This window comes from Furipterus horrens, unplaced genomic scaffold (genome assembly GCF_987537825.1).
Source record: "Furipterus horrens unplaced genomic scaffold, mFurHor1.1.pri manual_scaffold_6, whole genome shotgun sequence".
Classification (NCBI taxonomy): Eukaryota; Metazoa; Chordata; class Mammalia; order Chiroptera; family Furipteridae; genus Furipterus; species Furipterus horrens.
In genome coordinates this window covers 14,941,552-15,186,343 of record NW_028327176.1, presented here as the reverse complement: position 1 = coordinate 15,186,343, position 244,792 = coordinate 14,941,552, and the positions used below count along the sequence as shown (strand labels likewise).

General features: G+C 49.2%; 2 protein-coding genes and 2 long non-coding RNA genes across 6 annotated transcripts; 2 read left to right on the top strand and 2 right to left on the bottom strand.

The window, feature by feature from the left end:
- Positions 1-3,101: 3,101 nt before the first annotated feature.
- LOC150005710 (uncharacterized) lies at positions 3,102-6,896 on the bottom strand. Its single transcript, XR_016511699.1, has 3 exons — positions 6,724-6,896; positions 4,373-4,640; positions 3,102-3,658 (listed from the first exon to the last, which is right to left on the bottom strand). It is a non-coding gene; the product is annotated as an uncharacterized LOC150005710 (long non-coding RNA).
- Positions 6,897-18,647: 11,751 nt separating this feature from the next.
- FOSL2 (FOS like 2, AP-1 transcription factor subunit) lies at positions 18,648-37,707 on the top strand. The gene is made up of 4 exons (XM_090280993.1): positions 18,648-19,597; positions 29,093-29,344; positions 34,284-34,391; positions 36,731-37,707. The coding sequence occupies exons 1-4, from the start codon at positions 19,499-19,501 to the stop codon at positions 37,247-37,249; spliced, it is 978 nt and encodes a 325-aa protein (XP_090137119.1). The 5' UTR covers positions 18,648-19,498; the 3' UTR covers positions 37,250-37,707.
- A 47,546-nt stretch (positions 37,708-85,253) lies between these two features.
- Positions 85,254-222,831, top strand: PLB1 (phospholipase B1). The gene is made up of 59 exons (XM_090280991.1): positions 85,254-85,522; positions 104,338-104,550; positions 121,788-121,849; positions 123,482-123,548; positions 124,670-124,728; positions 128,063-128,103; positions 128,642-128,685; positions 132,282-132,372; positions 132,677-132,728; positions 134,530-134,616; positions 139,369-139,431; positions 140,139-140,218; positions 141,037-141,112; positions 141,930-142,034; positions 143,080-143,136; positions 147,955-148,026; positions 148,835-148,909; positions 151,009-151,072; positions 158,188-158,246; positions 159,968-160,041; positions 161,519-161,562; positions 163,479-163,587; positions 166,307-166,361; positions 166,641-166,721; positions 169,516-169,581; positions 169,906-170,006; positions 172,020-172,101; positions 174,497-174,601; positions 174,722-174,817; positions 175,052-175,123; positions 176,207-176,245; positions 176,793-176,853; positions 177,786-177,844; positions 178,775-178,848; positions 183,634-183,677; positions 184,208-184,316; positions 185,942-185,993; positions 186,388-186,468; positions 187,020-187,085; positions 187,773-187,873; positions 188,853-188,934; positions 189,600-189,704; positions 190,728-190,823; positions 191,411-191,482; positions 197,278-197,343; positions 200,476-200,536; positions 201,068-201,126; positions 202,709-202,776; positions 203,037-203,080; positions 203,257-203,356; positions 206,808-206,859; positions 207,864-207,944; positions 209,467-209,532; positions 210,079-210,173; positions 211,491-211,572; positions 212,548-212,652; positions 213,095-213,190; positions 220,132-220,206; positions 221,634-222,831. The coding sequence occupies exons 2-59, from the start codon at positions 104,490-104,492 to the stop codon at positions 221,820-221,822; spliced, it is 4,380 nt and encodes a 1,459-aa protein (XP_090137117.1). The 5' UTR covers positions 85,254-85,522; positions 104,338-104,489; the 3' UTR covers positions 221,823-222,831.
- LOC150005707 (uncharacterized) lies at positions 205,929-235,171 on the bottom strand. Of its 3 annotated transcripts, none has more exons than XR_016511893.1 (5): positions 235,057-235,171; positions 219,330-219,623; positions 213,399-213,445; positions 212,584-212,759; positions 205,929-206,689 (listed from the first exon to the last, which is right to left on the bottom strand). It is a non-coding gene; the product is annotated as an uncharacterized LOC150005707 (long non-coding RNA). The 3 variants fall into 3 exon arrangements; XR_016511892.1 differs by lacking the exon at positions 205,929-206,689 and adding an exon at positions 206,696-206,832; XR_016511894.1 differs by lacking the exon at positions 205,929-206,689 and adding an exon at positions 210,470-211,681.
- Between the last annotated feature and the right edge of the window lie 9,621 nt (positions 235,172-244,792).

Here is a 244,792-nt window from a genome sequence, read left to right as displayed (position 1 = left end):
TCTCCCTTACCTCCATTCTGAAGTATCACGAAGATGTTCCTTGGTGTATGTCTCTCCTACTGTGTCATGTTAGGCACATGGTGGCTTGTTTCATGTTGGTCATCCATGTCATTAGCCCTGGGAGATTCTTCTTATATTATTTATTATTTCTTTGATTATTTCTCCCCTCCAATTTCTCCATTGCCTTTTTCTGGAATTATTTACAGGTGGATGTTAGAACTCTTGGATCCATTCTCTAGTTTTCTTATGCTTTTAGTTTTCCTCTTTTTTAATTTTTTGTCTTTTTATTTGTTTTCTGGGCAAGTTTCTCAACTTTATCTTCCAGCTTTTCTATTGAATTTTTAAAGCTTTTCTGTCACATTAATTTCAATGAGGTCTTTGTTTTCCAGTGCCAACTTTTTAAATTATATCATCTTGTTCTTCTGTCATGGGGGCAGTAGCTGCTCTCATTCCTCTGCATTGCATGGGTCATTTTTGACTTAAGTCTTCTTGTGCTCCCTTAATAGTCTGTTTTTCCTCTTGAAAGTCAGGCAGTGGCAGGCTCAGATTGCCCCTGCCTGAGGCCTCTCTCTTTGATAGTTCCCTGCACCTCTTTCTTCCATTCCCTTCATCATAACCTAGCCATCTTATGCTCATTTCTTTAGCAACCTGCTGCCACTTCTCAAGGAAATATCCAGGGAGCACAGTCCTGGGAGCAGGGACCTCAGCCCTTTGTCTCTCCATCTATGGCAGGGCTGGGTTGGAAACAAGGCTTTCATAGGACTCTCCGGTGACTGAAAAAGAGCAATGAAAGAAATACTTTGGGTGAGAGGGACCTAGAGTTCCCTGTCTATGGTACCAAATAAGCTCCTCCTCTCCTTAGGGAAACAGGTCTCTGGGGAGAACAGTGTGCAGGAGCTGGCTTGAACCAGCTTAAGAGGGCCAACTGTCAGTTTCAAGAATCTGGTGAGCTGGTTGATGTCACATGGGTAGCTTGAAGTCTGCCTTGGTAAGAGTATGTACACCATGGGAACTCGCAAATGCTACATGTTCGAGATTTTTGTTCTCAGAACTTGGTGTCAAACACTTACCAGCACACCACAGGATACCAGCGTCCCCCGTTCAGTGCTTCAGCACCCGGAGAGTGGGTTAGAGGAGCGGACAAGCATTGAAGCTGTGCTCCATGGCAGCCCCGACGGGGATCTGTGCTCTGAGGCTGCATGTGCTATTGACCTCTGCTGCTTGCTGCCCCAATGAATTGATTTTATTTATGTACCTGGAATCAGAGTTTGTTATGCAACCTATGTTCAAATGACTAGCTTTGGGATACTTTTAAAAAAATCCTCACCCAAGGATATGTTTATTGATTTTAGAGAGAGCGGAAGGGGGAGGGGGTGTGGCAAGGGGAGGAAGCTGTATTTGTTGTTCCACTAATTTCTGCATTGGTTGATTCATGTGTGTGCCCTGACTGGGGAGCAAACCCACAGCCCTTTTTCGTGTTTGGGACAACGCTCCAACCAACTGAGCCACCCGGCCAGGACTAGCTTTGGGACTCTTTTAAAAAATATAAATATATAGCCACCGTGTCCACATAGCAGGATGCCAGGGAGCCAACCACAGGTACCGGGGCTCCTGATTGTTTGCAGGAAGCAAACGGGCCTCTTCCAGGAAAGGCAGACTGAGGACTCTTTTGTCCACTGCGCCCTCAGTGAGGCTGGCTGCCACCTCATCAGTCTTGGGGCCTTGTGCTTCTTCCCCTCTTGGATGCCCCATAGACAGAATGGGAGGCTGGCCGGCCAGCCTCGGGTCACCTGAGCCTGAATGTGATCCAACCCTCGAGGTGAAAGAAGAGTTTGGGGATCTAAGAGAGAAAGGGGAGTCTGTGTCCACACCCCTCCATGCCCTCTGCTTCCATCTCCTGTTGCTGCCCTCCCTCCAGTCCCCTCAGTTCCGGTTTCTGCTGCACAGCCAGACTGGAGAGGGGCTGCCCTGGGCACCCCCCTGGGGACAGTGCCGTGGAGAAGGAAGAATCAGGGAAACAGGTAATGACCGATCGCCTCTGAGCTCCTCACCAGCCTCTCCTGGACCCTGGCTGACAGGCCCAGAGGCAAATGCCCAAGGGTGCCGTGAGCGCTGGGGTTCCCAGGGCCCAGGTGGGAACAGAGTCTCGGAGTCGCGGGCCAGCGGTGGCCCCGTTGGCCCTGCTCTGATTTAACCTCCCTCGGTGCGCGGTTTTCCCATCTGTGAAATGGAACTAATCGCCCTCAGAACACCTCTGCGAGGTACTAATTACTGTCTGCAGGAGACTTTGAGATCTCTGGGTGGAAATATAACAGTAGTACTAATCATGGATAATGACACTCTGTCCTTCTCCAGGGCCTTTCATCCCTGGATCTCAAAGCCTCGCTCCAACCTTAATTAATTCCACAACACCCCAGCGCAGGCGGCTGATGGTCATTAGCCCTATTTTACTGGTGGGGAAACTGAGAGAAGCCAGGAGATTGGCTTGAGGCACACAATAAGCTGGCAGCCCCATGAGGGTTAGAATTCACAGCCCCCCGCCCCTGGGCAAGGCTCAGACCATGTGGGCTTCGGCCCGGCCTGGCTGTGGGCAGGGGGGCTGATGGGGGGCAGCAGAGCCTCCCAGCTCACCGCGGCCCCAGAGTGGCTGCCGAGGGGACCCCAGGCTACTGAGCTCTGGGGAGATGTGGGGATATAGGGGGAGGCCCATAGGCGTGAGTTTTGCTGTCTCAGCCTAGCGATTTGGGAAGAAAAGTAACATTTATAGGGCACCCAGTGTGTGCTGGACGCTGCCCAGAGCACCTTGTGTTATTCAGTCCCATCAAGTAGGGCTCCATGTTGCCAGGGGAGGAAACGGCTTCTTGGAGAAGCCACCGTTTATTCCGGCCTGCTGCGGACCAGGCAGCTCGCTTTGCTTCGCTGTCACTCATACACTGCACAAGTCATCCTGGGACCACTAGGTGCTATTAACCATTATTTTGGAGGTGGGGACACTGAGGCACACAGGGGAAGAATGACTTGCTCAAGGCTGCGCCCTGGGACAGCCTCTCCCTCCCCCCACCCCTCCAGTCCTCAGAGTCCCCCAGCCCCGACTTCCTCCCAGCCCCAGCGGGCAGGTGAGGCTGCGTGAGATCATGTCAGGAAGGACTTTGAAGTGCTCGAGGCAGCGGCAGCAGCCCAGGTCGTCCCAGGGGAAGATGAAAAGTCTCCTGTCCTGGGCTCTGTGTCATCCCACAGGAAGTCCTCCGGAGAATGGACAGAGCAGGGTCACCTGGGCTGACAGGGATCACCTGGGGACAGTGGCCCTGTGAGCTTCCCTTCAGGCCTCTGGGGGAGCCTCCCATGTCCTTTGTGGGGGACTGGGGTCTCTGTCCTGGCCCCATTCTCCAAGAGGGTCTCCTAGGGGAACTCTGAGGTCCCTCCTAGCTCTGACAGTCCCTAATACCCTGGTGCAGAGCCACGCTGCCCAGAATCCTGTCTGCTTTCAGTGATTGCCCCCACGTGTGTTCAAAGACTTCGTCACAGAGTAGATTCATCCTGATGACAGTAGCAGCATCTTGGGAGCTGAGCAGGGTGTCATGGTGGGAGACCTGCCCCTGCCTCTCACAAACATGCTGTATGGTCTGGACGAGGCCTGCCTTCTCCTTGCCTCAGTTTCCTGTTGGTGAAAACAGCAGTAGGCACACCAGTGGAGTAGGGGCTTTCAAAGCCCAAGGAGAGAAATGCGGGGGTCAGAGGGCAAGAGCTGCTGGCGTCATGGCGAGGAGGACAGTGTGCAGAGAGCTCAGCGCTCATGGACTAGAACAGGGTGGGTACGGGGGTTGAGGGGTGCAGAGTACAGAGAGGAGGGTGGAGTGATCTTCGGGTGAAAATGCTAAAAGCTCCATTAGTGGTTTCGCTAATCCTGATAGAAATACTACCTAATGTTTGTACAGCTTTAGCAAAATGCTCTCTCTCCTGGGCTCTGTCTTTCAATGCCCCGCTCCACCTGCGGCAGACGTAGATTAGCACTCACGATGTACAGATGAGGAAATGGAGGCTCAGAAAGATGAAATAATCTGCTCAAGGACACTTGGGTTGTAAGGGGCAGACCCAAGCCTCCAACCCAGGTCTCTCTCTGGGACACACTTCTTCAGGAAGTCCCCCTGGCACCAGTGCAAGGCAGGCCTGTCCAGAGGCTTGAGGGCCTAGGACACCAGTCCTTTCCTGCCTCCTGAGGCCCCTGGCAATGGGGCCCTGGGCCTTTGGGAGGAATCTTGGATGGTTCGTCCAGGGTGCGGCCGGCAGTGGGCGGGGGTGCTGGAGGTTGCTGGTGGCGGGGCAGGGTGGGGCAGGGCGGGCACCGGGAACAGGGTGACCTGGACAGCCTGACCTTGGGTAATTGAGCGAGGCACGCAGCGGTGGTGGTGGTGGCGGCGGCGGCGGGAAGGCTCCAAGATGCCTGGGGGCTGCCTGGCAGAGGCTGGGGGCATCCGCAACTCCTACCCCACTGGGGCCCCTTGGCCACTGCAGGGCAGCTTCCAGGAGGCGATGATCTGATGTTCTGTCTCCCTCCCAGCTTCTCTCCATCGGAGAGCCTGCTCAGACCTGTCCTCCTCACAAAGCACAGTAGCAACTCCCTGGGGCAGAAAATGTCTCTTCTGAAAGCAAGACAAGAGTTTAATTAAGCCCTAAACGCAGAGTTGAGCCTGAAATTAGGGGGTGAAGGGAGGGGGAGAAGGCAATCGAGGACAGGGGGGCTTCAGCTCAGCCCTGCCCTAGCTGAGCAAAACAACCCTGCAAGCAAACATTCACAGAGCCTGAGGGCTCGGTTACAAAACATTTCTGACCTAGAAAAGGGACAATGCCTGTTCCCTTTCCCTCACCCCCGAACTTGTGTTTTGGATAGGTACCGGGGTTCGTGGAGAACTTGGAAAGTGGGAAGAGGGAACCCAGGAAGTCAAGACAGGCTGCCTCTGAGACTATCCAGTCTCTGGGGGGAGGGGGGACCTGTAGGGGGTTCTTGCTGTAAGTGAGGCGGGGCCAGTGGGAGCCCTCCCCACCACGGAAGGCAGGGCTGGCTGGGCTTCAGGTGAGCTGGTCAGAGCTCACACACAGGTGTGCCAGGGTCAGGGCTCCCGCCCAGCGCCCCACTTGGCTTGCCCAGGTGGGCAAAGCTCACTCTGCAACCCAAGGAGGAAGGCAGCAGCCAGCTCTGATGTGCCCGTCTGTCTGGGCACCTGGCTTTAAAGGGACAAAACAGCTTTATGAGTGGCTGTGAGCATTCAGGCAGTGGGCCCTTTGAGTGGTGCTGTGTCCCACCCCTCTCTCCTGTCCACAGGCCTCCCCATGTTGCTACTGAGAGTCCACCCACAGCCTCCGCCTTCACCTGGCAATCGGGCCGCCTTTGCCCTGCAACTTGGGTTTGCTCCTGTTTTGCCAGGAACTAAAGGCAAGGCGAGAAGCGCGGGCAGGCGTGTTATTGCTTGTCTTGAGGCAGAGGCTGTTTCAACAGAGCCACTGAGTGCGTGTAAAAGTGCACGCGTGTAGCTTTGAGGGAACAAGCTGGCCTGGCCCACTGAGGGCCAGAACCTGCTGCAGGTTCTTGGGCTGTAAGGGACAATCTACTAAAGAGGTCAAAGCGGGAGCCTGTGCTGGGGGCCATTGGAAGCACAGCCAGGGTTCAGGCACTAAGCTGACTCCGTTTGCTTTTCCTAATGTGGGTTTTATACTTTGAGCCCCCCCCCCCCCGCCCCCCAAGACAGATGAAAAGTCCTGGGACAGCTTTCCCAGTAGTGAACAAAGGCGTGATCAAGGCATGGTGACCAGGCAGAGGGCCAGGAGAGGCCCCCTCACTCCTCCATGCTTATCCCGCCTCCACAGCAAGCATTTCACAGTTCTGGAGACCTGAAATCCCAAGGGGAGGTGTGTGTCGCCAGGGCCTCTTCTAGTTTCTGGTGGCCCTGGCGTCCTCAGCCGTGCCACTCCAACCTCTGCCTCTGCCTTCACGTCGTCTTCTCCGCTGTGGGTATGATCTCCTCTGCCTCGCTCTAAGAAGGACACTTGTTAATGAATTTAGGGTCTACCCAGGTGACCTAGGATGACCTTATGTTGAAATCTTTAACTTTATTACATCTGCAAAGACCCTTTTTCCAAATAAGGTCACACTCACCGGCTCCGGGGGATTTGGATGTGGACGTATCTTTTTCGGGTCCCCCAGTCACTCACCAGCCTACCCTACCCAGTGGCCAGTCAGCTGTGGTCAGGCCCCTCCGGTGGTGGGAAGCTCGCTACACCATGAGCTGGCTCAGTTCACGTCCAGAAAGGTTTAATTATTTTAAAGTTCTTACTTGGATGGAGTTGAAGTTCTACTCAGAATTAAGCTTTACCCTCTGGCCCTAGTTCTGGCCTACAGAGCCCATCAAATACATCTAAATAAATAAACTCTCTATGCTTACTACCCTCTGCCCTCAATTATAAAACCAGAAGAAGCGAAGAGCCAGCTTAGTTCTGATATCAGGACAGTACACAAGCCCTGGAGTCAGGAGACCTTGAGTCTCTGGTGGCTCCGTTTTCTTACCAGAATGCCAGAGGGCTGGCTGGATCCCTGTTCCCATGGGAAATGCATCCTGAACCTTCACTATGGCACTGGGTAATAAACGCTCTGAGAGGTCCTGAGTACAGAGACCTGCTTAAGTCAGTATTTTCCAAAAAGGAAAACACTGGCCTTTCCTGGACTCCCACCTTCTTTTCTCAGCCCACAGAACCTCCATGCTGCTTTGGAAAAAGCGGCCTCCCAGGATGGCTGGGGGTCTTTTCCAGCATTCACGATCTGCTGAGGGCAAACCAAATGGCGGCGTTCGGTCTTTTGGTCCCAGCTCCAGTTTGTGCTGAGCGTTTTTGCTGGAGGTCACAAATGATCTGTTACAGGACGAGAGTCAAAAATGTGGAAAATGAAAAGCCCCTCCTGCAGGTGCGGACAGCCGGGGCGTGGTTGTGGGCTGTGGTCTCATCACAGGGGTCTGGGTCTCCCTGGCCCCTGTCTGGCACCACGGAGATGCGCCCGTGGGAGGAAGCCAGGGGTGGAAGGAGCATTTCCTCTGCTCTATCCTGCAAGACCCACTGGGATCCAGACCTCACCTTGACCTCAGACTCCGCCTGCTCAGCCCTCCCTCATTAGATAACACTACCTTTGGAGCTGGCTCTTCCAGAAATTTTTGCTGAAGGTTCTAACAAAATCTCTTACCTTTGCTGGGGGTTGAAAATCTCATAGTTGGTGGATCTTATGAAAGGGGAGCAAGAATACCTGGGCCTCCCCAGGGAAAGAGTGTGCTGGTGGGAGAATAGACCCTGAAGGCTGTCTCAAGAGGAGAGCCTGAGGGTGGGTAGGGGCGGGGTGTGGGCTCCAACCCTGGGACCAAGAGAAAGTCTCAGACCTTGGCATGAGCATTAAATAAAGAGAATGGAGTGAACTAAAGAGGCCACCATGTTTATTCCCCTGTCCCCAACTGAGATTACACCTGGGCTGCTGTCCGCTCCTGTCTTTAAGACCCCTGGAAGGGTAACCCGGCTCAGATCCACCTCGCCTGGAGCTTGTTACTTGACAGTTTCATCAGTGGATACAGGTTCCAGGCTGTTTATTATACACTTATATTATTTAATCCTCACAACCTCTCAAATGTTACAGGTGAACACACCAAAGCTCAGGGAGGTTAAGTATCTCACCAAGTCAAGAAGCAATGCAAGGAGCAGGACCAGTTCCATCTGGTTCCCAAGCCCACCCCACAGCTTTTGTCATTATTTAGCAACGCAAGCAGCCTCTGGGTCCCGAGGGTGTGGGCTGGCCTCCCCTTACGTCTGAGTCTGACCTGGGTCTCTCCTCCCCTCCTGTGAGGGGGATCTGAAGGCAGGACCGTGTGGCGGGATTGGATCTGCTCCACACCCAGCCTCCAGTATAGGTGGTAGGCTTCCAGTTCTTGGGGTGGGGAGTATTTGCCTTCTGTTAATGAAAAGAAATAGATGTGATAATAAATAAAGGCCCAACCCAGTGCAGTAATCAGTGTCCCTAACAATAGGGCTCTGTGTTTGCTCTGGGCTGTAGTCACTGCTCAGGAGCCCCTGGGCACGTCATGCAGGGTGGGGCCCCAGGCACACTTACCCGAGGGGAGAGAGGCTAGCCTTTCTGCCTTAAGCTCCCAGAACTCACCCTGGGAGGTGAGGTTCCTCTGGACCTGCCTCAGGGTACCCCAGACTAGAGCGTGCACCGCGGAAGTGGTGGCCTGCTCTCGGTCCAGGAAACTGGAGTGTGGGCCACCTCTGCCTCTGCCACTGTGGTTGGCCCGAGGCAAGCATGTCTCCCTCTGTGGGCCTCAGTTTCCACATCTGTGTAATGAGGGTGTGAAACAAATGATCTCTCGTGTTCCTTCCAGCTCTGACCAGACAGGACCCTCTCCAGGAGCCCCAGCTCCCCCTCTGGGAAGTGGCTGGGGATCTGCTCCTGCCTCAGCTTCCGCTTCTCTTCTTTCCCATTTTCTCTGGCTCTCGTGGGTACGGAAGGCCCCCGTCGGTGAGACCTTTTCAGGAACGTTATTCTGTTTGAGCCTGTGAGAGCAGCGAGGGAAGGAGTGCGGTGCATTCAGCGTGAACCACAGGCCAGAGCCTTCCCACGTTGTTTCATGGCGCCGTCCCCATGAAACAGGGCAGAGTACAGAGAAATAGATGAGGCACGGATGTTCAGAGAAGTGCGTATGCGTATAATCTTCCCCAAGGCCTCACAAGGGAGGGGAGTGAGGCTGGGAGGGACCCAGTGACGGCCGGGGCCGGGCTCTCAGGCAGCAGAGCCAGGATGGGACCTAGGTCTCTCTGATCTAAGCCCACGGCCCTAGGCCCACATTAGCATCCCTCACTCTGCTTTGCAAATGAATGAATTCGTCGTCGTCGTCGGCAGCCTTCCGTCTCGAGAGACGATGGTGTAGCTTCTTAAGAGTCTATCTGCACCACCGAGAATGGTTGTGCAGTCCGACTCGGGAGTGACATGGTATCTGTCTCCTCCCGTGTTGAATCGACATCTTGCGATGACGCTGAAGCTACAGAGCCTGGGCAGGGTGATATGGAGGGCCAGCTGTTGCCCATGCAGCAGACCCCCCCTCTCTTCGCAGCTGAAGGATCCAAGGGAAAGACGGAGTCAATACAGCTTGGCTTCAGGTGCGCCGCAGGAGTTGCCGGTGTTGACTACAACGTTGAACCGCCTTAGGGACTCCGGCTCCGGATTTTCTGTCGGGGTTTACTCCCTTAGCCTTTCCCCTGAAGAGGTATGCCGCAAGGCAGCGGAGGTTTTTTGGAGTCAGAGTTTTCCTTCTCTGATGTACCCTGACTGGAAGATCGAACCAGCGACACTTAGCTCGCAGGCCGACGCTCAATCCACTGAGCTAAACCAGCCAGGGCTAAATGAATGAATTACATGTATAGAAATGAAGTGACTTTGTCAAGATTGTGCAGCTCTGAGTAGCAGACCCAGGAATCAAACCCCATCTTTTGCCTACAAACTGGGGCTATTTCTGGAAAATCACAGCTGCCCCAAAAGACAAGTGGAGTCCCTCCCTCCCTCCCTTCCTCTTTCCTTCCTTTCTTCTCTCCAGGAACATTCCCTGCCCTCTGCCTGCTTCCTTGTCCCAGGCAGGAAATCGAATGATGTCCTCACTTGTGCAGATAACAGAACCACCACTCCTAGGCTCTGTGTATCTTTAAAGGTCGGGGGCGGAGAGGGGGTGATGGAAGTCCCTGTGGCAGCCCATGTGCCCAGTGACCCACAGCAGCTGAGCCATGGAGTGCCAGGGCAGGGTGTGCTGACAGTCCGGGGGTGCTCAGCTGGGACACTGACAGCACCTGGACGCCTTATACTTCAGGTGTCTGGCTGAGTCTGTGCAGGTGTGCCCTTTCCATCTGAGCAGACCCCAGTCAGGTGGGTGCTGGGAACTGCCCAGGCGTGAGCATTGAACTTGGACTCTTCCTGTCCCTGGCTTGCTGAGGTCCCTCCTACCTCTCTCCCCTGTCTCCACTCTGGGCTCCCCCTCCTCTCTCCCATCCTCTACCCTGCCATCAGGGTGATCAGCTCAAATCTAGATTTTTCCAATTCAGACTGCAGCACATTACATATATTCCTGCAGTCATGGGGGGGAAAAAGATCCCCGCCCCCAGGATAGCATTCAGAATCATTTGGAAAACTCAAACTTGTAAACATAGTTCAGATCATGTCTTCTCTGTCTCCTTAAGAAATTATTAACGGAGAAGTCATATTTGCTTTAGATTGCTCTCCCTCTCACACACACGGGGTGGGGCAAATGTAGGTTTACAGGTGTGAGCACGCAAAACAGAGTTCATTCTTGTATTATTATTTATATTGTGTTGTTTTCCATGCAAACAGCTGTAAACCTACTTTTGTCCCTCTGTGTAAACCACAATTCAGAGCTGGCTCTCTCTCATAAACTCACACATACACATACATATGTGTGAAAAGTATAATTTCTTCCCCTTGCTGAAATACTTAAAAAAAAAAATTTAAACATTATATCATTTCATCCCCACGTTCTTCAGTATGCATAAAAAAATAGATATTATCTTCTATAAGCACAATGAATGTTATTATCCTCACCTACTAGCCAGTCCATAGTAAAAATTCCCAAATTGTGTATTTATAAAAGAAATTCAGCTCTGGCTGGTGTTGCTCAGTGGATTGAGTGCTGGTCTGTGAATCAAAGGGTTGCTGGTTCGATTCCCAGTCAGGACACATGCCTGGGTTGCTGGTCAGGTCCCCACTTGGGGTGCACAAGAGGCAACCACACACTGGTGTTTCTCTCCCTCTCTTTCTCCCTCCCTTCCTCTCTCTCTATAAATAAATAAGTCTTTAAAAAAATAAAATAAATTCACAGATACAGGTGAAGCTCTCAGCCCATCCCTGCTCCCTCCTCCTTTTCTCACTCCTCAAGTTAGTCTGTATTAGCATCGCCTTTGGAATGAAATCCAAACCCATCCGAAGTCAGCCCTGGAGATTTCCATCTCTGGCGCTGAACTCACAGAATTGTCTGGGTCAGCTGATTCCGACTTCCACCTGGTTTCTGAATCCTCTTTACAATGCCCACCAAGCCACAGCCTCTTTTTGAACATCTCCCCCAAACTTTCCATGATAGTTGCAGGCAATATTCATTGTCTTCCTCAAACTGAGATCAGCTCTACTTCCCCCAACATCAGCATCCGCCCTTAGCCTTGTCCTTTGGGGCCAGACCAAATAAGCCTCACTTTTTCCCACAGGGAATGGCTTCAGAGATTTGGAGACAGCTCAGGACCATTCTCTCCACTCCACCCCACCCCACCCCCTGCAGACTGTAAATCGGAGACCACTTCCTGGCTCTCTGTTGATCCCATCGACTTATTCTTGCTCCTACATTTGCATATTTTTCCTGAACCTGGACCCTTCCTAATGCTGTCTGTCCTGCAACCTCACCCCCCCTTCACCTGTCAGCATCCATCAGACTCCCGAGACCAATGTCACTGCCATCACATTTATGAGGCCTTTTCTGATGTGTTCCATCTGGTAAGTTCTTACCCTCTCCATTAACCAAGACCCCTGGTAGCACCCCTGTGGCATTTATTGTGTTCTGACTTGTTTTAAAGTTCTTTGAGAATCTTTTTCATTCTTCACCAGATTCCAAGTTAACTTCCTTATCTCTTTGTTTCTCTTGAAACATTGTGCAAATAGTAGGTAGTCTTTATGTGCGCACTGGTGGCTTAGTCAAGACTCTCTTAGTTGTAAGTGATTGATACCCATATCCAACTCAAACTGGCTTGAAAAGAAAAGGAAATTTCTAGCCATATAATGGGCAGCTTAGGAGCACAGCCACTTTAGGCACCGAGGGATTCAGGGGATCAGGCAATGTCCTTAGAAACTTCTTGTTCTCCACTGCTGGACCCTGGTTCCTTATGGGTTGGCTTTCTTCCTTATAACCTCTCTCCAAAGTAGCAGCAAAGAGGTAGCGTCTCATTTGAAAAGAGAGAGCGTCTTTTCCTAGAGTTGCAGCCAGAGCCTTAGGTCTGACTCTTAAAGGCCAATCTTAGGCCATCTGTACAATCTTGAACCAATCAGGAACAACAGCCAGGGAAGTGAGGTGTCCTGTTTGGCCAGCACTGGATCATGTGTCCTTGAGTTCACCCCTAGAGCTCAAGGGTATGGTTAACCCCTGGCAAATGGAATTGGAATATGGAGGTTCCCAAAAACAAAATCAGGGTGCTCTTACCAGAATAAGGGGGAATGGGTGGTGGGCCAGCCAAAAGGCAGGGATTCAGTGGAGAAGAACAGCAAAAGGCCTGGCAAGTGGGAGTCAGGAGACCTGGGTACAGCCCGCTCTGCATGCAAGGTTGGTGTGGCCATACGTCCATGACTTACCTAACCTGAATCTCAGCTTCTTTATCTGGAAAAGGGGGGCCACTTGCAAGAGCCCTGGCAATTGCGTAGGCTGTTGGAGGATCAGATGAAGTCCTGTACAAGTGAAGTGTCTGTGTGTGCAGGCATAGTTTGTAATGGTTCTAAGTCATGCTCCTAGGAAGATTTGTCAACACCTTCTGTACCAAAGAGTCTAGGGCCTAAATGCACGTGTTCAAATCCCAGGTCTGTTTCTTCTGCCGCACTGCCTTGTGTGAGTTTACCCCTCCTGACTTCAGTTTTCCTCATCTATTGAATGGGGGTAATAATTGTAACTACCTCATAAAGTTGTTGTGAATATTAACTGAGTTAATGTGTATGACTCAACGGAAACACTGTCTGGTCCAAGGGAAGCCCTATAAAAGGTTTTTATAGGTGTCCCCATTGTTAATTGCCTCATGCCCCCACTATTTTGTGTGTTATTCTTTATTCTTCTGGGTAAGACTGTAAGCTGCCTGAGGGCAGGGCCCATTCAGGCGTCAGGCTTCTCTTATGCTCTCCCTTCCCCAGTAAGTGCTTGGAAGAACCCCGGGGGCCAGGCTGATGATGGCTGTGACACAAGGTCCTGGCTGTGACCAGATTAGAAGTGGAGAGACCCTCCCTGGAGCCTCTGGCCTGGGAATGTAGCAAGATGGGGAGAGCTCATTCTCGGACTGAAATAGCCCTTCCCCTTGGACTTTCAGAACAGGAAGATACAGATCTATGTTTCCAAGTGGGACTTGCAGGTGGCTGGCAGGAGGTCCATCCTGAATGGTGGAGTAGGGGGAGAAGAGCTCTCCGCGCAGGACTTCTGTGTCTCCCCTGCCCTGTGACAGGCCCTACGCTCAGTCCATCCTCTTGGTAGCAGATGAGGAAGCTGAGTTCTGAGATGTCAAAAGACATAGCCCAGGTCTCACAGCCAGCCAGAGCAGGGCCACCCTTGGACCTGTTTCCCAACTCCAAGCCCAGCCCTCTCTTTGGGCAGATCTTATACCCAGAAGGGGAAGTGAGGGAAGTTGTCCTATGCCCCCTCTCTGGACTGACCAACATTCCCACCAGGGGTAACTTCTGATCTGACTCATAAAGATATTTCTGAATAGTAGCACTAGCCACTTTATCTCTGGAATGTATCCGGCTTAAAAAAAAAAAAAACAACAACAAAAACTGGGGAAGTGCTGTGTTCCTGCCTGAGTCTTTCTAGGGCAGTGTCAGCGGGTGGCCAGAGAGGACTCATTTGCATTTGCTTTCTGAGAAGTCTTCCACAAATGTCAGTATAATTCCGAATGTGGTCTAAGGGATCAAAATGGTTTGTGTTCTTGTTTGCTTATTTTTTTTAATGGAAAGCAATGCACAGTAAAGTAAATGAAGTACCCTCATCTTAGGGTCACGTTTGATGAATTTTTTACATTCATATAGGTGGAACTGCCAGCCAGATGCAGACCATTCAGTTTTAATGTTACTATTACAATTTCCTCTAGAGCAATCGTATCTTAACTTCCTTCTTTTCATTTCCTCTCATTGGTGTGTCCCATACATGAAATGGGGATCATGGTGGGCAGAGGTATGAGTCACATCTCAGAATATTTAAACTGGGAGGGCCCCCTGTGGAATTTAAGGGAGGGTGAGCAGGGCCACAGGGGAGGGAGTGAACATTGCTTATTCACCTGGCTTTTTTCTCCAGGCGCTCATCTCTTTGGATCTGTGGTTCTCAGCACTTTTTTCTGCGCCCACCCCTGAGGCGTACAACCCATCCCCTCCGGATTAGCAGCTCAGTGTATTGGTGATTTTAAGGGAGGGGAGGTGCCGTTTGAGAGAGCTGTGCATGTTATTTCTGATGCTCACCCCTACTCGGGAGGAGATGTGAGACTCACTGATTGGCTGTATTCCCCTCATCCTGAAATGCCACCCGTGAGAAGATACATGGGGGTTTCATAGCATCTACGCTGAGTGTGTGCCTTCCCCACCCCCACCAGGCCCACTGTCCACAGCCTTCCTTGCCCTCCTCTGTGCCCTGAGAGGCTGACCTTCGTGGACTGCCTGTGGCCAGAGATGGGGGAGGAGATGGGAGAGATGGGCCTGGTATCCCTTCCCCCAGCCCCCTTTGCACCCTCTCTGGCAGCAGCTGCTTCTTTCCCTCTTGCTACATGGCCTTCTTGCATGGCCCCACTGCACAGTCCACTCTAACATCACTATTTCCACCCCTTTCTAACCCTAGGGGTGGCCACAGTTTTCAGCTGCTACTAGGCTCCGGGGGGCATAAGATCCTTATGTTCTTAATCCTGCCCACACCTCTATATGGGGATTCTCCATCGAAGTCTCTGCCTTTGAACCATTGGGTGGAAGTCTGTTTCCCGATGGACTCCTGACTGATCCAGAGATTTTTGCACAACCAGAAAAACACTTCCATATTAAGCAGTCTTGATTATAAGGTGTGCCTGGCTTTTAGAAATGTTAAAACATCACAAAACATATGGCTTACTACAGAGAAATGAGGGCAGATTCGCTCAGGTGTTGTGGGTAGAGGACTATTTATCACTGAGTTTGCTTCTAACCTGTCAAGGCTGGGAACATGGGTAACCAGCAGGGCACTGGGTATAAAGTCAGGTGAGATGCATCTGAGTTCAGGCTCTGACACCCACAGGCTGGGAAATCTTGAGTGGGCTGCTTTGCCACTCTGTTCTTTGGCCTCCTCTTTGGCAATCCAGAGTCACCCCAACTGCCATCACATGCCAGCCAGGGTGTTGTGTGTGAGGCCAAGTGAGGCAACATATGTGAAAGGGCTTCATGAACTGTCCAGCCCTCAGACATGTGGGCCACTGCAACCCAGTGGAGGCAGCCGTTCTGGGATTCAAGGCAGGAGCCAAACGTTGGGCTGGAGGGGCGGATAAAGTAGGAAGCTGGCAAATGCAGAGCAGGGAGGTCCCAGAGACCCAGAGACAAAATGAGAAGACAGCCCAAACTACACTTTTCTCCCCACCCTAGTTTACCGGCCCCCCCCCCCCCCACACACACTGGTTGTGACCTTTCCTTAGGTTGGCTGACGGTGCTAGGCTGCTTATTCAGCAGAGAAGTACGGGCACCTCTAAGTGTATGACAAAGGCACGGACTAGATGAAGTCCATGCTTTCTGAAGACCAGTAAGAAACAAAGACATTCCAGTAGGAGGCGGGTCACGCAGTGTTCTGGGTAAAAGGAAGAGCCTGCTGTCATGGAGGGCCAGCCAGCTGCACTTCCAGCTGGATCACTAGCCCACTAGCCAATTATCATGGCTGAGTTCCTTAATCTCATTTTCTTGATTTACCTACCTCAAAGGTTTGTTGGGAAAATGGCATGACACAATCCCCGTAAAGTGTTCAGCCTGATGCCTGACTCTTGGTAAGCGCTCAATAAAGGCTGGCCTGTGTTCCTCTTAGCATGTTATTCTGGGGAGCCAGAGGACCCTTTCTAACTGGGTAATCCTAGAACGATTCCCCACGGAGGGAGCGGTGAACTGGGCTTGGAGGCTCAACTCGCGGTTTGGCAGACACAGTTCAGCTGAGGCATCAGTTGGACCAGCGGGTCAGTGCCCGCAGCACCGGGGCGCAGCTCTGTACCTGGCGCCCAGAGGACTGAAAGGTGAGGGCAGGCCGTGGAAGACAGCAAAAGCTCTGCAGCAGGGGAAGGCCAGGATCAAAGCGCTCCGAAACAGGCCGGGGCGCACCGAAGGGAGCCTAGCCACTAGCATCAACACAGATTCCGTGATGCTCTGCAGACATCTCGGGGCTGCTGGGCTTTACGGGAACCCACAAGAAAGGAAAGGGCCGGGGAGCAGGCAGGGCGGGAGCGGGGGCGGGCTGGGGCGCGACGGTGAGCTCCCCCGCCCGCGCGCTCCCGGCGGCGCCTGCCGGGGCTTGGGCGCGCCCAAGGCGGCGGAGGCCGAGGAGGACGCTCGCGCTCCCTTTCCCCTCCTCCTTTCCCCACGGCATTACTGGAAGGACTGTGTGGGAGAGACCCAGAAGCACCCGGATTTTCGAACGCGGGGTGGGGGAGGGCCGGGCAACTGCTGATGCGCAAAGGAAAACCAAAAGTGCATCTTGTTCGCGCCTCTTCGACAGGCTGCTGCTCTCCGGAGAGCCCTGGATGCCGGGATCGCGCCTCCCTTTGGCGCCCCCCCAGCCACCCTTCACCCGAAGACTTAGCTAAGGCGGCGAGGGGGCGGGGGCGTAAGGCGTGGAAAAGGGCAGAGGCTAATGAAAAAGTGTCACTATTTCTTCTCCTGCTCTTCCTCCCACACAGTCCTCACCCCCAGTTTTCTGGTTTTGCCGCTGCCACTGGGGAAAGGGCTGATTGGTTTTGCGTCAAAGACCTGCATTTACTCAGTCCTGCTGGGGGAGGCACGTAAACACCTTGGCAGGCAGGACTCAGGGATTTTTAACTAACAAGCACACGTACACACCCCTAAGCCCCCGTGACCAACGTGCGCACCCGCCTGCCCCATACCCCTCCCCCGGGCTTGCAGAGCTGGGGACTCTGCTGGGCCGGCGGCGGTGCGGGTTCCATGAGTCTAGCCAGCTTCTGCTCGCTGCGCGTCCTTGGGGATGGAGCTCAGGACAGAATGTGTTTTATAACTGTAAACAATGACCCCGAGTATTGTTTGGGATTACCGTATCTTGGGGCCATTGGGGCGGCCAGATGCCGCCAGCCGTCCCGGAAACGCCAGCGCTTTATATAGAGCCCCGGGAAAGCTTTGAGTTCCCGGTTCTATTTTTCTTTCCTAGCAACACCCCCACTTTACAGATAAGGAAACTGAGGACAGGAACTGTGATGTGTTATAGTGCACAATGCGTCAGTCTTCAAGCATCTTCCCTTTCAGTCCTCACAAGGATCCTATTGGGATGTAGATGGCGCCACTTGAGTTGGGTAAACTGAGGGTATGGCAAGAGCCGGGACCAGAACCCACCTTCCTGATGCCTATACAGCGCTCCTCCGAATCACCTCTGGAGATTTAAGTTCGAGAGCTGACAAAGACCTTCGAAAGTTACCTGTCCCATTCCCTTCATTTTACAGGGAGAAACGGAGGCCCAAGAGGTTAAGAGATCGCCTAAAGTCTCTCAGTTCATACGTAGCACAGCCTGGCACTGGTCCTCCAAGGTCCGTGCTTTTTACCCCGAACCTCGCCCCGCCCTGCTCAGTGAGGCGGGAAGACCTAGGAGTCCCGACTACTTGCTCCTTGAACTTCGCTCCAAAACAGCTGAAGACAATGTTGGGCCACACCCTCTCCAGAGCTTCCCTCCTTCCCTGTTTTACTTATTTATTCATTTATTTAATTTTTAAATTTGTAACAGTCTGGAGTTTACTTATAATGCCCGAGTTCTCCTATTTGATGCGTCCTAATTGTTCGGAGTAGACGGTGGCCCGAATGTCTTGACTGCTTAATTTCGTTTTTAAGGCTACTATTAATAAATTAATTGTAGGGCCGAAAAAAAGAGATGCGGGCAGAGGGAGAGCAGGGGATAGTCAGTCACTGGGGAAAAAAGAGGCCGGCCAACTTCGCCCGGCGGCGCCGCGCCCAGCCAAGGCCCGGCCGCAGGGCGGCGCGGGTACCCTGCGTGCTCAGGGCGTCCCCTGCACCCAGCGGCGCCGAGGAAGGTGCAGACGACCACGCGGTCGCGCCCTCCCTGCGCCCGGCTTTCGGCCTGGCGGTGGCGCCGCAATGAACCGTCCGTCTCTCTCTGAGGACTGTGATTATTCTCTAAAACACTACGCCGAGGCCCGCGCGGCCGCACCCCTCCCCAGGGCGTGGGGGAAGGGGGCCTGCGGGGTGCTCCGAAGCCAGCGAGGGAATCCCTCTCCCTCCACGTCACCCGAAAGCCAGGGAACCCGCACTCGCGTCCTCTAACGCAAATGACCATTTTTGGCAACGTGCGCCAATGGAACAGACCAAGGACGCTGGGCCCGGGGGGGTGGGCGGGGGCGGGCGAGGGCCGCCTCGGCTCCCCCAAACCGCGCTGGCCGGCCGCTCCCATCCCTGCCACCACCTTCTTTCCTCGCGCGGGGTGTGATGCTGGCGTCAGCGCGGCCCGGAGCCCGGGAGGGAGTGGAGCGCTGCGCCCGCCCCCTCCCGCGCCTTTTCTTCCTCCTCCTCCTCCTGGGCCTCCTCCCCCCGCCTCCCCGCGCGCTCCTCCCTGCAAGGTGGAGTCTGGGGTTGACGTGAGAGAATCCACATGATACAGGGGCTGGAGAATAAAGAGTGTGGAGTTGAACTCGTGCCATTGTAGTGACTCATCTCAGGCACAGCTCAGGGGCTCAGAGCGAACCAGCGAGCAAGTGAGCGGCGCTCAGCGGGGAAAGAGGGAGAGAGAGACAGACGAGGACCGGCGAGGCGGACCCGTCCAGGAGCGGGCGCCGGGGAAAGGGTGCAGGTCCAAGCGCCGGAGCCGCAGCACGGGAAGCGGGACCGCGTCTCTTTCAGCTCGAACCCCACGGGCTGCGGGACAGACGCAGGCTGCCTTCTCCTCTTAGTCAAGTGTCCGAGCGGCTCCGAAACTCCGGCAGCGCCTCGGCCACAGGAAGTTTATTTTCAGATCCTTTTCTAAAAGGAGGAAATAGAAGTTTCTCTAAGCGGGCAGCCTTTCTTTTCGCCTTTTTTTGGCTTTGCCCGAGATCGCGGGATCGCGAAATCGGGGCTCACAGACCAGGCAGGAGTGACTTGCTGGGCTCCCGTTCTTTTTTAATTTCCAATTTTTGATTGAGCCGGCGGTTCCGGCTAGGCTCCGGCTGCGCGCGGGGGCGGGAGGGCGCGCGCAGGGGAGGGACCGAGGGACGCGCGGACTTTTTAGAGGGAGGGATTGTGTGGACAGCCGGTCCCGCGGCGCCAGTAGAGCAGGAAAGAAGCGCAGCGCTGGGAGCTCAAGGGGCACTGCTCCCGTGTGTCGTCGCGCCCGCGGCTGTAGGGGAGAAGCTCGGGAGCAGAGACTAGAGCCCAGGCGCGGCCCGCAGGGAGTGAGCGCGCAGCAGCCGGTGCGCGGCCGCGCGAGGGCGGGGAAAGAAAAACACCCTGTTTCCTCTCGGGCCCCCACCGCGGATCATGTACCAGGATTATCCCGGGAACTTTGACACCTCGTCCCGGGGCAGCAGCGGCTCTCCTGCGCACGCCGAGTCCTACTCCAGCGGCGGCGGCCAGCAGGTAGGTGAGGGCCCCGGGTGCACCTGGTGGCGCGGGCGGACCCCCCCTGCCCTTCGCTCGCTGCCGCTGCCTCTTGTGCTTCCCCGCCTTTCTTGGCTTGGCGAGAAAATTCCACGGGCCACCAATGTAAGTTCTGGATTTTAGTCTTATCCTGCCCGTCCTAACCACTTTTCTGTCTCTACAACTGGAGCGAGGAGTGGGCTGGAAAGCCAACAAACCCTTCCTTTCACACTGCATCTTACCCGGCACGCTCCATGAGCGCCAAGCCTGTTACCGCCTCTCCCAGGAATCCTTTGCCCCCTTTTCCCTCTCTCTCCTTGGTGGATTAAAAAAAAACAAACAAAACCCCAAACAACCCAAAAAACTCTTTGCACCTTTCTCCAGACATCCAAGGGCCCGATTCCTACGGAAAAACCCTCTCCGCCTCTTTCTCCACCAATCTTAGTTAGTTTCTGAAAGACGGTGGGGACTCGGAAACATGATTGGGCTCCTTCGAGTACTGTGATCCGGAGCGAGGGTGAGGGTAGCCGCTCTGGGAATCAGGTGCGAAGGTCAGAAAGGAGGAGGCTCCGGGTGGCGCCTGTGTGCCCGCGCCCATCCATCTCCTGTTAGGGGCAGAGCAGGAGCCTGCCCTGCCCTCAGAAGAGGTGCCTTAAGGGTCTGGAGGTACCTGGGGCCGGGACGCCTACAGAGAGAAGTTGGGGGAAGAGACCTCACTTAGGCTCCTGGGTGGTTCTGGAAGCAGAAAAACAACTTGTTTCTAAAGCAGCCGGACTGGTTTGCACTGGAGGGATTGTGTGTATGGTGTGTCTATAAATACCGGAAAGGTGGTGGGGTGCCCGCAGCAGCCCCCCACTCCCGTGCCCCCAGACTTATGAGGGAGCTGGTTTAACAAGGCCACCACAACCTGAAGCCTTCTGGGCAGAGTCTGCGGAATCTCTAGCCTAAAAATTTAGCTGCAGTAAGAGTTGCTCTGGTAAGGCGGTGGTCTTGGCCTCTAGAAGTCACCCAGCCAGGAGGGGCTAGGGAGAGCCTCCAGGGAGGGATGGAACCTGCCATAGAATAAAATGGAAACAGTTCTCTTTGGATCTGAATCACCTTGTTCCACAGTGATTCCCCATACCTGGCGAGTCCCCAGTCATCTTCCCTGATGTCCCCATAAGCACCCACTGTAGAACCTAGTCTGTGGGTGGAGGGTGCAGTCAGTGCACCCTTACTAACGAGCACCAAGGCAAGGAGTTTAAAATCTTACGTGAATTTGATATTATTTGCTCTCCAGCCCTGTCAGTGGTTCGCCTTTAATCCAGACATCATTCGGCAAGGGGTTGGAGTCAGTTATACCAGTTCCTTCGCTCTCCAGTTCAACAAATCCCCAAATATCCCTCTCCTTCCCGAACCAGGAAGGGATCTTTCGATTCCTCGTTTGTGCTTTGGCTGCCGTTTCTGTGGCAGTCATCATTGAAATATGACAATCTTGCCACCTGGCTTTGCTCCGACCCTGGGGCCTGGATGGGAAGTCAGACCGGACATCAGTGCCCCGATTGAATAATCTGTGTCACTAGGGCTTTGAGCCCAGGATGTGAGCAGAGGCAATTCCCTGTTTTGGAAGAAAATCAGACAGGAAACCAGTGCTAGGAAGAAGGAAGAGAACTCCGTCCAGCAGAGTGTAATGGGGCCTCATTACCGAGCAAAAAGCAGCTGTTGGCTAATTCCTCGCATGCTGTAACACATGAGGATTTTGCAATTAGTAATAACTAGTGCATGGGGTTCTTGAATATACGCCTGCCTCTTGGCCCAGCAGCTTGAGTGAGGTGTCTTTCAAACCAGAGGGATTGGCAAAGTAGTGCCACTTTAGACACGCTTCTCAGCCTCTCCACTCCTGTGGGGAGGTGGGAGGTCCCCATCTTCCACCTTTGAGCAAAGCTGTTCTGTGGTCCTAAAGGTTGGCTCGTGGAGAGGCTTTTGTCACTTAACGAGTCTGTGCTGTGACTCCACCCAATTTTGAGGTAACTTTGTTGCATTCTAGATAAAACCTATAATCACTTTATTTCTCTCAGCTTCCTTGGGTGGGGGCCCCTGCTGGCAGTTAGAGATGCGCCTTTTTCCTCTATGGCGTCTCAATGGACCAATCACTGTAAACCACTGTTCTCTGCCTTTTCCTTGGACAAGGGAATATTATTTTTTCCTGATGTCTTTGTTTGTGGGGTCTACTGTTCCTGATGTTCGTTGCTGTTGACTCAATCCAGAACTTTCCCCTCCAGCTTCATAAAGCTTGATCTTTACATGGTTATGAGTTCCGGGGACTGGGGGTTTGGGGGGGGACTTTTTTGTTAAAACCTCTGTTCTTGTATATGGCAGGAACTTGAACCATGAGAAATATTTCCTGTTCCAGTTATAATCTCAGAGGTTGGTTATTGGTGATTTCATTTTGTCAGTAATCAATGCACATGCCTCCCCCTCCTGGCTTTTTCTTTGTGGTGTTGTTTTTTCTCTCTCTCCTTTCTTAGGAAAACACCTCCCAGATATATGCCCTGCCTGCCTGCTCTACTATTACGGTTTCAGGGCCTGAGCATTACGCAATCCAGCCAGTTACACAAACATAGGTCATTTCATAACTTGTTTTCATCAGCTGGGCCCCCTCTTAATGAAACAAAACAAAACAAAAACAAGACCCAGAACTTTTCCAAGGCTGCCATTTATCTGTTCCTTAGATAACTTGTGAAAATAAATCAAGGGGGACAGTTCTTTTTTGGAAGCAAGGAATACCAGACTACCTCTCCTCTTTAGCAGCCACCCTTCCCAAGAGACAGACAGACGCACACACAAAATTTCCCGGAGTGAACTTTTGCCAACTGTACCAGGCTGGGACATTCCTCACATCAAAGAACTTTTTACCAGAAATGACTGTGATTCCCAAGTCAGCCCTAATCCTACCTCTCTAGTGCCCCCTACGGGACATTCATAGAAGAACCATCTGGGGAATGTATTTTTCCAGCTCCCTGAATTTAACTTCGTGAGTTTTTGGAATTCTTAGGATTTTTTCTTTTTTAGTTCAGGACAAATAAATGGCGTACATTTAACAGTGGTTAACTAGTAATGGCTTGATTTTGAGAGTCAATTAAAAACATTTTTTTTTCTTTTGTTCCGAATAAAACCTGGTTGAAAAGGAGTGCTTTTTTTTTCTTTCCCTATTTTGATGTCTATGTTCATTCGGGTGTTGGCACAGCATCTTTGAATTCCCAAGGCTTGTTTTCTTTGTCTGTTTGTGTTAGGAGACTGAGAATTGTTTTGGTGCGGGTGGTCTTCTGAATTGGGGGGAAGGTGGGAGGGGAATTAAGGGTCTGGTGCCCTTTCCTTTTTTGGCCTTGATCTTGCAGACGTTGTAGATTAGGATCAAACAAAATGTTATCCCAGGACTTGGTCTGTTCCGCTGATTCTTGGTGGTGGAAGTCAGCCTTGCTTTTTCATCAAAGTGAATGGGGTGAAACAGCAGGCACGCATTGTCTGAATGGCACTTGAATTTTCCTTTCCATTGCTTTACTTCTGCCTGCCTTATTATTCAAGGTGAGTGTAAAGTTAGGAGTCTCATTTTTTTTTCTTGTCTATCTTAATACAAACACACCGGACCTTAAAGCCCTCAAATCACTGCTTCTTTTCATAATTGCTCCTTGATGAGATGAAATATGTGTTTGAGGGCTGGGGCCTTCCTCACACTCGGAAAGGTTTTACAACACCTCTCTTTTGGAATTGCCTTCAGCAAATTCTTTTGAAAATCCTTCCTACTAACAAATCTTTGTCCTTTGAGGATAAGTTTGATATTTGGAAATTATCAAGAGATTCAACATATATAAGGAACCACTTCTGAAATACAAGGTCTGGGTGGCCCAGCTGAGTCCGAGGGAGAGTGTGACCCCAAGTCCTGTTGGTGTCAGTGTGTGGAGCCTGCCTGGGAGGGCACCTTTGTGATCTATACCTTAGAGTTTTTTGTTTTCTCTCTCTGTACGACAGGAATAAAAATACTGGTTTTAAGAATTCAGGACGCCAACTTTCTGGTCTGTTTGTTAAAAGAAAGAAAAAAAAAATGGCATCATTGCTTTGTTGATGTCCCATTCATATTGTATATAGTATCTTTTGGAGGCCATACCATTTTAATTAATGGCAGTGGCTCTGATTGAGGCAAATAGATCTGTTCCACACCCCACTCAGTAACTCTGTCCCTCTTCAGCTCATTGGGCTGGAGATGAAAGGTGGCTGTTCTCTTGCCCAGCATGGTCTCACCTGTCATATGGCAATGCCTGGGCCATGCCTACCCCGCTGTGGTTGTAGGGGAGAGGGCATGCCCTTCCCATTGAGTGAAGGTATGTCTGAGAGTTCGTGGGGGAACAGAAGGGGTCCACAGAAGAGGGGAGAGAATTCCCTGTATTTTGGATGGGGTTTCTGGCCAAAATGGCCCTGGGAGGAAAGAAGTGGGAACCTGAGGTTCCTTTTTCTTTTCTTCCCTGATTTTCTTCATTCTGGCTGATAGGCGAAAGATAGCGTGGTTCTTTCAAGTGAACCTGGGAAAAAAAGGAAGTTGAGAACAGGCAGGTTACCTGAGACAGTGTTTTCATCCTGTAAAATTTGGGGAAGCCATGAGTTAGTAACTGTTTCCATTGTGACACAATGGCTTTCCTCAGGTAGGAGTGAAAGGTCAGAGTGATTTCAGTGCTGAATCTGTAAAGGCTGGTTGGATTCCATATAGAACACCCCAAGCTCAGTAAAAATAAAGAACATTTGAGTCAAACTGGGCCTCACCAGGGGATTCTGGGGTATATGAGGGAACATTTACACTTACCTTTTCCTCTTCCCCTGAGACAGACTTCTGGGATGTTGGAACTTTCCTCTTCCTGTGCTGGGAATCTAAAAAACAGAAGGGGGCGGGGGGCTGGTTCTTAAGAGAAAGAACCCAGTCCCTTCACAGACATGCACAGTCATACCTGCCTGCCCATGGAGACAGGCCACTGGCATTCATGGGGTTCATGGCTTGAGTGTTTGGTGGCTCATTCTAGAATCAGTCTGATGGGGAGATGTCTGGCCAAGGGGATAGGCCAAGAACACCAACCCCACTTCCATCTCAGTGCCATTTCGGCCCAGCCCAGGAGTCGCTGGGGTAAGGCCTGCCCTGTCCATGTCTGCCGGCAATGGGAGCCCAGGACCTAGTTCTGAGCCACTCCTGCAGAAGGCCATGGTTATAACCCTCAATTCTGAACCCAACGCCCTTGTGTAAAGTTCAGAAAGGTCATTTTCCCAGGTCAGTAACTGCTGGGCTGCAGAGACCTCTCTTATCTGATGCAGGTGGGTGGCCCTGGGGGCCCTGTGTTCTGAGCTGTCTTATAGGCAGTAGGAAGAGGGCACACATCCTCACTGAGCAGCCTCTGGCGCCCTTAAATACAGGGTGCTGCAGAGTAAGGATGCCCAAAGACCCACAACAAGGCCTGTGAGGGTTCAGATCAGCTTCAGGGTCTGGAGATTGAAGCTGATGCATGAGAGCCCATCCCCTCGTGACTCCTTGGGTTCGAGGAATAGCTCAGGTCTGATTCTTTGCTTTCTTGTTTCCTTTCTTTGTTCTTTTTCCCCAAACCTGAGAACAGGAGTCACCAAACTATGGCCCAAGCTGTTTTCATACATAAGGTTTAATGGAACCCAGACCTGCTTGTTTGTTTACATATTGTTCGAGGCTGCTTTCACACTTCAACGACGGACTTGGGTAGTTGCGACAGAGACGGTATGGCCCACAAAGCCTAAAATATTTACTATCCGGCCTTTTACAGCAAAAGTTTGCCAAACTCTCCTCTAAGAGGTCAGTGGGGGCCAGTTTGTCCTTTTATGGGCATTCTTGCCCACCCAGAAACTGACAGGGTGGCACGGTTAAATACAGCGTTTGGAGGCTTTGCCAGGTTGGGATGCCACACAGCATCTTTGGTCCTGTCCCTAGAAGTGGAGCTTCCAGGGGGGCTAGAGAGCCCTAGGGGAGTCAGCTGAGGTCCTGGGCTACCTCCTCTGTCCCCCCACTCCCAGCACACACTGGTGCTGCAACAGGGATCACACTACCCTGATGCCTGCAGCCGGGAAACCTTGTCTTAGATTCTGCTCAGTGTTAACCTGTTTGTAAAGAACCGCGATTTATTCCCAGCATGACGATTGATTCTTGGGTCTCTTGACCACAAACTTCTAGCCTCATTTCTCCTACCCCAGCATCACTCTCTGAATGATACCTTCACTTAAACTCGTGTATGTGTCTCAGAGAGGCTCCTCTTGGAGACAAAGGCCTTCTTTATCAGGGGATGGGACATTGTTTTCCTTGCCATTTAGAGCCAGTGTGTTATCCGGATGGCTTTACCTCCCTCTCAAACAAGGTGCACACACATTTAGAGGTGGTCATTACCTGCTGTCTTGTTTTGTCTAGACCATGCCATTGCTGCAGGGAATCTGGCTGGTGGCCGGGGAGCACTTCTGCAGCCTGCCATCACAGAGTGAGGGGACCGGGGGGCCCTGCGAAGGGCTGAGGGTCAACCACTCATTCCTAAGAGATCTGAGTGTCTAAGTGTTGCTTCCGATTTTGTGCTTGCCTCCCCTATACTGACACAGGAGCTCTTTTGTTGGTGGGAATAAAGAGTGAATTTCTTGGGTGCTCTTGTGAAGGGACAGCCAACAGTTCCTCGACAGAGGTGAGGGTCCCATTGCACTGGGTGCTCAGGTGCTCTGCAGACCTAGAGCCTGACTTGGGGAGAGAAATGGAGTAAAAGCATTGGGTGCTGCCCAAGAGCGGGAAGCTGGCAGTTGTCCCCGGAGCCACCTCACGCAGAATGCGCAGACACCACGGCGATGCGCAGTGAGGTGGTGACGGTGGTGACAGTGATGACGGTGGTGACGGGACCGCCTTCCGTTTGTTTGGAGCAGCATTTCTCAGCCCTGGCTGCACATTAGAAATCTCTTCAGGTGGGTTTTTATTTTTTTAAACACCTTATCAGAACCCACCCCAACCCAGTTATTTTAGAACTCTGAGGGTGAGGCTGGCTCCAGCATTGGTTGTTTTTCAAAAGCTCCTCAGACTATGCTAATGTGCAGCCAGGGCTGAGAACCACTGGTGAGCTTTTTTATAGCCTGTGATTACAGGTGGCTACTCATTTAATCTTCAGGACAGCGCAGTGAGTTCTGGTGTTAGCATTCCCATTGACAGCTGGGGAAACTGAGTCCTCAGTGATCTGCCAAGGCCTCAGATCCAGGCCTGCTGACTCCAAGTGCAGTGCTGACTACCTGCCAGCCCCTGCTCACCAACCCTACCCCCTAACCCCCCACCATCAAACAGCTGTTTGGGCCTTAGTGCCTCTGCACGTGTTCTCAGGACTCTGCCTCTGCAAAGCCCAGCGCTGGTTGTCTGCTTTTCCTCCTTGAAGCTCATTTCTCAACAGAATCCTTCACACACACACAACACACCCATATATACCTTCTTTTCAATCAGCTCCTGATGAAAAGCCCAGTGGTGTTTGCCTGCTGAGGTGACACAGAAGCCCTTGCACCTGGCAACTTTCCTCACTGAATCCCAGAATTCATTGCATTGGTAGCATCACAGAATCTCAGAATTTATTGCACTGGGTAGCATTCCTCATGGCATCCCAGAATCCCTTGCACTGGGCAGCTCTCCTCCTGGAATCCCGAAATCCCTAGTGCTGGGTTACTCTTGTCACTGAATGCCTTTGGCCTGGGGCCCCGAGGCCTCCTGGGAGGTGAGGCAGCTGCATTCCGCCACCCAGACTAGGTCAGGCAGCTGGAAGGGGGGTGAGCAAGAAAGGGTCTCAGATCCAGGGAGGTGCTGTAAGCTTCACTTGTACAGCAGGGACCTAGGTGTCATCACCAGGGGCAGAGACAGTGGCAGTGGCAGCTGCCATTGCTGCAAATATGTCTAATCCTCACTGGTGTGATTGGCCCCAAATGGGGAGTTGCTGTAGTGCAAATGCTCATGGTGGTGGGATTGCATCTGGGGTCAGTCAGACCTAGGGGGTCTCCTGAGTGAGAGGGAAGGTCTGCAGGGGCCCCTGGCGGTGATGGCCCGGTGCTGTCTGAGGGCGCGGCCGGGGGGTACGGGTGCTGGGGCAGGGTTCTGAGGAGAAAGGATGAAATGCTCCAGAAGCCATGCAGCACCGTGTGCGAGAGGCTGGCCTCTTTGCCAGGCTGACCTGGGCTTGCACCCTGACTCCACTGCTTCAGAGCCGTGTGGCCAGGGAGGAGTTCATCTCTTTACGCTCAACTTTCTGCCTCTGAAATGGAGAGAATGGCAGTTCTTCCCTGAGAGGGAGAATGAGTGAGTAATCTAGGTAAAACACTGCTGTGATGCCTGCCATTTACTAAATGCTCAGTACATGTTAGTTGTTATTATTGTCGTCGTTTTTACCCACCAGATTAGGCAAGAAAGGATTTGCAGACTCTTTTTGTGGAAGCAGGACCCTTCTGAGGATGAGGGTTCTGTTCAGGGAGTTTCCCCCTGAAAGCTGTAAGGGGTGGGGGTCCTTCCCTCCCCCTCTCATTTTTTAATAGCTGCCCTGAAACGGTCCAGCCCGGCTGCTGAGGAGCGTGGCCCAGTGTAGCTCTTGCACTGTGTCATCACGTTATATTTTAAACAGAGTGCTTCCTGAAGCACGTTCGAGAGCTCTGCAGTGTGGTCTGGGTGTCAGGGAGGAGGGAGAGAGAAAACCCTGTGAGCTAGCAGCACCAGAGTTTCCCAGCGAGCATCTCTGAGCACAGATAGACCATGTAGACAGGTAGAGACAAAGCCAGCACATCTGTCCCAAGCAAGATGGGCTGAAGGGCAAGGAGGAGGTCAAGGACAGCAAGGGGAAGTCTGGCAGCCAACGCTATCACTTCTCAGTCTCGTGGTCTGGAGGACACATTTTCATGGACCCAATCTCACCCTGATGGTGTCACAGCCCCATTCGGATCCTGGTTGAAAAGTCACAAAAGCAGGCACCATTAGCTTCCCGGTGATCTTTGTTGCTCCAAAGCTGTTGGTGTGCAAATTTCCTCAAGGGTTCCTGAGTGGGTGCACCGTGGAGAATAACTGGCAGGTGACTCAGGCTCGGGAGGCTCAGGCGGAGGCCTGCTCCCTGCAGATGTGGACACAGCTGGCCTGGAGGGATGCAGAGAGGGCCTGAGTGTGAGTGGCTAGGGGCCACATCTGTCCCGGAAGTCACTTGGGATGGGACCATGTTCTCACCAAGCCACTGCGGGAGGGAGTTCCCAGGGCTTCGCTCACGAAGCCAGTCTGACACGGGGCCCCGGGAATAGTTAAGATTCCCCCACTTCTTGAATGTGCAGGACTTGTCCAGGGAAGACCACAGTGTCCTGTCCTTGGTCCCCAAAGCACGGACCCTGCTTTCTGCTGGTGTTTGCCTCCTGTCTCTGCTTGTCCTATTCTACTCAGTATTTCTTGGCTCACCCCTATTTTTCTCCTCATTTCAGAAATTCCGGGTAGATATGCCTGGTTCAGGCAGTGCCTTCATCCCCACCATCAACGCCATCACGACCAGCCAGGACCTGCAGTGGATGGTGCAGCCCACAGTGATCACCTCCATGTCCAACCCATACACCCGCTCGCACCCCTACAGCCCGCTGCCGGGCCTGGCCTCTGTCCCTGGGCACATGGCCCTGCCGAGACCCGGCGTGATCAAGACCATTGGCACTACCGTGGGTCGCAGGAGGAGAGATGAGCAGGTACAGCTCAGATCAGCAGAAAAAAGCCACGTTGGTGGCTTTCAGGGCCTCGTTACACAGGGTGTTTGCTGTGGACTGGTGGGGAGCAGGGTCGATGGTCTGGGGTCACCGGGAAGAAGAAGGAACTAGGGGCTGGGGCACATGACTCTCATCCTTGGAGACAGAGCTGAAGAACTGAGGGTCAGGTCCAGCTCTGTCATCCCACCTGTGCCCTTTAGAATCTCTGAGTCTCAGTTTCCTCACCTGCAGACTGGGGACTGCGGTCCCTGCCAGCCAAGGCTGGTCAGCAGCAAATGGGAGGGACTGTTAGGACCTGCCTATGGCAGTGTCCTTCTCTGACCCGCGGCAGGTGGCCATAGGACAAGCAGCCAACGAACCTTGGCCAGGAGCTTTCTGGGATTTGCCATCAACTGTCTTCTAGTATCTGGTGCAGACAAGCCCTCACGTAGACCGCAAGGGTCACACTCCGGGCCTGCACTGCCCACAGTACTTTACATTCCACCCCGGGGTTCCAGGCCTCCAAAGAGCTCATTTCGAGTGCCTGGAGTGCGGTGACTGGGGTCCTCGGAGCCTGCTCAGCTGCTTTGGCTGACCGGGGTACGGGTGGGAGGTCAGATGTCAGCCCTGCTTTCCTCGTGGACTCAGCTTCGAGGAATCAGCTTGGCTAGGAGGGACACCAGAAAATGGTGGGGCTTCTGCTCTCTAGGGAGCATCCACCCAACACTCGAAAGGCCCACTGTCTGCACCGACTGTGAGCCAGGGCAGCGACAGGCCCCTGATGCCAGACAGAGACATTGGAATCATGCATAATTCCGGAAAGGAGGGAATGAGCTGTGTAAGTGCCCCCCATCGGTGCCCCTCACAGAGGACACGAGCAAAGCCCAGACACATCTGCCTGGGACCACTCAGCAATGAGTGTGAGTCTGGGCTAGAGCCCAGTTCCCTGGACTCCCTGCGTGGTGCTCTTCCTGCAGCGCCATGCCACCATGAGTCCAGGGAGGGGAGGTACTTCAGCAGTGGAGTCCGTTTTTCAAATGAAGTGTTAACCTGGAGAACTCCAATTACAGCATTGGGATCCCTCCGCTCTGGGATCCTCAGCTCCACGATGTTCCACTATAAGGCCATTTATACGCGGTCCCCCGTGGATGAGTGTGGATCCAGGGCCAGTAGCCGCCAGGATACTTAGAATGACTAGGATTGCTCTTCAAGGAACTGGAAGCTTTCGCAGGGGCCCTGTTCGTCTGAGAACAAAGCTGGGCCTTGTATTCCCTGCGTGTTGGTTTGTTCTGTAAACAGCAGGACCCATGCAGGTCACTGTGGGGAGGTGTGTGTAATAGACACTGTAACGGACACAGCTCACAGGTGCTGTTGGGCTTCTGCTGCTGGGGCCGGTGGCCAATATTCCCGTCATTGTCCCGTCGCTGCTGCTTTTCATGGTTGCAATAGTAACTATTGCAGTAGCGGATATATATATATATATATATTTTTTGAGATTATATTTATTTATTTTCAGAGAGAGGGGAAGTATGGAAGAGAGGGAGAGAAACATTGATGTAAGAGAGAAACATAGAGACATTGACTGGTTGCTTCTCACACACTCCCAGCCAGGAACCTGGCTCGCAACCCAGGCATGTACCCCTGGGTTTGCAGGCTAGTGCTCAGTCCATGGAGCCACACCAGCCAGGGTGCAGCAGTGATCTTAATGTCCTTTATAAACCTGCTTCCTTCAGGAGAGCTCAAGGGGCCAAGCTTTCAGTCACTAAGGAGCTGGGTTCTCTCTTGTGCGTAAGCAACTGCCCAGGGACCGCCAGGCTTGTGAGAGGGACTCTTTGGGGCCAGGAGGGCAGCAAGGCAAGACGTGCTGAACACTCTTCATTCTTTTCTGGGCCTAGCTCACACCAAATTTAGAAGGGTATATCTGGAAGGGATCTGGAGACCAGCTTTAAAAAAAAAGAAATTTCCCTCTGTACCCATTTTACAGATGAGGAAACTGAGGCCCAGAAAGGAGGGGCCCTGGTCAGGGTCATACAGTGACTTAGCAGCAGAGCTGGGACTGGACTCTGCCTCCTATGACCTCCAGCCCTGTGGTGTTCCCACTACATCATCTAGGCACGCCCTAAAGACAATCTGTCTGGAAAATTTCCTTCCTTTTTTGAGAGGGGGTGAGAGAGCCAGGAGCATTTTATTTCGTGTTATTGTCAATTAGGAGTTCAGACAATCATCCGGCAGCTTGGAGGAGGCCCGGGCGGTAGCATCCTCGCACCTTGGCTCTTTGGTTCCTAGCCCTGGTGTCTTCCCTGAAGCTTCCTTCTGCCTTTCTGACCTGCCCCCAAGGGGAGGGGCCGGTGCCAGGAGCCAGCCTGGTGCCTCACTGCCTTCCTCTGGAGTCCACCCCAGGGTTCCCGCCGAGGCCCGTGGCAGGGAGGGGAGGGCATGTGTGGCTTGTGGGTGGGTACACATTGGTGCTGACACACTCAAGCTGTAACCATGTTGATGTCACCACCCCTGAACATTTCCTATGCTGACAGCTCCCACGAATTGCCCCAGACTTGACCAGATAGACAAGAGACTTCTAGGCCAATTGGGAGGCCAAAGCTTGTCCAAAAGCAACCAAGGGGAAAGGGAGGCCAGAATGGACCATGGCCAGCCTTCCATCAATGAGGGTGAGGGGTTGGCGGGGCCTCTAGAGGAGCCCTGAACCCAAGACAGCAGCAGGGCCTTCAGACCCTCTTGGTGACTCTGTTGGGCTCAGGTTTAGGAGCAGCAAGTATTAAGGGCCTCAGCCAAATGGCCTTGTGACCCCAGCCAGACAGATGACCCCCACACAGAACAGGGTGTCCAAGTGTGTGGACTCTGATCTCCAGTCCATTGGACTCTTTCCAGACTCAGAAGCACCAGAGAGGAGACCTCTGACTTGTACCTTCGTTTTAACACTGTCCAGTAAGAGAGGGCTGTCACATGGCATCTCATCTGGTCACCACGCTGTGGCAGGCAGGGCAGGCCCTGTTGATCCCGTTTGATGAATGGGAACCCTGAGGCCCAGAAGGTTTGGTGGTTTGTTCGGGGCTACACGGAAATGCCGGCCCGATAGCTCTCAGAAGAGAGCACGTGGAGCCCTTGGCCCTCTGGAAGTGGAAGGTCTCAGAGGGTGGGACAGGCTGGGGCTCAAGGAGGGGAGTGGAGCCAGGACTGAACTGTGGGACCAGGTCCTTGGAAGGGGTCTGAGGACACGCGGGGATGTCACCTGCTGGACTGCTCAGTGCCAGGTGTAAGAACCACAGAAAGGGAGGAGCCAGTGAGAGAGGGAAGGCGGGCCTGGTTCTTCATCCTAGCGCGGCAGGGGCAGCGGAGGAGGTCAGGGAGCACGGGCAGGACGTCCTGGGAGTGAATGAAGGCGGTCCCTGGGGCAGACCCAGATGGGTGGGCACACGGCCCTGACGACTAGGAGGCCCTGGAGGTCTCTCCAGCCTGCCCAGCTTCCCCCTTTTCTCTGGGCCCCCCAAACTTACTGCTGGGCAGGACTTGAAAGCCGGGAAGGTGTGATGAACTTATCTGTGCTCAGATGGCTTTGGAGAGACTTCATGTCTGAGTGGTCCATGGTCAGCTGGCACATTTTCACGCCAGGGTTTTGGGGGGTTTAGATACAGGGCTCTGGCACCATGGGACCGTGTGGTGACCTCAGCGCAGACAGGGATGGCTTGTCTTCTCTGGTGCTCTGCCGTGCTTGCTGTTCAGGACATCGGGGCAACAGCCTCAGGGACTCCGACGTGGGCCCAGCTAGCGTGGTGGCTCCCTCCTCACAGGTGACCAGGAGCATCCCTCAATGGGACAGCTTCTCTGATCCCCTCCAAAGGTGGCTTTGGCTTTCATGCCCCAGTGCCCCTGGAGTGTAGGACCCTGGTCTTACTCCCCTCAGAATCTTCTAAGCCCCCACTTCTGCAGTTGTCACGTGGGTATGCTGTCACGTCTGATAACTGAATGGGATGGCCTTTCCTTTTGAGTTGCTTTCTGCCTTGGCCCACAGCCAACTCTTGTGTCACCTCTGCCTGCAAGGGGCATTGGGTCACAGCCTGGAAGGGCGATGTAAACAGAGCAGAGTTCTTGCCCTGTGTCATGAGTCACAGGCTCCTAATCAGCCTCGTTGGAGGACGCTGGATTCTAAGCTTTGCAGGGGATTTTTGTTCGTTCGCTTCTCTGAGGAAGCCCGAACCCCTCAAATCGTGCCTGGCATGTAGAAGGTGCTAGTCTGTTGAATGAGCGGATGTGGTGGGGAGCAGGAGTCAGCGTGCCTGAGGACTCTCCCTCCATCCTGCCTAGCCTAGCACTGCTAGGACACTGCCAGGTCCTCGGGGTGAACTGGGAGCAGCTGGGACTACAGGGTTGGCAGAGGAAGTCAGGAATTGGGTGGCATCCTTGACCCTCCCTCTGGCAACAGAACATCCCCCCCCCCCCCTCCGCTGCCCCTGGGTGGTTCTTACGCTGGGCCCAGCTACTTAACCAAATGGGGATAATGAGGCTTGCAGAGCAGGCAGAGTGATGGGGAGGAGTAATTAACCTGGGTTTGGAAGAAGCTGCTTTAGTGGGTGGGGCCAGGCCAGGCTGGCACGAGGGGACTCTGGGGGAAGAAGTCCCAGCTCCTTCTGTCTGGCCTTGGCACTGAATCGGGGCTGCCATGACAAATGCTGCAGCCGTCATGCCCGGGCTGGTGCATCCCTAATGCATGGCTGCCCTGTTCTCCCTTCAGACATGGGTGGGCTCCACAGTAAGTGTCCCCCCTAGGTGGCCAGACACTGAGCCTGGCCACATTCCTCTTGCCTTCCTTCCTCCTCTCCCCAGTCCCAGAAGGGCTTCCTGCCCTACTTCAAATGCAGTTAAAAAATACAAAAAACCAGTGGACCATTTATTGAACCTCCTCATGATCCTCTACCTTGGCCTCTAGCTGTCCCCAGAAGAGGAGGAGAAGCGTCGGATCCGGAGGGAACGGAACAAGCTGGCTGCAGCCAAGTGCCGGAACCGACGTCGGGAGCTGACGGAGAAGCTGCAGGCGGTGAGGCTCTGCATGGGGCGGGGGCCCTTCTGGGTGGGCCCAAGCCAGAGCGCTGGGGCTCCTGGCCCTTCCACCCTCTCCTCGACACTCGTGGCCTACGGATGAGGCAGTTGAGATACACATGCCTTCCCTTGAGCACACAGGTGGCATTGGCCTGATTAAAGAAAAGAGGGGGCGACAGGAGCTGGCCTTTGGCACCAGAGGAGAACTGGACGACCTCATTGGGCCTAGTGCCCTTTTTACAGTGCCTGAGCTGTCCCTGCTCTTAGACCTGCTGGGGCCCCCCAGGTGAGGGGTGGCAGGCAGTGCTGGCAGTGCCAGGCCCCGGGAGCCCCTGCAGGCCTAGACCTGCCCTCTCCAGGCTGCTTCCCCAGGTTCCAGCTGCCCCCATGCCCACCACCAGCGAGAGTGGCCCAGCCCAGCTCAGGTGACCTGGTTTGGACAGGGGAGGATCTGCTCTCTGGACACCTTCATCTCTGCAGGGGACTTGGTGCCCTCTGGGTCTCAGGGAGATGGGTCACATGTGGGCCCATGTGGACTATCTTGGGGCTTTCTCGAAACCTTCCTGGGCAGGAGGATTCTCTGCCTCTGCTATGAGCCTGAAGCTGTGGCCTTGGTACCTCCTTCTGCCCTCGTGAGTCACTCTCTCTTGCTGCCTAACTGCCCACACTGGGGACGCATGTCTCTGCCCCAAAGTTTGACCTGGCCAGTGTCACGTGACTCCCACCAGAGCCGAACTCTACAGGCTGGGCCATCTGCAGTGCAGAGGAAGCCCAAGGCTAGGACTGGCTCTCCTGGATAGAGTGCTTTCAAAGTGAAGAGATGAGGGAGACTCAGTCCGTGGTCCTTACGGTGACCAGCCAGCACACGGCTTTGGAAATCTCAAATTACCCGGCACATCCATCACTTTATTTAATCCTCTCAGGTACCACGCCCCTGCTTCAGCTTCCTTTGGTCCAGCCTGGGGCCCGCACTCTTGGGTAGTGCATGTGCGCCGAGTGAGTTCTGTGATGCTGGGACTAATGTCTGGTGGAGGTGTTAATGAAAGCCGGGAGGGTGAGCGGGAGTTCTCTGGTGCTGTGTGAGGCAGATCCATTAGTGATCAGCACTCCGTGGGGAGACTTCCCCAGGAGAGCCCTCTTCCCTGCTAACCTCTCCAGGAGCCAGGCCCCTGGGTCTACCCTGGGCGCTCCTAACCGCCAGCCCCAGAATAGCCCGCCCTCTGTGGCCCTTCTGCTTCCCTCCCCTTCCTCCCCCAGCAGCCTCACACCCTACTCCCCCGCCTCCCCACCCCCAGCCCAGCCACCCAGGCCCCTGAGCCACATCCTCCACAGGAAACCTCTCAGAAGCTCATGACGTTCATCAGACCCTTGAGATAGATGGAAACTTTTTTTCACTCCGGAATAGGCTGCACTCCACGTAGTGAAGCTCTGGCCTCGAATCACCTCCTTCTTGAGCGGGAACCTGTGCTAGGGAAAAAGTGGGGAGGAGGTGGCTGCTGACACATACCTTCTCGTCCTCCGTGCCCTCCCCTCCACGTGCGTGTGCCACTTCTCTGGCTCTGTGTACAAGGAGGGGCTGAGGTCCTTGCAGTTGGGCCCTGCCATCCACACGTGCTCGCTCAGGCTTCCAGGCCGTCCTCTGTTCAGCCCAGGGGCTGAGCCGAGTGCTCTGCAGGTCTCTGAGTCCTGGAACAGGTGCTTCTGAAGTCAGAGTGAAAGGGGGACGAGGGGCGGTGATGATCCAACCAGGCTTGATCGAACGCTTCCTGCCGGCCAGGCAGTGGCCTTGGCTGGTGTGTCCTGACAGGTTCCATGGTCATGCAGCGTGCAGTGTAGTGTGTGTGCGTCCACGAACAGGCTCTGCAGTCAGATACACTGAGGTCGAACCTGGGCTACCCACCTGTTGGCTCTGTGACTTTGGGCAAATGACTGTACTTCTCTGAACCTGTTTCCTTATCTGTAAAATGGGTCAGTGGTAATACCCGCTTCAAAACGCTGCTGAAGGGTTGACTAAGATAAGGCCCGTGAAACGCTTACCGCCACGGTGCCTGGCACAAAGGAAGCACTAGGTCGTGAGAGCTACCATTGTCACTTCGCCTTTCCTCTGGGCCACCCTGCCTCCTTTCTCAGTCTGAGCTTCGGGAACCAGAGGACTCTGGAGCCCCCAGATGACTCATGACCAGTGGGGTCTGTGGCCAGGCGTGAGCGGGCTGCTTTCCCCATCAGTCCTCTGAGGACACTGCTGGATTTCCCTTTCTTGCCAGATTTGAGTCACCACCACCCCCGGCAGGTCCCTGGGAGGTTGCTGTCCCTTACGTGCCTCTCTTTCTCCCACAGGAGACGGAGGAACTGGAGGAGGAGAAGTCAGGTCTGCAGAAAGAGATCGCTGAGCTGCAGAAGGAGAAGGAGAAGCTGGAGTTCATGCTGGTGGCCCACGGGCCCGTGTGCAAGATCAGCCCTGAGGAGCGCCGGTCGCCCCCGGCCTCCGGGCTGCAGCCCCTGCGCAGCGGGGGTGGCGGGGTGGGCTCTGTGGTGGTGAAACAGGAGCCCCTGGAAGAGGACAGCCCCTCGTCCTCATCGGCGGGGCTGGACAAGGCCCAGCGCTCCGTCATCAAGCCCATCAGCATCGCTGGGGGCTTCTATGGGGAGGAGCCACTGCACACCCCCATCGTGGTGACCTCCACGCCTGCCATCACCCCGGGCACCTCAAACCTCGTCTTCACCTATCCCAGCGTCCTGGAGCAGGAGTCACCGGCCTCACCCTCCGAGTCCTGCTCCAAGGCGCACCGCAGAAGCAGTAGCAGTGGTGACCAGTCCTCAGACTCCTTGAACTCCCCGACGCTGCTGGCTCTGTAGCCTAGCGGCCAGGGGCTCCTCATCATGCCTCCTTCCCAGGGACCAGCACCTTCAAGCACTCCAGGGCTGCGAGGGCACCGGGGGTTCTGCCAGAGAGCTGCCTGGCTCTGGGGAGACCTAGGTGGGATTTGGCAGTGAGGCGCTGAGGACTGGGATGGTCTCTCAGAAGTCATGACACCTCTTCCCTCGTACATCGTGCAAAGCAAATTGTGTTTCTTGAAAAGCCTTGGAGAACTTAGTTGAGTGGACTTGGGCCTCTGGCTTCTGAAGAGCCTGAAGCTGGTGCGGACCATTCCTGTCCCTTTGTTACGAAATGTCTCTGGAGTGACAGTGTCCTTCCCTGCCCTGCCAAGCATGCTCGGTGCCTTTTGATTTCACCTTCCCTCTCTTTGCCCTTCCATCCCCCAGTGTCAGTTTCACTTCCTCTTGGTTTTTATCAAAGTTGCCATGACATTTCATCTGGGTGGTCTGGATATTAAAACTCTTCATTTCTGGAGATGGGGCAGCAGCTGGCTCCCCTGTTGGGGCTGACTTGTCCAGAATGGGACAATCGATGTGCAATACAGAACCTTCCCTCTCCCGACACTCCCTGCTCCACTACCGTCTCCAGAAGCACCAGCAGAGCTCCCAGAGCTCGAGGAGATGCTGCCATCGTGGGAGGCGCAGAGGACCCTTCCTCCGCATCCTCAGAGATGGCTCTTGGAGGAGCAGCTTGGCCAGGAGACAGCATGTGAGTGAGACAGCCAGGGCACAGGCTGCATTTGCCAAATGCCTAATTAACAGGCCAGGAATAGTGCCAAGGAGCCACACGATGTGCTAGCCGGCTTCCCTTCATCTGGTGTCTTGAGCGGGACGTCTCCTGTAATTACTGCCTTGCCATTCTGTCCCTGGACCCTTCTCTCCAGACCTGGGAGGTATCCCTCCCTAAGAACCACACATCACTCCACGTCCCTGCCAGCTCCGCCCTCCCCCACCCTGGCTCTCAGGGTGATGCCTCCCACAGAGATTTAATGAGTATGGGCCTGGCCCCTCCCCAAGCGTCAAAGGCACCTTTGCTGTGGATGGGAAGGCAGAAGACGGGGAGGGAGGCGGGAGACCCATGGAGAGGGATTCACCTCACACCAGCCCTGGTACCTGGCTTGCCCTGTCCTGGCTACTCACCTCTCTGAAGTGCCCATTACCATCTGATGGATCAAGTGCTTTCTCTTTATCCTCCCTGATCTCCTCAGCCCAGTGTGCTCTTCGGGTCCCGCAGCGGGCCCAGGGCTGTGGCTGTGGCTGTGGCCTGTGGCCTGTGCACCATTCCTGGGGGCTGCTGAAATGGGAGTGAAGATGGGATGTTTCTGACTGCCCCTGTCCCACAGGTGGGGGTGGGGTGGGGAAGGGCTCCTGGCCCCAGAGATCATAGCTCAGCGTGGTCCCTGCCTGCCACCCCTCTGAGCCCTTTTCTAGTCCCCCAACCCCACCCCGTCCCCGGGCTCGGCTCCTCTGATCTTCCAGAGCGGCCCAGTGTCCCAGGGACTGCTTAAAGCTTACCTGTTCCTTTCACACACCCAGGCCTCTGTGCTGGTCATTGGTTAGTGTGCACGGCCTCTGCACCGCGCACTAGACACGCAGAATGCAATGGCGCACGCTTAAAACACACAGCCCACTGTGACTGGAAGGGACTTGTGGAAGGAGGGGCGATGAAAAAGAAAAGGATTTTGTCCAAAAATATTCTTTAAATGTTATTTCCTACATTCCTGGGCTGTGACGTGGCCCTCCCGGTTTTCTGGAGGTTCTGGGAGAGGTGTGCCTGATAAAAGTGGGCAGTCGGGTTTCTGGCTTCAGGGTAATCCAAGAAGCAGAAGTCAGCCAGGAGTGGCAGGAGACCAGGGTGCTCTCTGCTCTGAAGAGCTTAATCATCTCAAGTGGTGTTTGTGGCCAAGTGGGAACTATTTGCATATATATATATATATATATGTGTCTTAAGTGAAGCTGCTTTCTGGTGTTTCATTTCTAAAAGTCCCTTTATGCCCTAGTTTGCATGGCACTGATCCCAAGGCAGGTCTCAATCTGCGACCTGGGGCCGGGCTGGCCATTTCCTGAGACGGAGTTTGGCTTTAGCTCAGACTTCAAGCTGTGTTGGCTTTGGGACCAGCAGAAGGCAAAATCCCAGCCGCCTCACAGGACTTTCGAGGCCTCTGAACTGGTTCCCACTCAGGACCCTCGGGCTTTGTTCTAGGAGGTGGCAGGAGGTTATCTGGGGAAGACTGACCGTTATACCTAAGTCATGAGCATACCCTCAGTTACTTCCTCTGGCTCTTGTTCCCCAAGTTCTCGTGCACACACCCCCTCGCTCCAGAATCAGCAGACACCAGGCCTGCTGCTGCTTCCTCCGTGGCTCCAGCTAAGGGAGCGGCTGCCTGCCATGGGGGGCTTTGCACTTAGCTGGGGACCTCTGTGCTTCCCCTGTGTCCCCAGCCGTGAGGCAGCTGGGGTGGACTCCAGCTGGGCTGCGGGCAGCTCTGGGACAGCATAGGGCAGGCACTCCTTGACAAGCTAGTGTGAAATAGTCTTCTTGGCCACCTGGCGGGCTTCTCTGGGAACAGTCTTCCTGGCTGGGTGGATGGGGACAACTGCCGACACAGGAAAGAGAGGATGTCCCAGGTGAAGCTGAGGAAATTGCTGGAGCCAGCTCTAAGCAGAAAATTCACTGGGGAGGTTTTCAGAAAGAAATCATTGTTCTGCCTGTGTAAAAGGCCAGGGGTGGCCACCGTGGCCCGTCACACAGGCTTCTCAAAGCCAAGAGCCATCGGAGGCTATTGCTTTCCTTTCTTGGGCTTTGGGGAAAGGCATTTCCTCTCTGCTCCCACTTGGTTCCAAGTGAAGGGTGGGCTCAACTCCGTACGCATTGGGACTTTTCTGCCCTGTCTTTGATGAACCGACAGTCCTGCGACCTCACCATTTAACTTTCAGGTTGATTTCCTTCCTGAACAGACATCTATCTGTGTGGCCCCTTTAAGAAGGAGAAGAATAAGCACCTACTATGTGCCAGGCACTGTGTTAGGCACTTTTATATATATCCTCTTTAGGATGAGACTAAGGGATGAGGGCATTTCTTATTAAAGGGCCTCCAAACATGGATAAACAAAAACTTGGAGGTGAGAAGGTCTTGCTTCAAAAATCCAAGGCAAGATTGTCTTCAGTCTGAGGCTTGTTCTCAAAGACCCATCCCCTACAATATCCTTCCACCTCCAAATTTCTTTTCTCTCTACCCTGTGATGTTCTCCTTTGCACTCCTCAGATGGTTGGGGGCGTAACCTGAGTCCTTGTAGAATCTGTGGACCAATAGAACATGTGGTGTGTATAACTTTCTTTTAAAAATATAAGTAAAGGGGTCTTGCAACTTTCTTGCTTGTTGAGTCTTTGGCATTCATCTTAAAAGCCAGCATCTCACTATTTATTGACAGGTGTGTGTGTGTGTGCCTGTGTGTGTGTGTGTGTGTGTGTATGTGTGTGTGTATACATTTCCAGGTATGCCCGTGTCCTCCTGCAGCTTTTAAAAAGGAAACCCAGTCATCCCACCACTAATTTGACATCCTCTTATGCTTCTAGTGTTTTGGCCAAACATCAACAAAGGGTTTTAATTTTCCATTTCAGGAGAGGTTGGGTTGAATTTGGAGGAGGGTATGGGAAGGGGAGGGGGAGAAGAAATCGACATTTATTTTATTATTTATTTTAAATGTTTACATCTTTGTGTTGTACCAAGCCTGAATAGAAACAGATAGCATTAAAGTACTCAGTCCCTCTCTCCCTCTCTTTCTTTCTTCCTTTTTTTAAAAAAAAATTATGCTAATACTTTTTTTGTTTCTAAAATGACTTGTGAGTTGTGCTGTATAAACTGTACAAAAAAAGTTCTGTTTTTTAAAGATGGATTGTCATTCCTCTGGGGACAGTGGTTCCCAAGAAGTCTACATTGTAAGAGAACACAACAAAAGATCCTGCCCTGTTCCTTAAAAATTATTTTCTCTGTATGATTAAAAAGTTTATTCCATTTACTTTAGTTTGTGGTTACTTGATGTCAGAGAAGAAAAGAGTCACCTTTGTATAAAGAGTGTATCAGGGTGTCTTTTCTGCAGTGGGAGATGTATATATAGTATTTCAGTATATAGTGGAAAGCGATAAGATTTGTGCATCTGTATTTGAGATGATGTGTCAATGATGTGGAGTCGTCTGCTATGAGATCCCAGAGGCAAACAACTTGTACAAGATTCTACAGCCCTGTGGGGAATTTAATTACCTTCTTGAGCATCTTCTTTCTTTCCTTCTTTTTTTAAAAAATACTGGTGAAATGGTCCCATTGGAAAGGCTTCTAAATAGGCCTCTCCATGCAGGACTGTGAGTTCAAAATTTTTTGTATAGTTTTGAAAATTGAGAAGTATCTCTGCTCTGAAGCATCTCTGGTGGTGTTTCTTGTTTTATGACTGTAATACAAGCCTACAGTATTTGCACTAAAGAAAGCTTGTTAGAAAAAGCTTGCTGCTATGGAAGAAAGGACATATTGAGACTTGTTTTTCCTTTGCTTTTTTTTGGTAAGTTTTTTCCACCTTAAATTGAGTAGCATTTTGTAGAATAAAATGAATTAAGACTGAAGAGCCTCTTGTGGTTGGTTTATTCTATCTTTTCTCATCTCTCCCGTCATTTTTCTTTTCCTTCTGGTCTTCTCTACCTTTGGCTTTGTGGGTAGAGCTGGTGTCTCTGGTGGGTGAGGGAATCAGGGAATGGTTTGCCTGAAACCATGAGGTGGGCTCCTGGGAGGGGCTTAGAGCTCCCCGACCTCCTCTCATGCTTCCTTCCCCCCAGTCCTGTTCCCTACTTCTCAGGCCCTGATTCTCAGCTAGCTGCCAACTACCACCAAGCTGTGAGCCAATAAAAGTTCAAGACGCTATCCCTCCCTGGGGGTATTTGAACAGGTTGTCTCTGGAAACCCAAGAATCTTCAAAGAACCAAGAAAGGTATCACTCTGATGGTTCAGGTAGTCAAATGAGATTATGCGTAGGAAAGAACCCTGAAAATCACAAAGGCGTGCAAATAAGGAGAATAATCACATCCCCAGATTTCCTTTTTCAGTAACGCAGGTTGTTAGGTGTGGAACACGCAGCCAGCCCCCGTTGTCCTGCCAACCGGAAAACCGGGGGTAAACAGCAGATGTCCTCTGAGTGCTCGTGCCTTGTCCTGTGAATGGCAGGGAGGCACACCTGTTGTTAGTTAATGCGCTTTAGTGGTCGGCACCTGGCTGAGAACTAGCCCCCCACCCGTCACCGCTTGTTCCATCCAAATCTGCTCACACAAACTGAGCGCGAAGGCCTCATCCTCTGGGGGACCTGAGAGCACTGGAGACTGGACGGTGAGTGGGAGGGGCCCTGGCTGCTAGGCTTCCCCGGCTACTCAGTGGCTGCTGAGGCTGGGAGGAAGCCATTGAACACCCCTCTGAGTCTTAGTTCTCTCCTCTGTAAACGGGGAAGGGTACTGATGGTGTTAGGAGCACACACATCGGAAGGATTACAAGACAGGATGTCCTCCTTTCCCTTTGGAGAAGGCCTGGAGTCCTAGGGGACGGGACACTCATCAGTCTCAGCCCCGGACCTCTGAGTGACCTCTTCGGCCTGAGCAGACAACACAGAAAGCGTCTGGGGCATCTCAGGTGCCTGTGCTGTCTGAGGCTGCCCCTGTGCCTCCTCGGGGTTTAAGTGTCCAGGGGACAGGTACCCGTGACCTTCACTTCGGTGTCCATGAGCCTGGGGCGCTCTGCCGGGCGGAGAAGCCAGTGTGCGCGCGTCTGCGCTTGCCTCCCTGACCTGGGCGCTCCTATGACATTTTCACCTTCCAGTAACACTTCCAAACCTGTGCAGTCTGTTCAGATTCCCATGTCTTCAACCCTGCGGCGATGAGAGCAAGGTGGACGACCCCCAGGCGCTGACTTGAGGCAGAAGCAGTCCTGCTTTCTGCAGCTGTACGCGCCTTGAAAGCATCTGGTCAGTTTTTTAGTCTTTTCTTGAGAAAAACAATAAGAGGCCACCTCCACTGGGTTCCCAATCCTAACAGGCTTCACCAGGAACTTTGGCATCACCTCTCTGAGCGATCGTGGTCCAAACCCGTTCAGGAGGCTGGGTTAGTGGCAAACTCTACTGATTACATTTCCAACAAAGTTGGAGTTTTAGGGATTAAGCAGAGTCCAGTTTTTCAGGGACAATGTCTTGGTAAGGGATTCTGAGGACTCTCACTCTTTGCTGCACCTAGGGTTCCCCCAGGGAGCACAGCTCTGTCACGAGGCTGTCTTTGTTAATTGGGCTGCCACCACGTAAGGGAAAAGGAAATGGCTCCTGGAGCCGGTATTTTCCAAGATGTTCAGCAACATTTGTCTCTTGGGCAACTGAACGAGACGCTGTCGGTGAAGGCGTGTAAAAGGGGGGGAGGTGCCGAAAAAAAATAAGGAAGAAGCTTATGTGGTTAAGCCCCACAGACCCTGGTTATAAAGGGACTGATGCAACTTGATTATAGTACAGCCTTTGGGCTCTGGGCTCCAGGGCTGCATGGGAAATGGCAGGGTGTGATTTCCCGTTGGGCTCTGTGTGTTTAAGGAATGGATGGGGCACTTGTACGTGGGCAGCCCAGCCTCCGCTGTCCGGGGGCCCTGCTGCTCCGGGCCAGCTGTGCCCCGATCTGCATGCTGCTCTTACACATGCCCTTGATCTCACCGACAGTGTGTGCGTCCCCTGACAAGAGAACAAAAGGACAGTTTCCCAAGAAGCTGTGAGCTCTTAGGACAAGTTCACTCACCCTTCTTCACATGGAGCCAGCCTCAGTCTTTACAGAATCTGCCTGCCATGGAGAGGAACTGGGACCCACAACTCTGCCCTTTGGGCGGGATCCTCCTCCTTCGCCTTCCCCCGGGCCGTGGTGAACAGACGCCCCAGCCACACGATGGGACATCTGTCCACAGCCTGTGAGTTGTCTCTGGAAAGTTCCACTTGTTTAAAGGGAACATAATGAAAACCTGCTTCGAGCTCCACCTCTGGAACTAGGAAGTCCTTAATCGAACTAAACACCTTCCCAAGTCCTGGGGCAGTCAGAGGAGAAACAAACCAAAATACCAGTACTCAGCAGCGTTTGGCCTGGTCTGTAATGGTGCTCAGCCGAGGCTCTCTGAGGACACCTGGAGAACATGGCCCTTCATGTACCTGGGGGCCCCTATTCCTCTTCCGAGGGTGAAGTTCAGGGTGCTGTGGGACCTCAGGTCTGGGGGCTCTGCTGGGCTATAGCACTGCCTTGTCCTGTAGGGCATTTAGAAAGTGTTCAATGTTATTTAGGTGATACGTAATTTTTTTTTTTTTTTTTTTTAGTGAGGTGAAATTCACAAAATATAAAAGTAACCATTTTAAAGTGAAAACTTTAGTGACATTTAGTACTATATTCACAATGTTGTGCAACCACCACCTCAATCTAGTTCCAAAACATTTTTATCACCCCCAGAGGAGACCCTGACCCGTGAAGCAGTCACTCCCCTTCCCCTCCTCCTCCCCCTACGTCCCTGGCAACCGCCCATCCTCTTTCTGTCTCAATGGATGCGTACTTAGGTAGTCTTTTTGAGGATCCCAGCGATTCTATTTTCTGAATGAAAAACAATCATGAAACAGCATGGAAAATAAACTAATGGCTATGAATAGCAATATAGTTTGCTCCTTATTTTAGTGCTTCATAGATTTCATATGCCTTCACATTTGTGGTCTTGTTCAGAAGCCCAGGAGACAAACGTAGCTGAGCGTGTTGGCAATTATCAGCTCTGGGAGAAATTCCTTTTCCCTTACGCAGTGGCGTGTCTGGTACACTGGCAGCTACAGTCACTACCTTGATCCGCTGCATAAGGCCTGTGCTTGTTTCTCCAATAAAGATGGATAACCCTGAAAAGACAGACTTTGTTCACCAAGGAAAACAGACTCCCTTTTCATGTTGTAAACACAGGAGAACTGCGTTTAAATTAATTTAAAAATGAATGTGTAGATGGAGACCGTCGGCGGCGGCAGCGGCAGCCGTCTGTCTCGAGAGACGATGGTGTAGCTTCTTAAGAGTCTATCTGCACCGCCGAGAATGACTGTGCAGTCCGACTCGGGAGTGACACGGTATCTGTCTCCTCCCGTGTTGAATCGACATCTTGCGATGACGCTGGAGTGTCCTCTCCAGTGGAGCTGAAGCTACAGAGCCTGGGCAGGGTGATATGGAGGGTCTGCTGTTGCCCATGCAGCAGACCCCCCCTCTCTTCGCAGCTGAAGGGTCCAAGGGAAAGACGGAGTCAATACAGCTTGGCTTCAGGTGCGCCGCAGGAGTTGCCGGTGTTGACTACAACGTCAAACCGCCTTAGGGACTCCGGCTCCGGATTTTCTGTCGGGGTTTACTCCCTTAGCCTTTCCCCTGAAGAGGTATGCCGCAAGGCAGCGGAGGTTTTTTGGAGTCAGAGTTTTCCTTCTCTGATGTGCCCTGACTGGAAGATCGAACCAGCGACACTTAGCTCGCAGGCCGACGCTCAATCCACTGAGCCAAACCAGCCACCATCATATTCTCACAGGAAATATCTCATTCATTCCAAAATATTTTTGTGTCCCTACTAAGTATGTGACATCATGTAAGGCACTATAGGGGACATAGTTGTATGAGACACTATTTATCTAAGTGTTATTTATATAAGGCGTCTCTGCTTCACAGTCAGATGTTTTCGTTTAAGATATCAATTAAGTACACACCAGAAGCTTCCCTTTAGGAGGTTACAATCTGATAGGAGCGGAGGCACCGGCAAGACAGACATTTACAGTAGAAGGAGTTGTGTGGTTTGGCCTGAGGCAAGTGGGGGTTTTGGAGCAGATGCCACAGTGGCAGGGCCCTGGGCTAGAAGAGGAGCTGTCCCCTGTATAAGATAGGGGGAGAGCAAGCATGCCTGGGATGGAGCAGTCTGTGCCAAGACCCCGTGGGACAGGAGAGTGTGGGGTAGCTTTGGAGACCAGGAAGGCATCCCCAATATCTGGAGAATGGGCTAATTTTAGGGGATGACGGAAATACAATCTGAGATTTGGGGGGCCTTAATGACAGGCTTGAATCTTTCCATCAGCTGGTCGGTCAGCACGTCATAGTGCCTGTTTGTGCCCGTCATTGTCCTCCCTTCTGGGCAGATAGAGCTGACAAAGACACACCCACACACCCACACCCACACACCCCACCCCCACCATCAGCTAATGGGGGTAGGATCAATTAATTACAAGTGGACTGAGTCTCAAAGATGTTCAGGGTGTTGTGGAGAAAATAAAGGGGTTATATGGAAAAGAACATCACAGGGTGACCTGATAATAAATTCCTAACTGGGCAGGTCCTGGTGGGTAGTCATGCCTCAGGCATATCACTTTTTAGTAAAAGGTGTTTCTTTGCCTTAAGCAAGCCCTGTCCATTATTTCTGTAAATCTAGGTTAACACACTTCTGAAATACCAGAAGTAACACCCTCGAGAAGGTGTTAACCCTCAAGAGAGCACATAGTCTTGTTAACTATCCTGTAATCCAATCCTACCTTGCTTTCTTCCCCCTCCATGTTTGCTCTCTCCTTAATTTTCTTTTTTAAAAAAAGATTTACTTATTTTTAGGGAGAGGGGAAGGGAGGGAGACAGAGATGGAGAGAAACATTGTTGTGTGAGATTGCCTATTGCAGGCCCCAAGTGGGGAACCTGGCCTGCAACCCAGACATGTGCCCTGACTGGGAATCGAACCCACAACCTTTCAGTTCCCAGAACAGCACTCAATCCATTGAGCCACACCAGCCAGGGCTCCCTCCTTAATTTTCAAATGCATGAAAGAAGCTGCAAAACTCATTCTCGGGAGTACTTGAGACCTTTTGCCTAGCATATGTCATCCGTTTGGCTCAAATAAACTCATAAAAATTCTCTACAGCTTTGGACGTTTCTTACGTCAACAGTGTTGTTGGTGCAGGGACCACTGAGACTTTTCCTAAAATGGGGAGATTGGTGTTGACGTCTTGGGAGCTGCAGAGGGGGTATGGACGGGGGGGTGGTGGGTGACGTGGCCGCATCGCACGAGGAAGACTCTGCTGCAGGATGAGGTGAGGGTGTGGAGGAGGGGCTGTGCTCAGAGCCCAGGAGAGACCCAGAGCTGGCAGTGGTTTTGGGAGGCCAAGGGGGGCTCCCGGGAGTCCAAGATGTCTGGTTCCAGAAATAGGAACTTGGAGGCAGAGGAAGAGCTGGAGAGGGGTAGGGAGGCCTGGGTCCTGAGTTCAGTTTTAGGCGTATTGGGAGGAACCTGCTGGATTTGCAGGTGTGTGTGTTCTGCTGCGGTGCAAAGGCAGGCCTGGAGCTCAGAGCGCCAGCAGGACAGGGGCCCCGCTAGGGATTTCCTTCTGGAGGAAATCACAGACCCTTGCGGCCTGGTGCCACCACCATCAGTTCCTGTTTCCAGCCTGGCCTGGGCCTCGGCCCTCTGTGTTCTCCTGGCCAGTTGTCTCTCGTTCCCCAGAAGGGGTGCTCAGGCTGCTTCCTCCCTCTCACACCTTCCTCCAACGCCCTCCGTTCCACAGATGAGGTCGCCTCCCACTTTGCAGAAAATGGAGGCTATTGGAAGGGGCTCTTTCCTCAACCTGCCATTGCTAAATATTCAGAGACCCTCCTCAGTCAGTTTCCTCCTCCTCTGCTCCTGCCAGTGGCCTCTGCCTCTCCAAGGGCCCCTTCCCATCAGCATTAAATGAGGTCCAGCGTCGCACATCTTAAAAACGACCAGAACCCTCCCTTGACCCCACCCCCATCTCAGCCTCCAGGGAAGTGTCTCAGAGGAGTTATCTTTTCTTGCTGTACCACTTCCTCACCCCCGACTCTCCCCTCAACCCACTCAAGCCTGCCTCCACGCCCACTGTCCTGAGACGACTTCCTCGTGACCCAGTCCTGCAGGCGCATCTCAGGCTGCACGTCCTTGACTGTGGCACAGCAGCCTGCGGTGCTCACCGCTCCTTCTCTGACATGCTGTTTTCTTCGGCTTCCCCCTTTCGGCCCTTGACTCTCATCTCTCCCTGACCACCACCAAGTCCTGTCTCAGCTCCTTAGCTTGTTTCCCTTCGGCACGTCCTATTCAGCTCCACTATCACCATCCTCGCACAAGCCCCCAGCATCCCTCACCTGGGCAAGTACAGCCACCTCCGGTCCTTACCCTGCAGCCTGAACACCAGGTTGGTTTTGTGGGTTCACAGTTTATTTCCTGCTGCTGCAGGTTCTGGGGTGCAGGGATTGTAGCAGGAATTAACTGAGAAGCCTACGATAGGCGCTAGTCAATGCTTTTTGTGGTCCAGTGCATTTTCCTTAAAAGCTGAGCAGGATTCCAGTCAAGATGGGGAGGCTGTGTTCACCTCCTCCCACGACCACATGAAAATTACAGCTAGATTACAGAGCTGTCGTTAAGAACCACCTCTGACCTGGCTGGCATGGCTCAGTGAGTTGGGTGTTGTCCCACAGGGCGAAGGGTCACCGGTTTGATTCCTGGTCAGGGCATCTGGTTGTGGGTTTGGTCCCTGGTCGGGGTGCATACGAGAGACAACCAATCAATGTTTCTCTCTTACATTGATGTTTCTCTCCCTCTCTTTATCCTTTCCTTCTAAAAATGAATAAATAAAAATGAAAATTAAAAAAAATAAATAAAAAACCACCTGAAGACTAGCTGAACAGGAACCCCATTGCAAGAATATAAAGAAGAAGCCACGTTAAGCCTAGACCTTGTGACTTTTTTCAGCAATGTTAGAAAAACAATGCTGCAGGCACATGGCTGACAAGAACATAAGGTCAGCCTAAAATAAAAGTTAAAATAATGGAAAAGAATCTTACTAGGCTTTCAATCTATGTGCTTCTGGTTTATTTCTCATCTAAAACCCAAGCTAAAGGTCTAGGTTTGAACACCACCTGGAAACCCCAGGGTGGCTTGAGAAGGAGAAATTCAAACCTTCCCTGTGCCTAGACCACCAAATTTACCTTGACGTGAAGACTTCTAGATAGATACATGAGGAAACCTCCCAGGACCCTGGAAGGCTCATATTAAAGACACCTTCGCTCCCTGGAACTTCAACTGCAAGACGAACAGTCAGGATGTGCACCTGACTTCCTTCCATACCTGCTGCTTTTGCTTCCCACTCTCTTGTAGACCAAAGATCGGGGTGTTCTAGTCTGTTCTCTCCTTTAGGTAAAGCTCTACAGTCAGTTGAGTCAGGCCTGCTTCTTGATAAAGAGGAAGTTAAAGATATCCATAATATCCTTTTTTTTTTTTTTTAAAACAAAGACTGTCCTTCAAGACTGTTGTCTGGCTGAAGAATCTTATTCTGGGTGTCAGAAGCTACATATTGCTATCTCCTTCTCTGCCCGTGTTTGTCTGATAAACTTAACTCCGCTTCCACGGCAAGCAGATGATTGCACTGACCAGGAAGGAGGTCATGTGCACAGAAATGCAAAAGAGAAATGCAAGTTACCCTATTTTTCAAAATAGGATCTTATTTCATTAAAGACTTCCTACTTTGCTTAGGGTAAGTCCAAAATGTGTAAGAGGGTTCCTCAGGGTCTGTCCACTGCTTATCTCCCCAGCCACACTCCTACACAGCAACCCCATTGGACTTTTCTCGGTTCCTTCAACACATTTTGCTCAGGACCTTCCTAAAAGCTTTAGTGTAGCCTGGAAAGGGCTTCCCTTTCTCTTTAATTGACAGCTCCTATTGGCTGTTGTATTGGGGAGAATTTCCTGAGCCCATGCCACCCCCTCAGAGGACCCTGCAGCCTCGCGATTATTGATGTATTAAGCATCTCTGTTCCCCACTGGAACACCAGCTGCAGGAGGGCGAGAACAAGGTCTGTTCTGTCTGCCTGGCATGTCCTTAGATCATCATCACCTGTAATCTAGATGAAAAAGATAAGTCTCTAAAATGCAAATCTGCCTGAAACCCTTTGGGGCCTCCTCTTTTCGTTCAGTTAAGCTCGTTTATGTAGCTCCCAGGGCCCTGCATGATCTGACCCCTTCTTTTCCTATCTCCCCCTGCCCCTCAACCTTCGATGTTGACCTAGACTGAATCATCCATCTTTCCAGGTATCACAGGGCTGAACCCTTGTCTACAAGTCTTCAGATATGCTATTTCTGGTATAGACAATTCTCATTCATCCTTTAGCTCTTAGTTGAGAGCAACATTGATTGACTGATCACTCAGTTGATTGAACTGAACAATTTTTCATCCTGTTCTGGGTGCCGGGACCTGTGCTAAGTGCTGAGGAAACCAAGTGAGCAAGACGGACCGAGCCCCTGATCTCCTCTGTGTTCTCTTTCCTGCCCACTCTCACCTCAAGGCTGGACTACATGTCTCTCCTCTGGGCTTCTCCACTTGCACACTTACCACACTATTGTAATGATTGTTTGCTTACCCATCTCTCCTGCTCCTCCATGAGCTGTTTGTTAAATGACGGTGAAGCACCAAAGTCCTTTGCTTAGGGCAGTTACAAGAAATAGGAAATGGCATAGAATGGATGAGCGGGGCCACCAGAGGCTGCGGGCAGGGGCACCGGGCAACGAGGGCCAGGGGGCAGAGACTGAGGCAAAGACAGAAGAAGAGGTCCCTGCTCCTCCTCCTTCCTCAGGGAGTTACAGAACGTGTGGTCCGAGAAGTGTGCTTGGAGCCAGACCTGAAATGTCACATGCTGTTTGATTCTGTTTATTCCATTACCAGAATAGGTAAACCCAGAGACAGAAAGCAGGTGAGTGATTGCCAGAGGCTAGGACGGGGGAGGAAGGGACAGAGACAGATTAATGGGCGTGAGGTTTTCCTTTGGGGTGATGAAAATGTTTTAGAACTTAGTAGAGGTGGTGGTTGCACAATATTGTGAATGTACTGAATGCTGCGGCATTGTGCACTTTAAAATGATTACTTTTACGTTATGTGAATTTCACCTCAATAAGGAAGGGAGGGAGGGAAGGGAGGAGGAAGAGGAGGACTTCAGGATAGAGGGAGGAGGCTGTGGGTGTCTTTTCTTTACCGCTGTCAGTCCTGCAGTCAGAATGCTCAGACTCTGGAGCTGGCTGGGCCTGCTTTGACAGGAGGAAGGGCTTCAAAGAGCCACCTGGTTCTTTCCGAGGGACACATAAGCTTGGAACACCAGGACACTGGCCCCTGCGTGTATCTGGGCTCTGCGTAAGAGCGCCACAACTTCTTAGACACAGGGACTAGATGGCAAGATTAGTCAGCCATTCGAGGCTTTAAGTCCCCACTGAGTCACTCTTTAGCTAAGTTCCCTTGGACAGGTCACTTAACTTCCCTGAACTTCCTGTTTCTCATCTGCAAAATGAGGATACAAATACCTGCTCTGTAGGGTTGTTGTGGGGATCATGTGTGATAATGCACCCAAGGTGATTCAAGCATAGTCAGCATCACAATGAACGCCATCCTTCAGCAGCCATCCTTCCTGGTTGCAGCATGAGGGAGGTGGGGCCCCCGGAGGGGAAGCAGCTTATTCAAGGCCTCACAGCTCGCTGGGGGCAGGTCTAGCTTCCTCTGCCATTATTTCCACCGTGGTGGTCAGGCCTTTTCTGAGAGCCCCTAACTGATCAGATGAGTTGATAGCCTGCATTTCACACCTTAACAGCTCCCCCTACCCCCACAGGCTGCTGCTATTTCCCAGCTCTGCCACTCATTTATGCAAATGGACACTGAGGGGTTAAGTTACCTGCCCAAATTTACACAGACAGTCAGTGGCCAGGCCAGCTCAGGGAATTGCCTGTTTGCGTCCTTTGCACATGTCTTCTATGAGGTAGTTAACTGTCTGTTCTTTTGGATTCGCAGGGTGCATGGGCACCCAGTCCACATTATTTGATGGAAGGTATGAATGGGAGCAGCTCCAGGACTCCTAGAAGGACATGGGCCAGGCTGTGCCAAGCCTGAAGTCTGGATGGGCCCTCCTCCCCAGGCTCGCGGTGAATGCCTCTGGGAAAACCAAGTTCCAAGCAGGAAGTGAGTGGCTAGGAGGTTTGATGGCAGAGGAAAGGTGCCCCTCATTTCACCAAAGGAGCACAATCCTGGGAGACTTTCTCGAGCAGGGGACTGGTGTGGTTCCTTCTAACCCTCAGTGAACTATGGCAGTTGGTTTTATAGCTTGGGGTATTCCATGGATGGTGCTGGGATGCTCAGTATCAAATCCCTCCACCTACAAATCCAGATTCTGGACTCCAGGTGCTCAGAAGTCCCAAGGAAGACCCATGCCAGTTGCAAAGGGGGGATGGCCGGGATTCAGCCAGCTGGCTACTGGATGCAAGTGGCTGGTCAACACCCATGGCTAACACAAAGCTTACCTTGACCAAGCCTGACAACTCACTCTGGTCCTGTGGCAAAGGGGACAACAGCCCAGGAGGCCCAGGCAGGTGGGAATCTATGGGGATTCCCTAGGGAATCCCTAGGGTGGCTCTTGAGGCTGCTTGCATGGCAGATACAGAGCCTGGCAAGCTGGGAGGCCCTCACCCACTGCGGAGCCTGCTGGGTCCTTCCGGCCTGGAGAGAAGGCCACAGTGTCCTAGAGAAAACACCGTCCTTGGAATCTGACCACCAGGCCCCAGTTCTGATTTTATCACTTCCTGGTTGGGAGCCTTTCAACAAGTTGCTTGAACTTTCTGAGCTTTAGTTTTCTCCTGCATAAAATGAGAAAATATCTTCTTGTATTGTAATGTGGATCCAATGATGGCACACACGGGGAAAGGCTTTGTCAACAAAAACAAGCTCCACCAATAATTAACCAATTCAAGGGCTATGGGGCTGGGAGGTCTCTGGCTTGGGCCTTCCTCACAGACTCAGGATGCGAGAGTGAGTGAGTGTCTGTAGCTGAGTTCCTTTTAAGTGGACTTTGCTTCTTCCTCAAACCATGTGGCCGGTCCTGGGCACCCTGAGGGGCTCCCCACCACATGACTCACAGACCCCATCCAGCCCAAGGGCCTCAGCACTGGCTTTGGAGACCCAGAGAGAACGGGTGAGTGTCACGGATCTGGCTCTGGAAGGGTAGGCGGTTGGGAGGTGCTGGGCTGGGTCCTCTGGCTTTCAGCCGGTTCTCCTCTCTCAGGAGGCCCCAGGGCTGCTGCCCGGAGCTGCAGCTGCAGACTCTGCACATCACTCCCTGCCCAGCCTTTAATTTAAACAGAGGTTAATTCTAATCCCCCAATTAGAATGGGTTTTATTGAGAGAAGCATGGAGGGACTAGGAATCAGGAAACCCAGCCTAATGACAGTGGGGGACTTGGGAAGTGAGGATCTCATCTGATCCAACGCCCTCATTGAACAGGACAGATGAGGCTGTGGGGACGGAGGCTACCCCAGCCCTGCGGTGGCTGGGCCAAGCCTGCTGCACTGGGGTCTCCTGTGTCCCAAGCCAAAGCTCTTCCCTGGCAGGTTGCTGCTCTCTGAAGACTCTGCACCTCCAGCCTGCAGCCCATGCCTGCATCTGGGCTCACTGGCAGGCCTGGGTCCCGTGACTGGGCAGAGATGGTTGCTGCCTGCACCCCCCCTCCGTCGTGGGAGCAGAAAGGCCAGGAGCCTTCACAAATAGCAGCATGTTGCCACCCGCCTAACCCCAATCTGGTTTATCCTGAGTTAGCAGAAGCTCCTGGGGGCGGGGGGTGGGGGTGGGGGTTGTTGCACTTGCCAGGCGGGGCCCAGCGGGCAGCCCCGTCCTTCCTCATGCCACACGGTGCCCCGGAGGTGACACTGCTACAAACCAGGGGGGACCCTGGAGGAAGGAGAGCAAGGTCTGGATTATCTTGAGGTGAGCCTGTCTCAGTGGGTGCAGTCCCCATCCCTGGGGCAGGAGCCTGGGCTGGCAGGGACGTTTGCCCAGCTGTGGTCAGACATGGGGCAGGTGCTGGGTAGAGCCGGTGGCCTCCTCTCTCTGCCCGCCCATCCTCTTGGCTTGGGCTCCCCAGCTATAAAGCAGGAACAAGTCCCATCCCTTACCTGCCTGAGGGGACATTGAGCAGGAGTGAGATAATGTCTACACAGCTCAGCCCTCCACAGAAGGAGGCAGCCTCTATACACAGCATCTGTTTCACTGCCTGGAGCTCCACCTGGCTCCCTTCTGGGGGCCCCTGCTGCACAGGCCCGTCCTAGGCATGGCTGAGGGAGCTCCTGCAGAGCACCAGCTCCCTGGGGCCTGAGGCCCTGGGCCTGGATTCATTCCTCGCAGCCCATTGTTCAGGGTTCAAGGAGCCGCCACCCGCTCCTGGCATTCTGGTTCAACCAGGAGTCTGGGCGGCTGGGTGTGGCTGGGGCATAATGAGCAGGGTGTGCCCCCAGGAGTTGTTAGGAACAGGGTGACAGCTGTGGGCAGGTCCCACCCACGGCCGATGGGTGGGTCCGCTTACACAACAGTCACCTGTGCTAGGGGCACAGCGTGGCATCCCTGCCTGGTGTTTATTTTTAAAAAACAAATATTCAACTTCGGTGGTGGGGGTAGGAAATATTTTCAAATATTTAAAAAGACATATGCCAACACATTTTTAACTCCCCACATCTATTGTTTTAGGAAAGCTGATGCAAGTTTGAAGGATTCTCACCAAGGACAGAGAGGATAGAAGGCCCAAACCTTAACTGGCTCCACGTCGCCCTCAGCTAAACCCTTCCCCGTGATTTTCAAGAGGAAGAGACTTCTGCCCGCCTCTGTGTGCCCTTGGAGCCTTGCATTCTAGGTCCTGCTGGCAGCCAGGGAGGTTTCCGGTTTAGAAATTGGATTGTGGAATCAGAGGCCTTGACCAGCAACTTTTGGAAAAAACTGGGCAATGGTGGGCAGGTGGGCCCCATACCTGGGCCGCCCTCCACGCCCCTGTCAGGACGAGCTCCAGCCCTCTGGCTCTGCGGGCAAACGGAACTGCCGCTCCGCCTCCTGCCGCCCTCTCCTGGGTTGAAAACTGTTGGCAGGAGAATGGGGTTCCTGTGCCTGCCTGGTTTGGGGGCGTGGAGCTGTCACTATGACCCCTGACAGCTCACGGAGTTTTGGGCCCAGTCAGTTTTCCAACTAACGACCAAAGGGACTCAGGATGCTGTCATCATTGTGTGTCTTTGGGGGACCATCTTGGTTTGCGAGAAGCGGCCTCCGCCCCCCAGCAGAGGCTCGTTTGGCTGGGGTGTGAGAGCGGGGCTGCCGGGAACCGTGGCGGAGGTGCCCACCGCCTCTGGGGCCCGCTGGCAGCCGGGGCGGGTTCCGGCTTAGAAACTGGGTTGTGGAATCAGAGGCCTCGACGGGAAAGCTTTGGGGAAAACCAGGGCAGGTGGGCCTGAGAAGAAAACTGTGGTGGGAAAAGTGTGTTCCTGCTCCCCAGGTGGGCGCTACCGGGTCTTGCAACCCAGAGCAAGGATGTGGGAACACCGGGCCTCCGCGTGGGGTGGGATCCGCCACAGAGCTGGTCCTCTAGGACCTTCTCCATATGGTTGGCCACCGTGAGGGCATCTGCTAACACTCAGTCACTTCCTTCATCCAACAGTTTTGCAGGTCACTGTGGCAGGCCCTGGAGATACCGACACCGAGTGATCGATCGTTGGGAGAGCTCTTGTCAACACAATGGCCCATCTCACTCTGGCCTGGATCTGTCTTTTGAGCCCCAGGCCCCGTGGAGCCGCCCATGACGCCACACAGCTGGTCTTTGGAGGGCTGCAGGGGGTGCCATGGCCGCTGCTGAACAGCTCGGAATTAAACGCAAACGTCTTCCCTGTCCCCACCCCCCGCCCCCATCAGTCCCGGTGCTCCAGACAGGAAGGCCCCTGCAGACTCTACGGCATGCTAAGCTCATGCTTCCATTGACCTTTGCAGCACGCTAGAATTGCTGTTCTTCCCTCCGTTTTCCCAAGGTGGTTCAGAAAAGTTAAAATCCCACCCTCCCTCTTCTGGGGACCCCTTAAGCCCTGTGTCGGGGGGGGGGCATTTCCATCTCTAGCAAGGGAAGGGGCAGTTGGAAAGAGGTTATTAGGGCAGGGGACAGCCACCGTGAGGGGTCAGAGTGGAAAACCTAGAAGGACCTTTGGTTTTGCAAGTGAGATGGTCATAGACCGTGGTGAAAGGGGTGAGGTAAGGGGGGCAGAGGCTACACCTGATTTAGGGGGAGACCTTGAGCAACTCCACCGCCCATCCTGAGCCTCAATTATACCCATCTACAAGTTGGGCATTGTGAGGACCAGGTGACAAAACCCTTCTGAAAGCCTTTAACACAGACCTGCCCACAGGAGATGCTTAGGGAAGGCCAATTCTTTTTCCTTTTCTCATAAGGCGGCAGGCCATTGCAAAGGCCGGGGAGCCTCTACGTGCTCCCAAACTGTTTACTTCCCCCAGAGCACTCATGGGACCATGGGGAGGGGGAGGGTTTAATCAGCAGGGGTGATGGGGACTGGGAAAACTGGGTGTTAACAAATGGCCCAGCCCTGTGGTCATCCTGCCTGTCTCTTAATGAGCCTGAGTTCATGAACAGCGTGATTCATGATTTGCTGCTTCTTAACGATGTCCTTTCTGTTTGCCTTCCTCCCACCTGGGCCCAGCGGTTGCTGCCACCCATTCCACCATCCACGTCACCCCTCAGCCACGCAGCAGGCCTAGAAGGCAGCGCCCCATGGAGGAGGGCTAGGCTCTCTTCAGAGCCCTGGCTCCCCAGCCCTGCCCGCTGCTGGACCAGCGGAGCTCAGAGGGAGTCCTAGCCAGGGCCGAGGAACTCCGTGTAGAAAGCTAGTCCTCCTACCTCGCTTTTTATTAAGAGACACGGGACTTGGCAAAGGCCAGATAGTATGTCTGCAGTGGGATCCAGGCTAGCAGACTGAGGGTCATCATGCCCCCTTACGTATGCACGTCCTTCAGCCCCCTGCGCAGGACACACATCTGAGACAGGGCCTATTCCTCCTTGTACATATTAACCTCTGGGGGCTAGCTGGGATTGTGGGGCCAGGGTGTCAGAAATGGGTTCATGGGGCGAGGTCTCCTGAACCTTCCAGCTCCATCCCTCTCTGTCCTCTGGGGAGCCCAGGTAGGCAGGGACTGAAGTGTGAAGGGTCCCGATGTTTCTCAGCCCTAGAGCCAGGCACCCAACAGAGAGGCCTTGCACAGCCACACCGGGGCTCCCCCTTCCTTCTCCACTACCTCCCAGGCCCACTGCGTGATAACTCACCACCATGACGCTGTGGTGGGTGGAGAAGATGCTGGCTGAGTGCATAGGTATAGCAACAACTGAAGTAGAGAGCAAAGCCAACCTCTAGAGCATTCAAGACCCCCGACCCCCCACTCCCCATCCCAACACCCAACTCCACTTTCTCCTCAATGTCTGCAAAGAGAACAAGATGTTGTGCATTGTAGTCAGACATATAGAACGACTTTGTCCTCTGTCTGGGACAAAGGGGAGGATGAGCCAGACCTGCCTCCTTGCAGGGAGGCTCACGTGGTGAGTATAGTCCAAAGGACCTCAAGGCCCAGGGTCCCCACAGGCTAGCCCTTCATTGAGCCAGGCTTGCAGTGCACAGAGGGCAGGATATGGGACGGCCCAGACACCTTGACCAGCTGTCATTGACTGTATGAGGTAGTGTCTGGGTCCAGGAAGTGGGGCAGGAATGGGGGTAGAGACATAAGAAATCAGGCTCTTCAGGGTAGAATTCATCAGGAAGTCCTTCTGGAACTCCCAGTCCCACAAGCCACATTAGTGTTTAAGAAATTCTCCACTTCAAAACCCATTGTGGTGCCATAGAGAAAGCTGTGGCCCTGCCGGGACCCTGCTGGGACACACTCACTGCGAACAGACAGAGCCAGGGCTGGGGTGCCCCGAGAGCAGGATCATGACAATACCTGCTTGTTTAGTTTTCTTTTAGATTGTATTGTATTGTGGTAAAATATATACAACATACACTTAACCTTGACTTTTCTACTTCAAGAAAATACATAACTTATATTAAGAAATTGTTTGTGTTTGAATCCTTGAAAACAAGGCTTGTTAGTTTGTATGTCGTAGCATATTTTGCTTTCAAAATTGTGGTCAAATACACATCAACACAAAAATGACCATTTTAACCGTTTCTAAGTGTGCAGTTCAGTAGTGTATTTGGGTTGTTTTGCAATATAGCTCCAGAACTTGTTCATCTTGCAAAACTGAAACTATCCTGATTAAACATAGCTCCCCATTTCCCCTTTTCCCCAACATTTGATGACTTTTGACAGATGCCTACACCAGTGTAGCTGTGTCTCTGATTAAGATATAGCATATTCCCATGACAAACTTGCCTTATTCCCCCTTTCTTTCTTTTTTTTTAAAGTATTGTTAATTATACTGCTGTACATTAAATCCTCAGAACTTTTGTATCGATCCCCATCTCCTACCCCAAGGCAACTAATGTTCTGATTTCTATCATCATAGATTAGTTTTGCCTGTTCTGGGACTTCATTTGAATAACATTGTACCAAATGTACTCTTTTGCGCTGACGTCTTTCATCATCATGGTGTTGAGCTTCCTTCACGTAGCAGCTATCAGCAGCTAGTTCATTTCTGTTTCTGAGCAGTATTCCTCGGGATGAAGGTGCCCCCCAGCATGTTCATTTATCCGTATCTAGATGGACATTTGGGTTATTTCCAGTTTTTGCTATTGTGAATACACCTGCCGGGAACATTTTTGGACAAGATTTTGTGAATACGCGAATATGTTTTCATTTCTCTTAAGTAAATAGTTGGGAGTAGAATTGGTGACTCATAGGCTTATGTTTAACTTTATAATAAACTGTCAAATAGTTTTCCACAATGGTTGTATCATTTCACACCCCCACCAACAACATCGAAGTTCCAGTTACTCCATGTCCTGGCTAACATTTGGTGGTGTCGGTCTTTTAAGTCCAGCCATTCCAGCGGGTGGGAAGTGTTATTGCGCTGTGGTTTTAATTTGCATCTTCTGATTAACACAATGATGTTGAGTAATTTCCACTTGTTTATTGACCATTTGTAATCTTCTTTTGTGCATGTTTGGTCAAGTCATTTTGCTCCCTTTCATTTTGTGTGTGTGGGGGGTTTTTATTTGTTTGTTTTTTTGTTTTTGTCTTTTACTACTATCTGTTGCTATTCTTAAATATATTCTAGATATCAGAACTTTATCAGATATATATTTTGTGAATATTTCTTTGTTGACTGGCTTGCCTATTTTCTTAAGTGTCTTGATTTTTAAAACAATTTTGATGAAGTCCTATTTATCATTTTGCAAAAAATGGTTCCTGCTTTTAGTGACCTGTGTCACAAACCTGAGTAAGCAGTGAAAGAAGCCTTTGCCTTCTGCAAGGCTATGAAAAATTTCTCCTCTGTTTTCTTTTAAAAGTTTTAGGTTATAGTCTAGGCTTATAATCCATCTCAAAATAATTTTTGAGTATGACATGAGGTAGGAGTCAGTGTTCACCTTTTTATACATGAATATCCAGTTGCTCTAGCACCATGTAAAATGAAAAAGACTCTCCTTCTGCCATTGAATTTCCTTGGTGCCTTTGTTTATAACCAATTAGCCACAAATGTATGTCTCTATTCCCTTGGCCTCATCGTCTACTTTTATGCCAAAACCACATTGTCTGATTACTATGGATTTATGGGAAGTCCTAAATCAGGTAGTGAAAATCCTCTAGGTGGAGAGCATGTTTCTGAAATACCAGCTCATTTTCCCCCAGTATTTATCCTTTGCCCTTTGACTCTCAAGCCGTTTTCTACTGAATGCTGAGGGGAAGTGAGTCCAATCCCAAGATGCAGGGTTTTGAAAACCAAGTCCTTCAGGGAACAGAGACATAAAATTTTGGGGAAACAGCATGCTAGGTAGCAGCTCCCCCTCCACTTCCAGTCAAAAACTCTGCTAAAGCTACAGAAAAATTCCCTGGGCTGAGTGGAAGGAATTAGAAAGAGCAACTATGCACCCTTATGTCCAGACTCAGGAGCCATCAAGGCTGCAGGGGATGTGGGGCAGCCTTGCGGAGCCTCCTCTGTCCCCGATGGCCGAGGAACAGCAGAGAGAATCCTGGATGCCCCCATGGCTGGGGGAGAGCTGTGCCCTGCAGGGGCTGTGGGGTCAAACATTGGCCATCCCAGCAGAGGTGTGGACAAGTGGCTCTGAGGAAGGCCGCCCCAGTGCTTCGATTCTCTGCAAACCTCCCAGAAAAAACAGTCCTGAAGCTCAGAAAAGGAGGCAGGGGATCGTGAATTGACTGTGATTAATGTTCTCCCACTCTGGTGACAGGGAGGGTCTCAGCTGAGTATTAGGAAAGGAAGGAAGTAATCGCTTGTCAATGCGCGAGTTGACTGCTTCAGGTTTATTCTGGCTTTATAGGCAACTTCTAACAAATGACATTGAAATAACTAAGCCTCATGTTAATAAAAAAGTTTTGACAGGGAGAAGACCTGTCCTTTCTGAAGGGCGAAGGGCTGGCAGGGAGGAACCAGGGGGTGCCCTGTCCAGCTGGTTTGCTTCCTCACTTAGGTTCCAGCCTCTGTGTTCAGGATTCATCCTCATCTGTTCTTCTGAGTTCTATTTCCTCTGTCCTGGAATGCCTTAGTGAATGAAGTCTTTGCGTTTAAGGCACCCTCTTGTCTTGGGCAATTCCAAGGACATTACTGTGGCTCCTAAGTAACATCTCTGAGATCCTCTGATATAGCTTGGGGGTGAACCCCATTTTCTCCGTGGGAGTGACTGGCCGAGGAGCTGAAGCTCAGCATGAGGACACCGTCCTGTCTTGGTTGCAGGGCACATTAGGGTGGGGCAGCCTCGTGCCTCACAGTCCTGGCGTTATTTTCCATGCCACCCTTGTCCTGACGACGCCCATTTTAGGTATGGGGAAACTGATGCTTCAGCCCTACTTATTAAGTGCCGGGAGTCTAGATTGCATGTTGTTTTGCTTATGTTAGTAGGTTCAGCTTGCACCTTAACTCCAAGAATGTAAAATAGGCATTTCAAAACACATTGAATCAATACATTCCTTTGCTGTGATCCCACTTCCATTAAACGTTCAGAAATGAGGCACACGGGAAGTGGACAATGTCTGTTGATAGGCACTATGCAATAGGGTGCCCAGGAGTGTGAACACACCCCGTTGCACACCCTACAGGCTGGGCCTTGGGTAGGGACCTTTTGAAAGCAGCCAAGGCTGAGCTGCCAAGTTTGGGGTTGCCCGGGGCCTGACTGCACTGGGGTGAGGCCGGGAGTGCTTGGGTCAGAGAAACAATGTTCTGGAGCTCAGTGAGTGTCCCTGTACCTACCGCTCAGTAAGCCCAGAAAGGTGTTGGGCTGTCATCCCCCATGGGAAGACCATCACCACTCAGGGGTTGGAAGCAAGGTGACTGGGTTGCAGGACTTGGAGTTCATTGCTAAATAAGGTTGAGGGTCCTTCCCTTCACAAGGACCCCTGGCACATGTTGAAGTGCCCTGCTGAAGGGAGTATTGAACTCATTCACCTCCTGACAGTCGGGCCATGACGTGCACGGGCCTCTTACTCATGCTGAAGTCATCAGTCATGTTTCCAGGAGTATGAGTAATTCGGGGAGGGTGGAGGAGGGGCAGAAGACTCCAGGCGGGGGTGAGACGATGCTGAAGAGGCAGCATGTCCCAGAATGAGCCCTCATCCCTCTGACTCCAAAGTTGGAAATGCTACTCTTTTTGAGAAGGGATGTATCCTTAATCTGCTCCAAAGTACACGTGCATAGAATAGTGGCCAATTATGGAACCAGGAAATCAAAGCAACTTCTCCTTTTATTCCTAGGTAGCTGAGATAGTGTGGTAGCCCAGAGGAGGGGTGCCAGTAGGGTACTTTTTGGACTTTTTAATAAAAATATGAATTCCTATATGTCTAACACATTATCCCATTTGTTCCTGCAATGGGAACTGAAGCTCAGTGAGATCATGTGAGTTGCTAATGTCTCACCTGCGGAAATAGCAGAGCTGGGATTAGAACCCAGGTCTCTTGACTAGTCCAGCATCTCCACCTCTGGACTGCGAGGGCAGCTTCTCCTCAGATGGCTTTGCCAACCTTTGGTCTTATTTTCTGTTCAAGATCACATTTCCACAGCTGGGCTCAGCCTGGCCCCGACAGCTGTCCTCACGCTTCCCTACGCCACCCTCTCAGAGGTCTCAGCAGTGGGTGCTCCTGGGGAGGTTTCATCCCAGGTTATTTCCCTGTCTCTGGTTCTGGGGCTTGGCTGCCTTCAGGGTCGAACCTTTTCCAAGGCTGTAACAGGTGGGAGAGCTGGGAGAGCTGGGAGACCACATGTAAATGGAGAGTTGGCGAGCTGGTCAGCCAGGATCGTGAGAGGTGACCTAAGGTCCTTCCTGCCAAGCCTGAGGAGTTAAGCACAGCAGTCAGACATTTCAGCTATGACAGGCTAAGGAACCTGGCGACTTACCCCCACCCCCCCAACCCCGTGCCCGAGCTTCTGAGCTTTCCCAGCACACTCCTCCCAGAGAATAGATGAAATGCATCCTTCGTTTCCTGGAAGAGGAAACCCTGCAGGAAATCCCTGGAAAAGGAACTCCCATTGTGTGGGCACCTACTCTGTTCCCAGATATTGTGCTGTGTCTTACATTCATTATCTTTCTGGATCTTCATAAAAATCCCCTGTGAGGTAGATAGTATCATCCTCCTTATACTGATGAGGAAACCGAGGCTTCAGAACTTATGCAACTTGAGCAACATCACCAACTAGTAAGTGAAGGAAACAAAATCTGACTCTAGATCTGATAGCTCAGTGCTCATTCTACTGAATCATCATGCCTTAGAAAGTCTGCAGTGGTGCTGGAGATGTTTCCTAAACCACTTCTTCGCAGACACTAACTTCAGATCAAGATCAAAGAGAAGAGCATTGTCACGGGAGAATAATTTCTTGAGATCAGAGCCTCTTATCAGCTGAACTGCTGCCCCCCACTCTGAAAATTTATACACTGAAGTCCTAACGTGATTGAATTTGGAGACAGGGTCTTTAAAGAGGTAATTAAGTTAATATGAGGTCATAAGGGCCCTTATGCAATGTGGCTGGTGTCCTTTATAAGAGATCAGAACACAGATTCAGCGGGGAGACCATGTGAAGACACAAGGGGAAGGCAGCCTTTTGTGAACCAAGGCAAGAGGCTTCAAAAGAAACCATCTTATAGACCCCTTGATCTTGGACTTCTTGCCTCTAGAACGGTGAGAAAATAAACTTCTGTGTTGAAGCCACCCAGCCTGTGGTACTTTGTTGTGCCAGCCCTAGCAAATTAACTCAGAGCCCACTCTAAAGACCATCCCTGGGCCCTAGCCCCTGCCCACAGCAGGTGCCAAATCCATGCTTATTGACCGACTGAAGCAAGAGCCATGAGCACTGGGCCTCCGCAAATGGCAGAGAGAATTCAGTTTGATTTTTGCAACCAGCCTCTGCGTGCCTGTTGAAACTTCCTGTTTCTGAGGAACAGAGATTTTTGCAGATCCCAGAGGACATCCAGTAAACCCAGCAGCTCTTACCAAATAATTCTGGTTTTGATGAACTCAGCGGGTATGAATCAGAAGTGGGCAGAGTGGCGTTTCCCTTGAAATCTACCTGAGGTTATACGTTAGAATGAGAAGCAGAGACGTTTGGGAATTTATCAGCAGCAGGGAAATACTGGCAATGCTGGCACCTGTAGCCATGCAGAAGTGGTCTTCCCTCCTTCTGTGTGACCAGGAGTCACTGCAGGCTTGGGCAGGGCTTGTTGCTCAAGCGGAAGCAGTCTCCTGGTATCCGGGGCCCATCCTCATGGTCCTCACTGGGGTCTCCTATTTGAAAAACAGAATTCCAATGACGAGAGTCACTCCTGGGGACCCTCGTCATCTTGGTGGGCTGTGGCCTAGAGGAGGGTCTGGCTCCAGCTCCTGCAGGAGGGAGCCCTGGTAACTTCCCCAGATACATGGTGGTCTGAGCCAGACAAAGCACACAGCTGGGAGCACCCAGCCCCTGACTCAGGGAGCATCTGTTCCTGTGATGGAGTCAGGGCATGGGTGAGAGTGTTGGGGCCAGGTGGGCCACACAGTATGGGGAAGCTCAGCCGTGTTTAAGGGCATCCAGTGGAACTAAATAGAAAAGAAAAAAAGCTCTGAAAAGGGAATTCAGGCAGGAGGTCCTCAGGACGCATCTAAGAGCTCTGAGGCCCTGGCTTCTGAGTCTGGCTCAGCCGCCTGTTGGCTCAGAGGCCTGGGCAAGCTCCTTTTCATCCATTGGGGGGGTGGGGGGGGGTGGGGGGGGACAGGATGGACCTCTGAGGGTCACGGGAGGGCAGTGTGGGGCGATGATGTGTGATAAAGCCTGGAGCCCCCACCAAGGCCCTGCATGAGCCCCACAGCTCAAGCCAGCCCTGAGGTCTCCTGAGTGAGCCAGCCCCAATGGGTCAGTCACTTGCTGGTCCTGCAGGAAGAGTCTCCGCTCCCCAGAGGGAGGGTCTTTGGCCCAGCTCTCTGGGGTGTGCGCCTTCCCGAGGCCCCACTGCCTGGAGGACAGCGCTCTGTTCCCTTAGGGTCTGGCTTCCCTTACCTCTGCAATCTCATTTTTGCCACCTCTTGCTTCACCTTCTCAGGAACTACTTACAGTTCCCCAAACCTCACCCCCCCCCCCCCAGCTCTGTGCCTTCAAGCACGATGCTCCTTCCTCTGCCGAAACTCCCTTCCCCTCTCGTCTGGCTCCTGCCTACTCCTCCCACACGACTTATCCTAGACGTCGTCCCCGCAACACCCTGCAATGGGGGCGCTCCCTCTGAGCGGAGCTGTGCCTCCTGGCCCCCAGTCACATCTCCGCCTGACCTTTGCACATCCACACTCTGCAGGGGAACCATCTTTCCCTTCTAGACCATTCTCTCTCAGGTCCTGTTAGTCCTGTCTCCATCCCCAGTGCCTAATCTAGCATCTGAAACATAATAGCTCGAGAAACATGTATTGGAAGAACTAACGACTCACTCAATGAATGGCTTCTCCTGGATATGGGGACCATGCTCACAAATGAGTCATGGGGCCTGAGTCACCACGCCGTGCCCCCACCCACTGACCGGGGTGAAACACTCCCCGTGATGACGTCCCGAGGTACCCTTAATTCTCAGAATCACCCATGCTTTCTTCATTCTTCTCCTTTTGCTCCTATCTGCTTCTCAGCCCCCTCCCCCTCCTTCCTTTCCTTCCTCCTCTGGGGGCGGCACATCTAAATAAAGCAATGCCTTCTCCACACCCCCCACCCCGTGTGCTGTCACAATTGTCACCCAGTTCGGACCCTTGGGTAATTGTGAGATACAGTCATGAGCTTGATCCCCAGACAGGGAGGTGGGACAGACAAGGCTGGGATACCAGAGCTGGGCTGATGGGGAGACTCTGCTGCCGGTATAGGGTCCTGATGCTGTGTGAACTGAGCAGGGACCTGGTAGGGTGGGGGCGGGAGGAGGAGAAGGGTGTTTTCATGGAGAAAGAAGGCCTGAGCCAAGGAGAAGGAACATGGGGTGGGGTCACCGGGCAGAAAGGTTTTGGCCTCTCAAAGCCTCCATGCCCCAGGACATCCTGGTGCTGGCATGGGTGGTGAGGGGTACCCCCTCACCCATTAGAACTCACACCTGCCACCCATGGCGCCCTGGGAAGGGCCGCTGTCTTTCCCCAGCCCAGCTCGGAGGGCCACTCCAGCCATGGCCACACTAGCCATGAGCCGCTGCCCCTTGCATCTCGTTTTTCTCCTTTTGCTCTTCTTTTCCTTTGCCGAAGGCTCTCTTCATTTCATTCAATGCCCCCGAGGTGTTTCTGGCATACGTGATGAGGGCGGGCCATTCCAAGTGTGCCCCCAGACCGCAGCCATTTTCCTCCTGTGGACTTGTCCATGAGAATAAAAAATAAATGAGGGCCCTGCATCTGGAAAATTGATGTTTATGGGACCTGGAAGAGAACAGAGGTGAGATTTTGATTCTAAAAAAATACCACAGGTATCTGAATAGAAGAAAGCTTCTGGGGCTGGAGAAAAATAATATTGTAATGAATAAAAGGATTGCTACCTCTGGTATCTATCTGGTGGGAGAAGCATGGCATGAATTAACCCCAAAACGTCGGGTTGTAAATAAGTAAAAGGAAATGAATCAAGGAAGGTGGATAAATCAAAGGATGTTGGTAGGTCCTTAAGGGGCAGAGGGGTGCTGGCTGGGCACCCAGCGGCACCTCCGGCCCCACCTTCCCACTCGGCTCTCCAGTCACTTCCTGGTCTGTTTCCTCAAGGGACTGGGACCCTGGAGGAGGGGGCCGTGCACATCTTCTCTCTCTCAGTCCCCAGGGCCAAGCACAGAACCTGGCACAGGAGGTGGGCTGGTCATATAATTTATCACCCAAATGGGGACACTTCAAGAGTGAAAGGGGGCTACTAATCATGATGTCAGGATGACAGTTGTGATCTGGAACTAATGAATAAATGAATGAATGATGAAAGAACGACGCTTAGAAGGGCTGAGGCTGTTGGCACTGAGGCGCCCATGACTTCCTGCATCTGTTGATGCCACTGTCAAATGGAAACTTCACTTGTGCACATACTGCATTTTCAAGTCCATCTTTGTTCTTCTCTTGCAGACGAGGGCTCCCACCCCCAAGGGCAAAGCTGGGCTGAGACCCAGCGGCTCTGCTGGTGCTGCTCACAGCGTCTTCCCCCAGGCACACTGCTTGCTTGGGTGCCAGGCACTGAGCTAGGCATTTCATTGTTCATTATTGCATTTAATCCTCACCCTGGCCTTGCAGAGTAGATGCTCTTGTTGCCTTTTGCAGGTGAGTCCACGAAGCTTAGAGAAGTTCAGAGATGTGCCCAGTGTCACACAGCTACCAATATCAGAGCTGCCACCCATGCCCAAGACTGCTGGATCCCGAAGTGTGTGGTTTTCACAGTCCCCAAACCTGCTTTTGTGTGGCCTTCTCTCGGGGAGAGAACTTAGAACAGAGGCCTGGGGGGGGGGGGGTGTCCCACTTAGAACAGCAGGCCTGCGTGCCCCTGCTCTGTGACCCTGAGCCCCAGTAATCTCAAATCAATTGACTAGAGAGGCGTTACCAGGGCTGGGGCCATGGCCCTGGCCAAATGGGGACAGAGAGTTTGCTCCCCTCATCCTAGGCCAACCCTGTGTCTAATTGCAGGGTGGCCTCCTGGATGGCACAGTAGCCAGGCCAGGAAGGTGAGTAGTGGGTTCCAAGCCCTCCAACTGCCCCATGGGTAAAAACATGGGACTTCAGAGATTGTACCTGGGTCCTCCCCAATAGTGAGTGTGGGTTAATGAGGAGAAGGCAAATCCAGACTCCTAACCAAATGCTCCATCTCCTGCCTCCTGCCCTCCCCACTCCCACCCCTTGGAGGGCCGTGGAATTTCCTTGATACCTGGCCATTTTCCCAAAAGGCTACCTGTGGCCCAGTTCCAGCCCATCGGGACAGCAGCCCCGTGGTCTGTGGCCTCCAGCTCAGAGTGGACCATGCTGCACTTGAGAGCCTGGCAGGAGCCTGGCCAGGCAAAAATGAGGAGGGGGAAGCAATGCCAGGACCCCTCGTCCCTCACAAGATTCCCACGTCCCCGGCTGGGGTGAGAGGGCCCCTGCTCAGTCACTCCGGGTGGGTGGAGGAGGGTGTGTGTGTAAGAGGAGGTGGGCCTAGGCCAGGAAAGGGCTCAGCTAGGGCTTTGCTGGGCACTCCCCGAGCTCAGCCTCCACCTGCCCACCTCTGCCTGCAGCTCTCTGGGCTGCCTGCCTGGTGCCACCTTTGAGACTGCTGGCCACGCACAGCTAACTGGCGCCCTCTGGTGCCTGCCTCTTATGCCCTAGTCACCCCTCTGGGTACATCAGACACAACTGCCCTGAGGCAGGCCCTGTGGACAGTCCCCCAAACCTACCACTTATCTTCTAAACCAGGACACTTCTGAGAGGGACAGGGGATCTGTTGATAAATAAAAAAAATAAAAAATACTGGGACAATAGGCATCACAAAGGACTGCCCCTGGCAAGTTGGGCATCTGGTCACCCCACCCAGGTCAGAAGTGCCCCCTCCTCACAGTCACCACCAGAACTATCTCTGGGAGCCGCAGCATTAAGTAAACAAGATAACACGTGTGAAGTCCTTAGCACGAGGCCTGCGAGAGCAGGTGATCAGTGAACAACTATTAGCTACACTTGGTGGTAGTGATCATCTAGTTCTGGGACCCCTTCCCAGCAGGGCAGGCTGGGGAATCTCCCTGTGGAGCAGGAAGGACTCTTAAGTTGTAGAGTGTGGCACCTCGTAGAAGGGCCAGCCATGAGTCTTGCTGCGTGGTGGCCGAGAGCATGAACCCAAGACATCGCTCTTGGTGCGACTTTGGGTCTTGCTGGGGAGTCCAGAGGAAAACCCACCCTCCAGCCAGAGGAGGCTGTCTTGCCATGGAGACTTTCCACACCAGATTTGCAGATGGGCCCTCCCTCTTGTCACCTGCCCCCCTTGCCCAGCTTTAGAGAGGACCTCTGCTCTGCTGGGCGCCCTTGGTGACTAACCCAGGTAAGTGTGTGGGCTGACCCCTGTCCTGGCTGCCACTTCCCCTCCCCCCTCCATTTCCTCATCACTGCCTCCTAGCTTCTGGGGACCAGGCCTCAAGGAGCTGTGAGAATTGCTGACTCCCCGGGGTTCTCTGACGTGGACTGGGGCAGGGTGGCAGGCATCTGTGACCCCAGCACCAGGCGCACCAGGCGGGGCCCAGAGGCCCAGCGTGGGGACCTGAACCTTCCCCTCGGGGTGCAGGCAGCTGCAGAGGAAGCAATCACACAAGCAGCTAAGTCTCATGGAAAGCCCCAGGGTCAGAGCCAGGGCAGGGGGACCAAAGCTGTGGAGAGCAGAAAAGGGAAGTCCGGGGAAGATCCCATAGGAGAGGAACACAGGGTTCAGCCTGGGGGCTCCCAGGGGAGGAATCTGGGGTGGCACCGCATGTGTCTGTAGGTATGACTCAGACCTAGAAGTGACTTTGGCAAAGTCGGGGAGATTTGGGTGCTGTGGTGTAGGGATGACGGGGCAGGTCTGGTGCCTCGGGTGGGAAAGAGAAGAAAGGTTTGAGTTGGTTTTTGTGTTCCTCAAACCAGTTTGCCCACATCCTTGGCACCTGTGCCCTGTGAACGACCTGTTTGGAGCCCTGCATGTCTGGGCCTGAGGGGCCGCTGTGCCTACATGAGGCCAACAGTCTCTCTAGCGGCCGCGGGGTCACCAGCCACAGTTGGAGTGGAGGGAGGGTCTGACTCTGCCTGCTATACTGCACTTAAAAGGCAAAGGAATGTCCCTGTGCTCCTCACTCAGCCCCATCCCCACCCCCACCCCCACCCCAGCCACCGGGCAATCAGAATCCCTGGGTGCCTGCTGCAGGCTCAGCCCTGCGCTGGCTCCAGTCCAGGCATCTTTCTCTGCTTCACCTTCTGCCTCCTCGGGCCCTGGCTCTAACATAAGGCTTTCTTCTGCTCACATGGAGCTTTGCACAACCAGCAACACACACAGGCCTTGGGTCTGGAGCAAAAAAACCTGGGTGTGAGATCAGGCTGTGCCATTTACCAGCTATGTGGCCTTGGGCAGGTCAAACTCTTTGAGCCTCAGTTATCTCATCTGTAAACTGGGGAGAATAACACTTAATGGTCCTTATCTCATGCGATTGTCTCAGCTCTCAAGAGAGATGGTGCATGTGCAAGCGCTTTGCAAAGGGCTCCACCAGTGGGAGGGATTGTTGTCATGGCTCTCACACCACACGGACCTGAACAGAGCCCTCAGCCAAGAATGGAAAGGCATGAATCGAGGGCTGCCCAAGTGCCTGGCTCTGTTCCTTGACTCATTCAGGAACTTCTACTGGGGCTACTGTGTGCCAGGCACTGTTCTAGGCATGCAGGCTGGATAGGCATGGCTAAAACACAAGGCCAATTTCCCTGCTGTCTTGGAGCTCACATTCTAGGGGAGGAATGCCCCCGCACCCCTACCTACCCGGCACACACCCTGCCCTCTCCCCTGAGTCCACAGACCTAGCCTGAAAGGTTGGACAACTTTGGTCGCTGGGCATTCTCTTCTTGAGTTCTCAGAGTCACCTGATGGCCTGGCAGAAACCCTCAGGTGGAAAAACAAGGTCGTTCTGGTACTTGCCAGAATACTAACAGCGTCGGGGCACAAAGGGAGCACCATCATTAAGTCTAATTGCCCATTTTCCAGATGAGGAAATTGGGGTCCAGAAAAGTCAACTGCCTTGCCCTAGGTTTGGCAGCTGGTCAGTAACACAATTATCCACTCAGCCGAAAAACAGATATTGAGCTCGTACTCTGTGCCACCCACTGTCTGGGCACGAGGGACGAGGTTCTGCAGTGGTGGGGCCTCCCTTCTGTTAGGAGGTGACTAAAAGAAGTGGGTAAGCAAGGAAGCTAATTTCAGCTAGTGCTGAGTGCTGGGCAGAAAACCAGACAGGATAATGGGAGGGGGAGTGACTTGGGGACTAGGGTGGTCCCAGGAGGCCTCAGGAGGGGCATTTTAGCTGAGAAACCCAGTAGAACCCCTCCCTACACTTACAAGACAAAGCAGTGCCTCTCCACCACTGCCCGGCGGAAAAAAGAAACAGCAGAAGAGGGAAGGGGGTTGTGAGCCTCCTTAGCAGAGCAAGGCTTTCTGAGCCTAGAACTGGGGTAACTGTGGAGTGAGGAGCCTGGTGGCCCTCCTTTTGACACAGAGCTCTGGGGATCTGGGGCTGCTGCTGCTGTTGCTGTTTCTTTTTTTATTTATTTTTGGTTTTTGTTTTAGACTATTTTTTAGAGTAGCTTTAGGTTCACAGCAAAACTGAGCAGAAAGTACAGAAGAGTTCCCATGTGCCCCATGGTTTCACACAGACCCCCTGTCCCACGTACAGCCACCCCCCGCCCAACATCCAGCCCCAGAGTGAGTGGCACATTTACCGTCCATGAACCTACATTGACATGTCACTGTCACCCAGAGTCGATAGTCTTCATCAGGGTTCACTCCTGACATTGTACATTCTGTGGGCTTTGACAAATGTATAGGGACCTGTATGCACCTTTACAGTATCGTACAGAGTGGTCTCACTGCCCTAGAAACTCCCTGTGCGCCACCTCTTCACTCATCCCTCTCCTAACCCCTGACCTTTTTACTGTTGTCATAGTTTTGCCTTTTCTAGAATATCACATAGTTGGGACCATAACGTGTGCAGCCTTTTCAAATTGGCTTCTTTTGATGAGTACTTTGCGTTTAAGATTTCTCTATGTCTTTTCATGACTTGATAGCTCATTTCTTTTTAGCACTGAATAAAATTCCATTGTCTGGAAACAGAGGCTGATTTAATTTAGTTTTTTTTTTTTTAAATTTGGACTTTTATGTAGTTTTTTTCTGCAGCAGTTTCATCCTGCAAGTACCTTCCTTCCCCAGTGATGGGGGAGCTGGGATGTGGTGTGTTGCTAGCAGCTGGCCCAGCTGGAAAGACGTGGCCCCTTTGGGCTCCGTGGCTGCACTACCCCTGGTGCCCAGCAGGTGGCCACACCACCCTGTTCTGGCCAGATTCTAGCTGGCAAAGACTGGGCAGGACAGGGAGTTCTTGGGAGACCCGGAGGGAACGAGGTAGAAACAGTGATTTTTTTTCCCATGGGCCACCCCTCTCTCGCTCTGTTCAGGCAACTTGAGCAGCTGAGCTACATGGTTTGGGGAAGGGAGAGAACCTGAAGCATTTTGCCATTTCTGTTCATCAAGGAAAGAGAGGTTGTGGTGCCTGGCCCTCACACAGTACTGTCTTCAAGAAGCCTGGAAACTTCCCGAAGTCTGGTCCTCACAATGGGATCTGACGCATATAGTGCTATTTGCAAACGCACAGCTTCCCCAGGGTTAGGAGAGAGGGTGCTGGTGCACTGAGCTCTGGGAACTAGCAGGATAGAGGAGAAGAGTCACTGCTGAAGGAGACTACTGCTTTTGGTCAGCAGGACTGAACCATGGCAGCAATGAATGGATGCACACAACGTGGTCTCTTTATGCAGTGGAATATTACTCAGCCTTAAAAAGGAATGAAATTCTGATGCATGCCTCAACATCAATAGACCTTGAAAAGATTATGCCAACTGAAGTCAGTCACCAGAGGGCAAATATTACATGATGCCACATCTATGAGGTACTTGGAATGGTTAAATTTATAAGACAGAAGTAGAATGGTGATTGCCAGGGGCTGGGAGAGGAAAAGGGGGAGTTAGTGTTTAATGGGAAAAGAGCTTCCTTTGGGAAGATGAAAAAGTTCTGGGGATGGATGGTGGCAATAGCTGCACACGTGAATGTACTTAATGCCACTGAACTGTATATTTTAAAATGATTAAAGTGGTAAATTTTATGTTGTATATATTTTACTACCATAAAAATGTTTTTAAAAAACTGATTGAACCAGGACCATAAAGTCCACAGAGCCCATCTTGTGCTTTCCTGGCTGCTCACACAACCTCCCTCTACAATGATCTGACGTGAGGGGTGTGGCTTCCATACGGCACTTCAGGGATAGAGAGCTCACTGCCTTGGAAGAAAATTGAAACTCCAGACCTGTGTTCGTGCTGGATAGCTAAGTCTCGGCTTCCTCATATATAAAATGGGGGAACTAATACTTGACCTACCCTGCATTACAGAAGTGTCACAGGATCAGCAAGGTGACATACGTGACAGTCCTTTGTAAACTCGAAAGCACTCTGTAGAGATAAGGAGTTGTTGACATTATCATCCTCATTGCCTCCCTAGGACATTGGCTTTGTTGGGGGACAGCTCTAATTGCGGGAAAGTTCAGGTGGAGTTGTGAAGGACCAAAGGTTGCCATTGGTGTCTGTTCACCTCTAAGTATGTCTTAGAACGTCTCTTTCCTTTTAGCAACTTCGTACTCCGTCCCGACCCCTTGTCACCGTGAGCAGCGCTATCCCGCCTATGTCGTGTCCCTTTGGAACCATGTTAGGAAAAACCCACCTGTCCTGTGGGTCTCCTTCACCCTCACACTGCTACTACACTCACAACCAGATGTACAGGGGTTTTTCCCCCTACTCCGCCCCCTACCACCCCCCCTACCCCCACAATTCTGCACCAGCAGCTGGGGGTTCTACAAGTCAGCTCAATCCTGACACTGCCTACCTGGAGGTAATGTCAGATCCCACAGGTCTAGGGCTCAGGCCCACAAGACTGTCACTTACGCTGCTGGCCGATGGTGGTAAATCACGGGTTCCCATGCTCCCCTCCTTGGGTTTGATTAATTTGCCGGAGTGGCTCACAGAACTCAGGAGAGCAATTTACTTACTGCTTACCAGTTTATTATAAAAGGCTGTAACCTCAGGGACAGCCCGATGTTATGTGGGGAGGGATGAGGAGTGTCCATGCCTGCTCTGAGCACCTCCACTAACCTGGAAGCTCTCCAGGCCTGTACTTGGAGGAGTTTACGCAGGTCGGATCACTTAGGCATGATGCGTCATTACTGCCATTCCCAGCCTCTCCCTCCTCTCTGGAGGATTGGGGTGGGGGGTCCGAAAATTCCAAGCTTCTAATCATGGCTCTGTCTTTCTGGGGACTGGCTTCCACCCAGGAGCCCACCAAGAATGACCTCACTGGGACAAAAGACACTGCTATCACCCAGGAAATTCCAAGGATTTAGGATCTCTGTGTCAGGAACTGAGGTCAAAGACCAAATATTAGACGACAGATGCTCCTTGTGCCAGGAACCAGAGGCAGAGGACAATTTTTTTATTACTTCACAGAAACTGAAGTACCACCTCCTCCAGAAAGCCTTTCCAGATACTTACCCCCTCTTTCTTACCTAGCCAGACAGGGTTTCATTGCTGTGTGATGCAATGAACACATAGGTGAAATTATAAAGACCGAGGTCTGAATTCTGCCCTGATCTATTACGCAGCTGACTTTGACAACACGACCTCAACATCGCTCTGTAATTCAATGGCAATGCATTATTTAACAGGAGAGGAATCAAGATTAAATGATATAACCAACAGTGCTAGAACATGGTGGGTGCGCCATAAAGAAGAGTTTTCTTTCTTTGAAGCCTCTCAGCCTTTTATCTGAGCTTCAGCCTTGCGTCAGAGTTATGTTTCTGTCCATTCATTCTTTGAAGTCAATCAGTGTTACGAAGCAGCAAGGTAAGGGCGGAAGGGAATGTGTGTTGCATTGCTAGTTTATTTAGGATGGTTAGGAAAGATCTCACTGTTAGGGCATCATTTGGGCAGAGAACTGAGGGAGTGAGTCTTTTAGACAGATACCAGAAAAGATGACTGGGCTAGAGCAAGTCCCTGAGGCAGGAACATGCTCATGTATTGGAGGAACAGCAAGGAAACCAAGGTGGCCAGATCAGAGGGAGCCAGAGACAGAGGGAGGAACAGCAGAGAAGTGGGAGGCGTTGCATCCTGTGGGGCCTGTGTAGACTGTGGTACAGACTCCCTTTTGTGTCTTGGTGAGGTGGGAAGCCAGTGGAGAGTGTTGAGCAGAAGAGGGAAAGAGCTGACATAGGTTTGAGAAGGATCCCTCTGGATGCTCTGTCCTATTATTGATGATAGTGTAGTAAGGATAGAAAGATGGAGGCTGAATAGTAGGATACTACAGTAATCCAGGCGAGAGTTGATAGTGGCTTGGCCAAGAAGGCAAATGGAGGGAGAAAGAACCGTCAGATTCTGAATATACTATTTGAAGGTAGAGCTGAGGGTGCTTGCTGGGGAGGGAGAGATGGTGCTAATGCCCAGGCTAATGCCTGGGGAACTGCGAGGATGGTTTCCATCACTCAGATAAGCAAAGTCATGGGAAAAGCGGGTTTGGGTGGAGCAGCGTGGAAATTAGGAGTTTTGTTTGGTATTTACCTAGTTATTTACCATTTCTCATGCTCTTCAGTTGTTTCAAATGATTTAAATTTCCCTCTTGGGTTATTTTCCTTCAGCCTGAGAACTTTGTTTAGAGCTTTTTTAATTTTAATTTTTATTTTTGCGGTGAAGATCGGCTAATGGTGATTTTTAAAAGTTTTAATTTATCTGGAAATATCTTTATTTTACCTTTATTCTTAAAGGCTATTTTTGCTGTATATAGACTTCTGGGTTGAAAGTTTTTCTTTTAGAACTTCAAAGATGTTGGTCTATTGGTTTCTGGCCACTATTGTTTTCCTTTTTTTCCAGCTTTATTAAGGAAGAATCGATAAATTGTTGTTATCTAATGTGTACAACATGATGATTTGATGTATGTATACATTGTGAAAGGATCCCCCCATCAAGCTAATTAGCATATCCATCATCTCATATATTTTTGCCTTTTTGGGTGGGGGGATGATAACATGTAAGTTCTCTTCTCTTAGAAAATTTCAGTTGTACAGTATAGTGTCATCAGCTTTAGTCACTATGCTTGCTGTATGTTGGTTCCTCAGACCGTATTCATCTAATTGCTAAACTTTGTGATTTTTTACCAATCTCTCCCTGTTTCTTCCACTCCCTGGCAATCGCTTTTATGCTCAGTTTCTATGAGTTCACCACCCCGCTTTTAAGATTCCACATATAAGTGATCACATGTAGCATTGGGTTGGCCAAAAGGTCTGTTTAGTTTTTTCCATAAAATAAAAGACACCATTTTCATTTTCATGAATAACTATTGATTTGGGTATTATGAGTATGTCAGCTGACTCTCACTATTGGCTTCTAGTGGGTAGAGGCCAGGGGAGCTGCTAAACATCTTCAACACATCAGACAGCCCCACAGCAAAGAATTACTTGGCCAAAATGTCAATAGTACCAAGAAACTTCACACACCACTTTTGACATATTCGATCAGTCACAGCACCTTCTCCATACACTGCGCACATCTTTTTTTGTGTTTCAGTTGTGTTTTTATCTTTCTTGAAATAATAAAGCATAATATGCCAAAAACGTTGCATATCTTCTTTCATGTTCAATATTAAAATGGCTGCATAAAAGTTCACCAATTTTGATGTTTTTTTTAAATGCACACTGATATGACAGCTGTCACAATACAATATAAAAAAAAAATGTTTTGAATGAAGTTAAAGACAACTAAGCACTACTAGGGCCATTGTATGGAAAAAACCAAACGAACTTTTTGACCAACCCAATATCTGTCTTTCTCTGTCTGACTTATTTTCACTTAGCATAATGCTCTCCAGATTCATCCATTTTGTTGAAAATGACAGGATTTCCTTCTTTTTAACGTCTGAACAATATTCCATTGTATGTATGTGTGTGTATATATATATCTCACATGTTCTTTACTCATTCATCATTTGGTAGACACTTAGGTTGTTTCCATAACTTGCCTATTGTGAAATGCTACAATGAACATGGGAGTACAGATATCTCTTTGAGATAATGGTTTTGTTTCCTTTGGATAAGTATCCAGAAGTGGGATTGCTGAATCATACAGTAGCACTATTTTTAATTTCTTGAGAAATCTCGATACTGTTTTCCATAATGGCTGTACCAATTTATATTCCTACCAACAGTTACAAGGGTTCCTTTTCTCTATATTTTTACCAGCATTTGTTATTTATTTAGTTATTTAATAATAGATATCCTAACGGGTTTGGAGTGATATCTCACTGTGGTTTTGATGACTAATCTGATAATTACTGTTGTTGAGCATCTTTTTCATATACCTATTGTTCATTTGTATGTCTTCTTTGGAAAACATGTCTATTTAGGTCTTTTGTTCATTTTTTAAATTTGGTTATTTGGTGTTATTTTTTTTCTTTCCTATTTAGTTGCATGAAATTTCTTGTATATTTTGTATTAACCCCTTAACAGATATTGGCTTTTATTGCTTCTGATGAGAAGTCATTTGAGTTTTTAAATATATATATATTTTTTTAATTATTTTTTTTTCCCTCTGACTACTTTCAAGATCTCTTTATCTTTGGTTTTCAGCAGTTTGACTACAATGTGCCTAAGGGAAGCTTTCTTGGTACTTATTCTATGTGGGATATCCTGGGCTTCTTGAATTTGTAAATGCATGCTTTCACCAAATTTGGGGAAAACTTTGGCTATTTTTCAAAACTTTTTTTTTCTGTTCAATAGTCCCTTTTTCTTCTGGGCTTCCAGTTACCTATGTTAGACATTCTGATATTGTTTCTTAGGCCTCTGAGACTCTGTTAATATTTTTCCATTTTTTTTGTCTTTATTCTTCAGATTGGATACTTTCTACTTATTTAATTTCAAGGCCATTAATCTTCCCTCTATTATCTCCATTCTGTTAAGCCTGTCCAGCGAATTGTTAAAATTTTCAAACATTGTCTTATTTACTTCTAGAATTTCCATTAAGCTTTTTAAAAATAAAGTGTATTTCTCTGCTGAGGTTTTCTAGCTTTTCATATGATTCCTTTCCTCATGAAGTATAGTTATAACAGCTACTTTAAAATTATGATCTGCTAATTCTAACATCTGGGTCATCTCAACATCAGTCTGATTGTCTTTGCTCTTGAGTATGGGTCACATTTTCCATTTTCTTCATGTATCAAGTAATTTGGGAGTACTCTGGGCATTGTGTTGTTAAGTTGTGAAGACTCTGGATTCTATTATAGAGCTCCCTCAAAAATGCTAATTTGTTTCTTTGTTTTAGCAGGCAATTAACTTGATTGGGTCAAACCCTCTCTTGGGCCACAGTTCAAATCTCCATTCCATACTTTTATTCTTATCTGGGCCTCTTCAGCCTGTCTCATGCATGCATGGTTCAGGAATTGGCCAGAGATTGAGACAGAGTTTACATACAGAGTGTGTGGTTTTTCCTTTCTAGGTCTCTCTTTTCTTGGATTCCTCCCCTCACTTCCCAAGGCTTTAGACACAAGTGTCCACTCTACTATGGATTGTTCTGCCTTTGTTTTGCTTAATTGAGAAAACTACTAGATAATTTGAGGCAATGTGTGTAGCATGTTCTGAGTATCTCTGGAAGGATACCTGACAAACTGTGTATGTGGGGTTGGGGTTGGGGAGGGGAAAGTGGAGATTGGTCCGGTGGGGAAGAGGAGGGAGGGAGGGAAGCTTGCATTTCACTTGCAATGAGAAGGTTCTGTGATTTTTTTTCCTTTGAATTTTGTAATGTGACCATATGTTACCTAATCCAAAAAAATTATAGAAAAACTTAAAAGAGTTTTTGAAACATTTGCTCATTTATTACGGACATTCAACTTCAAGACAAACCCAGCCTCGGGTTAGTTACACAAGCCGTACAACATCCTGGCTTTTAATACCCATTCAGGGCCCTCGCCGTGGACAAGGGTGGGTAGAAATGGGCTTTTGGCAGAACAAGTTCCAACGTGAAAGGCAAAAGGCATTGTATAATTCTGCCTCAGCTCCAGTTCTCATAAAATGGCATCTCAACACCCTGCTCCAGCCTTTAGTTGAGCTGCAACAGGGCACTTCTGCCACACAAGTACTGATGGCCATTGTATCTGCCAGGAAGGCCAGCGGCTCCTGGTGGCCAGTTACTGCGGGGAGAACAGCCCAGCACAACTCTGCCACAGGCCATACCCATTCTTTTTTGGCTTTTCCTTTAGTCGGCAGATAATACCAAATAAACCTATTCCATAGGTTCAGTAGTTCAGGAATCTGAAGGGAGGGGGTACGGACCACACAGGTAATTCTGGGCACCTAGGCAGTGTTGAGCGAAAGACACCAAGGGACCATGATGGAAGGATCTAGGGAATAGATCTGGTCATGGGCAGATTCCAGAGGCACAAAGGGTGCAGAAGCCTTTGGCTTAACCTCAGGGTGAGGTGAGCAGTGTGGTCAGGCATCAAGATGGTGGCTGTCACGATGGAGAGGTATGTCTACAAGTGCAGGACACTCAGGGGAATGGTCTCATTCAAGAAGATTGACAGCCTCTTTCTGACAGACGTCTGGGATCTGCCCGTGCCTTCTGTGGCAGCCTCCTCCACCCAGGAATGGAGAATGTCGGAGGGCTGGCCCTTGTTCCAGTCAGAACTGGGTTTAGTTGCTCTGAGTCTGTCTGACCAGATCAAATTATTTTGACACTGGATTTGGCCCCCAGAACAGCAGTGCTCCCACTGTATTTCTAACCCAGTAGTTTTCAAACTTTTTTCACCAATTTTACATAATAATTCAGTGCACACACAGACACACACACACAGACACACATACACATTCACATCTCAGTGAAACAAAACTTTAATGAAAGTTTGTACCAATTACTTGTGATGTACTCTGATATTTTTTATTTTTTATTTTTTTAAACACTAGGTACAACCAACCAGATTGATTTCATAACTCATGAATGGGTTCTGACCAGTAGTTTAGAATACACTACTCTAACTATATAAGGCAATCAGCTCTGGTTCGTCTGATTCTCACAAGGTGGCAAACCACATAGGGTCCCAAGAACTCTCATACCCTATTGATGATCTGGGCCTATCTATCTGTTCCCATAGATTTGCACAGACGGACTTCAGAGCAGATTTATGTAAACGCCCACTTGATTCTCTTAGATCTGCCCTCACACTCACTTTTCTGCACACTGGGAACCACAGTGCTGAGCTCACCACTCCATTCCTTCCATTCCTTGTTCCTCTGATGTGCTGCGCCCAGCACTCCCTCTTGCCCTACTCCGTCCTTGTGGGAGGTCCCTGAACTTAAAATGTCTCAATCCAAGAATGTCAGGGATGAAAAAGACGTTGAGAAACACTTACTACAACCACCGCTTTGATGTCTCACAGCCTCCAGTCTCTGCTTGCATTCCTCCAGAGGCAGAGAGCTCACTGTTTATTGAGGCAGCCCCTTCCATCTTTGGACCGTAATTAAACCAAAATTTGTCTTCCTATGGCTTCCATATCTTAGTTTTTGTTTCAAAATTAGTGAGTCAGTATGTATTCTTGACAAAACCCCAGGCACATGGTGAGCACTAGGTAAAGAGTCCTCACTATTATTAGTAGTAATGGTCGTGTTAGTGCTATTAACAGTAGTGCTGTAACTCATTTCACCCTTTTCTCACATGATAGCCCTTCGTGTGTTTAAAGGAGAGAGATGCATTGCCTGGGTTTTCTCTTTTCTCTGCTAAACACCCCCAGTTCCATCAAGCCTTCCTGGCATAGCGTGATTTCCTGACCCTCCACTACCAGCTTGCCATCCTGATGCAGGCCAGTCTGTAACAGATCGGTGCTTCTCTGAAAAGGCAAGCCTTCAGGGTTGGATTTTGGACAAACGCCTCCTCGTGCAGGGCACCAGGGCTGCCAACAGAGACTGTCCCTCCCGCGACCTGAGCGCTCGGTGGCTAATAACGCTGCCCAAGATTATTACTAACTAACATCAGAGCAGAGAGAGGCCTGCAAGCCCAAACAAAAGAGTGGGAAGCATGGTGGGAAATTAACAAGAGGGCACCCTGGAAGGAATGGGGCCTGCAGGATGTGGTAGCGCCCCCCCCCCCCCCCCCCAAGGAGGAGCTAGCTATCCAATGGCTGCACTGGCTCTCTCAGAGTCAAACAGCGACAGGGAGACAGAGGGAGTGGTGGGGACGTGAGGAGCTTGGACGACATGCGCTCCTTGGGAGTAGGGTTGCCTTCACTCTGCTCAAGCCAGTTATTACCAACAGGAACATGGGCCCTCATGTTTCGAGATCATCCACATTTTCAAAAGAAGCCAGAAATATGACGTTTTAAGTATAGAATCATCCCATTTTAAAATGCTAACTAATTCAAAATTTTTTTCAAAATATGGTGTGAAACCACAGTGTTCAGGCTAAATAAACAGAACCAGCATGGACCTCAGTTCTCCTTTGGGAACTCTGTCCTGGGGGGGCTAGGGCTGGGTGGAATATGGGGACTGGCCCACCCACCTTTTGACTCCAGTCTCTCCTGCTCAAGTCACTGCTGCTACCAGGGCCCAATTCAGGGCACCAGCAGCCGGAGGGAGCTTGCCTGAGTCGGTCACGTTTTCTCAACAGGCGGGAGAGAGCGACTGATCCTGAAGTACTGTATGGAGGAAGGCTCTGACTGGAATCCAGTCTCACTCCCAGCCCTGCTCAAGGGCCTCTTGTAAAGCATCTACTAATTGTTGAAGGAGGAGAAAATTGGGCTTTGTCTGGCCTCTGGCTTCCTTCATGACTTCAGGTGCTCCTTTCCAATGACTGTTTGCTTATTTCTTTGCAAAGTAGTAAATCTAAAAACACTTTGCGTGTTTTCAGATATGAAATATGCAATGTTTATGCTAATCATAAAATTTTAGACTCATTATAGATCCACAGAGTCATAGACTTTTAGAGTAAGAAAGGGGCCTTTCAACCAGCTAGCCAGTCAAATCAGATAAGCTGAGGCAGAGAGTAATTTGCATAAAGTCTTGCCAGTGGGTCTTTGTCCCCCTCTATTTCAGATAATCCTCCCAATGCCTGAGAGAAATGAACTGTAACTGCCCCTCACCCCATCCCACCCACTCAGTTACTTCACAGCGGTCCCGATCAACTCACCTTAGAGATAGTATCGTATTTTATGCAAAAATAGATAAAAATAATACAAATTTAAAGACATTTCATTTTAAAATATTAATAAAAATATTAGGAAAGCCCCCATGAAATAATGTAAATCTCCAAATGTTTTTAAAATTCTTCACAAATTACATACCTGGCAGGCCAAGTGATTTGTAAACTGTGTATGCTATTGCTGCATGATTGGTATAACTTTAGCTAGTAGACAGAAGCTGGTACCATACTTTGTCAGGGTTGATTTTAATGCATGTGAGCTATAAAATGTGCAGGTTTTCAAAACATATCTTTCCCATAAAATGAACTGTCTGGTATTCCACTGAACAGGTTTTATTGTTCTCCCAATTGGACAAAGCCTGCTCTGGCCTGAGGACTCTTGGTAGTGATGGCTGGTTGCCTTCCCAGTAGCCATTGCTCCTTTCTTCTTTGTGAGCAGAATCCCAGTTCTATTCAGATATTGATCAACAACATGCTCAAGGAAGGTGGTACCAGCCCTAGGCAGTGAGTCATACTTGGTATAGGCCAGTCATGGTGATCCCATTTCCATTGCCAATCGTTGGTTTAGGAGCAATGATGGTGTGACCCAGTTCCACCTGGCAGACCTGAGGCGGAGTTGGCTGGAGACCTCTGGGAAAGATTTCCTCCAACAAAAACAGAAAGATACACAAAACAGTTGCATTTTCTTCCTATCCTTGGACATCACTGTGTAAAAGTAGGATGCTTGGAGACATGGCAGCCATTTTGCAACCATAGGGGAAAGCAAAGAGAATCATACAGAACACCTGCTATATGAGGGGTGACCCACCCACCCCCCAAATTTATTTATGAAAAATTGTATATTTATTTTTATATATTTAAACTTCAGTCATATTCAAAGTACTCTCCATTTAATACAATACACCCATTGAGACATTTTTATCCATTGCTCAAAACAATTTTGAACTTGTCAGTTTTGATGCCATTTAGTGCTTCAGCTCTGCCCTGGCTGGTTTAGCTCAGTGGATTGAGCGTCGGCCTGCGAGCTAAGTGTCGCTGGTTCGATCTTCCAGTCAGGGCACATCAGAGAAGGAAAACTCTGACTCCAAAAAACCTCCGCTGCCTTGCGGCATACCTCTTCAGGGGAAAGGCTAAGGGAGTAAACCCCGACAGAAAATTCGGAGCCGGAGTCCCTAAGGCGGTTCGACGTTGTAGTCAACACCGGCAACTCCTGCGGCGCACCTGAAGCCAAGCTGTATTGACTCCGTCTTTCCCTTGGACCCTTCAGCTGCGAAGAGAGGGGGGGTCTGCTGCATGGGCAACAGCAGACCCTCCATATCACCCTGCCCAGGCTCTGTAGCTTCAGCTTCACTGGAGAGGACACTCCAGCGTCATCGCAAGATGTCGATTCAACACGGGAGGAGACAGATACCGTGTCACTCCCGAGTCGGACTGCACAGCCATTCTCGGCGGTGCAGATAGACTCTTAAGAAGCTACACCATCGTCTCTCGAGACGGACGGCTGCCGACGACGAGTGCTTCAGCTGATTTTTGTTTCTCCTCTCCCACATCGGCAAAACATTTCCCTTTGAGGACTTTTTTCATCAGGGAAACAAACAAAAAAATTCTCTCAGGGCAAGACTGGATGAACAGGGAGGGTGGTGCACGGGGGTCATGCTGTTTTTAGTCAAAAACTGCTGAACACTCAGCACGGTGCAGGCAGGTGCACTTGTAAATCACCCATCATGAAATGGGCAAACATGTTAAAAGAGTCTTCAAAAAAATTCACTGAAGCCGAACGTAGCCTCTCACAACAATGCCAGCTGGTGCACTGATACAGATGGGCTCCTAGAACACTCTCCTAGCGGGGCAAGCTTGTCCTGCAAGGGGCCTGTCCTCCAGAAGATAATTCCAGGTTTCTGTTTTGTTTTTGGTTCCCTCTTATATGCCAGGCAGAAACCTCTGTTTTCATGGTGACAATAAAGGGGGAAAGGAGAAGCATGTAGAGCTGGACCCCTCAGCAATTCAGGATCGGAACTGGGGTGACATCGGGCTCCCCCTCCTTAGCCTCTGAGCTCTTTCTCCCCCCACTAGGGATGTGTACTTAGAATGGGAGCAGAGGGCACCCAGAAGGTGTGGGGATGTGAGGGACCCCAAGTGTCTCGTGCACAATGAAGGGAGTGTGTAAGACACACCCACATATGCCACGTGCTACAGCAAGTATGCTCTGGAGAAGACATGAGAGTTTCACTGGGTCCCACAGGTATGTAATGGAGTTGTGTGATAATATGGACTACCCCTTGGAAATTAAGCCATTTGTCAATTCACTCAGTCATTTTACTAATTTACAAAGTGCTGACTTTGGGCCACACTCTGTGCTGCTTCTAGGAAGAGCAATCATGCTCAAAAACAAGGAGGAGCCAAAACAGGACAAAGCAGACACCAGGTGAAGGGACCAGGCAGCCAGGGCTTGGGTGTTCAGAGAGAGAAATGGTCCCTGGGACTCGGGTAGTCAGGACGGGCTTCATGGAGATGAAGGGCAAGAAGAGGGCATCGGGTGGTGGAGGTCTGGGGCCTGGAAGATAGAACAGAGTCTCTCAGACAGGAAAAGGAGCCCTAATTTTACTGCTCCCTTGCATCAACGGAAAGAGTTTAACATCTAGGTCTTAATCTACCTTCTGATGCATGGCTTCATTCATTTCAACACAGTTTTATTGAGCAGCTAGTATGTGCCCATTTGTACTGGCAACTGGGGCTATAGAGAGCCAATCTGCTCAAGGAGCTCTGTGTCTGTGTTGAGACAGACCTGTGTCAGCCAAAGACCAGGGACAAGTGCCGTTATAGGAGGAGACACAGGGTGCCACTGGACCCAGTCAGAGGAGGGACAGCAAAGAGGGTGGGGGAAATGGCAAGGTGGTTTGCCAGGGGCATAGGTTAAAACCTATCTTGAAGTTCTAGAAAATCCATCAGGCAGAAGAGGCTGCTGGCCTGCTGATTAACTCATCCCCCATTCAACTTTCTAGTCAAGTCCAGTCCCCTGGGGAGAGCTTAGCCTTGTCTCTCTGTGTGGATGGTCCCCAGCCACCCATTTAGTCCAAATGGTTTTGGTCTCTCACCCCAGAGGAAGAGGCTGAGTAAGGAGAGCCTTGGCTTCGCCACCCTATACAGATTCTGTTTGCTTTGCTGTGTGGACATCTGTAGGAAGACACCTACTGTCCTGGGGAAAGGTGTGACAGAACAGTGAGAGCCCATCCTCCTACATGTTCCTTTGCAGGCAGAGCTTGAATATTGCAGGGAGGAGGTGTGCAGCTGTTCAGTGGCCCTGAGCTACTCCCGGAGCCTGCCACCTGCTCATTGGGGACTATCAATGCTAATATCTCTAATGGGTGGAGGTGGCCTCCTCTGAGCTCACCTGGTGGGAAGGGACATTGGGGCTTTGGGAAGGAGACTCCCTGAGTATGGCATTCAGCCTGCACAGTGCAAAGCGATAAGGCCCTGTTGAGTGGCCAGACTGGTGAGGCAGGCTCCATCAGGGCACAGCTGCTGCTTTGGCCATTGTTGGGGGTCAGCCAGGCCCATTCCTGCCCAACATCATGGTGCTGAAGGGACAGGAGGAGACAGGAAGTGGCCAAAGTGGTCTGAGGCACCCAGAGCAGGCGTGAGACGGGATGGTGAGCTGGTCTTGGCGTCGGAAAGTGGATGGCCTTTGTAGGCTTTGGAGCCTCACCAGCCACAGGGAAGTGTTTGTTCTCCCCAGGATGGGTCATTACAGGTCTGTTTACAATTTCTATTTCTATTCAATAAATACCTTTTGTGTAACGCCCAAAGGGGCACAAAAGGAACTCCTGATTTAGAGGAGTTTGCTGCTTGTAATAGATGGCCAATTTGGGTGCTGGTAGAGACCAGAAGAACTTTAGAGCTTCAGAGGAGGCTGAGGTCCCAGCTGGTGGGAGGGGACTGGAAAGAGCTCCAATAGTGAGCATTCCTGAGTCCTTGCCAGGGTCCAGGTGCCGCACTGAGTACTTCATACACCTGATTCCATTGAACCCTCACCTCTCTAAGGTATGGACCATCCCGTTCTTTTACAGACTGGGAAACAGGCTCAGAGGACATGAAGTGACTTGCCTAGGGCTTCCCAGCTGCCAAGCGGCCAAGCAGAGGTTAAGCTGGGGCATCTCTGACCCTGAAGTGCATACTCGTGCATTTTGCTTGGCTGCCACATGAGACAAATGGGGTTTGAGATGCATCTGGAGGGTGGGAAGGAACTTGGCAGGTGAAGGCAGGAGGAAGGCATTGCAGGCTGATGCAGCCTGAGCAAAGATGGAGAGGCGGTGTGGTACCAGAAGGGTGTGGTTAGCTCAAGGGGAGTCTTCAAGTGAGGTCAGAAGGCAAGGCCGTAGGGCCTGGGCCAGGGCCTTGTGCCCCTTCCGGAGGTCATGGGACTCCCTGGTGTAGGGAATGATAAAAAGGTGATGAAAAGAAGACATGATGACAGAAAAGGGCAGAAGCAACCCAGAATGCGGGGGAGGAGGGCATGCTGGAGGAATGTGCGGGACGCAGAGGGAGAAGGGGAGGAGTCAGCGCCCCTTGCGTGGGCAGTGAAGTTTCTTGGAGAAGAGTCACTCAGAGATGCTTGTCTGGGGCTGAAGGTGCAACGGGCTGACCTCAGGGAGGATCCCAGCAGCACCTGCCACCCTGGGGTGGAGAGCAAGAAGAAGAAAGGAGCTTGTGAATGGTCAAGGTGAGAAAGGACCCTCTGTTGATTTGGTTGGGGGAACAAAGGTGGGACAGGTATGGTGAGAACCACCACGCTGTCGACGCTCAGGTATTTTCCACAGACCCAGCCTGGCTGTGATGTGCTGTGAGTCTGTGTATCTCGGTCAGGACTGAAGTGACTCTTGAGGGAACATGTTCCTACAGGATATCTGCTTTTGCTTGTCCCCAGTGGCACTGGACCTGTGGCACTGGCTATGCATTGGGCCAGGCCTGTGCCCCAGACCCAGACTGAAGCAGCCATGCCCACACCCCAGTCAGACTTGCCAGGCCAGCCCCTTACCTGTCAGCTCACAGCCGACCCCCACGCCTTTGCTCCAGCTCTTCCAGTCGGTTTACATCACTTTTATAAGACCTGATTCAAGGTTTGCCAACTCTAAGCGGCTTTCCCTCAGGGCCTCACCTCTCGGCAGCTTTGTGTACACATGTATGGCCTTTCCTTTCCTTATAGTCTAGATTTTATTCTTCATGGATGTTCATCTCATCTCCATACAGAGATGATGAGGCCTTTGAGGGCAGGGAGGGTATCCTTCTCTCTTTTCTGTCTTCCCCATAACACCTCAAACTGGGTCACAGAAGGTGCAGCACTCCCAGAATGTCCAGTGAGGGACAATTCCCTTCCACCTGCTCTAGGAGATGACCCAAGACCTACTCAGGACACAGGGAGGGGCGGGCAGGAGGAGGGCCAGGGAGTCGCTGCAGCGTGCCTCCTCCGTGATGCTTCTCTGAAATGATGTTCAGCTGGGAGGGACCCTGGTGAGGATCCAACCCTTTCTACTGAGGGGCAAATTTCCAGGTGGGGCACAGGTGCCCAAGGGCAAATGGAAGCCCCAGGTGGGGCACAGGTGCCCAGGGGCAAACAGAAGTCCCAGCTGGGGCACAGGTGCCCAGGGGCGGGGTGCTGAGCCCAGGCTCTGAGGAGCACCACTAAGATGAACAATGGCCCCTTTTGCTCAAAGCCAGTGTTCCAGACCTCACACCTGTAACTTCCTGGCAGCATCCCCCAGGTGGAAAAGCTCTTCTCTCCATAACACACACCCGCGGTCATTCGCTTGTTCTTTTCCCACCTCCGTCCTCGCTCCTGAGGCACTCAGCCAGCGCAGCTGGAAAGGCCACATCTGACTCCCGCGTAGCTCGGGCTCAGGATGCTCTTTTGCACATCCGATCCTTCTGTCTTTGGCATCTCTCAAGCCCCTGTCCTAAAGGCACCTCCTGCTCAGTATCGCCAAACCTGAATTTATGACTTCCCTCAACATTCTTCCAGAGTTCTCAGCCCTGCCCGGTGGTCCCCACTGAGCGCAGGAACCACTGCCCCTGCCTATGCCCTGGCCAGACCTCAAGGCATCATTTTCTCTGCCCTCTTACACGTAATTTAATCCATCATTTTTACTTCCTAAATATTGGGTTGGCCAACAAGTTCATTTGGTTTTTTCTGTGCCTTGGCTCCAGTAGTGCTTAGTTGTCTTTAATTTCATTTGAAACAATTCTGTTAGATTGTATTGTGACAGCTGTCATATCAGCGTGCATTTTAAAAAAAACAAACTTCAAAATTGGTAAATTTTTGTGCAGCCATTTTGATATTGAAGATGGAAGAAGGTATGCAACATTTTGGGTGTATTATGCTTTATTATTTCAAGAAAGGTAAAAACACAACTGAGATGCACAAAAAGATGTTTGCAGTGTATGGAGAAGGCACCATGACTGATCGAATGTGCCAAAACGGGTTTGCAAAGTTTCTTGATACTATTGACATTTTGGCTAAATAATTCTTTGCTCCGGGGCTGTCTTATGCATTGGAAGATGTTTAGAAGCACCCCTTGTTGGGGACCCCTGACCCGCAGAGATCCCCTGGTGTCGCGGATGGAATGACTTCCCAGACAGCTTGTGCTCGGGAGAGAAGGCCAGCAAATGTCTGAGAGACAAATGCCTCGATTGTCTTCCTTCCAGGTCTTTTATAAGCTTAAGGGCATATAGCATGCACATAAAGCTCATCAATCAAGGCTAAAGAGTGCTGAGTACAGAAAACAGGTATTGTTCAGGGATAACAATTGAAGGAACATTCAGATCTCCCTCAGGTCAGGGTGTGTTGGACACAAAGACTTCAGGTGGCTGTAAAATAGGGAGGGTGAGTTCATTTGGAGTTAAAGTTAAAACCTCTGCAGCTGGTACGGTAAAGCAGTCAAGCGAGGCAAAAGAACTGGACAAGCTTCAAAGGACATAAAGCATTTTCTCATGGCCCGATTCTCACTGGGGCCCACTGGCTATAGCATCGAGGCACGTATGCATCCAGCTTTCCTGGTTTTCCTGTCAGGTCTTACAGGCTTCTTTTCCTATGCCTGGCCTGCATAGGAAAGTCTCAATACTTTCGCAGGGGGACCCTGACATCCCTGCCCTCTACCCACTAGAAGCCAACAGCAGGAGATAGCCAACATACTCGTAATATCCAAATCAAGAAAGTTATTGGTGAAAATGGAAAAGGTGTCTTTTATTTCACGGAAAAAACCCTACGGATTTTTGGCCAACCCTACACCTCTGTTCCTGCTTCTCTCCACCACCACTGCCTCCTGACTGGGCTCCCAGTGTCCTTCCTGTCTCTCTGCCCACCACTCCCCACCACACAGCCATCAGCCATCTCTTTAAAACATTAAGCCAATCCTGTCACTTACCCTCTTAAAACCCTTTATTGGCTTCTTGTTTCTCTTAGGATAAAGGCTCAGATGCTAGCAAGGCCTATGAGTGCTTGAATAGCCCATGCCTACCCCTCCCGCCTCAACTCCCTTCACTCTGCTTGCCAGCCATGTTGGCCTGGCCCTCTGTGGGATTCCCCAGGATCCCACTAATTACAGAGCCGTGAAAGGGGCCTGGGAGAGGCCCTGGCTGCATGTTTCCATGTTGTTGTTTTACAATTGTTTGTGAAATGAACCAATTAATGTTCCTCTCGCTCCCTGCCTAGTATATACGTCCCATAAGGCCGAGTGCCTCAACTGGCACAGAAAAGCAGCTCAGGAAGTGTGGGTCGACGTTGGGACCTCTCTCAGGGATGACGCTCCTGGGTTCTGGTCACCATGCTCTGGGGTGAATGTGTGTCGTCCCTGTGCTGGGTGAGGTGTGAGCACCTGGGCCCAGCGTCAGAGACGGTGGGCAGAGGTCGAGATGGCCTGGCGGTGATGGTCACAGGGAAAGAAAAGAGGCTGTGACCAAGAGATGTGGCATTGAATTGGGGGAAGAATTGCTTTGTTTCCTGGCAATATGAGAAAGGAGAAAGGGGAGTCCACATCGAGCCTTTATTACAAGGTGGGTGGCCCTTCTGTTCTTTTTAAGTCATTGTCACACACTGGAGACTCTGCCCCATCCTCTGTCAAGACCCCTGCTTACTGGGGCTGTCACAGGGAGCCTTGGGGCCTTTCGGCAGGTGGGGTCTTACCTGCAGAAGCTGTGAGGGGCTAAGGGAGAGAAGGCTCCTCCTTTGGGCTGTGCCCAGCATGGCTGGGGCAGGATCTGTCTGAGCCCTCACTGGGGAAGCAGAATGTCACTAGATGCTGTTGTTCTAGGCTCCCTGGGCTGGCTGGGCTCCTAAGTGCAGCCCTTGTGGCACACGGGGTCTGGTACCTGGGAGATTTGGGGTACTCGCAAAGAGCTTTCATGACACCTGAGTTTTGAAATCTTCAAATGGGGCAGGAAAAATGTGCAGGCAGAGAAACTGAGCTGCAGAGAAACATGAAACCAAAAGGGAGAACAAGAAGACCCAGGAGGGCCTGCATGGCTTTTTACAGCTGTATGTGGCGTTGTGTCCTCAGGTAGGCAAACCGAAAAGCTACAATCTCTGGAGAGGGAGCCTGGTCAGGTTGGAGCCTCCAAGGCTCTTTTACCTGGGTTCTCTGACACAGGCCATGCCTCCTTGGGCCCCAACAAGGTTGCCCCGGCTGCCCCAGTCCTCAGCTGGTCCTTCAGGTCCTCTTCTGTGGGGGGTCTGTGTCTGTCCCCATCCCTGCTCCACCAAATCCTGTGTGATGTTGATTTATAATAAGAAATGTATATCTGGTCTTAGTCCTGATTCCAGACACAGGGCCCTTAAAACCCTTAGAATTTCAGAAGTGAATAAGAATGATGAAGGTGCTTTTTGTTATGTTAACATGGTGATGTTTGGAAAGCCCCTGGTCTCCAAAGGCCAGGGGATCAGAGGGTTGGCACTTTCAGTGCTAGACCCCCTCCTGTCCCACCCCCACCACATCTGGGGAGCAGAGAGGGGCTGGAGGTTGAGTTCAATCACCAACGGCCAGTGGTCTAATCAATCAGGCCTGTGTAATGAAGCCTCTGTAAAACCCCTAAGGCTGGGCTTCGAAGAGCTTCTGGGTTGGTGAACACGGCGGGGCTGGCACACCTGGGGAGAGCCTGGAAGCTCTGCGCCCCTTCCCACATACCTGGCCCTGTGCGTCTCTTCCATCTCGCGGATCCTGAGTTATATACTTTTATAACAAACTAGCAAAGATAAGTGAGCTCTTTTCCTGAGTTCTGTGGGCCACATTAGCCAATGAATCAAACCAGGACAGAGTTATGAGAGCCTCTGACTTATAGTGGGTTGTTCAGAAGCGCAGTGTTAGCCTGGACTAGTGATTGGTGTCTGAAGTGTGTGTGGTGGGGAGCGGTCCTGTGGGACTTGCCACTTAGCTGTGGGATCTGACTCTATTTCTAAGTGACCATGTCAGCATTGAGTTGAACCGCAGGACAGCAGCTGGTGTCACAGAATTGCTTGAACCCCACACGTCTGGTGTCAGAAGTGCTGAGGGATGGCAGCGTGAGGGTAAAGGAGACATGCAGAAAAGTGAAGTTTTCCAGCGCCCTGGGAGCTCAGGCCCTTCCAAGGCACCCTCTCTTGTTCCAGCTACTCCTTCTCACAAGGAGGCTTTTCAGGGGCCAGACACCACTTCTTATGCTCCTCTAACTCCCGGGACACCTGTCAGATTCTATGAGAGCTCCTACCCTAGCAGGAGGGTGGGAGCAATACACAGTCCACATGTAACCTCCCTTCAGAGAAAGCCTGGCTGTGGGTCTCTTCAGTCTCCTGCAGAACTGGACAGGGGACACAGGCTGATGGAGGCGTGGGCTGATGGGGGCACCAGCTGATAGGGGCACTGGCTGATGGGGGCATGGTGTATTTCTCAGACCTGGACTCAAAGAGCAGAGCTGGGCCAGCTCTCCGAGTTAGGGTGCAGCATATTTGGCACCTACTGAATTGTTCTTGGCCTTTTGGGGCTCTGCGTAAATGCCAAGACAAAAGGAAGAGCTGCTTGTATCCTCCTATTTCATGAACATCATGAAAGGAAAGGATGTGTTAAAAAGTTGGGGCAGAGAGTAAGGCCAGTCCAGGGAGCAAAACCAGAGCAGGAGAGGCACCGATAGAGGTTGGGAGGGGAAGAGACCTGGAAGGGGCTGTGCAGAGGACTTGGCCCTGATATTGGCACAGCAAGGAGTAAGTCTCACTTCATTTTGCTGATCCTTTCTCCAACCCTTGGGGAGGGTATTATTCCCATTTTAGAGATGAGATGGGAAAACAGAAGTTTCCAAATGCAGAAGCAGAATTTGGGTGTCAATCTAAATTAATCAGTGTAGGACCTAGAAGGTCGCAGTTCTTTTTCCCCTTAAAAATAATTTCTAATTACACGAGTAGTATTAAAATACGTTCTCCGGGAGAAGGGATGGGCTGGGAGGGGGGAGCAATGGGGGAAAAATGGGACAACTGTAATTGAATAACCAAAAAATAAAAAAAAATAAAATAAATCACTACCAAAAAAAAAAAAAAAATACATTCTCCATGTGGAAAGATAAATAAAACTTTAATGATAAAGCTAATGACCCCTTTGATCACCAAGCCTTAAGTAATGGTAATTTCCTCTATATCCTCACCCACACACACATACTCACATATATACATGTATGTAGCTTTCCATAGAATAAATATGTTTTTATTGGTTGCTTTTTTTTTCTTAGTCTCTTTACAAAAAAGATCTCTCATTATAGATACATTTGGACTTCTTTGTTTCTTCACTCAACATTATACCCTGAGAAGCATTTGTTAGTAGGTGCAGATCCACTCCATTCTTTTTTATTACTGTGTAATATGGTATTCTGCCACAGCTTACTTAGTCACTTGCCTGTTGATGGGTAATTAAAGAGTTTCTAATATTTCAAATAACAGATGCATTGTTTAAAAGAACTGCAGGGTAGCAGGAACCTATGTTGGTAAGTCTCAAGACTCAAGAGGCTCACTTGCGAATGAGCAGGGATGCAGGTGGGGGATGGGAAAGCCCAGGTCAGCAGTCAGGAACCCGGGCTCGAGGCCACTTCCCATCTCTGGGCTTCTGTTTCCGCTTCTCTGAAACAAAATGGTTGGGATGCCAGTGGTTCTCAACCCTGATTAACTCATCTGAACCACCTGGAGAGCTCTGAACAAAGAAACAAAATATAAACAACAACAAAAACAGTGCCTGGGTCCATTTCCTAGAGGTTCTGATTCTCTTGGTCTGGGACAGGGCTCTTGCACTGGTCATTTTTAACACGTTGCGTACCGGGGAATTTAAATGCCTTTTAGAAATGACGAGAATTCTCGCCACCCATAGGCAATGTGTTAAAAACTCCCCAGGCAACTGTGATATGCAGCAAGGTTTGAGAACCACTGTTCTAGACTGGGGCTCTCTAACTCGGAAGGGCCCACAGAATGCCTGGGAACCTCCTTAAACTGCACCTCCAGGCTCAGGAGGTCTGCGCTGAGCCTGAGAGCCCACCTTTCTCACAAGCTCCTAGATCACACTAATGTTGCTGTTTCTGAACTGTGTTTTGAGCAGAAGACTGGATTCTCTAAGTTACCTTTCCAGTCTCATGTCCTTTCTGACCCCCCTATTTCCATGTTGACCTTCTGCCAACTAATGCTGGGCTGAGGTTGGTGGAGAGGGGGCGCCTGAGAACTCGGGTGCGAAGCACAATGGTCCCCAGGACGAGGCAGGGCAGCTGGGGGTGCCCAGGGCCTTGGGCTCAGCCGTGGGTGTATAAAGTCTGGAAGTCAGCAGGCAGAGGGTTGCAGGGCTTGTGAGGCTCAGCCTGGTGCTTCTGGATCAGCCGTGATTTAGGGAACAGTTGACCCAGCGGCCGCCAAGAGGAAGTGACAGGTTCTAAGCAGGCCATCTGAGCCCAGCTGCAAGGAATTCAGGGCAGTTCCTGGGTGGAGGCCTGCCTCTAGGGACTGCATCAGATAGCAGAGGGGGTTTCCCCTAACCACACATGGTAGCATCAGCACAGTCTTTTTTTATTTCTCAGTGTCCCTTCTGTTTACAATATTTATAGGCGTCTTCATCAACGGAATTAATTAGAATTAGGACAGCCAAGTTTTATCTGCAAAGTCATGTGTTTGTTTTGAGTTTTATATTGTTTCTGTTTCAAAGTCCTTGCAGACTATTCCAGCAGATGCTATAGTTTAGCCTTTTGGTTGGCAAAATATCTCTGATTTCAGGTTTAACCTATTTAGAAAATGAAGCGAGTGGGCAGCTTTGAGACTGACTCCTGAATCTGGCTGGAAGGTAATTTCTAGTCTGCCCTCGAGCATCTTCTTTTGATTCATCTTTTCTCTGCTTGTATCACTGAATCCAGATTCATCAACTTTAAAAAATCTAATTGTTTAATTGACTTTATTTTTAGAGCAGTTTTAGGTTTACAGAATTGAGAGGAAGGTACAGAGAATACTCTTATATCTCATGACACCCCCCACCCCATTCTCCATCATCAACATCTGGCACCAGAGGGTGGATTTGCTACAATCAGTGAACCTGCTCTGACACATACTTATTACCCAATGTCCACAGTTTACATTAGGGTTTACTTTTCGTGTTGTACATTCTGTGGGCTTTGACAGATGTCAAAATATAACACTACAATGGCATGTGTCCACCATTATAGTGTATACAGAACAGTCACCGCCCTGGAAACCCTCTGTGCTCTACCTACTCCTCTGTCCCTCCCTCCGAACCCCTCATCTTTTTAGTATATCTATAGTTTTGCCTTTTCTAGAATGCCATATAGTTGGGATGAAACAGTGTATGGTCTTTTCAGTTTGACTTTGTTCACTTAGCAATACGCATTTTAGATTCCTCTAGGTCTTTTCATGACTTGATCACTCATTTCTTTTTAGCACTGAATAATGCTCCCTTGTCTGGGTGGACCACAGTTTATTACTCCGTCTATCTACAAAGGAGATGTTGGTTGCTTCCAAGTTTTGACAATGAGAATGAAGCTGCTATAAACAGCTGTGTGCAAGTTTTTGTGTGGACATGTTTTCTATTCTTTTGGGTAAATACCAGGAAGGGATTGTGGGATTGTATAGTTTCATAAGAAACTGTCACACACTGTCTTCTAAAATGGCCATACCATGTAGCATTCCTACCGGTAATGAATGAGAGTTCCGGTTGCTCCACATCCTCATTAGCATGTGGTGTTGTCAGTGTTTTGGATTTTACGCATTGTAATAGGTGACAGTGGTATCTTGTTGTTTTAATTTATAGTTGCCTAGTAACATAAGGTGTGGAGCATCTTTCCACATTCTTATTTGCCATCTGTATATCTTCTTTGATGAGATGTCCATTCAGGTCTTTTGCCCATTTTAAAAATCAGGTTGTGCATTTTCTTCTTATTGAGTTTTAAGAGTTCTTTGTATATTTTGGATAACAGTCCTATATCAGATAGCACCTTTGCAAATAGTTTCTCCTTGTCTGTGGCTTGCCTTCTCATTCTCTTGATTCCAATCAATTTTACAAGGAAGATCCCAGAATTCACTTCTAGCAAATTCTGATCTGTTTTCTGGACTCTCTTAAAGCCTGCTGGTTCAGCATGTATGCTGGGATCCCTGAAGTCTGACCCTGGGTTTGTCTATTCTGCTTTTTTCATTAATAATTTAGGATTCGTTCTTCCTACCAACATGTGAATTAGTTGGCAGAGATTTGGTAGGCCCCCGGGAGAGTCTGAATTTTTCAGTAAAGAGGTGTGTGTCTTGTAGGCTTGGGGCACTCTTGGAAATAGCTCTTAGTTCTGCTGAGGTCGGGTTTAAACTCTGTGATACAAGGCATGTGTGATTCTCAGAAGAAGTGTATTTGTAAAGGAAATCAATGTTTTGGAGTACAGGGGCCTTGTTAAGAAAAGGCAAGGGATCCGGGTAAGGGGAAGGAGGAGGGAGAGGGTGGAGGAATTGGGGTCTGGTCTGATTCATGCACGAGGGGAAGAGAAGGTAGGGTGATGAGGGGTACTGGAGGGTGGCCACTGAACAAGGGGGGCGGTTTTATCCGGCATAGTTTTTACACTTTAAGTCATCAAGTCCCTTGTTTCGACTTTACCAAAAATTTTTTGTAGCATTGGAATTTCAGACTTGTAATGCTGTTTAGATGCATCAGGGCACCTACCAACCAGAACAATGTTGCCCATTGGGCCTGAGGAATTTTATTCCGTTTTGTTCTAAGGCTCCTCTCAAATGAACAGTTCTATGTAAGTGTCCCCGAAGTGTTCATCAAAGGCCCAAATCGTCCGTGGTGAAGCTCTGCCATTTAGAGAAGTCTAGGAGTTACAGTGGTAACGGGGCACTGACAGGGGCAGTCTTCCTCAGAGGGGATGTGGCTTAGATTGTGACAGCTGGTTACAGTCCATTGAGAGTCACAGTCAAGAGACACAATGTTGTGTCTTGGGTCCTGACCTAACAGCCGGCGACCTCTGGGCACAGACCCAACAATCTGAGTCCCTGGCAGGTGGAACAGATCAGAGAAAGTGAATATGTTCTCTCTGAATCAAAACCAAGCTCTCAAGACAAATAGCCAGGATGGGAGGACCGTCTCATCTGGTTTTATTGGTGACTCACAGCAGTTTGTCCTCGGAGGCTGCTGGTCTGGAGAGCACTGCCAGCTCTCTAGTCTGTGAGGTCGACTAAAACAGCCAGCTGATAGCACTGGTGGTTTCGTTCCACTCTATGACCCTCCTCTTCATGACAAAATAACGCTAAGGATATCAGACAAAACAAAGAGAAAGGCAAAAGGAAATCACCAAGGATGCAGCCCAAAGGGGAACAGTAACCAAATAGAAATACCCAGGATTTGGCAAGTGAATAAAACAGCCAAGGAACTCAATGCAAAGAGAATGGAGTTGAAGTTGAGTGCAGAATTATTTGTCTGTGTGGATGATGCTTCCTGGGCAGTGAGGCTCAAGGCACCTTGATGGACATCACACCTGGCTAGGAACCAAGGTCCATGGCGGCAAGCAGGTCAGACTGGATTTGAGTCACAGCACCAAGATTACAGTCAAAAATCAAACAAAACTAGAGACAAAATTAGCCAAGGCTGTTTATTTTTGAACTGGCAGCCACAAAGGAATGGAGTCACTATCATTTCAGCACGGGTTCAGAGGTGTCTCAAAAAAGAGTAAGTCCTATAGGGGGAAAAAAAAAAAGGAAATGCTGACAGTCTATGATGGACAAGCATTCTATTAGGGGGGATTTTTGGAAATGGGAGAATTGAACTGACCTCCAAGTATATTTGGCAGTCCTTAATTGGCTCACTGTCCATAATTTACAAGAGTGGAAATTTTCAGACTTGCCTGTCTTTTTAGGGGGACTATTTTAAGAGATTTCTTAACTCTGGGGGATGTAGGGGGTCATCTGGGTCAGGCAGAGGCCATGCAGGGCTCCCCCTTCCTTTGCGCAGCAGTGTGTTGTTCTTGGTCCAAAGTGCAATGCTTGGGGCACAGTTCCCTGCTGTGTGCAAAGCTACTGTGTAAGGGGTTACAAAGATGAATTCAGCGTGGGCCATGCCCTTTCCAGCCAAGAAGTCAGCTGCAACTGAACGATTTTTGGATACCTGACAAGATGAAGTACGTGCTGTAATGGAGCTACAGACAGGGCAGGAGAAGGTAATCTACTGTGAGGGAGGACTTGATTCTGTTCCCAGGGCCCTGGAGGAGAGAGTGGAGCAAGGTTGTGTGTTTTCATCCATAGAGTTATTGTTGAAAACCCACTGACGTCAGGCCCTGTGCTAGGTGCTGGGGACGCAGCCCTGAGCCACTTGGTCCTTGCTCATGGTCAGACAGACAGGACAGACTTTGAATAAGCAATTACAAGTGTGTACTAAGTGTTGGAAGAGAAGCATAGAGGTCCAGGGGAGAGTGAGACAGGGTCTTACCTTGACTGGGACAGAGGAAGCATTTCATAATCATGAAGTATTTCAGCTAAGCCTGGGAGGAGAGTTAGTGAGGCCAAGAGAAAAGGAAGGGACTGTTGTGGCCTGAGAGTCCTGGGCAGAGGGAACAGCATGTGTTAAGGCTCTGAGGTAGCAAAATGGATGACCTGTTCAAGGAAGTGAAAGGAGCCCGGTGACCTGGGGTCAGAGAAAAAGGGAAGAACGGGGCTTGAGGCTGGAGGGGAGAGAGGACAGTCAAAGCCTTATAGACCATCCTAAGATGGCTGGACTTTGCCCACAGGCAGTGGGCAGCTGTTGAGGAGTTTTATACAAAGGTGTGCCTTTGGGTTTCCCCTTTGAAAAGGTCACTCAGGCTGCCATATGAGAAAAAACAAATGGATTGGCACAAGCAGGAGTAGACATGGTTCAGCCATTCAGGGAAGTCAAGGAGGCCGCCGGGGCCCAGGTTGGGGCACTGAAGGAGAATGGTGAGTGGTCTCATCAGGTGATTTAGGGTACAGAATTGATGGGCCTCAGCAACTGATGATCTGCTGGGGCTGAGGAGAGGGAGCTTTCAAGGGTCGTTCCTGGGTCTGTCCCTAACCTCTGTTGCCATTTCTTTTAGGGGTGTGCATGAGTGGGGGAGGCACCTACCTTCAGCCTTAACCCCTGGAGTGTGAGGGGCTCATGAGCATCGAAGTGGAGATGTTGAATCAATGAATGAGTTTATGGGGTTTGAAGGTCAGAAGAGAGCTGGCTGGAAATGGAAATGTAGGAACCATTGACACATAGATGTTACGTGAAGCCATGGGGGTGTGCGTTCACCTTGAGAGCTAAAGGGAAAGGAGGGTCCAAGCCAGCATCCTGAGGGGCTCTGGCAGCAGAGGTGAGAGGGCGAAGGAGGCTGAGAAGGAACCGCTGGAGAGAAGAAACCAGGGAACTGGAAGCATGGCCAACGACAGAGCGTTCTGAGAGCAGGGGGAGAGGTCACCTGTCAGATGATGCTGAGATGTCAAGTAAGGTGGGGTCTGAGAACCCTACTGTCCAAGTTGTTACCGTTAGAGCATTTCTGGTGGAGTGATGGAGACAGAAGCCACACTGAGGAGACGGGAAAGTAGAAGGTATTTCAAAGGGTCACCCTCAGGATGGGTGCAGGACTGGGGCAGCCCGCATGAAGGGATTGGTGCAGGAATCCAGGTAAGAGACGATAAAACTCAAGAGCTTGGAGCCTCACTCTAGTTCAGTGTCAACAGAGAGGAACAACTGGAAACTTGGCTCGAGGCTGCTCCCAGATGCAAAGAAGGAAGTGAGTGGGAAGGAGCCATCTGGGATCCCGCAGAGACCACGCCAGGATGCCGGCCGCTCTCTGGAGAGCCTGCAGTTAAGGTGCATGTCCCTATGCATCCCTGGGCGGGCCTCTGAGGGCCAGTTAAGGAATGAACTGAAATGAACAAAAGTAAAGGAAGTATTGTGTCTTGGGTTCCGAGAACCAGCCTTTGGAGCAGGAAACTGGTATTAAAAACCTGCCTTTACCACCACCTGCTCTCTGTGTGATCTGGGGCAAGTTTCTGAACGTTTCTGTGGATGACGACAGAGTCTGTCTTGAGAAATGTTGTAGTATGAGCAAATGTGCGTAGATTTGAGTGGAGAAAGTATGGAATTTGAAAACTCCTTTTCTCGGGTTTTCTCTTCCCGGTGCTAACCCTCCAGTTATGAACAAGGTCCTTCCTGAATCTGTGAAGGAAGAAAGGAGTGATAGGCTGGGCCACCTCAGCCAGCAGTGCCCAGGGACAGGGGCACACAGGCACTCTCTGGGAGACAGGAGCTGAGGTGACACAGCTCCTCAGTGCTGTGCCCCATCTAGCCTGGTTGTCCTGATGGCTGGAGCTCAGATCTGATCTGCCATTTTGACCCAGCCTGCCCAGCAGGCCAGGCTGCATCTGGGCCTTGGGACAGAAGGCCAACCCTCCCCCTCTCCCCGCCCAGCCTCACAGCCCTCACCTTAGGTGGGGCCATCAGAGGTAAAGAGTAGGCCGGCCCAGGGAGCTGGCAAAGCAGACCCACTTGTGCACTGGCATCATTGCTAAAGCTAATAACACCATGTGCATGTGAGCGTGGGGGAGGGGCAGCAGCCCAGCTGGTGATGCCATGCCACAGCAGTCCCTGGCTCCACAGCCCAAGGCCCTGGGCCCCGTCCTAGAGCAGCAGCGCAGATGCAGGGATATCCACAGCTGGTGGTAGGGAGGGTCTCTTCCTTCCCTGGACCCCTCGTCTAGGCGGAGCCTTCCGGGTCACATGGTCTGCTCTGAATGCAGACTAGGGAGGCACGTGGGCTTAGCACGTGGCGGTTGGGGCTGCGGGAGCCAGCTGCCTCCCAGCAAGGTGTGAAGCATATGGGAGCCCAGGGAGGACTGGGGGATTTCGTCCTTCCCTTTGGATTTGCAGAACAGATCAGAGCTCTCACAGACAGGATGCAAAAGGAATTGAGGAGGGCAAGATTAGGCATAGAGCAGAAGTTCCCTCAGGATTTGCCTGGTGGGCAGGATACCCTCACACCACTTATCTCTCCAGAGCACTCCATGGGCCCCGGATCTTCCCTGGACCATGGCATCTCAGGCTGGAAGCTCTGGAGAGGAGTTCCTCCCATGTGCCAGTGCCCATTGGCCATGCCGGCTGGCCTGTTTCAATGGACCCCCCTTCCCAGCATGGAGATGCAGGCCCTGGGCTTCGCGTTGGTGTTTGCTAGTGCGGGTCTGTGCCTCCACAGCAGAGATGAGGCTCCTTTCATGCCTCAGTTCTGGGTGCTGGGCAGACCTGGCTCCATTGGGCCAAAGGCCCTCAGCCCTGGCTTTTCGTCAGCATCCATCAAGGAGCTTGACATAGGACCAGTGCCCAAGTCCCGCTGTAGACCAATTACTTCAGAATGGCTGAAGGTGAAGCTCAGGCACAGGTATTTATCTTAAAAGCCTATTGGAATCCAAGTGATTCCAATATGCAGTCAGCATTAAGGACAACTCCATGGGCAGTTAATGGTGTTATTCTTGCTTTTCTTTTCTTGGCCAAGAACCATGAGCTGTGAACCTTAGTGTTGCTTCTTTCCTGTTCTTTCCCATCATGCCTCCATCTTTTTCCTTAGTGTTCTATCCTAAAATATAAGTTGTATTTCTTTTGTCTTTGCTATTCTGTTCTGTTGAGCTGATCTTTTTTATAGTAGTCTTGGTGTCCTTCCTTTCCTGCTTTCCATATGTTTACTGATTTCTATTCCAATGTTTAGTGAATATTGGCTATGACAGGCTAGCTGCTGGGGGCACAGCGAGAACAAGAAGCCAGGTCTCGTGGAGCGCGAGTCTATTGCAGGTTGCCCTGTCATTCTTTCTTTTCTCTTTTTTTCCTGTGATATTTAAAAAAAATTTATAGACATAACTTCAGTGGTTCCTTCTTCATTTTATCTCTTCTTAATCAAACTCTTCTTACTTAGTATATTGATTATAAACAAAGCCTCTGCCTGAATGAAAACTAAGTCAGCTGAGTTACTTGCATTGGGTAATGTTGTGTGTGTATGTGTGTGTGTGTGTGTGTGTACACAGGTGTTGTATTGTGTATGCACAGGAGTTCTGGCATCTGGAGAACAGTCAAGTCTGGAGATTCCTAATCCACGCCTCCCTTTACTTCTGTGACTAGGAAGGGTCTTGGAGAACACAGGCTTGGTTAAAACAGTTGTCTCTTTGCCCCTGGACAACGCTCGACCAATGAATGAAGATTACTGAGGGCCTTATTTGTGCAGGAAACTGAGCTAGATGCTCTCTGATAGGGAAGGGTTCTGGGTGCCAAGATGGCAGGAAGAGAAAGGTCCAGCCTTGCCCTTGGACGCCTACCTGGCGCAGGCAGAAAGAGTAAGCCTTACAAGGTGCCATGGTGAGGGCCAGTAGGTACTTCAGAGGAGCCAAAGCGTGGGGCACACAGTTCTCAGGGCATTACTGGCATTGGTGCACATTATTCTGATAGACAGTACTGTGGTTCCACCCCCTCCCACAGTTCCGGTGGGTACCCTTCCTCACCCAGCTGTGCATCTTCCATAAAATAGGCACTGATGGGTACCTGTCCTAGGTGATGGGCTACTGGCACATTGGCAGAGCTGACTCAGAAGGCAGGGACTAGGTTTTTCTTGTTGAAAGAAGAGGACAGTTTCACTTACTCTCTGCTCACAACCATTACAAATGTCAGTGTATACTTCCTTCCCCAGGCCCAGAGCTCACCACAGGCATGATTTCTAGCTCTTAGCACAGGGAAATTTGGTGTAACTGTATCTTTTAACCAGAGGGAAACACAAACCTCTTTTCCTTTTCTCAAAGGCTAGGGATTCCTTTGTGGATCTGATCTACTCTCTGAGGAAGTGGTTTTCAAATTCTTGGGTTTTCTTTTGTTTTTGTTTTTTTTATTTTTTTTATTGTGATTTATATTAAGAAATACATATTGCATTACCACATGTAGCTGAAACAAAAGTTTCCCAAAACATTACTTACCCTTACTGAATGCAGTGCCCTCGGATATTTTATATTCTATTTAACTTTTTTTAAGTGGGCTTATCATTCTCCAAATTAAATTCATGGGATAATAATGGCTTGTATGTAATGCCAAGTTTGAAAATACTCTTCTAAGGCCTGTTCTGCTTTGATCCACATGCTTGGTCTAGCACCTCCTTGTGGGTTGTTGGACTGCTGAGGTGTGGACTGCCATCCCTAAAAGGTCTGAATTTATGGGCCTAAGCTCTTCCTAACAGGAACATTTACTGTTGGTGGCTAAAAAAAAAAAAAAAGAAAAACGTAAATGGAACATCTTCCCTCCTCTAGACATGTCTTTTTAGGACATTTTAGTAGCAAAATCAAAGAACATTTTCAAGTACGTGATGGACCTTGTCTCTGGCTTTTGACCTAGTGCTTGTCCCCTTGTTTTCACAGCTGCTGAGAGATCGCATAATAAATAGTGCTAATTAAGCCAACACACATAAAAGCTCACAGCTGCAGTGCCCAAGGACTGTCACTCCCCCACTGCCTCACAGTTGATGAGGATTTCTTGATGCATTGAAAGGGACCAAAGATTTCTTATATCTAACGAGAAATTTAAAAATGTCTCCCAAAGGTTAAAAATGTTTTTAAGTCATTTTTCTAAATGTAAAAGGAATTAGGTGGGTATGTGTTCCAGCCTAGTGAGACCTGGTGATCATGCAGAGAAGCAGTCAGAGACAGAAGCCAATGCATGCCCATTTCCCATCATGCTTTCTGTCCCATTTCCAACTGGCCGAAGCAGGAGTGGAGACCTGCGAATGCTCATTCCGTGCAAGTAGGTCTGGGGACTCTTAATAGCAGGGTAGCAGCTTTGGGTCTCTCGTAGAACTTGTGGGCAGTTTAGTGAAGGTAAGTGTCAGATGCTCAGGAGCATCTATGCCCAAAAGGCCCCTGCAGACCTCATTTCAGGAATAATTTCTTCCTTCTCTGTGTGCTGCCCTCTGCCAGGCTCTGGGACCAGCCAGCTGGGCTAGTAGTGCCCACACACCCCTGGTGTGACCTGAGACCTTTGCAGCGGAGCCTTTGTCGTGGCCAAATCAGTGGTCACCCACAAGCCACCTTTTCCTAAGTGGGTAAGAAAGGAAAGGAGTGAGGAACAAAGGGCCACATACTTAGTCTTCACTTTATGCTCAAGATAACCAAGCTGTAACTGTAATTTTAAGCATATGAGAAACAGGTCAGCAGATCAAGATCTGAGGTTGGTAATATCAATAGAAACCAGGTTCAGATCTCAAGTCAGGCTGTTGGCCTTGCTGCCACAAGGGAGGCCAAATGCAAGGGCATTTAAATATATTTGTTCATATTACCCAAAGGCATGTGTTTCTTGATATTCATGGGGAAAATTTAAATTTCACCCGCAAGGGAATTTTGCCACCCAGGTTTTAAATTTCAACTCTGCCTGTCCTGTTTAGACCCACCCAGGCCAGCATTGTCACTGAGTTTGCCCAGAGGAAATTGCTGATTGTGTCCAACAAGTTCCTATGACTCAGCTCTGGCTGGTAGCTCTCAACTGAACGTGCAGACAATAGATGTGTGGTGTGCACTTCTGGCCAACACTCCTGGCTGCCCATGCTTCGGGAGGAGGTGAGAAGGGGGACAACAGAAACAAACCTCTCTGTACCATGGTGACCAGGGTGCTCGGCGGCGCTTCTGAGACACCGTGGGAACACATTTCACAATACCATGAGATCTCGCATTTGAAAGTGGCTTCATGGTTTCCAGTAGTTACCAAGTAGGCTCATTCCTTTCACGGCTTTTACTTCCATAGCTTACAGCTGAGAAGCTGAGGCCATGTTCAGGGATGCACCCAAGTTCTCACACCTTTGGCTGATCTGAGATTCTAGTCCAGCACCCTGGGTTTCTAGTTCCACGCCCCTCCCAGCAGATCGGTTGCCAACAGTGGCAATCTCTGGGCACCCAGCAACCTGGGACGCCACGTGAAGGGAACTGTGTGGGCCTTGTCTTGTGGTGCCTTGTCTAGAACCTGCTACACATCTTCGACCCATCCACCTTGAGACATCTGCCTAAATGTTAATGTTTATCATTTACAGCTGGACACTGCCCCCTTTCAAAGGTGAACACAGTAAAATTTATGATAGGTGCACTATCAGACAACAGAAGAGCATAAAAGGAGCAAGAGTGACATCCCATCCATCTGTGGGACCGGTTCATCCGAGGCCAGAGACACCTGCAGGATTCGGGCATGGGGCTGTGGCCACGTGTTTTCGTCCTGGGGCTGCTGCTGTCACTGCTCCTGGGGCAAGGTAGGTCTGCCATGGGTCTGCCCTGCTGGTGGCCCAGGGTGCTTAGACATGGAGCTCGGGAGAGGAACCTGTCCTTTGCATGAGCACAAAATGCGCAGTTCAGGCCCAAGCAGGCTGGGCTGCTGTGGGCAAGTGCCCAAGGCTGTGGGGCCAGAGGTAGGTCTTGGGGTGGGTGAGGAGGGACAGGCAGCAGCTCCGTGGTGGGGTGAGCGTAGGAAGTCTGCAGGATCTGGAGTCTAGTTCTCTGTACCGTGTGCCCTGGGGCCAATGCTCCCTCCCTGAACCTTGATTTCTTTCTCATCCTTCACACGGAAATACCACTGCTAATGATAAGCACATTTTGATCATTCTATTTATGCTTTTTGTTTTTTGCTAAAAGGACAGAGGAAGGCAGATTTCCAGATGATAAATTCTAAAGGATTGTCCCCATTCTTTGGTGCTATTGAGCTTGATGTTACAGAGTGGGCTACCAGGCAGAGCTTTGGGTCTTTCCCGATGCACAGGATCAGAAGATCATGCCTTTGCCATAGCCCTTCTCTGCCCTTCTTCATCCGACCCCTGGCTCTTCCCTCCTTCCTTTGTTTAGATAAGACAGAATCTTTTAAACTAAGGAGGGCATTAAAGATATTTTAGTCCCTCCAGACGAGAGGCTGGGGCCTAGAGTGGAAACCACTTGTGTGGGGGCCACAGAGGGAAAGGAGGAGGTACGGGGCCAGAGCCTGGGCCTGGCTGGGTCCAAGTGCCAGTTCTGCTACTCATGCTGGACAGGCCAGTCATTCTCTGAGTCTGGAGTGTATGTGCAGGGTGGGGAGGATGGAGGGGGGCTGTGAGGTGGGGGGAACGATGCTACCCGCTATGCTTATTGCACAGGGCGATCACATTCTCCTGATTGCTAATGAGGCTGCGGTGCTTCAAAAAACAAATGTTTATTGACCATTTGACTTCCTCTTTCATGAGGTACCTGTTCAAGTATGTTTCCCATTTCTCTATGGGTGTGTTTTCTTTCCATCAGATTTTAGGAGCTTATCATACATGCTGTGTGCCTGCCCCTTGTTGGGTATAAGTACGGCAGGTATTGCATGTTCTGCTGCTTGTGTTCCCCTCTTTCCATGGAGACATGAGATGTGCAAATCCCTTAACTTGGGGGAAAATGAAGACCACCCAAATGAGAACAAGCGGAGGCTATTGACTCAGTTTGCTACAGCAAGGGGGTCAACCACTCTCCCATGTGTTGGGCAGAGACTCTGAGGCAGGTGGGGGAGTTGGGCAGCTTGAGAGTGAAAGGGGGAGGCTTCCTCTGCCTGGAGGTGGTTGCCATGGGGAAGCCAGAGGCTCCATCACCAGAAGTGAGGACCCTTAAGTGATTCGTTTGGGGAACATACCTGGCTTTCTCTGACTGGTCTTGAGTTGGAAGCAAGGACAAATGTAGAAAAGCTGCAGCGATGGACCGAGTTCTGACCGTCTGGGTTGATTGCTGCAGGCGTGGTGGCTGGGCTTCCTGGGCAGGCTGCTGCAGGTGCGGGGTTGGCCGGAGTCCTGCTGTCACCTGCGGTCCGGCCATGGTCTGTTTGTATATTCAGTCTATTTCCAAAGTTTTTAATCTTTTCCTTTATGGCCTGTGCTCTTTGCATCTTATCTGAGAACTCCCTTTCTGTCTTGCAGTTGTGAAGGTATTATCCTATATTACCTTCTAAAGTTTTGTAAGTTTGATTTTTTGGGGGGACATCTTTAATGCATCTGGAATTGACTTTCATGGCTGGGGTACTTAGATCTTCTTTAGTGCCTCTCAGAATTTTATTGTTTTATGCTGAGGTATTGCATGTTTTGTCATTCTTAGGTATATGATTTTTGTTGTATGGTAAATTGATTTTTAAATTTTTATTTTGCAAATGTTTGTTATTGTTATCTAGAAATAAAATTGATTTTTGATATGTTGATTTTGAACCCAATTGAATTGTTATGAATTATAATAAGTTATAGGTATATTCTTTTGGGTTTTCTGTGTACACAACCCTGCCAGTAGTAACGGTTCTGTTGCTCTCTTTTCAGTCTGTGTACCTTTTCTTGCTTTTGCCTTAACTGTGCTGGCTGGTGCCTCCATGACAGTTTGTCACAAAAGTGCTGGGTGGAGGCATTTTTATCTTATTCCCAAGTTCAAAAAAAGTGTTTAATGTTTTGTTAGGTAGCATGGTGTTTGCTGCTGGCTTCTCTGTAGCTGCTCTTTATAAAACTAAGTTTTATTTTATTCCAAGTTTTCTAAGAGTTTTTTTTTTTTTAATCATAAGAGGATGCTGAATTTTATCTAATATTTTCCCGCGCTTATTAAGATGATTGTATGATTTATTTACCTAATCTTCTAATGTGGTGAATTAAAGTAGCGGACTTTTCTTTTTTTTTTTTTCAGTCGTTGCTTATTAGAGTAACCAAAGATCACACATTGCATTTACTTGTCCTGCCCCTTTAACCTTTTTTAATCTAGAACAGTTCTTCAGCCTTTTTTGTGTGTCATTGGCAATTTTAGGCTGGCTTTTGCCACGAGCACTTCCATTTGGATTTGTCTAAATAGTTTATTTATTGCTAGAATCAGATTAAACTCTTAGGATGGAAATGCAACACAGGCAATGTCGGACCCTATAGGTGTCACACTAGGGGTTACACCTGAGGCTGGTAAGTACCCTAATTGGTGATACTAAGTTTGATGCTTTGGGTTTGGTGGGGTCTGCCAGATTTCTCCTTTGTAAGGTACCTTCCCCCACGTGATTTATGATTTATCTGTAGAGAGATGCTGTGATTCCTTGTGACTGTTCTTACACCCAGTGGTTTTTAGCACCCACTGATATTCTTGCCTGAGCTGATTATTACCATTATGAGTGTAAAATGGTGATTTTAAAATGTTTACCACTCCTACTATTGTTAGGAGGAATTCCTCCATTAAAAAAAAGGATTTTCTTCTCTTCCCCACTCTTTGTGTGTTTTGTCTTTTTAATATAAAATGGACTTACAGATTCTTTTCTTTTTTTAAGTATATTTTATTGATTATGTTGTTACAGTAGTTCCAATTTTTTTCCCCTTTGCTCCCTCCTCCCAGTACCCCCTCTTTCCTTCAGCATTCCCACCCCTCTTAGTTCATGTCCATGGGTCATGCATGTAAGTTCTTTGGCTTCACCCTTTCCTATATTATTCTTAACTTCCCCATCTGTTTTGTACCAACCAATTATGCTTCTTAGTCCCTGCACCATTCCCCCATTTATCCCCCTTCTCCCTCCCAGCTGATAATCCCCCAAATGATCCCCATACCCATGACTCGGTTCCTGTTCTGGTTTGCTTAGTTGAATTTTGTTTTCATTTTTTAGATTCAGTTGTTGATAGTTGTGAGTTTGTTGTTATAGTTTTGATCTTCTTTTTCTTAAGTAAGTCCCTTGGACATTTCATATAATAATAGCTTGGTGATGAAGATTCTTTTCTTAATCAGTGGGTTATAATTCGGTCCTGTCATTAATTTTGATGCTCAAGCTATTACAGATTTAGCCAATGAGAGCTTCCTGAAGCTAACTTTGGTGTCCCCATCAATTTTAAAGCACTTTTTAACTTTATGGAACAAGCTATTCCAGGCTAATCTTGTATTTTTTTTCCTATCTCAGCCATGCAATTAGCCAATTCTTTAATTTGTAGGGGATTTTATTTAGAAACCAAGAGTTGGGTGCTAGGGGTATTCATTGCTCCTAGAGTGTCATTGTGTCTAAGCCCTCTCAGAGGACAGAGCTAAGAAGCATAATTTTCTTTAAAAAAAAAAAAAAAAGAATTTATACAGACATCTCTATTTTTCGTTGGAACTAGTCTTTTGTCTCCTTCCCCATTCCAGATTTGTATTGTCTTCCCACAGTGCAAAGCAGGGTTATAAAATATCAATACATTTATTCATTTGCTAAATCCTGTGATATTGGAATCATTACAGCAATAACACCACCACCAACAAATGAAGTTCAAAATTGCTTTGCTGTTCTTTGTCCTTAGATGATAGCCCACTCAGGGTGTATAATCAAAACACTTTGTTCAAAATCAGTGGATTGGTTTTTTTTCTTTTGTTTTCTTTGTGTGGTTATGTTCTCTGTTTGACATATAGTTAAGCTTGTTTGTATTCAGTTATAAGGCTTCTCCTGTTCTTGTTGATTTACTTTATTGTTGAATATATAACACTAACATGGGTAAAAAAAAAAAAAAAAAAAACTATGTGAAAGGATATAGTTCACAGAGATGTCCCACCCCTTCCCTAGCCTTTCCATTCCACGTCCACCCCCCTCCGTAGGTAACCGATTTCAGTCTTTTCATATTCTTTCAATGTTTCTTTTTACAAATATATATATATATATATATATATATGTATTTTTTTCTTTTTGCACAAAAATAAGCTACTGTTATGTTCTTTGCATCTTGATTTTTTTCACTTAATAATTATCCTGAAATGTTTGTCTGTTTCCTTACTTTATATACCATGTCTCTTAGCTTTTCTTCCAGCTTTAGCATCTTGTTGTCTTTCTATCCTTAGAGTATTCTATACTCCAAGTAATTTACTATGACACGTCCTAGTGTATTTGTTCTTTCACTTGTGTCCAATTTGCTGTTAAAGCGGAAGATTCCAAGGTCATTGAAGAATTTGAAAATTGACTTTATTGTTCAAATTTAACTAACATTTAGTTATTTAGCAAAGTTGCAAATGTTGCTTTTTTTTTTTTTTTTTTTTTTTAATCCTCAACCAAGGACGTGCTTAGAGAGGGGAAGGGAAGAAGAGAGAGAAGGAGAGAAATAGTGCTGTGAGAGGGAAACATCGATCTGGTTGCCTTCTCGCACGCGCCCTGACTCTGGACCCAACCTGCGTCCAAGGCATGTGCCCCAAATGGGAATTGAACCTGCGACCCTCTGGTTTACAGAATGATGCTCCAACTAACTGAGCCACACTAGCCAGGGTCAAATGTTGCTTTTTAAAAATAATTTTGTGTTCCTATAAATCCTCAAGTTTATCTAATTTTTTTAAAACATAGTTTTAAATTTTTGTCTGATAATTTCAGTACCCAAAGTCTTTGATCTGTTTCCGCTCTATTTTCTTTTCCTCCTACTTTTTGCTCCTGGATACCTTGTTTCTTTCTGTGCTTGGTTATTTTCTTTATTGTGAGCCACTCAGACTCCTTACAAAAATTATTTGTGAGATTCTTTGAGGCCTAGCAAAAAAAAGGTCTTTCTTCATAGACTGTATACATGTCATTCTGTCAGGCACTGGGGACAATACCATTTGAGTATGACTTCAAACTAAACTCATGGTGTGAGGTACTCTAGGACAGCCAAACCCCACATTAAGCACTGTACATACATAACAGTTTCCCTTTAAGAGGGATGTACTATTATCCCCATTTTAAAGGTGAGAAAACTGAGTCTCAAAAATTAAATAACTTGCCCAGCTACTAAGTACAGGAACCAGAATTCAATCCTGAGTCTGAGTCCAGAGCTGGGACCCCTGACCATCACCCTGCATTACAATCCAGCCCGAGGAAGGGAAGAATCACCAATGGGCTTTAATTTAAGCTTTAAAACAGACAACACATAAGAAAACAGATTCCTGCTCTGCAAGTTTGGGTTTATAAAACCGAAACATCATCATCTCAAAACTGCTATTGGCAAAAGCAAGTTGGCAAGAAATCCCTGTGTCTAAGAAAATACAAGATTCACATGAATTTCGTTTTCCTGGAATGGGTCAGAAGTTCTTCAGCAGGCCGTCACGCCTTGGTAATGCCCCTGTGCCAGACCTGTCACCGCAAAGCCAAAGGTGGGAGCTGCGTGAGCTCATTGTAAGAGGAAAGGAGTACCTCTTTCATTATTAGACCAAGTAAAGCTAGTCAATGTTCATTTTACAAAAGCCCAGAGTCCTTCCCGGAAGTTGCCAGCCCAGGTGTCTAGAAATGCTGTCTTTCCAAATAAGAGTAGAAAACAACCTTGGAGACCTTCCGGTGGCCCAAGTCTTTCCAGTCACTGATAAGAGACGGGAGGGTACTTGCTTGAGTCATGTACATAGTTGGTGGCATCCCCACCCCCATTCACACTTGCACACTTGCCTCCAGAGTCCTGTTCTGGCAGCCAGCCCAGGTATGGGATTTTCTCTGAAAGCTCGGAGTCCTGCCTTCCTGGGATGTCATCTGTACCTTGTAGGTGTTTAGGCCTTTATTGTCAATCACATTAAGTTGCATTTTTGCTACTGTCAGTCAACTGTCTGAGCTCCCGTCTAAGAACTAGAGTTAGGCTGAGCCTGGCTGGTAGATAATAAACCAAATGTAAGGAACTCTCTGGGGAGAGAGAACTGATCTGCATAAAATCACTGGTGAAGAATTAAGTACCAAAATAGGGACAAGGAGCTAAAATAAAAGCAACAGGATTCAGAGAACTGAGACCAATGTGGGCTGGGGAAGTTTCACGTGGGAGGTGAAACTCGACTGAGTGCTGAAGGATGAATGGGGTTAACATAAACACAGAGGAACAGAGAGGGCATGCCAGTGTGGGTAGCTGCACAGCTGAAGGCAAAGTGGGGGCTCAGTGTGGTGGGCGGCGTGCATGGGGAGCAGCGCACAGGCCTGAGCTGGAGGGCAGGGTTGGCGCTGGGGAGGTGATGAGTCAGAGTGGAGTTTTGAAATCCCAAGACAAGGAGAACAATAGAAATGATCGTAGTGTCTTTGGCTCAGTGACTTTTGAAACAATTTTATCCAAATCTTTTACATTTACAGGAACTGAACCCTACAGAGATTGAGTGACCAGCCCAAGGTCACACAGCTAGCTAGAAGTTGAATTTGCTAGAATGGAAGTGGGGGCCTATTAAAGGTTCTTCAGCAGGCATGTAGCCTAATGGCATGTGGTATCTGGGCAAGAGGGATCGGCTAGCTTCAGACATTAAAGGTCATGAGTCAAAAGAGACAACGCACTGGGGAATCAGCGTGCCTGGCTCCTAGATAGAGGCCCAGTGGGGAGTTTGCTGGGCTCTGGGAAGGCCACACACTTTTCTTCTATCTTAGTCAAACATTTCCTATTGGATTCTTGCATCTCAGTGAGAAATAATGCTCCCTTCTTCACAGGAGAAAGTTCTAGTTGTTTCTGGGAGCAGACCTTCCTTATGGGGTCACCACGTGGCTCCTGCACAGTTCCCTGAGATTCCCTTCTGGTTGGAGCTCACTAATCACACTGGGGAACATAATTTTCATTGAGTTAGATCTGACACTTGTTTTTGACTAACTTTTGGCATCTGAATTCAAAAATTACCCTAGTTTTTCTTTATCACGTCAACTTTTTAAGGTACAGGATACCCTCCCTTTGTCCCAAAAATCATACAAAATGTACATGCAAAGGAAAATAAAGAAAAAATTACCTGAATATACTGTTTATTTACAGTTATTTTATTCATATAAAGGTTATATATTGTTATTGTAAGTCAAATTGTGTACAAGTAGTAAAGTTCTGCTACCAAACATATTAAGGTATTTTATCTTTTCAAATGACAGGCTAGGAAATGCCAAAATGAGATACTTGAAACAGTCTCCTTCAGTTGGCAAGGCTTTCACAAATTGCTTCATGAGACCCAGTTTTATGTGCAGAGGTGGGAATATAATGTTCTTTCTGTCAACAAGTGGCTCATGTAGCATGTTTGGATCACCAGGTTTGAGGTCAGATCTTGGAGGCCAAGTCGACTCCACCCAATGCTTCTCACGAGCTCTGCTGTCCCACATACACAGAAAACAGGGCTACTTGGTGTATCCACGTTGGTGACCAAGAAGGAAGCAGACCATTTTAAGGTCAACACAGATGATCCAATTGTGCTTGTGATATTGCAACAGATCAATGACTCTCTTTATGTCTTCATATTTTTCACAAAAACAAACTGAATGGCCAATTGGGACTGCACCAAATAAATTGCCATTGTGGAGGAGGACACACTTCCACTTTGAGTTATCAATGAACTGTCACCATTCAGTTGTGTGCTAGATTGGAATTCCCAATTCCTCCAATAAACCACCTATGTTACGACAATGCACAAAGCCACCATCACCCTGGAAGTACTGCAGAAATGCACTTTCTCTTGATCGAAAGTAGGATACCTTCACTCCTCTTTCAAACAAGTTTTTCTCATGCAGTCTTGATGCTAGGAGTTCTGAAGCCTTTTGGATAGTCCCAAATCTCGTGCCAAATCATTCAACTCATGCTGATAAAATCTCTTATGAACTGAGTCATCTTCAGTTTCAAAATCTTCATCGTTGCTTTCACTTAGTTCTTCACCATACTCCTGTTTTTCGAAAGAGGGTAGTTCAATGAAAACTGGCACTGGGATTTCAGCTGAATGAGGCATTGGGCACACAGCTGATGGTAGACTAGGATACTCTATTTTACATTTATTTTTCTTGTTACATCCTGACATTTTCACTATACAAATAACAGTCACTTGAATGATCTCTGGGCTCTCGCCAAGCCATAGGTATACCAAATGGCAATTTATCACATGTTGCCTTTGTCCACATCCGTAAACTCTCGACACATTGCTTGTAAACCTTGTGAGGGGCCAAGACTTATCTTGATCACCAAGTTTTATTTTAAAATACAGTATGCAAAATAGGCTTGCTTGACAAATGCGCTGATATTTGTCCTTTGGGAATGGTGAAACTGCCACCGATATAACAAAATGAATCAGGGTTGTTTAGGCACTTATAATGAGAAATAGCAGAGGCAGACATGATCTGAAGGAAAGGAAATAACTGCGTATGTGAATAAAAAAGTAAATTCTGCTAACTCCTTGTATACAGACGAGAACTCAGACTACACTTTGGAATACAATTCACTGTATAGAGCGGCACCCAATCTCTCACCACACTGTCTCATGTGTAATTGAATAGCCTAGACAAGTATGAACCTGTCTCTGGTCTCCAAGGTCATCCCTCGTCCCTCCCCACTTGAGGGAGGTTTGCTCTCAGCCAATAGGAGAGCACTAGTGCTTCCCTCGATCCAGGCTTGATCCAGCCTAGAGTGGTCACATTAAGATAAGCTGTACAGGAAAAACTTGACATGATAGAAGAAAATTAACTGCATTTTTGAAATCAGCATGCCTATTTAAGTCTAAAACAGCTGAAAAGTCAAACTCAACAGGAATTATGTTAAAAATTGTTCCCCTGTGTCATCACTACTACTCCGTCCAGTTTTGAGGGTCCCTGGTCCCCTTTAAAGTTCTGTTGGGTGGTGGCTGAGGAAAAGCTGTGGCTGGGAGTGATCCTGGAGGATGTCTGTATAGGCAAAGTCAAGGCCCCAGCCTGTCATGGAAAAAAAAAGTGCAGGAAAGTACAATCTCCAAGCAAAGCTTTCCTTGTCTGAGATCATGAAGTCGTTCAACAGCAAAACTCAAGCCAACTTCAAGTATGTTCTCTCCTGTTAAGATGCTCCCTGGAGCTGCCTTTCCTGTCTGGGGGCACAGGGTATGGATGCAGGGTCTCGGATGAGTGGCAGCAGAGGAAGACGCGAGGGTGCACTGGTCTCTGCCTGGAATGGAATCATTAACGGGTGATGGTGTCTCCCTGTGGCAGTCAGCACAGGACACTGAGCAGTTAAGAGAATAGTGGCTTGGGACTTTCCTTATCGTCTCTAATGCTTCTTGTAATCTCATCACACTAGAGTTTGTGTCCATTCAAAGGCTGACAGTGTAATCACATATCATTCTTGATGATAAATCTAGATGGACTGATGGGTAAGGGCAGCTGAAAATATTGGCCTAGTAGACATGGCAACAGAATAAATTTCCATATGCTGGGAACTCAGGTTATAGAACAACATACATACTATTAAGCCTTTTTATAACCTTTTAAAAAGACCTTGGTCCCAGGGAAAGCATACCAGGGTAGGTTAAGGAGACCTGAGCTCCACACATGGCCCTTTTCATAACTTGCTGAATGGTCTTTGGCAAGTTTGCTGATCTCTCAGGGTCTTAGCTTCCAGGTATTAAATGAGGTGTCCTCAAAGACCCACCGACCTTGGCCATCCTAGAGTTCTAAGACAAGCATTCAGAGGTCAGGCTGGCCACCCCAAAAAAGGTTCTCTGGTTCTCAGTGTCACCTTCCACTTGCTATGGCATGTGACCTCCCCCGCACCCCAAGCTAACATCCCGCGTTCTTCAGCACTCCAGGAGTTCTGGTGTGGGAGCAGCAGCTGGGTGTGGCTCATGGTTTCTGACTCAGCACCCACAGATAGTCACATGCCATCCCAGCTCGCAGGTTGCCAGCAGCACCCACAGGCCCCGGATGTGAATGAGTGACAGCTGAAGCCCAGCAGCTTACAGTCCAAAACAGTACAGGGACAAACAGCTGACTTGGACCCTCCCCTTCCCAGCTCCCCAGGCCAGCTCACCACTCAGTGGATGTAGCCCTTGGTCTGTGTCAGCTGGGAGACGTCATCTGTCCTCTCTGAACTTGTAAAAAATGCCAACAGGATCATAAATCCTGCCCCTCCCTACTATTGAGGGTTGCTGTGAGGACATTATGTATGTTTCAAAGAGCCCAAGAATTTACTGTACATGGAAGAGTGACGTTAACTCCCCATGCATTGGCCTTGACAGTCCTCTCCACTGCCCAGGGCAAGCTCCGTCCTTTCATCCGGGGGACAATTCAGCCCGCGCATGTGTACATCCCTTTCCTGTCACACAGCACTTACCTCTTTGATGCTCACAACGACCCTGTGAAGAAGGCAGGGAAGCCAGTCTTCCCCCCATTTTATAGATGGGGAAGTCAAAGTTCAGAAAGAGTAATGCTTGATCAAGGTCACAAAGTGGCTGTCTCCTCAAGGCAGGGACGGGGGTGGACAGTTGTGCTCCAGACTCAGTATAAGTAGAAAAACACAAAGGAAATCTATAAATGACGAGGGCATGAGCTGTTTTAATTTTGTGTTTGAAATCACCCTCCAACCTCTAGCTATTTGTTGGGCTAATGCACTTTAGGTTTCTTTGAAGCGTTGGGACTCTCAAACTCAGAAGTTCCCGAACAATACTCAAAGGGCTTTGAACAACTTGGTTCCCAGCACACCCAGGCCTCACTCAGGCCAGTCAAATCTGCATCTCTGGGTTGTGGGGCCACAGCAGGAGGTGATGGGTTGAGAATCCCTCTTCCAAAAGGTCCTCTCCTAAGGGAGAATCACGTGCGACTTCAGCTAGCCAAGGCCCAGTGCCCCAGTGGCCCTTTGTCAGTTCCAGGCCCCCAGTGGTACTAGCCTTGTCCAGCATGGATGACTGATCTCAGCCCAGCCTGCTTCTCAGAGTGCGCACAGGTGTCTTTCTCTTTCATTCCCATCAGGGTGGAAAAGTACATGTTCTTTTCCCTTACTGACCTTATTGAGGTGGGATTTTTTGGGAGAGCTTTAAGTCTTTCATAGAGCCATGAGCTTGAGGCTAGAACAACCTTTCAAAGGGAAAAATTCCCTTGGGATTCTGTGATTGGGGTTCAGGCGTGTCAAAAGTGCTTGGACAGTTTTTTCCACAATGCCTCAGGGTGTTGCAGGAATAGGTAAGAAATTTTCTTCCCATTTTCATAGTGGAAAGCAAAAAACTGGAGTGTCACTCTAGGATTCTGTGGGGACAGGACCAAGGGGTCCTATGTTTCCATGTGGGTCTTCAGATCTGGACTTTTAACATTTATTGGGTTGGCCAAAAAGTCCATTTAGTTTTTTCCATAAAATAAAAGACACATTTGTCATTTTCAACCAATAACTTTACTGATTGGGATATTCTGAGTATGTCAGCTATCTCCCGTGTAGTATAATGTTGATTGTTCTCAATTCATGTCTCATTTTGATTGCTATCAAGTTCAACTGGTCTACCCGACTGTGGAGTATTGTCCAGAGAGAAATCTCCAGCACAAAACTTCACAAACCACTTTTGACATGTCCGATCAGTCACAGCACCTTCTCCATAAACTTTTTTTTTTTTTTTTGCATTTCAGTTGCATTTTTATCTTTCTTGAAATAATAAAGCATAATATGTCAAAAAAGTTGCATATTTTCTTCCATCGTCAATATTAAAATGGCTACACAAAAATTCACCAGTTTTAATGTTTTTTTTTTTTAATACATGCTGATAAGACAGCTGTCACAATACAATTTAACAAAATTGTTTTGAATGAAGTTAAAGAGAACTAAGCGCTACTAGAGCCAACTTATGGAAAAAACAAATGTACTTTTTCGCCAACCCAATGGATTCCAGGCAGAGCCTCTTTGTGACACTGCAGGGCCGTCAGTTATCATGGATGATTCAGATCATCAAGCTGAAAATGTTAACTCTATAACTATATGAGGAAATCCCAGAATATAGAACCTGGAAAAGTCTGAGAAATGGTCTCTGCTAACCATCTCTCTGACACTGAAATTACAATAATTTTAACTACCAATTACTGCACCTTTACCATGTGTCAGATGGCTGTGCTTTGTATTTACATGCATTTAATCTGTATGGCAACTCCACGAGGCTGGTATTATCAACCTCATCTTATAGGTTAGGAAATAGAAGTACGAAGAGATTATCTAGAAAGATATCCCAGCTGTTAACATTTGCCAGATATGCCTGCCACATGGCCACCATGACTCCCACCCTCTGCTTGGACCAGTGCCCTGGTGGCCTATTCTTGTTCAGGTAGCTCTGATTATTCTACTAAGGGACAATCTGTGTCCACTAGTTCGGTGCTGGTTTGGAGGGTGTCACAAAGAACGAGGTTAGGCCCCTTGGCATCCAGTCCTTCAGATATTGAAGGAAGTTCTCATACATTTCCCTTCAGTGTCTCTTTTCTGGTTTTTCCAAGTGTGTTTAAATATGATATCTGACTATTTAATACTTTCAGTGTGTCCTACCTGTTCTATAATTTTTTTCTCCTTTTATTATTTTTTGGCTTCAGTTCCACCACCCTGCCCAAACTTTAGATTGCAGATTATACCTTTTTTTGGCAATTAAGATTACAAAATGCATCATTGACTTATTAAAGTCTAATACCAGTGTTACTCCATTTACTCTAACCAAATCTTCCCACAAAGCAAGATGTTACATATATTTTAAACTCCACAATGCATTATTTTTATTGTTTATCTTGGTGTTGGTAAGCTTTTTCTATAAAAGGCCAAATGGTAAATATTTTAGGTTTTGTGGATCATATGTGATCTCTATCACATACTCTTCTTTGTTTTTTCCAAAACCTTTTAAATATGTAAAAGTCTATTTTATCTAGAGAGACATCTGAAAATAGGGTGTGGACAGAGTTGACCTATGGGCAATAGTTTGCTGGTTTCTGTTTTTACAGTCAATTTTATTTTGGATTTACCTACACATTTATTCTTTCTGTACTTCACCCCTTCTTACATTACCATGCTTCCCTCTGGAACCATTTTCCTCTTAGCATTTTGAATGTGTCATTCCACTGTCTTCTGGCCTCCATTGTTTCTGATGATGAGTCAGCCATTAATTATAAAGCTGGTCTCATGCATGTGAAAAGTTGTTTTCTTCTGCTATTTTCAAGATTGTGTTCTTGGTTTTAGAACTACACCTAGACCCATCAGTTATTATAGTTGATGTGTTTGGGTAAAATTCTCTTAGTGTTTTTTTCTACTAAGGGTTTTTTTTCTTTTTTTCAGTTTCTTCTGTCTGTGTCTCAAGATTTTTCATCAAATGTGAGAAGTTTTCAGTCATTATATCTTCAAATATTTTTTCTGCCTCTTTTTCTATTTGATTCACCCAGGACTTGTTATGTGTATGTTTGTATGCTTGACAGAATGCACAGATGTCTGAGGCTCTGTTTATTTTTCTTAAATATTTTTTCTCTGTATTTTTCAGAAATGTACTTTCTATTGATCTATCTTTAAGTTTATAGACTCTTTTTCTGCCATCTTAAGTTTGTTGCTGAGCTCCTTTAGTAAATTTTTCAGTTGTACTTCTCAACTCTAGAATTTATTATAAATATATTATAAATATGTAAAAAAATATACATCTCCTATTTATTGAGTCTTTAGTCTATAATGTTTTCCTATAGTTCTTTGAACATAGTTTCTTTAATTCTTTGAATATATATGCTGCTTTGAGGACTTAGCCTGCAAAATTCAACATCTGAGCTCACTCAGAACAAGTTTCTATTCATTGCTCTTTTCCCAAGTACAAGACTAACTTTTTGGGTTTGAGTCATGTCTAGTAACTTTTGGTTGATAACCAAACACATTTGATAAAATTTAGCAATTCTGGATTGTGTTTTATTTTTCTGAGCGTCACTAGACTTAAACTGTGAAATCTGTCTCCCTCACCGTATGCAGCCACTGATGTCTTTGCTCAGTTTTTTTATTTTCTTGTTTATTTTTTTCACCTGGAATCCTAGGGAGTCATGCCTGAGTCTGCACGGTTTGGTGGTCAGTCAATGATTGGGAGAGAGGTCATGCTCAAACACCTTGAATTTGTAAGGCTGTTCACTGGTCTGTGAGTAAGTTGGAAAATAAACACAAAGTTGCAACTAATTCTCCAGTTTCTCTTTAATTTTACATGGGGCTCTTGCAGGTTTCCCCACCACGTATATAGATTTCTCGTCAGCTTGGAATATGTGAAGAGCATATCTCAGGCTTCTCATTGCCGGGGTTTCCCTGTTAAATATATGATTGGTTCACCTCTATCCCAAACAGGGGAAAAAAAAACATCAGGCTAACAAACCTGTCTTGATTACTGCAGCTTTAAAACAAATCTTGAAGTTTTGTAGCATTAGTTCTCTGACTTTGTTCTTCTCTTTCAATTTTCTTTCAATCTTCTGTTGGCTATTAAACTTCAAAATCAGTTTGGTGATATTCACAGTGCCTTTTATTCTCTTTAAGTAGTTAGGGGGAAAGAGTATTTCATGACACATGAAAACTGTATCAAATTCAAATTTTAATCTCCATAAATAAAGTTAATTTGTTTACATATCATCTATGGATTCTTTCATGCAACAACAGCAGAGCTGAGTAATTCTGAAGGAGATTGTATAGTCTGCAAAACATAAACTATTGACTATCTGGCCCTTCACAGGACAGGTTTGCTGAATCCTGGACTAGATGTTAGGCTCTGACTTAGCTTCTTGGTCATGAGCACAGTCATCACCATTTGCTGTCACCTTTAAAATGCCACTCAACCTTGTTGGGCCAATATCAGTCAAGTGGGGATAACAGTTAGTTCATAGAGTTGTTAGGATTCAATGAATTATTTTATGTAAGTTCTTAGGACAGTGCCTGGCACATAGAAACTGCATTGTGAGTGTTGGATACCACATAGGTTTTTGTCCTGGCTTAAAAATATTAGCAAAATAGCCTCAGATCTCTGCCCTGAGCATCCATCTACCTTACTAGTTCCAGAGTGATGATCATGTTAAAATACACCTCCACACTCATCCCTTCAAAGACTGGTCATGGCCCACTGTTGCTCATGGAGCAGCCTGGCATTTGCAGATCGGCAGCCCATCTGCTCTCTGTCTATGGACCCTCATCTACCCCACCTTCCTTTGCCCTTCCCCCCAGTTACACACCCTGTATTCCAGCCTCTTCCAGTACTTTGTGCTTGTCCGCATCCCGACGCCTTCCCATCAGGTGACTCTTTCTGTCCAGAAGCTTTCTTCTGGGAATTTTCAAAGCATTGCTAAAATCTGAGGGCAGGTTATAGCCACCATTCCTGTTATGAGCTTTAACGTAGAAATTAGTGCCTGATCTCTTAGTGGGCGTGAAATGGAAATATAGTCTTGCTCCTCTTCAAGGAGCAGAGAACTGACTGGGGAGAAGTCAGGGGAAACAAGGAGCTTGGATCTCTGATTACACATCAGTACAGTAGTCCCTTTCTATAGCGCACTTCACTTATCGCGACGTCACTGTATTGCGGGATTTTTAAAAATATTATATTTAATTATTTATCATGAATTTTTTGCTGTATTGTGGGATTTTTTGGTACTGTATACATATGTTCTTAAATTTATGTAGGTTGAAGAGTGTAGAATATGTTTAAGAACATAATTAGTGTTTATAAAAGTGTGGAAAAGGTTAATAAGGGAGTGGGAAAGGTTAATAAGGGACTAGGAACGGCTTATAAGTGTGTGGGAAGGGTTTATAAAGCCTTAAAATATATATAAACACTAAAATAAATGTAAGGGTCCTACTTTGCGGATTTTCACCTGTCGCGGAGGGGTCTAGAATGTAATACCCGCGATAAGAGGGAATACTGTATTACAAATGTATCTGGAAGCTGTTGAAGTAAGCATCGAAGTTATATAACAACGTGGAAAATGCTCAAGGTCCAACATTAAAGGATGCTTGCAGGATACAAAATTACATCCGCATCGATTACAACCGAATGAAAAGTGTGCCTGATGGGGGGCCTGGTGGTGGACAAGAGCGCGCCAACAAATGAAATAATTTTTGGCTGTAGGGGTGGTGCCACTGTGGGTGGGTTTTTTTTTTGGCTCCTTTATTTAGAATGCTGTTAATTGTACTGTACTATTATTTGTATATTTATAAGGTTAATCAGTCTGTTTTATTGTATGTGAATATATATATTTTTTAGGTAAAAAAAAAAAAAGATTTTAAAAGACTGGCCCAAAGTAAGGTAGGATGAGGGTAGTTAAGTGTCTTTGCAGTCTCTCTACCTGCCTTTTCTCCCCCTTCACCTACAGTCAGCAAGACCCCATGTATGAGGCAGCCCCTGTCCAGCTGTCATGTACAGTCATGGCTGCTGGGAACCCCATGAGTAGCTCTTCTCCTGAGCTCACATCACTCGTCAGACTATTCCAGGATGTTCTTCATCCCCCACCCTCTTCTGTGTCCCAGTTCCCAAACAACAGCAGCTTTTTGTCCAACATTACCTTCCTTGGGAGATCTGCCTTTTGCTAAGGAACCAATAAAGAAATCTGCAATGATGATGCATGTGTGTGGTATAGGACTATTGCTGACCCCTCTCAGATAACACTTTCGCTTTTCAACCTGGGGATTCTGCTTTAATAGGCTGCATGAATGAAAGTACAATGTTCCAAACAATGGAGGTGATAGTTGGAGAAATGGAATCTAGATTTTTCCTAACACAAAGGATGTTACCAAGCTGGGCACATAGATATGGCTGGGAGGAAGGGCAGGAAATGTACAACTCTGGGTAGGAGTTAATCCCAGCTAAATAACCCGAACTATATATTTTTGCTTTATTTTAGGGACCACCCAGGCCCATGACTTTCCTGGAGAGAATATATTGGAAGAGCAGCTATGGCCAGAGGTGAGAGCTTTGCCCTCTTTGGAGGGGGTGGTGGGGTCTCTTCCAGTGGGTAAATCCAAGTCTTGATGTGAGTTGGCAGGTTCCTCCCTTGAGGGAAGGGCTGGATGAGCTGCTTCCCCCAGGGGCAGTCTGGCTGCCTGGCAAGACAGAGACATCAGGACAGTATCTCCTGGAATTTGGGGGCTCATCATTCCTGCAGGCTGAGTAGGCGGTTCCCAGAAGTGTCCAGAAAGAGTTGTAAATGAGCTTGTTATCTCTATGAACCTTGAAGCAGATGCTGTGAGTTATCTGAAGGCATCTGGGTAAGGTCTTCCCAGAACTCCCCAAGATAAGAGTTGAGAGTAAATGCTTTATCTCTTCCTGCAGTCAGTAATTCAAGAGGAATTAACCTGTGACAGTGAGGTGTGGCCAAGAAACTTGTTTACTGCCCTTTTTCTTCTGTTGGAGTCCAGTGAGTCCTCACTTAATGTCGTTGATGGTTCTTGTTAGGGCAGTGACAGGAGCTATAAGGAAACCAGTTTTCCCACAGACTAGTTGGTGTGAACAAGAGTGAGTGTCTATGGCAGCTCATCAACATTAGGAGTTGAATGAGATGACTTTGTTTAAGGACCCGGTGTAGTCCCCTCTTCCAATCCTATTTCTGGGGGGGAAACACATGATCTCTCTTCCCCGAGCCTTTCACGTGACTCACGGAAGCAGAGGCTGCTCTGGACTCCTTCGAGCATCTGAGGAGCCTGAGCGGTCTGGAGGACGCGAGCACTGGTCGCCCGGCCCCTCCCCCGCTCTCAGCAGCCCTCTGGGCTTAGGGCATGCCAATTTGGTGGGGACACAAGTCTCTAGTTTCAAGTTTGCCCAGTTTCTGGCTGCACATAAACATAATGCCTCAAATACCTGCTTTTGTGTTAATAATCAAAAGAGAGAAAGTAGATAATACAAAGAAATATAGCATATATGAATTTTTAAAATATTTTATTTATTTTTAGAGAGAGGGGAAGGGAGGGAAAATGAGAGGGAGAGAAACACCAATGCAAGAGAGAAACATTGATTGGTTGCCTCTCACATGTACCCCAACCAGGGACTGAACCCGCAACCCAGGCATGTGCCCTGACTGGGAATCAAACTGGCAACCCTTCACTTTGAGGAACGATGCCCAACCAACTGAGCCACACTGGTCACAGCACAGAGATGTGTTTTTTTTTTTGTCTTTTAGTCTAGTACACTGGGTCTCTTCTTAATGATTTATATTTTGTTGTGGTAAAATGTACATAATGTAAAATTTACCGTTTTAATAACTTTTGAATGTATAATTCAGTGGCATTAAGTATACACAAGTATATACATTCACATCGTGGAACTGTCCTTACCGTCCGTCCACCTCCAGAACTTTGTCATCATCCTGAGAATTGATTTTTATCCTTCTCCATCCCACCTGCTAAAATCAATGTCAGAAGGCACATGTCCCCTTGTGCTAGGTGAACCGGGGTTAGTAAGACCATGACTATGGACAATTGTTGCTTCTGGATTTTGAGCCTAGATAGAACAGGTACACGGTCATTTCGACACCAAGCTTTCAGGACCTGCAGTCGTTCCATACAAGGCAGTTGATGTCTCTGATGTTTGGTTATATTGCAGAGCGAGAAGAATTTTCAATTCCTATGCAACCCAAAGAACTCAGCCTCCAACGTGCCTTCTGAGTCAGGTAGGTGACCTCTGAGCCACGACACTGGTGTGGCCAGCAGAGGCTCCGGCCCTACTTCTTCTGTACCTTTTGGCCATTCAGGCCCTTTCTCGTTCCCATCCTTAGTCCGTCATACCTTCTTTTTCCCTCATTGATTTCTGTGGAGGGACACAGACTGACACACTAGGCAGAGATGACACCAGCATGGCTCCAGGAGCCCTGCTGATGAGGGCAGCCTCCAGGAGCGCTCGCCTGCAAGGGGACAGACAGTGTCCTGGGAGGGGCGGTTGGAGCCTAGTCACTCAGGTGCCTTCCCCAATCCTGTAAGGTAGCCACAGTGGCTGCTCTAGACACTTTTTTCCTATAATGGGCTAGGTTTGCCTAACACCGGGATGCTATGCATGTTGCTCTTGAGCTGGTCATCTTCTCTTGCTTTATCCTATTAAGAGGCTGCACTGTAGACTGTTTAATGGCTTTGTTTGCGTTTGCATTGCACTGACTTACCAGGGTCTCCAGTTAAGCATGCCATTCTTATCATTCTGTTTTATAAGGAGTGTAGGTAGAAAAAGACATCCATACATTTGTTAGGACATGGCTTCTTTGGGACCCCATGCCATGACCAGAGGGGTATGTCAGTGGTTCCTAGGGAGACTTAATGCTAACAGTGCTGGGTAGCCCAGGTGGGTCAAGGAGGCTTCATCAGCTTGCATCTGATGCTTATGTGCTCATAACTTTGAGTGCTGTTCTCTGGCAATCTGCAAGCCAAAGGGATCCTTTGGTACCCAGGTAGTTTTCATTTTAATTTTGTCCTCTTATTAATGGTGGTCCAGAAATACAGAGCCATGGAATAGGTGAGAGGGGGAAATGAGGGCCATGAGGGACCTTCCATGGGACACCCATGGGAGATCTTGAGTTCAGTTAACAGTGTGGCCTTCAGAGAGGAGTGACCCTCTGTTGAGCAGGTTCCTAGACCCCCCAGCGACTGCCTGGTCTTCAATTCTCCACTCCCATGGCCAAAAGACTCAACCTTAGCCACTGTCCTCTGCCTGAGGACATGGGGCTGCCCTTCCCATTTCATGTCCTTGACCCACATTGTGGGGAATGCAGGCCTAACCTTCTAACCTGGGTTCTTGTTTTTGCAGTCCACTCCCTGCGACCTTCTGATATTAAGTTTGTGGCAGCCATTAGCAATGTGGAAACTGTGAGTATTTCAAAGAGATGGAGGTGGGAGACAGGGTTTGGGATTGGTGATGCTCTGAATGGGCTCCTGGTCACAGGGCAGGATGTTTCATTTTGGGAGAGAAGCTTATTCTCTAAGTTGGAGAAATCCTAGAATCTAGGGGTTTCTGAGTCTTTTTTCTTTAATCCAATCAATGCCTCCCTTTATGTTTGGGTTAGAAAACTTCTGGAGTGTCTCATTAGTAAAGTAAACCCATTGATAAACTAAGTTGAAGATCACACGGAATTTTAAAAGTAGTATTTTAAACTTTCTATTTATAAGATAAAGGAAGAAATGCCCTTATCTGTTTGGTAAATTTTTAAAAATACCTCCATCCTTGCTAATACATTTTAAGTGGTATATTTTACATGGTCAGAAGGGGAAAGAACGCGGTAAGAAGAGAAAGATGGCAAGAGAGGACGGAACAAAGAGAGGTATCTACAGAGAAGAGGGTGGGAAGGCAGAGTGAATGCCAATGTAATTCCCCACCCTGGCTTTCCATAATGCCCACTGCCCAGGTCTTAATAAAAGCCCACAGCTCTGCCCCCCAGTCCCAGTGACCCCCAGATGGACAGACCACTTACCAGGTGTTCTCTGCTCTGCCCCAGAGCTCAGTTGTACCTCCCACACCTGAACCAGGACATCCCTCTCCTTATAGCGTTGTCTCCTTCCCAATGTCCTTCCCCTGATCCTGCTGCAGATGGTACTCCCTGCAACCTCAGCCTCTTCCCTTGAGCCCAGCCTGCCACGTCGCTACAGGCCCCAACCCGCTACCCTGTGCATAGTGGCAGTCATATGCGAAGTATGAGACTTCACATGAGAAGGCCCAGTGAAATTGGCAGGCAGAGCTTCCTAGAGGTGCTGGTGGTGTTGAAGCCGTATTTGTGGCTGTGTGTGTGTGTGTGTGTGTGTGTGTGTGTGTGTGTGTGTATTGGGGTGAAGGCGGAGGTTCACTGCTGGGAGGGATGTGAAAGGGAGAGCTGGGAGTAAATGAGAAAAGAGCTTGCATGTCACAGACAGCGCATTGGCTTTGCTGCCCCGTGTGTCCCTGCATGCTGATGGTTACATTCCAGAGCCAGGAATGTGTGCCACTCGCTGGAGGACTCATGTTCTTCCACTTTGGGCAGGAAATTCACTGCAGGGAAATCTCCACCCAAGCCAGGCTTCCTATCAGCGACTCCCACTCTTTGGTTCCAGCTCCGAAAGAGCTCCTTATTCATAAATTATTCAGACCCCCAGCTCCAGCCTGTCACTCAGCTCATCCTTTCTCCTCCTGTGAGCCCGAGGCCCGTGGCGCTGGAATACAGCTTGGGTCCACGACAGTCTCCCAGACCCAGAATCATTACAATGACACTGACGGGCACCTCAGCCTTCAGGATAAAACCTGAAAGCCCAGCTCCCCTGAGGCCGCCTTCCTCTGTCTGCCCCAAGAACCAGAGCTGGCCATTGCGAGCCTCGCCTGGTGCATAAAAAGCCAGGCTTGGAAAAAATAAGACTGAATTTAAAGTGCAAAAAGTCCATAATGCAAGTGCTTTTGCTTTGAGTTCCTGGGGCTTTCTGTATCCAAGAAAAAAACACTTACCTGTGACAGTAACCAGCAATTATTTGTTTAATTGCTCTGGAACTTATAATTGCCCTATTCCTCATAGAACTTAAAATATCAGATTTGTAAATGCTAGTAAACATTGTTTTCCAGCTAACACTTGTGACTCATGTTTCAGAGAAGCGAAAATCAGCCACAACACATGTATATAGTATAAAATACTGAAGACCCCACGCACTGCTCCTAGTCCTGTGCCTCCGTGTGTGTGTGTGCACCCATGTGTGCGTGCACACACACGCACACACACTTGTGCTGTGTGTGTAAACCTGAGTAAGGTCATCCTACAATATACTGTCTGTGACTTGTTTTTGTGATGAACTAAGTGTCATGGACATTTCTCCACACCAGGGAGGTTACAACCCACCCTCCCAAATGCCTGGAAGGCAGGGCCTGTGTCTGGCTTCCCTTCGCATCCCCAGTGCCAGACATGGACTTGCCATCAGGCAGGCATTCAGCTAGTGGAGTGTGGGGAGCAAGTGCCTGGCTGCAGCCACGATGGAGATGCAGGGGGTTGCTAGGTTTGCCCGCTTTACCTTTCTCACTGAATTCTTCCGAGCCTTGCTCCTCTTGCTCTCCTCCTACCTCCTCCTCCTCACCTACCGCCCCCACCCCCATCAGCCTTGCTCTGAGGAAGAGCTCTGCTGTATCAGACCCCCTTGGGTCAAGCACAGCTGTCCCTCTGGCCTCAGCCCCGGGGGGCCCGCTTCTCTCAGGACTTCACCTGCTGGCATCTTTGTTTATGACCCCTGCCTGGCACTGTAGTGTGACTTTTATCTAACTGGTTACCCTTCCCTGGAAAGGTTGCCTTTCACCTCCTTCTTAATGAGGGGAAAGCCACTCCGGAGAAATGTGGTGGTCGGGGCTCCTCAGGTGTGACCCAGTTTTATAGACTGGCTGTCATTTGAGCGAGATGGATATGATTGACAGTATTAAAGGGAAGCAGCAGCAGGCTGAGTGTGGGCACGGTGGGTACAGCTGTCACCATTGTACCTGGACACACTGTCTTCTAGGAATGAAATCTCTGAAAATAATAACACTGGCCATAGCTACTGTGTAGTGAGCAATTTCTATGTCCGGGACAGGATTCCAAACATCCCTAGACCTTAAGAAAAGACACTGCTCCCAGGCGGGTTAACACGATCTCACCTCCAGCTCTACAGCCAGGGCACCTCTCCAACAGAGAGCGTCCTGTGTCATCCATCATTTTACCAGGAGGAAAATCAGAAACTTATTTTGTTCATTCCAATAGTATTTGTTGAACAGATATTTACTGAGTACTTATGATGTGCCAGGCACTGTTCTAGGTCCAGGGAATATAGTCAAGAGCAAAGCAGACACAGACTCCTGCCCTCGTAGTGCTTACACGCTAGCCAGGGCAGCCAGGCAATGAAGAAAGTCAGTTAGAGTGTGGACGGTTGCAAACAATCTCTTTTCTTTCTAGGTAGAATATTCATAGTGTTTAGATGCATTTATATCTAAGCTCTCTAGCTCCTGTTTTCTGTTCTGAGGGGACACACACCTCCAATTTCACTGACCCCCGTGCTGCCGAGGAAGCCTGACATTCTTTCCTCCCTGCAGAGCTAACGTGGGCAATTTGACCTTTCTCCAATCCATGGATCCATGAGAGGGCCCGCCTGACAGGCAGCTGGGGTCCCAGGAGGACAGCCCTCTGCCGTCTGCCCTGGCTGGGTTAACACCTCCTATCTTTTCCAGCGTCCAGACTCGGGGCCGGCTGGCGTGGAGAAGCAGCAATGGTAACTATTTGGAGTCCCAGAGCAGTAGAGCTGAGCAGAGCCTCTGAGGATCTGCTCTCCTTGATTCACGGATGGGGAGACCCCAGGACCAGGGAGGAAAGGACTAGCACCAGGCACCCTTAGGAGGGGGGACAGAACCCAGTCTCCTGCCTCCCTGTGCCATTGAATCCCTCTGGCTTCTCTGGGTGTAGGGGAGGAAAAGCAGGAAAGGCTCTCGTGGGAATCTCAATTCCGGTCACCAGCCTGGCTCCCTGCTCTGCTCTGCTCAGGGGGCCATGCGCAGGGTGAACTGGGGTCAGCTTCATTCTACACCAGGGTCCGCAGCACCTTCTAGCTTTGGGCCAGACAGAGCTGTGCACCCCATTTGGGCGACTCCATTGCCAGATGAACTGTGTCTCCAGCTCCAGGAAGGATCACTGAAGAAGCAGAGCCAAGGCGGAGCTGACACTTGTCAGAAAACAGACCACAGCAGCCAGGGAAAGGGTTGTTGGCAGGTGACAGATACAGCTGACACATGCATGTTTGCTTCTACTTGCAGGACTGGAGCAAGACCACAGCGGGCATGCATGGGAGTGGTGACTGGTGAGTTCTGGGCATTCATGGCCAGATTCCAGATTGTCCCCATCTCTCCTGACACAGCAGCGTTTTGATGAATGAAGAGAATGTGCCCTGTTGGCCACTTTGTCATGGAGCCTAAGGAGAAAAGGGGAGGAGAGACAGGGAACCCGGGTGTGAAAAGTCAACACCCCCTGAAAGGAGGGCATGAGAAATGTGTCTGAGGGTCCCCAAGTACAGCGAAGCCAGGAAGCTTTGGCAGGTTAGAGGACATGGGAGAGGGGTCGGGGGGTGGCCAGGCCAGAGTCCTGTGGCTCCTTCTCCCCATCATCCCAGAGCTGGACACATACCCCTTCATCTGGGAAACTGCCCACCATTCACTCCCCGCTCCCCCACCCAGGAGAAGACCTGGTCTAATTTTCAGCCTATTTCATTTTGTAATAGCTCCCTCCCTTATAGCTATATCAACTGAGTTCAGAAAAATGAAAGGAAGAAAATGAAAATCAACTGGATCCCACTTTCTGATGATAACCATTGTTAACATTTTGGCCTTTTTACATATGAATGTTCTTATGACATATGCTGTGTCTGTAACCTGGTTTTTCTCATTTAATATCAAACATCCCTTATGACTCTATTAGATCACCCTGGAATCTCGAGTCCCTTACCGCCAACAGAATTAGCCTAGTGGAGTGTTAGAGGCACCTCTGTTTGGTGCTTACGGTCACTGACAAGGAAGCCACTGTTCACTCTACAGTTAGAGCAAGAAGGCTCGGGCACAATGCACGTGCTCTGAAGAGCTGACATGCCCCTGAGAGCAATGACAGTGAGGTGGCTCGTGTCCTGCCAGGTCAGCGGGGAGCTTCGCCAGGGGCCTGGGAATTATTAGGCTCCCTGTAGAGGACAGGGGTGAATAAGACACTGGGTCTGCCTTCAGCCTTCCCCTCCCAGCAGGGGAGACTGGGGCCTGCATCTGATTGACAGGTGAGGGATATTGGTGGCCAAAGTGGTAGGAGGGTCCCCTTGGGAAGGGTCAAAGGGTTCTGAAAGAGGAGGCCACTACTGGCTGGGTGACTGTCACAGCTCTGCCTAGGTCTGGCCCTATGTACCCTTACACGGTAGGGAAGAAAGAAATGAAATGGTTTATTTGTGGTGTCTGGGAGGACAGGATGTAGGTTAGACCCTGAAACCGCAAATATAGCTGCTTTGCCTGATTTTGCAATTTGCCTCCTTTTTTTTTTTTTGTCCCTCCCCCACCTGGTAACAAGTCCTGACTGCCCCTTCTTAAGCAGAGTAACCAGGAGCCCCACCTGGCCGGAGATATGGCAGGAGGCAGGGCAGTGAGAGCACATCTGGCATCTGAATGTCCTCCGAGGCAGGACTCACCTGTAGCTGCCAGTGAATCTGGCCTCCCTCCCGCAGGGAAAGGGAGGAGGAGTGGAGTGCAAGTCGTGGTGGCCCAGCTGTGCGGCCAAGCCAGCAGAGGGGCACCTGGTCTCCATGGGGAACGTGCTCTGGGGACCTCCAGGCCCCTACGGTGTATGATAGGGTCAGCCCGAGCTCAGCCCACCTGTCCCACAATCCCAGGACCCTAGAGCTCTTTGAATCTAGCCACACCCTCGCCCACCACAGCCAGTGTACAGATGGGAAAACTGAGTCAGGGCGGAGAAGGGCTTTCTCAGTGCATGGCAAGGTCGCTGTAAAGACAGGTGGTCCAGCCCCTCAGCCTGTGCCCTTAGTTCTGACCCCTCTGAGAACCCAGAGAGAGGCAGGCAGGACAGGCAGGACAGAGCAGGTACACAGAAGATGTAAAACAAAATGATAGGCAGGTGTATATGAAAAGAACTGAGGTCCTGTTTGACCACAGAAAAGCCATATGATACAAATACCTTTAGTTAGAAAGCAATTCCCTTTCAAAGACTTAGCGCCAGATAGGCCCTCACAGACAATCCTCATGCCAGGGAGGGAAAGTGTCCCTCCCACTCACTCACACTCAGACACACTTACACTCTCACACTCATTCATGCACACTCATGCACACACTCACTGACTCACGCATTCACATATGTACTCTCACGTTCATTCACACTCTCACACACATGCACACCACACTCATGCACACACTCATTTACACACTCACACTCACACTCACATACGTACTGTCTCACATTCATTCACATACTCAGACATTCACACACACACACTGATATGTACTCTCACACTCATTCACACTCACATACACACATATGTACTCTTGTGCTCATTCACTCTCACACACATATATATACTCTCACATTCATTCACATACACACTCACACTCTTACACTCACATATGTACTGTCACACATCCACACTCACACACATACGCGCTCACACACATACGCACTCACACTCTCACACATGTACTCTCTCACACATTCACACACTCTCACACACATGCACACTCACTCTCACACACATATATACTCTCACATTCATTCACATACACACACACTCTTACAGTCACATATGTACTGTCACACATTCACGCACAAGTACTCACACTCACATATGTACTCTCACACGTTCACACACATATGCACTCACACTCACACATGTACTCTCACATTCATTCACACACACACATACGCACTCACACTCACATATGTACTCTCTCAGATGTTCACACTCACATATGCACTCACACACACACGTGCATACATACAGACGCATGCATACACACTGTCCTATAGTCTTCCTCTGGCCTCAGAGCCTTCCATTTTCTCACCATGTGTGAGAACGGGCTCCTTCCTCAGGCTGGCCAGGGTTTCCACAAGGAAGCTCATTAGTTTCGGCTGAGGATGAAAAAGATTGAGCCACACACGACGTGGAAGGCTGCCCAAGCTGGCGATGCTGAGTGACCCTCTCCTGACGCCCAGCCCAGCCCTCCCACCCCCACACCTCCCCGTCCGCTGCCTGCATAGTGTCAGCTCCTTCAAGGGAGCCTCTGAAGCTGTCTCCCAGCTTCTGCTCCCACAAAGCCCCCGGCACTGTATGGGGGTGGGAAGAGGGGAGAACAGAGGGTGGGAGGGGCGGCGGCACCCCCCTCCCATGACACTCTCCCTGCTCTGCCCTCTCGTCTCTGTCTCTCGGGAGCAAGGCACAACTTCACTGCTCCTGGCGGTGCTATTTTTAGTGGCCCTGTGGCTGTCAGCTCTGGGACATGTTCTCTGCTGCTCCCCGGAGCTTCCCCAACCTGCTATCACTCTCAGGAGGAGAGGGGTGCTGGGAGACAGCCTGCTCAGGTCCCTGTCCCAGCACACTTGCCCTAATGGGTCGATAGCACACACCTTCAGTGAGCCCAGAGATCTCAGGTAGGTGGCTTAGCTTCTCTCAGCCTCAGCTCCCCTCACCTGTACAAGGCGCTTAGCTCCGAGCCTGGCCTAGCACTTGACATGTTAATTTTTAGCTCCATTCACTTCTAGGGGCCTGCTCTGAGGTTGCCCTCACAGCCCAAGGCAGGTGTGAAGGTCATGGTTTGGAATAGGGGCAGCCAGCCTGGGCACATCACCCCAGAGGGGTCCGTCTCTACAGGTGACCTCCAGCTGCCAAGGCCACCACCCTCACACCAGCTCTCCCTTTAGTCCTTTCAGACATCATCAGACATTTCAGTCCGTCTGTTCTGAGGCCTGTGTGCAGACCTGGGAAGACGGTGGTGCCCCACGGTGGTGCTGAGTGAGTCCCTTTCCTCCCTCTCTCCAGGGCTGGGTGCTCCTGTTGGTCTTGAGCGTCTGGGCAGGAGGATTGGGGGTGGGAGCTGGCATAGTCAAGAGGCTTAACAACAGATGTCTCTATGCTGACCTAAGTCTGGCTGTTGGGCCTCATTTTAAAAATCAGGTCACGGTCTGCTCTCCAGAAGCCAGGGGCGGTTCAGTGTAGCCTTGGACGGGCTCCTGGGTTGGGGCAAGGGTCAAGCTTCCAGCCCTGGACAAAGTTGTATTTAACTGATTTTTCTCTCTACCCACTTCCCTCTGTGCAGAGACTTGTGGATTCAGGCAAACGAACTGGTGAAGAGCATGAAAGAGAACCCGGTAGGAACCCACCTGTCTCTGTGGTTGGGGCGGCCGGAGCCCCGCAGTCCTTGTGCTCTGACCTCAGTGACCGGGGTGGCCTGCGTGCTCCAGACATGCTCTCCCTGGAGGCCACTGAAACCCAGGGCCCCTTCCGAGGTGCACAGAGGTGTTCCGGGCGGTCCTGCCCAAAGTCAGCTGCTGGGCTACATGACTTCTCACTTAGGATGGCGGTTGAGAGTCTGGGTTCCAGAGGGTGACCAGTTTAAGTGGGAATCCTGGATTCTTCACCTGTTAGCTGTATAATGTTGGTTAAGGCACATAACCTCTCTAAGCCTCAGTTTTCCTATTTGTGCAATGGGCATAATAAGAGGCTGTAGGACAGGACTTCGGAAGCAGTAAATGAGGTGTTGGATGTGCCTAGCACAGAGGCAACGCTCCGTGAAAGCCTGTTGCTGTCATTGTCATTGAAGTGGCGGTGGTGGTTATTAATGACCATATCTATTTCAGTTCTGAGGCCAAGGCCTCTGTAACATACCTGCCGGGGCCCTGGTGCCCACCTCGTTCTAACTAAACACTGAGCCTGGACCCAAGGACAGCATTCTCTCAGTCAGCCGTGTGTTCATTCAAGAGCTCAGTGTTAAAGTCAGGCCATTCTAGGTAATACAGGGACAGGGACAAGTGCAGGAGATATGCCATAAAGAGCTGGTTTCCCGCCCTGACTAGCTCAGTGGGTTGGGTATCATCCAGCAAACTGAAAAGTTGCTGGTTCAATTCGCAGTTGGGGTACATGCCTGGGTTGCAGGTTCAGTCCCCGGTTGGGGTGTGTACAAGAGGCAACCACTCGATGTTTCTCTCTCTCTCTCTTTTCCCTCCCTTCCCATCTCTCTAAAAATAAATAAAATCTTAAAAAAAAAATTGGTTTTCCGCTAACAAAATAATGCCAGGATTTCTGGAGTAATCACAACATTCTGGAAAGTAGCTGGGAAGTCTTGAATCCAACCTTGTAGCTTTATAGATGAGGAAACTGAAGTCCCAGGAATTCATACAACCTGTCCAAGTTCACACAGCTAGTTAGAGCTAAACCCAAAGTGTCTGATTTACAGTCTTGCGCTCAATTGCATCACAGTTCTCTTAAAGAGCAAAAGAAATGGTTGTTTTTTGTGCCACAAGTGACCTGTGTTTATTACAGAAAAATCAGAAAACACAGATAAACAAAAAAGAATATGACCCAGAGATAATTGCTGTTGACAACTCAGTATATAACCCTTCCATACTTTTCCAAGCACATTTATTCCAGGCACATGTGTATAGTTTATAAAGTAGGGCCATTACTAGATGTAAATACTTTTTATAACCTGCTTTTCTAAATATGATATTTTCCCATGACAATATTACATTTTCCACAATCATTTTAATAGCTACACAGTGTTTCATCTTATGAGTGTTTCACAATTTGCGCAGCGATTCCCTATTTTAGACATTTATGTTGTTTCCAGTTTTTTAGTGTTATAAACAAGGCTTCATTGGTGCAGCTACATCTTTCACATATCCTTCTTTCCTTAAAATACATTTTGAGAACTGAAATTGTTGGATCAAAGGGTATGCCCTTAAAACTTTTTAAAGTATATATTGCCCAATTGCCTTTGAAAGCAGTTACACACTTTGAGTTTCCCACCACATACTTTTCTTTTTGAAAAAAAATCATAAATATGCTTTTATGGGGGTGGGCAGATGGAATTGAAAAATAATAAAATTCGGAGTTCTTTTGGTATCAGGTCTTACCACTATCTCTTTTTGATGCTGCTGCCTTTTCCTTCAGGAACTTGACTTTCAAAATGACTGGAAGCTCATCAGTGTGTTCTTCAGTAACGCAGACCGGTGTCAGCTGTGTCTCTCTGCCCAGCAGGTAAACCTCAGGCTCGGGGTCAGAGGGCAGGTGCAGGGGGAAGGAACTAAACCTGTCTGATCTACACCGGGGCTGGGCCTCCTGACACCTGTTTCAGACTGTGGATGCATGGATGCATGGATGGCTAGGAAGCACACACAGGGACAGGTGTTTTAACTCACCATCTTTCATATCAGACAAAGGAAATTGAGGTGTAGATAAGCCGAGTCAATGACCATTCTGCAATTGAGAAGAATCAGCCTCCTAGTGGAAATCGTTTTTGCCTCTTTTCACTCTGATTTCCTTTAAGTACCGACTTTAGGAAATAAAGCAGGACAAGTAGTCTTGCCATCACCTCTTGAACTGTAGTCGATTATGAACTTGAGTTGCAATGGGAAGCCTACTGTTCACTTACATAGACCATCTTGTAGGCTCTTTAGCGTTCCTGGATGCAGGGCATGAAACATGGGACTTTGTTTATTATTTCTGTAGGTGACTATCTAGGACTTAAGTCCTTAGCGATGATCATCCAAGTTAGGATCAGCTGAGAGTGTAAGAGGAGGTGGATGACATAGATGGCATACACACTCCTTTTTAGGGACCTGACGCCTGGTTGCCACCAGGTTGGCCCTGCCACTTATGGCAGACGAGTTACTTGACCCCATCCTCCCAGTCACCTTCCAGGGCCTCTGACAGGCCGTGGCACAGGCATAGGTCAAGTTTATGGAGGTATTGTCCCCCTCTGACCTGTGCCGTTCTCCCACAACATATACTCTGGCCTTCATCCAAATGCCCCGTGTTCCCACTGACTCCTGGCCCGCCACCCAAAACCCCTTTCTTTAGTGACATTGGGCCCTGGGAAAATGCTGACGGAAATCCACCTCACCTGGCCAGCTCTAGCTGAACATAGTCCTACAGATCTCCTGAGTTTGTGGCATATAGATCTTGAAGGTTTATTGTTCTATTTCACCCTCTGTTTTCTCGCATGCCAAGTGAAATTTATAAGCTCTGTGTATTCTATGCCCCTCTTTTTGGAGATTATGCACACCAAAATTTCTTTATGAGTTTACATATTTATGTATCAAAGTGCTCAAACAAGCATTTAGGCATTGCTGTATTCCTCTCTACACCCACTCATCCACCTAGCCATCCATAAGTTATCTGTTCATGCATGAATTCATTTTCCCTTCTTACATGTAGGCACATGCTATTGTATTTATGGTGAGTTATGTTCCTGCTGGTTTTTGCTTAATTTTTTAAATGTTTGAATACATTCATGGATGCTTACATTCATTCATAATTTCTCCCATATGCTTTCTTGTGTTCAAGAATTCCTATGGGAATTCTTGTGTTCTTTCATGTATTTATACTTTGAAGCATTCTGGACTATGTGATGCATTCCTATGCCTGCATGTACCTATTTATTTACTGTTACTAATTTTTAGTTAAACAGTGCACAAATGTTTTCTCCTTTACAAAAATTAAAACATTACAGTTAAAGCTAAAAACCACCTTCAATCCTCTCCCTCTTTTTATTTCCAAGCCTTTTACATAACTATGAATCTTAGTATATAGATTTGTGTGTGTGTGTGTGTGAGAGAGAGAGATTTAACACAAATAATATTATATCGTAATTTTTTCACTAACCTAGTATTTTTAAGATGTAGTCGTGCTGATAAATATAGATAGAGTTTATTCCTGTTAGTTGCTAAATAGTATTCCAATGTGTAAATTTACTAAGTTGTATTTTGTCATTTCCCTATTGATGGCCATTAGGTATTTCTAGTTTTGTTCATTTACCTGAATGTGTGTGTATTTTTCTAAATACGATGGTTTTCAGATTGCAGATTGAAGTACATTAGTGAGTCAAAATTAAGTTTAAAGGTTGCAATCAAAATTATAAAAATAGAAATAGAATAAACTATAAAAGATTACAGTTAATTGCATGTTATAAGGTAAGTGTTGATTCGTGGTTATTTTCACTTCATTTTCTATGTAGATATGTGCATCGGATTGTCATGTGAAATATATCTTACAGTGTGGGTCGTGCTTGGAATAATTTGAAGGAAAGTACCTAGAATAGGTTCTTGAACATAGAATTGCTAGTCGTCAGATACATACACTCTAAGAGGGACTGCCTCGTTGACTTCTGAAGCCGCTGAACCCACTTACGTCCCTCTAGTGTCTGAGAGCTCTCATCCCCGACTACCTTCCCAACGCTTGTTACCAAGCTTTTTGTCAATATGTGAAATTCCTCCAATATGTGAAGACTTAGTCATGTTGATAGATATGGATTGAATGTATTCACGCTTTGAACCTCAAGTAACTCCATCTCCATCAATTTAGTTCATTGTGGAAATGCTTATCAGCATCCACTCAAGTTCCCTTTTTATTGCATCTTTTTTTTCTTTCATCCTGATTTTCCTTTTGCACAAAGACCACCAAGTCTTTGGAGCCTGGAATAAACCCCACCTCCACTTCCGCTTCCCACAAAGGACCTTGTGGCTCCTAGGTCTGGCTCTTGGCTTCCTTGCCCTGGGCAGCCAGCTCCTCTCTTCACGTCACCAGTCCCAGGTCTTCTGCCCAGACCTGCCACTCACTGCCTGGCCTTGCCGGTGGTGCCTCTGGCCACGGGTCCCTCGTCAAGCTTACCCAGGGGCCTCGCTGGACACCCCCACCCAAGAAGGCCTTACACAGTGTTCTTGCATTCCTAAAGCACAGGCTTCCCCTCGGGACTTGTTCTGCAGAGTCTCAGGGGCCGCTGGCAGGGGAAGGCAAGGCTGAGTGGTGGGCTCCCGCTTCTGCCCGACTTCACAGAGCATCTCTACCTGTACCTGCTCCACAGGTCAAGCTTTTTGAAGCAATTTGTATGAGAAAAATAGTGTTTTACTGTTAAGAAAAAATGCTGAACTCCTCTCCTGCCCTACTTAGGACCTAGAATTTTCTCCTCTAAGAGGGTTTCTTTGGTGGGAAGTGGATAAGGGCCTGTGTCCACATTTATTCTTCGGAGATTTCTTAATACCAAAGACCCAGGAGAGGAAGATCAGGAGCCGCCAAGAGGCAGTGACAATGCTTCTCCAGGGCTATGGTGGCGTGTCCAGCTATTCAAAGGCGGGTGCTTCACTGGGGACCGGTACCCTGGCTCACTGCAGTAAAACCGAGACACTTAGAAGGTCTGGACTCTTCTCACTGTTCTCTAAAGTCTAGTTTTGTTATGAGTGAGATGAAAAAGATAAGTTAAAAGAAGAGACAAAATGAAGAAAAAACTCAAAGCCAATGGCACTGCAAGAAAATGTATACATTTGTTGGTTGTAAATGCCTTTAGAAGCAGGTGTCAACATCTTGGAGGGTTCACTGGTGTCTTTTAACTGAATAATCCCATTCCTTGGAATAATCCCAAAGAAACAAGTTATTAGAAAAAGTTAAGTTTTGTCTCAGGCACTCGTTTGATAATAGAACATTCTTCTGACTCAGAAAGTAAAAGAGAGAAATAAAAATGTGCAAGTTCATTTGGAAAAATAAGCTTTTTTCTGACTTTGGGTTCAAGGAGGAGTTTATTATGTGTGATCTTATAGACAAGGGACATTTTATAAGTACAATGTCTTCCATTAAAGAACAGGGACAGTTGGGGCCCAAGTGACAACCATGCAGTCCCTGGAGTGACTGGGTGGCCCTGATTCACTCTCTAGCCATGAATGAGCCCTGGACTGAGAGGTTTCTAAAGCAGGGCTTGCGGTCGGGGGAGCACACTTTCCCTGTGGAAAATCAATGACCTGAATGTGGTCAGTGAGGCACTTTCTAGACAGATTTCCCGAGACTCTTCAGAGGGACAAGGGAGACAGACGCTTAAGGTCCTGTTCAGAGAGAGACTCACTTAGAAGAAAATGAGGCAGCAGACTTTACTGCTGACTATGGCAGCAAAGCGGGCTGAACTGCCTTCCAGAGGACAATCTTGCACCTGAGCAGGGACTTGGGGGTGGGGAGGCAGCCCTCCATGCGGCCACAGCCTGAGTGATTGGCAGCTGTCTCCAGAATCACTGCCGCGTTCCCCCAGGAGACAGAGCAGCTCCTGGGCCTTCCTTGTCTTCCTGCCTGAGCCAAGTCCCCCCAGGGGACAGCTGGTTAGCAGGCAGCTTAGGAGTTGTCTTGTTGTAAAAGTTTATTTTTTTTTTGTGGTTTTTTTCTTTGTTTGTTTGTTTTTTACCCTGAAAAGGTAAGCCAGGGTCTATTTTTGAAGGGCTCTCGTTTGCGTATTTATTTTCATTACCTACAAGGTATTGGGTAGAGAGGGGCTGTCTTTAAATACTTGGTGGCAGGGAGAGGTCTGATGACAGAGTGCCATGTGGAAGTTTTACGCCCCTCTGGGTCCTTAAATCCAAGGATAATTGTTCTCCCTTTGGGCCTGATTTTCTTCAGATAAAAATGACTCCATCCGCCTTCGGGAGTAAGTCCTATCTCCCATCCCTCGATGTGAGCTGTAGTTTCCATGACCTTGGGTTGCCCTTCCCTGGCATGGGACCTCTCATTTGGGGGAGTTTGATTTTCTCCTAGTGGATATCGGGTTGGGGAAGTCGGAATGGACAGCAACCCCAGGGAGCTCTGGGAACTCTCTACGTGTTTGGGGAAAACTGAGGTCTAGCAGGGCCTTCGTCAGTACCATCTCAGCTGGGGGGCAGTGTGGCGAGGGGAAAGGACAGATGAGGGTGGGGCCAGGCACCCTTGGCCCCGTGTTCCCTGTCCCCACCTACACTCAGCACCTCTCTTCTCTCACAGCAGAGCCATGTGACAGGTGGCATGGACAAGCTGACCAGAACGCTGGACTACCTGCTCCAGGAGGTGAGGCTCACAGCTCCCCAGCTCCATGGCACCACGGACCGGGTGCCTTCTGCACACACACGGAGAACTGCCCTTCTGGGGGTTGGCAGGGGAGGTTCTGGTTTCTCTCAAAGTGCCTCCACTGGGTTGAGAAAAATGGTGTAATGGCAGGCATCCCACAAGGGAGATCAAGATGAGGGAAAAGGTCTGGAGGAGCCAGTCTTTTCACCGTGTTAATGGAAACCTGGGTCAGCTGGAGAGCCCTTGTCTCTTGCGAAAGATATTTCTGACAGAGCCTTCTGGGCAGGAAGAAGGAGCAGAACAGAGTTCTGCCCTGGGGATCATGACCCTACTCTTTCCTGCTTGGCCTGGGGCAGTGATGACCTGGAGGGTCCTTGAGAGCCTACCAGGCTTTCCTTCTTGAGTGACCATAAGGAGCAAGAACGCAGTTTCTGTGACCCGGGAGGCAGCCACTCTTGGGAGACCATCGTGGTCCCTCTTCCTCGTTGGCACCGTAGTGGGGCGGTGCCCTGCCCACCACGCGTAATGGTGAATGACGCATTTCCGCATAACCAGCACGCTGGGCAGCTTTGGACCAACCCCATCCAAACTTCTCCCGAAGAGGCGCATCATGCTCAAACCAGACCCCAACGGGCCTCAACCAGGGAAGTCCCTGGGCAGTGATGGCGACTTCGCAAATGTTCTTCTTTTCCCTCATTTCCTCTTAGGTCCCTAAAGCATTTGTGAACCTGGTGGACCTCTCTGAGGTTGCGGGGGTCTCTCCCTGGCATCAGGGGACCCAGCTCAGGTAAAAAGGGGAGTGGGATGGAACCAACGTTTATTGAGCGGCTGCAGGGTGCTGGGCACTGGGCGGGGCACTTCCCGCGCATTGATCCGAGGAGAGATTTAAAGCGTGGAGGCCAGGAGATGAAGCCACCACCTGTGCGCAGTCACACAGCCAGCGAGGGCCTCGTCATTTTGGCGACTGAGTCGGAGGACGAACTACTCGGTTAGGTTGATATAGCCAGGTGGCCTGCCCCCACCAGAATGATTTGAGGTTTGGCAAAATATCCATAAGCCAAGAAGTGATATTTCTAGAAATTTGAAAGAAAAAAAATTTTAACCTATACGTATTTTATTTTCACATGACTGAATTCCCATGTAGTCCTGAAATTTGTTGTAGAATTTAAACCGCTTGAACCCAAATCCTAAGATTTCTGGCTTTGGAAGTCCACGTGGCAAAAGCCAGAGGAGGGGGAGGGACAGCTGGAGGTGGGGGCAACAGGATGGAGGGGACGCTGCTGAGAGGGAAGGGGGATTTTGAAGAAAAAGCGCACACAGGCAGCGGGAGCAAGAGTGGGAGGTGGGCTTCTGGCTGGAGGCAGCGGGGGCGGTGTGTCAGGAGAGTCTCCACCTCCCTTCCCCACCCGGATGCAGGGACAGACAGGGGACCAGACCACAGTGGACCTTTCCACTCTGTTCTCCTCAGCACGGCTTGCTTCATTTTCCTGCACCCCCTGAGACTTCCACCTTCTCCCCACTCCCTGAGAAACACCCCCAGCCCCCCTAGTTCCCTGCAGGGCAGTGTGAATAACCCTGCTGTAACCAGACTCTCATTTCTGGCAGCCCCCCAGCAGAGCCCTGTACGTGCTCAGGGGACACCTCGAAGCTGTCCAAGGTTGTGGCACAGTGGTCCTATCAGGTGAGCATGCTCTGGGAGACTGGCGGCTTGCAGGGGCAGGGGTTCGTGGAGGAGGACAGGTGATAGGGCCCATTAGGGTGTAAGTCTGAGACGATAGGACTTCTCCAGCTGAGTCAGGAACTTGGAGAGCTGCTTTCCGCTCACTCCCCAGTGACGACTTGATTTTCCTATATGTAAAGTGGGGGCAACAATACCAGCAGGCTGGGGGTGATGGCAGGGGTGGTACTTTGGCTAGTGAAGGACTTGGCAGATTTGTGTGGAAATGGTTTTGATCAGCATCATTGCTTGGACCACTGCATCTGTGACTGCTGAGCTGCTTCTGCCTGAGCTGGGCCGATCCCCCAGACGACAGCCCAGGGGTGTCTCAGAGGTCCCGGAGGTGTGCTTTCTGATTCAGAGAAGAGACCCCAAGAGGGTGAGCATGCCTCAGTGGAAGCCGTCAACCCTGTCAGCAAACAGTTCAAAACATAGTTCCTATTGTCATTTGTTGACATAATGATTTTTGTTTAAGAAGAAAGTTACATATGGAGCTCTGTGGCACTTCTCTCACTCCAGAGGTGACATTTTTTGTGCAGTTAACGGAACTTAGCCCTTGGTTGGAGCATGGGAGCCCTCGCTGCATGCTGCACTGGTGCATGCTTCCTGAGCTCCCAGGGGATGTATTTCAGATTTCAGATCTATCTCTGGTGCTAATTCAGAGCAGCGCGTGATGGGCAGATGTGACCGAGGGGCTGCTGAGAGCTCCCTGGCCAGAGGACGGGGTAGGCTATGTCCTGCTCGTGCCCCCAGGTGCATGTCTCTCTGCTCTCTCCTTCAGGAAATCTGGGACCGTCTGCTGGCCTCCAGCAAGTACAATGAGCTGGAATCCTTCGCGGTGGTTTTCCAGCCCTTCTTCTACGACACAGCCCTGTCACCACTCCCGGTGTGTGAGGTGACCGTAAAGCACCTGGCCCACACTCTCCCTCTCCCACACAGCTGGGATTCACAGAGCCCAGGGTGTGCACTCTCAGGGGGAAATGCTGCGATATTCTCTTACACTTTCTGGATGGGTTCCCTTGGGGTGGGAGAGCCCCATGAGGCAGGTTCCTAGGAGCAGAGAGGCCCAGTGGTCAAGAGCATGGACTTGAGCCAGATGGCTCCTGGCTCTGAAATGGGCCAGCTATGTGACCTTGGGCAAGTTGTTGGAACTCTCTGTGCCTCAGTTCCTCATCTATGAAATTGGGGCCATTATTAATGTTCCCTCCCTCTAGGATGGTTGTCAGATTGCAGTAAATAGGCATCGGGAACTTGACAAGCGCCTGGTACCTCTTTGCTGATGTGGCTATTTAGGATAGAATTTTAGGGGGGCCATGTCCCCTTCCTCCTTCTACAGGCTCTCTACATCCACCCCTAGAAGAAAGGGTAGTCTGACTTGCCCCCTCTTCCCCAGGCCCCTGGGCAAATGCCCCTTGCCCAGTGGGGCGCCCAGACCTCGGCCATAGTGGTGGGTCAGCGTGTGCTCAGTAGGGTTTCTGATGACACTGAGGCTCCAGCACCGTGTGTCTGGGACAGTCCCTTCCTCCAGGCTCCTGGCTCTTGGCCCGTGGAGTCATTGTGCCCCCTCCAGGACTTAAACGATGTTGGAATAGTGGTCTAGAAGGAGGAGGAGGAATAGTAGTTCCCGTTCTCCTGTACTCAGACAACACATCAATCACTTTCCTGCCACTGCCACTTCTGCTCTGTAGTTCACTTATGGAGAACCCCGTGATAATGAGGGGTCTCACCTGCTCCTGCAGGCCCTTACCTCCAAACCCGGACCCCAGACAGTGGTCCTTTAAGTGTCTATCATTCCTTATGTACAAAGGGGATGAGAGAAAGAGTCTGGATGGATCAGCGCCACCCATCTCTTCCAGGGACAGCCTCAAAGTGCGTGACAGGCCCACGCCGTCCTTGGGAACCACAGGGGTTCTTATCTGGTTCTCTTTCAGGGGCAGTGGCCGCTCCAGGATGCCACCACCCTCGCCTTGAATCTCTGGAACAGCATGGTGAGTTGCCAGGGACCCTGGGAGGCTGCATGTCAGCCTGGGGCTCTGGCCTATAGGAGAGATGCGGCTGCCACCACCACACACACTCTGCCCACCACTCAGATGGAGTGGCTTCAGGGTTCCAGCTGGACCCCAGGACAATGATTCTGGGCCACCACGGAGCCTTCCACATCTGGGGACAGCCCAGCTCTGACCCCCTGGGAGCGTCCCCTCCTTGTCTCAGAGCTGCGGCGGAGAACTGGCGGTGTGCCGGGTTCTCTGGGCATCTACGGTCCCATTCTCCCTGGAGGCAGAGATGTGTCTTCAGAGTCAGTGTAGGGGACCTCACGTGGAGGGGGGCACTGGGGAATGTCTCACACAGCGACTCCACATCACACTGAAGTGCCATCACAGGGTTCTAAGGCCCAGGATGGTACTTGGGATGAACATGGGCTTTTGCGTGATGAAGACCTGCGTTCAAATCCTACTTCTGTCTCTCACAAGTTGTGTGAATTTAGGGTCTCCATTCCCTTTCTCCAGAACCCAGATCTTAACCCCTGACCCTAGAACTGTCAGGCGTGTGGCTCATCCGGGCCCAGAGTGAATGCTCGACACACGCTGGCCCTCCTCCTGTAACTGTGACAGGACTTGCCCACACCTCCAAGGTTCCCCCAGGGCTCTCTGTGATGAGGCAGTGGTTGGAATGGAATGTCAAAACTTTGAGCTGTTCCAGGGCACCAGACAGACACCTGATTTTGCCGTGTATTTTTTTCCCCCATCCAAGCTGCCCTATTTTTAGAATTCCAGTGACAGGAACTTGGTTTTCTTCCTTCGATTAGAAAAATTTTTCCCCATCGTTTCCAATAAGTGCTTCACTGAGTACCATGAGCCGCTGTGTTTCAGCACACGTTAGCCAGAGACGAGAGCAGGGAGCGGGGCGGGAACTGGCCTCAGACAGCCCTGTCAGTGGAACCGCACTCCTTTAAGGAAGCATTCAACTTCTTCGTTAGTGGGCCAGGCCCTGGGTGGAATATTTTCCCCAGGAAACCACCGCTGCTATGTGAATGGCAGAAGAAAGGCACCCGACCGCCCCTGCCGGGGCTGCCCTCCCCCCCCCACCCCCCCCCCACCCCGTGGGAGAAGGGCTGGTCACAGCAGTGCCTCTCTACACGAGGTTCACTTATCGCGGCCTCACTGTATCGTGGGATTTTTAAAGATATTATATTTAATTATTTATCGTGGATTTTTCACTATATTGCGGGATTTGGGGGTACTGTATACGTGTGTTGTTAAAGTTACATAGGTTTAAGAGTGTAGAATATGTTTAAGAACATAAGTAGTGTTTATAAAAGTGTGGAAAAGGTTAATAAGGGAGTGGGAAAGGTTAATAAGGGACTGGGAACGGCTTATAAGTGTGTGGGAAGGGTTTATAAAGCCTTAAAATATATATAAATACTAAAATAAATGTAAGGTTCCTACTTCGCGGATTTTCACCTATCACGGGGAGGGTCTAGAACGTAATGCCCGCGGTAAGTGAGGGAAGACTGTATTCCAGCTCAGCCAAAGCTGTCCCCCCGCCCCCATGTCACCCTTCTCCCGAGCAACGAAAGGGAACCTACAGTGTACCCTGCCCTCTGCTGGGTCTGAGGAAGATACAAAAGACACCCCAAATGGCCTTTGCCTTCATGGAGCCTAGGGTATAGCTGGAAGGGTCAGGTGACGCAGAGGAGCAAGAGTAAACTTGGACTCAGCCAGCAGTGGCTTGCTGGCCTGTGTGCCCCACAGTGATAGGGCAAGAGGGCAGGCGAGCCCCACAGTGGTGGGATCTGAATTGGCTTTGTAGGGGGCGCCAGAGAAGGTCGGGGTGCGCATTCCCAGGCAAGAGACCTTCGTGAGTGAAGGGCGTGGAGGGGAGAAAAAGCCAAATGCATTGTCTAGAGGCAGTAGAGGCTGGTCCAATAAGACAGGACATGGGATGAGGGATCCCCAAGAACAAAGGGGGCTCTTGAATGCCAGGGAAAAGCTGGGGAGCAGATAGGGAGGAAGGGCTCCCCTCTCACTCTTTCTCCCTTCATCTTGCCCTTGAGTATCATCAGTGGTGGCGGCAGCAGTGACAACTGCCTTTATTGAGGCCAGGTGATGTCCTGTCCATTCAAACAGCCACCTCAGTGTCCTAAAACCTATAACCTACTTGAGAATGAGGACAAGGATGAGGATGAGCAGGTACACAGAAGGGGAACAGAAGGTCTCACAGTCAAGGCCAAAGAACTGGGACACAGTAGATGTCACAAGGGTTCCAAAGAGGCAGAGGTGGCTTTTCTGGGTGGGCAGTTCCCCCATTCTCCCCAGACCTGTCCCACCAATCACCAGGCATTTCCTGATGAGAGTTCTCTGGGTTCCTGCAGCCAGGCCAGCAAAGAGGGAGGGGTCTCCTCAGGTGTGTCTTTTTGTTTTCTGAGGTGAGTCACGTGGCCTTTTTGGGTCTCCATTTTCCCTACTTGTCAAAGGGGTGTAATAAACCTCCATCAGCCTCCAAGGGCCTTCAGAGTGGTTCACGCTTGGGTTCATTTCGTGCCCATCTTGGGTCCTCCCGGGAACACGGGGAGGCCAGGAATCTGCCTTCACCTCCTTGAGCCTCTGCTGTGTTGGGCTTTACTGAGACCACAGAGGTAAAAGGCAGGTATGTTTACCCATGCCCACATTTGCAGACACACAGAGCCCCGTGAGTGGGGGGAGAGAGGGGCCGGGAGAAGCTCTGTGGCCGTCGGCGCCAGGTTGTACGCTCCTCTCCTCCCCCTGGCTCGGGACTCCAGAGAGCAGGGTGGCTGTGCAGGGCCACGCCAGCGGCTGTTCCCCTCCCGCCTCCTACTGCCGAGCCCCAGCAAGCTCTGAGGGCCAGGGACAGGAACTGCACTCCTCTGGAGTCCTCCCATCAGAATGCACCCCCCAGACTACAGCTGAGCTAGATCCCGGCACAGCGCTGAAGAGGACCTTTTGTTGGGGACATAAATTATTCCCTAGGCCAGTTCTGTCTTTTTCTCAATAGTTTTTAACCTCCCACCCCAAGACAGTAGTTTTAAAGAGATCAACCTTTGGAGAACTAGATTCCCAGGTCCTTCCAGCTATCACTGACCCCCACCTTGTGCTAAGCCCTGGGCAAGGTACTGGAGCCACGGGGCAGGATGAGAACATGCAGGAACTGCTCACAGTGGAGTGGAAATTCTCCTTGGAGAGAATGTCTAAGGTCACCCTCCCTCCTCTCCCACACTCCAGGTGGTGTCGGGGTGGCAGGGAAGCTGTGCAGAGGAGACACAAGCAATGAAAGACACCAGCACCAGGTGTCCCTAGGGTGGGCGTGCATTTGTGTGCCCACAGGTGGCAGGAGAAGGAGGGACAGGTGGGCGGTCACTCGAAGGAGCACATCACTGTCCACCCCTTCGAGGACAGAGAGTCAGAGTGGGTGTAAAGGGGATTAGTGGAAGTAGGAAGGATGATGCAGGTGATGAAGAAAGAGACGTTTAGGACAAGGTTCTTGATGAAAATGGGTTTGTTAGGGATACCTATGGATTTGCCTTCTTTGAGGTCCTTAAAAAATAGGCTCTGCTATATCCATTCTACCAGAATCATTAAGATGTGGCTCTTCCAATGTTTCTTTCCAGACTCTATTATTGATTAAATTTTTGAAAGACTGGAGAGAAGAAACCAGGCCAGATCAACATCTGGCCACCAACCCAGGCCCCCTCAACACTCCCTTCACCAGCAGGCCTGGACATTCTGGGTGGGTCCTCCTATTCCTAGGAGTGTCCACCAACAAAATAAAACTGAAAGAAGGAACCTCAGTCCCTCCTCCAGCCCTTGACCTGAAGGGTTGCCACTCCTTTAAGGGTAAAGTTCTTTCCCTGCTTCTTGATTAGAGGACATAAATCCTGGGATAAGATATTGCCAAAGAATCTAAAACCCTCGTGGAGGATGGCAGAGCCCGTAACTGAGCCATGTAGGGTGCTCCATCCTGTAGCCTCCTGTCTCTTGTGTCCCCTGTCAAGGTCCTTGGAGGGACAGTGAGGGACAAAGGTAACATAAGAGCCCGGCACCTGGGGAGAGCAGCACTGGCAGCAATCTTGAAGTTCTCTAATGGTGGAACGTCGTCGTATGTGCAGAAGAAAACCTGTGACGTCACACGGCCCCTGTATTTTCCTTCTAAGTGTTTACATACGTATAATGAACATTTAAAGATAACAAAAGCAACTTTAAAAAATTGCTTCCACATCAGGTTCTTCACTGTCCTCATTTTCCTCTCTTCCCTCCCATGCTTTTACCTGCTGGTCCACCATGCGCTTGCAGTCCAGGTTGTTAGATCGGCGTTGGGTATCATTTCAGTGGCTGCCTGTATCAGAGCTACTGCCACCGCCACTCATTCCTGAATCGATAGACACAGGGATCTGTGTGACCCACTGAGAGACATTCGGTTGCAATGAGGACCCCGCTGTCCTATTCCCAGCCCAGCCTCCCTGGTGTTCATTTTTTCCTGTGACATCAGGAGGGGTGGGCTAAGAATCAATGATTCCTCCCGTGCAAGAGGCCTCAACTTGAGTGTACGCCAGATTCCCTGAAGGGCCTGTTAAATTGCTGAGCGCTGGACCCTAAACCAGGGTTTCTGACTCTGTCATTTGGGGTGGGGGTTGGATATTTGCACTGCTAATGCGTTCCCAGGTGAACCGATGCTGCTGGTCCAGGGTCAAACTCCGAGGGACATGGGATAAACGAGTCTTTCTCAGTGGTACCTGGAATGCTCCCACCTGTGCACAACTTTCCTGTTCTAAAGACCACCCTCTTTTCTAGATGGAACCAGCAGGGCAGAAAGATGAGCCATTCAATGCAAATGAGAAAAGGCTGACGAAATGTCCCTCTCAGGTAGGCAAGGACAGGGGAGGGGAGGTCACCTATCACTGAATTGGGAGAGACATGGGGTCACCAACTGGGCTTTGCTGTGAAGTAGGGGCTTATCTGGCTGAGACGTTAGCCTCTTTAGAGTCTTGAGTCTGTTTTTGTGGGTCTGGTCATGGCTTTGCATACTTGGCACACCTAAGGTTTACAGAGTTTAACCATTATAGCAGAATTGACCCATTTTGGTAGAATTATGGGCCCCTTCCACAGGTGTGGAGGGCATAGGGACGAAACCATATTTCACCTGGCACCAAATGTCCCAGATGTGAAGATGGGTTTCTTAAATGTATGCCAAATATGTAATAGGCATATAATTAATGTTGCTGAATAAATGGATGAGAAAATAACATAAATGAGTAGAATTCCTTTTGTCATTTAATGGTAGTTCATGTTTTGGCTATCTTGATGAGTTGGTAAGTTTTTTGTTACTAGGCTATAAGAACTTTATAATTCATCCTGTATCCTTTGCTTTGGCTGCCAGGAAGCTTATGATTAAGCTCTTCTTTTGTGAAAATATACGTACTTTGGGGCAGCATGGACCTCCAGGCAGAGAGCAAGAGATGATGGCGTTGCAAATGGGAAATTTTAAAGCATTAATGGGCTCCTTCAGGGAACTCTTGTGCAGTACAGAGAAGAGATGACAGAGAATGGTTTTCATTTAAATGATGGTATGAATGTTGCAAACTGGCCAAAGGCCTTGCTGGATGATAAAGCCTGATGATGAAAGGGCACAGACTTCTGGGTCATGGTTACAACACATTACTTTTCTCTGCAGGGAAATCCCTACCTGTTCACCTATAGAAACAGCAACTACCTGCCCAGGTTGCCAAAGCTCCATGAGAAGCCTAAGGTACGGAGAGGTTTTCTGTGGTTGACGCACATGCAAATGAACCAGGGGGCCATACAGCTTGTTGGGTCTGTGGAAACTTCCCTGAGGTCCTTTATGTCCGGGAACCCCATGGGCAGGCTGGGATGGGTGACAGATCAGGTGTGTGGCTGTCTCCTTGGTACCTGAAGCAGGTCTGTCCTACGCTTTGTCTTGAGAACAGCATGGCCACCAGTACCCTACAGTTTCAGGAGGGTGGTGGGTGCTCAGTTCTGCCTGCTGCCTGTATATTCTGCTGGAAGGCCAGGGTCTTCGGGCCCTTCCCACACCCTGGACAAGTCCTTCTAAACTTGGCTGAGGCCTTAATCTGAAGAGAAAGTCAGGAAAATGGCAAGAAGTACAATAAAACCAGGCAGTGTGGAGACCAGAAGGCCTCAGAAGGCGGCCCACACCTCCGGGGACACCTTACACTTACTCGTGTCTTGCTTATCACTTACCACATGGCTCTTTCTGACACTTTCTGCTAAGGTTAGATAGGGTGCCCTGCACTGCTCTGAGGAGCGAAGAGACACTTGCAGGTTGGTGTCCTTGTTCTCAGAGGGTTGGGTACTGATATGGGTTGTGGCAGATCCGGCCTGGCACCATCCCTGCCTCCTTATTGTATAATAGAGGGCGAGAGTTACTCCAGGTGGTGGAGGCAGAGCTGATGACCGGGGCCTGCCCCGCAGCGCCCGAGGAATGCAGTCTGAAACTCCCTTTCATTTACCAGCTTGCCCCACACTTTCTAACTAATACCAGAGCAAAGAGGGTCCATCTGAGGGGCAGCGTGGTTCAATGAGGGGAGAGAACTGGCTCTGGGTTCAAATCCAGGCCCTTCCACTCACTGGCTCTGTGTCCCTGGACAAAGTACTTAACTCTCTCTGTGCCTTGTTTAATATTGAAAGTGGCGAAGGTTGTAGTCCTGTCTCATGGGGTTGTTATTAAATCATAATAAATAACGACTATGAAGCATGTGTAATAGTGTCTGGCATGCTGTGAGTTCTGTGTAAGTGTTGCTGTTTTTATTATCTGATAATAGGGGGCAATACATTCCTGCAGAATACAGGTATTGATTCCCTACCTGCTCTGTGCCACTAGGATTCAAGGACGGTGAGGGTAGAAACTCAGAGCAGGTACCTAAGCATTATTTGTTGAATGGCTAAGTGGGTGAGTGGGTAGAAGGATGGATACCAGGCATAGGAGATAAAAACATCAAGAAAATACTTGCTTGTCCCAAGGAGCTCAGTCAAGTGGAGTCAACCAGTGATTACTGCACGATGAAATAAGTTCTGTAATTAAAGTTTCCATGGAGTTTTCAGGGAGCACAGAGGCAAGGCAACTAAGCGAGACAGGAGAGAGTCGAAGGAGTCTTCCCCAAGGGCACCCGTGGCCGCTGTTTCGAAGGATGACTAAGGTTGAACCAGGTGGATGGGAATGTGGGCAAATGGAGGGAAGGATAGGAAAAGGAGAGTAGAGATAAGGGCTTGGGCAAGGACATGGAGTTCAGAGAGCGGGCTCCATTCTGCTGGTTTAGAATGTCTGGGCGCCTCTTAGGCTGTGCTAAGAAGGGTGGACTTGATGTTGATGTTATTACGGAGTAGAAGTGCATTTACTATTTGCCCAACAAATATCGATTGCACATCTCCTGCGTACTGTCCTAGGCTCTGGGGATACAGCAATACCCAAAACAGACAAACATCCCAGCTGTCACTGAGAATTTGGGCAGGGGAGTGACGTAGTTCTGTTACAGTGAGGAACACAGGGGCTGCTCTGAGTGGATTCAGAAGTTGGGTTTGGGGAAGAAGCCCAGGGAACTGAAGGTGCTCATGCTGTGAATACCACAATATTCCTGGTGAGCAGACACAGAGGCCTGGCCGCAGGCTGAGGTGGAGGGCCCAGAGAGGGGACAGGTTTGGGAGCGTTTGGAGAGGATGTCCTGGACTATGAGTGTTGCCTGAGAGGGAGAATGGAAAAAGACACTTAGGTTGTTATGTTAAGTGATATTTTCCAAAGTAGAGACCCCCTCTTCTCACCCAAGTTCACATGTTCCGCGTCTCCTCATCTCTCTGTGTGTCTCATTCCAGGTCAGAGATGGGACGGAAATCAGGTGCCCTGACAAGGATCCCTCCAACACAGTTCCCACCTCAGGTACACAGCTGGAGTCAAGTGACCTTTAAACTCATTCGGGGCCTGAATGCATCGAAGTAAAAGCAACCGTAAGATGATAAGAGCTTTCCATATGGTCTGAGATACACCTGAGAGGGTTTTCTAGGACAACAGAAATAGTTTCGTTATGTACAAGCATACCTTGTTTTGTTGCACTTCACAGATGTTGCTTTTTTTATTTTTATGTTTTTACAAATTGAAGCCAACATCCTCTGCTAGCAAAAAAGATTATGACTCACTTTATTGTGACACTATTGTCATGGTCTGGAACCAAACCCACAATATCTCTGAGGTATGCTTGTATATTTGTAAGTTCATGCCCATGTCTGGGTATTCTTTAACTGAAAGAAGATATGATATGATATGATGTGATATGATATCTAAAATATGATAACATCAGAAAGCATTTCTTAAGCATTAAATGTGCGCTAGGCTGTGTTCCGCAAAGAGCCAGCTCATGTCACTGTCCCTGCCTTTCAACCTCGATGAGGTGAATTTGTTCTCAAAAAGCAAAACCGCCTTGATGCCAGAAGCAAATATAACGCGTCCGCACTGCCCGTCAGAGCCGCGTGCAGGATCCCTCAAACCCCGCACAGAACGGGAAAGCACGTTGTCTTAGAAATGGGCCGTTTTACTGCTGCTCAGTATTTCCCAAATGACTGGTGTTGGGCCACAAAAAGGAGTGTCACGGAATGCTCTAGGCAGAGACCTTGCCAAAATGGGGCTGCGCCTCACTCACAGGGGGTGCGGGCTTGGGCACTGTGCAGCGACCGGACGAATCAGAACAACAGCCAGGGGCATTTCCACAGTAGCGAGGTAGGATCCTGGAGGGAGACTCGTTTGTTCACTGATTTGTTCACTTGTTCATTTGTTGATCAGACGCTTGCTGAGTGCCTCCCACGTGCCTGGCAGGACAGAAAATTACGTCTGGAGATGCTGCAGTGCTTAGCAGGGACCGTTCAGGGATGCAGATCTTTGTAGTCAGGTTGCCTCCTTTTGCTGAGTCTTAGTAGAACAAATTCATGCCCTGGCCGTTAGCCTGTGCCTCAGCCCCACACACTCGAATTAAGCCGAATGAATGGGGAGTTAAAAATCTCCCCCAAACTTTGGTGTGTAACTGGCTCTTGTTCTGTATTGCAGAATAAAGGAATGTGATTGAGATCTTACATACATGCACACACAGTCTCACACTCGCTTCTAGTCCTTGACCCCCACCTCCCCACACACACACTTGGTGACAACCTGCTCCTATTCGTTAGTTTATTAGCAGGATTTTAGCAGCAGAAATAAATTATTAGCATCAAATGCAGGCCTTCCTACAGCAAAAACTCAAAGGTGTATGTATATAGGTATGTGTCTGTTCATAGAGAGAGAAGAGGAGAGGGAGAATTTCTGTTTTAATAGCCAGAGTCTTTACTGTGAAATAATATCCAGCCTCTTTTTATCTTATCCTTCTGAAAGAAAGATCTATAAAGCATTTTGTAATCTGTCTAGATTATATTTCTGTTATGACAATGATAACCAGCCCATGAGAGCATATCTCAACATCCAAACGCCAAATAAAATGTGACCCTCTTATTCCCTGACCCTGAAGATTATTCTTTATTGGCACGTGCAGATGTAAGTGCCAGAAATCTCAAGACCTTGAGATCTGAGATACTCTGGTGATAGGGAGCTGTTTGAATAAGCAGATGGATAGCTTTAGGCCTGCTTGATCTAACCAAGTGGGCATGGTCCGAGACCCTCTCTCTCCAGCTGGGTGGCAGCACTCACAGATCAGTGCTGGGCCTGCACTTCTGAATCCCACCTGGAAAGTGTCATTTAGTCAAATGGCCACTACTAATGACAACAGTGAGAAACACACTGTGCATGATCTATGACTGGACATTTTTAACATACTTGTGACCGGAGGGGAGGCAAAAGGACCTAGCACGGGACCACGTTATCATTTTCCCTTGAGAGTTATATTTCTGGTGAGGTCGTTCACTCTTCTGGAGATCATGTTTGCAATTTCTAATTGAGATGAAGGCATCTTATCCATACTTAACAGATTATCTTATCTCTGTATCCCCAGTGACTCAGCACCTGGTAAGAGCCCATACCTGTTTGCTGAACTAATCGGAATGATCAAATATTTCTGAGTCAGCAAGCCAACAATTTTCAGGGTTGAAAACGAGTTTCAAAACCAAGTAGACCGAAGTATCTTCTGTCAGACCACTTTTAAAAATAAAGTAACTATTTTGCCTTCAGAGTTATTTTCAGAAACCTTCTTTGTTAGTCCTCTTTTCTAGAGTTTCTCTCAACCCAATGCACAGATATATATGTAGCTAACCAAAAGTGACGTTTCACGATAGGATACTGCCCTCACCCACACATCAGGGACCTGGTGGCCAGGGTGCCCCATTCTCATTCCACCTGCACCCACAGGTGTTAAACCTCTTCCACTGGTCTGTGGGGCTCTGGATGAGATAAACAGGGTGGATGTAATTTTTTAAATAACCAGTTGTCATGTGGTAGCCAATGAATGAATGAATACAAGCCTCTAATTTTTCCCTCCAGTCAGTTCACACAGTGCAGTTTGCTAGGCGCTATCTCTTATGGGCTTTATAACTTCATCAATACCTGTGTCGTTTTATATTACTCCATGGCTCTGTCCTTAGCATAGTTGGGATAACTTAAAAAAAAAAAGTTGGGGCCTGGTAGCTGAATTAAGGTTTTCTGAGTGAGTAAAGGAGTAGCATTTTGCAAACAAAAGAGTGATAATAATAAGGAGTCAGGGGGCACGTGGCTGGCTCATTGGCTGTCTATTGATGTTGGTTGTCTTGAAGTCAAGTTGCTAATTCCATGCAGAGGGGAAAACTTATAGTATTTGAAAATAGGGACCCACAGAGCTAATTATGTAATTATAATTATAATATAATTATATGCCACTGTTACCAACAGTATGAATCAGAACAGCTCATTCATTTAAGCCATTGATTTCCTGAGTCCCTGAAATCATTCATTGTACCCATTTGGCTGAAATGAGCCACTCAAAAGCTGATATCAAAAAATGCCCCAGGTTACAGCACTGAGTGATCATTAACGGTTTTACTTCACTGTAAACAAGCAGTTTGATGTCCAGTTTAGACCCTGAACTGTGTCTGTAGTCACCCCATGCTCATGGGTATTGCAACCTAACATAGCCTGTGCCTAGGAAATACTGACGCCCCGCAGGGAGGAACAGCCTGCTTGTCCCTAGGCAGGACCAGCCTGCTAAACAAGTTCAAACTCACCCTAAGACATGTGGATGGAAAAGTGTTTCCCTTCCTTGTAGTTCTCATCATTTTGAGCTTGGAAAGCTGTCCAGTCCCTGACACGGGCCCCTTATTTAGCCTGTTCCTTTCCTTCACCACACTTCTTGAACTCCTACTATGTGCAAGGCACATGTGTTTTATATAAACTCACACCAAAAGCACTTCAAAGGCAGAAACAAGGTTCCAACCTTGTGCCAGCAGTTTATGGTCATTGAAGAAATCTTCACCTAAGTCCCTAAAATCAGAGAGCTTATGGGTGGGGCAATCCTAGCTAACAATTAAGAGAAAGTTGGTGTTCAGATTATGGACCCAAGTGGTTTAAATTGTTGGGCTGCACAAGACAAAACTCCAAAGTGCCAAGTTTTTCTCCTGGATATTCCTCTTCATGTAGAGAGTAGTTTCCCCAATTCTCTACACTTATCTAACCTTTCCTTGCTATTGATGATATTTCATCATCGCTTGGATGACCTTCTGATAAGAGGTGTCCTCTGAAGAAATCTTGATGAGTTAATGATGTGTTTATCAACTTTTTTCAAGGTGGTGTGCAGTTTGTTCCAGATAATGTTTAGCTAATCAGTGCACACAAATTTAATCTTATCTCTAAATAGTTCTTTCCCCAAGGAGAGCAATTGCTAAAGTGCTTTGCTGTGTTTCCAAACTGTGTCTTTGTCATATGTGATGATATTAACAAAGCTCATATCAAGGTTTACAGATATTAAACCAATGATATGCGTCAGGCTCTATCTTAATAAAATCCCAGATAAGTCAAACTCCTCCTATCTAGGCTTGTCTCATTTGGTTTATCTCCCGAAGGAAATCCTTTAGAATGACCGACCATCAAAAGATAACTCCTCCCCCACTACACATAAACCAATCTGTCTACACATATATACACATGTAGATGTATACATGCCTCTGTGTGTGTGTGTTTTCTGTCTGCTAAAAATTTTGAAGACAGGAATGGCCAGTTTCAGCTGCCTTTTTATCAAACTGTAATGTGCTTTTGATGCAAATACATCCATTTAATCCACATTTGTCAATCCCAAAGACTTCCCCCAACTTTTACACCCTAGTGCATTCACAGAATTCATTGTATTACACATTATGGGAACAAGAATATAGCGATTGACTGTCATCACCAGGAGCTAAAGTGAACCCTCTAGAGTTGGGGGGAGGGGGGGTCTTTGTTGCCCCCCCCCCCTTTTTTTAAACACACAGCCTGATTTCTTGGAGAAGAGGTCATTTTAAAGGTCTTGGGCTCAACCTTGTGAATGTTTGCTGATATGTGCAGCTGGCTTTGTGATCTGATATTACTCTTGATCCCACCGCAAACCTACTAAATCAGAGATTCTGAGGGCAGGAACCAACCATCTGTGTTTTAACCAGCTCTCCAGAAGGTTCTGATGCATGCTCAAATTTGAGGAGCACAAACCTATATATTTTGCATATGCACATTTACAACTATGTATGTGTTAGTTTGCATGCTGTCATAGGAAGAGGCAGGGACTTTTGCTTTTCCAGTGAGAGCTGCTCCTCAGGGGGTGTGGCAGTTCCCCATCTGTAGACAGAGCGCAAGTCAGGTAGACAAGATGTCTCCATGGAGGGAAACAAGACACTGTTTCCACTGAGCATTAATACAGTTTCCCCCACAGGTATCATTATAAAAGCATGATTTGCATGTTGATAGAGCGAATTGGCAAAGAAGAGCTGTAAAGAAAGCCTCCTTGCACACAAGTTTCAGTTTATCCATCTTAAGCAATGGCCTGCTGAAATGATGGGTTTCTTCCCTCTGGGAGTGGACCGCTCCCTGGTACAAAAGATATATTAGACTTCTCCCAAGGCCTGAAGGCTATTTGACAGTTTAGTTCAGCATTGCACTACTGAGACATCTAAGAGGAAAGTGGAGCTATGGCAAAGTCAGGGTGACTCTGGGAGCAAGGTCCTCTAAGGGAGTGGGAGATACGGGGGTGGGGGAGTGGGAGGTGAGCCTGTGCTTTGAGGGGCATAAAAAATCTTAGGTGTGGTCCCCAAAATGCACTTGGGTAGATAAGTATAGTGCAGGTGTACATCTACAAGTTATTATATATACAGGATGGGGCAAAAGTAGGCTTACAGTTATTCATATGGAAAATAATACAATTAATAAATAATATAGTTGTACATACTGACAGCTATTAACCTGCTTTTGCCCCAGCCTGTATAGCAATATTCCTGTTTGCCAGGCATAAAAGGTCTGTGGCCCTAACCTACTTTGCAACGTTATTTTTGTTAGTCTCCTTCTGTACCCATCACGGAAGCCAAACTGTACAACTGTTTGTTCTTCACAGATGTCACATGTTTTACCATCCCACATCATCCTTTATACTTTCCCTCACCTACCTGGCTCTTCCTCCACCTTATCTCAGAGTGTCTTTAGGCTTAGTTCAAACACCACCTTCTCTATGAAGCCTGCTCTGAACGCCCCTCCACACCCCTAGAGGTAGATCATACCCCCAGCCCTAGAACTTCACGTCCCTTAATACCTCTCAGAGTGCTTATCAGCCTATAAATTATTATAACTAGGGATGTTTTCCATTTCTTCCTTCACCTGTGAGGGTCTTGAGGGCATTTAACATTTCAGGTCACTGTGTAGTCCCCAGTGCCCCCAGCCATTGCTTGGTGTTGAATGTGTTTGTCATATGAATAGACAGCTGCTTAGCCACATCACAATATGGGCTTAAACTCCAGAGATAAAAAATAGGAGTCAGGCTGTAGGAAACAGTTTGGTGGTTCCTCAAAAAGCTAAATGTAGGATTATCATATGACCCACCAATTCCACTCCTAGGTGTATCCCCACATAATGGAAAAACAGACATTCAAATAAATACTTGTAAATGCAATATATGAATGTTCATAGCAGAACTATTCACAATATCCAAAAGCTGGAAACAACCCAAATGCCCTTCAAGTGATGAATGGAGAAACACAATGTGGTATATCCATACAGTAGAATATCATGCAGCCATGAAAGGAATGAAGTACTGACACTTGCAATAACAGGGGCAAACATGAAAACATCATGCAAGGGGGAAGAAGCCAGGCACAGAAGGCCACATGTTGTGTGATGGCATTTGTATGAATTGTCCAGAATAGGTGAATCCATAGACAAAAAGCAGATTGGTGGTTGCCAGGAGCTGGGGGAGAGGGGGACATGGGGAGTAGCTGCTAATGGGGACAGGTCTCCTCTGAGGGTGACGAAAATGTTTTGGAACTAATAGAGTGGTGGTTGCACAACATCGTGAATGCCTCACTAAATGCCATGGAACTGTCGACTCTAAAATGATTAATTTTCTGTTCTATGAATTTCACCTTGATTTTTTAAAATAGTGGTATGAAAGCATTTCCCTTTACACAGTGGAGAAGCTGAGCTGAATTTTTTCGGTAGGATGGTATACTTGATCCCAAATATGACCAGATCCTCGAGTAGATTAAGCATTGGTTGTGGGCTATTTCATGTCCTGAGGGCCACTGCTCACCCTGTGGCATTGGGTCATCAAAAGCCAGCAGATTCCCCTCTGAAAACTGGTCCACTGTCCAGCCCTGAGCTCTGGGCCGGGTGCCCTGTGCCCATAGAGGAGGCCGGCAGTCAGGCTCCACCGCTGCTGCTGCTGAACCTGATGACAAGGACGGGCTCTTAATATCTTTGTCCAAGCTGAAGTGCTGTTAAAAACAGACTTTCTCTCTGTTTTCCTGGGAGATCTTCGTTTGTTTTCAGAGGAGTTAGGACCCTCAATCTTCCATTCACTCCTGCTTGGTTCTCAGTTCACAGGCTGAAGGTGGCAGACATCAAGGTGATCGGGGCCCTGGGAGACTCTCTCACGGTGAGTCACCCTGACTGTAGAAGGAGGGGCAGGGGAGGGGCTGATTTGGATTCACACGAGGACCTGGAAAGAGAAAACCTCACTCCTAGCTCCTAAACGTTGCCACCTTGGGTCCTGGTCTTCAGTCCTTGTACATCCCCCATCACCCACCCTGGACTCCAGCATCGCTTGCTCATCTTGTTTTCCTGCCTGCGCTCTAAACTCATCATTCCTCTCCCAATGCTGAAATGAAGGAGAAGGCAAGAAGTGGGGGGACCCCAGAGGGAGCACCGGTGATGGAAGTGACGCAGCGGAACTGGACTAGGTCTCCCAGCCACGGAGCAGCACTCCTTCAAAAACCTGGCGAAGGGCAGGGCAAAGAGATGATGAGACGGGAGCAAGTGCTGATGGGGGTGGAGGGGGGGAGGGGAAGAATGTGAGGAAATGGGTCCTGGAAGAGTCAGAGCTCCTAAAAATGATAGCCTGTCTCTGCAGCCTCTCCCTGGTGACAGCCCAGGCCCTACAAAGAGCTATCCATGAAAAGCCAGATCAGGCCCTTAGAGAGCCTGGGTCAGGTGTCCCAGAGGTTCCCAGGCAGAAGCTCCCACTCAACAGCGGTTCCCTGCAGGTGTGTCCCACTACTGGCAGTAACAGCCAGGGCCTCCAGCAGAATCTCCCCCAAGACCAGCTGATACCTTTCATGTCTTTGGCCTGTTCACATGGATATTATTATCTCACTCAAAAACCCTCAACAAAATCCCCTGAAGTCTGACAGTCCTGGGACTTAACCAATAAAGAAGGTGTAGCTGAGTGACGAAAAGTCAGTGTCCACGACTGCACAGTGTGAAAGTGCTGGACAGGACCAGAACTCATGGGTCCCGACTCTAAGTCCAGAATTCTGTCCCTGTATGGTAGCTGTCTCCTCCCTGAACCTCTCAGTGATTCTTCACCCCAAAGGCCCTTCTGCTCATAGCTCTCTGGGATGGACAGGCAGACTGGTTCTTAGCACTTGTTACCCCCACCCACTGTCTGCCAGGTGTGGCCAGATATCACCTGCCCCCCTTCTGCTCTCCCACCCCTTGGCTCCTTAAATATGCTCTGGGAATAAGAAGTAAGCAAGAATCAACGCAGCTTTTCAGGATTTCCTGGGTAGACAGCTCTTTAAGTGTGACATACCTGGCAGGTGGCGGAGGAATTGGGCACCAGAGTAGGGATCACACCCTGGGGCATGGCCCTGCTCAGGAATAAGGATTTAGGCAAGGGAGGCACACCTGCAGAGAGGGTCCAGGGTGTGGCTTCAAAGACCCTGCTCTTTCATCGGCTGAGGGGTAGATACATGGCATTTCATTTGATGACTACTTTTTAAACTGTCCATATGTGAGATGGAGGGATATAAAAGAACTGTGATAGGCTTTCTTTTATGACAGATTTCACAGCTTTTTAAAGATGAAGAACACAGGCCCCTGAAATGCGCCCCCTTTGGAAAATGGACACTGCAGTCTTATTTTTCAGAGCCATTTCTCTAGACTAGTGTCACGCGGTCTTGGTCTGGGCAGGGTTTCCTAGGGTGAGCCAGGCTGTGAACAGTCCAGGATTCCCAGCAGGACCTATCACTAGTGTCTCAAAAGGATGCTGTCTGGACTCTGGATTCTAGAGGGCGCCCAGACAACCTCAGCCAGAACGAGGTGCAGGCCTCCTGGCCAGCAGGCAGGGAAACTCACTGTCTTGTTGCTCCTTCTCAGGCAGGTAACGGGGCTGGGTCCAAGCCTGGGGATGTCTTGGATGTCTTGACTCAGTATCGAGGCCTGTCCTGGAGGTGAGTGATGGTGTGGCAAGCCCCCAAAGAAGACCCCTTCATGGCAGGGCTGGGAGGCCCCCTGAGCATCGTAGAAAACTATTCCTCCAACAGGGATGTGAGCCATCTAGTACTTTTCCTGAGAAACTTCTAGGTTTAATACAAGGAAAGTATTTATCAGCTTTCCCAAACCACTGCATTTCCCAAAGCAGGAGCTGGGACTGGGGGCAGTTTGGAGGAGAAACCACATAAACATTTGGGTTGGAAAAGCTTCTCTAGCTTCCATTTCTCCCTCTGGGAAGTAATCTTGGAAGGAGGCAGTGGCCTTTGGAACCAGAATTGTGTCTGAACCCTGGCCGTCCAGCTCTGTGCAACTTTGGGCCCGTTCCTTAGCCTCTCTGAGCTTGTCTCCTCATCTTTGATGCAGGGATAATAATACTGCATGAGCACTGTTGTGAGGATTAGAGTACTCCAGCACAGTGCCTGGCACAAAGTACGGATAAATGGTAGCTGGCACCATTATTAAAGGGCCTTCAGTTTACAGATGAGGAAGCAAAGCTCAGAGAAGGCAAGTAACCTGTGCAAGACCACACAGCCAGATGGTAAAAGAGCAAGAAATAGAGTAGATGCTTGTTGGCACCTAACCTGGTGGCCTCCCTCACTGTGTGTGGCTTCCTGCAGGCTCGTTCCTGCTCTAGCTGCAAGCAAATCCAGGCCTCTCCAAGCTGCAGTGAGCAGGACTTGACCTCTGAGCTTTGAAGGCATGAGAGGGCAGGCTTGGTGGTTCCTCAGCCTGGAATCTGGCGTCTGTGGCACTGCTGAGTGTTGACTCCCCGGCATCTTCCTTGTGATGCTGCACAGGGTTAAACCCCAAATACTCTGAGAACCTTGAAAATGTTCCCAGACATACTTGGCAGAGAATGAAGGAATATAGAAAAGCAGGGACTCCAATAAACCCCGGGATGTTGCATGTTTTCATGCCTAGAAACCCATCCAGCTTTGATTTCCTTGGAATATTAGAAGTGGCTTGGAAGATGGGTTGCTCTCAAGAAGATACCCTTGGAAAATGGGTTTGCCCGAGCCAAAGAGGAAAGGAACAATGAGGGCAAACAACTTTACTGTGTTTCCAGTAATAATAGCAATGTGCATGCAAGGAAGGTCTCTTTCCCTTTGGAAGTCGGGGAGAAGAGGGCCCACGGTATCTCCCCCCCCCCCGCCCGCCCCCCCCCCGTCCCAAGGTCAACGCTCAAAGTTAAAAATCACCAAAGTCAGGCACGACCGGTTCTTGTTTGGATGTTAAAGTGTGTGGGGAGAGAGGAGAGGAGTTGCTGTATTCTGGATGGTTTGTCAAGGTTTTTTACTGAAATCATAAGGAAAAGTCAGGCTCCAAGCCCCCGGGGTGTTTCTCAGAAGCAGAAAGTGTCTTGGTAGTGTCTGAGGTGTTTTGGCGTCGCTGGCATTTTCAACTGTCATTTTCTCTTTTGTTCCCACAACCCAGCGTCGGCGGAGATGGGAACGTCAGCACCCACACCACCCTGCCCAGTGAGTACAGGCGCGCTCCCGGGCTTTCGGGCCGGCTCGCGGCCACCCCGCGCGTTTCTGCAGCGCCCCCTGGCCGCGGCCGCGGGCTTAGCAGGGACCGGCGGGAGGAGGCAACCGCATTCGGCAGAGGGCGCTGCTTCCCTGGTGTGGTCGCCCTGCGATAAAAGCCTGGGAGAATTTTGTTTGTTTTGAGAAACTGAATTTGTGCAAGGAAGAGATTAAGAGAGGAAAAGAGATCTCAGGTCAAATCTGAGTGCAAGTCATTATTAAGAAATGATTCAAGGAAGAAGGAAAGGAAACCCATCTCTGCTATGCCTGTCATTCTGAGCAGAGCCCCTTTCTCTGACACGCATTGATCTAGGCTTGGGCCGCACCAGGAACCACTGCATGCAAAGACATTACATTCCTGTGTGTAGCTTTAGGAAACACTGCCATTGCAGCAGTAAAGGTGAAGTTGCCTCGCTCCGGCAACAGCTTGGGATGGTTTTTTAAAGCTTGACTACCTTCTCTGCAAACCTTGTCTTATTCATCTTTTTATTCATCTCAGTGCACACACAGCACTGTGCTTGTTCTTAAAGGTGCTTGCAATGAATGTTAAATTGATTTCTTTCCCTTTAAAATCTTATAGCTAATAATTGTACCTGAGAGGAATTTCACTGGTCTCATTCGCAATTCATCTTCATGTAATTATCCCTTTGTAATACATCTTTAGGAGCTAGGAGGTTATTTGAGCTTTAAATCACTAAGAATTTGGTGACAGGGACTGCTTAATCTTCACATAGGCAGAGCTGATGGGACTTCCCGTTATCTGTTTTTGCTATTTGCAAATCCTGTTGAATTTAAGCAGGTACGGTTTTGTGGCACAAGTACTCTCTGTCTTCTTTATTTCTAGGTCTACACACAAGAGCTGTTAATAAGCTCCCCTATTGCTAGGAGATGGTTTGGGTGGCTTTTGTAAGTGTGACTAACTGGTTGTGAGCTGGCCCAGCCCGTACACCAGCTTGCTGGGCTCTCCGATTTCTATGCTATTACCATGGATAACATAATTGAAAATCAACAGGCTCAAGCGCTTTCACCAAAGTGACTTACAAAGGGTTGAAACAATGTCACCCTCTGGTGGACTCTCCTGACGCACTTAGCCTATGTGAAGACTATCCAATGGGGAAAGAATCATCTTTTCAATAAATGGTACTGGGTCAACTGGATGATAGCTACATGCACAGAATGAAGCCGGACCCCTACCTCACATCATACACAGACACTAACTCAAAATGAAACAAACTCTTAGAAGAAAATAGAGGAGCAAATCTTTATGACCCCCCCCCCCGCCCCGGTTAAAGAAAACCTTCTTAGATACGACACCAAAAGCACAACTAACAAAAAGAAAAAATAGATTTATTGGACAAAATTAAACACCTTTGTGTTTCAAAGGAAAAAGACAACCCAAAGAAAGTAATAGACAACCCAAAGAGTGGGAGAAAATAGTTGCAAATTACATATTTGGTAAGAAACTTGTATCTAGAAAATATAAAGGTTTCTTATAACTTGGCAATAAAAAGACAACCTGATTAAAAACGGGCCAAGGCAACATTACAAATGTATTTAATACCACTGAACTGTACACTTAAAAATGGTTAAGATGGTAAGTTTGATTATGTGTATTTTATCACAATTTTAAAAAACGGACAAAGGCTTTGAGTCGACATTCCTCCAAAAAGGCCACACAAATGGCCAATAAACACCAAAAAGATACTCAGTGTCAGTAATTGTCATTGTCTTTCCATGCTGAGTAAGTAGTGTAGGGAAGAGCTGTGGGTGGGGACTCTGCTTGGTCTTGAACACTCGCTGGGGTTTATTAAAGGAATTGGAACATTGCTTTGGGGTATACTAAGCATGTCTCTTCCTTGTATTTCCAGACATCCTCCGGGAATTCAACCCTTCCCTGAAGGGCTTCTCTGTTGGCACCGGGAAAGAAAACAGTCCCACAGCCTTCCTAAACCAGGCTGTGGCAGGAAACGTAGCTGGGTGAGCAGGGGAGCCTTGAGGGTGAACAGTACAGGTCTTCTTAAGAGCTTGGTCTGGCTTGAGATTTGTGGCTGGCTGCCGGGGGCGGGGGGGGGGGGGGTTGGTCCAGGGGAAGGGTGTAAGGGTCAAAGACTGAACTAGAAGGGCTTTCTTGGGGGTGTCCCTGGCCGTGGGACACAGAAAGCGGCTAGCCCACCCCCAACTCCACCCCCAGGAACTAGTCACAGTTGACTCTGATGCCAGGTATATGCTTTGAGCAAATTACTTTCTTGTCTATACATCTCATGCTTACATAAGACAGTGACCATAAGAGGGCTCCCTGCGAGACTTGGTTTTTATTACTTTGCTAATCTCTGTCTTTCCTATCCTCTTCTCCTTCCCTTCCCCAGACATGCTTTTCAGGCAGCTTTCTCAGGCTCTGGATCTTGCAGTCTTCCTGGATCATGGAAAGAGCACTGGTCCCCTGAGTCTGAGTCCTGGCTCTCCCATCACCCCCTTCCCTACCTGGCCTCACTAAGCCTTAGCCTCTAAGGGATGGGCCGGCCATGAACCCTCCCAGGGCGGTTGTGAGGCTCAATGCCATGTTGAATGTGGAAGTTCTGGTGAGCTGTAAATAATGCACATGTGTTGGGTCAGGATGGTCGTGCCAGCAACAATGTAGCAGGGATGCAAGACCCACCTGAGAAACCTGGTGGTGAACAAGGGACGCACCATGTCATGGTCCATGGTACCGAATGAACAGGGTTGGCTTCCGTGGGTCCTGCAGCTCCATTTCTCTCCGACGTCCTGGAGCCCTGAGTGCTCCATTGGGTTTGCTACCTGGTCAGAGAATAAGTGAATGCTATGCCCAATCCAGAGAAAATGGAAGGATCCTGGTTCTTAATCCTGTTCTTCTTCCAGAAGACTCACAAACTTCCCTTTACCATGTCGTTCCTAGGGATTCTTGTGTTCTGGTTCCTGGGGCCCCTACCTTCATTCTCTCCATTCTCAGCACAGTCCTGGCTCTGTGAGGCACCCAAGTAACTCTCGTGTGTGAGTGACAGGAAAGCTGATGAATTACCCAAAGCAGAGACCCTACAAAACCTAAGAGGGTTCAGAACGAATTCTGTGGCTTTGTTTTCCTTTTGGCGGGGCAGGGGTGAAAGGCTACCACTTTACTGCTTTAAATTTCTGGCTTATTTTAATATTACCGTAACTTTGCATTTTTCCAAGCACATGCCAGCTGGTGGTGTAAGAGGAGAGGCAGTTCTAAGCATGACTAGGTCAGGAAGGCATCCTGGAAGGAAGGCTTAGTCATAAAAGTAACTAAAACGGAGGGTGATTCATATGGCCCTGGATTTCTTCCCTGCTTTCCCAGAGGCCTTGGGGCTCTTTCGTGCAAGGAATCCATTTGTCCAACACGTCCTGAGTTCTAGGGAAGAGTTGTAGATTATCAGTCCCAGATCGCAGAAACTGTATCACAAAGAGGCCATGTGGCCTGAACTGATGCACCAACTCGACGACGTGGTCTGTTGGCTTTGTGTCCTGCAGGCTTTATCCCAGGTTTGATAATAACTCCTCATACACATACAGCTGTGCGCAAGTTGCAAAGTGCCTTCATTTCCATTATTCCTTGCGTTCCACACAGTAACGTTGAGGTGGACAAAGCAGAGGGTCAGGTACCATGTTTTCTTAATGATGGTACTGATGATACAGAGAGGTCAACAAATCACCCCAAAACTCAGGTCCATAGAAAGAGCAGCTGCTCTGATAACTTCAGATGTCTGGATGAGGAAACTGAGGCTCAATGAGATTACATGGCTTACCCGGAATTCCCGCCCAGTTTAACTGATACCTAGTCTCCTATGACTTAAGACCAGGCCAGTTGGGCTGCTAGTTAAGAGAGGAAGAGAATGGTAGCTAATGTTTCTTGCTGAGCACTGTACCAGAGACTTTGTTGATGATAATGGTGATGATGGTGGTAGAAATAATCCAATAGTTAATTTATAATATGAATGCTTACCATGTGCAGCCTCAGTTCTTTACGGGCAACTTATTTAATCTGCCCAACAACTCTGTGAAGAAGCTGGGCTTACCACCCCTATCTTACACAGGAAGAAACTGAGAGTTGGCGAGGGTAAGTGCTTTGCCAAGGTCTCAGAGCTGGTCCGGGGTGGGACCAGGACTCAAACCCATGCTGCCTGGCACCTGTAAGGGCTCTAACGCCACGGGGCTGCTCTGCCCATCTTGCTTACGGCTCCCAATGACCCTCTAAGATTGGGCATTTTCTCCATGTCTGTAGTCTTTTTGAACTGGGGCCTTAAATCACATTCCCACAGTTAGCAAGAGGTAACTCCATTTCAAACTCAAGCATGCCTGACTCAACTCTGTCACCTGGAGGGTGAGGCCCCCTTGAGGCTGAGGTCATGGTATGAGCCGTGCATGACATGAAACATTCCCATGCAGCCTTCTCTTTGCCCTGAATGAGCTTGGCATGAGGGAGAAAGAAAAGTATGTGACTGGACACGCCAATCAGGAAACAATTCCCCTCATCACACGTGGAGTGTCCTGCTCTTCCCACCGTATAGACATGACTCCCCACCCACCTCCAACTCTGTATGACCTTCAGCCCAGGTTTCCTGCTACATGTCTCATTCCTGTTCTCTCTGCAAAGTCCCCTCCCAGCCCTAGCTTCACAGCCCCTGCGCCTCACATGACTTCTTCCTGTGTCTTCCCACAGGGATTTGCAAGTTCAGGCCAGGAGGCTGGTAGATCTGATGAAGAATACCACACTGGTAAGTCTGGGGGAGGTGCCACCTGGGACCATGTGAGGTAGGACTCCCCAAAGCAGGGATTAGGCAGGAGAAATCCATAGAGACAGAGTCAGCTTTGAGGGAGGACAGGGCCACGTACAAGTTCAGAGAGTTCATCTTTAAGAAAAAACAGCCAATGATAATGTCCTCTAAACCCTGTGGTGTGTGAGGACCCATTCCTGCCAATGCTCAGCACTTTGTGTTTTCCTTGACTTGACCCTGGGGTGAGGCACTTACTTGTTTGTTTTCTGTTCATTTCAGAACATAAATTTTCAGGAAGATTGGAAGATAATAACCATGTTTATAGGAGGCAATGACCTTTGTGATTTCTGCAATGACCCGGTAGGTCGCAGGGGAGGATTCCCCACTGAGGTCTCCAGAGCAGTGCAGCTGGGCTGGGATTGGGCTTGTGGTCAGGCCTGGATCCAGCCTGGGATTGACCTCAAGTCCAAGAGGGCATTCACCTCCAGGAAGACAGTTGACAGGACAAGCAGGGCTGATGATGAGATTGATCCTGATTAGGTTTTCTATCAAGGGAGCCTGAGCTTATCATTCTAGAAACCAAGATAACACGCCAATGACCTCAAGAACTCTGGCATATCTTCATAGCTCATTACAAGCCAGCTCTATCCTCCAATATGGAGTTGCCTCACTATCTCCATGTTATGCTTTACTTGTATGGGAAAGTTGATTTCCTAACACAGATCCTTAGAGGCCAGAGCCTGGTCCTTTTGGGCTGATGGGAAGCCCCAGAGCCAGGCTGCTGCCCTGTGGGAGTGGAATCCTGGAATCTCAGATTCTCTGAGCTGGAAGAAACCCCATGAGCCATCCTGACAAGTCTCCACCCACGCAAAAATGCCTTCCATAGAATTCAGTTGTTGAACGTTTCCAGTGATGGGTAGCTCTTTCATTTGCAAGGTAGCCCTAACCAGGGATCTGAGTAGGTGTACATTGTTTTGTGGTGTTTCTTTGTCTTAAGCCCAAACCTGCCTCCACTTCTGTCTATGCTGAACATACCTCTTCCATATTCAATTCAGTTGACTTTTTTTTTTAATAGGTTTTTTTTTTAATTGTGCAAATAATACACACTGGAGACATATCAAAGTACAGAGTAAAAAATATTCTCTGTAACATAATTACAACATCCAGAAATGCCATTGTTAACACTTTGGTAAATATCTCTAGCATTTGCTGTGAATATGGAGAAAATGCTTTATTATTTTCTAAAAATGGTATCATCCCAAAAATATTGTTTGGTAACCTGCTCTTTTTCAATAGCTGCACATTGGGAAGATAGTCGTATATCAATATTTATTTTTCTATAAAATAATTCTTAATGGCTATATAGAAGCCCATAATATAGATTGGCTGTAATTTACTTAACTGTTCCCAGTTATTGGGTACTTAGCTTACATTACTTCTAATTATGCCTATTATAAATTAACACCAGGATAAACAATCATATTTATGTACATCCACAGTTGTTTCCTGGTATATATTCTAGCTAGTAAGCTTTATAAGCAAAAATGTATGTGTACTTCCCTCAATGTCTTATTTCCAAATATACTGAGAAATGGAAAGACTTGTGTAGTAAGTGCTCATATACCCACTCGCTAGATTTTACAGTTGTTAATAATGTGCTATAGTAACACCTATCTATCTATACATTTTATTTTTTGGTGACTCTGCACATTTTTAATGCTTTGGATACATATTACTAAATTACTCCCAGAATGTTTATACCAGTTATGCCTACTTCCCCACATTCCAACTGGCAATGTATGTTATTTAATAATTGCTAATCTGATAAGTGAAAAAAAAATTGAATCTTGTTTTCAAATTTTGCATTTATTTTCTTCTTGGGTAGGAATCAACTTTTATTTCCCTTGTTTGAATCTCTCCTTTTGATAAATTCTGTATTATGCCTATTGGCCATTTTTAATTAAGGTATATATCTTTTTATTATTGATTTATAAAGGCCCTTTGTTAAATATGCTTATTTGTTGTCTTCCATTAGTTTTGGTTACAGTGTTTTCTGATAAACAGGATTTCTTTAAATTTCTAGTATCATTTGCTGGGCATGTATTATATGCCAGGCACCATACTAGGAGCTAAGCAGGCAAATGAGACTCAGGCTCTGACCTCAAGACCCTCACCCCATCAGAGGAGGGGGACACAGACAACTCACCATGACACTGTGAGGAAAACACCACGACATGGCTCTGGTGATGCACACGGGGGTCTGAAGGCAGAATTCCTGTGTCAGAAGTTTACACAGAGTAGGAGACTTTCCCACTGGGACTTGAAGTCTAGGACGTTTGTCAGGCAGAAAAAGGACCAGCTGAGCAAAATTTAGGAAGTGGTGAGTCTTGCTGTGGCCTGGGGGCTTCTGCCCTGAGGGGCAACCCTGCTCCCCTAACCCCTCCTTTCCTGACATCAAAGTCACTGGGGTGCAGGGGTTTCAAGCGATAATGTGAGGGGCCCACAGTGGGGCCCTGGGGCTGCCAGGGGTAGGGCGAGGTGGGATCATGGGCCCTCCCCCACTCCCTTGCAATTTGGATTCATTTGGTAGAGCAAGTCTCTTGGTTGGATTTCTTTCAGAAAGGGTTCCACTGTTTTAAAAAAAAGTTTAAAAATCACAAGTACCAAAATCAAGAGAAATAACCATTAAAATGTGTTTATGTTCGGGAGAGGGGTTTCCCAGGGCCCTGTTCCCTTCTGCTATCTCCTTAAGGGATTTGACTGGGCTGTGGGCACTTGAGGCTCTAAGCAGAAGAAATCAAGGCATAAGACCAGAGGATGTCCAAGCGGCAGGAGATCTCAGAGGTCCTCTGCTCCAACACCCCATTTCAGGGGGCCCAGAATGTGAAGTGCCTCTGCTAGGGCCCCACACCTAGTTGATAGGAAGAGGATCTGGAGCTTTCCATAGTTCCATGCGGGGAAAGGGCATCTCCCATATGGAAGGAAGGGGGTCACAGCCACGAGGAGACTGTGGACTGTGGGGCTGGTATGAAGGTGGGGACCCAAGGCAAACCTGTGTGTCAATGTGGCCTGTTCTGGCTGAAACACAGGAAGGAGGGGCCTTGGTCTGCATAGAGATTGGCACAATGGTGTTAGAAATTTCCTCTTCCCACAGGCCCGCTATTCTCCCCAGAACTTCACAGACAACATCCGGAAGGCTCTGGACATCCTCCACGCTGAGGTACAGAGGCCGGGGCCCCTGGCCTCTGAGCAGCTCAACCATGTTCTCCTAGGGCCTCAGACCTAGCCTGGAGGTGGCTCTGGCTTCTGGCTGAGACCTCCTTGTCAGGTCCCCTTTACCTGGAGACCAGCATGACCATGCTGTCAATCCTGGTCCCAGCAGCCTGAACACATAAGTGCCAATGGGGTGGGGAAGAGTGGGGGAGGGGGAGGAGGCAGGGATGCAGCAAGTAGACGCGGCTGGACAGACAGCCATAGCCCTGACACCCAGCGGGAGCAGCTGCCCAGCCCCATCCTCTCAGGGACTGACCTTGTCTTTGCCCAGGTTCCTCGGGCGTTTGTAAACCTGGTGAAGGTGCTGGAGATCGTCAGCCTGAGGGAGCTGTACAATGAGAAGAAAGTCAGCTGCCCAAGGCTGATCCTCAGGTAAGGTGCCCCCCTGTTCCCAAAAGGGGCATAGGACCCTTAGCAGAAGGTGACTCTGACGAGTGAGAAAACCCAAGGGCAGAAGTGGGAGGAGTGCCGAGACCACCCCGTTTTGTACCCTGACACAGTCTAATGGAGGAGACTTTTGTGACCCCAGGGGAGACCTCAGCTCACCTTGGAGCATGCATTTACAACCCACAGGGGCTTCTGTTGTCATGGCAGCTCGGGACACTCTTCAGTCCTCCAGGGAGGGAAGAGTTAAGCACAAGGAATAGAGTGGGCCTGGTGGGCCCGGCCCGCTGGCCGCTGCTAGGGCCTACTTGTAAGTGTATTCAGGACAGAGGGAGTCTCTCTTTGCCATGGTGCTCCAGACTAGACATTCACAAATGTAGGCCTATTGCTGCTTGGTAGAGGAGAGGGTGGTCACATCAGAGCCAGGAGGGTCTAGAGGACAGAGTCTTCCCCAGAGGACAAAAGGCCCTGGGAGGCCTTCTTCATCCCCAGTTTCCAGAGCCAAACAGGTATCTATCTCCCTCTGTAGTATTGCTTGTCTGCCTAACCTTCAGGAATGAGATGTCCTCTAACCCAAGGATGAACATTTCACACAGCATTGCTACTGGCAAGGCCTCCTCTGGACCATTGACTGAGGTCATGGTGCTAGGCCCATCCCCCCACCCCCAGCTCTGTACCAGCCCCCCCAGACACACACACACTATAGCCCGGAGCATATCACATGGTAATTACTCATGTGCCTCTCCCCCACAGCCCTGAACCCTGTGTCTGAGTCACTGCCAGCACAGCACAGGGGCTGAGTGGCTGAATGAATAATTCACAAGGGCCAGATTTGCTCTTCGAAAGGAAGGGGTATCTTGGCGGCTCCCCTGAAGATCCACACCAAGCCTCACCTGGGGGTCCAGACTGCACAGGTCCCCTCGGGAAGCCCAAGGGTGCTGAAGGCAGGAGGATGGCTGCTGGATGACACATGCCTAGTAACTCAGCTGGTGTCAGGCATCCTATTTGCAGCTGCTGACTCATCCCCTGGCTCCCACTTTCTCCATCTCTGGGCCGCACAGCGTTCAGTGTTTTCATTCCATTGCAGAGCTGCTCACCTCAAAGTCTCTTGCTACCAATCACTGCAGGGATTTCAGATAATTCAAGCTAAAGGTTCATAGTAGGCATTTGCCAGGTTGGTTCTCAGATCTGAAATAGCCGAGTCACTGAGTGTGGGTTAGGCAGGCTCAAGGTCACCTTGTCCCACAACCTCTCCAGGGCGCTGCCCTCCCTGCCTCTCTGATGTTGGTCTCAGAGGTGGTACTTTCCTTGGTGGTGCTGAGTCTACCTGGAGCCCCACACACTATTATCCCCTTAATCCCCCAGCCCAGAAGCCTGGAGCTGCAAGATGACCATCCAGAGCAGAGCTACAGACTGGACAGAAGCACTTTAACCAGGGATTTAGAGCTCAGGTTCCTCCCAGACAGACTGGAGTTCAAGTTCTGGCTCCTGTACTTAGCATCCATCTGACCTTGAGAAAATGACCATACTGAGCCTCAGTTTTCTCAACTATAAAATGGGGATAATGATAATACAATGTCTAGAATAGCTAAAGAGGATTAGATAGGCTATACCCATAGAACTCCTGGCATAGTAAGTATTCACTGTGTGTTAGCCATTCTTATTATGATTGTTGTCACTATTATCATTTAAAAGGAGGCATGCTGGACCTCCATTGTTCTTTCTTCAGATAGTCATAAGGTAGCTCAGCTCCATAAAAAGCACCTCCTGCAGATGTCAGAAGGAGTAACTACCTCATTTTCATGAGCAAATCCATGTCTAGGAAATTTCCTTCAGCTTCCTCTGGTACAGTTGACAGGTTAGCCAGCCAGGGCCACCATTCACACAGACTCCTGATACCTCAGAGTTAAATAGATTGTGAATCTCAAGCCACTGTTTCTGCATCATGCCCTCAGAAGGTGATTTTGGTGGGGTGGGGCACCTCTTCTGTTTGGTCCGCAGGAATCTGTGTCCCTGTGTCCTGACACCGGGTGACAACTCAACAGAACTTGCCGCCCTCGTCGAACTGAATAAGAAGTATCAGGTGAGGCAGGAGTGCGCTGCGCAGGAACTGCTATGTGACTCGGTTGCCCTGGTTGGAAAAGGAGTGCATGCCTACGTTTTTTTTTAACCCCAACTGGATATGAGGTTATCTCTGACCAGTTTGCAGATTTAAAGACATGCTGTAAGGCGGCAGGGACTGTGGTTCCGTTTATTTGAATCAAGCGATAAAGCCAAGGTGCTGAACCAGTGACTCACCAAGACTCGCTTCCTGACCTTACACAAAAACAAGTGTTTCCAGTTGTCCCTGGGGAATGTATATGAGCCTGACTCCCAGTGGGAAGCCTTTTCTCCCCCAGAGAGTCTGGATGATTCCATGAGGTAACATGCATTCGCTTGGCCCTCCCCTCCCAGGGAAAGAGCTGTTGTTGGGGAGCCGGGGGAGAAAGAGTCAGCAGGTGTTCTCTAAACATCCCTTGTTTCATTTTCGGCCTTTCTCCATCAAAGCTTCAACCAGAGCAGCTGACTCCCTCGACTCTATCTTGTGTTCCCCCCTAAATAATCGTCCAGTCACTCAAGAGGACAGTAGTAGTCTTCTGGCCTTTCTAGAATGGACTGCAAACAGCTTCCAGGGTGGATTCATCCTTTAAGTCTAGGGACTCCTTAGAGCAGAACCATTTTTCAGCAGACTTTTGGGGGGGGGGCAGCTGTACCTGCCAGGGGTATCAGGGCTCAGGAGAATGAATCTCTCTTTATCATGCTCTGACCCCACTGTCCAGCCCTCTGGAGGCCTCCCCAGCCGTAGCCCCTTGTTTGTGTACAAGTGATTGTGACCCCACGGCCCGCACCAGGACAGGGAAGGCAGCTGAGGCCGGGAGACCAAACCCGTTGTGGGTGGGCTTCTTGGTTGTGAGCAACAAAAGCGTATGCACTTCTGGTTTATTTAAGCAGGTCGATTATTTAAGCACAGTATCTGGAAGGGCTAGAAAGGGTCAGAGGCCAAGCCACCAGAATCATGGAATTTTAGGGGCCTAGCCATAAGAATTAAAATTAGACCCAAGAACTAGTCCAGGGGAGACGCCGTGGACAGCCCTGGACGCAGTTGCCACCTTCAGCGGAATGGAGTTCATACTGTGCCTCCGTCTTCCTACCACTAGTGGTCAGCCCTGAGGGGGGGCATCGGCTGGAGGCCCCTGGCACTTACCCACACCCTGGTGGTGAGGGGCATTGAGGAAGCCAGTGTTTGCCCTTCTCTCCTCCTGCCGTGAGGTTTTCAAACACAGGAAGTGGGTTCAGATGCTAGGCAGACGAAAGGAAGAACTGTTCACCAAAGTTGCCTTCACTGACCTTTCTAGAGTGGCCAGCTGTTCCCAGGTCTGATCTGGTTACCGCTGAGAGCCCTAACTTGGCGTCCTGGAGAAGCTCACGGCTCAGCCCCCTGAGACCATTGTGCCCTCTCTCCGAATGCTCTCACTCCCCGCTTCCTGCCGAAGCTCCAGTTCCCATTGTTCTCCCTGGAGACGATCACTGCTATTAGTACCACCGTGTGCCGGGCATTCTAGACACGTTTTCTTTCATTTCTCAAGAGATGCGCGGTACCCCTGTGAGCCACTGTGGCTGGTCCATGGAGTAACCAATAGCATTAGAAAGGATTTACGGGATGGTTCTGGTCTTGGTCTTGCCAAACAGAGCTCCAGAGTGGGGAAGCATCTTGTCACACAGCTGGTTAGGGGCATTGCACGTTCTGCCTTATGTACAGCTCTGCCTGTGATGAGGAGACTCCCCGGGAGGTCAAACTTGAGGCATCTCTGGTATAGGGGCTCTCTTCCTGGCTGACTCAGGCGTGAGATGACCGTCTGGCCCAGGTGGGAGCCAGCGTGGGTTTACAGGTCCTCCTGGGGCTGAGTCCAAGTGGCTGCTGTGAGAGTGACAGCTTCGTTACCCCCTGCCCCCCAACAGGTCTGGGAGTCCCAGAGGAGTGGGCAGGCACGGAGCCCACGTGCTCACACACACCGTGCTCAGGCGCTGTGACAGGCGTTACATGTCGGTGGTGATTCGCCTTTGATTTTCTGAATAAATGTACAACAGGAATAAAGTAAATATAAGACTTATGCAAACAAGTCATTAAATACTTTTTCCTCCCCCAAATTTTAATCGGGAGCTTTAGAGGGGATCAAGCTGATGGACTTAGGGTTTTCCTTCCGTTCCTCTTCTCACAGCCTAGGTCAAACACCTGCGATGGCAGCAGAGGTTGGGGACAGGGGTTGAGATAAAGGCTGATCTAAAAGGTCGGTAGCTGGCTCCTGATCAGTTGAGATTTGGCTGCAGATCGATTTCACTCAAAAGTCGGACTGTTTAATTCTATGGCAGAGAAGGAGATTGCACAAAGACCGAGCAGATGCAGCGAGCCCCCTGACCCTTGTCCCCTTGGCCTGCAGGAGGGGACGCACCGGCTGGTTGAGAGTGGGCGGTATGACACGAGGGAAGACTTTACAGTGGTCGTGCAGCCGTTCTTCGAAACAGTGGACATGCCAAAGAACTCGGTGAGTAAAGGAAGCGTCGTGGATAAGAGATGGGCACAGGCGGTGCCCAGCTGCTTCTGGGCGTCGTCTGTGTTACCTGACGTCTCCTAACACGGCCCCGTTCGTCTGCCCTGTGACCAGGAGGGGTTGCCTGACAACTCGTTCTTTGCTCCTGACTGCTTCCACTTCAGCAGAAAGTCACATGCCCACGCAGCCAGTGCTCTCTGGAACAATATGGTAAGATGACCGAGGTGGGAATAACTTTCCTCCTTCTGATAAGAAAAAGATACCAGAAAGCTTTTGCTAGACCTCAGGGTCCCATCACTCAGGCTGTGTGAGTCCTGGCACAGCAGTGATAATAAATCCCATTTCCTGTGTCCCTCCCTCCCTTCTCCAGCCCTGACCCACAGCCTGAACTTTCCACTCTTGCCACCGCTTTCTCACTCCCTGTCTTCCTGCTTCTTGGTTTAGCTGGAACCTGTCGGCCAGAAGAAAACGCAGTATGACTTCGAAAACACGATCAATATCACATGTCCGAATGAGGTAGTGTCTAAAGCATCTTTTCCAGCCTTTTAAAGTCTCTTTAAGGTTTCTCAGTTCATTGCATACCAGAGCCTCACCCTCATCCCCAGCTCTGTTCACCTCCTCACTCATTCCGGACTCTGGTTAACCATCCACAATGCCCCATCAGGTTGGACTGTGATGGGTGACAGGCCCTGGTGGCCAGGAGGCCCTAGGGCGCTCCTCCATCCCTTCATGTCACAGCGAGTCCTAGCACAAGTCTGGGCTATATGCAGCTCTTTCCAGTCGGAAAGAGGAACATGGTATTGCCATCCAGCTCTCATTTGGATGGCTAGGGGCTGGGGACAACATCAAGGGCAGGAAAGGACAGAAGGACACTCCATGTGGCTGTCTCCATGGCACAATGGGAAGAGCAAGGAATGGGGACCCAGAGTAATATCTGCTAGGATGGGGTAGGGTGGGGTTGCTATTTGGAAGCTGGAGCTAGGAAGGCAGACATTAACCAGAGTTGCCCCCTCCCCAGATCAGAAGTGGCTCTGATCTGCAAGACAAAGCAGATCAGATGCCCCCATTCATTTACTTATCGCTGAAGGATTCTTGGACCTCTGCAGCTGGGCTTGCATGAGGCTGGACCTCAGAGAGCCTGACTTCTCCTGCCCTGGCAGGAAGGAGCCCAGGCTGCTACAGGGTAGGAGTGGCATGGGTGACAAGGGGGACTAGGGAGTAGGGACACGGGCTTGTGTCAGCAGAAAGTGGCGCTCTGTTGGCAGGGGACAGGGTTGAGAAACAGGTGATGCAGCCACCCCAGCCGGCTGGTAGGAGGTGAAGAGCAGACGTGGTCATTCCTGGGAGCCACCGCGGGGTTTATTCTAGTTGCTTCTGTGGGTTTGGGTCAGATTCGGGTTGCAGAAAAGGCCCAAGTGCACCCTGGGAAGGAGCCCCCTGGGTCAGCCTGGCAGGGAGGGGCTTGCGACATGGAACGGGGAGGCCGAAGGTATTTGAAGTGTTTTTGCCAGGGTCAGTACCTCTGGAGGGTGGGCGAACAGAGGGCAGTGCAGGAAGCGAGCCAAATTCACTGCGGTTGCTCACCCCCTCTTCTCACAGGACTGGCCGTTCCTGAGGACCTACAGGAACAGTGTGCAGGTACCTGCCTGTTGCTTTCTTTCCTCTCACTAGCCTGGGCAATGGGCAGCTCCCGAGCTGGGACCAGCCCAGTGGGGGGCGGGGGGGCGGGCAGGGGTGAGAACTAGGGGGTTCACCCTCTTTTATCAAGTGCATCCACCCACACCTCGGACACACGGGGTGGAGGGCAGAGTAAGGTCCATCAATGACAGCCCAGAATGGGCCCAGCCAGTCAAATCCCAGCCTCAGCAAAGACATGGGTGAAGATCCTACGCTCCCCCTAAAGCTGCTGGGGAAGCAGGGGAGGGGGTTGGGGAGTGTTTTTGTGATGCCCCGGTTCTTGGGTTAGTTGGTGGAAGGATCTGAACTACATTAGCGGATCTCAGGGTGACTGATATTCAGAACTGCCTGCAGAGCCTTCTTTAAATGTCCTTCTAGGCTCTTCCCCCGGTGCAGGGGGGTGGAGAGGGGGGTGTCTGCAGGAGTCTGTGTCTAGGTCAGTGCATGTCTGACACTCAGCCAGTCTCTTTGGTCCCTTTCACCCCTGAGAGTCACTCTGTGCCCTCAGGGCCATGGGAGCCACCTGCTGTGCAGCGACAGAGCCCCTTCTGCCTCGCCGCCCACCTCAGGTAAGCCCTTTGGGATACACTGGGACACAGGACCTTTCCACAAGGACTCAGAGGCCCGTGACTGTTCCGACAGGAGTTTCACATGTAACTCAATGATGCAGTTACGGCCAGTGCTTGCTTCTTGTCTAGGCGGTCACCTGGGACAAGTCCCTGATTTGCCCCCCTCTGCCCTCTAGAGGGATCTTATCTAGCAGGCCTCAAGGTGGCCGGGCCAGGGACTGTTCGCCCCTTACAGGGAGCACAGTGAAGGAGCCATGTGAGCTCCCTATGCAGTGACCTAGCCCTGTGGTGTGACCTCCCTGAGGCCCAGAGGTGGGGGTCGGGTGCCAGGGGAGCCCCGAGAGGGAGCCAGCTCTTGGGATTGTCCTGGGGCTCCCGGCCTTGCAGTCGCTGCCTGAGCCTGCAGGGCTGGGAAGTTCCTGGAGTCTTAGAAGACCCTTGAGGGCCCAGAAAGGCCTGATATGATTATTTCTCAGATTCTTGATAAAAATCCAGATCCCCGCTGTCAATGGGCTGTGTATCAGGCCCTGAACCTCATCTCAGATGGTCCAGTGCCCATCTGGCTGTCCACTCAGGTCACAGTTGGTATCCCACATGACTGCTGGCACTACAGGGTGGTCCCAGCGTGCCGTCCCTTCCCTTCCCTTCCCTGCTTTTCTTCCTCCCTCCTCCCTCCCATCCATTTATCCACCTCCTTTCCTTCTCCCTCTCTCAGCACCCCTCTCTCCCCATAGGTCCAGGTTCCTTTATTGTGTCTCTTATAGGGAAAGTCTGTCTTAATATAATCTCTGCCTCCAGGGCACCAAGGACGCTCAGTCCTGTGTGGCCCAAACGCACATGCGAGTGGTGTTTCTGATCTTGCTTAAAGGAGCGTTAGACTCTGAGGGCAGCTTCCTTCCCGTGGATTCAGGTGTGTCCTCTTGTCTCTCCAGTGCACGCCCTGAGACCTGCAGATATCCGAGTTGTGGCTGCTCTGGGGGATTCTCTGACTGTAAGGACCCTTGGGCCCTGGGTAGGGTGGGGGCAGCTGTGTCAGTTCCGGGTCCCAGTCCTCCTAACTCCAGGGACTGCACTCCTGACCCCTGCGTTATGCCCCCTGCCCCGCCCCCATCTCCCAGCCGGCCTTGTCAGTCCAGGAACACGGTGGTGGTTTGTTTTGCAGCCACTTTCTCACTCAGGTGTGCAAACGGAAGTCTTTTTCAGGAGTGAACTGAATTATCTCAGACCGTGGAGGTTTTGAACACCTAACAACAATTTTTTAACAATTGCAAAAACATGTGATTCTGACTCAAAAAACTTTTACAGCTACCTGTGTGGGTGCTCTTTTCCCTTTGGGGGATGCTTCCCAAGCAGCTCAGACCCTCCCATCTCTTCCCTCTTTGCACCTGCACGGGAGCAGCCAAGGCTCCAGAGACGTGGCTAACACTGCTCCTAGGTTCTGAGGAGCAGGGGCGGGGTTGGGGGGGGGGCTCTCCCATCCCAGAGGACCACTTTCTGGCGGCACTTCTAAAGCCATGAGAGTGCCTTGCAGACGGTCCCAGTGGGAAAGGAGAGAAATGTAAAGTTCATGGGCAATCTGCCCACTGCAGTTCCCGCAAACCTATGAGCTCTGTCTTCATTGCTTATGAAGAACTTGGGAGCAGGATGCTGATAGTCATAATGTAACAGTGTCTCACACTTGTAAAGCACTTTAGTCTCCCAAGGCGTTTTTACAACTCTGATGCAATTTGTTCATTAAAGAAGCCTGTGCGTGAGCGAGGCATAGGACATACGCGAGCCTGGTCCTCTGACTCCCGGCCCAGCGCAGTGTTCTGCTTGTGGCGTGAAGTGCTGGGAACTGCCTGCAGGTGCGCTGCACACCGACAGCCTCCATTTCCTCTGACCTGCTGATTTTCCTGTGGGTTTTGGTGTGTTTTCAAAGGCTGGCATTGGAATTGGCTCCAAACCAGGCGACCTTCCTGATGTCACCATGCAGTATCGGGGGCTGTCATATAGGTAATGATAACCCTTGACCCCTTCCCATCCTATGTTCACCCCCAGAGATGGGGTGGGTGTGGGTTTGTCTCCTGTAAATTCATAAATAATAAAGAGCAAGGACCAGGTCTGGAAGGGCCTTTCAGAAGAAAAACCTGTGCTATGGCTGCAAAATGTCACAACGTGGTGAGTGGAGAGGGGCTTTGACCATTGATGACGTTTTTATCTCCTTTTCTCTTTTAAAATTGTCCAGAAAAAGCAAATCTGGGTTCTTATCAGACTCCTGGGTCAGCAAATCCAACAGGAAATGCACCTGAAAAGCACCAGATCTCTGAGTCCTCACCTGCCGGTTTGCGTGTATATGTCTCTGTTTCCTGTTTGTATGTATTTATTCATGTCAGTTGGTAGTAGTTACACCTCTGCCTCTACATGTATGTGCACACATGTACAGGAAACTCCACAATGCAACACACCTGAGGAGGAAAGAACCAACACAGAATCACAGCCAACAGACGGTGGAGGAGGGGAGTGTGTGGGAAACAGGCAGACGCTTGTGCTTGTTTGGCAGTGCTCTGTATACGTAAAGGACACCTGAGTGCTGCCGGGAGGTGGACGGGGGAAGAACCAACCCCAACTTCCCAGAGAAGGTGGTAGCCCCATCGTGTCTCGACAGAATAGCCGTTAGATCGTGGAAGGGGTGAGAAAGAACATTCCAGATGCAAGGTGTCAGGTGAGCCAGCAGTTGGATGTGGGCATCCTTGAGTTTCTCTCCTAATAAAGCTCACATTTATGTATGCGCCCCAGTGACTGGCGATTAGTTCAGAGTTCAGAATAAAACCCACCACGGGAGGGCAGAGTGCTAATGAGAAACTGGGCGGCCCAATGGCGCGCTAGCCGCCTCCTCCTGTTTCTTCATGGGGTGAGCTCAAATGAAATGTTTCTTCTGAGAAAGTGAGAGGGAATCCTGGGGTGATTAGGATTGTGACTGTTTTCTGCTCCACCCTGAGGACAGTCTCAGAGGGAAAGGTTTCCCTGGGTGAGAGAGGTGTCGTCACTGAGCCTGTGGCTGCCCACAGAGAGGATCCCGGGCGTGGGTAGCGTGAGAACATCACCCCCTGGGAGCTGGGGTTCACGCTGCCCAGCCCTAGTGGCCCCTAGGTTTCCACATACCTCAGCCAGGTAGGTGGTCTCCAATGGGCTGCCTCAGAGTGAAACAGAGCCTCCCCTCCTAGCCACTCTGCCTCAAATGTTACTGAGGCTGCAAGAAACAGAAAATCCAGTGGGAGAGGAAGGTATCAGAGCTTATTCCAACCTGGGAAAAGGAGGAGACTGTGGCAGCTGCGTTTAGTCGTAGCTGACAGAGGCGTGGAAAAAACAGAAACTAGATGAACCAGTGACGGATGATGAAGAAGCCATGCCTGGTGGTGCAGTCTGGGGACGGGAGGGGACCTGCCCGACTTGACACACAGTTCCACTGGACAGGTTCTGAGAGTCAGATTCAGACAGGCGATCTTCTACTAAACATTTCTGTCTGCAGCAGTGGAATTATTCAGCCATTGCTCTGTTCCTTCCTACAGGCGAGTTCCCGTAAGGCCTAATGTTTCGGTCTTCTGTATCCAATGGCTCATATATTCAGCCTCATATTTTCAGTGGCTGCTATCCCTTTAAATCCTTTGTTTATTCTAAATGTTTCAAATACCTGTCCCAAGATCCCCATGTGTCAAAACCGGAAGCTCTAGGTCAGAGCCTGAAAGACAGCTTGACACATGGTAGGTTATATAGACTCATGTTTCCCAAAGTTGGTTCCATGGAACACTAGCCCCAGCTATATTCCTGAAGAGGGCAAATTTCTTTGTATTTTTTGGGAAACACTACCTGCTATATATATCTTTCCTCTGGGGAACACACGTGCACGTTAGCATTTTAAAGGCTCCGAGAATACCTGCAATGAAAAAAAAATTTTTCTTTTAATTGTATCTGTTTAATCTGGTGTTTCCCTTAATCTCAGAATGCTTTCTTTGTTCATATACCTATTAGCATCCCCTGGGAACACACTAGAGCAGCAATTTTCAACCAGTGTACCACAAGAATTTTTAAAACATGCAGCACCTGCTTATTTAGTCAGGGGAACTGACCTCTTTCCCCTTAGATTGTCAAATAAAAAAATGACAATAACCAACACAACAATAGCCATTTGGTGTGAATGAATCAATATTATACACACACACACGCACCCCTTTTTTTTTTGTCAAATCAGCAAAAAGGATAATGTGTTTTTTGGTATGCTAAAGAATGTTAGTAATTAGTTTATGTGTGCCCTGAGATGAAAAAAGCTGAAAAATCGCTGTACTAGACCAATCCGAGGAAAGCAACTTTCTGAAGTCATTAAAGCTTCTAGGTTAGAAATACTCAACAATAAATAATCCTAAATAAATTTAAAATGTGATTTGAGCTTCTTCCTTCCAAAAAGAAAAAAAACCACACACAAAAACCAAGTGGAGAGAATAGGCCTCAGGATGCTGGATGGGAGGTGGGGGGCTGTGAGCAGGCCATGCAGGTGGAGGCTTTGCTGAGAATATTTCCAAGGCCCCTTGACCTGTGAGAACCATAGAGTTAACAGTCTTTAGAGCATTGCCTTTTCTTCTGTTGAAATAAATTGTCTTGTTTGGCACCATTCAAAGGACCAAAATAAAATGGACTTACCAAAAAATGCATTTCTTTGTCTTGTTAATTAGGAGTTCAATCTCACGTTACTGAAACTCCTTGAACAAATGTTCTGAAGCATCTACTCTATTTCTCTGCACTGTGGTGATGACAGGAGGACCAAGCCCAGCCGCGGAGCTCAGGCTGTAATTAATACAAATTACATGAATCGGCAGGCCTCCTGTAGACTAGCTGTTTCATGTGGATCTGTTTTCTTTCATGTTTCACATAGCTCTGATCAAAACGAGGGCTTAACTTTTTGTTCTATATTTGTTTGTGTAATTCTCTCTTTTCTCCTGGAACTGTTCACTTGAAAATGGGCTCAGAGAGAGATTTCCACAGCCTATCGGTGTAGCTCAGTTACAGTGCTCCTTTTAGAACAGTTACATTTAGGCAAGAAATTACCCTAGGAAATACTTGACATGTGTGTGTTTACATGGTTTTTTAAAGTTTTTAATTAAATTTAATGGATGACATTGATTCACAGCACCATCCAGGTTTCAGGTGTGCAACTCAACAAAACGCCATCTGTGCACACTGCATCGTGCATCCGCCATCCAAAGCAAAGCCTCCTTCCCCATTTATTCCTGCTTTGCCCACCTCCACCAGCCCCCACCTCCCTTTCCCTCTGATTGTCACCACACTGTTGTCTGTGTCTATGTGTTTTTTATATACATATAAATATATATTTATATGTGTGTGTTTGCTTGTTTAATCCCTTCCCCTTCGTTCTCCTAGTCCCCCCCCCCACCCAACCCGCCTCCCCTCTGACAGCTGGCAGTCTGTTCCATGGGTCCATGCCTTTGTTTCTGTTTTGTTCATCAGTTTATTTTGTTCATTAGATTCACAGATGAGTGAGATCATCTGGTACTTGTCTTTCTCTGACTGGCTTATTTCACTTAGCATAATAGTCTCCAGGTCCATCCATGTTGTTGAAGGAGAAAGGAAGCAGAATTAGAACACAGTGATTAGAGAAGGTGTATGATTTATAATTTCCTTTCAAGTGTGAAGTAGTCTAAGTGCTTTTAGTCCAAAGAAAGAAGGATCAAAAGGAGCTAAAGCAGCAATTTTATGCAGAGTTGGAAAAGAATGGGAAGCACAAACAAATGCCCAACCACTGGCCATGTTATGTTTAGACACTTGAGGGGGGAGGGAGGAGAGGGATACCTGGGGAAGGTTAGAAGGGTGGGGCTTACCTGGTTTCTCTCTCCACCACCAGGAGCTGTTGAGTGTTTAGCTTAAGCCCTTGACCACACTGGGGTGAAATAGTCAACTTCATTTCAAGCATTCCTTGAATGGAGAACACCCATGACTTTGATTCATGACCTGTCCTTTGGAAGCCTCTCCTGGTGGGCTGGATGCTAACACTGTGTTCTCATAACCTATTGGCCTAGAATGATATGCTGGAATTGAAGAGAGAGGTGCAGAAGGAAAATAACAGTAAATATAGTACATCTGAACATCAGACTTTGTTAAAATAGAAATACTTCTCTTCTTGCTTCCCACATGTATTCGATTTAAATGCATGAAAGGAAAGGAAAATTTCAGTGTGTCTTAGTGTTAGATTGAGGGCCATAACACTCTATTAGATTAAGTAAAATGCAATTGGGCATTGGAAGGCAGCGAGAGGCCATTCCCTGAACCTTCCAGTGGGATTTGCCTCCCCATTAGACAAGAAGAACATATCCGTTTTCTAAAAGTTCCCAGCTCAAGCTGGTTTTTTGTTACCCTTACGGTTTTGTAGTCACCTTTAGAAGGTTAGGGAACCCCTGTGCACCTCAGCTTCCTACTCTGCAAGGTGGAAACAGTGGCGTCTTAGCATGTGGGGAGACATGAGGTAACTAATGTGGGGTTCAGTTCCTGGCTGGGCCCATAGTATCCTCTGGCTAATCTCTCTCCCTCCTGACTTGGTGGAGAAAAGAAACAGTTCTCTTTTGCCTTCAAATCCTGTATCTGGGGGAAACCAACCCATTGGGGAATTCAGATTTTCTCAGAATCTCTCAAACACAAAGAGAGGGGCTTGGCACATCTTACAGGTGCTGATGGTGTGGGCGCTAAAAAAAGCTTATGTACTGATTCAGTCTCATGGCTTACTCCCTACAGTTCAGGAGGAGACGGCTCCCTGGAGACTGTGACAACCTTACCCAGTAAGTAACCACTGGGGCTTTAGGCCTGAGAGCACCTCTCAGCTAAGAAAGGAGGAAACAGCATCTCGCTTCTGATTACTGTTGAAATGAGAGGAGAGGCTTGTGGACAGGCAGCTGAGGGGGTGGAATAAACACTGTATTTGGAACACAGAGACCTGGGGTCACACCCTGGCCCTTCTATGTGCTTGCCAGGTGACCTAGAGCAAGTCACCAAACATCCTGAGCTTCAGGTTTTCTTAAACGTGGGCAGACAACCAAATGGGATAGTGACGATTCTCTGCACAATTCTCTGTGAACTGTGAAAGGGGGCGGTAGGGTAGAGCTGAGACCCTCACTGCCTTGGCCCACCTTTTCATCAAGTCACTTCAACTCAGAGAGGCCCCAGCTCCTTGGGGGGCACGCACTCCGCTGCCTCTCCCCAGGCTGCATGAGAATGGTAATGCAGCCTGCTGCAGGGACACGAGACCAGACAAGACCCCTGGCCTTCCGTCCTAAGCTCTCTGTGTCCTGTTCACCCCTTCCTCTTCCAGATATCCTGCGGAAGTTTAACCGCTATCTCACAGGCTACGCGCTGGGCACGGGTAACGCCAGTGACAGAAATTCGTTCCTCAACCAGGCCGTTCCTGGAGCAAAGGCTGAGTACGGCGTGTGGGGAGGGGGGCCCGTGAGAGGCACTCCTCTTTAAGGTTGCAAAACTGCTGTCCATGTGCAAAGGGGACATTCTCCCATTTGCAGCAATGATTGGAGAGGCTCTAGGCCACTCCCTTCCCTGACCGCCCCTGTCACTAAGCTAGAGAGGCTGGAACTTGGACAGGACTGTGACCCTAAAGGTTGAACTCCTGACCTTACATTCATGAACAGCATGCTCTAATCATTCAACTAACTGACCAGCGTTATCCAATTTTTAAAATTTACCATAGCATGATGGTGCTAGCCAGATTCATTCTCTCCAAAGCCTTACAGATGGCACCTTTACCAAAAGATCAGTGTGTCAAACAAATGGACAGGCAAGCCAGAACCTCCTTTCATAGAGGCCGCTGGGGCAACAAGTCATGTCCTGTCACTAACCTGCTGGAGAGCTAACGGGAAGCTCAGTTGAGAAACCAGAGGCAGTGAAGTAGAAGTTCTTAGCCTCCCAGGATGACCCCACCCCCCAGAGGCCCCTCATCCTGCTTCTAGAGGTCCCAGCAGCCTGGGTCCCTTGTTTTGGCCCAGTCATCTGAGCCTCTGTCATACTGTCATCTTTTGGCTCAGGCCCACACCCTTCTGGTTGATGGGCATGGTCTCCAGACCTATTCACTCAGCAGGGTAATAGAAATAGCTGGGGAGAGATGGACCCACCATCGGGTCCCAGGAGATCACTGTGCTGTGGACGCATCCCACCCAGATCTGTAACAGGGCCCTGGACTAGTGGGGTGCTCAGGATGCCTGAAATCTAGCCCTTCCATGAATTAGAAACTCACCTGGCTGCTGTGGCTCAGTGGATTGAGCATTGGCCTGTGAGCCAAGTGTCGCTGGTTCGATTCCCAGTCAGGGCACATGACTAGGTTGCACGTCAGGTCTCCAGTTGGGACCGCAAGTGAGAAGCAACCACACAGTGATGTTTCTCTCCCTCTCTTTCTCCTTTCCCCTCGCTCTAAAAATAAAATAAACAAATAAATAAATTATTATTTAAAAAAAAAAAAAGAAAGAAACCCAGGCACGTGTACAGTGTATATTTATTCTCCATCTCTTTCTAAAAGAAGCATTTAGATAAGTTTATTTTTTTTTAAATGACATGATTAATATACACTTAAGAGAAAAATCACAGCCACTGGGGGGAAAGAGAGGAAGCAACTCTGTCCATCTGAGCATTTTTATAGTTATTGTAACTGAGCACCAAAGTCTCAGCGTCCTGGCAGCCAAGGGAAAAAGAGGAAGTGTGCTAAAACTTTCATAGATCTAAGTTCAGGGGCTAAACCAGTGCTGCAAAGATGGAACCCTAAAAGACACTTTGTACATGCAGTTCTATGGAGGAGATGATGAGTAACAAACAACTGGCTGTGCCTTTGACTGCAGCTTTAGGACAGACACACAGCTGGTGTGGCAGAGGGTTATTTGTTGTAGGAATGCTCCAGAACAGGCAAGTGACTCCTTGTTCCTGAGCTTCCAGGCTCTGCCAGCTCACGCAGTCAGGTTAATGCCATGGAAACCTCCAGTTCAGACCCTTTAGGGGGGAAAATCCAGGCATTCTCCTGAACAGGACTGATTGCCTCTCTTCTCAGGGAACTTGCAAGCCAAGTCCAGACTCTGGTGCAGAGGATGAAAGATGACCAGGTGAGTTGGATTTACGGTTACTTTCAAACACTAATTTTCTAACCCACAAAAATCCCCGAATGGATTGGTCTGTCATGAAAACAGTGGGCCCCCTGTTACTAGAGGCATTCCAGTGGCGGTAGAACAGCCCTTGGTGGAAACCTTCTGGAGGAGATTGTGTTAGTGCAGAGGCATTTGTTGCTGATCACAATGACCTTGAAAGTCCCTCCTGGTGCTAAGAGTCTGTGGTCTATAAATAAACCTCTAAAATTCTTTCAGCTCTGAGATTCTGATTCTGTTATTTCAAGTGGGCAAGGACGTCTCCGAGGGTTCAATGGGTTTCCTAGGGCTGTGGTGTTTTTTATTTGCTTGGTTGTTTGTTGGAAACCATCAAGCATCTCCTCCCTCTGTGCAGAGAGTAAATTTCCATGAGGACTGGAAGGTCATCACGGTGCAGATCGGAGGCAGCGATTTGTGTGACTACTGCTCAGATTCGGTAATGGGGGCGGGGCAGGCCTGTCCATGGCTCCTGATCATGACCCGGAGGCCTTGGAGAGCCTCTTTGAAAACAGTCCCCAGAATCAACCCTAGAATTATACAACTACACCCGTGTGTGCATGCACACACACACCCGTGTGTGTGCACACGCTTCTTACCCCCATGACCCTCAGGTTTCTGACTCTGCCTTGATGTCTCAGTAGGGTAAGGTGGCAGGTGGCAGATCTATGGGGTTACTACCTCCCTCTCTTATAATTCCTGAGAATTCAGAAAGAAAAGGAACTGTAAGCCTCAAGCAGGTAGAAGGAGGTCTTTCTACTTTCTGCTCCTGAACTAAAGTTCTGGCTGAAAGTGCCGGTCTTCTGACTGGCCCACCTTTTATAACAGTGAATGGTGAGCAGCTCATCTCAGATTTTGATATGATGAGCAAGGGACAGCTGGAGACTAGAGGGAGAACAAGTCCTGGGGGCTGGAACCAGAGGGTACCTGCAACTGCCCCCGGCCCCCTCCTCTTAACCAGTCCCTCTTCTCCCTCCTGTCTCTTCCCAGAATCTCTATTCTGCAGCCAACTTTTTTGCCCATCTCCGCAATGCCTTGGACATCCTGCATAGAGAGGTAGGTGGTAGCAGCTCAAGCACGGTGAGGGGAAGGGAGGAGGGGGAAAGAAGGTGAAGGCTCCTTCCCTTTCTAGAGGTTGGAGCCCACCCACAGGGCAGCCTCATTGCATTTGGAATCACCCCAGAAGGACCTCAAGCTTGAAGAAGGGAAAGCAATGTATGCACTAATAGTCCCCACGCCACTACCTGGGACATTCCCTGGTGGTGGCAGCTGGGCAGCTCCCAGGCTGGACACTGTACTCTGGGCCACACGGTGTATCTACAGCAAGCCTTTTTCTGAACCCGTACCCAGCAACAAGCTCTCTCCCACCCCCGGCATAGGCAAGCCACTCCTGCACTCTGGCCACCAGGTGGTTCTCGGGGTGGCTGAGTCCCTGGGCCTGCTCAGCAGAGTTAGTCCTGGTGGGGCTAGAGAGAAATGGTCAAGGGCTGATGTCCTACCAAAGGGGGTGTCTCTGCCACTAAATTTAAAGCTGGCAGATTTGGGTCCGCTAACTGATGGCTGAACAGAGCTGAACTCCCGGCACTCAGACTTGGGTCTGCCATGATGTCCTGCTCTGGGAGGAGCCCACGGGGGCACACGACCTGCAGGGACCCTAGAGGCTGTTTCTGCTTCTCAGGGCCCTAAGGGAGCTGGAGGGAGGTGTCCCTGGAGCCCCTCTCTCAGCTGTGTTCTTGCCCTCAGGTGCCCAGAGCCCTGGTCAACCTCGTGGACTTCATGAGCCCCCGCGCCATGCGGCAGGTGTTCCTGGGGAACCCAGACAAGTGCCCAGTGCAGCAGGCCAGGTAAGCCGTGCCGACTGCCCCCACCCCCTGGTCTGGCTTGTGCAGCTGTGGTAACTCCTCGGGGTCTTTGTGACTTGGTCTGTCCATGTGCCCACGTCTGTAAAGGGGTTCGTGTACTGGGGCCACCGCTCTCTGGGAGGCTGGAGCCATGGCCCGTCCCTTATCCAACTTCAGGGTGTTGGCAGGAACCTCTGTGTTACAGGGCAACCCAGAGGGACAGGCCAGGGCTGGGGCAAAGGCTAGTGCTTGAGAGATAGTGTCACCCAGCCTATGAAGAGACAGCATGGGACGGTCAGAGGTGAGGAAATGACCCACACAATCTAGTCACCTTTAGCAGAAGTGAATTAGGGAGGGAACTTCAAGTCGGGAGGATTTTGTTCCTTAAGCTGGGTGAGAGGGTACATGCATGGGTGTGTGTTTTATTACTCTTTGTACCGTATGTACTTCTATTGAACAAATACTTTCACAGAGCTTACTGTGAACCAGACACTGTCCTGAGAGCTTTAGAGATAATGTCTCTTTTAACATCAAGTATATTTCATGGGTATGAAATAATTCATAACAAAATCAAAGACAGAGTGGGGCACTAGTGTCATCTAAGGAGGTGTCTGCGGACATGAGCACTGGAGTCCCCCAGATACCAGCTCCAATACCGGAGGATGCATTTTTATTTCATTTTAAAAAACTAAACATTGCGTTTTCCTTGCCTAAATCTGTTTGCTCAGCATGCTTTGCTTCAGGCCCAGCACCTGCAGCCCAGCACTTGTACTCTGTTAATAGGAGAAGGCACTCATCCATGCACCCCTGGGAATTTATCCCATCCTGTGTCAGGCCTGAAACCTGCCCCTGAGCACGTGCATCAGAGCCTCACGACACGTGTGGTCCTAAGCCCAGGCTCACGTGAGCTGCTCTGTGCGGCAGAACCTGGCCCCAGCCTGAGCTTTGGCTCCGGTCCTCCTGCCTCCTTCTCTTTGTGCAGCATTTTCTGTAACTGTGTTCTGACCCCTCGGGAGAGCTCCCAAGAGCTGGCCAGGTTGGAGGTCATCGCCAGTGCCTACCAGGTGAGACCAAGAAGGGCTCCATTCGGTGTGCTCTCCCCCCTCTCAATGAGCACACCAGCCCAGAGCCCCCTAGGGGAGGCACAGAGGGGAGGGAAGAGCCATTCAGGGTGCAAGGGGGGCTTCACCATCTAGGCCCCTTCCTCTGCCCCACCAGCTGACGTGTCTCAGGCAACCGGTTGGTTGGAGTCATTCCAAAGGAATCCAGGTGGCAAAGCCCCCGTGGCCCAGCTGCCCATGGTGACTTAACCTCAGTGCTTGGCCTGGGGAGGGTATAGCCTTGGATGCCCTATGGGACCCCCTTTCCATTCCTTGCACCCTGGGGGCCCAGCTGCCCCCACCGCTCCTGCCCCTCACGTCCTCAACAGGCAGGCCTGGGGGCTCTCCGGAGACTCTTCCCAGGTTTTTATTCCCTGTGGGACTTCCCGCCTGGCCCTTCCCAGCTTGTAGTTCACATAAAAGCAAAACAAAAGGTGACCCAACCTGGAAAGAGCTTTGCGATCAAGTGTGTTTGCCTGCTCAAGGGAAGAGCTGAGTCAGCACCCCCCCCCCATTTCCCAGGGAGATGGGGACTCTGCCCACTACCCCACCCTTGTGCCCACCACCCACCCCCAGGCTCTTGGGCCACCTAGGGCCTGTGCTGAAGGCACCCATGGGTGTGTCCCCAGAGCAGCCTGCGTGAGCTGGTGGAGTCCGGCCGCTATGACACGCGAGAGGACTTTTCTGTGGTGCTGCAGCCCTTCTTCCGCAACATCCTTCTCCCCGTCCTGGAGGTATGTCCCTGCCCTCTCCGGCGGGGCTTCTGGAGAGAAAAGGGGATTCAGGGCAGAAGGGCCCCGTGCTTCCCTCAGGGTGCGGATAGAATGGGAAAGACACAGGCGGCCTCCCGGTGCCGGTCTGGTGTGTGCAGCCTCCTTGAACTTCGGAGCTGCATTCCCAGGGCAACCGGAGGTGCGAAAGCCACCTCTGCCATGTTGAGCATCTACTCTGTGCCAGGTACTGTGCTTGCCAGATGCAAAATCTTTACAACCACATTTTGAGGTGAGTTTTATCATCCCCACATAGTGCCAGCTCAGAGTGTCAACAGCTTTCCTGAAGTCACATAGGAAATATGGGGCAGAGAGGCAAGATTCGAATGTGTCTAGCTCCAGAAGATTCACCGTAGTTATAAAGGAGGGCTTGTGGTGTTCAGTTTGCACCCCCGGCTGTGCTCTGCGCCTGGCACTCCCACTCTGAGTGGAAGAGCTCTGTGAGTGGGCCAGGGTGGGGACTTGGGTCTGTCTAGCTGGGTCTCCATCCTAAGGGCCTGGCCTAACTGGAGGGAGCTTCGAGCACCCCTGAGTGCCTCAAGGAAGAGGAGATGGCACACTACCCTGTATTGGCTTTGCCCAGGCCTGCCCTGAGGCTTGGCCCCATTCTCCCCTCCAAGACCACCAGGACCATCTGACCAGTGGCTGGGAAATAGCTTTTCCCAGCTGGTCAACCATGGCATGGGCTAGGGCCTCACACCAGTGTGCCTAAAAACAAATATGGCACTTAAAAAAAAAATTAAATAAGGGAAATACTGAGGCCAGAAAGGAGAATGGGGGTTTGGGGTCACCCAAGGCTTTGATCTGTGGGATTGCTCTGATCTCCCCCATGAGGTGAGCAGGCCCCATAGAAGTCCGATGGCTCAGAGCACCCCCAGGGGAGGAGGGTGTCCAGCGGTCCATCCCAGGGCTCCGGCCCGTGACTGTGGCTCCCTCACAAGCCTCTGCACCCACAGGATCTTGAGGAAGTCTATTTCTCTCCTCCAGGATGGGCGCCCAGATATGTCTTTCTTCGCCCCAGACTGCATCCACCCAAGTCAGAAATTCCACTCCCACCTCTCCAGAGCCCTTTGGGTCAATATGGTAAATTATGTGGGGTGCCTCGGGGGTTGTAGCCTACAGCAAAGCACCGGCCCCCCATAGAATGGAGTGTTCTTGGCCTCCTTTTGCCAGCAAGGTGCAGATGAGTGGTGGCTGGTGCATCTGTAGATGTCTATAGAATTGATGACCTCGCAGTGCCCCAGACAGACAGGGCCAATAATGTCATGGTGACATCACCATGCCCAGCTCCTAAGATCCCAGGGTTAATCACACCCTCTCCCCTGTGCTCTGAGCTCTGCTAAGGGGCTCTTTACATGAATGCCAGGCAGACCCCTCACATAGTCAGCATTTCCTATGTGCTGGCCTCTGTGCTAGGCGGCTTAACCCATGCTACTTCATTGAAGCTTCTCCAGAGCCCTGCTGTGTTATGAGTTTACTTGGAAGCTGAGTCCTGGAGAAGCTAAGAGACTCGCCCAATATCCCAAAACTTGCAGCTGGCAGAGCCAGGAGTGGAGGCCAAGGCCCCTGAAATTGTGATTGGAGCTTTCCCACGGCAGGATGCTGCCTGGGGATGTTCTCTCCCGTGGAAACTAATGACTACACCTGCGTCTCTGTTCTTCCCCAATCAGCTTGAACCACTCGGAAGGAAAACAGATACCCTGAACCTGACAGCAGATGTACCCCTCTCCTGCCCCACTCAGGTAATAAGGGAGGACCTGCTTTTCTCCTCCCCAGGAAGCCAGAGCTCTGACCTCACCCTGCCCCCTGCAGCCTCCCCCACAGCTTCCGCCTTGCCCATCTTGTCCCGCATCTGGAAGCAGATGGACTTTGGAGGATGGAAGGAAGTCGATGAGAACAGGGAGGGGACAAGCAGGCGGGAGAGGAGGCCTGGGTCCAGGCAGAGGGTGATGTTCAGGGTGAGAAAGGTGGACCCCTGAGCAGGGGATTCAGGAAGTCAGAAGGATGATGGGAAGGCTGGTTTTAGCATGGGACGTGTGTCAGGTGGGAGAGTCAGACCACAGGTAGAGGCCTAGCAAGAAGCCTGCAGGTCTGAGGTTGTGGTTAGTGGTGGTAGAGCTTGAACTGGGAGTTTCCAGCAGGGATAGGGTCAGAAAGGACAGCCGGGAGCTGTGTGGGGGAGGGGCAAGCCAGCGTGGCCTTGGTGAGAACTCAGCTCCTTTTAAGGAGCAGTTGTTCAACTTGATTTCAGGCCTGGGTGGGGGCAGGTTCATGTTCCCCCTGCCTTTAGCTCCCTCTTCTAGGCCCTGTCTTATGCCTTTTTAACCAAATAAGGCCGAGGCCTGAGAGGCCTCAGCAGCAATAATTTCCTACCCTCCAGGCTGAGCAGGAAATGGCCCCGCAGCTCCCCCAAGTGCCTGCCAGGGCTCCAGAGAAGGTGGCAGCCCTTCCGGGCCCCACACACCCTGTCTGCTACCTTCCCCACCCCAGTGTACGGCCCAGGCTCAGCCTGTGTGCCATCAGCCTCCGGAGAAGCAGAGCGGTGGGGAAGAGGGGCTGTGGAAGTGAGGGCAGCGGCAGCAGAGGCCTCAGGTGCGGGGTCTGGTGCATGGTTGGTCCAACGAGGGAGTGACCAGGGCACCATGCATGCCTCCACTCGAAAGGTCTGATGCTGGCCGGAAGGCTGGGGCACAGGCCTAGAGGGCTCTGCTGTGCCAAGTGTAGATGGTTGGATTGCTAAATCCTAAGCATGTCCAGGGGTCCTAGGGGAGGAACCAGGCCACCTCTGTAGTGGGGGCATTTGGGGACTCAGAGCAGATGCTGTAAACCATACTGGAGGTAAGTCTTTTGATATTTTTACAACCCGTGTGGCCATACTGAACATCAGCCATGAAGACCTTCTCCAATCTGCCCATTTAACTTTCCATTAAGTAGTAAAAGTAGTAACAGCCCATCCCAGGGAGCTGTCATTGCTCTTCCTCCCCACAAACATGTATTAAGTACCAGGTTAGAGCCTAGGCACTAGGTCAGGGAGAGCCTGTCGCCATGGGCTTCCAGGTGACCTGTGCTGCTCTCTGCCCAGACCAGGCAAGAAGCCCCAATGGGGTGCCACACCACCAACACTCAAGTCCCGGTGAGCTCTGCTCCTCCTCCTGGACAGAGCCAGTGGGGAGCAGAGGAGAGCAAATCCAGCCTCCTGGAACCATGGAAGGCCAGCCTGGAAGAAGCGGTTGCCAGGCAACCCCAGAGCCCATTCCCAAAGGCTCCATCTGTTGGCAGGCCCAATTTCACTGCACCGGGCCATGTAGCGTTCTGTGTTCCTCAGGCCCCATCTGCTCCCGCCTGTGTGACTCTGAGCGCTATAAAAGTCCACCAGCATCTCTGTGTGAGCTGACAGTATTTTAGTGCTGACTGGGTCTAAACATAGAGGCAACAGGCAGGACCGTGGGGGAGGAGGGGGCCGAGTCCATGCGAGCATTTGGGAGCTTTCTCAGCCTCCTCCCTGCTCCTCCCTGGCCCCAGTCAACTTCAAGTGCAGTCTGCCCGGCCAGGTCAGGCTCTTAACCATGGTCCACAGATTTCTGGCGGACTTCCAGGTTGAACAAATGACTTTACAGCCAACTGTAGAATAAGCATTCTGTGGACGATGACTGTTGTCCCCTTCCTGCCTTCATCCCCTCTTCGCCCACTTCTTTCCTAACCCAGGGCAGCTGGTGGTAGCCCCGCAGGCTTTGAAGAAAGCAGGTGAAAGACCAGCACCGTCCTTCTAAAGCTCTTATTCATCTTGCCCTCTCTGAGCATTTGACAACGTTAACTCCCTCCTCCATGAGTTTCCTGGACGCAAAAGCACCTCATTGTTCTGTTTTTCTGTTGCTTCCCCTTCTTGTCTCTCTTGGTGACCCACCTTCCCACTTCCAGCCCGGAAAATGTGGACGTCGTCCAACCGTCCTGTCTTAGCCCTATTCTCTCTTCTCTCTGCCCAGCCCCTCACTCTGGGACTTGTCCATTTCCAGGAGTTGCTGTTAAGTTCTTTGTAGAAGACTCCCCAGTCTGTGTCTTTACTCCTTTTCTTTCCCAGACTCCAGTTCTGTGTTTCTGACCCTTAAGAGCTGTTTTCCCCTACATGGTGTAAGGTTACCCAGACGGCAGCTTACAGGAACGGTCAAGGTATCAATAAAGAAGGGGAACAAAAGAGAGATGCAAAGAGGGAGAGACAGAGAGGCAGAGAAAGAGAGAAACCAAAGTAATTTCAAGTGATATTACATCCAGGCTTTGATTTGGGAAAAAGCAGAGGTTTGTTGGATTCAATTATACATGTTGTTTAGCAGTGTTTCAGTCTCGAATTACATATGGGGACACTGTTATCTTTGGAATGCTTTGGACTTCTAAGTCTCTTCATCCTGCCCTGACCTCACTATCACCTCAAACTCAACAAACTTACATTCGAAAAATAATTTTTAAGTATGGAGGGTCAGAATAGGAACTAAATATCTATCTTCCCAAACTCTACAGTCCTTAGGACGTTCCTATTTCTATTAGTGTTACTGTGGTTTCCACCTCTCTGCAGGTGTGGAAGCTCAGGCAGGAGCCCTGCCACCTAGGATCCTTCCCAGTGTCCCTCTGGCCCGCCCCTGACTCCCAGTCCCACCGCCACCACCCCATTCAGATCCTTCACACTTTGTACACTAAAGGTTATCAGGTCCTACCTTCCCATCCTAAAACAACAGAGAATTCTATAACCATAGGATCTCCGCGGGGAGGGCCTGGGAGTTCTGTTGACGTCATTCTCCTAGGATAAAAGTTATTCCACCACATCCCTCCCAAGGTATTACCATAGCCTCCGCTTAAATTCCTACACTCTGAAGGCAGTGCCCTTTACACTGCTAAGGGGCTGCCCGTCAGCAGGCTGTGAGATTAGCCAGCATTTGGAATGGCGTGGCCTGTTGTGTCCTCCTCCCTCCTGCCATCTCCACCACCCTCCCCTCAGTTCCCTCAGCCATTTATCGCAGACAAGTCTTCCAAACCCTGCCTCATGCAGCAGGTATGTCTCCTTGGAACATGGCTGCTCTTCAGGTGGTGCCCAGACCTGCCTGTACTCTCTGGTTTGGTCTGAGCAGCACAGAACAGAGAAAAAGAACCACCACTCCTTCACGGTGGAACTTGAAACCTAGTGTCACAGCCAAGATGAACATGACCTTCTCCCAAAGCCTCTGACTCATGCTGCTGACTCACATCAGGAGGCTGTCTTAGTTCTGCCCCACCCCCAGGCAGGCCATGCTGTCTTTGCCCAGACTTCCTGGACCTGTGTTTAATGGGCTTCACCTTCTACTCATGGGTGTTCCCATCGGAGCCTAAGAGAGCCAGTCATACTAAATGATGGAGTCCCTCCTCCACGTAACCTGCTCACCGACAGGCCTGTAAACTACTGTGACTCATGCGCACATCACCTACCTCTGGTCAACAAAACGAGCCCTGAGCAGCCCAGGCCACCTGTCTGTTGCTGACCTGGACCTGTTCTTTTATTATTATTCTGGCCTCCCTCCCCACCGAATTCGCGTCTCCCTGACCTCTGACCCCTTTGACTCAATCTCTCTTCTCTCGCCTCTCCCCCAACCCTGGGATCATGTGACCAGGTAGACTCTCCAGTTTGACTTTCAGCACTTCCGTAAAGTCAGAGTGCCTCTCTGTGCTCTTGCTTTTCCCAAGCTGGCCACTCTGGGACTAGCTCCAGGCCCCGGACCCTAGGCCCAGTCAGGGCTCCCCTGAAGTGGAGGGAGAATATTAATTAGCAACGCATCCCTCACTAAGTCTTGTCTTTGAGGACCATGCATTCCCAGATCGTACGGCCATTCCTCATCAGTCATTGTACTTATGGCCATAACTTCCTTCGATGCTTCACGGCTGCCTCCTAGCTTCTCACACTCTCTGCCTGGCGGGGTTGTAAAGCCTCTTTGTATCCTCCCCTCATCCCAGCACTCAGAACAGTGCTCTGAACACATGGGGGCTCAACAAATATGGATCAGTTACGTAGAGAATACTCCCAGGTTGCCCTCTTGTGATGGTGAATGCTCAGGAGATGCTAAATGATATTAGCTGGAGATGAGCCTAGTTAGCCGTGGCGACATGCCGTTGTAAGGTCTCTTTTGCCCTACCCTTTTGCTCACAGTGCCCTTGGCCCTGAGTACTCCTCTGGCCCATGTGTCAGCTACGAACAGACTCAGAAGGAAGGAGAGACATACATAGTATTCAGAGGGCTGAGGGCTGGGAGTTTTGTGCATGTAGAGTTGGTCCTCCCAGGTGACTGCTGAGTCGCTCTCTTCCTCCTCCTCTCTGACCACCCAGGGCCTGACACCAGTGCGAGGAATGGAACCAGGCCATTTCTGGTCCAGAAGGCCTGTCAAGTCAGGCCAGGCCCTATTCTCACTCGCTACATGCTTGCTGTCTACCTGGAACAGGTCACTTCTGCACTCTGGACCTCAGTGACTCCTCCTCTGCAAAATGGAGGGTCGCAGGGGCTGCAAACTCGGACCAGAGGCCAGGCAGGAACATGATGGTGTGAATGGGATCAGGCATACGCCGAGAGGAAGGGGCAGGGCCAGGACTGAAGAGAGCACTCAGGTTCTATCTATCTCCTCTCTCTGCTCCTCCTCTGTTGCACCATTCAGGCCAAAATAAAGCAGAACAAATCGAAACCTCTCCTGGATGGGCTCAGCCCCATGAGCGGTGAGCTTTCAACCCCTGGAACTGATCTCCAGTAACCTCTTTTCCAACATTCTGGTTCTTTCTTCCTATTCCCATGTTATTCCCAAATTTCAGGCCATGGCCCATCTACCCCACTCTCGTCACACCTTGTGAAAGAGATGACAACCCTGGGCCTTTTGGTGTTTCCTGGCCTCAGTCTTTTAAATGCGTTCTTGCTTCACCATCATTTTTACATGTTCTTATTCCCTTGCTTTTCCCATTTCTCCTCTGCCTCTGTTCGTCCCCCTTGATTGACCCGTCACCTGCAACTAAATAGACTTGGATTCTTGACTGGGCTTGTGTGAGAACCCCTTGTGAACTGGATAGGTGAGTAGGGCATGAAGAGGATGTTCATCAGGAAAGCATGACCAAAATACATGAAGCCAGCCTGAAGGGGGTGAGACACATAGTTCAAGAGAGGAGGAAAGAAGATATTAAACCTAAGCTGATAATCATAATACTGTAATATGAATCTCTTGCCAGAGAAAATCCAAAGGAAAGAAAACAGTTCCTTGCAATGATTAGGGTGATGTTCAGTTGCTAAGGCAAAATGGAAGCGTCGAACCCTGAATAAAGCAGACATGGACCCTTTTTAGGCCTTGCATTGTGTATCCCTTGCCAAAGCTGATATGTGAAACCCTCTGGGGAATGAACAAAATTATATTTATGCAGTTCTTTCTATTTGAGTGCAGAAAAGTCATGTGAAATAAGTGCAGAGGACAGGATTATTAGTTCTTATCTTTCCTAAACAGCCTTCAATAGATAACCTCCCTCTGTGGTTTCTTTTCTCTCTCAGAACGAGCCTTTCCTGAGAACCCTCCGGAACAGTAACTACACCTACCCCACCAAGCCAGCCATTGAGGTAACTCCTGACTCACGTCTGCCTCTCTCGGGGACAAACCATTTCCACCAGCCAGTGACTCGGGGTGTGATGCAGGTTTCAGAGCGTTTGCTTAATGGAAACGTAACCTTCTTACAAACTGGAAACTGGAATATAAAAAAAAATTCCCTAGCCACAAAGTTCCGGAACTGTCCTAACATGTTCTCAAGTGCTTTCCTGACATCAGCAACTAACAAGAGGAAGGGCCCATGAATTGCTTTTTTGTTTGTTTTTTACCTTTGTACAAACATCATTTCTAATTAGGCAACTCAGCCTTTCAAGAAGGGATGAAGGGGCGGCAGTAGGTATGATGTGTCATTGACTTGCTGAAAGGTGGAAGCCGAGTGGAAAGTATCTTAACTCCAGGGGCTGGGCCCACTGGAAAGCTGATGCTTATCCAGGTGGGTCCCCAAGGCTGGCTTGCTTCAAGTCAGTTGTCCTGGCTCTAAGGGACCCCAAAGGATTCAGGGCTTTAAGGACTATTACCCCAAAGGTGGCCTGGAGGTCCCTGGACCACACCAGACCTTGCAGGATGGGCCTGGTCCAGATCAGGTCCACCGGCCACCAGGACAGGGGCTCAGCCACCAGTGTCAGTGGAGCATCTATGGTAGGTCCGATCTTGTGTTAGAGGCTGGAGGGAATTCAGGGAAGTATCAGACATGACCCTCCCCTTGGGGAGTTAGAGATCATTTCCATACTGAGCATCTACTGTGTGCCAGGCACTGTCATAGACAGATGGGTCCTATCCCTCATGGGGCTATTCAATAAATAACTAAACACAAGCATTTCAGGTAGTGGTGACTCCTCAGAGAAAAGCGATGTGAGAAAGCATGATGGGGCACCGGAGGGGTGGTGAGTTCTGATGAGCTGGGCAGACCAGGCGTCTCTGAGGAGGGAAGATTTGCGCTGGGACATGGATGATGAAAAGACACCAGCTATCTGGAGAGCCAGAGTCCCGGGCAGGACCAGGAAACACAACGGCTCTTAAGTGGGGCTGAGTTGGGTGTGTTCGAGGAAGAGGAAGAAGTTTGGGGTGGCTGTGGGCATGTGAATTAGGTGGAGACTGGGGGTGATGAGATCAGAGGAGTTTTCAGGGGCCAGATCATCCAAAATCTGAATCCCTAAGTAGGAAGGCTGGACTTTAGGTGGAGAGATGTAGGAAGCCATTGGAGGTTCTAGGAGAGGGCGACATGTTCACCTTTAAAAAGATCTCCCTGACTAGTGTGGAAAATGGATTGGGGAACAGCAGGAGGGATTGAGGAAGGGCCTTTTCTAAGCTAGCTGACACATTGAGACTAACCTATAGGAAATTATTGAAGAACTGTTAGGGACTAAGTTCTGGGGTCCCAGCTTCATGGCTGGGGTAATGCCAGCCATCCAGTCTCTCTAGATTCTTTCAGGCTCACATTAACCCACCGGAGGCTTGTCCCAGGCTAACTATCAGCCAAAACTCATTATAATTGAAATGTCAGCTGCATCTTGTCAATCAGGCATGTAATTATTTAACATTTATATATTGGGTGCTTGAATGAAACAGGCACTATGCTGAGTGTTGGGTATATAAGGTGAGCTAAGTGGGCCTGGGCCTGCCCTCTTGGATCTTACAGTCTTGTGTCTTTGCTCCTGCTGCTAGGAGAGTTAGAAACCAGGCCTAGAATGTGTGTATGTGTGTGTGTGTGTGTGTGTGTGTGTGTATGTGTGTGTGTGTGTGTGTGTTTAATACCTTGCTGTGTTAGCCACAAACAGGCAATATCAACATTACCTGGGAACTTGTTAGACACACAGAGTCCTGGGTACCACCCCAGTCCTACCAAATCAGAATGTGCATTGAACAGGACCCCCAGGGTATTCGGGCACGCTGCCGTGTGCCGTTCTCCCTCGTGACGGACGAGCATGCACACGTTACCACCTGTGGCTATTCTTCCGCACAGCACCTGCTTGGCTCTGGCTCACCAGCGAGCGGAGGTAGTTCTAAAGTACTCACAGCTATAGAACTTTTTCCTTTAATTGCATTTTCCCGGATATCTGTCATTGACACACAAACACATTCTTGACTTCAGTAGAACAGCCACACAGAAGAAGGAATCCATCAGTGTGATGAATTGAGCAATTCCTTAGAAGAAATAAATTACATCAAATTAAGTAAATACTATTTAAAAGAAGTTTCATTTTGGCTCCCTCCTGAGAGGAGTGTTTCACAAGGCTTGTCTTCATCATCGTCTGACTAAAGCAGAAGAGATGAGCTTCCGAAGCCTTTGCAGAGAATCAGCCCACCGGTCAGCGCCTGTTTGTGAAGTTCTGCAGTGCATTCAGCACTGGGCTTGTCTCTCAGTCCCTCCTGGGGACATGCAGGTGTTTGGGACTCTGGAGAGGAGATTCCATTGCTCCCCCAGCTTGCTGGTACCGGTCATTTCTGTGCCTTCTGCTTCTCACCCCATCCCTCCCTCCAGCACCTGGAAAAGGTGTTCTGTATTTTCGATTCAAAGAAATTTGACTAAAGGTATCCAGGTTACAGGCATTAATGTTTGCACGCATAAGGAATTGGTTGGCTATGAAGTTAAATATCCAAAAAGATATACACATGTACAGAAAAAATATGCAGAAACCAGGAACTTTGCAATTGTAAAAATTACATGTTCCTTCCCTAAAAATATTCAAACTAATTATTATTTGAGCCCCAGCCTTGTAATTAATGTCCATTAGCTTAATGTTAAACAACAAAATACCAAACCCATCTGTAATCTCTGATTAGGCATCCAAGCTTGTGTTCCCCTAGGAGACCACCTGCAGCGTGACTGCACGGTCTCTCCCCTGCTTTGGTAGGACTGCCAGCTCCGTTTAAGCGTGTAGATAGTGGAGATGAGAAAGACTGTGTGGGTATGCATGTGTGTGCCCACCATGGTGTGTTGTGTGCACAGGGAGAAGTGGACACCCATTTCCTCTCTTAATGTCCCTCGCAGTCCATCTACAACCAGCAGGTCTTACCCTCGCATGAGCCCCTACAGTGACAGAGTTCTCGCCCCTGTGAATAATGACTTAGCTAGTTCCTGGGCTGATGCTAACCTCCCTGCACAATGAGTGTTGGGCGTTGTGTCTTTTTTCCTGTCGCTTTAGAACTGGGGCAGTGACTTCCTGTGTATGGAATGGAATCCTTCCAGCAGTGTTCCCACCTCGGGTGAGTGAAAACGTCATTCCCACTTCAATTAAGGGCCTCACTAGAAGTGCAGTTAGTGGGAGACCCTACAATTGTACCTTGGAGTCTTGAGCATGCCTTGCTGATTCCTGTGCAGTGCAACCCACGGGAAGCTGGCCTGCAATCCCTGCTGGGCCCCCAGGCCTCTCCAAAAATCACATTCTCATGGCCACTTGGTCCCAATGGCATCCCTCAGGCCCCCCTGCCCAGTGAGGTGGGGAGAGGCAGGGATTGGGGACTTCTCTACCTATGCTCATGACCCCCACAGCTGGGACTTTACTCCAGCGTGAATTGAGATCCTCTCTGGATGGACAACAGCCTTCAAGGCCATTACCTTCAGTGCCTTGGTTGGTTTAAATGGAAGTAAGAGGTGAAGTTGCTAACGCCCTAGGCTGGAAATAAGTGTAATGGGAACCTGTAGGACTATAGTGGAATCTCAGACTTCTGGTCAAGTTCATGCTTTAAAAGAGAGTCCTCCCCCTGACCATCCATCTTTTCACCTGTCTATCCCAGTCCATGAGCTCCGACCAGCAGACATCAAAGTGGTGGCCGCCCTGGGTGACTCTGTGACTGTGAGTACCGACTTGCACCAGGCGTGGGCACCAGCCAAGCCCTGTGCAGAATCAGTCTTCCTCTGAGCTGGCTCTGCATTTAGCTGACACTTAAGGAGAGCCTACCTGGTCAGCACCGAACCACGGCCGGGCAGCCACAAGACATCACCAGGCAATGTAGAACACCCTTCCCCCCGCCCTCCCACTGTCCCCAAGCATTGTATCTGTGTGCTCTGGTACTCATCCAAGTCTGCCTGCCTATGTCAGGAAACTCACCTCCATCTACCTGACTCACAGAGCGGTGGGTCTTACCCACACACAGCCCAGCGCCCCTCACCCCACTTAAAGATGTGTTCTTTGGGGCAGAGGGAGCCCAACTCCTGCATAAAGATAGCACAGTTTCACTAAGTGGATCCTGTTAGCCAACGACTTAGCTACGGCTGCATGCAAGACACTGCTAGCAATTTGGGGGCGGGGGGGCAGGGGCAGAGTATGAGACACAGTCGTAACCCTCAAGAAATTTGTTCAACTGGGAAAACAAGAAACTTACACAGAAGGAGCTACATAATCATATGGGTAGCATACAGGACTTTTAAACTCAGGTATTTGTTTCTGTAAAAGCAAACAATTTCCCCGTGGGTATGTGAATGCATTTTAATTTTGGTATGAACATGGAGAAAGCCATATATATATATATATATATACATCAGGCTCTTTACCATCGATTTGCTTAGGTGGTATGTATATGTGGGTCACCATTGATTAGGTGGTGCATATATGTAGCTTAGGTGGCATTGGGGCAAGATTATTGTATCATTTCACCAGTTATTGTGAACATGTATTATTTTTGTAAGTTTCAAAGAAGTTATTTTTTAAGATAGAGCATTTAAAGAAAGCTTTATAGAGTATGTGGAAATGGACAAAGGTCTTAGAGAATGAATTAGACATCTCAGGCTGGGCAGGAGAGAGCTCAGCACTCCTGGAAGTGATGGAGTGGGTGGTAATGGGACAGGCTGGTCCAGGGTCCTCAAACCTTGCGTCAATTTGCTTAGACCTGGAGGTTTGTGTGGACAGGAAAGGAGTAGGTGAACAAAGGAAGGAAGGTGGAAACCGGATAATGGCAAACTGAGGAAGTTGGTAAAGGGGTTTGGCCTTGACCCTGTGTGTGGGTAAGGGAAGCCCACTGAAAGGTCAGAGTCAAGGGGAAGTACAGAGAGGTGGTGCCCTCAGAAGCACAGATGGGCAGCCCGGTGAGGAGGGAACCGGAGCTGGGGACGGCGGGGTCAGGCAGGAGGTCAGAGTGTTGTCCATGGCAAGAAGATGAATGTGGCAAAGGGAACAAAGAGAAAGAGATGGGAGCTGGAGAGGTTGTGAAGGAAGGGTCCTGATTCTTCTAACACCTGGTGGCTGGTTGTATACAGAGGATTGGGGAGTCAGGACAACTCAGAGAGGCAGGGTCCTGGAGAAAAGCTGGTACCATTTTCAGAAAAGATACACCCATGTCCTGGCAGCTATGCGGGGGCACAGGGGCTTTCCCGGTGCCCTCAGCCTGCACCTGGGCCCAGCCCAGGTCTGCAGCCTCCTTTCTCTTCGCCTTTCACAGGTGGCGGTGGGAGCTCGCCCAAGCAACTCCAGTGATCTGCTCATGTCCTGGCGGGGGCTCTCCTGGAGGTGAGGACTTCTCCACTTCTTTTCTATTGATGACACTGCCCCAAAGGGGCATGGGTGGTGTCTCCCTGTCAGCCCCCCAGTGATGAGGCCAGGTGCCATGGCTCAGTGCTGAGATACTAGGAGAGGCTCCCGTGCTCCTGTTCATCCTAAGGGAGATGGAAATCCTGTATCAGGGCCAGACTCTCTGGTTCTGACTCAGAAACATAAGGATGTGGAGCAACGGGTTAGGGGATTTGAACAAATGTGTTTCTCTTCCCCAGCGCCGGAGGGGATGGGGTCTTGGAGACCCACACCACACTGCCCAGTAAGTAGCAACACAAGCCCCATCAATTGGCCACAGCAACCCTTCCCAGAGGCCAGGGTTTTCCCCTGTCAGCTAGCCCCGAAAAGATCCCAAACCGTCCTGCCCCCCACCTGTTCCCCAGCACTGCACGCCCATCTCCCACTCATCTGTGCTATCTGCTTTCTCCCTCTTATAAGACATTCTGAAGAAGTTCAACCCCCAAATATTTGGGTTCTCCACCGGTACACAGGAGGAGACAGCAGGACTGAATGTGGCTATGGAAGGGGCCAGAGCTCGGTGAGTAGACGTGGACCCAGGAGGAAGAGTAGAGGGCAGGCTGGGTGATCATGGAGGGAAATGGAAAGGGGGGTAAGGTGGTACCTGAGAGCCTGGCCCCAGGTGAGCAATAATCGTTGCCGCACATGGAGGGCTTCTGTGTGCCTGGCCTGGAGCTGACCTGGGGCTGGCCCCTCACTCGGATGGATCTCATGTAATCCTCACACCCTTCAGGACAGTGAGGCTTAGAAAGTGTCCTGAATGGTCCAAGCTTATCAGAGATGCCAGGATTAGACCAGGCTGACCTGGGGCCTCTGTTCTGCTCCATGGAGCTGCTACTGCCTCTCAGGGCAGCAGGAGGAAGCACAGGGCTCCCCCACCCCAACCCCGGTGCTGTCCTGCAGACTCCAGCTGACCCCCACGCCCTGCACTCTCAGAAACTCAGGAACTTAGCGTGTGACCCTGTGGACAGCCACCCTTCCTCTCTGCCCTGTTGCTGAGGAACCTGCAGTGCTTGATTCTGAAAAGGCTGTTATTTTGACATTAGGGAGTTGGATGTTCAGGCTCCAGGAACAGCATGGCAGTTGTTTGTTTTCACTCAGGTTTCTGTTGTTGACAACAACCCAGATAATTAAAACTGAAATGCCTGACAGAGTTCATTGATTTTCTGCAGGGAAGTGCTGCGTATTTGCTTTGTAGCATGATTGCTGCACTCAGATCACCAAGGAAACGACACTGTCTTGACTCACTGCGTTTACAGGGAGCGTTCCTTTCACTCCCTGTAAGGCGGCCCCACGCTCGGGTTGAGTCTCTGAGCCACAGGAAGCAATGCCAGTTCCTCAGCGTCATAAGCAGGAGGAACTTATTTTTCTGCAAAAAACTGGGCTTCGTGGGGTCATAATGTCAACATCTAACTGCTGTTATGACTATTAGGTTATCATCATCATCATCATCATCATCATCATCATCATCATTATCATCATCATCATTGTCATTTCATTATTATTCTACAGCCCAGCCTTCATTGCCCAGGAGCTGGTTCTTCAGTGTCTCTCTTGCTTCACTCCTCTCACTGCCTTTTTCGGTTTTATTGCTACTCCGCCAGAAGACATCAGTGGCAGGGGAAGTAGCCCAGACACGCAGCTTCTTGTTACATCTCTGGTGCCCCTGTTCAGGAAAAGGAGAGTAAGCCACTGACCTAAGTGAGCAAGGCTGGAGGATTGTCCTCTCCTGTACCTACACTCCGTGTCTAGCTTGGTGTAGATAACGATTAATTCACCTCAACAGAGAGCAACTGAGGTAACGAGACCTGGGGTCAGACCACGTGTGTCCAGCTGTCAGCTCCCAGGCTGGCTAGCTGTGTGACCTTGGGTAAGTCACTTAGCATCTCTGAGTCTTAGTTTCATCCTCTAATAATTGGAATAATAATAGTATCCACCGGTAAGGGTTAAGTGAGATACTAATCCATAGAAAGCACTCACTACAGTGTATAATAGGTATGCAGAAAAAATTTGCCATTATTAGAGTATTTAGTTTCAAGGTTTTATTAAACATCTGACTTCCCTTCAGTCAATCAATGAACAAGAATTCATTGGACACTTGCCAGGGGCTCAGCCCTGAGGTGGTTACTAAAAGATACAAAAGAGTCAAAAGGTGAACTGTCTTCCTACAAAGAGCTTATTGTCTAGTTAGGGGGACTAAACAAACAAATCACTTTCGAGAAAAATCTGTTATGTATGGCAACATCGCAGACTGAAATGAATTTGTACTTTGGAGTGCAACCAAGAGAGCAGAAGAGTGTAGCATGAGGACTGGGCACTCCAAGTACAGAGGCAGACCCAGAAGGGACGTCCAGCCTCTTCATTTAGAAGGTGAGAAAAATTCAGCCTGAGCAGGACTGAGGAGGTTGGGTGAGCTCACGCAGCCAGTTATAGCAGAACTGAAAGGCGAATTCCAAGAGCAGGGTCTTTGCACAGGGATAGCAAAGGAAACAGAGGTGTGGATACCCGAGTGCAGAGAGGAGGCTCACGGGGAGGGGAGACTTTCTTGGAGCCTGAGGAACCTGGCTGGGAAGAGAGAAGGAAGTGGGCATTCTCGACTTCCCCCCTAGTGCTCATGTGGCCTTATTACCCATGAATTCCCCTTGTCACATCTTGAACCTATTAAAAGGTTATAGGTACTTCTGTGTTTACCTTTAACCAGGACAAGCTTTCTTTATATCTTTCTGATGCACCCAGCAATAGGTGTGATCCTGGAGGTGTAAACAAGAAACAAAGGCAGGGCGGGTCCCGGGTGTGCTTGGCCTCGTGCCCAGCTCATCGTGGGCATCAGAGATTTTAAATGGCTGTCCTGTACCAGCAACTATTTCTATGACTTCTTCCAAGGAAGCCTCTATGGGGTGTATCTCTTTGCTGACATCACTTCTCATAAACATGCAATACACTGTCTTTAAAAGTCTGCAATTTGATGTTTTATATATGCACATACCTGTGACACCATCCCTGCAATCAAGGTGATAAACACACCCAGCACCCCCCCCAAAGTTTCCTTGTGCCCCCTTTGTAATCCCTCCCCCTTGCCCCTTCCTGTCCCTACCCCACTCCAGGCAACCACTGACCTGCTTTCTGCCACTATAGATTAGTCTTCGTTTTCTAGAATTTTATGTAAATGGCCTCATAGACTATGCACTCCTTTCTTGTCTAATCGCTTTTATCCAGCAGCATTACTCTGAGGTGCATTCATATCATTTATATATCAATATCCGTTCGCCTTTATGGCTGAGTAGTATTCCATTGGCACACAGATCTCTTATCCAGAAGCATCCATTTCCTTATTTGGGGCAGCCATTCAGGAGATGAAGGGAAAACTAACCCTGTCCACTTTTGCCGCCCCCCCACCCATCCTGTTTTGTTGGGAGGAGAAGAAGTGAGGAGAGAGAATGGTTCAGAAATCCAAAGTAATTACCGAGAAAAACACAAGGATTAAAGGAACAGGGAGTGGGACTTCAAGGTTAAAGGAGTCGTGAAGCCTGGGAAGGAAAAAGCTGAGGAATAGTTTAGGGCTAGGGCTTTTTTCAAATACACAAAAGGTTATTTTTAAAACAGGCAGTCAAGTAAGAAGTGAGCAGTCTTGGCTTGCAATGAAAGAGCTGGATGGAATATAAGGGAACGTCCCGGTGGCAGGGTCGAGCAGATTCCACCCCAAGTGGCCCAAGAGGACAGGCCTACAGAAGGAGGCAGTGGGATGCACATCAGCCCCCGGCAGGGCTTGGATCCATATGGCTCTGAGGTCCACGGCGAGTTGCTGATTATGACTTGGTTGAGATTTCTTGAGCATCAAGCCTTTCAGTACTTTCTGAGGGAACAAACTTAACATTCGTCTTCCCAGAACACGTCCTTGTCAGGCCACACTCCTACAGCTTGAGCTCTTGCTCCTGAGCCAGCTCTCACGACCCCTTCTCTCTTCCTGCCAGGGACATGCCAGCCCAGGCCCGGGACCTGGTGGAGCGAATGAAAAACAGCCCTGTGAGTACAGAATCCCCGGGCCACCCTGCCAGGCCCTGGGTCTCCAGCTGGGGTGGATGCTGCAGCTCTAAAGGAGCCCCTAAACCCCGCTGCAGCTCCCGCTCCGGGCTTGCCTGAAAGAAGAGCCAAATGAGCCACAAGAAGCAGGCCTCACCTCAAAGACACCCTCTTCGCTGCACCCCCTGACCCTGACTCTGCACCCCAACCCCTAGGGCTGGCAGCAGAAGGGAGGGATGGAGCAGAGAGTTGGAGATCGATGGCCTTGGCCTCTGGCAGCTTCCCACTTTACCCAGAGCTGGCTGCCACAGCCCTATTATGTAAATGCTGGGTTCTAAAAATAGGCTTCTCGTTCCAGTCCTTCCTCCTTCCCGTTTACCCAGCCCCTCTCAACCTTCTCACTAGTCTTTTTTTTAAATGCTCTGTGTTTATGCCTTGGAATTCAGCTCCTGGCAGGACTCCTATTATGGTGGTGGCTGCGGGGAAAGCAGCCTCCTTGGAGGGCCTCCCAGCCCCTACCCAACCTCTCCCTACACGCAGGGCTCCCCCACCAGTATCCTCCCTGGTCCCACACTTGAAGAGCTCTCCCAAGAGGCGGCTCTGGGTTTCTGCTTCTAGCTGGGTCTTTTGCCCTCGGCTCCTTGCAAGACCTTTAGATCACGTTTTCAGGGGTGTGTTAATTCACCCACTTTACATGGGACTTCAGCTTTCTGAAGAGGATTTCAAGGGGAAAATAGTTCCCTGCACTGCATGAGGAGGCACACACATGCACACACATGTGCACATGCATATGCACACACATGCACATGCACATGTGCACGCACACAATTTGAGGAGCTCCCTGTCCAGCACCAAGGTCAAGGTGAGAGAGGCTCCACTCAGCCTCTTCTCTCCATTGTGATACAGACAGAGTAAGAGATACTTAGGGGGGGGCTGTCTGGCTTGGAAAGCACCACCTGAATGTGCCCCCCACCAAGCCCTAAATCTAGAATTTCCTGTTCCCTTAGGAAATCAACCTGGAGAAAGACTGGAAGCTGATCACACTCTTCATTGGGAGCAATGACTTGTGTTATTACTGCGAGAACCCGGTAAGTCCTGACTGGCCCCATTCGGGACCTGAGGAGGAGGGGTGCTGACTGGTGGCATTCTCTGTGCCTGGTATGCTAAGCTCCCTCATGGGAGTCACCCTGGCCTGCTCACCGTGGCACCTAGTCTGCCCAAGCAGCCCCTGGCTCATACACAGGCCCAGTGAGACCTGGCGTTTCCTGCTGCTGAGAGGCCCCCTGGAGACAACTTCATTGATTTCCTGATTCCAGAAGTGCCTAGAAGCACCCACACTTCAGGCACTGCTGATGGGGTGGCCTCTCTAATGCACACATAGACTGTTCTCTGGTGCCCAGTAGGTAACTAGCAAGGCTCACCTTATACCTGCTTGCAGTCTCTGCTTTGCTTCTTGGTATTTTTTTGTTGGGGAGGGGTGTAGGGTGTGCAGGTGGAGCTGAAACAGTGTCATAAGGGGTCGGAGAAGGCTGAACCAGGCCCAGTAGGATGGCTTGCTGTGCTGTAGGGACGTCACAGTATAACCAACCCCAGCTAGCTGGCCTGGGAACCCAACCCTGTTCCTACCATGGTTTCTTTGGGGAAACACGTCCAGACTCACGACCTTTGGGAAATTGTAACTTTTGGAATACATCTTGTTCTAAGTTGGGGACATCCTGTATTTTATTTGGCTAGAAAAAGACAGCTGCCATTACTCAGAGGTCATGGTAGAATGTTTGACAGTCATAATCAGGGAGAGAAGGCATTTATCATTCTGCGTGGCTCAGAGAGACCGCCACCAAAGGCTTGATGAGAATCCCTTCCCCTGCATGGGTTCACTCTGCCAGGGCTCTTCCCCTCTGTTCTCCGCCATTTCGCACAGACTCCGGAGGCAGAAGTGATACAACCCCATGGGGATGACAATGTCCTTGCATCTTGAGCTCAACAGGGTCCAGGAAGCCAGAAGTCACCCCAGAGCCCCCTGTGGACACTTGGTACAGGAAAATGCCTCTAATAGCTGCAGAATACCTAGAATACCCGTCCCCATGTAAACAGATTTATACTTCTGAGCGCATTTTTATGAAAAGGACCCGACTGCCAGCACACAGGACTAACTAGGATGGGGCTAAGTCAGCCTGCAGCCAGAAGATGGGCCAGGGGAGAAGACCCTCGAGCTGAGTCACAAGGGACAGTAGTAGCTAGGGGCAAGCAGTGGGGCCAGCATGGCCTAAGCCCAGAGGAAAGAGAGCATAGCCATCAGGGGTGCCACCCTGATGGGAGAAGGTTGAGGCTGGTGACAAATGGGACTGGAGAAGGGGCACTGCTAGGGTCTGAGATCCCAGGAGTGGGGTGAGGTGGGGATGGCTCATGGTGTCTAATACGGGTCTAGGGATGACTTCTTACAAGAGATACTGTCCACCAGCAACAAAGGTTGGGCTTCCCAGCCTGTCAAAGCCCCTCTGCCACCATCCCAGCCTCCAGGACCCTCCCCCACTGGACATCAGATCACCCTCCTCTTCCTCCTCTGAGTAAAACCCAGGAGCTGAGGAGAACCCCTTTCATTCTTCACAGGAGGCCTACTCAGCCAGGGAATACATTCGGCACATCCAGCAGGCCCTGGACATCCTCTATGAGGAGGTAGGAAAGGGCAGCGGCCGTGCTTGGGTCCCAATTCCTGCCAGTAACCTGCCTGTCTGCTCGCTCACTGGGGCTGCTCCCAGGGGGCATCTGGGCGAGTTGTGTTCAGTGAGAGGCACGCTAAGCAGGGCCCCACCATGAGCGGGCAGCAGGATGGAATGGGACAGGTGGAGGCAGCTGCCCACCCCCTCTGCGGGGAAATTCTAACTCGATCAGACTGTATTGTTGGTGGCAAAGAGCTTGCCTCCAGGGCCAACTGGCCTTGGTTGCAGCCAGGTGCTGTGGCTTACCAGCAACGTGACTTTGGGCAAGCGACTTCTCTGCGTCTCACTTTCTCAGTGTAGACAATGGGGCCGATAAAGAAGATTTAGTGAGATTAATACAAGTCATGTTCCCTCTCTGGGCTTCAATTTCTTTCCTGGTAAAATTGGGGAGGGGGGCAGTTGGTCTGTAGATGATCCCTTGGGCTCACTCCAGCAGTAATTAGTGCCCTGACTCCCCCCAGCTGCCTGGGGACTAATGAAACCCACCCCTCCGCTCCCACAGCTTCCAAGAACTTTTGTCAATGTGGTGGAGGTTATGGAGCTGGCCGGCCTGCACCAGGGCCACGGCGGGAAGTGTGACATGCCGCTGGCAGCTCAGTAAGTACACGATCCTGGTCCCAGGGTGAGGGCACCTGGGGAGAGTAGGGCTCACGAATGCCGATGATGAGACCATTGCAGGCAGAGCAGACAGTCCTGTCTAGAGGACAACTAGCCAGGGACTTGGAAAACCTTTTGGAAGTGCCTGTACATGACTGAATGCCTACTGAATGCAAGCCGCTTCATGTCTTGGGACCCCAGTTTGCCTTTCTGTTAAGTCAGGCAGACCAAATGATCCTTAAAGCCTCCTGACATGGTCCATGATTTCAAACTCCAGCTCCAGCGAGTTCGTCCACGTTTGAGAGGCAGCAGAGGGCAATGAACACTGAAGACAGCTGCATCTGGCCTCAGATCCTGGCTCGGCCATTAGGAGCTGTGGGAGTGTGCCCAAAACACCTAACCCTCTCTGGGCCTTTTACTCCTCCCCTGTAAACTCTCCTTGCAAAGTAGTTGGGAGGCCTGGAGGAAATGCATGGAAGGCCCTTGGTCCCCATGAGGCAGGCTCTCAGGATATAGTGGGTTTTATAATGTCCTTGGGAGTCAGTGCAAGATGAGAATTTCTGGTGGGGGCTAGAATTTATTTAAAGCTGCAACCCTGGTAGAAAGTTGCCATCTTCTGAGGCCAGAGGATCTCCCAGAGTTTTGCCATGGGAGGTAGAGATTCTGTAGCGGGTTGAAGGGTCCTATCTGGGGTCAAATGGATTTGCTGGGAAGATGACAAGTTCCCATTCTTCTAGGATGCTAGTCCCCATGTGGAGCAGCCAATGTCAAGGGGTATGACAGGCTCCTCCAGCCTCCGCTGCTCTTACATTGTACCTTGGCAAGGTACCCCAAGCTGACTGCCATATCCTAGCTGGACTCCCCATTCTGGAGCCCTGAGGGAGAGTCCCAAGCAGCTGGAGGTAGAGAAGGGAGGTTTCAGGAACATGAAGAAAGACTGAGTGATCATTGCAGTCTTCCCCAAACTCCAGCCCCTTCCCTACCTGGTCACATCCTGGAGAGACCCCAGAAGCCAGAAGCTAGGGGTGGGGCAGTCAGGCAGCATGGGGAATGGGCAGCCTGTCCCTACGGAGGCCCAGGCATCAGGTGCCAACTCTTCCACCTTCTCTCTCAACGAATACCTGCCGGACCTCGTGACCTTGAGGTTCAGTTCTGTGACCTGGGTCCACGAGTCAGCAAGGCTGTGTTGTGGGGCACCTGTGTCATCACCTTCCTGTGTGAGGCAGCACAGCTTCTTCGGTGTGTGTGTGTGTGGCCGGTGGGCCCACAGCCAGGCCACCCCCAGGGAGATTCTCCATAGGACCGCTTGTCTTATAGGAGCAACTGCACCTGCTTCAGACGCTCCCAAGAGAACAGCCCGGAGTTGCAAGAACTGAAGACAGTGAACTGGAACTTTCAGGTAGCCGGCACCCCTCCTATTCCTGCCCAGATGGGAGGCACCTTTTCTCCAGAGCGAGGATTCCAATGTCAAGTTTTCAGCAGGGCTTTCCCGAGAGCAAGGTGACACCCTAAAGCAGATCACAGCCCCTGAAATATTTGTGCAGATGACTCGAACACCAAGGCTGGGGAGGGGAGGGTAATGAGAAATCTCAGAAGGGAAGCTGGGAGAACTCCCACCTCCCAGCCCCGGTTCAGCCGTGAGCAGGTGAGCAGCGCTCAGCTGCCCAAATACCTGTCCTGTGGTGGCCTCCATCCCCCACCCAGGGAGGGAGGGGTGGTGTTCGCTGCCTGTTGGTCTCTCTCCCTTTTTAAGAGCCCGAGGCTTAGTTAGCCCCACTCACTTACTGCCCCCTCCCTTGACATGCACCTCTGAGCCTTGCTACAGCTTCTCCCTCTCACACATGGGGTATGTCATCTTACCTCTTCCAGCCACTTCCCCCTCATACATCTCCCCACGTCAACTTCCACCTGCACTTCACTGACCTGACATCGTTCTCGTGGTATTTTTTCCCCCCACATCTTGTCTCATTTCCCAAATGGATTCTAAGCTCCTTAAGAAGAAGCACATTTGGTCTATATCTTGTAGAGTCCACATTTTGGCACTTCAATCCAAAGACTATGGACACTGACCCCCTTAAGCTCATGAGCATTTAGGGGAGCTGGATCTGAACTGGAGCCGTGTTCTAATTCACCTCTTCATGCAGTGAGGACAGAGAGGCCTTTGGCCCAGGCAGAGTGGTCAGCGGCTCAGACCCAGCCCTGTGGAGACTTCAGAGTGGAATTGGGTGGTGCTCCTGCATGCACCCCAGAGCAGCCCCTTTGAGTCACCTTTGTCCAGGGTGGGTGGGCCCCCATCATGACCAACCCAAGGGGCAGGACTAGAACCTGTCTGTCCTTGCCAGGAGGGTTGAGCAGCCTCTCTCCCCCTCCACAGAGCGTCATCTCCAGGCTCTCCTACTGGCCCCAGTACCTGCAGCGTGAGGACTTCACGGTGGTCGTGCAGCCTTTCTTCCGAAACACCCTCGTCCCCCTGAATGAGGTAAGTGGCAGGCCTGTCGGGGAGGCACATGTGTAGAGGCCGTAGCTTAGATGACGTAGTTTCTTCTCCTTCACCCCTTTCTGGAATATGATTAGAACCTAGCTGCCCTAGGAAGGAAAAGGGGGAAATCCACATTGACCAAGCTCCCAAGACCTGGCCCTGCTATTTGCTGGATTGGGGCAGAATGGAGATCATCCTAAAATTTTTATTCTTTTTCAACTATTAGGTCAGGGATGCTGAAGGGAAAGGATGGACTATGGGTGACTACGATTCATGTCTGTTTAAAAATAAAAGTTCAAAAATTGGGGGATTTCTCCTTCAATATCCAAGCTAGTTATCAGCAAGGTTGGAAGGAGAAATGTCCAGGGTGCCTGCTGGGTGAGTGGGGGGCAGGCCACGGTGCCCTTCTTCCAGGAAGATAACCCCTTGCCTTTGGTCGCAGAGAGGAGGAGCTGACCTCACCTTCTTCTCTGAAGACTGTTTGCACTTCTCGGAGCGTGGCCACGCTGAGATGGCCATTGCACTCTGGAACAACATGGTGAGTGCCTGGGGGCCACCCTAGGATGGTGACAACAAATACCTCCTGGCCAACATAATGACATAGTGCCTTTCACCCCAAAGCTCAACAGAGCAGCACAATTTAGTTGGCCTAACAGAGTTGATTCTTTCAATAATGCCCCAGTACTGTCAGGGGATGACTCTGTAATCAGATAGATGGGATGAAAATAACAGCTTCAACCCCTTACCCTGTGATCTGGGGAAATGATCTCCCTACGGCCATCTGTGTCAACATCTGTAAAAACAAAGAAAATAACACAGATCTCCGAAATTTGAAATAATGTGTGAATAGCACCCAGCACAATAATTAACATTCAACAAATGTCAGCCCTATCACTCCAGTCTCAACACATCCCCAACTATTATTTCTTCAAACAGCAAGGAGGAGAGAGCCACCCAGCCTGTTTTCCCAGGCTGCCATCCATTTTCATCCTTTCTTAAGGTGGTAAAGGGGACCTTATGCAACAAACATAGAGCCCAGTGGCCACTGGAACACATGGCCTTGCCTCTGCCCTTTATGGCTGGCTACTCACTACCAGACACTCAGCTATATTTGCACAGAGCTTGACCAGTAACTCCAATAGCTATATCCTCTTGCAAAGAACAATGAAATGGCTTTCCAACCCACAGGTGCCTTTTGATCTAGTCTCAGTGGGTTACCCAATCCCTACCTCCGCATGCATGTTTTCTCATTTCTCCCATGGAGACTAAACACTGTGCACTGCTGCTCCTTCTCCTGCAGTTTAGGCCCCCTGTGTCCCTGCCAGCCCCCGCGGTGCCAATATTCCCACACCTGTCAACTCATCCAGGAGGTTCAGTAGCTCACTCAGCTGACTCACAGTATTGACTTTCTCCCTAGTTACACCTTCTCCTCCTCTCTTGCAACTGCCCCTCCTCAACACAGCAGGTAAGCAGGTTTCATCCTTAGCCTGCTTAACTGCAGACTCAGCCTTTCTCTCCTCTTGTTTTCCTCCTGTTGACATCACCTTCTGCCCACTCCTAAATCTCTCATCATACTCTCAGCCCAGGACTCTGAATTTCAATCAAAACATCTTTAAGTTCCCTCTGGTCCAACCTCCACACAGTAATTTTCTTAATCCAAGTTTGTACAGTACAACTGATTTCTTTTATAGATTGAAACTTCAATCTATAGAAATTTGTTTTGTAGAAACAAACTTTAGCAACATCCAGTTGTCCTTCAGTGGCTGAGTCATGACACTATTTTTTTTCAAATCCACCCTCTGCCCCCATAAGAATGGGTATCTATGCACGATCCTATTTATCCCCCTGAGATCTCGGGGGTCCAGATTCCTAAAAGGGCCCAGAATGCTAAGTCCTTAGCCTTTCCTCCCTGGCATTTCCATCACAGTATGGTCTTTCTATGGGGTGGCATTTTGAGCCTGCCTAATGCTAGGGGTCTCCTGGGGCTTGATGACTCAAAAAATGACAGGGTCCATTGGTTTCTTTCTGTGTGAATTACAAATGTAGTTCTAGCCTCCCTCTCCCAAAGCAGCTTAGAAGTTCTCCCATTCACCCAGGTGAGAGGCTTTCATACATAAAGGCAAGTGGAAGGGGCTTAGATCTGAAAACAAAAGGTACACACTGCCACGGGGCCATAGCAATAGCACCACAAGCCTGCCCATGGCTACACACCCATCACCGTCCCAGCCATATTTTGAATTTAAAAAAACAACAACAAAAACAAAGAAGAAGTGAACTAAAATCATCAAAGAATGTCTGATCCTGTGCTATATAATTTGGGGAAATAATGATATAGTCTAGTGTTTTCATCCCAAACCATCTTAGATGCATCATGCCAACTCTTCAGATTATTTTCTTACTGGGATTTCACCCCTACAGGGACATAAAATAAATAATAGGCCCGTAGAACTAAAAAGGCTCTCTGAAGTCATCTAGCCAGAATGCTTAATAATGAAAACACAGAGACATGAAGCAATTTGTCCAGGATCACACAGCGAGTTAGTGGCAGAACAGGGATTAGAATCCAGGTCTAATTGCCTAGCGTTCTACACACACCACCACCCGGCCTTCCCACTCCCAACCAGATAGGCACATGTGTAATCGGTGAATTCATGTCTCATAATCAGAGTCCTATGACATAGTGTCTGCAGGCTTTGGCTTGTGCTCCCAGAGTACCATACTGTGGCCATAAACACACTTTAAACTTTTCATTTCCTGCTCCTCCTCTCTTAACAGATTATGCTTCTTGCAGAGACTTTTGCAAAACCAGAAATATTAGCAGTGCCAGAAAATGTTTTTCTCTCCCTTTTCACTCTTCTGTCTTCTTACAAAGCTTTTCCTTCTTTTTTTTTCTGACGCCTATTCCTTTCCTGCTGGCGGTCTCCTCCTGTCAAAATCCCACTCTCAGCTACTGTTTGCATCTCCCCAGGTGCTGGGTGACAACCTAGGCTCCTGATTGGCGTGGTGGCCTTGACTCCAGCAGTTCTCAGCTCTTGTTGTAGAGTAGAATCACCTGGAGAGTTTTAGAAACAATTTATGCCTTCAACCACTTGGGAAAACTTTTTGGCATCAATCTACTGTGACTCAATGATTCCACTCTCAGGTACTTTCCTATCAGAAAGGAATGCACAGTTTCACCAAAAGATGCATACAGACTTTTCACAGAAGCACTATTCATTACCCCCAAATGGGAAACTCCCAGATGTCCACCAACAGGAGGATGGAATAAACTATGACATGCCCTAAGTGGCTCAGTTGTTTGGAGCATCATCCTATACACCAAAAGTTTGCGGGTTCAATCCCTAGTCATGGCATGTACAAGAGGCAATCCATTGATGTTTCTTTCTCTCTAAAATTAATAAACATATCCTTAGATGAGGATTAAAGGCAAAAAACTAACATGTTCATAAAATGGAATACCTTACAATGAAATACCTTACAATGAGGAGAAGCAAACTTTAACAACATGCAGATATATATATATATATATATATATAGAGAGAGAGAGAGAGAGAGAGAGAGAGAGAGAGAGAGAGAGAGAGAGAGCGATACACAGTATTCCCTCACTTATCATGGGTATTACGTTCTAGACACACACACCCCTGGCAATAGGTGAAAATCTGTGAAGTAGGAACCTTACATTTATTTTAGTATTTATATATATTTTAAGACTTTATAAACCCCTCCAACACACTTATAAACCGTTCCCAGTCCCTTATTAACCTTTTCCACACTTTTATAAACACTACTTATGTTCTTAAACATATTCTACACTCTTAAACCTACGCAACTTTAACAACATACGTATACAGTACCGGAAAATCCTGCGATACAGTGAGGCCGCAATAAGTGAACCGCGATATAGAGAGGGACTACTATATATTTCAAAAATAAGCAAATTAATATATTGTCTTACTGAGGGTGAATTACACCCGAAGCGGCTGGCAGGAGGCTCTGGGAATTGGTAATATTGTTTGTTGATCTGGATGCAGGTTACACGGTATGTTCACTTCATCACAAGTTACCAGCTACTCACTGGTGATTTGTCCTTGTTTCTATATGCGTGTTAGTTTCACTAAAAAGTTTATTAAAATAAAACAAAATTTCCTGGGCCTCATCCCCAGAAATTCTGAATGGCACCTGGGTTTGAAAGCTCCCCAAGTGACATTATTATAGAGGGTTTACAAACCATTGCCTGAGACTTATTCACCACAGGGCAACCACAGCAGTCTACAGAAATGAAAGCCTGACCGAGTCAGTCACATCTGGCCTTCAAATTTACAAGGCCCACCCCTCCCCCAAGAATAAAGGCCAGGCCCCTTAGCACAGTGCACCAGGCCTTCTGGGACTTGACCCTAGTTAACCTATCTGGCAGCCGCACTGCCACCCTCTGGTTTGCACTTGGCAGTCTCATAAGGCGTGAAATGTCCTGTGCTGTCCATGCTGACTCTGCCTTGTTTGTGCCTGCTGCCGCTCAGCCCTCGCCCCAGACTGCCCTTCCAAGCTGCTTCTCATGACTCTTGCCCATCTCTCGCCTCGCCTCTGGTGCCAGCTCCCTCAGGAGGCCTTCTCAGAATCCCCAGAGTGGTCTAGAGGCCCACCCGACCCCACTGCACCTGGGCCTAGTCCTGTCATTTGGCCCTTCATTGGTGTGTCTGGCTGCAGAAAGATGGGTTCTAGGAAAAACAACCCCATTTTCTGTGGTCAGCCCCAGGTCTTCTGCCCCAAGCGTCTCCATGCAGGCCCCTCTGACCCCCCACTTCATCCATCACTCACTCAACTACTTACTGAGCATCGCTGTGTGCTGGGGACACAGCAATAAAAAAAGATGTCCCTGTTCTCACGGAGCTTACAGTCCAGTTGGGACAAGACAGGTAAACAAGTAAGCAAACTATGTAATTTCTGACCACAATCAGAGCTTAAAAAAGCGGGGGTGGGGGGGTAACATGACAGAGAGTAATGGTGGGAGAGGAGGGGGCATCGCAGGAGAAGTGACATGGAATGGAGAGGCTGCCAGGCATGCAGAGTCAGGGCCAGAGTTCCAGGCCAAGGAGGCAGGGCCTGTGTGGGCCCGGAGTCAGGAATGAACTTGAAGTGTCTGAGGAACATGCAGGCCAGTGTGACCGCAGGGGAGTGAGCAAGGTCAGAGAGGGGAGCAGGGCCTGGTCCTGAGACGGCTTCCCAGCCATATGCACTGGTTTACCCTCTGGCTGTCAGTAGTGACAGACTAGAAGGAAGCAGGGGTGGGCTTGGAGGGACTATTACAAGGCCACTGGAGTCCAGGGGTGAGATGAAGGTGGCTGGGACCAGGGGGGAGGTGTGGAGGAGGAGGGAGTGGTAAGATATGGGGTATGTTGTAGACTGACTGACGGATGAAGGAGGCATAAAAGATGACCCCTCAAGCTGGGGTTGAGGAAATTGGGGGGATGGTTGAGGTGGCAGAGAGAAGTAGACTTGGGAAGGATAAATCCAAATTCTAGGTTGGACGTGGTAAGAGGTGCCTTCCAGATATCCACTTGATGTTACCAGATAAGCTGTTAAATATCTGAGCCTGGAGCTCAGAGAGTTGGTGAGGGCTGGAGAGCTGGGAATAGATGTGGGGATCATTCGCACAGAGGTGGTATTCAAAACCGCGGGTTTGGCTGAGAGCTCCCAGGGAAAGAATAGGTGGAAACAAGCGTAGGACCAACTACCAAGCCCTAGGACATTCGTTCCAACTTCTGACACCAGCAACAGAAGAGGATGAGATGGGGGAAGGGAGCAGGGGAATGAGGAGAGCGCGGTGTCCGGGGAGCCAAGGGAAGTGAGTGGTTTGAAAGGGAGGCATCGGCTTTGACAAATGCTGCTAAAAAGTCAAACAAAATGAAGACAAAAAAAAAAAAAAAAAAAAAGACCATTTTTTCTGGCAATATAGAGGCCATTGGGGACTGACCAGGGCTTCAGTCAAGTGAGGAGACTGAAGGCTGATTGGAACGGGTGTTAGAGAGAGGCGAGATCCGGAAGTACAGCTGCGGCTACTGACAATTCTTCCTAGAGTTATGACAAGTGATGGCAAAGGTCACTGGAGGGGATGTGGGATCAAGGGAGGGGGCAGTTAAAGGATGGGAGACAGAGTACTAGGTTATGCTCTGATAGCCAGGAGCCAGCAGAAAGGAGAAACTCATGCAATCATCAAACCCATATGGTCCATTACCTTCCTCTGCACCACTTAGTTTCTGCGTTCCTGGGATATCACTGGGAATCATCCAACCTGGCCTTTATCAGCCACTAGGTACTTCTGTTACAATAGCACTAAGTAGAAATAATAATATTTTACATATGTTATCTGCCTCCTGCTCACATGTGCTTTTCATGGCATCTTCTTGGATGCTCACAACAGCCCAATGTGGAGTTGTCAGGACAGGGTTTAATGCCCTGCAGCCAACCTTGGGACAGCTCAGGAGCCTGCCTAGTGCCATATAGTTATTTTCAGCAGAACCAGGACCCCAGCTGCTGTGCCCACCGTGGTGTCTCTCCCAGGGCCAGAGCAGCCCTTTCTCCTCTGTGTTACCAAGGAACAGGTCTAGAGGCTTTAAAACAACACAAAGCAAGATCACGAGCCAGGTGTGGTCATTAGCTGGCAGAGTACTTTCACTTACCTCATAGGCAGTACCTGGGGGCTCAGGAGCTGGTGAGGCCAAGAACAGGCAGGGACGCACATTACAAGATGGTGGAGGCCAGATGTTCAGGACAGTCTGAATAGGTGAGTGCCAGGCGTCCATCCTTCTTGGGGCTGGCCGCGTATCAGGGGACAGACGACTAGCTGAAGGTGCTGGGAGGAGGGGGTACCGCAGCTTCCAGCTCATTCTCTGAGGGTCCCAGGATCAAAAGCATTAAGCAGAACCTCTGCAAACCACAGTTGCTCCCAGGAATGTTTCAAAAAACCTTTTTCTCTGTGGGAAAAACATATGAAGATGCTCAAGCGGGAAAACCAGATTTCTTAAAGTTGACAAACCAAATGTGGTAATGGTGTCGTGGTAACCAATATGTTTTCAAAGTTCCTGAAATTGACGAGCTCCACACACTTCAACAAGTTAGTAAATATGATTATCACCATTTCACAAATTGAAAATGCAGTGTCTGCGATCACAGCCACCCACAAAGGAAGAAGGAAATGAAGGTGGTGGGCCCTGACTTCCACTCACTGTGGCCTCTAGACTGGCCAGTCTTTCCCGGGCCTCAGTAAATCCAGGACGTGGACTCGGGAGCCAGCCCTGATTTTGGTGGACTCTGACCTGTGACTCTGTGAGCGAGAGTCAGGTCCAGCTCTGGCCCCAGGGATGCTGGGATCTGCCAGGGGTCTTGCCTCTTTGCTGCTTCCAATCTTGCAAAGGGAGGCAGTTAGGGGTGAGGCTCCCCTCCCAGCTTCCAAGGGAGTCAGTGTCTTTTTCCTCCCGTCAGCTGGAACCAGTGGGCCATAAGACGACCTCCAACAACTTCACCTACAGCCGAACCAAACTCAAGTGCCCCTCTGCTGTGAGTAAACGTCCTGCCTGTCCAGGGTGGAAGAGACGCCTGGGGTGGGTAGGGGGTTGATGAAGCCACCTGGAGACAACGAAAACCCCCCTGGGGGGCTTTGGCATTGTGCACCTTTATTCACTGCCACCCTTCAGCTCCTCAGTGTGCAGCCAGGGGTGAGGGGAGTGAGAAAGAACAGACTGAAGTGGGAAGAGGCACCCAGGAGAGGCACCCAGGGCTGGCCAGAACCTGAGTCACCCTCTGCCCTGAGGGGTCTGAGTCATGCTCTGTCTTAGACAAGGTTGAGGAGCTCTCCCAAGCCAGGCACGCCACTGGGGGTGGGGTGGGGGTGGGGTGGGGGTGGGGTGGGAGGGGTGGAGAAGGGAGGGGAGCAAAGAGAAATAAGACACCGCTGTCTGTCCTGGGAGCCTGCCATCCGCTGCCTTTGCACCCCTGCTGTGTTCCAGGCCCGCACTGCCTTCTCCGGGACCATTGGCAAAGTCCCTAACTCGCTCCCCAGCTCTCCTCTCTCCCTCCGCCCCACAATCATTGCTGGACTCGGAGCAGCCTCCCTGGAAGTAACTCCAGTGTTGTCAAGACTGCTTAAAACCCTTCCCTGTTCCCCGCCGCCCACTGAAGAGAGGCCTCCTAGGCTCCCTCTGTTCAATCTCCTGGGCACTCGCTCCTGAAGCTGCAGCAGCTTTTCCTAGAGGGTCCCTTTTCTGCTCCCCGAGGCAGAGGCGCAGCCCCCAGCTCCGCCTCTGGAAGAATTTCACACCCTTCAGGCCTTGTCTGGGCTACTGTCCACCTTATCTCGGTTCCGCCCCAGACACACACCTGCCTTGGCCCCTATCCTGTTTACACCTCTCATAAGACACTGACAGGCTCCTTTGTGATGTGATCGCTTCTCACAGAGCCTTATCTCCTGTGGCCAGTGAGAGGCCTCACGTCTTAGCCCTCAGGTACTGTCCCAGCTCCAGCACAGGGCTCCACACTGCAGGCACTCCGTCAGTGCTCCCTGAGAGGGCGGAGGGAGGCGGGAGGGGGTAGTCCAGGGAGGCGGGCCCGAACACTCCTCCCCTGCCCCTATCCTGTTTGGTTCTCTAATGTACTACAGAACCAGCTGTCCTTCCACCCGGACTTCTCTGCTCCCCAGGCACCCCCGGATGGGTGGATGCACACAGTTGTCCAGGGGTTGCCTAGAAGAAACAGTCAGGGGCTCTGCCAGCTCCGCAAGGAGGTTACAGCTGGGTGTTGCCCACTCTGGATACCCCTCTTCTTTGGAAGATCTGGGCACAGTGTAGATGAGGGAGCTTTACACACAGAGGAGCCGTGGAAATGGGCAAGGCTATTGCAGCATCTCCAGGATGCGGATCCACGGGCCTCAGGGGGGCAGATGGGTGATTTCGGAGGCCCTTAACCCTCGACCCTCTCCTCCTCCACAGGAGAGCCCTTACCTCCACACCATGAGGAACAGTCGGCTACTCCGAGAGCAAGATAAGTCAGGCCCCGAGATGCTCTCCTGGGCTCTGCCAGTGGCAGCAGGAGGTGGCCTTGCAGTTGGCCTCGGCACAGTGATGGCGTGGAGAGCCGTGAGAAGGCGCCAGGGGGAAAATTTCTCAACAAGCTTCTAGGCCAGCCAGCTGAGTGGGGCCACCCATCCGAAGGGCTCGGCCCCACCATTTCTCACCAGCTCTCTACCTCAGCCACCCCTGACCGCCACAGAGAGCCTGATTTCAGCACCTGGTGACACGGGATGCCAAAAGGACTGTCATGACTGATTGAGGCCTGAGGCCTGTGCTCCTAGAATCAGCAAGTTTAAAATAAAGGCCAAAACCCTTCTATTCTTGGGTTAACCTGCTCGAAGCTCTCACCTTCCATCTGTTGTATGACGCAGGTGTGGGAGCTGCCCAAGTGATCGCCGGCCAGAGCCAGACCCCTGCAGCCCCGCACTGGAGGGGCAGCTCCTCAGGGGCCAGACCTACTGTTTCAAAAGTGGGGAAAACATTGGTCACCAGGTAGTGGCTTCTTAGAAGTCGGGAGCTGGCTGGCCATCACCCAATACAATCCAACACATACCTGTCATGCTCCTGTTTTGTACCCTGGATGACGTAGAGCACTGTAGTAGCTCTGAGGCTGTGGGGTACCTACCCAAGAAGACAAACTCTTTCAAAAGAAAAGAAGCTTGGTGCCAGTGTGAGACTCAGCACCGGGGCATTAGCCGGTAAATGTGTCTGATTGCTCTCAAGACTAGGGGCAGTTCCTTGGGGAAAGTTCCCTGGGAGACAGCAACTTTGAAACATCATTTAAAAAAAAATAAGAGGATCGGGACATGAATACTTCACATATCCTCAACCTGATTTTTCTCAAAGTGCTAAATTCTCTTTCTACATCGCCAGGTTGCTGAGAGAGAGAGCTGGAGAGTCTCATGATACAGGACCCTGCTAGAGGCAAGGCCCTGAGCTGGATGGAGGTCTTACCCCGATTATTCCTTTTATTCTGCACAAAAACCCAGGGAGCAGGTGGGCATTTGGTGGCTGAACAGCACTTTAAATGCGCTAAATGAAACTGACTTGTTCACTTTAAAATGGCTAATTGTAAGTCCTGTGAATTTCACCGCAATAAAAAGCAAACAAAAAAGAATCCATTATCACCTGCATTCTAAGTACCTCTCTGTTCCCTCAGATTGGGATGACAACAAATGTGAGTTAAAGCCCCAGGTGTACCATTTAAATGTGTGGCCTTCGGAGCAAACCCCATCCCCAGCCTGAGGCCAGGTTCCTCAGACACCCCATCTATTATATAAAAGTGGACTCAGAGTACCCATGTTGCCTGCCTCACAGCACAGCTGGAAAACAAGACACGTGGATTAAAATGCTCTGTAACGACATTCTGCACACATGGAAGTGAGTTGTTTGCTCTGTGGAGAGTGGAGATAGGATCCAGGCTGTCAGGGACATAGAGAGGTCCAGAGATGGGGGTGGGAACTGGGCGGTAATGTACGGATGGAAAATTGCTTGCTTTCCTCTCACAAAAGTTCATCATCTTTTCTCTCTTGCAAAACAGAACAGAGTCCGCAGAGAACCTAGCTCCCATCCCAGGGTCCTTTTAGCTTTAGTTTCTGTTTCTGTACAATGGGGACAGTATACCTGCTCCACTTCTTCCTGTGGACTGAAAGATGTAGTAACAGAATCATACATCCTGAAGAACTGCCACATCCCAGCTTGTGCTCCTGGCTTACCACAGTGGAACAACAAAAAGAGCCCCTTAAACCCAAAAGTTCATTCCCTCCATGTCCCTTTCCCTCAAGTTTCCATTCCTCCGATAGCTCCCACTCAGAAAAGCCCAGGTCCCCTCCCTTGGGTTGAGGTTGGAATTTACACTACCTGAGTAATCCATGAGCCTTCAGTCTGAAAAATGAACAACATCAACAAGAACAACAAAGTGATCCCAGGCAGGTAACCAAGGATCCATTGTCAGAAACAAAGCGATGTCCTCTCTCTTTGCTCCTAGAATCAGGCCCCAGATTCCCACCAAATATATACTAAAAAGCTAAAACTTAAAAATGCATAAGAGTACCCACTTGAACCTGGTGGGAATACACATATGTTGGCCACATGCCACACCCTTTACCTATAGGAAAATGTTCCATCTCGTTAGGACGACACCCACAGCCTCACCATGAACAAAGCCGCCAAACCCTGAAAACGCTACATTCCATTTTCCTCTCTCTAAAGGCTGTTTAAATTCGAAAGGGATTAGTATGAATTAAATTTGGCCGAAAGCTTCACAAAGGACATTGAACTTCAACTGTGCTCTGAAGGATGGAGAGATGATTTAGTTAGAGGCCAAAAAGAAAGGGGTTGTGGAGACAGAAAACTCCATTAAGTGGGAAGATGAATGAGCCTGGTGTGTACAGAGGACAACAAGAAAGCCAGGGACCATGTGGATGGATGGGTGCATGAGCCGGATGCACGTGCATTAGTGGGACGCTGTGGGAAAGACCAGGATTTACTAGTGATTATGTTGTTACAATGGTTATAATATCAGACTGCATTTGACTTGGGACTGCGAATGTTATTGGGAAAGAAAAATAATACCAAGAAGAGTTGACAGAAGGCTTACACTAGGACGGACACTGTGGGGCATAATAATTAAAACTTCTTCGTCCCTGGTATCATCCCCTTTTTACAGAAACCAAGACCCAGAGAAGAGGTAACCGGCCCAGAGTGCTACTTTCATTACATAATGGGACATTTATCGAAATGAGTACTAGTGTCCAGGATAAGGGGGAAACCCCAGAACATAAAACAGATGATTCCTAGAGTGAATTAGGCCAAATGGTAGATAAACATGGTATAAAATAAAAATCTAGAAAAGGAAGATGTTGTCTTTGTAAGGCTACGCTGGCGCCATAAGTTCCCCTGCTTCTAATAGGTCTTGAGAACTCAGCCATCTCTTGTTCATGAGCTATGATTTTTTTAAAATTACCGAAAGGGACTACGATTTATTTTACTAGGAGTATATGCGAAATTTTAGCAGCAGACAAATCCTCTGTTGCATCTGTGAGAATCGGCAAACACAACAAAAGGCAGGATTAGACCCACATTTTCCATAACAGTCTTCTAACAGTATTGAAGACAGACTGTAAGTTTGTTTAGGAAGATTAAAGAGCAGATGAATTTAAATGTGAGATGAGAATGAAGCATTTTAAAAAATAAAGGCAGATTTATGAAAGAACGAAGACTCAAATAGAACTTCTGGAGAGCAACTAGAGTGGTATTAAAGGGAATTAAACTTCTAGAGCTATAACAGATTAAATACTGAGTGAGCCAACATTTCCTGTGCACGTACTGTACAGTAGGCATTGCTGTGAGTGGTAGCTCTGTATCACTCATCAACCCCCACAACCGCCCCGTGAGGTACACACTTCTCTTGCCTCAGTCTCACAGACAGGGAAACTAAGGCAGATGCTGTGTCTTTTCAATCTTTTTGTAAGAATTAAATGAGATAAAACCTCCAATGTAAAAGACAGGTATTCAATAATTAACTTCCTGTCCACATCAGTGTTAGTTCCAATAGATTATTCAAGGGGCTCTGTAAAATAAATACAATAATGAAAATATATTCGGCACCTTACAGTGTACAAAGCATTTTAATATATTCTCATTTGATCCTCACCACAAATGTGAACACAAAGGAACCGGCATCCCAAACTTGGGAAGAAGGCAGATCGAGTGACGACTTGTCCTTCCAATGTCATTGTTTCACAAGCTCATCTGAGAGGGACTCAGTTATCCAGAATACACTGTTATACTTTGCTATTTACAGTTCATTTAGAGCCCACACACTATGAAGTTATGTGACTAGTGGATTTGACTGAGTTAAAGTCTCTGACATGTGTTCATCCTATATTATATGAGAATCATGCTTTTAACTTTTTAAAAATAAAAAATGAAGCCCTGGCTGGTGTGGTTCAGTGGACTGAGTGCTACTCTGTGAACCAAAGAGTCACTGATTTGATTCCCAGTCAGGGCACGTGCCTGGGTTGTGTGCCGGTCCCCAGTTGTGACACATAAGAGGCAACCACACATTGATGTTTTCCTCCCTCTCTTTCTCCCTCCCTTCCTCTCTAAAAATAAATAAAATATTTCTAAAAACAAACTGTCAATTATATGTTTAAAAAACATAAAAGAATTTTTAAAATAAGAAAACAAGTTTTTTTTTTAAGAAAATATGTAAAACCTAAGGATATATATATATATATATATATATATATATATATATATATTTAAAACCTAGCAAAATTGAACAAATAGGAACCAACCACCCAGTAATTCTATCCCTAGGTAATAAGTCTTAAAGAAATATTCGCAACTATATCTCTCTAGGGAGATGGGTGCAAGCATATTCATGGCAGTGTTGTTCATAAAATCAATAAAACTGGAAATGGTGAGATCCATGTTCATCAAGAGTGGATTGGATTGAGAAGATACCTTATGGTACACTAATACAAGGGAGCATTTCTGCATCAGTGAAAAGTGAATCACTACAGTTGCATTTATCAACTTGGGAGAGTCTTACATATCATGTTGAAAGAAGAAAGTTTTACAAAGAATTCATGATTCCATTTAAATAAGGAGATAAGTAGTGAAAGTAGTATAGGAAATCAATGTTAACAGCTATAAAAATCAGTAACATTGTTACCTTTGAGAGAAGGAGGGGATTGTGTTTGAGGTCGGGCCTGTGGAGGGCTTCTAAGATACTAGAGTTGCTGTTTCTAATAAGGGTGGTGGTTTCACAAGGTCTTACTTGATAACTTTTCTTTAAGTTGATGTATATATATTTCAGGCTTTTTCTGTATGTATATTTCATCATATGTTTTAAGGTAAAACAATGAAGGAGGAGGATGTTTTATACAAGAACCAAGCTTATTTATTGAGGAACTAGCTGCAGGGAGGCTCTCCAAGGCTCTGAGCCCAGGAAAATCTCTACTTCCCTGGCCATGGTAGAGAAGCTATTCTCAAGGGCCACATGCAAAACTTTGGTAGGTATTCACTACAAAGCCCCCAAAGTGAAGTAAGTACAAGTCATAGTTGATGTGGGCCAAAAAACAGAGGCCCATACTCCAGGGCAGGCCCCAGACCCAGCCACCTAAAAGTAGGCTAACTTAGGCCCAGCCAAGCACTCTGAGCTTCAGCAAAAGAAGGCCACTGACTTATGCAGCCCCTGTGTCTCTGTGTGATGTTCAGACTTGTCACTTTAAGCTCTTGCCACTGTCCTGGCAGCTGGCACAGTGACAGAACGAGAGTCAAGGGAATGTGTGTTCAGAGAGAACCAGAGTTCTTCCCTATTGGCCCTGGCTGCAGCATCCAGCAGCAAGCACCTGCCATCAGGACGCTGTCTGTCACACAGTGCTGGGGAGCAGGAAAGGGAGCGAGGAGGAGAGGAAACGGAGGCTTGCCTAAATGTATTCCATACGGACAGTGTTCAGTCATTTGAATTTCACTCTTTGTGAGCAATTAAAATCTCAAGCACCGTCAGGCTCAGTGATTGGAGAGTCCACACTGACCAGGGAGGTGGGGGCTGGGGATCAGAAAGGAGTGAAAAATGATTCTAGTCTTGCATTATTAGGAATGACCCTATTTCTTCAACTGGAATGAGACAGGGATAATGTCTACCTTAAAAGGTTGTTAGTGGGTTAGATGGGAAAATGTTTGAATGGGGTCTGGTAGAAGAGGTGCTTGGTACTCGGGAGCTGCAATGATGACTCATGTCCCCCGTGTGCACCCGGGCTGAGAATGTGGCCATGAGTCAGTCCTGCTATCCCCGCCTACCCTCGGCAGTGCATTGCCCGCTCTGGTGCTCCATGCATTCTCAGCCTGAGCCTGCAATAAGATTCTTGGCCTTCTAGCAAAGGCTCAGCCCAGTGCTGGTACATAAGAGGAGGCCCCTCTCTTGGGCGGAACAACTGAGGCAGCAGCCCTGGGTCCCACACTCAGTGGTGACCAAGGCGGTGACAGGACATGTCCCTGACTGTTCCCTTCTGAGCATTATTAAATTCAATGTTGAATTGTCTGTCTTTACTGCTATCTCAAGGCCTATGAAAGAGGAGATGGTGCAGCCCCCTTTCAAGTGCTCTCATCTTGGGTGGGCCCTAAACATGGGAAACACTTAAGGCTCCAGGGCACAAGGGGGGGACAGGCTCTCACCACCTAACCCCCAAATCAGCTGGGAGGCAGCTGCTTTCTCTGCCCACTCTGCCAGGGGACTGTAATAGACAAAAGTCTGGTTTTAGGTTAAGTTTACTTTTAAACTTGATGTCAAAAGTTGAAATAGGCCTGGGGTCCACAGTTGTAGCTGGAACAAGTTCCCCAAGCCAACCCTTCCCGGGACCACCCCATCCTGGCCTAAACGAAGGACTGGCCCTTCTGTGTGTGGGGCCCAGTGAAAAATTAAAATACACGATCCTGTGTTGAACAATCATTAAGAATTTTAAGACAGTGACAGCAGAGCATTAAACCAAGTGCAGGGCCCTTCTGAGCCCCTCCAGGTCACACACCCATGAAGCTGGCCTACCTAGACCACTTAGTGCTCTGCACTCTCAAGAGCCAGAGTGACCCAACCCACATCCCTGTCTAAGGGGAGCAGAAGGGAGGTGGTCAAGGGGCTCAATCCCCCAGAGGGAAAAGCACCCTGGCCCTATTGCAGAGCCGACAAGCCCTGCCCAGAGGGAGGCCTACAGGGCAGCTTGGTTTTTTCCACTTACTGGAAAAATAATAGTTCAGAGTGTCTCTCCTGTGACCAGCAGATCGATGATAAACTCATTATATGTGGAGGTTCAATTTCGACCTTTTCCGCTTCTATTTTTGTAACTCCTTTTCTAACTCCTTTTTCCCAGCAGGGGACATGGTCGGGATCTCTTTGGGTCTGACACCCCCTGGGGATGTGAGAAAACCTAAGCAGTTGCCAGAACTGTCCCAGGGCCACCCTCCTTCTAGAAGGAGGCGCAGGGACTGTGAAAGCAGTGCAGATGTTGGTTTATTTCCCAGGAGGCTGTTGTGAGAATGAGGGGAGGACCTGGGCGGAAAGCGCAGAGCACCGTGGGGCAGAGTCGACACAGTACCTGTAGCTGCTATTAGTGTTAGTCAGACAAGCAATCAGATAAGAAAACCAAGGACCCTTTCTTTGTTGCTCTGCCAAAAGCCTAGTCATTTATTCAGTCTTCTTCCCCTGAGTTGGTATTTATGTTGTTTCTAAGACAGAACACTTTGACCATTAGGTGTCTTCATTCAGTCCATCAGTCAGCCAATCAGCCTACGGAGCTGAGCATCATTTTCATGTGTCCTGTGTAAGTCACCAGAAAACATCAGTGAGGAGAATACAGGTCACCTCCAAAGGTTCTACATTCTGCTGTAGGGATCACCATGCTTTTTCGATTATATACCTACATCAGCCAAAACCTTGAGCCTGTAGATCTCAATATAGAGATATTAATGCATTATATATGTGCATAACTGTACTAATATATAAATCACAGAACATTCACAAAAACAGAAGTTGTTAAAGAACAAAATAAAGCTGAAATGAGCTTTTGTTCTTGTTAAAATTGTAGTAACATTTGGGGGAAGGAAAACATTTTGATTGAATGTGTTTCTGTACTTTTAAAAATCTTGATGTAAAACTTTGTACCACAATGATTTATTGATCTGGTTTCATGTTATTTTTGTTTGTAAACTTGCTCTCAAAGGTTGTCATAGCTGAAAAAAAAGATTCCTCACAAACAGGGGTGGCTCCAGACAGAAGAGGCTGGTCGTGTTAACTAAATCATGATTGTCATTCAGTTACACAAAGACTTTCATTGACCTGTCACTAATAAAAGACCCTGCTCCCTGGTTTCAATCTTTCCTTTTTAGCAAACTAATTGGAAGATGTCTCATTTTTCACAAAAGGGTTTGTTCAAACCCCACTGACACTCTTCCTTTTAAAATTTACTTCTTAGTGGATTTTTAAATTTATAGCTATGTGAGTTTTTATAGATAAAACTCATCACTGTCAGTGGCTGAATCACAGAGCAGTAGCAACATTCCCAAGCATCTGTTTTCAAAGTCAATTCCCTCCCTTACCTTTGTTTTTAGAAAGCACCTTCTCACTTTGCACTACATAAGTTACTTTTGAAAAGCAATTACTTCTTTTCCATGAAGTGAGGTTCTTTTTTTTCTAGAATATTTACTAGGTAACCTATTACTGACAACCAGTTGTCATACTAGAAAAGGTCGGCAAGTTTGAAACTGTCTATTGATTTAAAAAAAAAAATGCATAATTTGTCTTCAAGCTTAATGGCTCTCATAAGCACATTGCCAAAATACTTTCACGCTAACAATCTCATTACAAAAATGTTGTAAGGATTTCATTTTACTAAAAAGTCTTGTTTTTGTAACAATTACTACATTGATGGTATCTTATTGTATTTTGTACACTCCTGGCTTTGAAGCAATAGCTCACTGGCAAATGATACAGGGAAAGAATTTCATTGATGGTGCTACATTTGTATTCTTACCAAGGAATGTTTATATTCAAGTTCTCAATTAGTGAGGACACAATCCAGAGTTTTTCCAAAGAATTGTTTTCACTAAAGAAAAAAGTTGTTGAGAATATATCTTCACTGGTATGTTGTTCTTTTAGTGGTATACATGCACACAGCAACTGTATGTATAGTTCATAACTGAAACAATCCAACCAATACTTTAGGCTAAAGCATGCTGGGGTTTTCACATCTGTATTATATCCAGATGCCCACTGCTTCATAATTTGTTCTAATGCTTAGCCATGTTTTCTCGTATCTTCCAACAGTGTGTACAGACTGGCACCTGTTCTTCTTAGGCTGTGTGATTTCCCTGGTTTTCTTTCGGTCATTACTGCATGTGATTCTTTGCCTCTGCTAGAATCTACCTTTAAAAAGATAGAAAAGGCCTTTAAACATTTATTATTAAGCTTAGAGAATTTTGTGGGGTGTTGAATTCAGAATGCTATGATTTCAAACATTGCTTTTAAAAAGCATAGTGGTTTATTGACATGTACCAAATGTCTTGCTAATCCATGTACCTTCGTATCATTAGCTTATATCTGAATGCAACATTTGCCCTTAGGGAAGGGTGCATATAAATCTATATTCAACGTGGACTGGATAATCGCCATGTTTTGTCTTCTTGTCAGGTCTGATTAGATCATCATTATTTTCATTTCACACTGAGGCTGTGAAGCGCCCAACTGCCAGCTCTGGCTTTAATTGCTCTGACAGCTTGTTGTCAGACAGATTTCAAAGCTGATTCTATCACTCGCTAACTCCCTGAGCTTGGAGGACAGTTGTCACAGCACATTGAAAATAAACGATGGAGCAAAGGGCCACTTCTAAGCTCTCTGTGTTGGGTGACCCTGCTGCTCTTGGGAAAGTGCCCATATGGTATATAACATGTGACACTTAAAGAGTGCCAGGGTCAATCCACAAATAAAGTGTTAGGGAGGTAACATCACAGGAGCCAGCAATACAGTCCTGTATTCCGCGCCCCCCCCCCCCCAAAAAAATACCCACACAGAGAATTGCACAAAAATTTTGTTAGCAGTTTTGTTCATAATGTAGTTTCCAGGTCAATACTGGCACCCACAGAACTTCAACAAGAGGTGAAAAGGATAAACTAATTGCAGGATAGCCACACAATAGAATCCTACTCAGTGATAAGACAGAACGAACTACTAATCCTCACAACAACATGGATGGATCTCAAAACATTAAAGAAGTCATCTATCAAAGAGTGCATACTCTTTTTTGTGTGTGAAGTTCTAGAAAAGGTAAAATATATCTATAGTGACAGAAAGCAGGTAAGTGTATTCTGTGGTCTGGAATGGGGGGCCTGAGGGCAAAAGGGCATGAAGGGGGGAATTTTTGGGTGATGGGACTGTTTTACATCTTGATTGCCATTGAGTTATATTTTTCAAAATGCATTCATTTCTACACTGAAAATGGGTACATTTTATCCTACATGTTATATTGAGGAATAAAATGTATTTTAAAAAAGCACTTGTGTTCTTTCCACTAAATCACACACTCCACCCACAGGCTGAGGGAATGGTAAGCTGACACTTTCCCAACAAGAGGAGAGCCAGCAAAACAAGTGAGGTCAAGCAGGGCAGCCCGAGGTCAAGACCAGCGGCTGCCTGCTGGCTGCATCATCCTGGGCAAGCTAGTTAACCCTTCTGAGCCTTGTTTTCTCAACTGCAGCAGGAGATTAAAAACAGGGTTGTAGTCTCTGACTCTTGCACATGCACCTCTATAGGTTTGTTCCACCTTTGCCAGTATTTCATATAAAGGGAATCAGAGTATGCATTCTTTGATGTCTGGCTTGTTTAATGTTCTTTATTCATCCATATTGTGGTTCATTTTCATTGTGTTCTTCTTCCCTACTGAGTAGTATTCCACTGTATGGATGTACTACCATGCCCCATTCACCGGTTGGACATTTCAATAGTTTCCTGGTGAACAAAACTGCTATCAACATGATATACACATCTATATGTGTATTTGCTTCTTTTCTATTGGATAAATACCTAGGAATGAGATGACTGGGTCATATGATAAGGGTACTTTTTTTTTAATTATTTTTTTTTGAGAGAGAGGAAAGGATGAAGAAAGAGAGAGAGAGAGAAACATTGATCCAAGAGAAAAACATCAATCATTTGCTTCTCATATACTCCCCAACCAGGGACCAAACCTGCAACCCAGATGTGTGCCCTCATCCTGAATCAAACCAGTGAATTTTCACTTCACAGGATGACATCCAACCAACTGAGCTACCCTGGTCAAAGCAAGGGTACTTTTATTTGACTTTAGGAGAAACTACCAGATAGATTTCCATAGTGGTTGTAACACTTAGTATGCCCATCAGGAGCATGGGAGGGTTTCCTTTTTTCCACATCTTCCCCAACACTTGTTCGTGTTAATCTTTTTCATTTCAAGGATATGGGTTTTGAAGTCAGACAGACTTCAAATTCTAGTCCTGTCACTTCTGACCCCATAACCTTGGATAGGTCACCTGATCTAATTGAGTTTCCTCATTTTTAAAATGAGAATAATAATATTTATATAATAGAGTTGTGTCTGGCAAGTGAAAATAAAAACTATATGTTCAATTCAATTGTTTAGCATATCTAAATACATCCACATTATGTTTACTCAGTTATTCTCAATTCTGAGGACTAATTTTTATGAAATTCTAATTTAAGAGCCCTATCAAGATGTCTTTGTACAAACATTACCTGAAATCAGGCAGCCTGATATCCAAGGGCTCACGACAATGGGAGGTCGCCAGAATCAGGCAGGGCCATTCATTCTGCCTGTATTCTTACCCCCAGGTGGGAAGGGGAGGAACTTACTTCCCAAATCAAGGTGTTTACACTTACCTAGAGCTTCCTCTCCAGCACTGGATAATGGGGAAATTATGGGACCTGAAGTCATTACCAAATTTCTTAAACCTTCTGAACCATAGTATTTTCATATATAAATTGGGGTTAATATTACTCCATTGAATTACTGTTGAAGATAAACACCTGACAAACTGTCAGTGATATGCAAATGATACTTTTCTTTCACTAGAGGGGGAAAAGTATATGCCCAGATAGAAAATTTCATAAAACTAATAAAATGGTGAATACAAGTCTTTCTTTTCAGCTTTCCTGATCATGTTGGAGGTGGTGGATTTCTGTGGTAATGGAAGTTATAGAAGCTTGTTACAGGAGTGGCCACCATCCCATTATAACCTGCTTGGCACAAGAAGGAGGAAAATAGGCCATCAGAGGCCAGGCCAGGGAGAGGCCACCGAGACACTGACCCCTAGCAATCCAATTCTGCGGGGCAGAGGTGAGTCCAGGAATCTCCAAGTAACCAGGTTTCCTCACTGATTCTGATACACATGTTTGGGAACTCCAGGCCAGGAGTTCTCAAAATAGGGTCCTCTGACCAAAAACAACAGCATTACTAGGGACTGTAACTGAAATGCAACCCCTCTCAGGTTCTATCGCAGACTTATTCAATCAGAAATCCCCAGATGGGACCCAGCAATCAGTGCCTTTAAAAAGCTCTTCAGGTAATTCTGATGAATATCCAGGTTGGAGAACCACTGTGGTAGACCAAGGACCAATAGACCTCCCGATATAGAGAGGCTGAGGCCAGAGTTGGGAGAAACAGAAAGAGAACAGATTCCAGACGGAAAACAATCAAGGAGTGTTGCCAGGTCTAGCCCATATGGCTTTGTTCACAATGATTGATGCAAGGGAACTACAGGGCCTGGCTGCCCCCTACGCCACTCAGCCCGGTGGTTCCTGTTCATTTGGGTGAACAAGGCAAGCAGCTTATATCCTGGCGGTCAGAGAAAGGCTGGGATACCCGGGCTCTGTTGATCTTTTATTCTGAATTTCAGTATAGTTTGGCTGCCAACCCCAGTGTACAAGACTTCAAACACTAGTTTTAAATATATTAGACTATGATAAGTGAGCTTTAAAAAGGCATAGGAAAAAAAAAACAGGCAGGAAACATGCTAATCAAATTAGACATGGAAAGGTAGGCCCATCTCAAAATTACAGTGCTGTCTTGTTCAGTTTCTAACTGTTCTTCCAGCACACTCTGGATGAGGGGAAAGACCAGGGCCCACGTGTGGGAAGCAGAAAAGTGTCCCAGGTATGGTCCAGCTGAGGGAGTGAAGGAGGGCTGGACTGAGTTTCCCCGCACTGTGCTTCTGGAGACGTTAACATATGTTGCAAGTCCAAAAGGGGGGGGGGGGCGGCGAAGGGAGAAGGGGGGACTCAAAAAGTTTGGAAAACTTTGCTTTCAATAGCTAGAAATTCACCTGGCATATTTGCATATTAAAGGCGCTGAGCACTTCTGAAATAAAGAAGCTTGTTTAACTACATCTGATCCAGTATTTCCCATCTTTGTTTGGCACACAGCCCTCCTTCCTGACACACTCAGAAGCACAGTACGGAACGGTGTCCTGAAGCCTGTCAGCTTGGGAAACTCAGCTGCCCTTGCTCTTCAGCTCCTGGTTCTCCCACCACTGTCCACCGGCCTGCTTGCCTTTCCCCATGGATTCAGACCAACCTAAACACTTACACCTAATTCTATCTTGGACAGGAAGTCTAAAAACAGCCCCTGCTTATGCAACCTGAGTTGGTGTCAGGCTCCATTCTTAGTATTCTTGGTCTCTTGCCTAGACTCCTTTTTTTTGCCCAGACTGTTTGTTGCCAGACTTGAATCCTTAACAACTTTTCTCCAGCATTCTGGGTCTGGGTTCTTACAGCCCAGACTTTGGGCCTTACCTGCCTCCTGCCCCCATGGCTCTCCCAGACTTGAATTGGCCTGCCAGGGATGGGGGACATACCGCTGCCTGCTGCTCCCCACATTAGCAATCTCCGAGCATGATCTTGGATCTCCTGGTTTCTGGTCCCTGTACCCCTTCCACCAGAAGCATTCCTGCCCCACCCCTGGGTGTTCCATGTCCTGTTCTCACTCGGTGCCAACTCGGCTCTCAGAGCGCTTTGTCGGTTAATCTTCAGATGTTTTCCTAAGAGTTATGTTTTTTGGTAATAAAGTAAGAAATGACAGTTGCTAGTAATAAATCTGCCAGGACTTGAATACAGTGTCCTGTGTGTCCAAGATAGGGGACCACTGCAGAATGTGCATGTGACCAAAAGAGCAACTAGGGGCAGACAGTCTGCTTTTTGGACCTAGATCTGAGACCCTGAGCAAGTCCCCTGACCTCTTTGAGTCTCGCTTTTCCCATCTATAAAATGAGAGTAATAACAGCTGTCCTGCCTACCTTAAAAGGAGGCATTAGGAGGATTAAGATGGAATAAAGTACTGTGGGCTCTTTGAAAGTGTGCATTGCTATAACAATGTAAGGTGTTATTATCTGTATTTTATGACTTAGCATCTTTTTGCTGACACTGCAGGCTTAGGCTAGGGGGCAGAGTTGGGGAGGGGGTTGTTGCTTTGGGAAACAAATAAATGTCTTTTGAAGGTTGTTGACTCTACAGATGTAAGTTGTAATCACCAGCCCATCCACCCTACTGAATGAAGAGTCTGAGTGACGTGACCCATTCAGTCTGCTGCTTCGGCACAGAAGCGCAACCATAACCCGATGCGGTGGCCCCTAGACCCAGGGAGATCCGAGTTCCCTCTCTGTCTGGGCAAGCACTGTGCCGAGGGTCAGACAAATATGCACCACTCCGCCAGGGTAAAAACCACAGGCTTACAGCTGAGACTGGATGGGAAGAGGCACATAGGGCCTCTATAGGGAGGCACTGGTCAGTGGGGGACACTTGCTCTGGAATCAGATGACATTTCGTCCCGGCCATGCCACTTTCTAACACTGAGACCTCAGATACAGAACTTAAGTTTCTCATTCCCCTGTACTTCTAAGTGGAGATAATGGTGCTTAATCCACAGGCTGATGTGGTAATATGGTATGGGCGTGAGCCAGAGGGGGTGGCAGAAACGACCGAGGTGGCAGTGATTTGGGTGGAGACAGAGGGGATGGTAGCTGAGTAGAGCTGGATTGGATTCCACAGCAGAGTCATTGGGTATGTCCAGAAGTCACCAGATATAATATTCAAGCTAAAAAGAGATGTTTGAACCTCAAAAGGCCTAGACCCCAGCAGCAAAGACCCCTAACAAAATGGTCCTTGTCCTCCCCTGCCCATGGGATCCTAGTGACCACCTTCCTGGCATCTTGCAAAGCTCTGGTCACCAGGGCTCTCAGTGAGGCTGCAGGTCACAAGCCTCTCCTTTGCGGGGTAAAGCAGGAAGAGCAGAAATGCTTCCTTTCCCTAGTGTCTGGTCCTGGTTACCAGGCAACAGAGCTCAGCAGGCTGCAGACGAGGCCGGGACAAATTCTCCTGGAGTTCCAACCAGCAAACTTCCCCTTTCTGGTGAGGTAGCCTTTGGGCTTTCTCACAACCATTCTGTGAGGATGCAAAGGTTGCTAGGTCAAGTCAGTAGGTGATGACTGGCCAGCTCTTAGGAAAGATGAAGATTCTGCTGCTCGGAGTGGCCCAAGCCTCAGTATCACCTGGAAGGTGTTAGAAGTGTGATCTCAGGCCCTATCCCGAATCTACTGAATCATAATATGCATTTCACTTTCGAACAAGATTCTCGGGAGATTAATATGCACTGTGTGTATGTGTGTGTGTGTGTGTGTGTGTGAGAGAGAGAGAGAGAGAGAGAGAGAGAGAGAGAGCAGGGCTGCATTCATTCTGTGGGTTCTCAGGGGAGAAGCCATTTCCCTTTCTTTTCCAGCTTATACAGATCATTTATAATCTTGACTCTAGACCTCTTCCTCCATCTTCAAAGAGAGCAGCACAACATTCAAAATAAATTTAAGAGGCACTAGTATAGTGAGCTCTGTCTGGGCTAGCAGTCTTCCGCGGTTATTTTTCATAGTATTAAATTAAGTATTCACTCCTCTTCATTCAACGGGCATTTATTACGCACCTACATTGTGCCACGCATGGTGCTAGACCCTGGAGACAGGGCAGTAAACAACACCGGCCCAGTCCAGGTCCTAAAAGAGCTTACAGTGATGTCTTCCAAAGGAATGGAAAAGGCCATGTTCCAGGCCGAGATGCCTCCCTGGCTGCATTTGGGGAGCTGCCTGTAGTGCTGGACATTACCTGTGACACCTTCCCCCTGTAGATTCCTCACCCTGCTGTCGGCAGCAGAGCTCAGTGAGCTACATGACTGCAGATGCTGGGAACAGCACCTGGCATTCTGTGGGGACACACTGTGCTTACACAGAGCTGCGTGACACTCCTTCCCCCTGCCCATCTCCCTCCTCCCTTTTCTTCCTCCTCTCTTCTGTCCTCATCTTTCTCCTCCTCCAGAATTGTCCCATAGCAGCCCCCGTTATTCTTCCTTGCCATTTTTTCTCCTATGTCTTCCCCAAATTTCCATGTCCATGTCACCAGTCTATGAGGCAAAAACATCTGGAAACCCAGCAGCTCTCCAAAGTTTGTCTTAAGCCAGGATGACATACACACATCACATACCCCTGACACACAGCACTTAGGAATATCTACAGCTTTGTAATGTGACTCTTCTTTTTGAAGACTCTTTAGCTCAAATGCATAGTTGGGGCAAGCCAATCACCCGCCCACAGGCACCAGGGCGCTGGAAGCCGCCAGCATTCGGGAAGATTAAATGCAGCTGTAAGGCTGTGAGTGCCGAGGCAGCCCTGAAGCCGAATGACATTCTTAAGGTCCCATGGACCTCCCCTCTGCTGCAAATAGCAGCAAACACAGCTCAGACTCCAGGGGGAAAGGGGGAATACAGCGCAAGCAGGGTTGTTTGAGGTGGTGTAATCCAAATTCACTTCCTGGCTATGAGGCGGGAGTCCTAGAAATTCATTGCTACAGAGGGGAGTAAAGCATTGGGTTGTTCCAACCCGGTGGCACAGAGCAGATGGCCTGTCCAGGCACCTGAGCCCACACCCCGCCCTGGTTCTCCGCAGCCTGCAACCAGCTAGACTCCTTGTCCATGACCAGTGTTGTGGAAGAGGCCCAGGCCCCAACCTTCCCTGTAATTGCGCTGGATGCTGTGTAACACCATGCCCAGAGGACTGAACTTGATCTCTAGGATAGAATATCCAGCATAGGTTCTCTCTGACTGAAAGGAAAGAAAGAAAATTGCCTCTGGCTTTCCAAGTGAAAGAAATATAAACAAACTCCTTTCTCCCTAAGCCCCTGTTTACAACAAAGCTGACATAATGTGTGTTTACCCAAAGCATTTGGGACATAATAGGGAGAGAAACAAGTAATCTGTATAGCTTGTGGGCTGGGAAGGAGGAGCTGGGAGGCAGAGAGGAAACTAAAGTTGACTCAGAGCCTTCTCCATGATGAAGCAGTGCTTGGCCTCCTTCATTCTCATGACTGCAATAACATCTGTGAAGGAGGCATGACGCATCCCATTTTAAGAGACAAGGAAACTGAAGCTCAGCAAGATGAAGAGAAACTCTTAAAATACTGAGATTCATAGAACAAAACCAGAATTCAGAATCCCTTTGGCCTGACTCCAAAGTGCTTTCCTCTACAGCCTGCTGTGTTCAGGAAGTAACAAAGCTCCAAAAGCTGCCACCAGGGAAGGCAGGGGCAGGGCCACACATGTGGAAGGTCGACTTGTAATTAAAGCTTGGAAAATCCGTGACATCCTCGGAAACTGTCTAACTGATAACTCACATTGTTTCCTGGCAGTGCACCTGGGCTCCTACATCGGCCGTCCTGCCTCCTGCAGATCCTGACACCTTTCATCGTAGGAAGCAAGTCCTGGCAGGTATGCAGCCTCTCCCCCCTTTCGGCCACACATCTATTGCAACAGACACCCACGTATCCACCAGCCTTCTTTAAGCCATCCAGCCACCACCCTAGTTCATAGGTAGCTCCTGTTTCTAGCCAGTAGCCCCTGTTTGTTTGGCTGGTCCTTGATTCAAACCTGCCCATGCCTCACTCACCCAGCTCCAAACCTGATGGCATTTCAGGGGGCTTACCCACCTACACCAAGAGACTCCCCTTTCTCTGTCCCACACTTGGACTCCAGCAAACCCTCATTTTTCTAATCATTTGTCAAACCCAATGACTGGTGTAGACGCAGGAAATTCTGGCCACCTCCTTCAGAATCCAACTCCACAAACAGGTGACCCCTCCTCCCCATCTCCACAGCCAAGATTCCGGCATGCCTTCCAGCTTAGCCATGACTGTTCACAGGTGCAGACACAGCTATGGCGCTGTGTCTGCGAGGACTGTTACATTGTTAGTGTCAGCATAACACATGCAGGCTAGAACTTTCTCTGCCCGACAGTAAATACAGAGGATTTAATCACAGCATGGGACAATTAATAGTTTTTCACCAATAGATTTTCATAAAGTGACATGTGGATCTTTAACGTGACACATCTAACTCAGCATGCCAGTCCCTGAGCAAATGTAATATTGATATCCCATCCATCTTCTCGTTCCTGGTGGGATGGCAACGCCCAGGGAGGTTGAGATGGGAAACAAAAGCCTGACATACCAATCGGGTTGACAGTGCCTGTTGCAACACATGCTACTGCGCCCCGCTGAGGGAGGCAGTGTCCCCCCATTGCCACAGCAAGGAGCTGGGGGGAGAGGGGTAATGAGCAGTGAAATACTTGCTCATCAACACTGTTTGCTTGTGCAAGGCAGCCATGAAGGGCATTCCCAGCAAGGGCGGGCAGCCAGAGCTCACTGACAGCCGGGCAGTCCAGAATCCTTGGCCCGCACACAAGCGCACACCAGAAAGCTGGCCGCGAGACCAGCAGCTGCTCTGGCCCGGCCTCACGTTAGCCGCTGGTGCCTGATGGGGCCTGCCTGTCCCAGCCGGCTGCTCCAGCCTCCTCCTCCTCAGTTTCCTAACCTGCTGCCCCTTGCAGGCTATGGCTCCTCCTCCTGGAGGAACCTCCTCCTCCCAGAAAACAACATGCACTAGAAAAATGCCTTAGCACCTCCTCAAAGCCAACACCCCAGACAGGCCAGGGCACACCTGGCCGGCCTCCTCAAGGCTCTCCCTGCCAGCTCTTGCTGACTACCCTTTTCAACTTTCACCTGGGCGTGCCTGCTCCAGCAGTGTTTTCTCAGATTTACCTGGAGGGTTTGCTAGACAATCCACCTGATATAATAAACCTGCAACAAGTCTAAGAATTTGCATTTCTAACAATACCCAGCTGGTGATGCTTCCGTCCCACCTTTGGAGAATCCTGGTGCTAGTGACTGCCTGAGAGAGTTTTGAATCAGTGTTAAGCCCAAACAGCACGTCAGCGTTCTACAAAACTTTCTGTCCTCAGCCCGAGATGGAACTAGACAGAAAAACACATAAGCAGCCCTGCTGTCTCATCCAGTATATGACATTGTTTACCCTGGGCGGAGACCTGGCTCTAATATTGTCCTTGAGTTCTTGTTTTGGGACAATCATCAATTAAATGAGATTTTTATGGTACTTTAATAACACACCATGTGGGACGGGCCCCAAGACAAACGTCTTACTGAAATCTAGGCAGCTGCAGATTCCAGGTTCATGGCCTCCCATGTATTTACAAGGCTGGCAATTAACAGGGGTCAGAAGCTCAGCCCAATAGGGAGTAATCCCCTCCCTCGCACCCCCAAAAGGCCTGCTCTCAAATTCTCCTTAGGGCCTCTCCTGGATTTGCCGGTTTCTCCTGGAACAGGACTCCAGGACTTCATTCATTTACAAAACAAAAGAATACGGGGCTCCGTGCACTGGAGGTAAGGTGATTCTGCTCCAGCCTCCCACTTTCTGGGGAAAAGAACCTGGGCTTGGAGTGAGGGAATATAGGCTCCCAGCCTGCTCAGCACCAACTGGATATGTGACCATAAGCAGTGTTTCCACATAGCTGATTCTGCTGTTTCTTCTGTCAAGGGGGAACAGTGTCACGTTAAATTCACAGGGTTACATAAATGGCATAATGATGCTATATGACGTTATTGATTTTTATTGGTATTATTGTTATTTTTTCTAGCACAGGACTATTTACCCCAAAGTAGCTTCCCCCCTGTGCTGGGACACTTTCCTGAGCCCCTCCAGCCTGTATATTTTTTAGCTCCTTCTCCTTGCCAAGCACTTCTCCAAGTACTATAGTCAGGAATGAAGCCAACAAGATTCTTGGCCTTAAAGAGCTCTCAGCCTGGTAGGAACAATAACACAAGTCAAATAACCCCATTTCAGCAGGACGTGTTAATAGGAGGGTGTGCAGAACGCACACGGAGGCCGAGGTGAGACCTGTAGCAGAGATGGCTAGTTTCTACCCAATATCTAGTTACTCTTCTTCCTTAGCAGCAAACATGCCACCCAGATTAACAATTGTATTTTCCATCCACCCCGGCAGCTAGATGTGACCGGGTGACAAAGTTCTGGTCAATGAGATGTAATTGGGAATGATGTGGGGATACTTTTAGGAAATCTCCTTAAATGGCAATGGGCATGTGTCCTTTTGCCGTACTCCTTTCTCCATCCTGTTCCTTGGAATGCAGATGTGATGTCTGGAGCTCCATCTGCATCTTAAACCATGAGGATAGGGACGTTCTTGAGGGCAGGTGGGGAGCCCTAACAGCTTTGTGCACCCGTCCTTGGCTGTCAAGTATGCTTTAATCTCATCTTTAAGCCACTATTGTTTTGGGTTTTCTGACATATGCAACTGAGCCTAATGTCAGCTAATTCAAGACCAGATTATGAGCGATCTGAGGACTTCGGACTTTATTATATAGGCAATAAAGAACTATAAACTCTTTATAAGCTGTGGAGTAACTTAACACAGAGAGATAAAGGAAGAAGGAATAGAAATGATCCATGATGCAAAATGCCTGGAGAAGCTTGTTTTGTTGGTAGAAATGAGGAACTCTGATTTGGAGGGAAGGGTGATGAGTATGGTTTTAGACTCGTGGACTTTGAGGTGACTGCAATGACTCCCTACTAAAAAATTCAAAAGGGAGCTGGAGGTATAGAAGCGAATCTTGAGAAGAAGGTAAAGACTTGGAGCCACGGGTTTAGAATCACTCATGTTTGCAAGTAAGAGTTGACGTGCTGCAACACGGATGGACTTTGAGGACATTATGCTGAGATAAGCTGGTCACAAAAAGACAAATACTGTACAATTCCACTTGCATAAGGTACACAGAGTCATCAAATTCATAGAGACAGAAAGCAGAATGCTGGTTGCCAGGGGCTGGGGAGAGGGGGAGGGGAGGGGAAGTTAGTGTTTAATGCGCACAGAGCTTCAGTTTGGGAAGATGAAAACGTTCTGGAGATGGTTGGTAACGGTTGTGAATAATGTGAATGTACCTAGTGCCACTGAACTGCACATTTAAAAATGCTTAAGATGGTTAAAAAAGACATACATACACGAATAAATAAATAAAGGAAATATCTAGTAACTTCTGAAAAAGCAATAGCCGAAACCCCAAGAGTAGATGACATTTCCAGGGAAGAAGAAAAAACGGGCTGGCAGGACCCAGCTTTGGGGAACAGCAGAAGGAAGCTGATCTAAAGAAAAAAGACAGTGGTCTGAGAGGAAGGAAAGACATTATGTCACCAAATCCAAAGAGGGAGAGAAGTTGTGACATGATTAGGAAACTTTTGGAAAGTAGCAATGAGAGAGAGAGAGACATTGTTCAGCAAAGTCTAGGAAAATTGTTTTGAAAACAAAGGAGAGGCTGAGTTAGCATTGAGTACAAGGTTGAAACTGCAGGTGGTGACCATCTAAATTGGATTTTTCAGAGCTGGTCAAAGACAATGTCATCACAGCAAGGCTGGGTCAGCATGGAGAACAACCCAGGCACCCATTCCATTGTAATCATTTTCCAAGTAAAAGGATGCCTGTATGAAGTACAATGGAGGGGAAGCCATCAAATCAAAAGTCGGTTTCTGAGCCGTGGTAGAAACTAAGATACGCAGAATAAAAAGTACCTGCCGTGTGCTGGGGGAATGCCAAGGAAGAGGGACAGAGAAAGAATTCTGGAAATGGATCTTCTCTGTATTAAAACTGCATGCTCCACTTCGAGTCAATCTGGGGAGGTGAGCTTGAACACTTAATCCATCCGTAGCCACTAAGAAGTACTAAGACATGTAAAACAAAAACAAAAAACCCTTAGCTTAATATCCAGAAACAGAATTCCTCTTAGAGAGGGAACTGTTTTCCCTTAGGAAAGTACCTTTATAAAGCTTGAAATGAAATGGCGGACATGACAGGAGGCATAAGTGGGCAGGAGAGAAGCTAAGAAAAGAAAGTCAAACAGAGCTACGTCCATGGGGCTGTGAGGGAACAGGGAGGACTCGCAGGACCTCAGAGTCTCCAGAGAATTTGCTGTTTGACATGAAAACACACCCCTTTTGCTTTATCACACTTGATCAGAGCAGGGAGGTTTGGGTAAAAAGGAAGGAACAAAAGATGAATTCCATGCTGGCAAACACCAGGACAGCAATGAAGGGAGAGGCCCAGAGGATAAGAACTCTCTGGGGTCAGGAAGCTGGAACCAAAGGTGACCATGGGAATGAGAGCGGGACAACCCCGGGCAACATCTGGGGTCAATCTCCTCAAAGGCCTGGCTTCGTGCACAGCTGGGCTGGGCTGGGGTTGTTGTAATAGCCTATCAGTCTTTTTAGCAAGCTCCCACTTATGCCCTTACTCAGCCTCGCTCTGTTCCCTTCCATCCTTCACAATGAGCTGTAAGGATGCAGGGTGGCTCACAGCAGTCAAGTAAAACAGAGATCAAAGAAAAGAAGAACTGGCATTTGCAGGGGGGAGGGTGTAAAAGGGGGTTAAGTGGTAATGGGGAAAAAATGCAAGAAAACTAACATCAAAGATTTTTTAAAAAAGAAAAGAAAAGGAAAAAAAAAAAGGAGAACTGAGGAAAGATCATCAGATTTGCAAAACAGCCAAGTCATCACTGATGTTGGAAGGGTAATTTTCTGCAGGACTGGGGCCAGGGTCGCTGCAGGCCGTGGTGTGGACTGTCCCCCGCACAGAAGCAGGCCATCTGGAAGACACCGTTCCCACCCCAGTCATCACAGGATGAATGTCCATGACAAAATCCAGTCAAAGGGAGCAAAGTATCTTGAAGAATGGGTCCCCTTTCTTAATTGGCACAAGGGCATCTTACGGGCTAGCAGCAGCCTTGGTGGGGACAGAAGGCAGATGGCAAGAAGGTTATGAATAAGTAGCTAGTGAAGAAATGAAAGCCATGTATCTGGAGCATCTCTATGGGGTATGTATTGTTTATCTACTGCGGCATAACAAATCATTCCAAACTTTAGTAGCTTAAAAGAACAAACTGATTATCTCGGTTTTGTGCGCCGGGAACAAGGGACAGTTTCACCGAGTGATTCTTGTTCAGGAGCTCTCATAATGCCACAGCGAAGCTGTCGGCTGGGGCTGCTGTCATTTTAAGACTCAGCTGGGGCTGAAGGATCCACTTGTAAGCTACTCATAGAGAAGGTGGCAGGCTTCAGTGCCTCCTGGGCTACTGGGCTGAG

Bases quoted from the DNA above. Each gene is read 5' to 3' on its own strand.
- FOSL2 (XM_090280993.1), top strand. From the start codon at position 19,499: ATGTACCAGGATTATCCCGGGAACTTTGACACCTCGTCCCGGGGCAGC. The intron at 19,598-29,092 runs GTAGGTGAGGGC...TCCTCATTTCAG, and splicing joins CCAGCGGCGGCGGCCAGCAG to AAATTCCGGGTAGATATGCC. The intron at 34,392-36,730 runs GTGAGGCTCTGC...TTTCTCCCACAG, and splicing joins TGACGGAGAAGCTGCAGGCG to GAGACGGAGGAACTGGAGGA.
- PLB1 (XM_090280991.1), top strand. From the start codon at position 104,490: ATGGGGCTGTGGCCACGTGTTTTCGTCCTGGGGCTGCTGCTGTCACTG. The intron at 175,124-176,206 runs GTAGTGTCTAAA...CTCTTCTCACAG, and splicing joins ATATCACATGTCCGAATGAG to GACTGGCCGTTCCTGAGGAC. The intron at 178,849-183,633 runs GTAATGATAACC...TACTCCCTACAG, and splicing joins TATCGGGGGCTGTCATATAG to TTCAGGAGGAGACGGCTCCC.